General features: G+C 42.0%; 2 protein-coding genes across 3 annotated transcripts; both read left to right on the top strand.

Annotated features, from left to right (window-relative positions):
* Nucleotides 1–32,064: 32,064 nt before the first annotated feature.
* TM9SF2 (transmembrane 9 superfamily member 2) lies at nt 32,065–63,125 on the top strand. Of its 2 annotated transcripts, XR_013956418.1 has the most exons (18): nt 32,065–32,352; nt 36,463–36,530; nt 37,727–37,820; nt 38,565–38,692; nt 42,418–42,547; nt 44,959–45,083; nt 45,943–46,054; nt 47,407–47,486; nt 47,579–47,687; nt 47,818–47,950; nt 48,187–48,306; nt 50,570–50,627; nt 51,271–51,430; nt 52,974–53,125; nt 54,143–54,254; nt 54,933–55,104; nt 59,110–60,052; nt 60,599–63,125. XR_013956418.1 is itself a non-coding variant. In XM_080613051.1 (17 exons), exons 1-17 carry the CDS (start codon nt 32,218–32,220, stop codon nt 59,175–59,177), a joined length of 1,956 nt encoding a protein of 651 aa, XP_080469177.1. In that variant the 5' UTR covers nt 32,065–32,217; the 3' UTR covers nt 59,178–63,125. The 2 variants fall into 2 exon arrangements, 1 of the variants encoding a protein (XP_080469177.1); XM_080613051.1 differs by having other exon boundaries at nt 59,110–63,125.
* A 13,524-nt stretch (nt 63,126–76,649) lies between these two features.
* On the top strand, nt 76,650–245,091 carry CLYBL (citramalyl-CoA lyase; the record flags this gene model as incomplete). The annotated part of the gene is made up of 8 exons (XM_080612030.1): nt 76,650–76,714; nt 166,627–166,816; nt 217,264–217,452; nt 221,024–221,125; nt 222,904–222,997; nt 224,408–224,575; nt 229,716–229,840; nt 244,996–245,091. 8 exons carry the CDS (start codon nt 76,650–76,652, stop codon nt 245,089–245,091), a joined length of 1,029 nt encoding a protein of 342 aa, XP_080468156.1.
* Nucleotides 245,092–265,354: the final 20,263 nt, after the last annotated feature.

The following is a 265,354-nucleotide window of genomic DNA, read 5'->3' as shown; positions in this document are numbered from 1 at the left end:
TCCTGAGCCTGCACTGGCGAGTGGATCCAGAACTTTCCTGTCATCTACCTAATGCTCTGCATGGAATACAGCTGCGGCTAAGTATTGATCAGCCTGAAGTCAGGGGTCACTGTGGCACTGATGGTGGAAGAGCTGACTTTTTTGCCCAGGCTTTGGGATGCTTTGCTTCTGTCCACTCTCATTATGCTCTTTCACGTGAGACTTTTAGCTCTAGAGATTAACTCTGTCAAGGAAATAAGTCCATGATGAAGCCAGGCAAAATGGCACCACCTTCCAGGCAGGTGCTGCAATGACTCCGGCTGGTCACCATCACCAGCGCTCAGCGACGATAATGATGGATGGGGCATTTTGTGATGCAAATTCACACTTGGGACTTTCTCCGTTCAGTCAAACACTCCCTTGTACAACCCCTCCTGTCCCTGGGGCTCTGCACTTCCCAGCAGGAAGGCATCACTGTGTCAAAGCAGGGCTGGATAGAGGGGAGGCCCCGGGGGGAGCTCAGCCCCTGAGCAGAGGGTGAGGTCATTCATAGGGAGGCAAGTGCAGAGCCGGTCATGGGGAGCCAGAGAATGTAGATGCCCCATGTGGCATCACCAGCCTTGAAAAGAGCGGAGAAGCCCAAAGGTCCAGGTGACAGGGACTTGGGAATAAGGAGGAGGGAAAACAATGCTGTCTGCCTGGTTTTATTTTTCTTTCTGCAATGCAGACGAAAGGAAGTGGGTTCTTCTTTTGTGCAAAACATGCTCCTGCCCTGCATGCAGCAGGTGCTGTGCTACAGGAGTGCAACCCAGCTCCACCCCTTTGCAGAGGCAGCCCCACCAAGCCCAGCAATGCTGCACTGCACCAGGCGTAATGGCCCCTTTCAGATGGGGGAATGGGGCAGGGAAAGCCCATTTCCTGCCTTTGCAACACCAAGGTAGTTGTAAAGGGACGCCCCACTCCTGGCAGCACTGAGAAGCTCTGTCCACCCCAGTTAGCAGCCATCTCATGTAAGAGCTGCTGCCCTTTACTGAGGTTGGATGAAACCTGGTGTGGGATTTGGGGCATGAGGTTCAACTTCAAAGCTTGGTCCAGGTTTTCTTCTGCTATGTCCATGTTTGCACAAAGCCACTTTTCCTTGGGGCTGGCATTGATCAAGCAAGGGTCCTGCAGCATGGGTACCAATCCCTGGGCAAATGGGAGCTGCTGTCCTGGGGTGTCCCTGCTGCCAGGGACCCAGCCAGGGCACGGGGCACACCTCCCAGCAGAGTCCCATGCAAACACTGAGTAGGGAGGGTCTCTTCCCTGACTTGTGGATCATGGCCATTAACCACAACACAACCCCAGCCAGGTCCCTGCCAAGCTGCTGCCCCTCACTGCTTGCTGGGGGTCAGTGCTGCCCTTCCCAGAGCCAGGTGTTTGGTGCTTTGGGATAGATGTGCACCTCCGAATCACCAGGGCTCTCTCTCACATCCTCACAAAGGACATCACTCTTTGCCATCCCATGAAGGCTCCCTGCAGCCCCCTCTCCCTCCTGGAGGCCTTTGCATGGACGTTTCACCCCAGCCCAGCAGAAAAGCCAACCCGCAGCTCCTCTGGGATCAGGTCCTTCAGTACATCAGCTGTGAGCCCAGCCATGGCAGTGGGAAAGCTTGCAAAGAGCACCTCAGGCAGGTGTTTGCCCTCGCATGTGCTGGGAGAGCCAGCACTGGGCTTGTTCCAGAGCTTTGCCTTCAGGTGCAGAGCCACACTTGGAGTGCTGAGGCTGTTGTTTACAACCTGGTGGGGTTTCCCAGAGTTGAGAGATGATTTGGAGCTGGACTTTCTGAAGGCAAGACAGCGTAACAGGTGAGGTAACAGCCCCTTCACAGAGAGACGGCAGGAAGCTTGCGCCTCCTCTTTCCATTGTATCATCACCTCTCCTCTTTCCCTTCCCCGTTGATTACAGTTACCTTTTCTTTATTCTAGTGCAAAACATTTTCAGGAAGCTTTGGGTTTAGACACAGAAATCTCCAATCAAGGTGCTTTTGGTTTCAACGTAAGAGGCAGAGGTTTTCCACAGCTCAGCCCCAGGATCTCAGGCCACCATTAGTCTTCTGGTGGCAGAGCAGAAATTGGGAGAATGTCTGATTTTAACATGCTCCTGCCTATCCAATAACAGCAGCTGTGTGGGGAGCTCAACGTTCAACTCAAAGTGATGGAAATTGTAGAGAAAGCATAATCTGTGCTGAGGTTCCTGCTAGTTTGTGACAAAAATCTCAAGACAATAATTACTGGGGTTTTGGTATGCTTGAAACCTAACCTGGCCCTAAATCTAAGTGGGGAACACTGGGTAGTGAAGCAGCTGAAATCTGCTTCTGCCTGACTTGACCTGATTTACTCTGCCTGTGCAACACCAGCTCCTGGAAATGACGTTGCAGCACCAAACAACGACACAGAGGAGTATCATGGCTCACTCCAGTGTCTGGGGTGGTAGAACACAACGTAGCTGCTCCAGGACTGTGCTTCCTTCTCCTCTATTCATTCCCAAAACGTGGGCATGAAGCCTTGCATGTGGGCCCCATAACCACCACGATTTCCATGTACCTATGGCTTCACTGAGCCTGGCTGTGGGGAGGGAGTAGGTGGGCCAACAGGGGCAACTCTTACTCATGTAGGTCTGGGCAAATTGGTAAGAGAAATACCAATGAAATTCACATTATGAAATAACTTCCTCCAGCAAACATGAAAGGCCCTTGCTCCCACGCTGCGCCGTGACTTAGAAGCTCCATTTTGATTTTGCAGGAATCAGATGAAAGTTTTCTTGGTATCTGATTTCTGTGGTTAAAAACAATGTGTAAACGCTTGTTAAAAAAAAATACAATCATAAGGCAAGGCTGGAGAACTGAGGTCCTATTTTTATCTGGGTTTTTTCTTATGCCAGGGCCGCTTATGCACACGCACTCACACACATTTGTAACATGCAGCTATGACACAAACAAAAGCAACCAGTGTAAAAGATGGTCACAAAATGCAGAAATGAGTGTTCGTGATATAGAAAGTGCCAAAAAATTCATCTTAATTCAGTCCAGATCTCCATGATCCTATGCAACAACTTCTTTTGGCAAGACATCTTCTAACTTGGTGACTTGGTCGTCTTTTTATTCTCCATTTCCATTTATTCTTTGTATTCAGTGTTGAGGCTGTGTTATGACCAGGTTTTGACCATCTTTGACGTGTACCAGGTAAATCCTATGACAAGTGGAAAAATTAGCATCCTCATCATAGCAGCCTTCCAGTATCTGAAGGGGGCCTACAAGGATGTTGGAGAGGAACTCTTCATCAGCGACTGTAGCAATAGGACAAGGGGGATTGGGGGAACTTAAACAGGGGAAGTTTAGGTTAGATATAAAGAATTTGTTCTTTACTGTGAGGGTGGTGAGGCACTGGAATGGGTTGCCCAAGGAAGCTGTGAATGCTCCATCCCTGGCATTGTTCAAGACCAGGCTGGACGGAGTCTTGAGCAGCATGGTCTAGTGTGAGGTGTCCCTGCCCATTACAGGTAGTTGGAACTAGATGATCTTAAAGTCCTTTCCAAGCTAAACCATTCTATGATTCTACGATCTATGAGCATTTCCATGGGGCTCTTAGCCCAATGCCTCACAGTGCACATTGCCTCACAGCCCAGTGCACCAATGCCTCACAGCTACACAGAATGATTGAGGTTGGAAGGGATCTCTGGAGGTCATCTGGTCCAAGTCCCTTCTTGAGCAGGGACTCCAAGAGCTGGTTGTCTAGGACCATGTGAATATCTCTGAGAATGGAGACTCCACCACCTCTCTGGGCAGCCTGTGCCAGTGCTCGGTCACCCTCACAAGAAAAAAGTGTTTCCTGATATTCAGAGGGAACCTCCTGTGTTTCACGTTGTGCCCATTGCCTCTTGACCTGTCGCTGTGCACCACTGAGCAGAGCCTGGCTGTGTCCTCTCTGCACCCTCCCTTTAGGTATTTATGTACATTGATGAGATCTCCCTGAGCCTTCTCCAGACTGAACAGTCCCAGCTCTCTCAGCCTCTCCTCACAGGAGGGATGCTCCAGTCCCTTCATCATCTTTATAGCCCTTTCTCCAGCCTGTCAAGGTCCCTCTGGATGGCAGCATGACCGTCTGGCATATCAGTCACTCCTCCCAGTTTGGTGTCATCAGCCAACTTGCTGAGGGTGCACTCTGCCCCGTTATTCAGATCATTAATGAAGATGTAGAGCAGGATTTAACCCTGTATTAACCCCTGGGGTACACTGCTAGTTACTGGTCTAGGCTTTGTGCTGCTGACCACCACCCTCTGGGCACAGCCACTCATCCAGTTGTCAACCCACCTCAGTGCCTTAGCATCCTCTGATGATTTATCTACTCAGCACTCAAGTGCAACTGGGGTACTCTGCTTCACTGTGGGAAAGGAAACCTCAGAGAACCCATGGTGAACAGTGAACAGCTGGAGACCTTGGCACCTGATTTTTTTTCTTGAGAAGTTCATTGTTGCTTCCTCAAAGTGTGGCCGTACCTGGCTGTAGCACCAGCCCCAAGCTGTGCATTTCCACCTCCCTGGCCCCAGATCCTGCAGAGTCCTTTGGGAGAAGGTCGGTCCAGCTCACTCTGAAATGAAACTCTTCCTTACTGAAAAACCTTCCATAACAAAAGCCTCCCCTACCAGTAGTGGCCAGAGCGAGCTCTAGGTTTTGTGGCAATTGCTGCCTAGACATGGTGTGGGCGGAGCAAAGAGAGGAATCCGTTCACACCACAGCAGTGATTCACCTGCAGAGTGCTGCCTGAGCACAGCACGGTCTCGAGGAGCAAGCAGTGGGCCATCACCCAGACAAAGGCTGTGGCACAGCCCTGCATGTGGTGTGTGTGTGTACAAGACCTGGGCTGACTTGCTACAGACAGTCTTGATGCTGGCATCTCCTAATCTTAAAGACTAGGAATACAACTTTAACGTGGCTTTCTGATGCTGCTTCCGTTAACTCCTCTCTTCTTTCTATGCTGCTTAGGAGAGAAGGCAGGAGAAGGGAAGATGTGGCACCCCAGAGAGCTCTGATGCTCGCTGGTGCCAGCCACTGCCATGGCCACGGCACAGACCTCTGTGCCTTGCTGTGACTGTCACTCTCTCTCTGGGAAGGCGAGGAGCACCACTGTGGTTGCTTCACAGCTGCTCACTAGACAGCAAGGGAAAGCAGAGGTGTGAATGCGTGTCGGTTCTTGCCAGGGGACGTGTTCGACTGATTGCAGGCTGCCAGCATCTCGCTTCCGCTGTGGGTCTGGCCAGTGCTGGGTCATCCCAGGGACCCCACCTGGTCCAAGTGTTGTGCATCAGCATATGGATGAGACTCTCTGGGAACTGAGGGCAAACTCTAGCCCTTCCACTTGCTGCAGCTTGGCCAGAGAATGCAAGAATTTCATGCATTGAGTAAAAAGCTGATGGCCACATCCTTGTAAGCACATCCCTCTGTAACGGCTGTCTCCCTTGGGAGGATAGCATGTCTCTGCAAAACCTCAGCATTATTTTTTCACATACGAAAGGGAATATCTCTCTTTAGTTTTACTTTCAGAAATTACTAAGCCGCTTTTAGGTGGAATTTTCCAGCAGCGCTCACCCCAAGTCAGTCTTTTGGCAAAACCAGCCCCAAACCCAAACCCTCCCCTTCTGACCCAAAAGATGTTGCACAACAGAAAGCATTGCGGCTTGTGCAACTGCAGGGAGTACTGCCAGCCCAGCCTCCCTCACTGCTCCCACATGGTGCCTGCTCCCACTCTACAGCCAGCCCAGGCTCAGCCCCTGCTCAGGGCACTTGGGGTTCTCTTGGCAATGCAGCAGGGCATCCATGAGATAGAGGTAGGACAACTGTGCGTATTGCAGACATAAGAGAATTTGCCATTTAAAAACAGAACTGAAATCCCAGGATGGAAATGCATGCGTATGTCTATGTGTGTCTACACATATCCATGTAACAGAGTACCAGAGGATTTCACCAGGAGCTGGAAAACTGGGAATAGAGACCAAGCACTTCTGGGAATGAACGATAAGTAGAGAGAAATGACTTAGGGTGAATACTTTGTTCTGCTTTGCGATTTTCCCATGAAGGAGCATGTTCATGTACATTAGATTTTGTTTGAGGCTGCAAGGGAATTTTGCTGTTAGATAATAATACCCATGAAAAGGCTGGAAGTCTTTTGGAGCAGGGAAGGGAGACATTTTTGCACCAGTCCCATGGTGTAATTCTGGTGAGGGTCTTGGCATCCTTCCCCAACAAAATGGTACCAAACCCCTGTGCAGATCCCATGCGGGGCCAAGCCCTGCGTTCCTCTGCAGCTCCCTTCTCCTGCAAAGCTTTTCCCATTAAATCTGCTTGTGGTGGAGGATGGGCTTCACCAAATCCTCCACAACTTCTGCTCCTTCTCGCTTTGCTGTGTTGCGGCTCTATATGTCTACATAAGAAAATGTGCTTCTTAAACCAGATTGACTCAAACCCCAAACATTTAAAGAGACTGAATTTTGGTGATGCTTTAAATGTCTGTATTATATTGAAGGATTTATTTTGCAGTTATCAAATTTTACCTTTTAGGGCTTACTTGTAAGACCAGAAAGATGCATCTTGAAACACAGAATCACAGAATGGTTTGGGTTGGAAGGGACCTTATAGATCATCCAGTTCCAACCCCCTGCCACAGGCAGGGACACCTTCCACTAGACCAGGTTGCTCAAAGCCCCCTCCAACCTGGCCTTGAACACTGCCAGGGATGGGGCAGCCACAGCTTCTCTGGGCAACCTGTGCCAGTGCCTCACCACCCTCACAGTACAGAACTTCTTCCTATTATCTAATCTAAATCTCCCCTCTGTCAGTTTAAACCTTACCATCTTAAATGTCCATATTTTTCAGTGTTTGTTGGCTACATGTTGTTTTAATGAGTTTATTACATGCCTTTGCTTCCACACTCTAGTCTCCTGAGTCCAAGTTGCAATTGGTCTCCTCCCTTACACACCCGGGAATATACTTACCACATTATTTCTTCATAGAGGAAATTTTGCTTCCTGGGGTTTCACTCACTTTTAATGTATTCACAGAAACTACAACATTTTAGCTGCTAATGCTTATTGAAAACACTTGAGTCTCTGTGCTCTAATGTAGCTACATTTGATGCTTAATGTTTTAAATGATTTGTGATTACGAAGAGTTTGGTCTGATGGCGTAATTGTGAGTGCAGAGACTTCTGAGCACGCCATAAAAACTAGAAAAAGAATGGTACAAGCTTTTGCATCTTTGGGGGAGTTTCCTATATACATGGTAGGTAGAGAAAATTGACTGCAAAATGAAGCTCCTTTTGGAAAAAGCAGAGTCAGATGTTAGTGCAAGGGAAGACGCTTCCAAGAAACAAATCCCCTCCATACCCATTAAAATAGAGCCTGCTCGGCATCACGTTCAGCCCAAAAAGCCATGAGCCACAGCTTAAGCAAGCCAACACTCAGCAGGCAGGGAAGAAAAGTCAGCTTTTAACACCCCAAGTGAGAATGCTGGCCATGGCTTGCTCCAAGACCCTGCTCTGGGGCTTTGGACAGTGGGAAGCACCAGCACTTCCAATGCAGAAGCAGGGAAAATTCCCCTCTGTCTGACACCAAACCTACCCACTGGTCACCACTCTAGCATCAGCACAGATTTACCTCTGCCGTGAGACACAGAGGGATGATTTGCAGCTCACAGACAGGGATCAGATGCAGGGAATGAGGTGGTCCAGATGACTTTCTTTACAAATTGCAGTGGTGGCATGTAGCATCACAGAGCCAGAAACCTTACAGCAGGACCTTGCCTGTGAGCCATGCTGGAAAATTGCAGAGGCTGTTAAAATAAAGAATTTGTTATTCAGCAAGTATTTTGCTTGTGACAAAATACCATGCAGCTTAGCACGGTGTGGGGGTGAGTTTCTGGTGATTTTTCTCGGTTTGGCTCTTCGCCAGTGTTAATTGTCTGCAGCAACCCCATGCAGTTCGGAGCTGCTAAAATGCGTAATCTCGAAACGTGCAGTCAGAGGGAAATGTTTTGTTCTTCACAGTCCCCGATCAAAGCCTGACCTCAAAGCTGGCTAAAATCCTGATTACTTTGAAATCATTTTCAAAGGCAGGACCAGGTCTCCAGCCTTACACAGATGTTACAGCAGGCTGCTGGCTCTTTAGTGCCATCATATAGAGTGCATGTGGGTATTGCTTCACCTTACCATGGACTCAAGAGAGCAGGAGCTTCACTCTCTTGCTAAATGTGTCTTTAATCACCATCTCCATATATTCGTGTGAACCTCTGGTTGCAAAGGAGCTGTGTCAGGATGAGTTAAAACTTGGCTGATACAAAATGGCAATAAGGAAAAATATTTCTAAATGGGTAAGAAACACAGGGTATTTCTTCCCAAGAGCTGAGGGAAATTCGAGAGAGGCCAGTAATTTCCCATCTCTCCAGAGCTGTAGTCATCTGATTACTTCAGTTGGCCTCGGCCATCAGTTACTAAACACATCATTTCACAAGATGTTTGCTGTGGTATTATTATTTTTGGTCTTTTTTAAAACTGCATTCAAGTAGTGGGGGACTATAGAGTCGTTGTCCTAATCTGATTTATACACCAGCTCCTGAGAAGAGTAAAATTAGTCTTTACTAGAAATGAAGACAGTGTAGTTTCAATAGCTAGACTTTGATACTCCTCAGAAGGTGTAGATAAGGATACATACCGTCTCCCCACCCACACTTGGTTCACAAATTAATAGCCTGGCTGTCGCTGGCAAACCGAATGCCTTTTGCTATGAAAAAGCAGATTCTGCCTTCAGAAACTTCTTTCTCTCAATAGAAAACAAAAGGTCTGGTCACAACCGCTGCCAATGGAATGCCCAGGGCAGCTGGTCCCACTATGTTCTGAAGGCACTCCGGGCTCACGGCAGGAGACTCCCACTGCTTCCCAACACCCAGCTCCCACCACCTCACCACATGTCACTGCTCAGAGCTTTGTTTCACTTCCAGGCTCTGTACACATGGGTGACCCGGCAAACTTTCAGCAGCCGCACCCAAAGCTGGACCCATCAACACATGCGGGTGTTCACCCACTGGCTTCACGCTGCTGGGTCAGGCTCCTGCACCCCAAATCATTCTTAATTTCAGTGCTTACATGGTTTTTATTTCATAGAATCACAGAATGATACAATCATTGAACGGTTAGGATTGGAAAAGACCTTCAGGTCATCTAGTTCCAACCCTCCTGCCATGGGCAGGGACACCCCACACTAAACCATGTCACCCAAGGCCTCATCCAACCTGGCCTTGAACACCACCAAGGATGGAGCATTCACAACCTCCCTGGGCAACCCATTCCAGTGCCTCACCACCCTCACAGTAAAGAATTTCTTCCTTAGATCCAACCTGAACTTCCCCTGTTAAAGTTTAAATCCATTACCTCTTGCCCTGTCACTACAGTCCCTGATGAAGAGTCCATCCCCAGCATCCTTGTAGGCCCCCTTCAGATACTGGAAAGCTGCTATGAGGTCTCCACGCAGCCTTCTCTTCTCCAGGCTGAACAGCCCCAACTTTCTCAGCCTGTCTTCATACAGGAGGTGCTCCAGCCCCCTGATCATCCTCAACAGCTCTCAACAGGTCCTGTTGCAGATTCACAGAGGTGGTGGAGGGAGGAAGTGGTTGCTCTCACCTCCGGATGATCTGCTGCTGCACATCAATTGAAAAGCCTTGTTCGAGGCCCATAACAGAGCTTGCCCTGTGTAGGCAAGGAGGGATGGGGACTTAGTGGAAAAAAAAACATTTAAGGGAAGAAAAGCAGTTTTTGTAACGGGGGGCAGGGAAAAGCCATCCTACATCACCTGAAACAAGTCAGCACAGCCACGCTTGCTGTAGATCGAGCATGGTGAAGGCCATGCACAGGCACTTCTCCACACAGCAGCCTTTGGTCCTGGGATGACAGGGGTTGCTGAAGTGAGCAGGAGGTGGTAGGAGGCCTCCTTGCTCTGTGAGGACGATGTTGATGGGACAGGGGCATGTGCGGCTGATGCACACCAGCGTTGGGTCCCCAGGGTGCCCAGATAGGAGAGGGGCTGATGAGGCTGAGTACATCAGCCCATGCTGGCCAAGGGACTTGGTTTTGCCTAGGGGTCTGGTCGTGTGTGAGAGGACCACATCCTTGACATATTCATGGATGCCAAAGAACTGTTGATTTACAGCAAGAAACCAGGAACAGGGAGAGGCAGAAAAAAGAGATTCTAATCCTCATTTTAGGATATCTAGAGATGAAGTCTGCTACTCCCTACCATCACTAAGAAGCACTCTTACCTTCCTACGCACATGAGAGATGTCACCTTGGGATTACTAACAGTGATTAAGCACTGCATTAATTGTCACTTACTGAAATAATTAGATTTTAAAATAGGAAAGATAGGGGGAAATGTACGCACAGAACACCTACCACAAATAATTTGTGGCTGTAATCTAGGTCCATCTCACCTCAACACCCTTTTCCTTAACTCGCAGCGGTGAAGGGCTGCTGGAGATGGAGCAGACGGGCGGGGAGAGCCGCCTCCTCCCCGCTGCCGCTAGAGGTCACCGTTTCAACGAGGTACCGGCGGCGGTACTGCTAGCGGTAAGGGCAGGGAGCACAGGACGTACCTTGGGGAACGCGGGGTTTCAAGCGTGCGCTTTAATGATCAAACACCTACCTCCAGCTTTTGCAAACGCTGCGGGAAAGGTTTGTTGATGTGAAAGGCGCTAAAATGGCTTATTCATAGGAAAAAGAAAGAGGAAAAATCAATGGTTTGTGCTTTGAGAGTTAGGACTTCTTGAGTCACTTTGCTGTATTTGATACACTACTAGTAGTCATTAATACAGTAATTCAATAAAGTCCAATAATATTTAATTAATACATAATTAATAATGTGCTAGGATTAATAAGTTGTAAGTTGAAAAAAAAAATAATTAATTGAGCAGCTTTCCAGTACCTTGAGGGGCCCTACAAGAAAGCTAGAGGGGGGCTTTTTATAAAAGCAAGTGGTGACAGGACAAGTGGGAATGGCTTTAAACTGAAAGAGAAGAGGTTCGGATTAGGCATTAGAAAGAAGTTCTTCCCTGGGAGGGTGCTGAGGCGCTGGCACAGGTTGCCCAGAGAAGCTGTGGCTGCCCCATCCCTGGCAGTGTTCAAGGCCAGGTTGGATGGGGGTTGGAGCAACCTGATTTAGGGGATTACCCCTACGGTAAGGGGTTGGAACCAGATGATTTTTCAGGTTCTTTCCAACCCAAACCATTCTGTGATTCTGTGATTCTATTTTCTTGGTTAGAGAACTTCAAATCATTCAGATGGAAAGGTGCCTTTGTTTTGGAGCTTCTGAAATTCAAGGCAGCTTTCAAAGGACACCTTCCACAGCATCCTATGCAAAACCTTCCCTGCCGCAGCTCTTGAAAGCTCATTTTTTCCAAAGGCTTCACTGCCAAGTGTCTCCCACACTGGCACCTCCAGCAAACACATGCTTACATTTCCTTGCCTCCACCCAGCAGCAAGAATGAGGGCAGAAATGAGGTCTCAGCCATACTCAGGCTTTACAGGAGCCACTGCACCAAAATCTTTAAAATCTTTGCTTCTTATAGCGTACGAATTAAAGGCATTTAAGTAAGAGAGGTGTTAAACTTGCCTGAGGAAGACACCTACAATCAGGCAGTTGTTTATCTTTCTTCAGAGCTTCCCCCTTCTCTTTTGTTTGATGCTTTCACCCATGCCTCGGTGCAGGCCTCAGCCTCTTTGGGGAAGGAGGCCTCTCATTTGTGTGCTTCAAACACTTCTGCGTAGGGTAATGTTTGAAAGTAAGTAACCAGCCTGGTTTCAGCCAGATTTCACTTTGAGTCTCTGGCTTACCTCAAAGCAAAACTGAGAGAAAGCCTTGGGCTAACTCTCATGATCTCAGACCTTGGACTATCACACACCTTCACCCATTGTTAGGGTGAAATTATTCAGAGCTGATGCCGGCAGCTCTAGGTCCCGTTACGAACCAGCTGAAACACCCTCGATTTCAGCGGTGAAACTGAGAGCGGGGTTTGTTTTTGGTGGCTGCCCCCATATTTAGCTGGTGGAAATGTCGGTAGCAGTCACCAACACCCAGCAAACCCGCTCTCACTTTCCACACCAGCACCCTCTGCCGAGCCGCGTTTTGGGGAGGGCCTGGATATAAAGCGTCGCATTGGAGTGGGGAACGCCACACAGCGAGGAGGAGGGGGGGATATTTAGCCACTGGAAGGTGATGGGTGTATGGCTCCAGCAAGGAAACTCCGATCAGCATGGGCACCCAAAATGCCTTTCCCTGTGAAAGCCGAGCTGCTGTAGGGCTGTGAGGGGGCACCTGCATGCAGATACCATAATGCTGGTGGGCAGTTTTGGGGCAGGCAAACCTTTCCGCTTTGCAGCTCGTAAAACAGCGCTTCTTCTTTTATCACACCCCAACTGTTTCATGATACAGATGAGTCTCGCTTTCACCAGGGAAACTTTAATGCACCTGCAACACCTCGTAGTCACCAAGCCCCTGGTTTCCAGCCATTTCCTGGCTGCCAGGCCTTGCAGGAGGAGATGGACGAGGCCCAGGGTCCTGCAGCACAGGAGGCTCCGCGAGGACAGAGCATCACAGAGTATTTCTGGACCTCTATGTCTCCGTGTTTTCCCAGTCTGAATCCCAGAGGCCAGCAGGTGTTTCCGCATCCCAAAGCATCATCTGCATGCTCAGAAGCTTTGCAGGCACATCATAACAACCTCTGTTTGTCCAGGCAGTGACAAGGAGTTCTGCAGCCATCCAGCTGCCTGTCATGGCAGCAGGTGAGGGAGTGAATGTTGCTTCCGGATAGACAAAAAGGTGCTGGTGTACGTTCTCCAGTTTAACTTCTTGTCAGAGATAGTCCTTGTTATACAAGGCCAGGTGTGGTGGCTGAGGGGAGGAGGAAAGAAATATGCCACCAGGAGGAAGCACACCACCCTGAGGGCAGCAGGACCCTCATTTCTGGAGGATATCTGTGGACATTACAGCATTTCAAGGTGTCATCTGGCATTAGGGCCCATGCCATGTGGGAACGCCTCAGAGTCAAAACCAGAGTCAATGCAGACACCTTTCCCAAGGCATGGAGGAGATCTCGGTAGATAGGGAACATAAAGGCAAGGGGGGTGAAGGTCCCACCAGTCCCGGCTGGAGCGTGTGCCACCTCAAGTGTGGGACTTCACTTTCCTGCCTGTGTAAGGAAATCTCCTCCAGAGGCTGTGGAGAGTCAATAAGTAACCCTCAATAATAAACACTGTGGTTCACAGGACTGAGACTATCAGAAGCCAGTGCAGCTTTGCTGTGGTTTATGTCCATTTAATAAAATCTGCTTTTCATCTCCCTCTGAAGGCATGTGATCCCAGTGATTGAAAGCAGGCCAGGAGAAGCCTGAATGAAAAACCCACCATAGGAATGGGACAAACTCCAGTACAGGCAAGTCAGGTGCTGATTAGAGACCATAAACACTTGAACAGAAATAACAGGGCGAGCCAAGGTGCTGGAAAAGCCATTGCCCATAGGAACCATGGGAGAAGGTGAACTGCAAACTGACACAAAGCTCCATCCAGCACTAGATGGCCATAGCAGGGCTCCTTCACACACCGGCTGGTAGAGATGGATGTCTGGGGACTAATTCTGTAGCCAACATTTAGGGAGAGCAAGGATCTCACTGCATATCAGCTGAGTCACTTCTAACTGCTCTGTTGGCAATCAGCGGGGTGAGATCAAAGCAAGGCAAAGAAGATGACCCAGATACTCATTTTTGTTATTCAGGTGTTTATCTGAATAGATGAGATGAGAATATCAGATGAGAATCTGGAAGAGCTACATGTACCCAGGAAGCAGGAACTTTTGAAACGCTTTGAAATGACAAGCTAGCTAGAGAAAAAATGCTTAGTAAGCTGATTCTGGACATGGTTCTCACAAGTGATACCTTTGTAGGTTTCATACCAAATAAAAGCAATGGATCCATATTATTGTTGATCAAATGGTCAGGCTTTACTGATATTATCAATGGCATGTTGGGAAAAGGCCTCTAGTAACACCTTTTCCAAAAAACAAACAAACAAACAAAATTTCAAAAAGTTGCCTAACTTTTTATAAGAGTTAGCAAACAACTCTGACAGAATTCAGTGAATTAGAGAGAGGTTTCAAGGGTCAAAGACTTGCTTTCAACAGGGAAGTTAATCTTAGTTAACACCTTAATCAATTGCAAAAATGAAACATCAGAAAGAAACTAAAGCTCCTGCCAGAAATCATAGAATCACAGAATGGTTTGGGTTGGAAGGGACCTTATAGATCATCCAGTTCCAACCCCCCTGCCACAGGCAGGGACACCTTCCACTAGACCAGGTTGCTCAAAGCCCCCTCCAACCTGGCCTTGAACACTGCCAGGGATGGGGCAGCCACAGCTTCTCTGGGCAACCTGTGCCAGTGCCTCACCACCCTCACAGTACTGAATTTCTTCCTTTTATCTACCCAAAATCCTCCAAATACTTTAAATTCTACTTGCAACAATGAAAATGGGCCCAATATTTAGGGCTTCTGAATCTACCTAGGAAAAATAAATTCATGACCTTTTGAAAGACAGCGGATATTTTGAAATACACAAGTATGGCAGGAATGTTTCTTCAATGAAATCATTGTTTTGGTGCGGGTGAGATTCAGGATCTCTGGATTCACCCACCTACACCGAGATGTCTGCAGAGCAGGTGTCTTCATGGAAGAGAAAAAAATGAACTCCGATATACAGACCCAGCCAGTTGAGCTGAGAAAAGACAAAACACTCTGGAGTTTCAAGTGGAAGAAAAAACTAGGGAAGTTACAACCTGGTAGCCTGGACAGTGAATTTAAAAAGGGAACAGCTCTGTTTGCTGTTATTTCTTAGATTTGGGACATAATCCTGCTCTGATTTAAGTCCACAGGAGTTTTTCTATTGACTTCACAGGGACCAGAATCGGGCACTTTGCCTGCTCCAGACCCAACCGTTTTATTTGGAAATATAACATTTTAAAATACACACTTTTCTCTTAAAATGCTATAAAGTAGAGCAAGTAATTACATTAGGCTCTACCTGAAGCTCTAGAGAATTAATATAAAGGCTGCTTGGCTCTTGCTAACTTTCACTATTACAATTTTACTAGCACCATATGCAGAACGACCTTACCTGCTTGTTTCACTTAGTAAACTCATTGGGGTTTTTGGTTTAGGTTTGTTTGGGGTTTTCTTTTTAAAGGAGCATGCAATATCCACAAACAAAAGCTCCAGGGAGTGGGGACCAGCTCGGTGGCCCATATGGTCCTGGTATCAAAGGAATCAGGGATGGAGCAGGTCTGTTTGTTCAGCCAGCCTTTTGCAAATGTGCAAGAGTTGGCTCAGGATAAAATGTCCTTTTGGGTGGTTTCTGTTGTTTGCTGTGCAAGAAACTGTGAAGTGAGATTTCCGGTGTGATTTTGAGCACCCCTGTGGCCAAAAAGGAGACGAGCTGCAAGGCCGGGAGCAGACTGGCTGTGACAGCTTTGAGACTGGAAAGGCTGAGGACAGTTTCCTGAGGACTGCCAGGAAAGGGTTTCTGCAGTGCAGAGTTTTCACCAGAAAAAGCTAATCCTGTGATTCTCATGTGGCTAATTCTGATGCAGGAGAAGAGCCGAATGGAAATTATACACACAAGGCTTCACATATAGACCAAGGAGTAAAACTTGACAAGGGAATTGTCACCACTGGACTTGAAAATAAAGTGACATCTTGCTGGAAAGTGAGTTCTGAAGACAAAGGGCTGTTGCAGCTCTCTCAGGCTTGCCCAGGCTGGGGAGATGGACCTCAGCCTCGCCTGCGCCATGCCATGCAGTGGCATGTAAGCAGTCACGCCCATAACAGTCCTATTTTTGTTTCAGTGAAAACAGCCTGTGGCCAAGGCAACGAGGCATTTGACTCTGCCAGTGTCCTTTGAGACTGTTGTACTTCACTGTGTGGGAGCGGCTTGATAGACCTTCTGATTGAGCTGGGTCCTCCCTTACCTCTGCGCATGGTTAATAGACAAGAACCTGGTGTGCCTCACTTGAAGGCCAAGTAGAGTGAACTGTGCAATGGGCAGCCCATAAGCTTTATAACCCTCAGGATTGTCAGCCATGAGAGGGCAATGAGAGGGTCTGGGAGTCCAACGGATGTCAGGGGGAAGCAGTGCAGGAAAGATGGAGCAGGGCAGTAGGGAGCAGGAAAGGGAAGAAAGGGCTGGAAAAGGAAGGCAAAGGTGGTAAACTCAAGTAAAAGGTAGTAAACTGAAGTTTCAAGCTGTTTCTCAGAGATGGGTATGGTGATGAATGCAGTGTATGGACAACTTCTGCCCACAGAACAGAAGATTTACTGTATTGAAGAGCTCCATCATTGGGCTTCAATGGAGTTCAGACTGTCATAAAACCGTCTATTGAATAGACATGTCTCCAGAAGGCAACTTGTATTGGCTACTCCTAGAGTTTAAGAGAAAAATCATTGGATTTGTGAGGAATGGTTAAAGGTTTGAAACTGAAAGTGCAGCTTTCAGCCTCTTTTAGTCTCCTACTTCTTAGTCCACAATGATAGTGGTGGGGTTACTGCTAGTACGCTACCTTGTGATGCACAAGTACATTGAACCATGACTACTACAAGGCACTCTGCAGAAGGCAGACATTGGTGGTTTTAAGACACAGCTAACTAAGGCTGACAGGTTTTGTTGCAGACTTGTTTCTGAACCCCAGCATAGCCCAATGCACACTTCTGAGTAGGAACTAGGCTGGGACCAGTCTTCCAGAGCCAGGATTTGGCAGAGCTGCCCTCCCTGACCAAGTGAACTGATTGATGCTTTGGGGCATGTTTCTCCCTTGATCTGTGGAAAAAGACCACAGAATCACAGAAATGTTGGTTGCATGGGACTGCTGGAGGTCACCTAGTCCAATCTCCCCACTCAAAGCAGGACTACCACCAACATTAAACCATTAAGTCAGCCTTTATCTTGTCAAGGCATAAAAAGTCTCCAAGGAAGGAGCTGCCACTACCTTTCTGGAGCACCAGGTGGGCAAGGTTTTCTTAATGGCCAGTCTGAACCACCCAATCTGCTGTGTGTGGCCATTGCCCCTTGTTACGTTCTCTGGCACCACCAAGAAGAGTTTGTCTCTGCCATCTTTGTGCCTGCTCTTCAGGCAGATACAGGCTGTTGTTCCATCACCATTTGAGCTCCTCTTCACTGAGGAAAACAGGCCCAGCTCCCTCCACCTCTCTCACACCGTGCCTGCACTGTAGGCCCTGCACCATGGTGGCAGCCCTCAGCCCTGAGCTCTCCAGTTTTTCCACAGCCCCATTGAAGCAGGGGTCCCAAAACAGGATGCTGTACTCCAGCTATGGACACACCAGTGCTAGGAAGGTGGAGGGAAGCGCATGGTGCCAGCATTTTCAGCCACAGACTCATTTTGTGGGGCAATGTACAGTGCAGGCACCACCATACCTCCACCCATGTTCCCAGTGCTGGCTGTGAAAGGGGTCTAAATGGTTGATATAAACTAGGAGAAATGAGGCAATTTCAGTTACATCTAAAGCTTCGGTGTCAAAGCACGAGAGAGCCCTCTTCTCAGGATCTGCATATAATTAGCCATGCTTATTCAGTAAATCAGAGCAGTGCCCAATGCTCTCGTGTCCTCTTGTTCGTGGAGTTCATATTTCAGCCTCAGAGTTACCAAAACATAGTTTTATATGCTAATTTCCTTATAATAACCCCCTTACTGTATGTCATTCATCGATACCAAGCGGTGTACATGTAAGGGCAGGCTAATATTCTGTGTATATTACCAACTTTATGAGTTCAAGAATTACAATGTGCTTGCTTTATTTAGGTGGTAAACTTTTTTAATGAGTCTGGAGGGTCCTTTACATAAAAGTAGTGACTCTAGCTTGGAATCTCTTTCCATGTTTATTAGAAATGTGTTTTACTTTACCGTGAAGAAAGCCAAGGAAACATGCAGCCTTAAAGTCTAATGAAGTAGTTACTCATGCAGTCAAAGTTCATAAATTTTAAATACATTTAATTTATAAATTGAAAACATAGCTTGCACTGGCTTTCTCAAGATTATTGCTTGCCACAGGGGTTTTAGGATAGCTGCCGGGCCATGCTTGTTACCTCTTTCCTTTCAAGAGCAAGACTGGATCTTCACGATATGCTCACATTCAGTCTGATGCTTTTATTAAAAAATAAAAAGTATTTTCAGAAAGGGAGCTCCTTAAAATATTAAAGACCAAAACCCAGCCAGCAGCCTCTTTGTTCTCAACTCAGATAAGATTTGCTTTCAAGCTGACACTTTAATAGAGAGCTCTTTCTCATGGTGAGAAACCCTTTGCCCCTCCAGAGACCTCTTTTCTGAAGCAATTGTGGAGCACAGTCCCTGCAATGGCAGTCTGAGCAGGATTCCAGTCTCACAGCAATAAAACCTCAGTGCCAGCCTGGGTTAGGAGTCCAGCTCCCAGGAAGAGGGAATTTAGGGAAGGGGGAAAATGAAGATGCCAGCTCCCCACTTTTTCCCACTGCAGTTGCTCATCCATCCTTTGCGAGAAACTCTGGCTGCACAAGCTCCACCAGAATTTGTCCTACTTGCAAAGCAATCTCTGATACAAAACACGTCATAGGGGTGCCTGGCACTCAGCAGTGCTTTCCCTGCTTCAGGAGGAGGTGAGAGGAGGACACCAGCCTTATGCCATCTGGGATTTCCAGCAGATACCCCTCTGGACACCCTGCCTTGTGCCATGAGCCAGCAGCTAGCTGATGACTGCAGGATTGCTGCTTGTTGACTCAGAGTCGCTGGAGGTCAGTGCATCAAGCTCACAATACCTACAATAGTGGTGTTGGTATTTAACAGTTCTACCTTTAGATTTATATGGACAATCCCCACACGATCCCACCCAAGCTTCCTTTAGCAATGCAGCTGAACAAAAAAGAGTAGCCGGGCTCACCTTCCCCATTTCCATGCCTCCAATACAGTCAATTATACCCAAGCCATTTCAGAAAGATATTTCTCTCACCTGGCCTCCAGTGATGGACATGCTACGACATCCCTTGCCTGGGTACTCGCTGAGTCATTGTCCTAACTAACACATACAAAGCTTTTTCCTACATGTAACTCACATAAGGGCCACTTCTGCATGGCTCATCTGGATGATTCCATCCTCAGCCGTGCATGCACCTCTAAGAACTCTGCAAAAGGCAGCTGAGAGCTGATGCCCCCCCAGTGACTGATGCTCATCCCTGCTCTGCCCCAACCCTTCTCCCTCTCCTCAATCCCTGGGTCCCACAGCCCCCACACTGCTGCCAGGCAGGCAGCACATATCAGGCCCAGCCAGTGCAGGGAGCAGGGCCGATAATTGGAAAGGGGAATTGCAAAGCACCAAAGCTTATCAACAGGCAGCAAGGGAGAGTTCAGCAGCCAACACTGGGGGCCCAGCTTGAGGTCCAGAGTGGGCTATCAGCCTTTGGTTAAGTGGTATGGGGCTGACACACACATCTGCTCTGCATCACTGCGGTTGAAGCAGGAGAACGCTCTCTGTGCAGCCTTCTTTTTCTGCTGAGCTGCCAAGGCTACAGATTGCAGCATCAGAGTGGGAACCTGGCATGGCACAGCACAGCGTTCTGGGCGCCTGTGCTCACCTGGTGCTTTCAGGGTAGTCTTAGGCACAGCTTCCAGCCTCTGAAGTGCCACCAAGCACTGGCACTGTGCACACAGAAATAGCAGGTATTTTCTCATGTATCTTTTACTCATTAACTGAGCAGTCTAAATATAGCCTCAACAAGCAGTAGCAAGAGATGGTGGGTGCCCTCTGTGGTCAGGTCTTAGCTGCCTGCCTATCTGCAGCGCTGGTTTTCTGCACCAGATCCTTCACTTTGCCACGTCAAGTGCCCTCTGCTCTCAGCCCTGGAGAGGACAGATAATTTACATTACAGGTTACTACCACACAAGCAGGAAAAGCATTCCTGCAGCTCCAGAAATGAAGACAGCTCCTCTCATGCTCCTGACACCCCCCTGTGCCCTGTATAGTCCTCTTCTCCATCTCTGTACCAACTCCTGACCAGGTGATATCACTTCTGTCTGGATGTTCAGATAAACCAAGGTCTTGATGCAGCTGCCATGGGTAAAACCGAGGAGTTCGAAGTCTGGCTCCTTTTGCAGGAGCTATTCTGACTCATTACCCAGGGTGGGTCCATCAGGAGCTCCCAAGTCCTAGCAGGGCAGGATCTAATCAGGGTGATAAAATGGAAAGTATTGCCTTTGCTGAGGGCTGGGAAACTTTCAGGATGTATCTGGAGTATATGATGTGTTCTTAGTCTGTGTTCCTGACTTCAGCCTCAGCTTGGTACCAGGTAGCAGTATCTCCATACCTGCTGACCACTCACTGCCAGCCAACATCTACCCCTTCACTCGGCAATTTACTCAAAGTAGTGGGCCAGCGGAAAAGAGGAAAGGCACCTCCTGCCCTTGAGTTGATTTTAGCCGACACCGCAGCTGTAGCTTCTGCAGGAGTTACCCGTGTCCATCCCTTTTCCCAGTTCTGTAAGAACTGACAAAGGTGGTCAAAGGAGAAAAATTAAATGCCCATTTGTATTTTGTCTGACAAAGAAAAAGGTTGTGGATGTTTAGAGGTTTCTTGCCATATTCTAGGTAAAGAAACGTGGTTCTGATCTCTTGCATGTTGAAATATGATGTCATTTGTCAGGTTATTATTGATTTCATCTTCTGTCCATTCCTAACAAAATAAGTTTTCCAATGAAGTAAAAATTCTAGATAGTCTCCAAAGCATCCTACCACAAGGCTTTGTAATCTCTCCACGGGAATTCTTCAGTTCATCTGTCTCAGTGCTATTTTCTTTGAGTAAATACACTTCTTTATGCCTTTAATTCCTTCTATTACTACACTTGAGGCAGCACAGCATTTCATAAAGAGATAAAAGCTTGTAAGTGGCACGATATCCTCATCAGAAGTAACCTGCCTTTTAGCAAATGGCCTCTCATCCATCCTCCTTTGCCCATGGATAATTTTTCTCGGTAGCCGGAAAACTAACCCTTCATGTCTTCTCTTGGGATAACAGGATGAGAAAAAAAGATGTCAGTGAGCAAATATTTGGTGGTGAAGCCAAAGGAATCATGTTCTTTGGAGACAAAACTCTCTTCACTTACAGCTGAGTAGACAGAGATTAAATTATAAGGAATCCGGGCTCCTTGCCAATTCATCCCCATCTGCTTGTCAGGAACAAGTGCTTCATTATTTGGATCAGTGAGGAGGCAAAGAGCAGGAGAGAGGGCAGTGGGCCATTGCCATGCCCTTCTGCAGGCGCTTCCCTAACCACAGGAGCTGCCTGGGACTTCCAGCACCAATGCTCCTTGCTGCTGTCAGAGGGAGGGCCAGGGCTGGCGTGCCAGCAAAAGTAGGCCCCATCCAGGAGAAAACATCTGGATAGAAGAGAAATGAATGAAGATGGATATATGAGGCTTAAGAAAAACAAAGGCAGGTGTGGGACATGAAGAAAGTCAAGAAGAAGAAAGGTTTTCAGTGTCCCTGAGAGATCAAGGCATGTTGTATCACAGAGATAGGGGCTGAGAGACTAGCGGGGACTATGAGCAACTGAAAGAGTTGGTAATTCCTGGAGCTGTGTTACTGTAACACCAGTACACTGTGAAAAATGTGAAGTTATGAGAAGAGCAAGCGCTTTAGCAAATACAGCGCTAAGAGGCTCTACAGTCCATATGAATCCATACACTGCACTGTCAAATGCGTTGCCAACCTGCTAGACTACCATTCTACCATTCTACTCACTCATCTATATGAAGGAGGAACAGTGCATCCAAACCCAAAACCAGCAAACACCTCTTTCTGGGCAGTGGAAAGTAACCTTTGCAGAACTACCTGACACGTAGGAGTGTTTATAGAGGATTTTCATTATAAATATCCTGAGATTTGCCTTGTTAGCAAACTCACTTGTCAGGTGAGATTCTTTTCACTACAGCCTCTGTTTATTGCTCCTGCCTGTGCAGTGATCATGTATAGCATGGAAAGTGATCCTTTCAGGGAATGTACTCTGATTTCCAGAGAGAAAAGGTCACCCAGAGAGCTGTTATCTATTCACCAGAACTTGCCAAGCACTTCTGTCTCTTTTCTATGTAAATAACTTGCAGGCCTTTTTTCACGTCTGATCAACCTTCCTCCTACCAATGGTAAATTAAGGAGTCAGTTGTGTATTTATCTGTAATCTACATAATCTTATTATCTCTGGTGAGATATGGAAGGCGTAAATCAGAATGTAATTTGAAATTTTCAGCATTCCTCCAGTTTGCAATGACTATAACACAGAATAACAGAGATAATAATTCTCCCAGCTAATGTTTTACATCAACTTTTGACATCCGAATCCTAATTGTTAATTTAACTCTAATTGTTAATTTAAGCTTTAGACTAGCCTCCATCCTGTTACTGATTGGGACGTATTGACAAACATTTTTAAAGTATGTGTAAAGTAATGATTTAATAAAGACCACAGCAGAGATTCTATACAAAAATCAACAGGAGAACCACCCCCCACTCCTGGTGAACTCCTTCCCCTGAATTATCTAAGCACTCCTAACAAGTCACTTTGCAAAGGGCAACAGGGGCACCTGAGAAAGAAGTTGATTTGCAGATGAGGGCAAATAACATTATTAAACCCATTATCATTTAATAATGTTATATTACAGAATATAATATATATTATATTACATATATATAATATATAATATATTACAGAATATAACATTATTAAACCAGTTTGTGGGTGGGAGCTGGAAAAACTCTCTCTTGTAGTCTACCCATTAGAAAAATATGCATCTTGGGTTTTTGGAGGTTTTTTTAATCATTCAAAGTTGGGTCCTTACAGACCCCACCCTCTAGAACATAAAAGGGAACTTCATTATGGGAGGAGTTGCAGTGGGTTTGCTCACTTTTCTCCCTCATTTGGCAGAACAAAAAGTTTCATGCAAAGGACCTTAATATTTTTGTCAGCATAGGGCAGGTTTGTATTTACTGATCTGGCAAATCAGGTTCTATTTACAGTCACACACGATTGCTATGAAGACAAAAGCATTTGCATGAAACTGCATTAGATGTGTAATATTGTATGAGGTTTTTTTCTATTATTTTGGACCTTTTCTGTTATTCTTGGAAGAAAAAAAGGTCCCCCATTTTGTGCCTTCTTCCCTCTCCACACCTCTTTCTTCCTTTTCTGTCTTCCACATGCTCACCCGATCCCTTGCCTCCTTTTGACCCCACTTTACAGTAGTTCAATGGACACCACATGTCTCTAGTTTGCCATGAGAGTGTCATACAGGACAGTGTTAGAAGGTTTCCTTGCACTGCCTGCCTGCAAGCCACCTTTTTGACTGTCAGGTCATCTTCCTAGGTGGCCACACTGGCCTCTCCCCATTGTTGCTGCAAGCCTCCTGTACCAGGGTGGTTTTTCATTCCATCTTCAGTGCCTCTTTTAGGAGCAGAGAGTTCTCCCGGTCTCCCTTTCCCATTAAAATTCCTTTCCACAAGACTGCATTTACCAATTCTTTGAGCGGGTTGAAGTCTTCTGGTTTAAGCTCATTAGTCCATTGCTTTCACTCCCTCCTTTTCTGAAACTCAAGAGCTCTGCTTGCTGATTTGTGATGCACCCAGATTACCTTCCTCCAGCAGCAGCCTCTCAAACAGTTTTCCCATGTTAACCATATAAACCAGCAGCAAACCACCAGCTACCAGGTACAGCTGCATACACCTCATGTCACCGAAACAAAAAGATTTTTTTTATCCCCAGAACTTCAGGGACAGGCTACATGATGTGGTTCCCTCCTGAACACATATCTAGGACAGAGTTTCTGGTGCTGTGGGATGTATCCTACAGCAGGAATAGGCATCACTTCCCCGTGTCCCCTGCAGCATGCAGGGACCTGGTTCAAGGTATCAGCCCGCTGCAGCTGAAGCAGGATCCTAGTGGCTGTGCAATTAGCCTCCTAGTCTCCATGTAAGCAATTCCCTTGGAAACAGGTACCAGTTCAAATGCTCTGGCTCTATGCTATATGGGGAGCTTCCCTGCTCCCCATAAGCCCTACAATTTAGCTGGCTGGAAAGGGATGAGTCTGTGAACTTCGAGGCTATGTCAACATCCCTGTTCCTGAATCAATGAGCTTCTTTGCCCAGCAACAGGCAGTCAGACGTTCAGATGCAGTTACTGATTTTGCACGGTTCTCATCTTGGATGCTGAATTTTTCTCTGAAGTCAAGGGAGGCAGCATCAGGTGCCCAGCAACACTTCAAAGTCACACATAGGTTGTCTTAGGAAAGGGTGAGAAAAAAAAAAAAAAAAACAAAAAACAAAAAAACAAAAAAGCCCACAAAAATCAAGGCATATAAATCTGAAATGCAGACTTCAGAAAACCAGGAAAAATATTTTTTGCCTGGATTTCTCCAGAAACAGCCACTACAATTCTCTGTTGGGCTGAAGATCAAGAAAATTATCTTTTCTGTTTACCCACATCATCTTACGTAGTATTTTAAAAGGAGCATTATTCACCATAATTTTCCACTTCTAATTGTAGAGTTCTTTAACTTCTACGTCTAAAGCTTAAAAGAGCCAAGTAAAGTTTTTTCAGTGTCAAATTCTCCCAGGACAAGCGGTCTGGATGCACTGGATTACCATTACTGTTTAACACACATCCTTCCTCTCTCTGTCCTGCTTTTACTTTTCTCTGGCCGTTTATTACCTTCTTTCCCTTCTCCGGTTTCTATCTCAGGCTGTCAAGGAGAGAGCAGAGTCTGATTCCCGCAATGAAATGCTTCACCTGCAGAGCCTGCTGAGAGCAAAATTGATAAAGGGCAGCACCAGCCCAGGCAATTTCACTCACAGCGGGCACTCGCAGGTGAAGCACTACCATAAAATGGAGCAAGGTTACTCACCCGCTGCCTCCCAGCACAAGTCACCAGCTGATAGTTGCTTCTTTCCATCCGTCTCCTGCCAGCCACCACTTGCTCTGCACCGACGCAAGAGGCAGGAATCGGCCATGTAGACTAGTGTTTGCTAGCTGGGACTGATCCCAGGTAAGGGCTCCAAACACCGAATGCTCAGCTGAAGCACGGCCTGGCCACAGGATCGCTGGAATCACTCCTCAGGACACCTTCCCAGCAGCAGGATCCCAGGGAGGATGCAGTCTCACTGTGTGAGACAACAGTCCCATAGAACTGCCACCACTGCAACCACCTGATGGGACCAAGGTGACTTGTAGCTGGGTTTGTAGCATCTGACAAGGGTACCAGCCTAATGTTTGGTGTTATTTAGGACAACCTGAACATCCTTTTAGTTGGTGGCTCCTGTAGATTTAGTTTAGCACAGGTTAGATCCCAAGAGATAGTGACACTATCACTCCAGCATTGCTTTGCCCCAATCCCACTTTCTCCACTATTTGAAAATCCTGTCTATTAGAGGACACCTTTCACCAGCTCAGGATTTTTTTATTTTGATAGAAGTATTCCTCAGAGCTTGATTGATACCAGGGCTGAGATTTTTCCCTTGGACAGCTTAGCTTGAGTAGTCATGAGAGAAACATGGTGATGCAGGGTAGGGAAACTGGGCTCTACCATCTACTCCTTTTTTCAGTATGGGGAGTACAGGATGAAATTTTAAAGCTCCAGATGTGAAACAAATAAAAAGATTTTTCTTATACAATTCATCAGTTATCTATCAAGGTTATTTCACCACTTTGTACCTGAGACCAGAATATTTTGAAATCTAAAAAAGCTTAAGCTTTTAAGGGGAACAGTTAGATCACATTAATAGATGCAGTTAGATCACATTAATAAAGTGGGATAAAAAGTTATGACAGCTAACCTTTCTCATACTTCAGGGTATAAAATTCCAGGAACTGAAGGGATTGAGAAACTCCCTTTCTAAACAGTGGTTCTTATGGAGGGCTCTAATAGTCCTCGTTAGAGACTTGAATACCAGTCAGTGCCAGACACCTGGTAGAGCAATTTCTGCAGTAGTGGTGGGTAAGATAGTTATGACAAATACTCTTTCTATGCATCAGAAAATACCCATCATAGCGTTTACAGAATTCAAGGACTGAAATTAAGATCTAAGAAGCACAGTGCAAACTCAATGTACATGAACACTCGGCTCTCAGTTTAGCACAAAACTCCCAATTGAAACTAGTGGAAAAATGGGAGCCTCAAAAGGATTTAATTACCTCAATACCTTCATAACTCTTATCTAGAGTTCCAGAAGCCACATCCCAAATCAGCCCTGCAGCCTTTACAGCGTTATTCCAGAAGGCTTTCCATAATCAGAATTTCATAAATGTGATTTGTTTTACAATGGTGCAAAATCCACCACCAGGAACTGGACTTGGGTAAAGATCTTTGTCAATGAATGTGGCTGATTGATTGCCACAAGCATTAATACATCATGCTACAGAAGGATACAGGGCAAGGACAAAGATCCTGAACCGTCTCTCCTTGAAGGGAAAAAAAAAAATGATTGATCTTTCCCAGCTGATAGAAAATAGTGATTGCCAAGAGTTATATTTAATCTTGGAAACTTGGATAAGCTTGGATATTTAAGCTTACAGTGAAATATATTTTACTGGCCATGCTCACTGCTGAATAGGTAACCAGCTCAATTGATTCGGGACTCATAGGGCTATAAACCAGAAAGATTCCCCTTTGGTTTATCCACAAACTTATTCCTATATAAAGGTTGTTTCTTCCCAATCCCTATAATCAGTACTAATGTGAACAGCAATTATATTATTGCGCACTGAGAGCTGAACGAACTAATTGGTGCAGCCTGGACCAGACCTGCTCCAAACGTGGGAGACATGGGCCAGGCAGGCAGCAATCTTCCCACACTTTCTTTTGTGCTGCTTTAAAACTCAGCAGGGACCTCACAGAAACCTCACCCACAGCAACTGCTGAAGAGAGTCATAAATGCAGCTGCTCCCAAGGCCGTTAGTGCTCAGACCGCACTAGCTGGTGCCATGTGCCCCCTCTCCCTCCTACAGGAGTCTGGTTTGTGTTTGCTGCAAGGCATTGCCATGTCTCTGTTGGCACACTTTTCTCCAAAGGCTCTCCCCCACTGCTTAGGCAGAGGAGTCAGCCAAGCTGAATTTTGCTCTAAATATACAATGATAGCTGTATACTCATCTAAGCATTTTCTCTTTAGATGTAATTCAGTAGCAGTTTTTACCCGACAGAGGCTGCTCTTATTTTATTGTCAGTCCTTTCTCTTCTTGATTTGGAGAGTCAGGTATCAGGCTGATTGCACGTTTCTAGCACAATATAATATACTGGGGAAAGGGACATGGGCCTTTATCCTATACCAAAAGCCTAAAGGATTTGTGTTCAAATATTAATTTGGAGCTGGTCATAAAGTCACAGGAGGAGCTGGATCTAATTCCTGAACAAAGATTTTAGAAAAGAAAAAGCCCCAAAACCAAACAGACTTGCAAATCATAAATCCCAACAAAGACAGCAATGGCACAACCAGATGAGTTTCTACATGCTGTGTGACTAGTCCAAACACTGCACTGTTTACTTAGGTAGTGAACTGGCTGCTGTTCAAGAGGATATGCTTTTCCTGGAATGCTGCGGGGATTTACTTTGTGAGCAGAAACACACCTCACATGCCACCAAGCCCCACAGAGCATTCACACATTGACCATAGCTGCCGCAATGCTCCTGAGCTGCAGGAGGCCAACATGTACCCACCAGAGGACTGTGCCCTGGCAAAGAGGGAAACCAGCAAGATCTCTGCCTCAGTGCCTCACAGACAATGCCGCCATCCATCTGTCTGGGCTGAGGAGTGCTCATGCCATCCCCCTTGCTTCCACCAGTCCCACGGGTAATGTGGTCAATGACGCGTTGCTATTGTCAAGGAAGCTTTGGATCCACAAAAGGAGCAGGGCACTTGATGTGCCTGACCTTCACTTCAGGCACAGAGCTTGTAGCCCTTCTGTAACCCTGCTCTGCCATCATTCCGCTGAGGAGACATGCAGTCCCCTCTGTTTCCAGGCTCAAAGTACCCTAAAGGCTGCCTTCCAATCACTTGCAGAAGTACCTTATGCTTGGAAGGACTGCATTTCTCAAACCTCCTTAGGCCTTCACAAACCATAATCCTTCACCCATTTCATCTGCAAGAAGGTCTTGGACACACATGATAAACCTGCTGAGGGGGAAATTGTTGTCAGCTGTCAGTGTTAGTACAGACATCTGGGACTTCAACCTCCACTTGATAAGGTCGTCACCCATACTTCTTGCTTTGTAGAAAAATGACCAACCAGCAGTCTAGAGGCTACTTAACAGCAGGGGATGTCCCCAAAATATGAAATTTGTCATTCAGTTATTAATGTTGGTTGTCTCAGGAGAGAAAAGGAGCATGCTTATTTACAATACTTTGCATTGTAGTTGTCAGGGCAACTCATCTGCAAGAAGGGAGATTTGGGTTCCAGGCTGCAAACATGTAGTTCATATTAAACATTTAAAAATAAATTTGAAACCACTATTTCAAGCGGATGTCAGTTGTACCCAGTTAGCACCCTAAATGTTATGCAGCAGAGTATTATTCTGCTTTTCTGGTACTAAAATCACACCCACCGAATTGTAACCTGTGGGGGAAACAACTGTGTGCTTGCACCCTTCACAACAAGGAGTATTTATCTGTTCCACAGCTTGGCTGCTAAGGCACTGTAGTGAGGAAATCAGTTTTCAGCACCCTCATGTAAAGGAAGGAATATGTTGTGAGAAGGCAGCAGCCACTGGGCTGCAGGATACAAGGGACTTTGAAGAGCTTGTTTCTGAAATGAAGAACTAAACTGTGAGAATCTCCATGTGAAGGAGGCACCTCTATCAGCCCAGACACAAGCAGCAAAAGGTGAAAACCACCACCACAACAGCAAAAGTTATTCACAACAGTTTATGATAAAAAGGGTAGCATTTTCAAGGAGTGGCACTTATTTTCCCAGCTGTTTCTGACCACTCTGTATTCTTATCTTTGTATTTTCTTATCACAAGAATTATTTTTCTTTTTTTTTTTTTTTTCAGTAAAAAAACCCCAGGCTGTTCTTTCACTTTGGCTTCTCTTGGTCCATTAATCTCTGAAACAGTAGTTTTCCCTGTGTTTTATTTCACAGTGTTGCATAGCCTTGGTATTTCTGGTGATAAAACCTGTGATACTTGTTCTTCTGGTGCTAAACCCACACCTCCTGACTTGTAACCAATGGCTGTAAAACCTGTGGCAGGGGAATTTAAGAACAAAAATTATCAAGCAAATTCCCACTGAAGTTCTCATTAAATTAGAGATGGGTTTTGCCCAGACTGAAATTGGATCTGAAGGACCATGGCCAATCCTGGGGTTATAACCCATGGTTATACCTGCTTGAAAAAGAGTTGTGATAGTGAATTAATAACACAGCCTACAAACTGCTTTTCCGGATCACCTGTGTAGAGCAGAGAAGAGGGGGCATCACAGCATACGGCATCCCATCCACTGAAACGTTGTTTGGACCAGCTGGCAAAGCACCCATCAAAATCACCCTGAGTCAGCAGGTTCGGTAGTCACAAAGGCAGAGAAAGAAAGGGGATTTAGAAAAGATCACAAAGCACACCACAATCCTACTCATCGTGCAACTTTTGGAGTGTTCTCAAGGAAGATAAGGATTAAATGGGCAAAGGCTTTTAAATATTCTCTCATGCAAAGGAATGGAATTGGGCCCACAAAAGTAATTTGCTTGGAATATTAACCTGGGAAATGGGAAATATGTTTGAACTCCCTTGTGGCAGAAGAGAAACTGAACCTGGGTCATTTACAACCTGATTACCCTAACCATGAGTAATTTTAAATAAAAAGAGGGAACTGGGATTTCTTCTCCAGCTGTGCTCATCACAGGGCTTGGTCTTATAATTGTGCTCTTAGGATATCTACAGGATGAGACAAGTAGGAATTAGGCCTATGCATAAAAAAGATAGGTGAACAACTTCAGTTTTAAATATAGGATTTAATTTCTAATGTATATAAAGTAATAAATTTACATGTATTTATCTAAAGCTAAGAATGGCTTATGTAATGTAGAAAAACATGTAAAAATATCAAAATAACCTTACCTAAGGATTAGCTTATGTGGCCTAGGTGCTTAGGTACTCAACTCTGTATCTGGTCAGACACTGTGTGAATTAACCCTCCACAGCCAGGCTGGTCTTTGCAGCCAGGTATCTCCTTTATTGCTTTCTCAGGCACTAGCACATTGTGTTGCAAGATACATACCGGATATCCTTTCGGACGGCCCTGCTCATTCCTCACTGGCTTTACCAGCAATACCTTCCCTGCCTAAAGACCTTGGCAAGCTACAGGCCTGTGCAAGCAACAGGTGAGTCCTCCAAACCCAGTGGTAAATAGAATGTAGTGTTCAAGCCCAGGCTGGACAGAGCTTTGGGGGACAGGGTCTAGTGTGAGGTGTCCCTGGCCATGGCAGGGGGTTTGGAACTAGATGATCTTAAGGTCCCTTCCAACCCAAACCATTCTGTGATTCTGTGATAATCAAGGAAATTGGTGGAAAGGCTGTAACATTTATAAATACAGATTTTCATCAAAGGCTGTTTGGAATTTCTAAAGCTGCCCAAACCTGAACTGATGGAAAACATTAGGAAGGAGGAAAGATAAAACAAGAATTTGAGCAATGTCCTCTCCTACTTTATCAAAGCAACAGGCTTTTTATGCCTGCCCCTTCTATAGGTTTCGGTATTTTTTTGGTGTGGATTTTTTCGGTGGGGATTTTTTCATCAGGAGATAGTGCCACATAACAGTGGCCATCAGTGACACGAAGGGAATGCACATCTGGGTTGTTCTGAATGTTGAGCTGTAACAGATGCTCACCGTAGCCAACATTTGGCTGGCTCCCCCCTCCCTTCACTCAGCCGGTGAGAAGTGTCACCTGAAGTTCAGTTAGAATCACAGAATCAACTCCATTGGAAAAGACCATTAAGATCATCAAGTCCAACTGTTACCAGGACTGCCAAGTCCAGCACTAATCCATGTCGCTGAGGGCCTCAACTACATGGTTTCTGAACTCTTCCAGGGACGGTGATTCCACCACTGCCCTGGGCAGCCTGTTCCAGTGCCTGACCACCCTCTCAGTGAAGAACTTTTTCCTAATATCCAGTCTAAACCTCCCCTGGCGCAGCTTGAGGCCATTACCTCCTGGCCCATCGCTTGTTACTTGGGAGAAGAGACCAACCCCCACCTCACTACAATCTCCTTTCAGGTAGTTACAGACAGCGATAAAATCCCCCCTGAGCCTGCTCTTCTCCAGATAAACAACCCCAGTTCCCTCAGCCATTCCCCATCACACTTGTGCTCCAGACCCTTCACCAGCTCCACTGTCCTTCTCTGGACTCACTCCAGTACCTCCGTATCTCTCCTGTAGTGAGGAGCCCAGAACAGAACACAGGATTTGAGGTGCAGCCTCACCAGTGCCAAGCACAGGGGGATGATCACTGCCCTGTACATGAAAACCGTGGGAGTACTCCACAGAATATATTTTTAATAAGAGCAAGGACTGCTGCATAGCCGGGAAGGCAGCGTGGCCTGATCGGGACCGCAGCCAGGCCTCGCCGGGGGAGTCCCAAACGGCGGCTGGACGCCTGTGGCCATGTCCTCGTCGCTCCTGGGTGGCCGGGGCGGCTCCTCGCCCTCCAGGGGAGTGCCGGGCCTGGTGGGGAACGGACGGAGAAGAGAGGAGGGAAGGCCGGCCCAGGGGCGATGGCTCCCGCACCACCGCCCAGCCGCTCCCAGCGGAAGGCGCCGCGCTGCCATGGCAACGGGGACGGGCGGGTCGCTGCCCCGGAAGCGAACGAGCTGGGCCCGGTCGCGCTGGGCTCGGCTCTGCTCGCGTGCTGGCCCGGCCCCGCCCCGCCTCGCGCTTCGTCAGGCGGTCCGCGCTGGGTGACGTGTCGCGCGCGAGAGAAGCCGGAAGTGGCGGCCGTCGAGGGCGGGGGGAGAGACGAAGCCGCGACCGTTGCCGCCGCGGGTTCCCAGGGACCCTCCCCCCGCCTCGGCTCCCCTCCCTCCCGCAGGCCGCCGCCGTTCCGCCGCCCCGACATGGCTCTGCGGCGACTCCTCTGCATCGCCGCGGCGCTGGCGGCGGCCGCGCCCCCCGTCACTATCGCCTTCTACCTGCCGGGCCTGGCGCCCGTCAACTTCTGCGAGGCTGGCAAGGAGAAGCCGGAGTGCAAGGTGAAGGGGTCCGCACCGCTAAGGGGAGGGGAGGCCCGCGGGCCGGGGCTGCGGTGCGGCCCGGCTTTGCGGTGAGCGGGGTCTGTGTGTGGGCCTGCGGGTGTTTGTTTTCCCGGAGAGTTTCTAGCTGTCTGGCTGTAGTGTCCTCCGCGGCCCAGGGGCTCTGTGGCTGCAGGGACTCGGAGAGTTATCCCCACTGTAATCGGGAAAGGTACAGCGTCCGCGGCCCCTTGCAAGCTGTCAGCTTACCTCGTGAGTATTGGTCACATTGGGGAAATAGGAAGGCCTGGCCGCTTATCTCTCGGGCCCTTTTAAATACGTGCTGGAAAGCTGCAGAAGTAATAATCGCAGGGACAGGTCGTGTTGGGGGTGTCTGTGGTTCTTGGCAGGAGCGAGCAGCCGAGGGCTGCAAGCAAATACAAATCGAGGCAAGCAGGCAGTGACTCTTCTCTTGCTGTGGTGTCCTGGTTCCTAGAACCTTGAAGTGTAGGGATTTCTGGGGCCCAGAGTCTCCAGTGAAACTGAAACTTATTTTCATGCCTAGATAAGTGACAAGTGAAGTTCACATAACCAGATTGCTTATTTGTAAGGATGTTACCCCGAGAAGCTGTGGCTGCCCCATCCCTAGCAGTGTTCAAAGCCAGGTTGGACCGGGCTTTGAGCAGCCTGGTCTAGTGGAAGGTGCCTCTGCCCGTGGCAGGGGGTTGGAACTGGATGAGCTTTAAGGTCCCGTCCAGCTCAAACCATGCTATAATTCTATGTTACCATGCTGAGGGTAGGTGCTTAAAATAGTCTTTGCACCTTTGGGTGAGCCTTCGAAGTTTGCTGCTGCTGTAATGGCAATTACACCAGGCCATGCTTTAAGGCTTGAATGAGGAAGTTCAAGACCAATTACGTTTATGATCCATTATCTTACTGCTGTTGGAAATGGCTGTCTCACGCTCTCTGATCTCTCTTCTTCTGTACTACATGGAACTCTGGTCCATGATTCTTCAGAAGAGTCGGTTTAAACCGTATGTTTTTCATAAATATGTTGCACTCACTTTATTAATTTCCTGTCATGAATCAGTGGAGCAAGTAATAAGCCAAATGAGTAGTGAAGGTGCAGTTGCTATAAATGTCGTTTCCCTTCAAGTGTATTGTTCTGTTCAAATTGGCCAAATCTTGCACCTAACACATCATTGTGGATTTTTTCACTCTTGTTTCCGTGCTGCTTCTGTTGTAGTAGTAAAACACTCTGTGGACATTCTTTTATAGGGTCATAGAAACTGAAATGACCACAGGTCACATAGTCCAGCCTCATGATTGAAACACAACTGGTGTTACTAGATCAGCTCAGCTCTACCTCACCTCCCTGGGTGACCTGTTGCAGTGCTGCACTACCCTCGTAAAGGATTATTTTTCTTCAAATATAGGCTAGGACTTTCAATGTGCAGTCTGTAATTTTCACAGCATCCCTGAAAAACATTGCTATGTTTGAATTATTCCTGTTTTTAAACTAGGGTTGTAGAAGGAAGGTTTTTTATGTTTTGTGTTTTGTAAGTCAAGTAAACTAGGTTGCCTACTGTCTTTTGTAACCAGCCACATTTAATAGGCTGATAAAGAGACATTTATGGGGTGATCTTTCCTCCTATAATGTGAACAAAATGCTTGTCTCCTCATCCTGAGGATTTATAACGTTTTAAATGTGAAATGAGGTACTTAGGTAATGGAAATCTTCCACCAGTGGCCAGGTGAACATTTTAGGATAACATCAACAAGTGTATTATTGCAAAAAATTGCTGAAATTAACCACCTCTTCTATTACTCTACCTCATGCCAGCCACTTTACGTACTAAGTGAAGCATGTGGAGAAGTCTAAATCACTCTCCAGATCTAATTCCCTCCACATAACCTGCAGTTGAATGTAGTCTGGTCTCTGGTGAGGAGAAACAATATGTGATCGGATAATTTCTTTATCATAATATTTACGTAAGTGGGTAAAACTAAGCTTCCCTGAAGAACCTTAATTTTTTATATGTTCTTAAGGTCTTAAAACTGTCACTGCTGATTATGATGTTGGTAATAATATTGAATTCTCCTCTGCACTGAGGATTTAGATGCACAGAGCAGATCTCTACATTTTGTGTGTTATAAATATTTGTCTCTAAATATTTGTCTTATAATCTCTGTGGATCTCCTGTCTTCTGTTAGCGAGATGGGGTGGAATGTTGGTGGTGGGGCACATAGCTAGCAGCACAAGAATTATGAGACTCATAAATTTCCCCCTTCCTCCAAGTGGGCAAACTCAGTTTGGCTAGTTTTCCCATTTCTGGTTGAAATTTCATCAGAAATTTGAATGTGATATATGCAGACATGGTAACTCTTGCCCAAACATTAAGAGTCCTTACTCAGTTTAAAACAATACTGATGACTCCAAGGAGACTTGCTGTTGAATGAAAATTGTTTATCAGAGATGCTGATCTGCAGTAATGCATATACATACGGAAAATTGGGGCATTCAGGTAAATCTCCTCCAATGAAAAATAGCTAATCTAATAGGCTGTGGTTCTGTGACCAGCTGAGGCAGTCTAACCTGTTACTGCTGGAAGCAAGAGATTTCATGCCTGTCTTTCTGTGGGCAACATGGCCCTGTCCTCTGCATTGTCCCAGCTATGTTACCCGTTACTCCTTTTTGGAGCTTATTAACATGACAAGAAACTACCCAACTTTTTGCCAGGCTAGTTTTTTGCTGTGCTGGTGAATTGAAGTGGCTTAAAGAATTATGGCAAGCGTGCACTACCCAGAGGTAAGCAGCAGGTCTGCATGGCTTGGGGCAGAGGAAAGAGGAACAGTAAGGTGTGTCCTCACTTGGTGAGTCAACTTAACAGCTCACAGCTGCTGCCTCTCATGGAACTATGTCTGACTTGCCTATGGACAACTGTAGTGTATCAGTAGAATACAATACTGAGGTACCTGAGCTACACATGCATATGAGCAATTCATTTTATTTTCTCTTTTTCCCTCCAGAATTTCTTTGTTTGGTTAAACTTGAGTCAGATTTCATAGGGAGGAAAAGCTCTACTGTTGGTGAGAAAAGAGATGGCTTGCTCTTGAAAGGGGGAGATCTTGTTCCTGAAAACACTCGCCTTCCTTTTGCTGTCTCCAGCTCTTGTCTGATTGCCCAGTAAGACAGTTCAACTTGCTGAGTTGCTAAGACTGCTCTAAATTTTTTGGGGGGTAACTCTTCTGCTATTTCAGCCAGTTGAATTGGTTTACTATGCAAGCAGATAACTGCCAAAACCAGTGTAAGGCAGACAGTTGAAATGGATTGCGACTGTGGGACTAGAATAAGGGAAGGGATTTTGAGACTAAGAGGGAAGAGTGAGAGACCTCTTCCTTTCTGTAGCAGCAAGCCACCCCATCTGTAATTAACATGTACAGACCAAACTAGTCTGAAACCACAGCAGACTGAACTCGGGAGTTTTTAGTTACTGAGCAACTTTTACAAGAAGGTGAATGTGAATATCCTTGCCTTCTCTTTGGAAAGAGCTGCAGTTCAAACTAAAAGTAATGTATCAGTCTGAATACATTGTTTATATTCTCATAGTTCAATTTTCGGTTGTTACACAGTTAAAATTGTTGAGCAGTTTAATTATAGGGAGAAGTACTGATTTTATCTGTACTTTTATTCATGTTCTTTTAAGACTTTTATTACAGAAAAGTTGCCGTGATGACTAATATAGCTCTAACTTGGTACATTAAACCACTGGCAACTGTGGTAACTGTATTGCTCTTGTGCATGATTTCTTGCTATCTTATAGTTTGAATATTATGTTAGCCTGAAAGTGGTTTTTGCTTGTTTGGTTTGTTTTGTTGTTTTTTGGGACTTGGTTGTTTGAGGGTTTTTTTCATATTGTCACTGTTTCTGTGATGGTTAAGTAGTGTTTTACTTATGTTATCAGCAGGCACAGCTCATTGCATGTAATTCTCCATTTGAAGACATATAATTGCATAAATCTCACATTTTCAGCTTTTCTTTACCTTATTCAAACAAATCTATTTATATATACATCTGTCAGAATTGAAGAAGTGCTTTCATGTAATTGCCAATTATCTCTGTTCTTTCAGTCTGGAATCGAACTATTTGTGAACAGGCTTGACTCTGTAGAGTCTGTCCTTCCCTATGAATATACAGCGTAAGTATATCAAAGTGTGTGTGTCATTTTAGTTGTTACTTCTTCCAAAAATACGAGTTTGTTTTATCTGTAAGTATTATCTACATTTGCTACAGAAGTTTACCAATGAGGAATGTCTATTTATTTTGCTAATATAAGTTTATAAATATATAATTTTCAACTGAGCAGATGGATGCAGACATACACTGCTTCCTTCTCCTTAGTTGTCTTTGTTCATACATTAGAAGTAGTGCCTGGATTGATAGGCCCTGATGTAGGTCAGATCGTTGTTTTGGAGTGAGTTAAGGTTAAAATGTGTGTATATATATATACATATATATATAATGTTTACTCTTCTGCATTAGTTCATGTTTTATAGACCAAAGTATTACTGCAGTCTTCAGTAGCCTGTAGCCAGATGAGTGAAAGTGATAATGAGATGTGAACTCCTGATCAGTTATCTTAATGAAGTGTGAATTTTTTTCCCCTGGTACATCATAGGAGTGTACAAAATGTATCAGTGTCAGGTACAACTATGGGAAGTTGTTGCTTCAAAGAAAATTTTTATTGTTACTGTTGAAGAGGTTAAGCACTAGTTATGTCCACACTTTATTGAACACAACTGTGATACGCTTGAAATTAGACTGGAAAACTTGGAGGATGTGCTATTAAATGTGTTGGGGAATAAAACTGCAATATCCTGTTTATTTAATAGTACTTGTTGTAAAGGAGCTGTCTGTCTCTGTGTGTGTGTATATATATATATATGCACATATTTTGTTTTTATTATTACCCTCCCTCCTTTTCCCTCTGCCCAAGAGTCTGGCTTGGATCTGCATTTTCTCTTGGATCTGCAATGAAACTCTATGTGAAGGTTTAATTCATGGCTAAAATCCCAGTTAAACCAGGAAACTTCTGATTACTTAAGGACACTTTTATGCTACTATGTTTAATATAAACTGAGTTCCAAAATAGCTGACTAAGAGATTTGGTAGTTGGTTTTGTTTCTTCTTTTGTTGTTGTTTGGTTGTTTATTGTTTTCAAAATGGGACTGTGATTTTTCACACTTTGCCTTGTAGGCTCAAAGAAAATACTTACGTAGAAGTAAAGCTGTATAGTTCCTTCACTTGTGATGAGGTGTTGATTTGGAAGCACTATTTGAGGTCTAATATTTTCAGCTAAGAATATTTTGGTAACTTTTGTATCTTTACTGACAGGTTTGATTTTTGTCAAGCAGAAGGAAAGAAGCGTCCGTCTGAAAACCTTGGCCAAGTATTGTTTGGAGAGAGGATAGAACCGTCTCCTTATAGGGTTCGTTCTCTGACAAGGGGTGTTTGGTAATACATATATTCAAATGTAGCCAAAGGCGATGAAAATCTTAAAGATCCTCTTCACAAGGGCTTTATGTCAAAGAGGTTCAAAATCTGAAGTTCTACATAATAGAAAACTGTCAATTTAACCTAACTGTAACTATGCACTTTGCACTGTGAAGCTGTAGCCTAAATGCTGTGGAGGTTGTCTTCTCTTTGGAACCTGCCAAAACTCAATTCTTGCTCCTCGGGTGTCCCCTTGTTAGAGTGAACTGAGTACTCTTATTTCTTGGAACCAGATCTGAGAATACCACAGCTGTAAGTTTGAAGTATTAGAAGTGGTGTTAGCTGGCTTTTCTTTTCTGATGATTAGAGCTCCTGCCTTCTCTATTACATGTAGTAGGAGAGAAAGTTATCAATTGAATCTGCCTGGGACAGCATTGCTGCTGTGAGGTCGAATGATTTGTCTGGTAAATCATTGCAGAAAACAGGTTTTAATCAGTAACAAGTGTGTGTACACTCTTAGTGTAGAGTGCCTACACTGAACACAGAAGGGTTTCATAGCACACACCAATATAAAAGCATCCTCTGGGGGGGTTAATATACATAGTCTTGGTAATTTTTTTAGGTGCTTTTATTATAACAATACAAGCAATTATAAGTGCATAGAGGAAACTTGTTAAATACTGAAATGACAGAAAGGTAGTGACAACCTTTTTGCTTATGTGTCTTTCATTTTTCTTAGTTTACATTCAACAAGAAGGAGACGTGTAAATCTGTTTGTACAAAAACATATGATACCACAAAGCCAGAAGATAAACAGAAATTAGACTTTTTGAAAAAAAGTATGCTGCTGAATTATCAACATCACTGGTAAGTTGGAATCAGATTTCACAGATGAGTTAGTCTAGTATGTCGGTGATAATTTAATTTAGTTTATCATTTTGTTATTGCAACTTAATACAGATTGAGCACTAGGTGTTGGCACTTCTGCGGATACCCCTTCTGTTCTGCAAAAGATGTTACATTGTTGTTGTCGTCATGAAAAATTTCCTTCCCTGAAGGATAAGCACCAGGTATAATGGAAACAAGTCTGTTTCCAAACTCAAAGCTTTGTGTGGTTTTTGTGCTGCCTCTGTGCTTACTGTAAAACACTGCTGTTTCTTTGCATCTATAAAGGTAGGAGTTAATCCTGCCCTAGCTTGAGAAAAGGCTTAAGGGACCTTCTTTCTGTTGCCTGTGTTTTTTTTGTTTTCCTTGAGAGCCTTTGCGCTCCCCTTCAGATGTATGTCCAGGAGATAGGATCTATGGTTCTGAAAGTGTATTATGCAAAGTTTGTTTCTCTTATAGGATATGGAAGTGAAAGGTGGCCAGGGAAAATGAAATAATTTAGAGGAACTCATGAACACTTGGTCCTTTTCTACTCTCTGAGTCCCTCTGTAACTATCTGAGTCATCTTGGAGCACGCTGGGGCTCTGTTTCTGCTTGGCCATTGAGGTCCTCTTCCATTGGGCAATAAGAGTGGGGCAAGGCTGAATGCCTAGGCTGAATCCTGTGCTGATGTTCAGTTAGGATGTAGCCATGCTCTGCACCCACATCCAAGAGCTGGGAAATGTCTGTCAGCAGGCTCCATCTTGACACTGGAAATACTCAGCCATGCTCTCAGTGTTTATATAGTGCTTGTTGGTACATTGTGCTAACAGCAGCCTTCGAGTGCAAGGGTAGAAGGATCGATTTGGGCATGCAGTTGTCAGAATTCCTGTAGCGTGTCTTTGCAAGTAATACATGAGCAAAATTAATTAATGTGGCACATATGGTTTCAGATATGTGTTCCTCACTTCACAGAAAGAAACATTTTGGTCTTCATCTACTTATATTCAGACTTTCTGGATATATTAGTAAAAATGCAGGTGAAATGTTGAATGTTGCCAATGTCATTAAATGCTTTTCTGTAATGCCACATTACATTTCTTCATTTTTGAAACAGCCACCCATGCTGGAAAGGGAATGAGTGTGTTTTCTGCTACTCTTTTGAGCCAATCAGAATATCGCTTTTCAGGGATAAACTGTGGCTCACTGATGTAAATATTCCGGGAACATCTTGAACATCAGTGTAGTTGGAAGTTGATAGATGAGGTCAGAAGGGTTAACAGGCGGTAGCCATATGTTCATGTAGGCGAACAAGGAAGTAGTAAAGAAATCCTGAAAGGTACAGCTACTTTTGCAGGGATTTGAAGTGCATATGCCTAATGCTGGAATAAGTATGGCTTCAAACATGCTGGATTGGGTTATATTCCTATTAAATACTGCATATATTTACGGCATTTACACCACTTTGAATTTACATGATGCATGTTGGTCTGGTGTAAAGCTTCAGCTTTAAAAGTTAACGTGTGTTTTGGTGTATAAATGAAAATTAGTTTCCCAAGGCTGTGATCCTGTCCCTCTCTGAAATACAAACACGTAATCTGACAGAAACTAAAGTGGAACTGCGTAAAGCTAATTACACAAAAAAAGTACTTTAGACTCTGTTTTTCCCCTTAGATTAAATTGTTTTACAAATATACTTATTTTTTAGCCTGTACAAGTAGCTTGATAGGACTGATGAGATTTTAGTAAGACTTAGTTCTGTTTTTCAGCGTGAAAACTACCTTTTAAATGTAGGGTACTTCTTATATTCTTAGTTCTTTTAATAGCACTTCTACTGTTTATTTTTTTTTGCTAGGCCCACTGCCCTAAAACTATAGAACCAGTGGTATGAAGAATCCCTGTTTGTGTCTGTTTGGTAATGAATAGTCCTTCTCAGCCATGGCTTCACAGAGTGGAAATGGCTGGATTTTGTGATGAATGATGCATGCTCTAGGAGTATGGTATAGGGGTATATTGTACAGGCATCAGCCAAGGTAGCGTAAGTCAGGATTTAATAGAGGTTTATTATCCAGCTTCAATTTATCATAAAATTCCTGGGGAACACAGATGGTGCAAAGTACTTTTAAGGTTTTAAAAGCCACTTAATAAGATTAGGAATTGACATACTGAATTGGACTCAGCAGCTATACTGATATCTTGGCTGACAATGTTCGTCACCAGATGTTCTTGAGAGACATATAAGAACACTGTTGTATAGCCCATTTGCCCCACATGTATAATCTCTTCAAGTCATTTTAAATTTGAAGATTAACTGTGAAAAATTATTTGCTTCTTAAACTATCAATTTGTTCCAGCATAGCTGCCTGAAGGCAGCTCTGTATTCTTTGCTGCAGAAGATGCAAGGGAAAGCCTTTACCCCATCCAAACTCATTTGTAGTAGGTTAATGCTTCACCTGGTTTTGATTATGAAATTAGAATACTAACAAAAGCAAGAGGTATCTCTAGTGTATATTATGGCTGCAGGGGGACAGTCTGCCTCACCTATGTCCACACCACGGGCTGCAGGGGAACCGGAGCACCTCCTACATTAACCTTGTTGGTTGCAGGGCTGTTTCTCTCACATCTTCTGATGCAACTTGAGGCCATTTCCTCTGTCCTATTAATTGTTACCTGGGAGAAGAGGCCAACACCCACCTCACTACAACCTCTTTTCAGGTAGTTGTAGAGGATGATGAGGTCCCCCATGAGCCTCATTTTCTCCAGACTGAACAACCCCAGCTCCCACAGCCGTTCCTTGTCAGACTTGTGCTCTAGGCCCTTCAGCAGCTTTGTTGCTCTTCTCTGGACTCACTCCAGCAACACCATGCCTCTCTTGTAGTGTGGGGCCCAGAACTGAACACAGTATTCAAGGTGCATGAATATAAATCCTGTGAGGCAGTAATTCAGAAGCAGCAGGTAGACAGTGGAGGGGAGTTTGAATGTGATTACTTTCCCAAATGTGTGGTGGCTCACAATTTTTTGCTTGTGTGAACGATCTAGTTACAATATTCCATACTCTGATTGAACTACAGCTGAGGTCACAGTTGTACAAAGTTGCACTTAAATAGCAAAAAACCCCAAGCAAATAAGTAAAGACTTGCTCTTGAGCTGTAATACAAAAGAAAAGATTACAGAGTGCTATGAAAAATGTATCATGCAACAGAAGATCCATGAGGAAGCTGGAGATTTAATACTATGTGTGTGTAGGCAAATTTTTATTACTTTGTATTTTGTCTTAAGCTTGCAATGATCCAGCTCATTTTAGCTGTTTTAGTGGATGGTTTAAAAAGGCAAAATAATGAAATGTTAAATCGTTACGACTTTGGAGTGGGAGAGTTTTGTGTGTTGGGCCATGTTTGTAAGAGGACTTCAGAAACCAGTCCAGTGAATAGAATGTTTTAGCAGACACAGAGTGTGTCCAAGCCACCTTCTGAAGAAATAGTATTTTTAATTTATTTTTTTCTAAAAAAAGATGAAGTTTCAGTTGAATAGCTACATGCTTAGATCTCATTTGGAAATTGGATTGGCAGTCGGTGCAATTCCATGGTTTAAGACCTGAAAGAGGTATTATTCTTGTAGTTAATCTTCCAGTAATGAGCGTAGCCAAGTTAGATTAATATCAATGTGGTTTTGTTTCCACTGCACTCTGTATTTTGCAAGGTTGTGAAATGTCACTGTGCCATTTACAGGATTGTGGACAACATGCCTGTGACCTGGTGTTACGATGTTGAAGATGGCCAGAGGTTCTGCAATCCTGGTTTTCCCATTGGCTGTTACATTACAGAAGATGGCCGTCCTAAAGATGCCTGTGTTATTAATGTATGTTTATGCAATTAGTTTTTTTTCCTGATATCCCCTTTTTACTAATGTAAAGACTTATTTCTTCAATGTCATGTTTCTGTGGTGAGTCCTCACTGTCTTAAGAACCTTTTTTGCCTAAAACTAGGTGTTCTGATATCTCTGCAGGTACCACAATTTGTAAGCCTCTTCTAATACAGAAGGGCTCTAAAAGAAGAGATTTAGTACATGTGAAAAGTGAAGGATAAGAACAATGTGTCATCCTTCATTGCCTAAGAACTCTAAACATTTTAAAGCTTGGACTTTACATTTTTGTGGGATAGAGGTGTTTTCATGGAGCAGGTTTTTATAGACATGTTTGTATCTCTGCATGTAAATTAATGCTTCTTGAAGGATTGCTTTCCCTGGGACTGTGTGGGCTACTGGAAGAAAGCAGAATATAACATTTCTGAGTGAACAAAGCTTCTCTTGTGAGAGACAGATCTGTTGGGTTAACTGGTGGAGGTCCAGATAAATGCATTGTAAGCATTATGGAGATAAGAATGAAATAAAAATTCTTGGATGTCTTCAGATTACCACAGACTTCTTCCATGGAGAGGTCACTGAAAACCTCAAATAAGCTTTTGGTTTTATCAGAATGGTTGGTTTTACTTAAGAGATCTTACCAAACATGACAGTTTCTGCAGTTTCTAATTTTGTTTCCTTGCCTCTGTAATGGATTGGTTTCAGAGGCTCCATGTGAATGCATGTATTTATGATCAAATATGTAATCTGGCAATATTCTTTTTGTCTTGTTTAAATATTTGGTTTTAATAACATTTGAGGACCTAACTGAAGGACTGTAGCTGTAGAACACTTTATGTCACTGTTCTTATCATTAGGATACTTTGTAAAAAGGGTGGGGGTAGAACTCTGAAGAATTACTAATTGAACTTCAGATGTAATGCTTGTGATTTAACAACCTCTTTAACTGACTAAATTCCAAGTTGAAGTTTCCCTTCACCCAAGATTTGTATTCAGCATTCCTGGCTGCTGCTTACAGTTCATACATGTGCATCTTTGGTTTCAAATGTCAAGGTGGTTCTGTCACAGAAAGCAATTATTTGCATTGTTTGTCTTGGAAGGTTCTGTTTAATCTATGAAAAAATATGTATTGTTTTGAAATAGCTGATATTCACAAAATACTCCTGTTTGGAAAGTTGTCACATAGTTACAGTTTGCTACTTCAGTTAAATAGACCATCTTCAGTTACTGATACATTTTAATATCTTTATAAATACATTTTATATTTATTTTTTTCTACTATTTTTCTACTTTTAAATTGTAGTAGACAGTTCTTAGCATTAACTTTTCTGGTTTGTCTTCTTAATGCAAGGAAACACTTTACTGTCTTTGTATTCCCAGAATCCTGAATTAATCTTGTAGGAAAACTTTTTGACAGAAAAACTGTATGCAGTCTAAAATTCTGTTTGGCGAGCTTCTGCCTAAGGCTTTTAGAAGCCTTTATCTTTTTGACTGTTGTCATGGTTTAACCCCAACTGGCAAATAAGTGCCATGCTGCCACTCGCTCCCCCTTGTGCCAGTGGGATGGGGAATAGAACTGGAAAAAGGTAAAGCCTGCAGGTTGAAGTAAGAACAGTTTAATAATTGAAATAAGTATAAATAATAATACATAACATGTAATATTATAATAGCATAGAATCACAGAACGGTTAGGGTTGGAAAGGACCTTAAGTTCGTCTAGTTCCAACCCCTCTGCTATGGCCTCACCTTAGACCATGTTGCCCAAGGTCCTGACAAACCTGGCCTTGAACACTGCCAGGGATGGAGTATTTACCACTTTCGGCAACCTGTTCCGGTGCCTCACCACCCTCACAGTAAAGACTTTCTTCCTTATACCCAACCTGAATTCTCCTGTTTAAGTTTGAACCCATTACCCATTGTCTACTTTCCTCTATATATAATATTATATTAATAAGGATAATAATAATGTAATAATAATAGGGAAAGAGAAAGAAGAATAAAACCAAAGAGAGACAAGTGATGCACACTGCAATTGCTCACCACCTGCTGACTGATGCCCAGCCCATCCCAGAGCAGTAATTGGTGGTTCCTGGCCCACTTCCCCCCAAGTTTATATACTGGGCATGACATGCTGTGGTATGGAATACCCCTTTGGCTAGTTTGAGTCAGGTGTCCTGTCTCTGCTTCCTCCCAGCTTCTTGTGCCCCTCCTCACTGGCAGAGCATGGGAGACTGAAAAGTCTTTGATCAAAGTAAGCATTACTTGGCAACAACTAAAACATTGGTGTGTTATCAGCATTATTCTCAGACTGAAGCCAAAACACAGCATTGCACCAGCTACTAAGAAAAACATTCACTATCCCAGCTGAAACAAGGACAATTGTTTAACAACATCTTTTATCATTGCAGTCAGAATTTCATGAAAAAGATACTTTTTATATCTTCAACCATGTTGACATAAAAATATATTACCATGTTGTGGAAAATGAAGCTCTGGGAGCAAGACTAGTTGCTGCTAAACTTGAACCAAAAAGGTTAGTACTCAAAAGTAACTTGTCATCAAACAGTGGCCCGTTCCAAGATACTTGCTTTGATCTGGGGACCTGTTGCTAGTCAGAAATGTTTTCAGATACGTGACCGGTAGATTAGCTTTCCTATTGATTGGTGTAGTGCAATGTAGAACAGTAACATAATTTTGTTTGAATTCATTAGATCTTTGTGCTCTATTTTCTATTCGGGCCAAAAAAAGATAAAACCTGGAAGTGGTGTGTGTTCAGTGAAGCAGCCCTCACTTCCTCCTTGGGGAACATTTTTTGTTGTGATGGAACAGGCTACCAGTGCCTGATGCAGGAGTAATCAAAATGCAAGATCTGATGTCTTCAGCAGTCAGAATTTGAATGGAATGAGTTCACAAATAAACTCGGCAGTTTTTCTGGTATCTGTGTGGCTTTTGCACAACTGATGTCTCTCTTATTATTTCTTACCATCTTGTCTTTCCTTCTTTTGTATTCTTGGTATAACTGAGCTTGTTAAATTGTTGGTCCAGCATTATGGTGAAACTATTTAGTTAGTAATTCTGTTGTAACTTTTTGAATGTTTTGGAGGTTTTTCACAATACTCAGACTTCTAAACTTTGGTGCTCTGCTTTAGAGACTGTGCTCTAAAAAGTTTTCTTTTTAGAAGAGACAACTTATATTCAAGTTCAGGTATCAAAAAGTCCTGTGCTTATTATATGTTCCTTATGAGTTCTGAAATTTGAGGCATTAAGAACAATTTTTATATATAAGGGAAGAATCTTGGATGAAATAGATGCTTTTGTAAGATAAATTAATTATTTCTTTAGAGTGTTGTCAGTGATCAGCTTTCATTCTGTGTTTTTTTTTCTTCCCACAGTTACAAGCATACTCATCCAGACAACCCTGATTGCTCAGGAGTACCTATGGATATAAGTAATAAGGCTAATGGAGAAGTAAAAATTGCTTATACGTACTCAGTTTCTTTTCAAGTGAGTACTAAGCTTTCTGTGGTAGTTACGTCTTAAAATCATGCCTTAATACTTTGAATTATAAAGATGACATCTAAAATTATTTCAGAATTGTAAATTTGTGGTTTTAAAACTGTATTTGAACTGGTATGTCAGAGGTGGCTTGGGATTTACCCCATACTTTACAATTTTGTGTACCACACACGCTGAATGTGAAATGCATGTGTGCTTTTTAAAAGAACCCCACTTTCCATGTTTACCTTGGTTGTCTGGGAGATTGTTTTTCAATCCAAGTTCTTAAATCTGAGGAATTGTGCGTCTCGACAAATGGCTGCTGTAGGTAGGTTGAAGCTGATAATTTTCTGTTCTGCTCCAAACGCTTTTTTCTCTCCAGTGTCTTTCTCCTGTGGAAATCCTCTGTCCTCTTTAAAAGCAGAGGAGCAGTATAGTGGCCAACTGCATGCAGCAGTGATACTTGAAAATGTCTTATTCTGGTCATGAGCAAGAGAGTTTTTCTAGTTTTGATTGGGGTTTTTTGTTGGTTGGTTGGTTTGTTTGGTTTTTTAAATGGAGTTTGCTGGACAAACTGTTTCCCAAAGTTTCTAACCTGTTGGGGTTTTTTGTATTTTCAAAAGCTGGCTTTACTGGAAAGCACTCTTGCTCTTGTTATAAATTACTGAAATAGCATCCTGTCAGAAAGATACCTTGCCATTTTTATTAATTGATACTGATGTTTATGGTTTGTTTAATAGCAGTCTTCAGACTGATCAGCACTGTTTATTCCTTTTTTCATGTGTACCCTGCAAAGTAAGACAAAGAAATGCTCTTTTTGAAATGTTTCTGATGAAGTCGTGGTCTGTGTAAGTTCTGCAATATTGTCTCCCCATCTGTCTTGCAGTCTAAGCTGAATGTAACTGTATTTGGTACTGAAAGCAGGTTGTATGAAAGCAAAGGATAATTTGGACAGGGCACTATCTAGAAAGTTGAATATTATCCTGGAGACTGTATAGCAGAGCTTAAGTTTCTCAGTGTCTGTAGTGTTGTTTTTTTATTTTTCTGCAAGTCACTTGAATTCCAGATGAATTAATGTAATTTCTGAAGGCAGGAAGCTCAAATAACTAAATTTGATAGGCCTTTATGTCTTAAGAAGACATGGGTGGTCAGTGCTATTCAGAAATTATTTTGGGTTAGATTTTGTGGTCAAATCTTGGGTTTGTTTTATTTAGTTATATATGTTGAACTATGCCTTTAAGGCATGCAACATGAAATTTCAATTTGTCCTGAGGTTTCAGATTGCTTTGCATGAATGTCAACTTGTAAATTTACAAGCTGGATACTGACTGTATCTGAAACTGATGCGTTTACTCTTTCAGGAAGAAAAAAGTATAAGGTGGGCATCACGATGGGATTATATTTTGGAATCCATGCCTCACACTCACATTCAGTGGTTTAGGTGAGAAGAAAGTTTGTCTTCAAATGTACTGTACTGAAATGTTTACATTGCAGTTTGAATGATCATTTATTTGGTTTTCTTTTTTAATTCAGTATTATGAATTCGTTGGTAATTGTCCTCTTTCTGTCTGGAATGGTAGCCATGATTATGTTGAGAACACTGCATAAAGACATTGCAAGATACAATCAGATGGATTCCACTGTAAGTCTAAAATGTACTTCTTGAAGTTTATTTGGAATGTATTTTTTTTTTTTTTAAGCTATATGTATTTCTGTAGCAGGCTATTTAAATGGCAATTGACTGTATTAAAGCAGGTTTATTTCCTTCACAGGAAGATGCTCAAGAGGAATTTGGCTGGAAACTGGTTCATGGTGATATTTTCAGGCCTCCAAGAAAAGGAATGCTGTTGTCTGTGTTTCTAGGCTCCGGCACACAGATCTTGATAATGACTTTTGTTACTCTGTGTAAGTAATGGAATGGGGAGGAGTTAGTTGAATTACGTGATATTTCACTGCTAATTTAATAGTACTAGTAAAAATAGCAGGATATATTTTTGCCTAGAAATTTCTTAAAAATCTTAAGGCTGAGCTGATACAGTAGACATGCAGGTTAGTATGCACAGAGATTAAAGATAGCGGGTATACTGGCTTTAAGTCAGATGTGTAGTTACTTTCTAAAATTGTGCGTCTCTGCTTCACAGTTTTTGCTTGCCTGGGATTTTTGTCACCTGCTAACCGGGGAGCTCTAATGACCTGTGCTGTAGTTTTGTGGGTACTGCTTGGAACTCCAGCCGGTTATGTTGCTGCCAGATTCTACAAATGTGAGTAAAAGTTATTTAAACTGACAAGGCTTAAGTTCATTAAGGTAAATTATCATCACAGTCCTGATTTGTATTTTGCAGTACAGTTTGTAGTTTCCCTCAGGGCAAGCTGGTGAAATGTACCTAACAGCAGAAAACGCATATGGAACACTGACATGATTATGTTGATTTTGATGTGATCATGCCTACAGACCCTGAATTGCTTTTGCTACTACATATTTATGGAATAGGGAAGCAAATTCAATTTTACCACTACTAAGCTCATTACATCAGACAGTTTTGTACTTCGGTTTCCTACAGTTGGAGACAGGGGCAGTGTTAATTTGAATTTAGTTTTAGCCATCAGTGTTGCTTGGTAGCATTTTAATTCCCCTCACTTCCCCAGTCATGAACTTCTGTTCTTGCATGCCTAAGACTTATCACCTCATTTCAGCTAGTTCCTTAGTCTTCAGGAGCCTGTGGCAGGGGTGCAGGGACAAGGATTATTAGGCATGGTTTAGTGTGAGTTGTCCCTGCCCATGGCAGGACGGTTAGAACTAGATGATCTGAAGGTCCTTTCCAGCCCCAACCATTCTGTGATTGATTCTATGATTAATTCTGTGATTCTATGTTTTGTAGTTGCAGAAATCAACCCAGTGGTGTTTGTGCACCTCTCAGTAGCTACTTGGTACTGTTTTCCTTCACTGATCCCCAGCTAGGGCCTGCTTACCAAGCTTAAATGGTTTGCCCTGTACCCTCTAGTTTGTTTTAAGGTGAAGCATGCCATTCCACATACAGCTTGTTTTAATTACCTTAATCAAGGGAAAAGGCTCTTTATGATTGAGCAAGCTGGATCATTTGGACTAGTTCATTTCTGAATGTACAGTGCTAGAGAAGGAGTTTATTTCTCAGCTTCAGCTTTGCTGTAGGTGTTGGAGTTCTTCTAACTTTTTGTAATTTTCATGTGGGGAGAACCACTGGGGAAAGAGGGTTTGTATTTTGCAAGTTTTTCTGCAGTTGTAGTGATACGTTAGTGAACTATTTGTTTTTCTAATCTTCAAGCCAATTAGGCTTAAATGGAAGGAGACTTTAGGACTAAAAGCATAATTGAGGACAGACTTATTTTTTATATCATGCTGTACGGCATGTGTTTCGAAGGCTATTTTGAAGTGTATTGGTGGTAAATTGAATCCTGTTCCTTTGGTGCAGACGCAGCTAATAATAGTTATATTTCATATTACACCTAATGAGAATCATGTAGTTGATACTTGAATATTGTGTTTAAATACTAAGATAGTGAGTGACAGATCAGCGATATTCTTATTATAACATGAGGTGGTCCATGCACTGTACAGAGCATGTAAACATAAATGTTTCTCTTTATAGTGTGCAGGTAGTATGAGACATAAACCAAAATGCAGCTGAAATGGATATCTAGATTTAAAAGTGGGGGTTTTTTTCAACACTGCATTTAAAATGTGAAATCTGAGTTGAAATGAAACGGTTAATTTTAATAACTGGTGCCATGTTCTACCAAGATTTTATGAAGAAATAGAAACTTAATTAAAATCATTCTAACCATAATCACTTCTGACTCTTGAAGTAGAGAAGCATGTCATTATGGCAGTGCTCAGATGAAATTGTCAGCTTCATTGAATTCCAGCAGGATATTTCCATTTGAAAGTATGTGCCTAGAATTTTTATCAGCATAGTGCAAATTCATAAAGCTTTTCTTAATGAAGCAATCTTTGGTCTTTTGGTATCACTACTTCTTAATGCTGTTAAGACTCAAGAGAACATCACTGCTTCCTGTAAGCGTGTTAGTCCTGACTTTTAATATTTGTAGACAAGAATTATTTCAAGGAAACTATTAAGCTTGCTTTTCTCATACTTGCGTATTGCTAGTGAAACCTGCAGTCAGATGCTAGAAAGCTTAAATTTCTTAATGACTCCAGGTTTAAACTGCTGCGGGTTTTTTTAAGACTTCAAAGTACTGCAAATCTGCTTCCACCTTCTAGCAGATGAAGCGGTCAGAGACCCAGTTTATTTAGTTGAATACTTTTCCTAGCCTGGGTCCAATGTTTTTCTTTGCTTTGAAGCTCTATGATTAAGCAATATGAGGAGGGAATTCAGTTTTATTACTGAAGATTTATTTTACTCTTTTAAACTTGTGCGCAATATTTGAGCATTTGCAAGCTAAGTATAACAGGTAGATGGACTGGAAAATTAATAATTGTGAGGAGCTTAATGCATGTTTTAATGACTGTCAAATGTCTTAATACAGCATTTGGAGGCGAGAAATGGAAAACAAATGTCCTGCTGACATCATTCCTTTGTCCTGGGTAAGCTGAGAATATTGTCATGATTAAAAAAATTAAATTCCTTCGCTGACATGCAAAGCTAATTTTGAAGTTTCAGTTATATGAGTAAATCCTGTTTCATCACCCCTTTATTCCAGAAGCTACAAGAATATCATGTCACTTTTGACTAAGATGAATATGTTAATGGCATAGCATCCTTGGATTATTTTTTTTAAGTCAGCATTTGTTTACTCTCACGACTTGAAAAGGTTGATTAAGAAAGAGCATTATGATAGTGGGAAGTTTTGGACAGGTGCTCTTTTTTATTGCTTTCTTTTACTCTCTTGGCTGTTTCCCTGACCACACTGTAGTTGGTCTTACATAGTGTCATATATTGTAGAAGCATTGTGATAAATCTTTCTTACGTAATCACAGCAAGCAGTCTTACCCTGAAGTGTAGTTAGGACAAGCATATATTTGAAATTGCTTAGTTGGAACGTCAGCTCCTGCTGGAGTACAGTCCCACTAGATTAACAAAGAATTGCTTGTTTAACCTCTTGATTTTGAAATTCTGTGTGTCTCATCTGATTGTAACAGATTTACCTGAAAATCTCAATACAGTGCTATTGTTTTGTTAAATAGTAAGGAGTATTTCTGTGCTTTAACTGTGTTCTGTATTTTTCAGAATTGTATTTGCAGATTTTTTTATCATGAACCTCATTCTGTGGGGAGAAGGCTCTTCAGCAGCTATTCCATTTGGTACTTTGGTTGCTATTTTGGCACTCTGGTTTTGCATATCTGTACCGCTGACGTTTATTGGTGCCTATTTTGGTTTTAAGAAAAACGTAAGTGGTTTTGAGGAATTGTTTTGTAAGTGTATGTCTGCACACACACACACACACATACATATATATATATATATATATATATAAAATGCATGTATATTTTTTCACTCTATAGACTATGATTGAGGTAGCACCTAAGCTGCTTGCATTGTCAGCTCCAGTTCCGTTCAATTGCTTTAGAGCTGCATTCAATATTCAATCTGGGGATTCCAAGATTTTGATACTCGGTGGTGGCGATATTTCTCTGCAATGATTGGAGTTGTTACTGTATTTAATTGAGGGACTGCTCCAGATAAAGCAGTGATTTGGGCATTTTTATTTTTATCAGCATCCTTTTCATTGCTAAAAAAATCAGTTAACTCAGCCAAGCATAACAAAGCAACTTAAACATTTCTGGTTTTCCCCCATGGTTTTAGTTCCTTTCCACCTTCTACACTGAGGATATTTTCTGATCAAATTGCTAGAGCTCTTGTAAAATCTCTTTGCATAAGTGTTCTGCAAATGGTTATCACTGCTTGGCAGACATTAATTGGGATTTACTCCCAAAGTAATAATTTTTACTTATATATGAGGCTCTTTGTGACACTGGTGACCAAACCATCTTAAATAATGAAATTGGTTTTCTCTTTTTGCTTAAAAAGTGGTTGTCTCTGCCCCATAGACGTAAAGATTTGTAAGTTCAGATATTTTTTTTGTTTTTTCCTGTATAGGAAGCCAGAGTTGTAGCTCTCTCTAGCTCTCTTGGAATACCTTTGGGGTATATTTAAGTATCTTACAAGTTAGTAGTTATCCCATTTTTCTTAACTAGAGTTCAGGGTGTTTTCTGATAACCATATTGAAATTCCAGCAACCCCCCCTGCACTGTACAGAGGCAGTTCCTTTAAGAAAGGAGGATTTGATAACCTGTAAGTCACCTTGACAGATGTCACAAATTCATTAAAATCAAATCAGAAAGCAAGTGCCTTGCAAGTGTCTGTTGATGCTCTTAATGTAATCTTTATGAAAGGGAAAAAATGGCAAAAGTATGCATTTACCTGCCTTATTTTTTTTCTCCCACCATGCTGATTTATGCATGCATCTTAAATTAAGATTTAATTGCCACATTGAATCTTCTCAGTTTTTAAGTTTATCCTAATGTAATTCTTGGAGTATGTCCTGTAAGACAAGACAGAGGAATGTTTAGAAGGGGAAAGCAACTGTCTGCACCACCAATACCCCCCAGTTGACAAGAGAGAAATCGGACTCTGTAGGAGGTCATGGATAGGTAATCATAAAAAGGGAAGTCCAGAATATCTGTTGCTATGTTTTCAGTAAGAGCTCCCTTCTAGCTTGGTTGCCTAGCAGATGTTTGTACCCAGGCTGATAGCAAAAGCAACTCTAGTGGTAGCTAGGTATGCGCATGCTCAAAACAAATAGTAGACTCTTGTCACCACTCATTTCAAATAGAAAGCAAAACGGGAGTGCTGCTGTTTGACATGTTATTTATTTAGCAATTTATTTTAGCAATTAAATTAATTACTTTAACAATTTCTTTATTTTAAAGGCTATTGAACACCCTGTTCGCACAAACCAAATTCCTCGTCAGATTCCTGAGCAATCCTTCTATACAAAGCCGTTACCTGGCATTATCATGGGAGGGATTCTACCTTTTGGATGTATCTTTATACAGTTGTTCTTTATTCTCAATAGTATTTGGTAAGTTAACCACCATCTATTTGAATTTTCTCTATCATAAAAGGTGGTAAGTCCTTTGTGTAAGTTTTTCTTCAGGATGCTTTGATTTTTGGTGATTCAGGGTTACCAGAATATTGGTTCAATAAAAATTTAAATGTTAACATCTTTTTAGTATTTTATGGTTTAGATGATACCCAGTGCCTGCATGGCTTGTTGAGTGTGTAGAGCAGTGGCACTGCTATGCTTAGCACTTTACAGCTCTCCTACAATATTGAAATAGCTAGTTTTTTCATGCTACTCCTCTGACTTCATGTAGAAGTGACTCTGAAGCTGAAAGTAGTAAGTATATTAAAATTGAGTTGAGTGGGTTTTTGTAGTTGTTGTTGGGCTAAAAAGTATCACTACTCTTGGGAGAGAAAAGAATGAAGAACAGATTTTGTGAAATCTTTATAAAGGCACCAGAGAGTAATTATTTTCAAAACCAAAGCACCAAAGATTAGTCTAGCATAAGTGAACTCTGATGTGAGCTCACAGCACACTGACAAACTAATCTACTATGAGGGATTTGTCTTCCTTCTGGCACAGTTTAGTTATTGGATCTTATTAAACTGTTTCTGAACCTTGAATAGGTGCCTTTACCCAGTGCAGACAGCTACAGCATTTGACATTTCTTGTTATTTTGCAGCTCTGCCGCTTTGATTGAAATGTGAGATAAAATCCAAGTTCTGCTGAAGTCAGTGGAAGAGGTCACGCTGACTTCACGGGAACTGTAATTTCTCTCATTATGTCTAGTCAGTTTTTTCCCCGAATCCCCACAGGGGCTTGCTTTGTGCTTTGCTTTCTCACTGTTTCCAGACTAAGCTGCCGAGGCTCCTGTTCAGTTAGAAAATAAATCAGTCATTCGTATGGCCGCGAAACTGACAGTGCTTCAGTAGGAAGGGGATACTTCAGGTGAAGGTGATATTACTGCATGTGAAGAAATAATATTAGCACAGTGTCCATTTTAATTTTTTTTTTTTTTTTAACTCCCTTTTGCAGGTCTCACCAGATGTATTACATGTTTGGCTTCCTGTTTCTGGTATTCATTATTTTGGTTATTACGTGCTCTGAGGCTACAATATTGCTCTGCTACTTCCATCTATGTGCAGAGGTGAGATATTCTTTAGTATTCATACTTGATGATATTGTTTTAAGAATGCTTCCAAAAATTTTTAAGGCTTTTGTAATTGAAAATAATAAACATAATAACATAAACAGTGTTAGTAGATGAGATGTACTTAAACCATGTCCTTAGAAAGTGAAGCAGACTGCTTTTGGCAGGACTTGTAACAAACATTACAACAACTGCATGAGGCTCTGAGCAACCTGGTCTGGTGAGAGGTGTCCCTGCCCATGGCAGGGAGTTGGAACTAAAAGATATTTAAGGTCTCTTCTAACCCAAACCATTCTGTGATTTTATATACTGCTAAGTCAGATATCACATCTTTAGATTCTAAATACTTGTTTTCTGAAGATGCTAAACTTCATGGCCAACACTGTTGGGGGGAAAAAAGGTCTCTGTGGCTGGCTTACTGTGGCTGGCTCTGTAGGTCTGGCTTACTTGGGTTTTTAGGTTTTGATCTTCAGGTGTCTTATTTCTAATTGTGAATGGTGTAGCTAAAGCAACATTGATTATATATAGTTCTTTTTCCTGTAGATAAAAACTACAAAAACTCCCTTTTCGGTAAAGTGGTAGTAGAAAAAGTAGCTCTGCATTCAGGAATAGGGTCAGAGTGCTAGAGATGTATGGAATATTACTCATATATATTTTTTTCTCCACCCCTTCTAGGACTATCACTGGCAGTGGCGTTCTTTTCTCACTAGTGGCTTTACTGCAGTTTATTTCCTAATATATGCAATACATTATTTTTTTTCTAAGCTGCAAATCACAGGAACAGCTAGCACCATTTTATATTTCGGTTATACCATGATTATGGTTTTGATCTTCTTCCTTTTCACAGGTAAGCATATTCAACCTGAACTTTAAGTTTTGACTTTACCATTACTACCTTTTCACCGCAGGCAAAATTTGTGGCAAAACTTATCTTGACATAGGTTTATAGATTCATGTGTCTTTGGTTTTTTCCATATGTATTTGATTTTTGTGTAGCATTTTGCAGCTCTGTAATCACAAATTTTAGTGAAAGAAATTAAGTGGGGATGAGGGAAAAGTCTGCTAATTTGAGGAGTGGCCTATGATTAGGTCTTCAGATACGACACCTTTAAACATGGTAAATGCTTCTCCAGATTTCATTCCTAGATTAGTTGTGTGACAAACTTACCTTTTTTAATTAGTTGTCTTTGGAAAAAGACACTGCAAATCACACACAATCAAGTGTAAAGTTACTGTGTCAATTAAGGGAAAAATGCAGCTTTTGTGGAATAGGAGAAAGGGAGAGAGGAATAAATGTTGACAGAGAATACTTCCTTCCCCTGCCATTTACTGTCTTCCAAGATTTCTTTACCTTCTTTCCCAGTTGCATTGAAGGGGCACAGGAAGCAGATAGAATTTCTTAATAATTTTTTAATGTAGTCTTATCAGAACCTCATCATCTTTACTTCGAGCTTTTGGAAAAGCACCTGTCTTGGGTGCTGCATTTTAATTACCTCTTCAATAAGCAAGATGAAGTTGTCATCTTCAGTACTAAGAAGGAATCTTCAGACACACATATCCCAGAGAAGAGATTCAGAGCAGCCCTGCGGAGATGGCCTTGAGGGATGAGAAGGACTTGGTCGATGAGAAAATGAACATGAGCCGGCTTCAGTGTGCGCTCGCAGCCCAGAAAGCCAAACATATCCTGGGCTGCATCAAGAGGAGCATGACCAGCAGGTCGAAGGAGGTGATCCTGCCCCTCTACTCTGCTCTCGTGAGACCTCACTTGGAGTACTGTGTGCAGTTCTGGTGTCCTCAACATAAAAAGGACATGGAACTGTTGGAACAAGTCCAGAGGAGGGCCACGAGGATGATCAGGGGACTGGAGCACCTCCCATATGAAGATAGGCTGAGAAAGTTGGGGCTGTTCAGCCTGGAGAAGAGAAGGCTGCATGGAGACCTCATAGCAGCCTTCCAGTATCTGAAGGGGACCTACAGGGATGCTGGGGAGGAACTCTTCATCAGGGACTGTAGTGACAGGACAAGGGGTAACGGGTTCAAACTTAAACAGGGGAAGTTTAGATTGGATCTAAGGAAGAAATTCTTTACTGAGAGGGTGGTGAGGCACTGGAATGGGTTGCCCAGGGAGGTTGTGAATGCTTCATCCTTGGCGGTGTTCAAGGCCAGGTTGGATGAGGCCTTGGGTGGCATGGTTTAGTGTGAAGTGTCCCTGCCCATGGCAGGAGGGTTGGTACTAGATGATCTTAAGGTCCTTTCCAACCCTAACTATTCTATGATTCTGTTTAGGGTGGTAGAATGGCAGTGAAAATGCAGGAAGTCCCCTTTCAAACTCTCATGCAAGACAGCAGCAACTCCTCAAAAACCTTACAAAGTCTGAATTCTGTTCCAGCTGGATGTGATCTGTCTGTGTGGACTTTACCCTCCAGGGCAGTATTTTTGAAACTATTTTGAACTGATTGGTGCTTTAAATAATTTCAAGCTCCACATTTATGATGAAGTTTAATGATTCCTAAGGCTTTGATAGTGTGCAGTTATGTGTGCAGCTATACAGGCTGTATTTTGAGGCCTCTTAGCACACAAGTGGCTTGTCATCGGAGCTTTGAATACTGATCTCAATGTAACTATAAGTAGAATTTTCATTTCCACTTAATGTAGGAGAACAAAAACTTGATGGGAAGAGAACTGACACTTGAGAATGATGGTTTGTTTTCTATGGTTCATTTTAAGTGCAGCTGAATATTCATTTCATATTGCTGCTTCAGCTTGGCAAATACTGAAGCTGTTTGTGCACCACAACTGAATGCAAATTGTGATGGGCAGAAGTAAGAGCCTGCAAGGAGTTTCTTGGGTCATTGCCTGTTAAAAGGAGGAATGGGACTTAGGTACATTATATAATCTCTTTGCAAAGTGATCAAGCTGTGTTCCAAAAGTGGTTAGTTTTATCTTCCATGTTTTTTGAGTCAGTCTAATGTGTTTCGGCATTGCTTGCGAATAGTTCGCAATTTACACATCAACTCTACTTTTATTTATATTTTGTGTACTGGTAACCAGGTCATTCTGAATTAGTAGATCAGAGATTCTGCCTCCCTTTCTCAGTCCCTTTTATTTCTCACCCTGCCTTTCTCTTAACCTTTATCTCTGTTCTGGGTTTACCAATTATCTTATTGCACTAAAGAATTTAGGAATGCATGGTGGTTCATCTAGAAACAAATGTGTACTGCTGTATGCAGATCCATTTTAAATGAGTGCAAACTCACAAAGTAACATGCAGAAATAATTAGGCTTTACCTAAGTGTAAGGTCAATTAATTTAGTTTCTTTAGCTTTTCCAGCTTATACTCAGCATGTCTGCCTTTAATAGTAAGCAGTTTTGGCCAGAACCAGAATGGTGTTTACCCTGTCTCCTTTGTTCAATCTGTTTACTCTGAACATGTGCAGTAATTCTGGAGTGCACACATTCACTATAAAGGAGATTTACAGTAAATTTTCTATGCTGAGGCTTGGCTTAGCTGCCTTTCTGCACCTCAGGTGCCCATATAATTTCCATCTTTTGCCCTTATTCTTTCAAGTTAGTGTCACATGTCACTGTTTAGAGGCATTAGGACATGTCCAGTGCATCCCTGTTTTCCTTTGCTCACACATTCACTTTCAATTGACCAATTGACTGTGCAGCATCTGCCAGCATATTTGGGGAGTCCTTTTCAGGATAGGTTCACAAGCATGCAGTGAAGAGGTGGTTTACTCTCGGACTGCTTCAGATGCTTTCTGTGGTAGTCATTTGTATGTAGTTGGAACTGTGAAGATGTGAGTTATACTGTGCAACTTGAACTATGCTTTCAGAGTTTGTTTGCTTTCAGGTTTTGAAATTTTCAGTCTATTGAAATTATTATGTTGAAATTAGAGGATAATACATGTGAAGTTAACCACGTGGTTAGAACTTTGAAACATCATATGCTTAATGATTTTTTTTAATCTACTTTCCACAAGGTGAAGTGCAAATTATCCTTTAGTTAGAGAGAATATTCCTATTTCTAAAGATTCGAGAATGATTTTGTCCATTTAGGTTGATACACATTCAGAGGCAGATATGTTGAGTTCTCCAAGATTCACTAAAGTGATTTGATGAAAGGTTTCACAGAAAAAGAGGCAGGGCAAAGGGACAGGCAGTTCTGTTCCAGTTTCTTAAATGAAAAAGCATATTAGCAATTTAGCAAAAACTGCTCCTAAAGGTAGCTGACTTCTGTGTCAGGGTGATAAAGAAGCTAAAAAGAAGAAAATCATAATTGTTGTATCAAAACTCTGCTGCTGCTGCTTACTCATCTGTTAAAAGCAGTCAGTATCAGGAAGGGTTTTGACGGTACCCTGCTGCTATGTCAGTGTAACACATGCTTCAGGCGCTTGCATCCGCGCTGCATTCCAGGTCATTGATCAGACTCAGCGGGCAAAATACTGGGCGCTACATGACAAATCTTTGATTCACAGCTGGGCCCACAACTACGTATCATAGTAAATGAGTCAGTTAAACATCACTAGTTTAGCAAGCGTGAAGGGGGAAAAAAAATTACCATGATATCATTCATGGTTGCTCCCAAGCTTGCCTAGTGAATGAGTGAGCATGCAATGTCTGTTGTACTTATCAGATCTAACACAAAGGCAGGGTTTTTTTCTTTAAAGAGCACGCTTGGCTCTTGCATAGGAGAAGGCTGTGATTTGTGAAGAGGTAATCAGGCAAAAATCAGATAATCTGCAGGGCTTTTTTCCTGCCCTACTTTTTTGCAGGAAATGACAGTTCCTGTACAAGGTGTTCTGTGTCAGTTTTATTATCATGTAACTGTTTGTTTGTTTGTTTTTAGGAACAATTGGGTTCTTTGCATGCTTCTGGTTTGTAACCAAAATATACAGCGTGGTGAAAGTTGACTGAAGAAACCAGTGTCAAGAATTACACAGAAGAGATTTAATCTTCATTAACGTAACTTAAAGACCTGGTCTGGTTGATGAACTTGAGCTTTATCAGAAGTATTGGCTTCCTGTTCTTTGAGAATGATACTGAATATGCACCTACTTTTCCCACTAACACGTTTGTATTGTGAATTAACAACCTGTTTTCGGTCAGATCTTAATGAGGATCAGAGTTACGATATTTATGCATTTGTAAATACAACTGTCCTTCAAAAGAAACGTTAAATTCTAATGGCAGAGTAGAAGTGGCTGCATTACACAACTTAATGATACTTCTGATCAAAGTCCACTTGTAAATAGGTTTTTCTAGCTTCGTAGGTGGGATGAATTATTTTTCTTTGAGGGAAATGAGAACTTTTTATTATGCTGACTTTGAAGGATGACTCTTAAGAAGTGTTGCTTTTAGTTTGGATGTGATTTTTTTTTTTTTTATTTTTTTTTATTTTTTACTGGTGTTACGTCCATAAATATTCTGATTCCTGTGACTTCATTAGTTTCGGTGTTCTTGGCCTTTTAAACTATGTGCCTCTGAGTCCTTGAATTTATAAATTCATAATCTAATAAATATTGTAAAAATGTCTTCAGTGGCTTACTACATATTATAAGTTCATAAAAATATGCAAATACAATTACATTGAAGATGGTTGCTTAAAGATTGCCTAGAGTATTTTATGGCATTTTCTATGGTTTGATGTATATTGACACCCCCTTAGATGTGCCAGAAATGTTATCTGTGCTACATGGCTCTGACACAGCAATGTGATTGTGGCGCATGAGTGACACTATACCCACGTGTAACCAAACCGCTCCGCAGCACTAACCCAGTCCTTTGCACAGGTACGTTTTCAGAGATTGCTGTGGAACTGTCACTATGTTGAGAAGATCTTACAGTGCATGAGTCAGCATTCTCTGCTGATCCTGCTTTCAGATCTTGATGATGCATATTCTACATGGCAACTATTGCTGATTGTACTTAATGTAGGTTAAACAAATAAAAGAAAATTACTATTTTTGCCTTATACTTGAGACTAAAGTCAATTATGGATGACTAGCATTAAACCTATATTTGCTTTTTCTGAAGACGGAGTATTTTGTTCATACCTTGTTAGGTAATTTTAGACTCATGACACAATTTGGCTTTTGGCATGTTTTCACAAGCCTGATAGAACTTTGCTTCAATTAAACTTCATGTACCAATTGCCATTCATAACATTGCAAGGTTTACGTATAGAAAAAACTTTAACCTAACAATGCTTGAATACTGAACCCAATAAAAATATCTTTGGTTAAGGTAACTTGTCATTATTAACCTGCTAAAAGTTGGCATGTAAAAAGGCTTCAGGTGACACTTCCTCAATTGCTGTGCTCCACAACCCCTTCCAGGTGAACCACACTGCTCTTGTGCTCTGCCTGTCCCCAACCACAGCTGTGTTCTGATGTTGTGGACAGGTTGGTGCAGGTGCCCCCTCCCTGTGTGCAGTCACTAGGAAATGCTGATTTCAGATAAATCTTGCATGGTTTAGGTTCAAAACAGGAAAAGGGTGAGTGTGGTAAGTGTTTGTTCTTTGTTGGTTGGTTGCTAACTAATGCAGTGAGCTGTAGTGTTGACTCTTGATTTAAGATTTTTAAAGTATGAAATTGAATATTCTTGATATCCCTGGGTTTCTGATCACGTACTGTATGCATAGTCGCTGCTTAAAATCATCAGTTGCTATTACACAAATGGGAATGCTTACTTTGAGAGACATGCACCAGTTGTCTGTTACTGAAATACGAATATAATAGGTGCTTAAGAATTTCAGTGTAGTGATATGAAAACAGATTTTTGTGATGTGTTTACAACTGGTGTTTAGAAGTTGGATTAACAGAAGTGAGATGTAGCCACTGTGGTTATGTGTGTGGGTTTGAAACTGTTCTTTTTTTTCCTACAGGCTATTTGACAAGTCATGGCAGCTTCTCAAGAGCCTTATTTTCACCTTTAAAGGGAGTTTGTGAAGTGTATTGTTATCTTCTGGAATCTAAACCTCCTGCATACACAGTTTTTCAGGCAGCTTTGTAACAATTGCAGCTGTTTTAGAATGGAGATGGTTAGGCTGCAGTGCACAGTACTTGAGACAATCCAGGAAGTTTTAATACATCACAGAGCTGTTCCAGAGTTGTCCCCTCCCTTGGAACCTGTTGCTGCCTCAGATAATCTTACAGTTTTTCTAGCATTGAGGCTTCTGCTGTGTGTTACAGTGTCCAAATGTGCTGCTGTGTACTATATTGTTCTTCACATCTCTTTCAGGGGCCTGGGGATTTTGTCTAAACTTTGGAAACACGGGCCTCTTCCAGAATCTTTCTACCTGATCTCTGTGGAGATACATAAATAAGTAGACACATTAACTTTAATTATATATATATGTAAAATTATAAATAGACATATAAATAAGTAGACATAAATACGTAGACATATCATATTATCACCATGTTTTTAAATAACAACAGTATCTAAAGGGTGGCTACAAAGAGGATGGAGACTCCCTTTTTACAAGGCATCACATCAAAAAGACATGGGGTAATGGGTCCAAGTTACTACTGGAGAGAGTCCAGCTGCACACAGGAGGACAAGTTTTCACAATGAGAACAATCAGCCATTGGAATAATCTCCCTGGCGCTGGACACTTGTAAGATTTGGTTGGACAGGCTGCTAGGACATCTTGTCTAGGTCATGCTTTTGCCTATAAAGGTTGGACCAGATGATCCTTGAGGTCCCTTCCAGCCTGGTATGCTGTGAGTCTGTGACAGAATCATAGAATTGTAGAACAGTTCAACATTTTATTATTTTTTTTAATTGAACATTCCTGCAATGTTGGGTTTCGTTTTGCTGCTTCAGGAATGTATGAGCTAGAACTTTGATAAGCTTAGCTGGTGTAGGATACATGTGACCACAACTTTATGCTATGAAGTTACATGCCATCCTCTTTTCGTGCTTCACCAGTCTTGGACAGCACCAGTCATTTCTGGGGCAGTTGTATCTCCACTTCAAGAGCACATCCCAGCAAAGTATTTCCTTAAAGGAAAGAAGATTATTTGTGCAGAGATGGTCTCATCTTGTGCCAGACTGTTGCCTACAATTCAGCTCTAATTTCATTTTTTATTCTCAGTATCCCACCGTTTCTCCTTGTGTCAGACAGTTAATAGCAATCTACTTATTTATGTATCTCCATAAATCTGACTCTCCTGTTGTCTCATATATTGACTTTGGGTAAATGTGCATATACAAGTGCATGATGCTTCAGGCTAAAGCACAAATCTTCAGGGACTACTGAGAGACTTAATTTATCAGTTGATTATTATATAGCTGTCATTGTGCGCTTTCTTACTTGAAACATCTGGATCTCACTGCTGATGAGATGAGAGTAATTAACTGCTTGTAAACCAGATATGCCCCAAGATTACAAATGAAACCTGTCACATTTGGGCGATGGCACATTCCTCTCCAGGATTCCAGCACTTTCAATGGAAATGCAGTTTAAGTCTTCCTTCCCTCAGAGGTATTTTAGCAGCACCTGCTGGCCACAGCACATATGAACTATAAAGTGCAGGAACAGAGTTAAGGGAATGATAGGGCAGTTTTACCCAAGTAGTCTACTGGAGGGGCTAATCCTTAACACTGCATCTTTCAATATGTATGCTCATTTCAAAGTTCCTGGAAGTTGACAGCCAAAAGCTGAGGCAAAGAACAATAACAGTAATTATACAAACCATCCAGGGGGACTTTGGGGATTTTTTTGATTGATTCTTGATTTTGTTGGATTTTTTTTTTTTTTTTATTAAGAATGCAGTAGCTTTGATTTTCTTCTCTATTTGGGGGAAATTATTAAGGTAGAAGAAACATTCTTTCTGATGTTTTTCCCAGCTTCCCATACCTATCTTATGAGTTGTTCACAGTTACCTATTTGGTTGAGGTATGTAAAATCATAGAATAAACTGGCTCAGCTATGACTATGTGTGTGGTGACTTCCCATCAGAGCAGGCACCTGCATGTACACACTCCAGCCTCTGCTTGCCCTCAGCATTGCTGAAGATGGGTGAGCTTCTCCCTTGCTGGAGGTCAGTAAAGGCGGGTGGACCGTGTTCTGCTGCTGCCTATGGCATGCACGAGGAACGAGCTGCTCTGGGATACCACCAAAGAAGTCATTGGTCTGGCAGTGAGGCCTGTTCTCTCCTTTTGTGGTCCAAAAAGCTGTAGGGTTGTGACATTTCTTCTTCCACCTTACTTAGGAGCTACAAAATGGAGCAATCGGAAGGTCAGGTCTGCTTCCTGCTGTTTTCTGGAGGTTCGCACAAGATGTCCCTGGAAACTTCTTGTCTCTGCCCACTGTAGCAAGGCTAGTGAGAGCTGAGAAGAAATGGGTGTTTTGTTCTGTCACCCTTTTCCTGCTGTTTACAGGCCATAGTGACAGCAACAGAGCCAAATCACACAATCATGCGTGTTCTCTGCACTAACTCTGGACAAAAATTGCAAAGGGGAAAGAGGCTTCTTTCCCTTCCACAAGGACAACATCCAGACCCAGGAGGCAAAGCCCAAACAAAGAATTGATTAATGTACCATGAAAATGCTTGTTTATTTAACCCAGTTTGAAGCTGGTTTTGCTGGAAGAGACATCTTAGATCCAGAACAGAATTTCTGAAGACAGCAAGAAAAGCAGACAAATTTAGGCAGATTAGGATTGTGACTAAATCCCCAGAGATTTTCCTGACCCATGGATTATTTAGTGTTTAAAATGTCTATCTGACTTTAGAAGCAGCTTTGCCAACAGGTTTGTGCAGGTCGTTGCTGCACAAAATGGGACAGAACTTCTTGCAGTCTTGGTGTCCTGTTGGACAGGACACTGTCTCCTGTCACACTCCTCTGACACTCAGAGGACTGCAGGTAAAGTAATTTGAGCAAGCCATATGGTGTGTAACTTGATGCAGAAATGGAATTCTGTGTGCTGTAAGAGGAGTCCCAGTGCAGTGTCCAAACAAATTCCCAGCAGCAGCCTCTACACACAGTCTGGATTGGGAAGGGAAAATTGTAGCCTTAGGATCTGCAATGAAAGCACTGCCAAAGAAAAGGGGGATAAATAGGAAACAGAAATTGCATGAAAAATGTAAAAGTTCTAGGGCTGCAAATAGACGACAACAAAGACAAATACTCCCTCTTGCACTTTGAGTCAACTTTGAATCTCACAGCCTAAGCAAGTACAGGGGAAGCTGCAACACTACTAGTTCATATACAGTATATAGCAGAAATCCAAGTAAGTCAGGGCTAGTCAGGCCAAAAGAATTTCACAGACGAGCAAGTAAATATGCTCTTTGAAAGTTTACAGGAGTCAATAAAAATGCTGCACTTACCATGTGAAGCTCCAAAGGCAAATCCGAGTTGACAGGAACAAAAGGGAAAAGGAACTGGGATAATCTGAGAATTTAATATAAATTAAGTATTAAGATAATTCTGTTGGTGCATAGAATTTACTGATTTTTTTTTTTTGGTTGCTTTTTGGTGAATTTATTGCGCATATCAAGAAATCGGGCAGTTTCAGAAAGTCATGATGCAGAAGTTGGTGTTGAAGAATTTTGTTCTTGTTAATAGGACAGGGTATGTCCTGTTAACCAAGAAAAGTGCTGTCATACCCAGCTCGAGCAAGACCACTGTTTGGTCTCAGGCGTGCTCTCACACAGCTCTCTTACCTCCTTGCGTTACAGATCCTTGATGACGGTAAAAACCCAGAGAGCATCCTCTCAGCCCCTCCAAGCTCTGCTCTTCTGTGAGGCTGTGATCTGGTAATGTTTCACAGTTTTGGGACCCTTTTGGCCTTCTCTCTCTGTCAGTCCCCCCTTGGGCACAGTGGCAGCACAATTCCCACCCCCAGCATCCCCACCAGCGCAGAGGCGGCCTCCTGTGCTTTGCAGCTCCCTAAAACTCACGCATTTTGCCACTCCAGGCTTGATGCTCCTACTATGTGTTAACGTGTTGAAACATCCTTTTATTCAGGAGCTGAACTAATACTTTGCAAAGCACCAAGGCCAGCAGATCCCAAACTAGTCCTGTGGCAGGCAGGTGCTGGCCATAGCTCTTAGGTAACAAGGGCTGGCGTGAGCACAGCAGCTCAGCCTGTCTCAGGAGAGGCCAGGCTTCCCACATGTAGCACAAGCTGGAGGGTGTGGTATAGACATTTTCCAGCCCATCACATTGATCTGTCGGGGTGCGAACACGTATTTCTTCTGTTTTTTAACACAGTCTCAAGGCAGTCACTGCGTGTTGCTGGGTGGAGGCACAGGAAGAAGCAGGTGTCTGCTGCCACATCTTGCCAGCAGTGGCAACGTTCACAGCAGGGGTAAAAGAGATCAGATAGGGCTAACAAATTAGAGAGTAATAATTATCATAGTCATAGAACGGTTTGGGTTGGAAGGGACCTTAAAGATCATCCAGTTCCATCCCTGCTGACATGGGCAAAGGACACCTTCCACTAGAGCAGCTTGCTCCAAGTCCTGTCCAACCTGGCCTTGAACACTGCTGGGGTTGGGGCAGCCACAGCTTCTCTGGGCAACCTGTGCCAGTGCCTCACCACCCTCACAGGGAAGAATTTCTTCCTAATAGCTAGTCTAAACCTACCCTCTTTTATCGTAAAGCCATTATACCTTGTTCTATCACTACTTGCCCTTGTAAAAAGCCCCTCTCCAGATTTCTTGTAGGCCCCCATTAGGTAGAGGAAGGCTGCTGTAAGGTCTCCCAAGAGCCTTCTCTGTGCTAAACAAGCCCAACTCTCTCAGTCTGTTTCCATGGGAGAGGTGCTCCGGCCTTCTGATCATTGGATCAGATTGAGCAGGTCCATGTCCCTCTTGTGTTGGGGACCCTAGAGCTGAACACAGCACTGCAGGTGGGGTCTCATGAGAGCAGGGTAGAGGGAGAAAATCACCCCATTTGACTGGCTGGTCATGCTCCTTTTGATGCAGCCCAGCACAGTTGGAGACCTTCCCTTCCATTATAACTTTGAGCATCATTCCAAAATTTGATAGCATGATGTTCCACCATATCACTACCTGCCCTCAGAGCAGTTTGGGGTTTGTTTTGTTCCCCCCCTTCCCCTTTTAGCTGTTGCTCATTGTCACAGAAACTCCCAGAGCTGCCTGCTGAAATTCTGGTTAGAGTCTACAGGTTGATGACCTAGTGGCACTGGGGAAGGAGTGTGGCGGTTTGTAGTAAAGGACCATGGATTGGTGTCATCCAGTTGGTAACATTACCAAATAGGTTTAAAAAAACTGGCATTTTTGAGAGGCCAGACTTATTCCTGTAGATGATCACTGACAAGATTTCTACATGTGGAAGAGATTGAATTCTTACTATGGCCACTAAGTGTAGCGGTCTCATTTCCAACAATTCTGTTAAAAACTGAGCAACTGAAGGTTACTCCTAAATATCCTAACGCCACGATGGTTAATCAGGCCAAACATTGTAGTCTGGGAGGTACATGGGTGTCTGTCCCAGTAGCTGTCACTCACAGCAGCACTAAGTATAAATTACTAAAGCATTAAAGTAACAAACAGAAGAGGAAAGCTGGGCTGCAGAAGGATTATCCTGTCCCATCCATACTGAAAGCACCACATGACCTTCTTCACAAAATGGTAGTCAAAGATCATCACTTGGTTGTGTAGCAGTGCACGTTGCCCTGGTGAAACTCTGGAAGGCAGCCTCTTCCCAGAATCATTCCTGCTAAGGATTGCTCTTGTACATTTAGTGCATAGATTTGTCTTGGAAGTTAATTTTGGTCTTTCTGCAGATGATGATCTTTTTTTGAAGACCGTGTGCTTCCACCATGGATGACAGTGGCTTTCTGTGTGGTGTGCGGTATACATTATGGCCAAAATTATTTGCCATTTTTACTTTCAGTTTAACTTCAGTTTAATTGTCTTGATTTAAGCCTCTTGCACTAACACTAAGCTGCTTTTGTTTTTACTTTGGATCCAATAATTTTAATGTTTCCTCCATATGGCAGTGGGTTTTCAAAGGAAACAACAAGGTCTGAGATGGAGTTATTTGAATGGATTGAAACTAGGAAAGTGAAACTTATATATAGGAAATAGCAGGCTAATGGGACATATATGTAAGAAATTCCTGCGTGATATAGAAATCTTACAAAATTTGACAAAATTTCTCACTTGTTATGTTCAGCCCTTCTCTATGTACAGGATTTAGTACGCCTTCAGCAGCAGCTGGGGAAGCAGCACAGCTACTCCTCTGGGGTGAATGCCAGGGAATAACAGTTAGAAAACACATTTCAGTGATTCTAAACAACGAATTGCACCGCCTTGTCAGAAGTATTTTTGTCAAGTGTAACTGGCCTGTAGGGTTATTCTGTGTGATGTACTTTGTTAGCTGGGTTTCCTTTATAGGCAGTTAGATTATTAGCACAGGGAGAAATACAGGTCTGACGATGCAGATTTTTAGTCCAGTAGGTATACTGGTAAATATTATCCCTTTAGGAATATTCAATTGCTTGTTAAATTGCTAAAACCTGTGTTGCTATACCTGGAGTCTGAAATCTGTGTCCTCCTCCAGCTGTGGCCATGTTCCGTGAGGCCAGGCTGGGAGCTTCACTCCCAGGTGTACAAGGTGGTACATCAGGGTGTATCAGGTGTACAAAAGGTGGTGCATCAGAGACAATATTCCTGTTAGATCTGCAGGCTGAAATGTTCACCAGACCACTCCAAACTCATTTAATTTCAGACAGAGTTAGTCAAGAACTCCTACTTGATTTTGCTGTGGCACATGGCTATTCACGTGACACTATTTAGAATATGGAGGTTTTCTAGTCCCCACTGCACTACTCTGGACACGAGCATCATCAAGTACTATAGCCCTCACGCTTGCGCTTAAAAGTGATGATTCTGTGGATGCCTTGTGCCACCTCCATTTGCTATGCCCTTCTGCATGGGGTTTCATAAGCTGCTTACAAATCACAGCATTGTATGTCCAGGGGCTGTACGGATGTAGGAAGTAGACCTGAAAACTCACAGACATGATCAGCTGATGGATAGTATGTGTAAGAGAAATAGCCAGCACAGACACACTTGCAGAGAGGTTAGTTTGCTTCATATGGAAGCATCTGAACCTCCATTCAGAAATGCCCAGATTCTTCAGGGACCTGGACTAGCAATGACAGGAGTTAAAAACAAAGAAACAAAAAAAAAAAACCAAACCAAAAAACAAACAAACAAGAAACAAAACAAAACAAAACAAAACAAAACAAAAAAAAAAAAAAAAAACCAGAAAAAAAAAACCCAAAACCAAAATCCCAACAAAACACTAAAATTGGGATTAGAAACCATTTTTTAAAAGTGATTTGCAGTGTAACTGAAATTTGGTACAAACATGTTCCACCTTGGAAAAAAATGGTTCTGTTCTACTTACCTTTTAGTAAATATTAATTTTTATACAGTTTTTTTCTTTTCACGTTGGCACTTTGCTACTGAAATTTTACTTTGCTTACTAGTTTGCTCGAAAACAAGTGTCAACCAGAGTTCAGGTCCCTGTCATACAGAGCCAGCTTTAGAGACAGGGATCTGTGGCAGGCACACAAACAAACCCAAGGGTCTCTGCCTCTTAAACAAACCCATTTCCCTCCCCCTTCCAGCCAGTAAACAGCTTTTGGCTGCAGATTTGGTCCTTTAGAAAAGAGATTTTTAAGATGCCAGCTGACCTGTCCAGCAAGCAGCCTGGTAATCCTCAAATCATCTGCTCGCCATGCTCACAGAGAGATGTCACCAAAAAGGCTTGTTGACAACCTTCTGTTGCATTAAAGTCTGTAAAACTGCCACTGTCTTATTCACTTCAACTTTACCACACGGCTGAATAGAACTTCCCCTTCTGACAAATCTGTTGACAGAAGAAAATTCTATGAAAAGAAGAGTTCTGATTTCCAGTTTGCTTTGGGTTAAATTGACCCTGATCTGTAGAGCAGTTTGCAAGCTCTTTTAAAAACTAATATTTGACAAATTATTATTTCAGAAGCCTGAATGTCCTTTCCATGCACATTCTCATACAATGCATTTTTATCATCTAAATACCATATTTTATATTAGTACCAAGTGAAAATATTTAAATTAGTGACAGATTTATGTCAGTTATTCAGTCTTTACTTTTCATACACAGTGATAATTTATTTGCAGGTCTTCACAAGAACTCGTATGGCAAAAAGGCAGTAATCCAGTGATCAAATGAGAACAGCGATACTATATGCATCTATGAATCCTTCAATCAATTTTGCATTGAGTAATAAATACTAATCTCAGCTAAACTGTTTTGTTACATATACAGCATGCTCTGATCCCAAACAACGCCTTAATCCACTGTTTTAATAATAGTCTATGGATTAAGGGATCTATACAGTATACTGACACAATGTACTGAGTTCGGGTTCTATAGATGAACATTGCTGTGATCCATTTTAATGGCATACAAGCCATCACAGTATTATGGCATCAACAGCTTGCAGATTATCTACCAGCTTTCAAAGCATTCTGCAGCAAAGTGAGTTTAATGAACCTCCACAAAGGTGAAAACATCATCGTATTTATGGGAGAGAGGACTTCAAAATAAACGAGCAGGGTATATAAATACCAAAAAGCATTTATAGATAATCAGCTGTAAGATACACAGACTGTTTCAGGTTTTGAAATCTGTCAAAATAACAACCTTAAGAAGGACAGTCTGCTTTCTTGGCCTCCTTCTCATCTACATGTGCATCACACTTTTCTCCTAGCATCCTCATTTCCCTCTCCCAGCTTGACAGTATTTCATGTAGGAAACCTGTCATGATGGATTTACTTCTTTTAAAAGAAATATACTCCAAATAGTTCCATATCTGTTACATTCCTGCTTCTGAACTATAATCACCTCCCTCTCATTAAGTAAAACTGCAGGTGCACTGGTAGCAGAGGCTCTCAAGCACCATATGAAGTAGGGAAATGTCCCCACCACCCACCTTCACCTGGCACCCACGCTAAACATTTAAGGTTAATTTTCCTGAGCTCTGCCTGTAGGAAAGGATGTGCTTCTGCAAATGCCAGTTCAGGTACGAGTTGTTGTCGCTCCGAGGTGCCCTTTTCTCTTCGAGCATGGAAGGTGTCAAGCAGGATGAGCCCCGGCTGGAGTCAGTGCCCATACACAGCACCGCATACCCCAGGAGCAGCATTGGCACTGCTCACAGGCTCTGCTCTAGGGCAGAGCGCTGAGACTCCCTCTCCTCAGCAGCAGAGCAGGAAGCAAGCCCAAGGTAACACACATAGGGAAGAGCATCTTGAACCGTCTCATATGTTGTTCATCACTAAATCACTGGCTAATGCTCAGGGAACAGCCCCACTCTAGTCCACTGAAAATATTTCGGGGAAGACCTTATCACCATTTAAAGGGAGACTTCCTTTTTACAAGGAGTCACATGGAAAAGACATGGAGTAATGGATGCAAGTTATTCCGGGGGAGGTTCTGACTGGACACAAGAGGACAATCTTTCACAGTGAGAACAATCAGCCATTGGAATAATCTCCCCAGGGAAGTGGTGGATCTCCCACCATTGGACACTTTCAAGATTCAGATGGACAGGATGCTGGGCCATCTTGTCTAGGTCACGCTTTGCCAAGAAAGGTTGGACCAGATGATTCTTGAGGTCCCTTTCAACCTGGTATTCCATGATGCTATGATTCTATGATCTGCACAACTTACAGAACCAAATGAAATATGGTGATCTGTAAGGAATCAAGAAGAAAACCAGTACTGAAACCACACCACTTTTTGTAATAGATCAATTGCTCCCACCTGGAGGACTGGCAAGCACATCCCTCTGATTCAAACCCTCTTACAAACTCTGCTTTACAGTTGCCTCCCTTTTTTTTCTCTAATTTCTCCCAGATGGCATACAGAGCACATGGGATACGTGCTGCTTCCCAGCATGAAAATATTTTGATTTTCTGAATTCCAGTGATTTCATGCAGCCACTTTTCAGATCCTCTCCCAAAGTTGCACAGTACTTAATAGCATCTGAATTGGACGGCAACAAATTCACTGTTATTTCCTCCTGATGCCTGAAAACAGGCCTCCCATGCTTGAGGTCACTTATTGAGCACTTCTCTTCGATTTATGGCTGGAGCTGTTCGCGTATTTTCTGCTCCCTGCAGCTTCACCTTAGCTACTGGCCCTGCAGTTTTTCCAGATGTTTCTCACTTTTTTGACTTTCTTGTTCCATCTGTTGATGTTGCTTGCTAACAGTTCACCTGGGGAAGGGAATGGTTTGATTTCAAATGTGGAGAATCAGACTTGGAAAAGCAACATTTATAGAGCATCTCTGGTGAGGAGGTTGGGATGAGCAAGGGGTATTTGCCTTTTCTGAGGAGCTTCCTGTGATACGTAGAGGATCCACATAGAATCATAGAATCATAGAATAGTTAGGGTTGGAAAGGACCTTAAGATCATCTAGTTCCAACCCCCCTGCCATGGGCAGGGACACCTCACACTAAACCATGTCACCCAAGGCCTCATCCAACCTGGCCTTAAACACTGCCAAGGATGGAGCATTCACAACCTCCCTGGGCAACCCATTCCAGTGCCTCACCACCCTCTCAGTAAAGAATTTCTTCCTTATGTGCAATCTAAACTTCCCCTGTTTAAGTTTGAACCCGTTACCCCTTGTGCGTAAGGTTGCAGATTTCCCTTAGTTCAGTAGGACGCTGGTAACAGGGCACTCTGCCCTTCGCAGAAGGAAGCAGCTGCCTGAGCTGTCCTTTTGAGATGATTGAAAAAGGGAAGCTGGGGTTCTTCAAGCCCTTCAAGACTGAAGAGAGGGCTTTCCTGTCTTTATGGATCAGGACTCTTCAATTCACTGTCCATCATGCTCAATGCATAGGCTCCAGATAATGTATTCTACATGGATTTATGGTGGATTAAACCACTATGCACTGCTGGGATACAACATGTACCCCATAACTGCAATTCTATTAAACATAATGGTGCAATGAATAGACATTGGAAAATTCATTTTTTCACCCATGAAAGCTATTCAGTGTTTCCTGATTCTTTTTCTAGTTTTACATCAATAGTTTTGAGGGAGGTTCCCTGAGACTTTCTTGTTGCTGAAAAGCAGCTTCTTCTCTGGGCTGTCTGCCTCCTATGGAAGGAGCCAAATAGCCTCGGCAGCTCCCTGGGCACAGCTACATTCCTTACCCATGGGCATGATGTTGGCTCTGTGTGGTACAGGAGCACTGCAGGAGAAGGCTCCCACCAGGTGATGAGTGCTCTGGAAGCTGGGAGGCATCTGAGGTACACGGCTACTCCCGCAAGCACTTGGCCAGGTAGGAGACTAGGCCCAAAGTAGTATGCTCACCACAGAGGCACTTTAACACTGCTGGCCAGCAAAAATAGGTGTCTGTCAGAAAGAGGCACAGAAGTATCAGCAAGATTGGTGCCAATATCATTTATTTCCCATTTTCACCCAACAAGGACATGCATTTGTGTTCACAGTATCAAGAGGAAGGCACGTTGTACCTTGGCTGTTTCAATGCTCATTTCCCTGTTAAAAGTCAAAGCAAATGAGTGGCAAGAGGATGCTGATGTGCAATAGCTTCAGGCAGCACCAAAGGTCTTTTTTTCTACTCAGACTCCAATAAAAGAGTATTCATTTTTATCAGCATGGCTTATTAGTGGTTCCACAATATTTCTGTTTTACACTGCTTCTTTTTCCCTTTCTTGTGCAAAAATATCTGTGTTAGTCATTAGTCATACCCTTAAGAGATCATTAAAGAACTAGAAAATGAGTGTAGAACAATGACAACCATATCATCTTCCAGAATACTTGCTTTTTCATAGCAACCTCCTGCTTTCAACATCTCAGAAGATACTAAACCACCATTACAAAAACAAATAAAAAAAAAAAAGTGTACAAAATGCAACAGTTATAAAAACCAGTGTACTTGAAATGTACATTGTAGCACTGGGGTGCCTCTGGTGCTTTATTGACATAACAGGAGGAACACGGGTAGGCAGTTATCTTTTTTTAGACTATTTTGCCCAGTTTGTTAAAATTGCTAAATGATTTTCAACAGCACAGCTGATGAGTCATTTAATCTTCATAATTTGATTTCTGTCTGAGAAGTTGCAGGATCCCTCTCTCTGATCTGTTTCTGTGCATAGGTGTCATATGTGCAGCTGGAACATTTGTGCCCCTGAGGTTTTGCAAGAAGACACAAAACCCAAAAACACCAACAAAATCATCGCTGAACACCAGCCCCAGCTGAGCTCAGAGACCTTTTTCTCCACATACTCTTCATGTACATGCACCTCCAAGTGTCTTAGCCCCGAAGATGCTGCTGCTGCAAGACTCGCATCCTCAGAAGCACCTGGGCGCCTAACGCCTGACTGTGTCAGTGGGAGTTAAGCTCAGAAATACCTTCTGTGCATCCTGCAAAATGTTACATTGGCCTAATCCAATTAATGGAAAACACAACATCTTTAAAAGGCTTCCAATTTTAAAAGGGCAAGACAGACAAACAGTGTTTTTCCCAGAATACAGAAGGGAAAAGTAATGAGACTTACTTGAGATCCCTGTGTTCCTATGATCATTTATGAGTCAAAGAGGCATATGTCATTTGGAAATGAGCAGGCTACCTCAGGCTTTCTGACATTCAGACACAACCTATACTCAGCTACCAGTGCTGGAAAAGGGTGTCTGCACTTTCAACAAGTCCAAACTTGAAAGTCTGACAAAACTTGAAAGCTGCTCAGTGCTGATCCACCGTCACCGTGGCGTCCTGTCTCCATCTGATGCTGCAGCACCAAATGCTGTTGCTGCAAAGGAGATCCACATTTTGGGTGGAGGGGGAAGGATTGTTCTTCCTAGCTGGCTGTACCCCTGCTCTCATCCTCTCCAGGCTGCCATGTGGAACCACAGAGAGATAGTAGCCAAGAGCGTCTGTCAGGGGCCATGCATCTCCTTTTTTTCCCCACTGCTGGCCAGCCTCACCAGCAAAGTGGGGAAGGAGAACATTTTGTACACATGGGAGTCTTGCCATCAGAAAGGGCAAGACAAGAGTGGTCCAGGAAAGAAATTCCCTGTCCCTGCAGAGGTAAGAGAGGAGCAGAAGATAAGTTCCAGACACTCCTCCACCACCTCATGCCATATCATCTCCCATGAGGAAGAGTTCCCCAAGGAGTTAATTCTGGTGGGAGAAGAGGGCAAGAGGAGCGAAGCGTCAGTGAAAGGAGGGAGAAGGAAGAGTCTCTACCACACACAGTTCAGTGGACCTAGTCAGAAAAGGGTTAACCCTACTGTGCTGCTAGTGATACCAGGAATTGTTTCTTTGTTACCAAGTCATGTCAGATTTAAGCATGCAAGATTACTAAAGTGGGGAAGCTGAGTGCAGGTCACTTTCATGCTTGAGCACAGCTCTTCAAAACAGCATATTTCATTTTGCTAGGAGGGGAAACTCACACTTGCTGACACCGCTTCCCAGTAAAGTGATGCTAAGCCAGACTGGAAAATTCCTACACAGCCCTATGAGAAAGAAAAGCAAATTTTGTGTCAGGGGAAGAACAAAGTTATACGGCAAAACTCAGCAACACTAGAAAATAAAAAAGCTCTTCCATGAGGACTTAAGCTTGACCTACATCAATGTGAGCCCAGGCCTTTCAAGGAGCAGCAGCACTGTTTTGGGGTGTTGTTTAATTATCCTTCTCCTGATTTTATAAAAGCCATTGAATACAAGTGTCTTTGGGATCTTTCATAGAATCATAGAATAGTTTGTGTTGGAAAGGACCTTAAGATCATCTAGTTCCAACCCCCCTGCCACAGGCAGGGACACCTCACACTAAATCATGTCACCAAGGCTCTGTTCAACCTGGCCTTGAACACCTCCGGCGATGGAGCATTCACAGCTTCCCTGGGCAACCCATTCCAGTGCCTCACCACCCTCTCAGTAAAGAATTTCTTCCTTATATCCAATCTAAACTTCCCCTGTATAAGTTTTAGCCTGTTTACCCCTTGTCCTATCACTATGGTCCCTGATGAATAGTCCCTCCCCAACATCCCTGTAGCCCTCCTTCAGATACTGGAAGGCTGCTATAAGGTCTCCACGCAGCCTTCTCTTCTCCAGGCTGAACAGCCCCAACTTTCTCAGCCTATGCCAAGCTTGGTCCAAAATGGGCAATGTGTTCAGCAGTTGTGGGAGGGAAGGGATGGGAGATGACGGAACAGACAGCTGGCACAATCCGAGCTCCTGTCCTTAGGAAACCTGGATGAAATATCCCCACTGCTGGAGGAGCTTGCTGGGATTATGCTTTGTGCCCACTCCAGCACATTCAAGCAACATGGCAAGAACAAAACATCCTCAAGTCTAGCTTTGTACTGGTGGGAAAATCAGCAGAATCTCTGCTACATTTTCAGGTCCCTTTCCTTCTAAATTTAATTTCCTTCCTGTCCCCTCCCTTGATACTTCGGAGAATCACAGAATCAACCAGGTTGGAAAAGTCCTTTGAGATCATCAAGTCCAACTGTTACCCCAGCACTGCCAAGTCCAGCACTAAACCATGTCACTGAGGGCCTCATCTACGTGGTTTTGAACTGTTCCAGGGACCGTGATTCCACCCTGGGCAGCCTGTTCCAATGCCTGACCACCCTCTCTGTGAAGAATTTTTCCAATCCAAATCCAATCTAAACCTCCCTTGGTGCAGCTTGAGGCCATTTCCTCTTGTCCTGTCAATTGTTACTTGGGAGAAGAGACCGACCCTTACCTCACTACGACCTTCTTTCAGGTACTTATAGAGAGCAAATGTTACCTTTAGTCTTGGCTCTTTATCCTCTGCAAGAATGAACTATTTCCACTTGTGGCCGTTATTCCCACATTGAGACATGCAGAGCGGGCACATCCCAGCCAAAACTGACCCCTGGCGTCAGAGGCAACGGTGCCAAACGCCTCGCAAGCCACCACAAAGCTTCAGCCAGCACCACCACACACACACCCCAACTGTGCCGCGGTGTACCGAGGCCTGCTCCAGCACCCGGCTGGATGACGGTGCCCTACCACAACGGCTGTACCGGCACAGCCACCGCTGCCCGAGGGCGGGAACGGGCTCCACCGGCAGCTGTGGTTTTGCCCGGGGAGCAGCTGACCCCCTCACACACCACCCCGGAAGGCAGCGCGGCCCGGCCCGGCCCGCCCCGCTGCTGCTGCCGGGGCAGACCCGACCGCCAGAGCCCAACGGCCGCTAACGGCTCTGCGCTGACGCCCGGCTCCGCCCCGCCCGCGGCCGCCTCGGGCACGTGGGGGGCGTGGCGCGGGTCACCAATCAGCAGCGCGGGGCGGGGCACGCCGCGACCGCAGCCAATGGGCGTTGTGTGGAGGCGGTGCCGAGGCGGTGATGATGGCGGCGGCGGCGGCGGCGTGGGCCTGCCTGCGGGCTGGGCTGCGCCGGGGGAGGTGCAGACTGTGAGTGACGCGCGCCGCGCGCGGGGGGCGGGACAACGGACCCCAGCGGACCCCAGGCACCGCGCCGCCGCCTGGCAGCCGCCGCGGGGGGGGTCTCACCTTAACAGCCCCCAGCCTCGGCTGTGGGCCCGCCGCTGTTCGGCGGGAGGGGGGCAGGGGGCAGCGGGGCCGTGGCGGAGCCGGGTCCGCCTGCTGGGGCCGCGGCCGGGAGAAGCCACTTGACCCTGGCTCTGCCGCTGGCGTGGCCGGGCAGCAGCCCGGGGAGCCTCTGGTGGGCGAGCCTGTGCTCCCCAGGCTCGAGCGGCCGCCTGCCGCACCTCGGTGCCTCCCCGTGAGGGGACCTGTAAGGCACGTCCCTCAGGCACAAGCAGTGTGAAAATAGAACTAAGTTTCTTCCAGTTACCACGAAATTGGGCTCTCTCGGGGGCCTGGTTTGGTGCAGCTCGGGCTGGATCGGTACCGTTGGGTCCCCTCCTTTCAAGGGAACACCGTGTTGTCTCCTCCATTGACAAATCATCCTTGATAGAGCTGAGCACAGGTCGTGATCTGAGCAGAGTGGGGTTGTCGGCAGCCCCGTCAGCACCCCTCATCCCAGATTTGGGGGGGCCCTTGGTCCAGAGGTGTGACATGTTCCTTTTTCTCTGCCACAGCAGTGGCTGGACGAGGGAAGATTATACAGGTGATTTATGTGCACTTGTGAAGGGACCAAGGTCACAGGGCACTTCCCCACAGCTGGTCAGGTAGCTGTCAGGGCATGGACTTTGGGCAGGGTGCTCAGAAAAGCTCCACTGTAAATACGTGGTCCCCATGCAGGTCGGTTTGCAGAATCAGGCCCTGAGTGACATACACTGTATAAGACGAGAGCTCCACCACACCTTTCTCCTGGAGATCTGTGTGGTTCTAATGTCCAGCTTTCTGCCTGCAGGTGTGTGCCTGCATATTACCTTCTGCCCAAGGGACTGATTCTTGGGTCTGTGCTGATTTAAGGGACGTTTCCAACAGCAGTTCTAGAGGGAGAACAGATATTTTAATATTGCTATTAGGCAGGAAACCAACTGTTACTTTGGTTTAATCTTTAAAGCTTTAAATTCTTGTAGTCTCTGCTGAGACCATGATACTGTAAATATTTTATAGTTGAGTAACAAAAAAGTAGCAGTATGTAATAGCTGTAACATAGATGTTACTGTGAGCATGCAATATTGATGCTGGTGTTCTTGGGGAACCTTGAGGACAGCTGGACTGCTTTGTGCTGTGCTAGAGGCAGTGTGAAGAGCCCATAAAATCCATGTCAGCCTTTCTTGCCCACAGTAATGCTGTCCTGCATAGCACCCAGGGTCATTTTTCCAGCCTACCTCTGTCAGCTTACTTTCACAGCCTGTTTCTGGAGAAGATGCATGTGTGTACAAGCCTTTTTCTTTCTTTCCTTCTCCTGCCCCATTATTGGAGAAGAATCATCAATGCTGTGCCTTGCTGTTTCAGGTCATGTGCAATTTTGAGTACTAATACTGTGGGGAGGAGCCTGCACAGTGTAAGGGCAATCAGATGATCACATTGTGTCTGCATAGCACCCGTTCAGGGCTGGGAGGAGAGGCTGACCACAAGCCCATGGTGAGGCTGCTCTCCTCCAGCCGTGGTCAGAAAGGACTTCCTTGGCTGGTGCTGCTGTGGGATGGGATGTAGATACCAAGTACCAGCGCCTTCTCACATGACTCCCAGGAGATGTGGCGGCCTCCCTGCAGTGAGAATTGCCTAGCCCTGCTCATCAGTGCTGCTGTGGAGCCTGAGAAGCCAGCACTCAGGTGGAGACCAGAGAATCTGTGACGTCTAACCAGTCAGAGACCTGAGCGGGATGAGGCATGAGGAATCCTTGCTCACCTTTGAGCTGGGCAGCTGTGTGCCGTGCAGAGAGAAAATACAGGGATGACTTCAAATGCCAACAGTCGATGCACATGGTTAGATTTCATTAGCAGCTCCGTGGTCTTCAGCAGGAGTCCACTGGGTCCGAACCATAGTCCCTGGGTCCCACGGTGTTCATTGACACACTGTTGGGCTGGGACCTGGATTACAGCAGGTACCACTGAAGCAGTGTGGCTGCCTTCCCAGCTGCCACCACCCTCTCTTCATGTGGATGTTGCTGCCCCAGCAAAGCCACTGGGAAGTGCTGCCATGAGAATGTGGATGGAGCATTTGTGTCATTAGCAGGCAGGTGAAACCTACTGCACCCAGCACTGGTTTTGCTTATTTGTGATGTTCCAGAGCTTTTGAGCTCTCCCTGCCTCCTGTGTACGAGAGGGGTTTTTATGTGTATTTATTTCCACAGCATATTCCAGACACATCTATACCTACATGCCCATGCTAAGTCAATCAAAAGTTGCACCGTTAAGCTCACATCTTGGTGGAGCACTGCTGAGTATGGAATACACCATGTGGGCATGTGGAGTATGGTGTGCCAAAGGTGCAGACATCAGAACAGCTGCTGGGAAAAAAGGAGTCTGAGAAGGGTAATGATCCTGTGTCAGGTCTTGTTCAGGGACTGCATCTATGTCATCTAAAATTTCTAGCATTGGGAGTTTGTCCTCTCCAGTTGCCATCTTCCCTCCCAGGAATCCATCACTTCTCTCTCTTGTGTTTCATACTCCCAAATTTGTGTCTACTTGGCAGATTAGTGGCGGTGTTGTTTTTCATGGATTGGACACTGGAGGGTGCTAATGCAGTGAGAGCTGAAACTGTTCTAGCGAATTAAAGGTTTCCCCTTTGTTAGTTGGGAAATAGTTTTATTCTTTGTTGCAGCGTTTAAATGGAAAGACATGAATCATGGCCTTTACCAGCAGCTGATCTTGCTCGGCATGTGTGGAGCTGTAACCAAGAATATCAATAAAGTGTTAAGTCTGTGAGGGATTTCTTTCCTGAACCTCTATCGAAAAAATCACTCATTCTATGTTCTACACATTTTTAAGTGTATCTTTTGAGATTATGGCCTCGGGGTGAAAGTGTGACTTTCTAGTGATAAAAACACTCTATCTGGCAGAACTGTTGAGCCATATCTGCAGAATCTGCTTTTCTACAAGGTCACTTTGTTTCACCTAAATTAATGTTGTGTTGCTGGCAAGCTGAGAACCTGATAGCGGCTCACTTCGGGGCGGGAGGTGACATCTTGAACACCCTGCTCCAGTCACTGGTGTTGCAATCCTTTCTCTGGGGATGGACCTAGTGGAGCTCCAGTTTACCTTGTAACCACATTACCAGGCCACGCATGAGGGAATGTGCAGGATGGGGCCTTTCATCAGCCATCGCCACTAGGTCAGGTGAAGCACATTGCAAAGCTGAGCCTTAGCTCTGGTGTTCACTCATGCATTTTTGGCAGGTTGGAGTTACATTGGGAGGTCTTATGCCAAAGAAGATGTTACCTGTCCATGCTGCTCCAGCTTTCTGGTGAACTGGGTTTCTGCTCTCCTCTGCCCTTGGCAGAAAGACATCAGCTCCCTGCTGCACGCTCTGGCAGCTCCATGCTCGGCATTAAGCACTGTGAAACTACTGCCTGAGCCAGTTCCGATCCTGGCAGCAGCAGAGGTATGATGCTGGCTAATTAATGCTAATGAGGAGCAGGGTGCAAATCTAAGTGTGTCCAGCTAATCAGCACTGGCACCCTAACTTGTCTGCTTAAAGCTAACACAGTTCTGTGACCTGTGGTCACCTCTCTGGTCACGAGGGGTGGTTCTCCCCCTTTACACCCATTCTCGTGAAACCCCACCTCCAGTGCTGCATTCAGCTCTGGGGCCCCAACACAAGAGCGACATGGACCTGTTGGAAAGAGTACAGAGGAGGGCCATGAAGATGCTCTGAGGGCTGGAGCACCTCTCCTATGAAGACAGGTTGAGAGAGCTGGGCTTGTTCAGCCTGGAGACAAGAAAGCTCAGGGGAGACCATACAGCAGTCTTCCAGTATGTAAAGGGGGCCTACAAGAAATCTGAAGAGGGACTTCTTTGTAAGAGCAAGTAGTAACAGGACAAGGAGTAACGGCTTTAAGCTTAAAGAGGAAAGATTTAGGTTAGATATGAGGAAGAAATTCCTCCCTGTGAGGGTGGTGAGGCGCTGGCACAGGTTGCCCAGAGAAGCTGTGGCTGCCCCATCCCTGGCAGTGTTCAAGGCCAGGTTGGCTGGGGCTTTGAGCATCCTGGTCTAGTGGAAGGTGTCCCTGCCCATGGGGTTGGAACTGGATGATCTTTGAGATCTCTTCTAACCCAAACCATTCTGTGGACAGTCCTGCCCAGTCCTGTACCTGTCTTTGCGGACCTGTTAGCTAAATGAAAGCCACTATTCAAGAAATGCATAAGTAAAATGGAATTGTGTGCAAATACACTTTCCTTAGAAGTCTTTCTTATTCAGTACATGTGGTTATTGAGTTGCTTCTCTCTCTCATTCCCCTTTATAAATGAATTGGGCAGTCCCCTTCTGGAAAATGTTGTGACCTTACTGTATTATGTTGGTCAGGTTTTGTTCTTTCCTAGGTGTTGCAGTTTAACAACATGGCTGATTTGATTTTTCTTTCTATTAAAAATGCCCATCATTTTTCTCCAGATTCTGCCTTGAACTGAAGATGTATATGAACATGGAGAAAGAGCCCATGGATAAGAAAACCAAAATCCCCTGCTGTCCTGTTATGGTACTAGTTGTGACCTGCTGTTCATCTTGCAAATAGATGCACAGCCAGTTTCACAGCAAAGTTACTTGGCTGTTTATCAGAAGCAGCAGAAAGGTATCCAGCTGAAAGTTTACACTTCTTTCGCAAAAAGAGTTCTAGTAGCTTACAAGAATAGGGTTATGAGGGGAGGTGAGCAGAAAAGCTTTTTAAAATCGTTGTAGTAAGTAGCAGTACTGAAGACAGTCTGCTTAAGAGGCAATAATGTAGTCTAAGCACAGAAAAAAGAACTGGTTGACAGTGTATTTGTCTCGTTAAGCAGCTTTTCAGAGAACTATCTTCCATCGCACCTCCGTGCTTATGAGCAGAGAGCCAGGGTACACCCCTGGTATGTAACCGAGAACCAACATGCTGTGATATCTGAAGGATTTGCGGTTGCACATTTTCTGTGGGTGGTGTCCTAACTTATTCCAGGAGATCTTCTTCTGGGGGAAAGGAGTTTCATGGACCTTCCACCAAACCTCCTTGATAGCACTGAGTTTAAATGATACCAGCTGCAGGATGCTGCTGTCTTGAGGCCTGAGGCTACCCCTGCTCTGTGGCCCTGCATGGGGAAGGAGGGTGCTGATTCTCTTTGGGGATGCTCCGCCTTCCAGCATTGAGCCTTCTCGTGCGTGTGCAGTATTTCTCGGCTATTCATATAGGTTGGGTGAATGGAGTCCCTGGGACTTTCGCACCTTTTGGGGAGAACAGGCTGCTGTACTTGAAGTCTTTTCTTTTAAGAGCCTTTCCAACAGGTAAAAGCCCCTTGATGCTGAGAGCTTTGTAGAGTTTCTGCTGATGGACACCAGTGCGGTATGTCCTCATGTCCTCTGCACATCAGGTGGGCTCCTGGTGGTGGGCTCTCCTGGACCCCTTTCTCACACCTCCCTGAGCTCTAAGCCCCCTCATTTGGAAAGGGGAAATACTCGGTTTGCCCTTATTCTGTCAGCCAGGCTGTGCATGGAGGTGTTTCTCCAGCTGCTGCCCTTTTCACGCTTCCCTCTCCCATCCCATGAGGCCGTGGAGCATAGCAGGTCTGCAGAACTTTGACTATGAGTGGATCTGGAGGTCAGCCGTGTGGTTACTGAGCCCCTGCGTGTTCAACAAGTCCCCTTCATAACTTTTCGCTTGTTTTCTCATTGGTGCTGTGTTTACTTCTCAAGTCTCCCTGTGCTTTTTAAATCTCCTGTCATCATTGGCGTAAAGAAGATTTTCCTGTCCCTGTAAACCGGCATCGCTGTGGCTGCCTGCCTTGTCTTGTCCAGCCCTTTGTGGGCCAAGATTGACGAGTTTTCATGGGCTGAGTGGCCAAACCCTCTTTCTTCCCTGCCGTTTTAATTAAAAATGGTTGGCATCAGGGGCTCTGCAGTGATGAAAGGGAAATGATGAAACTTTGAAGAATTTGGGGCATAAAGTTGATCTCTAAATTTTAATGTACTCATTGCACTTAAACAGTTGATACATTTTATGATTGAGCTTTCAGGTGACCTAATTTCCCTTAGTACTGTACATTTAGCTTTATACATCTGCACCTAATTTGTAAAAAAGGACTTAATGAGAAACTTCAAACAGTTTAAATGTCAATTACAAAGAAAGCGAGGTTTTAAAGTTCCAGTAATCTGTCCATATTGGTCATCGAAACATGATCCCAGGTGGATGTTAATTCAAGACAGATGGCATTCCAAAGGCACAATTACAAAGAGCTTATATATTTTCAACACTAACAAGCTGTCACGCTATGTTGTAGCTACACTTCCAATACTGTATAAGCACAATTGCTGCTTTATCTGCTGCGGACTCGGTCATAAAGGGGTTTGATTCCCCACTCTTGATATTGTCTGTGGGATTCTGGGTGGGGAACTGGAGAGTGGGGTTAGTTAGTTAGTTGGTTAGTTAATTAGTTAGTTAGTTAGTGTGAATATCTTTCATTCGCTCAATCTGTGGGGTGGGGGGTGTGGGGGTGTGTTGGTTTTATGTTTGGGTTTTTTAAGTTGGTGAAATGCTCTTCAAAGAAAGGAGGGGAAATACTGAGTATGGGCATAACAAGACTAGCTCATTGCAGATATATTTCTGTTTCCTGGCAGCATTAATTAACTCTAGTTTTATCAGCTGCTGATTTATCAGCTGTGCTGATTTGTTAAAATCCCCAACATCCTGGATGTTTTCAGTTAAAAAGTCATCTGAAAGCTTTTGGAGTAACACACATGTTGCTTGGAAGACTGAAGTCCAAGGGACTGATAGTGACTTGACTTGTGGTGGTGCAAATGGGCTTTAACATGGCTGCAGCCAGGCAGCAGCTGTTCATGGGCAGTTTGAATTGTTTTTAGGTTTCTGAAAGTATTCTTAGGCCCAGAGCTGGAGGGGCTGGACAAAGCAGGGTCAAGGCAGGACTTCCATCAACATGTGATCTAGTTGAAAAAGTCCCTTCTTTTTGCGGGGGGTTTATTGTAAATGATCTTTAAAGGTCCCTTCCAATCCAAACCATCCCATGATTGTATGTGTTAGATGGCCAGGTTTGTTGTAGAAGGACGATGTTTGGTATCTGGTCAGTAGTTGAGTGGGTGGTGATCTGCGTAACTGAATGATGAAAGATAATTGGGCATAATTTCCACTGATTATTTGTTTGTTTCTTAAAATCAGGTCACAGAAATGCAAGACTCACTTGGCTGCGACTAGACAGTCATACATAGGCTTTAAAAATTCTTTGCTGCTAGAAGCAAGATTAATGATGCTCTCCAGGAAGGTTTTTAGGCTCTTATGGGCATGTGTATCCTCTAAAGAGGTACTAAGAATTACGAGCTTATATTTCTGCTGATTTATTTACCTTTCACTGGAAAGCGAAGAAGAAAGCAGAAGGGCTAAGATGCTTCATCCTTGGAAGGTGGGAATTAAGCGGTAAGTTTGTACTCTTTAATTTTTGTTATTCACTAATGAGTGTTGTAAATGTCGGTTTCTGAAAGCATCTTACCCAGCTTCCTCTTTCGAGATGCGAGTGCTATTTGAAATATGCAGCTTGCCAACAAGTGAATTGGACTCCTGAGCCATGCTTGAAACAAAATGCCAATTTTACCTACAGTTTTACTAGGTCTCCTGGTTTACACAGTGGCATTTGAATGGACTCTAGTAATTGTTTTTAGCAGGGAAAAAAAGATTTCAAACAAAAATGAGAAACACAACCCAAAGCTCATTAGTACTGTATTTGGCATGCCATGAATCTCTAAAACTGTATATAAATTCAGAAGTAATTTGTAACAAACAAATTCCTTTCTTTTTTAAAATACTTTCTTTTAAGTCTGTGTTTGGATTGCTGAGGTACAGTATGGTTTTCAATCAGTGGTTGTTATTACCAGAATAGGGGAGAAACCGATTTATGGTTTAAATAAACATTATGTATAATCCTTGAGTGTCAAATATACTTAAGGTGACAAGTGAATAAAATTAGGTGGAAACCAGAAGACACTAAAGAAATACTTAGATAGGAGGTTTTTAAGCCGGGGTTTTTTTTTCAACCTAAATTTGATGCTATTGTATGTTGCTCTCAAGTGGTTTCCCCTTGGATTTTCCCGGTGCTTATTGCAGTAACATACTGCACTCTTTTTATTTAGATCAGGCTTCACTTTGAGAGTTAACTAATTGTTCAAGTCCAAGTGGGAAACTTTCTTGCACCTGGAAAATTAGGGGAGCAAAAGATGTCCGCATCCTTTCCCTGGTGGTTCTTCACCTGCAAATTCGAACTGCAGTGGTAGTAAAAGTTTTGTGGACCTCATTTTATGTGAGATCATTAAGCGACAGGAGAATTCAGGACTAGCTGCCCTTCATAATTCAGGACACTGAAAGGTGCCATTTATAAGCTCAAAGTGCCTGCAGGAAGGCAAAACAGGCTTGTAAAACCCACACTCCAAACCCTGAAAGGGAACCGGTTTGTACTGCTGCTTGCAGCCTTGGAGTGGCAAAATTGGAAAGGTGGTAGGGATTTGGTTTAAGAAAATGAAAAAACACCTGCCTCTAGCAGTTAATGTAATAGCCTGGGTTTCACACTTCTTGTGTTGATGTCTCTTTTGTCCAAAAAACCCCTAAAACATCCCAGGCAATGATCCCAGTAAAAACCTGATCAGTTGTACTGCCCAGCTGTTGGGCTTATTATCTTTCCTACGATAGCCCACTGTTTTGCTGAGCTGCTAATTTGGCTATAAAATAAGTTCCTCCTGACTTTTTAATAATATTTTGCAAACAGTGACCTTTGCCATTTATGTGGGCCAGGCATTTTGTAGGGAGAGTTCTTGCTTCCTTATTGCTTGAGAAGGAGTAGCAGCATGCGCAACGCTTGAAATGAAGAGAGGCCTTCAACAAAGTGGGTGATATGCCAGCATACCCAGTCTTCATAAAACTGATTGTTACAGCTCTAAACCAGCAATGTGATCTGCTAAATTCATGATATACTGCAGCTTTATGGACCTAGAAAGCCTGAAAAGCACTAGAGTGGCAGCCCAAGGAAATGTTGAGTCCAGTGTTCATTCTTAAAGAAAGTACTGCTGTCCTTGAGTGCTTCAGCGCTAGCAATCATTTTTAAGCTTGTGACCAAAATGTAGCCATTGCTACCTGGAAATGAGGCATCCGTATCTGTAATCTTAAATGGCTGGGCCTGATCTCTTCTAGTCCAGCTAGCGTAAGCCATTGCCTCATTAACATGCCATGACTGAAGTTACTTGGGTGCCAGTTTGCAACAGCAGAGCCCAAATTCCAGTGAAGACAAGAGCCAACTGTACGCCAAGTCTTCTTGCAGCATCTTTGCTTTATTAATCTGCATTAGTTCAATACCTGTGTCTTTATGCACACCGATTTCAGCAGCAATTGGCTGTATGGCGTGGTATCCAAACTGTTGTCCCTCTGTATGTCAATCACATAGAAGCCAGAGAAGTGGCTGTGCTTCAGAAGTGTATTGATATTATTCAAGTTTCTGACACTGCTGTTGGTGACTCGATTGACGTGCTGAGGGCCCCAGATGCTGCACTGAGTTTAGTATGACTCCAGGGCCTTTGCAGAGTGGCCTGCGGGACTCAAACCTTTAAATCCACTATTAAAAGGCAGTTATGTGACTGTTTATGTTAGAGCCAGGTGCTTTTTGCCTGTGGACATGCTGTTACTTGACAGGTTTTTTTGGTTTTTTTTCTTTATGGTCAAAATGTGATAAACATACTCACATGAGTGCCTTGCTCTTTGCACATGGTCTGGCTGCCTTCAGCAACCACTCAGGTTTCTGCAGGAGGATGGAAGTTGGGACTTCTTAACTCTCTGTAGGGGTATGTCCATGGCAGCATTCCTGCTGCTTCAAGGACATATAATTTCTAGATGGCCTGTTGTCAATGTATTTTTAACTACTTTTTCTTTTTTGTAGTTTTTACGAATTAGAGAACTTAAATGAAGTGCATTTCTAGTTCTGGAGGGTTCACTTATTTAGGTTTTGTATATGAATGCATGCTTTGCAGGCTTATTGCATTAATCATTTGCTTATTTTTTGTTAAATCTGTAGCAATACTAAAGCACTGATGGTGCTTTGGGTTGGGTCAGTACCAAATAGTGACTTCAGCATACTGGAAGTGTAAAATCTGTTTTCTTACTATTTCTATGAGAAGTTGATAGATGTGAAAACCATTTAACAGTAGGGTTGGGGTTTTTTTCCCCCTTTCCTGTTAAACTAAGCTACTGAGGAAGTCTTCCTACTGCTACACGCTGCAATATGTCAGAAACACCGTTTTGTTACAGTTGCATCATTATCTAAAGGAAAAATTGAGTGTGGGTTTGAAGTCGACAAGTGATGAAAGTAGCCCTGAGGTTGTCAATTAGAAAGCCAAGGCCTGGAATTGATAAGTTAATGGCCAGTTCCCTTCACACTGCCTCGCTTTGCTGCCTGCTCCCACCTCACCCTGCAGCAGCTTTACTGCTCCAAACATAAAGAAAAGGCTCCTGTTGGTTTGTGTCCCATAATTTATCTCACTGATATGATTCACTTAAATTCTTGGCCAGTTGCAATGTTCTTAGTGTGGATAGGTAGTTAAGGAGAAATGAGATGCAGCAGATTGAAAACACGATCTTAAATGATGCCCTCCTTTTGTTTATTTTTAATTTGTTTATTTTTTGTTTAAATGTTGAACCATTAACAGAGTTTTCAGCCCATCCTCCTGCAGTACACATAGCAAATATAGCAGCAGTGCATAATTTAACTTCTACCGTATGTTGTTTGCAGGTTTTAAAACCTGAAATTTAATGGCAGCCAGTTGGAACCCATGTGTTCCTGTTAAAGGTGAAGGCCAACATGTGCGGTTTTTCCTGAAGGGAGATACTGGTTACCAAAGTTTATGATATAATGTAATATAATACATAGTGCTCCTATTTTGCTTGGGCAGCAGGGAACTAAATTTCTCTGAAGGAACACATGGGTTTAGATAAATAGGTAAATTATGGAAAATACTAGACAGGATTTATTCAGATTTTAATCATTCTTGTTGTTCTGCGTTGTGAGAACAACAGTAACCTTTTGAAAACAGCTTTAAAGTAATATTAGCAGTACGATGTAATTCAAACAGGCATTGTGCAAAGCAGAGCTCATAATTAATCTTAAGGTTTTGAAAACTTTATGTACAGTGTAAGTTTTTTAGGGCTTGTAAAATCTTGCAGATGGGCACCCCCCTCTGCAGCTTAAGGCTTTCTGCTCGTGGCACAGCTGCTTCAGTGACAATGGAAATGCAAGTTTTTCTCTCTACGTTGCCCTGTATCAGCCTAGAGCAGATGAACAGTGATCGTGAGTATGAGACGCCCGTTTAATTTCTAAGCACATTCCGGTTTTTGACCTTTCTGGTGATTCCATCGTAACCAGCAAACATCTGTTGAATAATTAAAAAATGGCACAATAAAATGAAACAGGGAGCTCAGAGCATGAGCTGCTGCTCTGGAGTCCCTCTCTCCTCCAACCAGACTTCAAAACATGAAGTAAATCTGATTCTAGCTTAATTCACAGGAAAAGAGATGCGACATTGTATGAAACAATACAGAGTTGGATGATGCTTTCTCCTGCTGTGCTAGCTTTGCCCAAGACTCATGCAGCAGGGCTTTTCTAGTGCTTCATCAGAGGTTCAGTGTAGAGCTAGTACGTGATTTTCCAAAAGCATGTTTTCCTTCTATGTCATACTTTAACTTACTTGTTGAAAGCAATGTCTCATAGTACCCATAAATAATGAGAATATACAATGACGTTTTTACTGAGAGGTTGTTTCTTTTCTCACACATTTGTGACTCTGTTTCTAGTGCTACAGGATAACCTCCTGTGATGGCCTGTTGCAAGAGAGTTTATCTCAAGATGAATAAGAGCATTGTATCTAGTTTAGCCTGACCTGCCCAGGTATCACACCTACCAGAAATCGTAATTCTGGGGTTTGCTCCTAAGTTGGTCCTTTCCTTGACCTGTTTTTGTCTTCTGTAGTTATTTTTGTGAATGAGGCTCTGAAAGTTAATGGTGTTGGGTTAGCAAAGCTTGTCTTCCAGGAGAATAGTCATCTCTTTCTGGACTTTCCTGCTCTTAACCTCTTTCATAAACTTTTACATACCTGTCAGCCAGTAGGGCTGTTGTGCAGGGTACAGTCGCATAATATATGGAAGCCAGTCAGCGAAATTTTGATGGAGCCAATTGCTGCTGTGCAAGAGGAAGACAAATGCCAAAATTCTCCACCTCTTTCAGTGAGTTGCTGCAGGATGATGGTCTCTGATCTTCTGGGTTTGGGCACGTTTTATCCCTCCCCTTTTGTTTTTGCTGCTGGCTAACTGCATTTTCTCACCCATGTCCTCTTTCAGTCTGACAGTCCCTTTCTTGCTGTGTGTTTCATTTGTCATGCCTTATGTACATCCACATCTTTCAATGTGAATGAACATTTAACTTACATGCTATCTGCTCACTGATTTATGCTAGTTAGCTCCACAGCACATAGAATCATAGAATAGTTAGGGTTGGAAAGGACCTTAAGATCATCTAGTTCCAACCCCCCATGCCACCTCACAGTGGTGCTAAACAGTGCTCATTTTAGGGTGAAGGCTATGATGCTCTACAGACAAGGTTACAGGTTGAATTGGTCTTTTTACCTTTTCCCTACCTAAGGAGGAAGGGTCTTATTTTAGAAGAAAAGGTTTCTTCCTTTCCAGTGAGGCTGGGTCCACATAAACCCTTCAACTCTCTAGCAATTTGGTTGCACTGGATTTCTTCTGTTTCAAAGTACAAAACCTCAGACCTGGTGTCAGAGCTTTTGGTGTTATAGAGCTTCCTAAGGCTAAAACTCAAAGGGGCTCCTTTCACCACGATTTACCTTTTCTGACAAATACAGCCTGAGCAGTGCTTCTTACTTACCACATGAGCATTCTCAAGCCTGAATCTCCTGCTCCACATTTATCTGTACTTAGAGGCATGCTGGAAAGATATGAAAATTACTTAACCAAAAAGTGTTATGGCATTTCCTATTTTCTTTTTTTTTTTTGTTCCAATATGGAATCTTAAAATAGGGAAACTCATTGTGTAGCTTCAGTGATTTGAAACATTTGGTATGGATAAAAACCTGTCTTGTACCCAAAGACATGTTCAGAGTGAGAAAGTTGACTTTGCATTTCCAGGTTTTTAATTTCTAAAATAAATTTGAAGTCCACTATTTTCTTTATGCAATTAAGATGGATTTCCTTTGAGTATATCAGAAATCATACAGAGTTCATTTAAGTCAACTTTATCTTTAAAGTCAGTATCATTATCTAAGACACATGCTATTAGCAGGTTGTTGTCCCGCAGGAACTCAGCACTGATGTTCCTTAACAAGATAAACCAGAAAATGAATATGCTATCAAAGGGCTGCAGTTCTTTCAGCAGCTGTAGGGTTTTTTTATTAGCTTGTTTGACCACTTATGCCTGGAAAATGATCTATTAACCTTAAAACACAACCAACAAATGGCAGAATCAAAAAAGGAATAATGAAGGCATGATGGTTTAGGGGTTTTTTTGTAATCTGTGACTGTAGAAAATCACATGTTCATTATGCAATGGGAATGGCAACATTAAATGTTTTTGAATCAAATATAAACTTGCTGCGGGAAACCAGTGATAGCTTTGGCCTTTCTGGTACTGTAGACCTCAAACCTGTCTGGAGGCCTTGACTTCAGAGACTGAAATATTCACCCCATCCCTGATGTGTCTGTTTCAGTGGATGCATCTGTGTGGAGAGAGTTGGCTGCAGGATGTCTTCGCTCCACAACCATGAAGGGAGTCAGTTTAGAAGGGAAAGACACTGAAGTTTTTTACCGTTTTAGACACTTCCAGTTTCTTTTTCAGGCCACTGTCTAGTTGGCCTGAAATCTGTCTTTGACAGGCCTGTCCTGCAACTGATAAAAGTATTTGTTTATTCATATCAAATATTTGAGAAGTGAGTCTTGCTGCTTTCTGCCGCTAGTAGTGGTGATGCTGGCACATTCCTCCATTAAAAAAAATAATTCTGAAATGCGAAGAGCTGAACCCTGACTCAATGAGATGGTAAAAACCTAGTGATGAAGAAATACATAACAAAAACAATTTTCAGAATTTATGTTGAGTGTATTTCTTCTTTAAAATGCATCAATTTCTTCTTTAAAATGCATCAATTAAAATTATACTAAGGCCTAAGCTTACTGCAATCTGCTTAAACCATAAAAAATAACAAACGAAATAGAAACAATACTTCCAGGTTGCTGGTCAGACCATTCAACTGATGAAAGTCACTGCCTAAATTCTCTAAACCCGAAGCCTTTGAAGTACTGAGTTGGCTTTTGAGATCAGTAGTCTCTTCTGCAAGTGCCAAGAGAATATTTTCTTCAATATATTCAATTAGCTCAGTTAAATGACTAATTTATTCAAACTTGACCAATTGGATGTTGAAAGACGCAGAAAAGCTTCTTCTCTACCAATCTGTGAACAAAAGCTAATTATGAGAGGATTAGGTTTGCAAATACTACACTATTGAAGGATATTATGACCAAATACTAGATCAGTGCTAATTTTAGGTAATACCAAGTTATTTTAATAGATTTAAATCAAATCCCAATTTTTAAATTGAATTTTTAAATCAAATCCCAATTTTTCTGTAAAAGTCTGGCCTCTTTAAGACAGTGCTGTGCAAGTGATGAACTATCTTGCTGCATTTTAAATTGCATTCCAGTTTCCATCCAAAGAAACATAAACCATAAGTAAACACAAAGGGATCAGCTAGTAAATAAGAATTGTGCCATACATGATTTTGTAACAAAACCAGTAAAATTAATCTGAAAAATATGCATAATGAGGTATAGAAAAGCTTAAATATATATCAGCAGAGCTACTCTGTCCTTCTGGCTAGCAATAAGAAGTGCCAAATTTAGTGTAAAAGCTATATTTAGTTACAAAGCAGCATACTTTAGTGGTTACAAACTGAGAATTAACCTTTCTCCAAGAAAATAACTGAAACGTTTAAATGGGAAAACAAGATTCAAATTAATTATTTAACTTGAGGTTTCCTGCTTGGTAGTTTAACTCGTTATTTTTAAATAAGCAGCTTAAAAGATTTCATCCTGCTGAAAGTCATTGATAACTGAGATGCCTACGTGTGAACATAAACATAAGTGCAAACGTGGCATAACGATCCAGAAATTCAGCCAAGAATGTGAAACGTGAAGATAAAATTTTCAGTCCTGCCCATAAACATTTGGTCAATGGGACACCCCACAATGAAATTTAATTACCTCTTCTGCTGATGGGATCACGAGAAAAACGTTGCTTCGGGCACCAGCACAATGAGATTGGGAGGACAGGATGGAGAGCATCTTGGTCATGGTGCCTTTGCTGCAAAGACACCGAGTCCTGATGCCATTGGTCCTTGGTGTCTCAGACTCGGACACCATCACGGTTCCCCTCCATCTGCTGGTCACATCAGAAGGTGTTCCTGTAAATGCCAATTCATTAACTTTCATCAAATTTCTTTGAAAAAAACCCACTACTTTCTGTTGCTGACTATCTAAAAGGTCAATTTTGCAGTGGTTAGGCTGCCCATTTTCTGTATCTGTTTCCCACAAGTAGAGTCCATGAACGGTGCTGATTTTCTAAGAGGTGGTCCTTCTCCTATCTCTTATTTGTCAGCACGGCTGGCTGGCTCTTCCTAACCTCCTAGCTGGGATAAATGACCAGGGCAATAGAAAGAAGTGCTTGGTGCAGTACTGCCAGACCAAGAAGGAGATCTCGGGGTGCTCCAGCACTGTGCTGTTTGTGCACCTGCTGCTGTGTGCCTGGCTTGGCCTTGCTGGGGAGCTCCTTTAGGTTTTAACCTGTCATGAACATGGGTGTCTTATCTTCAGCAGGTCTGTAATCCAGCTGTGTAACTTAGAAGTAGCCTATTAATAAGTAGAAAAGGAATTTATGGATAGAAATTTTGCTGGGTTTAATGGCCTGTTTCCCCAGCTCCCCTTTTCACTATTGTTATTTCCCAAGGAAGCCCTGTATGTTTTGACTATACATCCAGGGCGTTCTGGGAGCCTCCTGCTAGTCACTTCTCTTGTTGACGAGCCCAGAAGAGGATTTTCTTAACCAGACACCCAGCCTGCTGCTCACTGCTGGAGGCAGCAATGAGGGAGTGCATAATGGTGTTTGCCTCCCCAGAACCATTAACATGAACAGGCCATGGGTACCCCCCAGCCTCCATTCTTCTCTGCATGATCTCTCATCCCCCTCAGCAGGCTCTGGAGTCCACAGCCCTGCCTGGGCATTCATCGCGAGAGCTTTACGTGTGTATTGAACTATACTAGCCAGCGTAAAGGATGCTGAGGTAAAGGCTGTGTGTTACCTGCCCTGTGTGTCTGCCTGGGGTCCAAATTATTAAACATCCTATTTCTTTGTAATCCTTTTAAAGCAAAAATCCAGGTTTTGCCATCTCTCCTTCCTGTGCATCCATCATGAAAGATTAGCACAATATATGGGTTTTTTTTTTTTCCAAACGAATTTTCAGGACAACTAGGACCTTTTTTATTATTCTTTTTTCTATGATGTTTCTAAAACTGGCAGAAGAAGAACTTTTTTTTAAGTCTGCATATGCTGCAAAGAGTATTTTAAAATACAGATTTTTATTTTTTTTTAATCTTTAAGCATGTTTAATGCTTGTAGAGGGTGCCAGATTTTAATTACAGTTGGCATTTATAAGCATGGTGCTGGCAATGGCAACCATATTGCTGAAAAAAGGCATAAATTTTGACACTGGCAATATGGGAACCCAGCATATGAGACTGTAAACCTCATTGCTTTCTGTTTTAATATACTAGGGAAGAACTTTTAATGGTTAATATTTAACTAGAGCGTTTAGGGTTTGATATAAAGTTGTTCTAATTTCAAGCTATTTAGCAATTCAGGTCCTATCAAAGATCGGCTTAGGTAATAACTTTCTATTAAACAGCCTTTAAATAAGCGTGCTTAAAGTAGGGAAAATAAGATGCTTCATTACAAGAAATGAGGTTGGCATCTACCAGGTTTTCCATTAAGTTCCAGGTCACAGACAAATAAAGGAAGTATGTTAGGAAAAAAAACCTTTTTAAAAATAATTAGGGAGATGTCTGTTTTGTTCACCAGATGGAAAATCAGTAGTTGTGGGTGGTCTGTGCTGGATGGGGCATCTCACAATTGGCAGAACTATGCCTTTAACTTTTAAAGTCCTGGGACAAAATGTGAAAGTAATTGACTGTTCCGAATGCTCTCTCTCTGGATACCTCGCATGCTTTTAAAACCAAGATTTGGTGAGTTTCTGACTTTTTTTTTTTCCCCTAAGAATGCTCAAGCTGTTGTGTCTAGTATTAGGCCAATTGGGTATATTTTTGGTAGCTGTTTAGTGGGACTGTTGTCTTTTGTGCTTACGCCTGTGTGTGCCTGGACTTGCATGCGCACAACAGCTTTACAATGCTCCATTAGCATGTTGTGCACATGATTTTCATATTATTGTCGGTGTTTTCTGCGTTCAGGGTATACATACACTGTTGGTTAACATAGTTTGTTTCTGTCCTCTACTTTGTTATGTTTTAAGGAATTAAAATCTATCCATTTGCCAACATTCTAAAGAAAACAAAGTTACAACCTTATTTTTGCAAACAAGAAGAAAATTCTTTTTTTAAAATAATTCATGCATTTGTAAAAGTGTTAAAAATCTTTAGTATTCTTTTGGTTTGTTTTTTGTTGTTTTTTTTTTTTAAATCTGAATAAACAAATCCAAATGTGCACGTACGGATAGTGTGTGTTCCCATAGGCATGTGGTCATTTATGTACGTGTTAAAATCTTGGTGCAGTTTGTAACTTTGCTTGCTGTTTCAGAACTGATACTTTCTAATTGCCAGGTTAATTTGAGAAAACAGTATTTTGAATGTGGAAGATGAGTTAGAAGATCTTTGTATTCACGTTAGTAACAGATTTTATTATCTGAACTGTGATAAGAATGTGTGCTGTTCAGCAGTGACCCCTCAAAGAATGAGGCAGAACCCTTTTATGGCGCAGGAGGCAATTGCTTTATATTTACCTTACTTTACAGGCCATTTTTTGCAGTTATCTATACGAATAGTCACATAGAACTGCATGCATGTCTTATATCTATATTGTAGCTTGTGTTAAACCGATCCCCACACTTATTATGTAGAAGCATTCTTGAAGATAAGTGAAGCACTCAACTTAGTGCCTTCTTTGTAAAATCCCTTTTGCTATGCATGACATGTCCTCTGTATTTTTTTTTCTTCCAGTAAATTATAAAGCTTTTTTCTTTCCATGAATCTCCTTCCAAGAAAACACATACGGCCTAATAACACTCGCCTTGAGAACTGTGCATTGCTTTCACTACAAAGCCGTGTTTTCATTGAAGAGATAATTATAATATGGTTTAATGTTCTTGTCAACCCTGAAACACTGTCCCTAAAGAGGGCTATTCTGGTGGATGTCTTTTTGAAGAGAGTTGAATGTAGCTAAGAAAACACACATATAGCCACACACTTTTCTGATAAACCAAGACAGATTTTTCATACAATACATGCTCTCTGAAAAGAATTACATGTTTTCTAAGGCATTAATTCAGAGCTGCATCTTCCTTCAGGTTTCGCTTTTAAAAATACAGAAAATTTGACTGGATTTATTTATTTTGCTTTCCTCTCCCCTCCCCCCAGTTATATTTATAGATTTCAAATCTATACGAGGACATAAACCCATAATAATCATTAAATTGCTTTTAATGTACTTTGAGGCACAGACTTCAAATGAGTAGAAAAGCCCAAACTGGAACACAAATGGTTCTTTCCAGGCAACAAACATGCTTGGCTGTTGATATGCTGTAATTTTCTGCTTTACTTAGTAAAAACAGCAATTACTTATTTGTTCCATATCCCCCCCCAGCACAGATGCTACTCAGTCTGTCCATTTTCCCAGCGCTGAGCAGGCTGCATGCGCGCGCCGGTGCACGTGCATGTGTTTTAATGCGATGCAGGTCAAGTTTTCCCCTTGCATGCTGTACAGTTAACAGCATTTATTTTGCCTCGGCTGCTGGTTTACCACCAGCCCGAGACGCTGGTGTGCTGGAAAGTGGCTGGGGCTGTGAAAGTCTCACTTTGCAGACTCTCCTGCCGATGGAAAGCTTTTCCAGGCGCAGCTTTGCAAAGCATCGAGCTGACCTTACAGACCAGCACAGCACAAGGACGGATAAAAGCTGGACACACACCGGTTAAGATTGCAGCCCAGTTCAACATCGTTTCTCTGTATTGTCTTTTGTGGCGATCTGGTGGTTGTGAACAGAGTCTGGTGCTGCTAAAAGCCACGTAGGCTGAAGTAAAAAAGCCTTTGAGGGAGATGAAACCACAGGCAATGCAAAATTCCCCTTGGCTTCAGGCCGCTCAGGATTTCCCACTTGGGTTTCAAAGCCCAGTTAAAGGCCGATAAGTAAGAAAAAATGCAATTATCTGCCACACCACAAAAAGTACCTATGACCAAAAAACCCCAGGACACCTAAGGACAACACAACTCTTTCACTGCTCATACAGAAAGCGTGAGGCTGTTAGAATGCACAAGGAATTGTGTGGCTGAGCACAGTGTAACCTGACTGCTGAATCAGGTGCTTGGGATCTTGAATTTAATATCAAATTATTTTTAAAAGCTATGGTTAAATGAAGAATATGAGCAAATATGTTAATTAATTGAAATTTTATTAAGTATTTGATTAGTATCATTCTGGAGAGGTAGTATAAAAGGAGCATAACTGAGAGAAGTGAAGATTTGAACTGTCATTGCAGTCATCCTTAACAATCCACTTGCTTGCTCTGAAATCGATGGGATTTTTTTTTCCTTCTTCTTTGAGGAGGAATTACGAAGTAAAGCCTTAAATTAGTGTTGTAAATAATCTCTCTAGGGAAACTCTTCACTGCAAAAACTTCCTCAACAGGCAAGTGTTAAAACGTTTCTGGTGCTGCAGAGTTTAAAAACATCTTGGAGATTTTTCCCCTCAGGTTTATCTATTCAAGCTAGATAGCCACTGTTCCAAGAATAAGCAAGTGTTTCTGGCAGAATTAACATTTTATAGTCAAGTATGTTTTGGTTCCCCCACCATTTTCCTTTTGTTTTGTAGTGGCAGGAAAAAATAGCCTAAAAATACACAACCTATGTTAATGTAGATGCAAAGCAGCATGAAAAGAAATGAAAAATGCCAGTTTCCCATTGCCTTCTCGTCATGGCTTTGAATTTGTTACTACAAACATCATTTTTTGGATTTGTTTTCTTTTGACAAGATAGGCTGATAATCTTTTTAATGTAACTCAGCACCTAACATTTTGATGGATATTTCTTAACTTAGGTCTTGGATTTATTTGAGGGTTTTTTTTCCCTAAAATACCCCCCCCCATTTTTTTTTTTTTAATGAATAACTGATTGTCGGATTAAACATCTGACAAAAAAACCCCAGGCAAACATATAGGACTTTCCCAGTAGGTAAATATCCATTAGTTCTGTAATGAAATTTCCTCATTTTTAGGCTATATATTTTATTTATTAAAAGGGAAATATTTTTTATTTTAGCTGTGATGATGTCACATAGAAATGCATTGGCACGTTAGATGCTCCTGCAATGACAACTAAGGCTGGGTGATCTCTGTCGGACAGACAGGTATCTTTGCTGTTGTATATCCTCACAAATTTTCCTCTCTGAGGAAGACTGTGTGGAGGGATATGTCTGGACAGCCCATTTTGTGCAGTCCTCCTCCTGCTGCCCAGAGACAGGTTTGCCAAGGCTCTGCTCTTAACACATCCTTATTATTCTACTCTCCTTTTCTGTGTAATTTTGCAGATAAGGAACTGTTAAGCTCTAATTACTCTCAGATTTTGTTCAAAACCAGCTTGATTTTTAACACCTGGTGCTTTTGAAGGCATTTGATTTCCAGCTTTCACATCCAAATGCCGAGATGGAGAGACCAACTGCATGGAAGGCTGCATTGTTACCTCTTGACGACAAAATCTTGTTTAAGTAAGTGGGTAAATATTCTCTCTGACCCCATTTTTTCTAGAAATTCCCATCGGTTGCATATTATTGCCATGAGATGTGAACTGATTCACAAGTATTTTCTTGCCTTTTAAAAGACTGGAGCAAAACTTTGATGAAGTTCTCTTTTGATAATTTGTTGTTGTTATTATTAGCCTTCGTTTATGACACTGGCATTCATTCAGCCTCTGTCTCTCCCTGCACACTGCATTCTTATAAGCCTTTTCTCATAAAGGAGACTGCAAAGACATGCAACAGCTCAAGAACAGCCTCATTAAGGCTGGGAAGTAAAATATTCACGAGTTAGGAAATGTCAGAATTAAGAAAGCTGATGCAATAGAAGTTCAGCCCCCTTATATGTTTGCATGATAGCGTAGTCTTTTAATTTCAGAATCATACATGGGTTTTTCCACAGGACCCCTGCCTCAGTGAACAGGATGGACGATGCTGAGTTAATGAGCAGTTATTCAATATTTTGTTTTCTCCTAATTTTTCAATGTGTAGCCCTAGGCCTTATTTACTGCACACTATTGAAACCCTGCTGTGAAGACAGAATTGTTAATTTCCTCATGAGCTTTTCTATGGCACTTATTGCTATAAATATCTGAATGCTTAACAAACATTAATTAATTTATCTTCAGAAAACCCTCACGATGAAAAGGGCTGGTATTACTACTGGTTTACAAATAGGGAGCTGAGGCATAAGGAGCTGAGAGTCATGAATGTCCCATAAATTTGGGTGCTCAGTTGTCATCTTGCAGTTAAGGAAGTAGAAATCTGTATTTCAGCTTTCAATTTTGAGGCACCTTCCCATGAGAGCTGAAAAGTAGCACTAGGTTAGATAAATAGGCTTTCTCTACTGTTATTAGAAGAACTAGTGAAACGAGCTGTGCGGGGAGCACTAATACCATTTATTGTACTAATAGCTTTTATGTGGGGGAAAAATCAGATGCCGTGGGCATGCAAATCCTCTTCACCTGCACTCTTTTTCTTTTGAAGGTCCAGATAATTTTAATTCTGAGACCCGCAGAGCATCATGGCTGTGACTTCACTGCACTTGAGAAGAGCTAGAAATAGTGAGCAGGGAATCACCTAAACCTAGACAAGGGGGAATACTTCAGAAAGCCATTCCTTAAATCACAGCCTTTTCATAGATTTAGTATCCTTACTGTGAGTTTCAGGAAAGTACTTTCTTCCACTGAAGATTCAGAGCTCTTAGCCCTTTATTTGAGTCACTAAGCTCTTGCTTCCAAAAACATTTCGAAACTTGATTAATTAGGTGGGACCCTTCTAGACAGTGTAGAAACAACAATGTTGACAGGAGTGTCCTCTTACTTTAGAAATTGATCTGTGATGAGGAGCAATGGCATGTTTATTCTTATTTTGAGATGAATCAAGCCTACATTTCCAAAACACTGCTTTAACTAGTAATGGGTTAAACTATTACTTTATAGATGAATAGGTAGAGGCATTCAGTTGGTAGAGGGCAGACCCTGTCCTTGTTTCAGTTAGTTATCCAAGTAATTCATATTAATCAAGTATTGGTTAAAGTAAGAAAGTAGTTTTTAGATGAGTCTTCATAGACTGGCCTCAAAGGTCATGCTTAGGCTTGTTTATATCATCTCGCTCTGATCCAGTGAACATGAGCTGTATGCCAGATAGCACTGCTTCTGCAGTATGTCCCCAGGTAAGGGCAAGACCTTAAAAAAGTTTAAAATGAACACACAAACAAACAAACAAAAACCTCTCAGGTTCCTACAGACAATAATCTTCCTTATCCAGTCATGCATGATTCAGGCCTGTCCCATAAAGCATCTCTGTGGGAATGTATTATTGAAGACAGTTTCATAAGCTGTGTGCCCTGAAGGGTGAATTTGGATTATATAGAATCATCAACTTGGCTATTTCCTTCCTGTCTGTCAGTTTGTCTCACAGTCTTAGCAGTAGTGTTCTAACATGGTTTTCAGAGATTGCTAAGAGGATGTTTTAGCTTGAAATGATACTGGACCCCATGTGGTTTGTCAGCATGGCTTGTGAGCTGGAGAGCACCAAGCTGCAGTGGGCAACATGCAGATAGTACTGTAGTACTGCAGTACTGCACTTAGCAATGTGTGCATGGCACCAAGGTATTAGGTGCTGATATGACATCAGTGTCCTCTGCACATACGTTACTCCTGCTCAGTGTGGCCTGGTGTCACTGAGCCTCTGCCCTTGCCATCTTTGTCCCCAGAGAAGTGGCCGTGATGCTTCCTTAGCATGGAGCCAGGGCAGGCAGACAGGAGCCTTGGCCTTGTAAGAGTGGGAAGGGGGATGTCAGAAAACAGGGCTGTGGGGAGTGAAAGGAAAACGGGGACTGTAGTGCCCCTAGGGCCTCTTTCTGCCACAGCCTTTCATCCGAACATGAATATGAACCCCCAGTATGAGCAGATCATAGGAGCTGCAGCTTGCCAAAGCCCCACTGACTTACTCTCTAACAACTGAATTATAGTTGGTAGTATTTTTTCTGGGGTTTTGGGGTTTTTTTGAGGGGAGAAATCTCTGCAACTAAAGACACCGATGTGCATCAAGGACCATTTTGCTTTCTCTAGCAGCTCCATCTTGTCCTGTGTTCCTAAGTGGGTTGTTTCAGTCCCGTTCCCCTTCCGAATGTTCTTGTTCACTTCAGCTGTCTTGCTAGACCAGGCCTACCTTTTCTCTTAAGACTCAGCATTTGCGGGAAGGTTTTGGGGAATGCAGAAGCAAAGCACCTTCCTCCCATGTTTTCCCAGAACTGCTGGTAGCCACCATCATGGGGCAGGAGTTTGGGGTGTACCTGAGCCATGCTGTGGAGCTTCCTTGAGGGGACAGGTGCTGCACAGTCTGGTCTGACCAAGGGCTGCAAGTGGAAGAGGCATAGCAGAACATTTACATTATTACCGTCTGAAATGAAACAAGTCTTCCCTGCCTATGTTAAATTGCAGTTTTTCAGTGGTTTTTAACTCTGCCAAATTTGGGTGATTTCTAATGAGCATGACAAAGACATATGTAAGATATAAAGGACTCCCAGTTCTCCTTACTGAGTTGGAAATAATTTGAAAAAGAACTTTGTACAAGGTCTTGGTAATGTTAATATGCAGAAGAACCCCACTCTTTGCAAGCACCTGTTACTACTGTGAAGTTCGCAGAACTTCAGCCTGTAGTGGACACACAGTATGGACAATTCTGGTCCCTACTCTTGGCGGAATTGTGTGCAACTGAAAAATGAGTATCTGGCAACTTAGTAATAGACCACAACATGATCCTGCTGTAGTTAGTCTACTTCCATGAGGGAAGCTGAATGTGGAGAATGATGTTGCTGTGTTCACGGAGAAACAAAACTTTCTGTAGGTTTCATGGAGAAAAATGGGTACTTTTACAGTCTAGGCTGCAAATTCCAGAAATTTAGAAGGAAGAATGAATCTAAGCTGTAGACAAGGAGACATCCACCTCCAGTGCTCAGGTGCAGAGCTAACTAAATGTGCAGGTTTGAGGTTTTTGTTAACAAAAAGACCAACGTTGCTAACACAGACCCCCTGCTATTGGAACACCAGAAGTGTTGGACTAGCAAATTAGCACAGAGGAAATCTGCAATTGCAGAAAAACTCAGGTCCTGTGATTGTAGCAATTGTTTACATCTTTCTACAGCAAAAAGGCTGTTTAATCGTGTTAAATTACAACCTTGTGTTCAGATAGTGGGCGCTTGCATTATTGTCTTTGTGAAGATGAGTTGTCACTTCTCTGATCTAGGTTGCTCTCACAACAAAGAGGCAGTAAAGCTTTCTGTTTGAAATAGAAGAAATAGAAGGATTTTTTTTGGTGCTGGGCTGTGCAACAGTTTCCCTTGTGTGAGCCCTAAAGTTTAGCCTTTACTAATTGGTACTGAAATGAAAATTAATCAGTGTGAGGGAAGGAAATTCACAGCTGAATTCTAATTATTGCAGAGAAAATAAGCAAAAATGTGCTTGGGCTGTGTGAAAGCATGGCACAGGAGTGAACTGTTTAGCTTGAGCATGTTAACTAGAACTGATGTCCCGAAACAGCTCTGTGTGTTTGTTCTTACCAGCAGCTGGTAGCTAGGTCATAGCTGTGCATTTTGGAGCCTGCCATGCCGGTTGAGAATGGCACCACTCCTGTCTCACTGCCACTGTGGGAGAGGCCATTGCTCCCATAGGTCTGCCTCAGAGAAGTTCGATAGGCACTAATGTGGCTTGTTGTGCCTTGAGCAGGGTCAGGGGCATTCGTGTAACCCCTTCCCACCAGCATAGCTGCAAGGCAGTCTTGGTGATCCCAAACAGCCCAGGTTGATGCCATCTCAGGTTAGGTTCAGAAGAGGACATCTACCTGCAGCCTTCAATCATCAAAAGCAGTAGGTGTCCTGTTGGTAGAGGGTTTATGGCTGCTGCTTAGCACAGCGCTCCCTGGAAAGCATTTCATGTTCCTCTTTTCCCTCTCCCTAGCTGAACTGCATAGGCTTTCTTCCCACGTGGTATTCAGTCAATAAGAATAGACATCTAATCAATTCAATAAAAGTGGGGGTTTTCTATATTCTCCTTGGAGAGTAAATTTGTCCACTGGCTGATGTGCTACATCTCTACTAAGCTCCTGTTCAGATAACATTGGAGCTGGCTGCAAAATGTAAAACAAAATATCCAGAGTTTTGGAAAGTTATACTTTTTTCCTCTTTATTTATGTTGTTTAAAGAAAAATTAGCATTGATTTTTTTTTCTTTCCTCAGTCTCTCTTACCCTTTCCTTCTTTTCCTTTTTCTAATTTGCCTTTGTGAAAATAGAGGGCCAGTAAAATGAAAATGGTAGACCAGGCTGTGCCCATGTTCTTTGCCTTTCAAATTGACTGAAGGAGCTATGTGTCAAAGCTTTGACATTGGGGTTTTTTATTAACTCATTCTTCATGCAAAAACAATTCAACCAGCTCTAGTGAGTAACGGCTTCACAGTAATCTTGGTAGCTATTGGTAAGCAGGAGTAAGTGGTGATGAAATTCCATAAGGGCAATATGTAGGCTTGTATCCTTCTGTTTTGCATAGAGGCCGTAGGGAAACACAGTGCTGAACTTGTCCCCCCCCATGCAATGTGGAGTTACTGTTATCACCAACTTTGGCTCTTTCTGTAAGGAGGAGAAGCAAGTGCAACTGAAGCTGTACAGAGCAAGAGAAGATGATGCCTTTCGCAATCTCTTTTCTGATAGACTTGTAAGGATTTGATTTGAATTAGTGAATGGTGATAAATGCTGATTTTTACATAAATCTTTCTTTAAGGACTTCAAAAACCTTGAAAAACTCATGGCAAAAATAAGGTGTCCATCTGATTCCTCATTATACACTTGCTTCCTCTTGTTCTGCTCTGGAGCCATGGTGCTGCCTTTGCCCTGCATATTTAGAGGGACTTAGGCTGGAGAAGTCAAGAAAGGCTTAACTTGGCAAAAGCTATACTTGGCAATGCTAAAAGCTATTAATTGTTGATTATTATCTTATCCTACTGAGCCCATTGGAGGCTTTTTGCAAAGGAGGAGTTACTGATGAGCTATTCTTCCATGATTGTGCTGGTTTCTCCAAATGACAACATAGCCGTGTGTTGTTCTCAGAGTGTGATGTGCATAGCATGCTTTTGGGAGTTTCCTGCCAAAGCTAATTTCATACTCATTAAAGTACTGAGCAGGTCTAATCCAGAGCCTTATGGGCCTTCAATGCAGGCCTATAAAATGTGCAGATTTGCACTTGCCAGGCAGCTCCAGGGGAAGCACGCTATGCGAAGAGGGGGTTGGTGTGCATGCTGCAATCATGGAGCTGCCGCTGTACCAAGGAAGTTTGGAGAAGATTCCCATCACAGTGGTCAGAGGCATATATCCTCCGGTAGTAATCCTACCTGGGAGGGCCATGAATGGAGCTATGGGCTGGCTCTGACGATGACTGTCATATCCCAGCAGGCTGCCCAAGCCTTGCAACTGGTCCTAGTGTCCTATGAGAGACAGCTGGTGTGATGCTATACTGCTCTTTTCCTTGTGCCCACTTTTCCTTGTGCCCACAGAAGGTGGCCCAGTGCTTGCTCATCTCCCAACATTTCTATCTCATGTGGAGTCCTTCTGCAGCGGGTGAAATCATGGTCCTGGCATCACTTCAGGTGGGCTATGGTTCTGTTGTACATGCCAAGCAATCCAGCTGCCTGCACTGACTCCAGCTCAGCACAATTCAGGAGTGGCACATGCAGTGTATGGGCAAAGCCATACACCTGGGCAATGCCAACTGTGGCTTCTCCTGCCAACGTGGAGCCACTCGGGCTGAGCACTGCCAAGGGCACAGAGGGGCTGCAACTGCCATTGTCCACCCCAGTGACCTCCGTGTGGGCAGCTGCACTGCCAGTTCCTCTTTTGGCTCGTACATGTGCCCCACACGTGGAGAAGTGTGAAACAGGACATGGCAGTACTGTAAGCAGCTGTGCAGGTGCCAGAGGTGGCCGGTGGCTGCTCCTCCCAGCTCTTGCCACTCCCCAGCAGTGGTGGGCTCACTCTCGACAGGGCAGGGCACGTGCCCTATCCTGCACCCCACCTGCACCTTCAGGGTGGTCATCTTACAACTCATGTCCTGATGGCGGTTTTCTGTGGGTGGTCACAGAGACCGGCTAGTGGCCCTTTGCCCCGCTGGTGACAGTGCCCAGCCTGGCTGAACCAGCTCTCAGCACCAGCAGTCAGCCATGGCACTGCTTTGCTTTCTTCCTCCATGAAGTGGCTTTCAAGCAGCTGTTCTTGTCAGGGAAAGTATGTTGTCTGTCCATCCGTCCATCCATGCATGTAGGCAACTGGTGAGTGGGGTGATCATGGACCCCCCAGTGAGCCCACGGGCAAGTGGGCTAGTGTTTCACTGTGTGAGGAAGCCCACCTGAGCCCGTGGGGCCAGGGGCAGTAGGAGAAGGAGACTCGGGGGTTTCCATGGGGTGACAGGCCTCCGCGTGGGCTCCAGCCTACTCGCGTACAGCTCCACGAAGCCGGGGGGGGGCACGGCCGGCCGGGCGCGTCCATACCGACGTGCCCAGCAGCCCCGAGGAGGGGAACTCGGCCCGCTATCCTCCACACGCCCGCCCGCCGCTAGATGGCAGTGCTGCCCCGGCGGAGCGGCGCGGGGGGCGGAGCTTGGGGGGGCGCGGCAGCCGGTTGGGTGGCCCGGGAGGGGGTGGTGAGGGAGGGAAGCTCGAGCGGCCGCGGCCCCCTCCCCTCAAGCCGCCCCGCGCCTTGGCCGGTGCGAGGCGGTGTGGCGCACCTGCGGCCGCGGCAGGCACTGGGCCGGGCAGAGCGGGCTCCGGCTGCCGCTCACAGCACCGACTGCCACCGCAGGCGGGCACCGGCCTGCCCTCGCCTTCTCGGCCGCTGCGCCCTCCGGGAACCCACCGGGGCGTCCTGCTGCTCAGCACTGCGACCGCTGGAGCTGTCGCCGTGCTCAGGGGCGGCCCTACGCGACCTGTCCCACCGCGACTGTACCACACGGGATGTGTAATTATATACAATACACAGCTATGTGCGTGTTTATCGATTGTGTCACCCTTAAAAGTACAGAGCTGTACCGCTAATTCCTTCTGTGGTCCCAGAATCATCTTCCATCACCTCAGTGCTATTTTCTGTGGTATAACTGCCACGAATACTTCACTTTTTATAAAGCCTTTATTGTGAAACACAGGTAAATTGTTCCCAGCTAGCCATATAAATAGCAACAACTTAGTACCTTTTACAACCAGCTAGGAAAACATTGATACCAACACTGCTGCCAGCCGGCTTGGTGAAGAAGCAGGGACAAAATGTCAAGTGATACTGTGTAAAAGCTGTAGGCCTAAATCTCTCATGCTGTAAACTGAAGCACTGCCACTTAATCCCGAGGAATTACACTGGTTAATTACAACAGAGAGTAGGGATGGAGAGTTTTAAATGTGACAGTAGTCACATAAGTATTCAGGAAATGCCTAATTTTCTGTTGGAAAGGCAGGGACCCCTCAACCGTGAACCCTGTGAGATGAGGGCTGGTGGAATGAGGCAGCCCTGCTTGTGCTGCTTGGTGAGATGGCCAGAGCCTGCGTGTGAGTGATTCATCTCTGCACTCCTCAGTTGAGATAACGACATCACAAACCCGGCTGCTGAGGGTAACCTGTACATTGCATAAGGACGACAGATGGAAATCCTGGTTTAGAGCCACTGCAAAAAATAAAAACGTGTTCCAAAGGGAAAAGGAGCTTGTATTTCTGTGTTTGAACCTTTGATCTTCCTTCACATCTCAGGGGAAGAGAGGACCTTTTGCTGAAGACACATGGTTTTGCATCTGTGAAAACACAGCTGTATAGAGCAAAACAAAACTGGTGCAAAACACAATGGCTTTGCTGTGTCAGTTTAGCTGTTGGCGTTAAAATGCTTTAGAGATAGTGGGGGTTTTTGAAGAACCTTTCAGAAAGTCTGTGTCTTTACACAGTTGTTTGTTGAGATTTTACTCTGGATTTTGAAGTTCATCAGTGATCAAGAGACAGATGCTACCTAAATATTTAAAGTGAGCTCATGGGAAAGTCTGGCATTCCCTCAACACTCCTGCCTCAATGGTTTTGTGAAAAAAAAAGATGTAAAGGCATCAAAATTTACAGGAAAATCCAAGCTGTCAAAATAACCTTGATTCAAAGAAAAAATAATCCTTATCTTAATAATGTTGTGATTCTGAATGGTGTACGTGTGATATACAGCTATTTCATGACAACGTGCTGCCTCTCCAGCGTCGCCGCAGTGCACCTCCTGAAAGTACAGGGATGTTGCCGGATGTCCTCGGTCACATCGTTTTGCATCTTAGAGTGATGGCAAAGCTGCTCTCCTATGCCTGCCTCTTGTCTCCTGCCTGCCCATGTCTGCAGCCACACATTGCTGTCCCAGCAATGTCCCTGCCTCACTGCATAACCCAGCACCTACCTGTGTCCCCCTAGTCTCTCTCTGTCCCCCCACAGCGTTGCAAATCTCTCACTTGTGGCAGGAGCCTGGCAGTGTTATTGCTTTTCCGCCTGAAATCCGTACTCACTCTATTTGGTTTATTATGAAGGACAAAGAGAGGAGCTAGAAATGAGGAAGGCTAGATGTGCAAATGCAAAATTATTTCTTAAATTAGAAAGAAATATTCTCTTACTTGTTAGCCACGTGACTCCTTTTTGGGGCAGGGAGGGAATCTGACTCTGCTTTTAATTCTTGACATCAGCACAACAGTGCTTTGCTTATCGAGTTTATCCATCTAGAGCCTTACAATAAATTTTCAAATGTGTTTGGGTTCCTAAACATGCAGCTGGCACTTAATGGGATTTTCAAAAGAGCATAAGCAGGTTAGACATCCTGCCATCCGCTGAAGTCGGTGGCATTTAGGTACCCATCTTGTTCAGTTGCTTTTGAAAATCCTGCCAGGTGCCTGTCTGCATCTTCAGTTGCCCTGGAAAATCTGGTCCCCATCTATCTCCTTGACCCCCCTCCTCCCATCAGTATTTGTCTCCGTCTCCAGCCTGTGTTGATGCCAGAGTCTCCTCCTTTGTAGTTCCTAACACCAGGGACATCCCTTTCCTTTCGATCTACCAAACTGGCTCTTCATCTGGTTAAAGGCTCAGATGAGCAGCTATGAGCATGCCCAAATTTTTCAAATTAGTTTCCCTCTCCTCCTGATGATTTTTATTTCTTTCTTGGTGGTGTTTTCACTGTGTAAAGAATTTGGGATTAAAACTCTTGGTGCAAACGGGTGTGAATGCAAGAGGAGTGCCCTGTTCCTTCTCTCTGTTAGGTTTTGTGTGTCTCTAGGTTGAATGTGAGAAGATGGGCAGTTAATTTCACCCTCAGCCTGTGTCTCCTGGAACCCTGGAATGGTAAAAGTGGGTTTTATGCAATAGTCAGTGGGGTTTATATTTAAAGTTGAGAAAATGAGTATTTTAATTTCTGTCTTGAGCACAGATAGGGGTGAGTCACTGGGCCTCCTGGTGCAAAGCTGTTCCCCATCTGTAAAATGGATCCCTGGTCTCCGTTTGCATGGGTATAGAGCACGGGTAATTAATTAGTGTTTGTGCAGCCCTTTGAAAACCCTCGAACAGAAGGTGCTAGAAGGTGCTGCGGGTCAGCCTGGCACAGAAGAGGCTCACCCCAGAGCCTGGCTGCCCTCAGAGCCCCGCGGGGTGAGGATGGGAGCTGCGGGCCCAGGGAGCTGCTAGCCCATTCCTTCAGCAGAGAGATTCCCTGTTTTCTTCAGGGGAAAACAAATTGGGAAGGGAGTTGTCGGTGCGCACGCTTCCCTTGCTGTGCCTGGCCTCCTCCTTTCCCAGGAATAACAACAGCTTCATTAGCAAGCTGACAAAAAAAAAAAAAAAAAAAAAAGAGAGTATTGAAATATTAATAATAATAATAATAGTCTGGGTAACAGAGAGACAGCAGCTCTTGTATCTGCCTCATGCCGAAAGTTTCCTCTTTGAAGTGGTTGCTTCCCTCCTCTCGCCCCGCCAGGAGGGAAGGGGAAACAATTGCTGAGATCTAAAGCCAGGCAGGAATGCTGAGCTGATGGCTTTCCTGCCTGCCCCCTGCCTGCACCCCTGCCTGCCCGTATCCCTGCCTGCCCCTACACCCCTGCCTGCACCCCTGCCTGCCCATATCCCTGCCTGCCTCTACCTGCACCCACACCCCTGCCTGCTTCCCTGCCTGCACCCCTGCACACATTCTCTCTGCCCCTGCACACACCTCTGCCTGTCCCATCCACACCTCTGCCCACCTCTTCACTACCCCATGCAAGCACGCTTCCCACACCCTACCCACATCCCTGCCTGCCTTCCATCCACATCTCTGCCTGCCCCATCCACATCCCGCCTGCCCCCGTCCACATCCCTGCCTGCCCCATCCACATCACTGCCGGCACCCCTCGCCTCCCCTTGCCTGCACCCCTGCCCACTTCTCCGTCTGCCCCGTTGCCCGCACCCTGCTCGGCGGCCAGCCCGGGGCTGCACTTCGCGGCGGGGTCGGTGGGTGTCACTGGAGACCCTGGTTTCCCGGCCCGGCCGCCCTCACGTCGTGTCCGAAAAAGATAACAGGCACATCGAGCCTGGGAGACGGTTGAAAGGCTTGGGTGGTTGGTGGGTTTGGGGTTTTTACCGAGGGGGTTCTCGAGTTTTTTCCCCGCGTGGGGAGGATGCCCCCTCCTTCCTGAGCGTGGCAGGCGCTTTCCAACGTGAGCTGCAAAACCAGCTGCTTGGAAAGGGCACGATTCCCATCACGCTCCTTTAGCAATATAGAAATACCACTGGTAACAGTGAAAAAAGGAATTTTTCCCCTTCAAAGTGTGGTTTGTATAGGGTGTAGGTGTAGAAGAGTCTGCCTGCCATTGTCAGTGAAGACAACAAATATTCACATTTGGCTGAAGATCATCAATGCACTTGAAAGAGGGAACTTCTCTGGCTTTGACCAGCGAGTGAGAAGACTATAAACAGATATTTGTTCTTTCAAAAGCTATACACTCAAACCACTTTTTTCCCCATGAAGTTTCTTGGATCTCTCATGGATACAGTTTCTTCCCCATGCAGGATTATTTTCCCAAAGGATTATGATTTTTCTCTCTCATTTTCTTTAAGAAAAACAAACCATAACAAAACCAACCCCAAACCCAAAGATAAATACTCTAAACATCATCCAGTGTAATGGGCTAGCCACATTTTGCAATGTATTCCCTGTAATTTGCAACTTTTGAAAGCCGGGCATTGTTTCTCTCAACTTATTGAAATGCACAGATACGTTAAATGGGGGGGGGGGGGGGGGGAAATCCCAACCCCAATGACTTCTGTTTCACTGCATATGCAAAGAGAGGGCAGCTTGACTCTTCCCTCAGCGTTTGTTAGTCACATCCTCTTGGCCATTGTTTTGCTGTTTGTGCTGGGAATCCAGTTTATTTAATGGTGAAGAGCCAGGGGTTGGTGGTTTAGGGGCTTTTTTATTTTACTAATTCTGAGCTGATCTGAGAAAGCAGTAAAAATATTAACTGTGCCAAGGGGTAGCTCCCAAAGAGAGCTCCACTCGCCTTGTGGGAGGGATGAGGCTCTCCCGAGTGACCAGATGCAAGATATACAGTGTTATTGCACTTTCTAAGTCAATCTTGGTTGTGCATTTAATTTCTGAAGATGTTAAAAACCATCTGGTGGGTTGGTGGAGAAGATTTGCCTGTTATTTCAGATGCTGTGCTGCATGTACAGTACTTCTCTCCTTTTTGTAAGCCTTAGGAGGTGGTCCCCCAACAGCTGTAGGTTGCCTATTCCTTGAAAATCCTACCCCAAGTCCGCCAAAAAAGCTGTTTATAGCAACAGGCCTATTTCCAATGTCAAGAAGGGGGGGGAGGAGAGAGAAGGCATCATTTTCAAATTAGAAGGTTATTTTATTTTTTTTTTTTAGAGAAATAGAAACGAGTAGGCTCCTTGTGAGAAAGGTGTGAGCTGCCTAAACTGAGAAACTGTCCCACCTTTGAAAGGTCCCAAGTCCCAAAATGATTTTATTAAAAAGGATATCAAGGATCAAATTTCTGACAATGTTGTTATGGCAACAGAAATAGTTAGGTGGCAATGTGAGTATCCAGAATGTCAGGGCTGTAGAAAACCAGCAAAATAAGCACCGTGTTGTATTTAGAAAAACAAATTGAATGGTGGTGGCCAAGTCTTATACTTATTTTGTTCAGTAAAATCCCTATTTTCATCTGTCCAGCCATGCTGATGGTGCCTTAACAAAGGTGCCAGCAAGGCACTGCAATATTTATTGCCCTTAAATGTGACCTGAGATCTCAGTTTGTTATTTTTTCCTTTTGACTTACTGGAAGAAGGATGTTTCCTTATGTTTTATATTCACTCCTTCTTCAGTGCCTCCAACTTTTGTGGGGTTTGTTTTTTTTTTGCTGCCTTTCTCTAGCGACACGTGCTCCAATCCTTTTTTGTCCCTGCGCTTCCTACCTCTCCTGCCACAGGACTGCCTGCAATCCCCCCATCCAAACAGCCGAACGTGCTCCTCTTAAACCTTCGTGATATTAAAGTTTCATCACTGCTTTCGTTTCCCTTGAGCCGAGGGAGCCCTGAAACTTCAGCCCCATCTCCCCTAGTTTAGAAACAGCCAAAGTATTTGGGAAGTTCGCAGGTCCCTACTGTAACACGCTTCAGGGACCTTTTGTACAGCAGCCGAACGGGATGAATTTGCCAAGTTTCAAATTTCAGGGGCAGGCAAGACATTTGTAAGTCGGTGTTTTTGTTATTCTGACAAAGTTCTTTGATTCTTTGATTTGCAGGCTTTTTCCCCTTTCTTTTTCTTTTTTTTTTTCTTCTATTTCCTTACATTTAATAAAAAGGAGATGGAGTGTGACATTAAGCAATTTTACAGCATTAGCAGCTTTGGGCTGTAAACAAAGACAAACGAATCCCGCTTACTTTCAGTCTCAGAAGTTTGCTGTCAGTTGGTCCTAGACTGGGGACTCGATCCTATGGGACGTTATTCAAGCAAAACATGGCTTGAAGTCTCGGAGAGTTGTGTCTGAGTAAGTACCTTGGAACCTGCCCCTCTGCCTGCTGGAAAAGAGAAGTGCTGGGTATCTCCTTTTAAAGGCTTTTTTCTGCGGTCGCACACTTCATCCTAATGCTTTTGATTTGAGATTGCTTTGAGATTGCCTTGCTAAGACAGCGTTTTCAGTCCAAAAGCTGCAGAGCAAAAGGGAAAGCAGTGTTTTTTTGAGTAAGGCTGGGTTTTTTTTCTTTGATGGATTTTTTTTTTTTTTTTTTACTTTAAAAACAGTCTCCTCCTCCAAATAAAATAAACAAAAAAACCTTTTATTGAAGCATCTGAACCAAAAAACCTTTTATTGAAGCATCTGATTTTAATTTGATGTGATTTTGGTTTCGAGGTTCCTGAAAAAAATTAAAGCATATTCCCTCACTGTCTCGAGCTTCAATTTTTAGCATTTTACAATGTAAGATTACTTGACATTATTTAATTGGACATGAGGGTGTAATACAGGAATTTCCGTTATGTGATGGATTAATTGTTTTCCTAATACTTTAAAGGCTGAGATCCAAACATTTTTCCATTCTATTGCAAAATTAACTGCAATAAATCTGTCAGACCCAATTATTCATTTAAAACATTCCACACTGATTAAATCTGCACATTTGCCTGCGTGCGAGGGCGAGTGAGGGAGAGGAGGTGTGCGCGGAGGGGGCACCCCAGGTTTGCTCCCTCTCCTTCTCAAAACAGCAGCAGTGCTAGAAAAGAGTCCTTTAAACTTAACCTGGAAAATGTGGCTAGCTATATAGTCTAAGGAGAGGATGAAGCATTCGTGGATGCGGGTCTCTGAGCCTCCCTGCTGTCCCTCTTCCTTGCTGCCAGGTCTGGACAGGCAGAAGCGTCACGTTTGTGTGTTTGATGCTGCTTGAAAAGATCATATTTTACTTCTGGCATGGGTGCTTTTTTGAATTTTTATTTATTTTTCTTTAGTTTGTTGATGTTTTTAAAGTCTCTAAACAAAGTCAGATGTGTTAACAGTCTTATTAACAATGTTAAAATGGAATTAACAGCTTGTGGATACCTCTGGAGTACAATAGCATGTCAGCCTACCCTGCCCCCTTGTAAATCGCGTCCCGCTGTCTTTCTTTTGTTTCGTGCCCAATCAGCAAACTAAAGTTTTGTTGAGACAGAAGGGCAGTTCAAGTGTTCCTGCTCCGGTGGAGGGAGGAGCGATGGCAGAGTTCCTCCTCAGCCCCGGCGAGGCCCCTATGCAAGCGGAGAGAGGGACCGACCCCTAAACCTGCAGGCAGGGCTCTGCTGACCCACCCGCCTGCCTCCCTGACCTCTGCCGTGCTGTTTTGTCAGTTTAAAAGGCTTCACCGAGGTTGTAGTTTACTTTTATGGGCCTTTCAGCACGCCTACAAAAGCATTTGTTTATATAAGATGTAGCACAGTTCAGATTTCTATTAATCTTCATATAACTTCAGTGGCATCGCTGCTTCTGTAAAGCTTCATTGCCGAAATGGAGCTGCACCTGGTGATGAGCCAGCATCAGCTGGGTAATTACAGCGGGTTTGGGGTGTTTCAGAAATGATTTGGCTCCGAAAGTGGAAATCAGCACCAGCACATCCTGTTCTTTGACTCCATTTCACCATAATTTGGGTTCTGCACTAAGGAAAAGCTTTTATTTCACCTTTTACTCCCTCAAGTTTACTTCTTGCAGTCGAACTCTTTAGAAACGCCACCCAGCTGATTTCGGCATTAAATGCAAAACAAACATTTAATGAGATCTATTTTTTTTCATGTGGCTAGAATCACCCCGGGTTAATTTGCATAGAAAATTTATGTAAAACGAGAGGCATTCCCCATAAGGAAAACGCTTATATGTTTTGCTTTATGGTAATGATATTTTTACTCCTTTCATCCAACAGTCTCCAAGTATTTAAAATTCCTCCTAGAAGGGCACGTCACTACCAAGCAGACATGCATTTCAAGCCCTTTTATCGGTCAGAAAACTGCAAGACACAGGCAGGTTGCAGTTTGTCCCAGGACTGCAAAACACTTGCCAGCCCAAAATAGAGAAAGCCATCCCTTTTGTAGGTGGAAGTAGGCCTGGCAGGCCCCATACGCTGCTCCAGCACCACCCTTCCCACCCTGCTCCAGCTCCTGGAAACATGGAGGGTCCCCACTGTAGATGTGCATGCCCATTACGATGTTCCAGAACAGGCAGTCGCCATATCCAAATGTTTCTATCCAGAGCCATAGTTTTGTCTCTGGCAGCCTCATGTGCCGTGCCCTCTCTGAAATAATTTGGCTGAGCTGGACTACACTCTTCCCTCACTTTCCTCATGATCCCTAGTGTTGGTTCCTGCTGTGGCCCCACGTGCATCCAGCAGCCCATGGTGCTTTGCGTTTGCTTTCTGTGGGGATAGCAGAGGGATGTTTGGTTTCCAGCCGCGGAGCCGCAGACGGGCTGCTTTGCCCTGCTTCCCTCGGTCCCCTCTGATGTGTGCACACCTCTCAAACCCCAGCCTAAAACCCTGCTGCTCTCCCTGCCCTTCCATTTACACAGCTGTTCTGTAAGTGGAGAAGATGATACCAAACGCAGTGCAAACTGATCAGTAGCCTGTCTTGACTCCACTCCGGTGCACACTGAGCATGGCTCATCCGTGCCATAACATGAAAATGTTTACCCTTTCTGAGGATCGTGTCTCCAAGAAAGCGTTTAGTGATGAGGATTAAGTTAAATTCATTATTTTCTTACCTAACTGGTACAAAAACTTTCTCACAGGGAACCTTGTGCCAGTTTTGCACAAACAAAAACCTTTATCTAGACTTAATAATAAAAAAAACCCACAGGGTGATAAAGGCTAAATTATACAGGGATAAAATTTATGTTATTTATAGTATAGCTCACTTTACCATGTTGTGAAAATACTGTATTTAATAGGCCATCCAACAGTATTCTAGTAATTCAGATTATTTTTAATGTCCTGTCCCTATTTACACTACAAAGGTTTCACATGACTTCAAAATTCTACAGATAAAAAGATATCTTTTCATCTTGTTTTAAATCTCATGAAACTGATGAACAAAGAAAAATTTGTAACCAGGTGCTGGTTTATTTACAAAGAAAAAAAAGAAATGCCCATTTTGGGGAAGTGTATTCATTTTTAAGCAACACGTACTAAGAGAACAAACGCATCTTTTGTCTGACTACAAGGAAGTTCATAAATAGATGTCATGTTTGTTGAGAAAATATTTTTTGTTGATGGAAATTGTGGGTTGCTATAATTATGTTAATACTTTGCATTTGTTGTCATCTTCCAGAAATAGGGCACCTCAAAAATAAGCATTCCTGCCAGGAAGGGTGTATAGGGATGCTGAGGCGAGCTCTGCTGGTCGCCTTCTGCACTCTGGTGCTGCGCTTGCCATCAGCAATCCCCATCACCTGGGATATAGCCAGCCCATCAATAACATATATAGTGCTTCTGTTATTATTTCTGTAAATCTCCTTTATTTAGTAGTGGATTGACAGCAGTGAGGCAGCGTCTGAAGGGTGCAGAGTAGCAGGGCAGTCCTCCTGGATTACCTTTATGGGGCCTCAGAGCCTCACCGCTGGAGGTGCTGAGACCTTCCCAGCAGAGTGGCTTCGGTGGAGCAGTGGCTTGCCTACTTCGGACCCTGATGTCACTCTTATTTAGAGGCTTGCTCTGTAAAGCTGTAAAGCTGTGTGCTGGTTTTCCAGATTCCATGACCTACACTTTCATTTATGAGATTATGCAGTGATCATCTTCCTGCTGGACATCTAGTGAAAGAAGATTTAATTATCACATTTCCATCTTTTTATTTCTATTCTTTATAATTTGTAGCAAATTTCTGTGAAACATATCTATTTCGTGGAAAATAGTGTGGTCTGTTTGCTTTTAACATACGGCAGCTTTGTCTATGTAGCTATGTGGAAATTCATTATATGTACTGTCTTTTTGGTGGGCTCTCGGTAATGCCTGCAGGAGTTGCATGATTTTTCTGAAAGGAGAGCCCCAGAAGCAACACAACAAATTAAAAAAAGGAAAGAATAAGCAAACTTAATGCCACTGATTTAAAAGCAGTTTTAAGTAAGAGGATATGTTACCTATTTGCTCATCTATTTGGGTCCAGATAATCCTCCTACAAAAATGTACAGCAGAAACTGAAACGTGAGAGCAGAGCCAAAGAAGTGTTACATTATGAAGCCAGAAAAATGTACCCACATATTCCATATTGCAAAAACAAAGAGATTTTTGAAGGTAAAATCAGGATACTGAAAAAAAAACCCAAAAATCTTTCTTGGGACTATGCCTTGATACAATCATCTCTGTTTGAAAGAAGCTATGATATACACTATGATGCTATCTTATTTAAGTCTAAAACTAGTAATTTGTACTTTGGGGGCATATTTCCTGCTGATATGTCTTGGGAGCTTATTCCAGCTGTTGGAGGAAGGCAGGATGGGAAGGAGGACTCCGTTTTAGTGAAGAGCGGCTATGCAAGAGAGGCTGTGGTCACTTGTTGGCCAAGCAGAGGATAAGGCAGATGCAAAACCTTTGGAGAAGCCCCTTCCTCAAGACCTTGGAAAAGGCCTATGAACGTCCATTTCCCTCATCTGCAGGAAAAGCAACCCCATGGCTTTGGGACAGGAGGAGAGTGTGGCTTTGGCATGTCTTGATTTGGGACTTTCTGATCCTTCGGGAGAGCTGCATATGGGCTGGGCCAGCATGGAGATTGGGGTATGTGTCGAGGGCAGAAGTTGCCAAGGATGGGAAGTCCCGTCTTTCCTGCAAAGCAAAAGAGGCACCTTGACACAGAAAGCACCATCCTCAGTGGTGAGGCACAAAGACATTTGGGCACCAGACATCATCCATGCGTCAGCCAGCCTGGTGCTCAACCAGGTGGAGGGAAGCACTCAGACCAAACTTAAAAACTCCTGGGGACAATGCCAGAGTATTCCTGGGGTTCACTTCTACACTGAAAATCCACCTGGCTAAGCTCTTCCAAGGCAAATAGTTGTGTTCGTATGGTGTTCATCTATCTCGGGTGATTTGTTTACCTTTTCTGTACCAGGAAGGTTTTTTTGAAGACATCCTGCAGGTTAACTAGATGCAGGTGACTTTAGTTTGAGTGGCTTCTGTCCTTGGACGGAGGTTCAGCAGGGTGGCCAAAGGGAGGTCTGTTGGGAAACAAGGAGGATGCATTTCATCCCCAGGCAGAGCTGCCATAGAGCAGATGCAGGTGAGTGGTGGTTTGGGGAAAGAACTAAGGGAGGTTGTGGGTGCCAGAAAGGCATTTTGGCATCCCCAAGTCAGCCAAAGAGTCATATCACATTGATTCTTTACTAGCATTATATTTTTTATGAACTCACACTAGAAAATGCCATCTCAAAATATTTGAGCTACACAGGTATACCTATAGAGAGATTTTTCCATAAAGGTATAATACAGTAATGTATTAAAGTCACGAGATGCATTTTGAAGGTGCAGTGCCTCTAATTCTATATGCTCTCCTATTGCAAGCTGATTTTTAAATTGGGAAACTTGGGAAAACCTTGCAAATGAGGCTGCTGGTTTATTTATTTATTTGTTTCGTCTCAGCTGAGACAGATGGGATTCTCGGATCATGCACTGTTAAGCCTTCCTTTGGAATTCGCGCCACCGTGGCCACAGAGCCCAGATGGTGCTTAAATCTGTCATTTTTTAACAACCCGACTTTCTTAATTTTATATCCAAACACATTGAGCATTCAAAGTGATTAATTACTGTCCAGATATGTCTGTGCTGCAGCAATTTACTCGTGTGTGCCAAAGATCACTTCGTTCTCGAGTAGGTAGTTTGGTAAGGGCTGAGCGGGTGGTAAGAAGCTCACCAGCACAAACTTTACATTGCAGGTAGCAGCATGGTGCTGCTGGTATCATCCTTCACAATGGTGTCTTATCAAAAAGTTTCTGTAAGTAAAGCAGAATTTTGGTGCACATGGATATTTTACAGCTTCCAGGGAGGATTTGCACTCTTGCCATATAAGCTTCAGTCTCACCAAATCTTCTTTCTCCCATCAAAAGGGAATTTTTTGATGCCTGACAAATACCAACATTGTGTTTTCAGGATGTGGCATGGGCAGGTTTATAACAGCCAAGTGTTTAGTAAGAGAAAGTTGAAGGGTTTTCTTCAAAAAGCAGAGGTTGCTCCGGAGGTTTTGAGAACTAAGCAATGAAATCACTGTAATTCTTCAGAATCAGATGTTTCTCTGGTGGCTTCTCCTCACTCTTCATTTCAAAGTGGTCCTTCTTCTGTAAGAGTTCAAATATTATTTGCACATCCAACACTTGCATTAATTTTCATGTTTGCAGCAGGCTGCAATCAATTACTTGATTTCTGGAAATGAGGGAAGAAGTAATGCTGCACAATCCATGCAGCTCTAGTTCCAACTTCACAGCAGACAACAGCAGCGTGTCAAAATCCTTGAGCTGCTGCTGCTGTTTCCCTGACCAAGCACCATTAGACAACTACCTGAAGGTTATTTTTGGGTGTTAGTGCATATTGTTTATTTGGTTACATGGGTTTGGTGCAGGTGGAAGTGCCGTTTTCAAAAAACTAGAAGAAGCAGGAGCTTTCTCTGGCGTGCCTGGAGTCAACTGGGGTTTCTAGGGCTTCTCTCCCCTTTGCAAAGTAATTGTAGCGCTTGTGCTATCTTAAATACTGGCAAAGCAAATGTCCAACTCCTTCCATTACTGAAGGACACTGGGTAGCATCAGACTGTGTCACTCTGTCTTCAGACAGTCTTTATACCTTGTACAGTCTTAATTGTTAGCACCACTGTTTTGTGTTTCATCCATCCATGCACACCACCACTAAGGACCAGTTCATGGGAAATAAAAAATCCCAAGTTGCTCAAGACTGATTTGCACTTATCTGAGGGTTAGAAGTTTAGTAGTGATGAATTTTGGTTCTTCTTAAAAACCTAGAGAAGAAACTAGTCCTCACCATATTAACACACTTAAAAGGAAAATCTGCTTCTAGGAAAGAGATCTCTTTTTTCTCCCACTTTCCTGGAATCTGCATAGAATCAGATAAGTGTTAAGTAGTGTTAAGTAGTCAGATAATCAGACACCACTGGCCAAATGTATGGTAGGAAGTTTTAAGGAGTTCCTCTACTAAAATGAAAATGTGCTGACTGTGAAACACAGGCAATAGTCGAAGACTTGAAGAGCCAAAGTGTAGTGCTTGAAGGAGTGACTTCTACAGTGGAAAGACTTAGCTAGATTTTATTGTTTCCTTTAAAATAAGTGTCCTACCAGCTGCATACCCTTGGAGATTTTGCTACTAAATATATAGGTATTTAAAAACAGAGTTCAGACAAATACGTGTATAAAGTGAATTTGCATCTATAATAAAGTGAATGTGTTATATTAATATTGATAAATATGTGTGTGTGAGTGTAATCAGTCTGAACATTCCCACTTTGAAATACGCTGTAGTTTCTGTTATTTAACATACTGCCATAGAAGGCGCTTATTCTGAGAGCACTACATCTTGGTACAGACATTTCCCTTGTTAGCTTCCAGTTGAATTTAATTACTGTTAATAATTACTGACTGGCGGTCACTGCTGCAAAACTGATAATTAATATTAAATAGCGAATGTACAGGATTAAAGAACAGAAGTGCTCTTTCGAGGTGGGAGGTGCCTCAGCACCGAAGCCCAGTGCTATGTCCCAGCATCACCTCTGGAGCAGTGAACATTGCCTCTTTTACATTCAAATTTTCCTCCCTGCTTATAATAGAGTCTAGGAGGTCTTAGAGTACTTATATGAAGTTGCAGCAGTGCTTCGACATTTGCTTTTGGTTTATGGTTTAATAAGACAGGAGAAAGCTGAGTGGGCTCTGGTTTTTAAGAGGAGAGCTTTATTGGCTTTCTGGGCCAGGGAGTTTGAGTTACTGTGTGTTTCCTCACTCTCTTACTGGTGATATTGGTATCGCACATGACGTGTTTCGGACAGGCTAAGAGTGCTAGTTGGGAAGGATTTTTTCTGTCCTTTCTGGTTTGTACTCTCCCATATACTAAGAGGTGCATTCGATGGCACCTTCTATAGCCTCCAAGTGTTACCTTAATTTTTATGTGAATTATAAACCTGAAGTTTATATAAAAAGAACTGATAAGCCCTTAGCCTGAGCTCACTATAAAAAATAACTGCTATGCATTGTTAATATTAGATTAGAATAATCCTGGTTAGAATTTAAATTTTGTTTTTTCTTTGATAAGTAATTCAGTTTGGTAGCAACTCTATAAGCTGTTAATAATAAGTATCATAAGTTTTCATTAAAGTGGATCCCAGTGGTGTGGTAGAGTTTATTCCTTCACTAAGAAGGTTCGGTTCTCTCCTCAGCTTGCTCATGGGTATCATAATCCTAAGTTTCAGTTACCTATTAAATGTGACTACTAAGCATCAACAGTTACTTCTGCACCTCCTAGGTTCCTCTAAACATAGTAATCAGAATTTCATAGACAACAAAGGTGACAGTTTGGGGGCTTTTTTCTCTCTCTTTAATTAAATACAGATACAGGCAAATTTACATCTGTGGCTTCAACTCTGTTTTGTCCTTCCTATATAAAGCAAAATGCTTTCTATTCAATGGGAAAGTCCTAGTTCTGATTGTGTGTATTTGCAGGTAGACATAGAAAATGATGCTATCGGGTTTGCACTTTTCATGATACTTCAGGGCAGTTTCACTGCTTTTGACACATTAATATTGTATGTTTGGTTCTGGCACAGAAATGAGTTGGAACATATCTACACTGTCTTCCTTAAATCTTGTTAGTCAGAGAACGACCTGGTACTGCTCACCGCCTTTTGACACTTCAAATGCCTGAGGGTATCCTCTCCTTGGAGCCTACCCCTCAGGAAATCCAGGGGTTTGATCTGACTGCGCAGAATACAGAAATTCTTCTGATGAGTAAAAGTTAAACCAGGTTGTCTAATCAAAAACCAAAACACAATCAAAAGGATGAGACTCCCAAGATCCTGGTTCCCATCCACCTTTAAAAAACAAACCACTTCATCTCATCTATCAGCTTGTATCTTAATCACTTTAACTTAAATGCTCTCTTTAGCTTAGAACATTTTCTGTGGTTTTAAGCTACAGTTCCCATTTTCACTGGTCCTTTGTCACACAGGATATAAAACTTTAGTAGGAAAGACTGGAACAAGTTGCTTTTTTCTGCAGCTTACCTTAGTCATGGAATCAAAATGTGATGAGGAGAAAGGGCACCCACCCTCACTAGGGCTCCTTTCTCCTTCCTCTGGGAGCACTTCTTCCCAGCACCCCAAATGCTGGACTCTTAGGGATGCTGCTCTAATCACAAGAAAGCTGTTTTTCACAAGTGAGTCTTTTTAACCTTTTCCTAATGAGTTCCCAAGTGCTTTTTGGCCTTAGATGTTAAAGCTTGTGTGTTTGCGATTTCCCTGGCAAGCTGCCGTTCGTAAAGAGGATATAGTGTTTTCTTGGTCCTTTGCCCAAAGTAATTTTGCAAGGAACTGTAACTGCATTTAGTACATGTCATTCATTGGAGAGAAGTCGCTGTAATTGCATTTGATCACAATCAGTTTATGGCTCTTTTATCATGTTTTCATGCTGCATATCTACTCAAACATCATAGCAAACTTAATGGCTACTGTTTTACTTCTGCGTAAAACATTTTATGGCCTTTTTGTGCAGCAGACATCAGGTTTCAATCACTGTTGCCCCATAGAGAGAGAAAAAAGTTGGATGAAGAACTATCAAAAGTCTTTAACTACATAAAATTTTATTTCAGGTCAACTTCCCATAAAAGATATTAAATGTATTTTGTGGTTTATTCTGCATGTTAACAATTTTAGAGGAGCTGCAATATTTTGGGGGAAGCAGTATGAAAGGGGGAAGTTAATTCACAGAAGATGTTTTACATTTGGGGTAGTTTTCCTTTGTTAAAGGATGGATTTTTATGTGGAAGGGGTGGCTGGAGAGTGCCGCCTTCACATCCTCGGCGTGGCTTTAAAAGCTCACTGTTGCCTCCACGGCATTCAGATTTCTGACCTTCTGATGAGCCTTTTTAATCATTGCTTTAAATTTTTGATGTTCCATTCATAAAACCCAGCACAATTCATGCATCTTAAATTATATCTTTTGCTGCCTGAGCGCTGCCGAAGTTCCCAGCTGAAAAGTTTAATTAAAAGGGAAACTTTGACATGCTGCTGAGAAGATTAGTTCGCATTAGAATGGCAAGATAAAAGAAAATTTACTTCTAATCTAATTAACACCAATTAAAAGATGTAAAAGAATTTGCATCGGCCAATTGTTAATTATGCATCAATTTGCCTTTCCTGTGACAAAAAAAGCAGAACGTGACCTGTTTTGTTTTAGGATACCTATAGTGTGATGATATTGCCACAGTCATTTTCCATGCGAATTGGCTGCGATGGTAACACTTACTTCGCCTCATCCCGGTGCTTTGGTTTGTGCTCAAGATTTTAGTGGAAGGTTATTTCAGCCTAATTGGTCTGTAGCTTGACAGCTGTGTGTAGGGATGATGGAAATGCAAAAACCTCTGGGTTTACAGAAACCGATTGTGCATAGGTATACGCTGCTTCTCCTTAAATGTATGTATGTGATAGTTTGGAGGTGTTAGAGGGGTATGCCTGCCCACTCCAAAGTGTGAGTGTTTATTTACACATACTTATATTTATTTTGATTCACATCTTTTTTGAGATTACAGCTGGGACTGTCTGGTGATAAATATGGTTTTATTCCACATACTCTGACTGCTTTTATGCAGGATGTAATATTTTGAGAGAACTGGTGTGGCTAGTGAGCTTCTCAGTTTGCTTCCAGATAGAAGGCTGAAGATTTTTCATTGCTGTATGCTATGCACGTGCTGTGAGTTTAGAATGATCCTTATTTTTAATGTGCATTTGCTTCTTTCTAATTTTGGGGGTTTTTTTCAGATTTAAAATTTAAACTTGAGATGTCTAGTTCAGTATAAAGAAAGGACCTCGGCAAGACTATACTGTTTACATTCTGTTCATACCATACTAGTGGATGATTTTATATATAAATACCATTTTTGATACGAACAGTTACGATGTTTGTTGCTTGTTGCTGGATTTCCTGAATTCGTATTTACTTTATCATCTTTTTTAACTCTTTTGTTCACTGCCTATCTGTTCAGCTGATACCATACACAAGGTTTGCTTTCAATGTGGCAAGTCTAATGAGGTTATGAAGCTGTCAGAGCTCTGAACAGCAAAGAAGGTCATATATTTCTGGTAACCAACTATAGACGAAAAGAGGTCCATGCTTCGGTCTGAAACAGAAGTTATGTTAACCCACTTTAGGAAAGTAATAAGGGAACGTAAGCTTTTGGCCAAGTTGCATATTGTGTGGACAAAAGAAGACAGGAAACATAGCAAAGGGAACAGAAATATTTGTGTTACAGTATTGATTGCAATCAAATGGTTGTAACAACGTCTTAATTAAGAATTGCCCTGAACTTGCTCATAATGTTCAAAAACTTAAGTAATTCTTTACTACTGTAAAAATGTATCAAGTAACTCTTCCGTATGTCTTGTTCATGTTGTGCCTTGCTGTGCTATTCTTTACGCTTTATATTGCCTTTTGTGAAAAGCATCACAAAGGTTCTTTCTAAAGAAAACAAACCAGGAGCTAGAACATTAAGAGTACATTATATATTTGACCAATCACTTTTATAAAGTCTGATGCAAGTCTTTAATCTGACATCCTTGGAGAATGCTTTAGTTTTTAATATTTCTATGACCTTCACCAGGGGACTGAAAAATTGCTTTGAAGTATCAAAGTGGTGCATGGAGTTTTAGCTGTGTGATTCCCATTAAAGTCAGTAGGAGCCAGGTAGCTAAAACTCAACACAACTATGAAAACATACTCCTTGTGCAGTGTTAAGTAGTAAAGCAATTCTGTGACATGGCAGTGACATTTTACTGCATTTGCTGGCTTTATAGATCCACTCAAGGCTTGTATTTTTTACTGGAGTTTTACTGTTCAGTGAAAATAATAAAGGAATATTCAAAAGCAGGTGTAGGCTGTTCTAGTAAAAGGCACAGCTGTTGGGAAAAGCTGGCAGCTTACATATACTTTTAAAGTAAAATGGCAAAATCAGTTTTGCAAACTCCAAGCTCATCACCTGCATGTTGGTCGTACTGCAGGCATTTGTTTGAGGTCCCTGAAAATACTTCCCATGCTCTCAGCCCAGGGTCAGAATCAGCTCTAGTGAACAATGGCACCGGCAGGTGATGGGGATTTCTTAGCTCAGCCATGCCCCTGTCCGAGGAAAAAGATGAGCCAGTGCTTTCCAGAGGTACTGACAGGCAAAGCAGCCATCCACAAAATAAGCCTGATCTAATTAATACAGTTTCTTTCAATCTGAAATGCCTCTTCATTTGACAAATTTATCTACAAAATGAGCATTCAGTCTTTGAACATCAGCAAAGGCAGAGGGATTGGGGTTTGGAAGGTTTTGGTGCATTTTTTGTAATATCAGGGTTGTGGAAACCTCTAAGAGGGCAAAGTAGTTTTATTTGTTGTTGTTTCACCTATGGACCAGAGAGATGAGACTTTCAATGGGAACTCCAACCATTTGTATTTAGGGATTGCCCTGCTGGATAGGTCCCAAAGAAATCTGTCAGCACATCTTAATCAAACATTGCCACCAGATTCCAGAAGCATGCCTTTACATTCAGCTTATGGCAGTAAAATTTTTGGGTTTGTCTGTCAAAGATCTTCATCAGTTGTATTTTGTATGAGCTTCTGATTATATTCCAAACCCTACTGCAGTAAGTTTTACCCTGTACAAAACCTATATATTATTTTGTGTTGACCATGATTATCTGTCCTACATCTTTTCCAGCAAAGGCAACCCATAAAATCAGAGGTGTTGGTCATCCTCATTAAGTACCTCTCAGCCATTCTGGATCTGTTGCTCTTGCTACTTTCTAGCTATAGTGTCTGTCTGACTGAAAGCAGCTGTTTTTCACACAGCTCTGGTCCAGCCAAATTTACACTAAGTAAGTAGCCTGAAATGTGAAAAGACAGTGTCTTCTGCAGACAGCTCATTAATTTCCTTTTGATATACAGATAAGTTTCTGTATCCGGTTTTCTGAAAGAGTGTGGGAAGTCTGATTTATGATATTAAAGGAGGAAAAAATGCAATGGTATCTCTATTCAGTCTTGTCCTAGCGTACAATTACACAGGGGCTTGATCCTCAATTATAAAACATAATTGCCCTTTTCCATGCTTACAAGTTATTTTGTCTCTGGAGCTGCATGCAGAAATTCTTAGGATTGTCATACACCAGGGACCAATTAGAAATAATTGATAATTCACTGAAGTAGTAAAGATGCTTGGGAAACAAGACTATCACAATCTTTAAGCAAAACTCAATTCAACATTTTCCTGCCAAGGTCATCTTTTCTTTGTCTACTACTTCACAGGAAGAGCAAGCATTGAGAGGAGCTGACAATCAGAGCTCAATTTATCTGCTTAAATTTGGGCTTTGTCCACATTGCCTTTTATCCAGTTCGAAGTACATTTGGAACCAGCACATTTACTTCTTCCTCAAACCAAAACATCCTTTAAAAAATCACAACACAATCAAGTTGTTAAGTGTCTATGAAGTTTAACTTACACCAATGTAAGATGTCAGCTGTTCTATTCATCAGAAAGGAGGATTTAAAGCCTCAAAATCTTTTATTTCCCAACAGCTTCCAGTAGCCATCTGATGATCTGAATGGCCTTTTAATGGCATCCCTGCCTGGGCCTCCCATGTCTTCCTGAGCAAGAACCAGAGCTGTCTACCAGTGTTGCTGGTTGGGACCTGCTCCTCAGTGCAGTGTTAGCTCACAGATGTAGCTTCTGAGAGGAGTCCTCCAAGTTGCAAGAAAAGGATTCAATACTCGATGAGGAGTATTGTCACAAAAGGTTGTGACTATAGTTGTTGTTGAGTTGTTGAGGCAGTTGAGGTTGCTGAGGAAGTAAACTTCCAGCTATTGTATCTCTTTTATAGGCAGCACTGAAGAATCAAAATCATCTCTGACATGACATGCTAAGAAGACTACAATACTCAAAAGATAAACCTAGCCACTGATATCTGATTACAGGTTCTCGATATGGCCAATGGTATGCTGACATTTACATTTTCACCCAAAAACTGTGAAATGTGCATGATAGAATCATAGAATAGTTTGGGTTGGAAAGGACCTTAAGATCATCTAGTTCCAACCCCCCTGCCATGGGCAGGGACACCCCACACTAAACCATGTCACCCAAGGCCTCATCCAACCTGGCCTTAAACACCACCAAGGATGGAGCATTCACAACCTCCCTGGGCAAACCATTCCAGTGCCAGTGTGATGCAAGGATGCATCACATTTCCTCAACAATTCTGCAATGTTTATGGAACTAGAAAAGTAAATTTATAGTGTTCAAGTTATAGCATATTATGTTTTATAGCATCAAGTGTTTTGTCGTTAACATGCTCATTTCAGTTTTTCTTTAGCTGACTGAGAGATTTCCAGAATTAAGTAACATGGGGAGATGGCAGGTAGTGTCCGTGAACTAAGATATCCTTAATCCCCACATTTTTATTGTGTGAGTGAGTCTCAGAGCAGTTTGCCAGGAGCCCAAGCGCTAGACAGGGTTTTCAGAGAAAAGGGATGGTAATTCATCTCTAATATGGGCATATAGATTCCAGAAGCTACAGGCTTCAGCATATAAAATGACCCAAAGCACAGAGAATTTATATGAATTAGATTTCCTGAGCTTCTTTGATTTTAAGTACCAGTTTAAAACCTTCTGAGAAGTCCATATTTATGAAATACTGACCTACACTAAAAGATCCAGACACAAGGCCAAGGACTTGCTCAGGTTTCCTCTTCTGCTACCCCATGCGTATGTACACTGACAAGTTGGGAAATGTAAAGTGATATTTATTGCTATATGACAATAGAAAGTAACTTTTCTCATACAGTTAATCCAAAATGAAGTTTCTGTCATTTTTAACAAGGCAGTGTATGTGTGTACATCTTTGTTTGCATATTTAATTCAGTTACTAGAAAATTCTTGCCTTTGATTTGTAATACGTAGTAAACACATCTGAATAATAGAATACATAATAGTACCTTTACATGAGATTTATCAGACTTTTCAAGTTTAAAGATGTAAATAGATGATGATTTTTTTAATAGATAATGATTTTATTATTTATTTCTCTAATTGATAAATATTTTGAAGTGTGCAGAGGCTGAATTGAATTTTCATTAGGTACCTGGTCAGGGACCAGGCTAAATGATTCTTTAAGCAGTTTGGGGGGAAAAAAATGCTCATTGAAGACTTGTTAAGTCGTGTGAGAATATGCATTAAATGCTTATCTCTCCTGTGGGTATGTAGGTATCAGCTACTTGGTTTACTGTGTGAGGTTTAATGCTTTTCTTCTAATTTCTAATGAACTTTACCACCAGACTACTTGATCATGACTAAGCCTATGAACAATGCAAATGGAATTGCCCCCTGATGGTGAGGAATGGGGCCCAGATGGCCCTTAAAAGGTGATAATTAGGAAATATAGCATATCTGAGTAGCTAGAAAGAGAGAAATTTGTTGAAGACAGTCAATCTGTTTGAAGCAATGGTCTTTCTCTTAATTATATAGATTTTCATTTAAGGCTGCTTTAAAGTAAATATTCTTAGAAAATTTTATTTGTAACTGAAAACTAGAAACCACTGTTTCAGCTTGTCCCTGTTTTAAATTCTCTGTAGAACCTTTTCATCTCACGTTGTCTTCAAAATATGAGTGACAGACTAGCTGCATATGTTCTGGCAGTATTTTGGGGTTTAGGTATTCTGCTGTTGCAAAATGGCAACAAAATGAGATGTCAGAGAGAGATGTCTCAGAGAGATTGGTGTGTTGTAAAACGTATGTATTACCAGAAGTCAACTGTAAATTCTACTGGATGAGAATTTGCTTGCTTCTAGAAAGATTTGTCACTGAGTGTTCAATGCCTTTTGGGAGTTTCATAGAAAGCTCAGACTTTTATTTCTCTATTTAACTTTATAACTTTATTAAAACACTCTGATTTGGAAATACATTGTTGCTTTATATTACTACTCAGATGCTAATTAAATAGTATCACAGGTCATTTAAGCCTTTCTATTGTAGCTCTCGTTTTACAGCTGCCTTATGAAACAAGGTTTTATGTTGTTTGTGTTTGCTGTGTTGTAAAAAAAATGCCAGTGGGTAAGGGACATCCATATTGCTAGCTTCTAGAAGGATATTATGGGGAAAAGAGGCAACTTACTGGTAAATCCACTACTATTACTTCCATAAATTTGATAAACTCTGTACCTGAGAGGGATGTGATCCAAGCATGTACCACAGTTTCAGAGAACAGGTAGATACAAAGGTAGACACATATCACAGCTAGGTGCATGTCAAGCAGTAATTTTTTTGAACATGAAGTCTTGATTTGAATTCAGGAGTTGAATGCAAGCCTGTGGCAAGTATTTAGCAGGAAAATCTGTTGGGATGGCCTGTTTGACTCAAGCTTATATCGTGATTCACCATGTCAGAAATAATTCTCCAAAACAGAGGTCTATCTCACAGATAGTGTTTTGTTGCTGTGGGAGAGGACAGACTTGCTGACAGAGTAGGGAAGGTTCTCCAGAAAGATTATTTGGTCCCCTAAAATATGTAATTTTGTCTCATATTCTGTCCCTTAGGAAAGAGTACCATGTTCTGACCCTGTCACATTGAAATGGAAATAGAGGGCTCAGCAGTTACTGTACTGGTGGGGCCTGAAAGTGCTCTGATCGTCATCACCCATGTTAACCTCTACCTTATGTTACGGATTTTCCTCTGTTTCTAAATACATTTTCCTCAGCTTCTCGTTGGCTGAATTGGGGTCATCGAAGGTCAAATTTCTAGATCTTTAAATATCAGTGCATTACTGGTTTCTCTTCTGCTGGAGTGTCCTCTTTGTATGAGGAACCAAAAACCAGTGCAAAAGGAAAGCCAGCCTGTTGGGAGGGAAGCTACAGGAAAATGTTTTTTTCCACGGCTCCCTTTGATATCCTTTCTTTCCAGTGTAAGGTACTCCTGTGCATAGAATGATATCTACATTCAGTCATCACTTGTATGTCTAGAGGTCTTATTGCAGTAAGTAAAAATATTTTTATGAGTTTGAATATATGTGTTTCAACTTGTTTGATGATACAGATAATATTAAATGGTAGTATGAATACGAAGGGTAATTAAAAAGTAGTCTCTTTTGTCAGTTTGCTAAAGGTTAAACTGACATTGTTATAATACATCCATAAACTGTTCCTCAGACTGACAGGAGTTTGAGCTCCCAGATATTTTATTTAATGAAGAATTTTGCAGTATGAAAACAAAGTTTGTGAAACTATTTCACATTTTCTAGGAGAGTTCAGAAACTATTAGAAATTACATAGAAAATAATGTAGGTTGTTAAGAATAACTCTGGCTATTCAAATCCATATTCAATCAAATTCATACAGTTTTAGGAGACATGACTGCTGAAGTGGTAAAAAAGCACCAGACGTAAGGGGGGGGGGAGGGCTGGAAACAGTAAATAAGCACAGCAGATTCATCCTCCCCAGTTCACACATCACAGTATACTGCAAATAAAAGTATAATTTCAGCAACGCCTGTGGGATTCACCACACGCCTGACCCAGGAGTGGTCTGGATCAGTGATCCCCACTGATCAGCATCCATGTCTACAGCCAGATCCAGCGTGCCAGGAGAGCTGTAGTGATAAGAACTGCCCGTGGGTCTTGCATCATTTGGATGATTTTCTGAGTGCTGGAATAGCACTGTATATTTGGATAAAAGCAGTTTAGCAAACACATAAAAGGGTTGTGCTTCTTTATCCTGATCATGAGTTTGCCACATGCCCATCCAAAGCAACCAGCACATACAACTGGATGGAGTTAAAGGTGTGGAAATGGAAAGCAAAGGAGGCAGGTGGTTGTTATCTGCATGTAAGAAGCTGATTGCCTGTTTATCGGTTCTAGAAGTGATTTTCCATTTCATAAGTCGTGTGCATGTCTTCCAGGAGGCTCCCACTTTTCCTTCCTTCTGTGCACCTGTGCTGCCTGTTCCTGGTGGCTGTGCCCCCTTCTCTGCCATAATGGAAGGCTTTGCTGACACCCAGTTACATCTCCCAAGTCTCCTGAGTGCTGAATTTCGTTTTACTCTGGCTGCTGTAAACCAAATCACCAAATCTGCTAGGCAAGATTACGCTGCTTCCCAGCGTTTCCATAGCGTCGACATCTTAAGTTCCCTTCTGCTGTGATGGGAATAGTTGAGTTTATTCCTCTGCTCTTTTGCACTTGGTTAAAAAAAAAAAAAAAAGAGATTCTCATTGTCATTAGTGTTGTTTGTTAGTCAAAAAGAGTGGGTTTAATCTCTCTATCCATCCCAGCCTACCAAAAAGCTTCCAGAATGTTCCACATTCTGTCATTTGCAGGTAATTTATTGCAAGTTTAATTTTACATGGCAGGAAGGAGAAGACAAAGGTGGAGGGTTACTGCAAGGCACTCTGATGTGATTCACTGTGTTTGTTCTGTTTATTATAATTGATTGGGAATGGTTAAAGTACCTAACAGCCGCCCACTGTATTGTGCTGATATTTATATGGTACTTTTATATTCTGTCTGAAACCATAAGCAGAAAGGGTTTCTAAAGAATTAATATAAAACTTGCTTGTAAAATTCCAAGGTTTATAGCATGATTTCTTCAGTGCAGACCTGTTTGGTTTATGTGGGTAGATGCTACTTAACTCTGCACGATCCTTCCCCCTGCTTCTCTCATACAGAAAAACTCCAGGTTTCGCAGTTTAAAACCTTTTAATTTACTGAGACAAGCCTACCTTGTTTTGCGAGGAAGTTATTTTGAAAGTAGGTGACATGTATACCTGCAAGACTAATGGTGCATAGATATCCTTTAGATCACTTGGATAACCAGTGGCCACTTTTCCCTTGCACTTGAAACATTTTGTTTAGGATTAACTCTTTAGTAGCTTTCTTTTCCTTCTCAAACTGGCAGCCTAACCTTGATCCAGGAGATGATGGTGTTGCACACTGGCTCAGGACCATCTTTCCCCTTTATCCAGCGACCACACTTGCCATACATAAGGCAAGCCTCTTCTGATACTTTCTCTAAAGCTGAATCTATGGTTTCATGTGTTATACACCCAACCCTGGGCCTGTGGCGCCCAGTTTCCTGCTGCACTAATACAACCCAGGGTCTGGTGAGCCCTTTATTTCATCGTGAGCCTGTGACCATCCCAAAGCTTTGTACCAGCTCCATCCAACCATGTTGGCCTGTCATCCAAGGGGCACAATACTTTGGGGAAAATCCTGCAGCTGTTTCTGAGTGCTGCCAAACCTGAACGCCTCAAAAACATCCTCTGGAGCCTCTCCCACTGCTACTGTGGTCACTCCTCCAATTTCAGTGGCTTCCCGGAGACCACTGTATTTCAGTGCCATAAATAACATTATCCTAATGCAACCTTCCGCTATGCATATATGCTGATCATTAACTCAAGAGCTGAAAACGGAGTAAAGTGAAGGGATTGAGGGAAAGAGAGCAAACTTACTAGTCCTGACCAGGTGGCTTTGCTTAGAGCAATGGAGATGTGATGTGAATTTTCCCCAAGTCCTTTCTGAGCGCAAGAGGTGGTGGGGCTGTCTTGGCCATCTCCACTTCCAGGGAGCTTGGTCTTTCTCCAGCTCAGCTTCTTGGGGCTTGCTGTGCCTTCAGGCTTGGTGTTTGGCTGTGGAAGAAGACCTTGCAACAGCTGAGCCAGACCTGCCTATGACAAACCGAGCCTGGCTGGGGAGCAAGTTTACTTGGAGCTGTTAGCTGCCCATGGCACTGACCCTTAGTCCTACCTGGTGCTGTAACCCTGCTTAGTTGCTGTGCTTCAGTGTTGTGCCTACTGGAGCACCTGAGCCTCTAATTTCCTTCTTGAATGAGGTTTTAATGAAAACCCAGCTGAAACATTAAAACCCGCAAGGTTTTAAAATGTGTAATAATAATTCTAAGAGTATTCTGGTTTTGAACTGTGGGGTCCCCACATTTCCAGGCTTTCCTCTGCAATTAGCCCGTCTTGAGGCTTGCCCTCTTTTAAAAATCATCATGTAGGTTTATGACTCTCAGAAAGGAAGTGTGAACAAAAGACAGCATACCACATTTTATAATGCCGTTAAATCCCAAGGGCACAGTTAGCATACTTGAATGTTGCCAAAAACGAGAAGAGGCAAATGCCCCTATGAGGATGGTTATTTGTGCCCATTTTCTTTTCATGGGCTGGATTCAGCTTTAATGAACGCATCAGTGTACCAGGAGCATCAGAGGCTCTCCCTGCCTCTTCCCATCCTTCCCACCCCCACCGCCCGCCCCATCCGGATGTTATTACACAATGTTAAGTATATTCTTTCCCGGACATTTGCAAAAGAATAGGAAGATTACCTTATTTTCATGTCTATAGCCTGCATCACAGGTAACCTGTGCCCTGTTAGGAGTACTTACACTTGAAGCTGTGGTTAATCTGCACCTGCAGAAAACCTGTATTAAATAAAGAGGCAGAAGCAGGGTGGGATTAGAGAGAGGAAGAACTAATTGGTCACACAGAAGGAGATTTTGGGTGGGTGGAGGACAAGTAAGCTCCCCATCACATGCATTCTCCTTATTTTGTTTTGGTTTGTATTTGAACAGCTAACCCACGGATTGCATACATGAGAATAGGAGACTAGGAATTCACACTTTGGGAAAGCAGCAAAGCTGCCTGCTTTAACACTGTGCTCCATAGTGGGATATAAGGATTGTCTTCACTTTGCAAAGCAGTTTTGAGTTCAGGTAGCTAATATACATCTGCTGTGCTCAGGTAAAAACACAGTGAAGACAAGGCACTTGGGTTTTGATCTGAGGTCATACCCCGACTCCGCATGGAGTTAACCTTCTGATAAAAATGAAGTACTTAGTTTCCACTGTCTTTCTACCTGCCAATATCTGCCATGCACAAGTTATTCCAGTGGGGGAAAAAAAAAGGAAAAAAAGCCGCTTTTTTATCAGGGAGAAGCCTGAGGCGGTGGAATCCTCAGCCTTACAAAAATATAAATGACCAGGCTTTGATTCCTGCAGAAGGTTTAAGGCTGATTATTTTAAGAACCGTTGAAACCTGAAGCCGCAGCCCTCTGATTACAGTCCTAGTCTGTATTTGACATAGTGCAGTAATGATTTCTAACATCTATTTTAGTTTGGATTTAGAGAGAGGCAACCTACATTGAAGTATATTACCATGCTCTGACTCGCGAGCATTGTGTAGGAGGTTTAAGTCAGATTATTTTAAGAACTCAACAAGCCTGAAACAGCATTTTTATGATTATAGCTTTTTTTCCCCCCATCCTTTCCACCCGGAGCAGTGGTGAATTCTAACATCTCTTTTACTTGGCTTTAGAGCCGGAGCCAGCCTACACTGAATTGGCTTCTTTTGATGCTACAGTATTGACTGAGGGGAGGGACAGATGGAACAAAAATCCTAATTGCCCAAACTTACAATAGGTTCCCAGCAGCAGCCATCACAAAAGAAATGTTAATGCAGTAAAAGGTAAATGGAAGGAAGCTAAACCCAACTTGTGGACAATTCAAAACCTACATCAATTTATTTTAAACTGCTTCCTGCAGTTTGTGAACACCTTTCTTATCATAGTAGAATTATATTTGTTTTAACATTAGTCACTGCTCTGCAGAAGTCTTACCATGCTTCTGTGATTTGTAAACTGGAAAATGTCATCTGGCATGAGGAACAAATGACTTCCTATGGTCCGGGGCCAACGCTCTTGCAGTTATTTGTTGCAAATGGTCAACTTCCCCTGTATAGTCTTCACAGCTGCAGCTGAACACTATCTTTTCTAGCAGAGAGGGTTGAGGTATCTGCAATCACAACAGATTCCAGTAATATTTTGGTGCTCCAGCCATGAAATGAGGGGGATAAATGTCATTCTCTGTCCATCCATCCATCCATCCATCCATATCTCACAACAATTATGTTTACATGTCATTCATCACATTTATATTTGCCATGTTTTCTGTTCTTATGCCATCATATTTTCTGATGCCATTACCTGTATGTCTGCCTTTTAAAATGCATCTCCTGTGAATGGTGTTGCCATTAATTAAGAGCATGCTGTAAACTGAAAAGTGCTTTGCAAGAAGCCTATGCCCTTGTTCCATGCCATGCAAAGCTCCTGCTCGTTAAACAGATTTTAAGAGTTAGTTTCTTTGGCTTACCATCATTACCTTGTCTAATGGTGGGTACAACTGAGGAGTGTTTTGCTGGATCTTAGACTTCCAAACTGGGCATTAATTCAAGATAGGACTTTGACATGCTTTCTGCCAGAGTGTGAAGAATCTCTAATCACAGAGCAATCCCCCCTGGTGTTAGACCAAATATTTGCTATTTGTGTAGGTGATCCATCCTCTAAAGAGACATCAATCATAAGTAATTAATATATAATTTTCTTAACTTTTGTTTGGCATGATTTTCACAGGCTGTTTAGAGTCCACTGTTCTATGGTTGATGGATACCTAGAATTATACTCTTAGGAGAAGCAGATAAAACTGTCATTTAAGATTAAAGTAGGTGAGAACTGGTTCATATTTAGCACAGAAGATTTTCGTTTTTCTACCTTTTAATAAAAATCATTAGTAGTAAGTTTACAAGGACCATGCTTGGAAACTAAATCCTGCCACAAGTAGCTCAGTACTGTATTGAATTTGGCAGTCAGGTTCCTCCCCTTGCCTTCTCATGACTGCACACGTTACACCAGCAATGTAGACAAGAGCTGCAGAGCTGCGAGTAGGCAAGGAAGAAGAAAGTGATTTATGCAATTATGTATTTTAATCAGAAACGTTCTTAGTTGCTATACATACAACTCAAAGGACTCTGGCATCATAATAGTCTTGCAAAGACAAATGCATCTCTCAGATGCAAGTGTATTTGTCCATCCATGGGGTCACGTTCAGTGAGATGGTTGTTGTCTCCCCACTTCCATGTACCCAGGAGGAGGCACTGAGGATCTCAAGAGTTGAAGCAAGAGATGCCTTCACCTTTGGTGGTTATTAATGCAAACATGCTTACGTTGACACACGTATCTGTGAAGCTTTTATCTATATGCTTCGACATCATTCCTGCATTTTTTTGGAAAAAAACATGGATGTTCTGAGTGCAAAAGTCTGACTCAAGGTTTTTCTCCAGGGCTTACCTCTGGGTGCCTTGTCAGTAGTAAAAGTGGCAAGTAATATAGCTTCTAGGAATTCCTGCAGTGAGCCATACTGCAGCTCCCTGCAGGGCTCCCTACCTCCCCCCCAAGGGTGCTATGGGGCAGTTGGCATTTGCCACTTTTTTTTTCTCCTTGTTACTTTTAATGCAGTTCCCCCAAAACCCTCTTCCACCCATGTTACAAAACTGCTGTTCATTTCACTCAGAAACCGGTGACAAGACTGTGATTGTTACCATCACTTTTGCTCTTGAGAACCTTTGGGTTTCCCTTTCCATCCCCAGCACAGCCTCAAGCAGGGTAGATGGAAGGGTGCACCTGACAGCTCCCCCCATCCTATCGCCTTGTACAGCTCCAGCTGGGTTCAGCAGGGTTTAGCCTTTAATTATAAAGTGCTTTTTCCCCACCTCTTCCTGATTATTAACCCCTTCTTTGCCTGGCACATGCACCCCCGGTGGGAACACTGCAAAAACGCCTACGTGGGGCCCCTAGGGAGCTGCTGCTGGTACCATATAGCAGAGAGTTCGTTAGCAGAAATGAGGCCTCATCTCCCCTCCTCCCATTTCCCTTTTAGCCTCCTTTTCCATGCAGCAAGTTTTGTACAGAAACTCGGGTTCTTATGAGCCAAATTATTTCCATCCCATAGCTGCATCCAGTACTGCAGGGTGCTTGGTTTCAGTGCCTGGCAGTGGTGTCACTCACTGGTCCTCTCCACACTAACAATTCAAGGTCTATATGTTTAGTTATGAAAGTCAAAGGTTAAGTGATCTGGGAATAAAATGTCACTTAGTGCGACAGAAACGCGACAGAACTGAACCCGCTGATGCTTGCGTTACTCCTGGGGTTTTCTTTTCGCTCGCAGGCTCCGTGTTAAGTAATTTTATTAACTGAGGAGGGGGAAGCATATTATTCGCTAACATTTTTATCCTCGCTGCAAAATTTATTGTGTGTTGCTTCGTAGGGATTTGAAGGCGGCACGATTGGGAAGGCAATGAAAGTAAAAATGGAACCTTTTTCTTCTTCTTTCGGAGGTGTTATTTGAAGCACTGTGCGATTAGTCAGAAAGATTAATTGTTGCTTGTGGCTAAACAGATGATAAATTTTAAAATTATATGATTACAGTGTGTCAGCATAAAAGCTCCGTGTCCCAAGTGTGTCACCTTTTTATGTTTCTGTTGACAAGGTTCACATTTTATAGCACACCACCAGAAAGTGTTGACACGTATTCAGATCACTGATTAAATGTTTTAAAAACGTGCCACTCAGAAACTAACCCTGATGGTCTTGGAGACAGGCATTTTAGGAGACTGAATGCATTTCCCTTCATCAGTTAGGCTGTAGCACAGTGAGCAGTATTAATTAACTTTTTTTCTTATTAATTTTGGTGCGTTATTATTTTAAGACCAGAGCTATTTATAATGTATTTTCTGGCACGTCTTTTTATGGTGGTCTTCAATATGGTTTAAAAAAATGAATGTTAAATTGTTGGTCAGAAAGATACTTAGGCACTGAAGCAGGGAAAAAAACGTCTTTAGTAGCATTTTGTGGAGGTGTTTTTCAGTTCGGAGGGCTTTGCTCTTGCTCATTGTTAACACTTTGATTTGTCTGCCTTGAGATAGTTGGATGATATTAAAAAGTACAAGTCAGTGCTGGAGATACCCTCCTTATTTTGGAGATTTCACTTTGTTCCGAGTCCTGCAATCTCATCTGCCACCTCAGATGTTTTCTCCTGCATGGAGTTGCCTGGAGGTGGGCAAGCTCCCACTAGGCACAAGGTTCAGGCTTGCTGCATGGCTGTTTATTGCCTGCTCTCACAGGTTGCAGTGCAGTTCCCATTCCCACTGCTTTTACAGAAGGGTTGCTTCTTCCTGCAGAAGTGTCGTAGAATAAAAAGCAAAACCAGCCCTGACAGAACAGGTTGGAACCCAGATGTTTTCTCTCCCAGCCCTGCTCACTCTCACAAATTCAGGCTTCTCTGTAGTTTCTGTCCCTACCTATTTTCTGTTCTTGGAAACCAAGTGGCGTGTTTGCAGCGATAACGCTGGGTATGCTATTGCTTAGCTGTAAAAGTTCCTCCTGTGGGTTGTTGTACATTTGAGCCCCCTAGGCCTGAGCCTCACGTGAGAACCACGGCTCTCATTTTGGAAGACAGGGTCTGGGTAGATTCTGCACCGCCTATGCTTCAAAAGAAAGCAATTAACCCTCATTAGATAAACACTGCTTTTCATTGGAGATATGTTGTGAAGCTCAACTTACTATTTTCTACTGGGTTTGGTGGGAGGTTTAGACAGAAGGTGTTACTGCAATATAAAACATGCCATCTCTTAGTATTCTTTCTCAGTGTTTGCAACTCCAGCCTTTTCTGAATGAAACTAGTATTTTTGGAGTGAAAAGTTTAGACAAGTAAGGATATGTGGTTGACAAATTACCTTGCTTTTTCATGGGATAGGAATGTTTAAAACACAATGAACATCTCTTTAATTATCATATCTCTTGTTTCACTGGTAGATTTTATTTTGCCTATGATTGTCAGTCAAACTCTATTCATATTATGAGTGCCATCTGTATTCTGTTTCATTGTCTAGCAATATAACTATTCAGACACATTTTTATTCTTGAAAACACTACTAAAATTTTGTGCAAATGAGGAAGCTGACTAGCTGAGTGGTGAAGGAATTTTTAATTGCACTATTTAAAGCCTTTTAAATGCTTTCTTTCCAGAAGATCATTCATCATGAATAAATGGAGGAGCTTCAACTTCAGTTTCTAGTGAAAACTCCCTATAAACATTTTTAAATAAATAACTTGTGAAAGGAGACTTCTTCACATCTTTAGGAATTGAAATAACATCTTGTGGGGGAGATAAGATCCGTTCCTACATCTGTGAGACCTGGAAAGCATTGAATATATGCTCAAGTAGAACAGATGGAAGAGTCCTATCACCTGCCTTCTACTCTCATGATAGAAGGTAGATGTTGACCCACCTCTTGCTTTCCTTCCCTGTTACACCACTGAGGAGCACTTTTCTAGTGGCTGGACTGTGAATCAAACTCATCCATGGGGCCATGGTGCAGTCACACGTGCAGCAAGTCCCTCTGGTCACCACCTCACCCAGGAGCCATGCTTCTTGTTTGACTCCTGCTGTCTTGGGGCTGCCACCCTCCTGCTTGCTCTCTCTGTCAGCAGGCGAGGTGGTACAGGTCATACAACACAGGGTGGTAGGTGTGTATTAAAGAGGAAGAAATCATGATTTTCCTCAGAAATCATGATTTTCATCCCATCACTGAGACAGTGGTGAGGAGCTGTCCTGTGGGGAGCTGCCTCTTTTCTTCACAGACTGACTAAAGGAAACAGGTAACTCGTGTAGGCTTAAGACCTGATATTTAGTTAACTGAAGGATTTTTAAAGGCAGACAAGTGAAATCCTGGTTCCATTAAGTCACTGGCTTTTTTATCTCATTGAATTCAGTAATGCTGAGGTAATTCATCCAGAGTGCTCCGGAAAATCATGCAGTGGCAGTCGGGTAAATGGCTGAGCACGGGGCACCTTGAGCTGAACCTCCCATTCGGTGAAGTGATGTGACCAACACAGAAATGCTGGATCAGTGGCCACAGCTTGGGGTTTTCCAAGATAAACAAGAAAACATTACCTCAATATTTGCTTAATTTTTTTTTTTTTTTGCAAAATGAAATACCTGCCAAGCAGTAACAAATGGAGCCATCAGAGCACTAACAGACATGAAAATGCATCCATCGCTCCACTTACACTACAAAAAGAGCCTGCACCCAAATTCCCAGTTGGGTATTATTTCCTGGATTTACTACAAAAAGAACAATGCATGTTTATTAAAAACAGAGTGGCTTTTAGCAGCAGCAGTAGCGCCGCGCACAATACACCAAAGCACAACAGGGGCCTTCTCCCAGCAATTGATGTGGAGAAGACCTTTGGCAGAGCAATATGGAAATTCGCATTCAGTGGCTTGATTAATTTGGAGTTTGGAAGCCACCTTCCCGAGATGGATGACAGTGGCTTATTAAATAAATAAATAAGGAGCAAGCTGAAGTTGCGCCGGCGTTATAGCATCAGATTTATGTCATCTGCGCAGGCAGAAAAGGCCTTTGTCGCCGCTATTGTTCCGCCTGTCAGCAGAGGCCTTGGCAGCGGCCTTTTGTCAGTGCTTGTGTCGGGGTAATAACGGGGAGATGACGGCGGTTGGTCCGTTTGATGTAACCCAGTTTTATGGATGCCAGAGTTGGCATCCGCACACGCGGGCGGAAGAAGATAAGTGTGCCGAGGCGCCAGGCTGGCCTCCCCTCAGCATCCCTCTACAGCAGCCGGATGGGGGAGATGCCGGCCAGGGTCTCTGGGGCTCTGCTTCAGCCTTGGGCTGTCACCCAGGGAGCTGAAGAGGAGAAAGGGCTAATGGCGAGCGGCATCTCTCAGGGTGGCAGGTTGTGCCTGCTGCAGCTCCCTCCTTGCCCTGAGCGTGGCTTCAGGGCCTGGGAGCCTGCATGAGTCCTACGGGAATATTGGAAGCAAGCGTCAGGTTCAGAGTATGTGTGACTAAAACTGTTTGGAAGTAATCAAGAGCTGTCTGGTACAAATGAGAGTAACGTGGTATATAGTGCTAATCTGGCACACTCAGGTTAGAAGCGGGTAGGAATATTAGGAAAAAACCTAACTTCTGCATCTGAAGTTGTTACATTTTTAAAGGAGTGAAGGCATCCTAATTTCACACCATTTTTAGGGGAAACAATCTGCAATCCCTGTGGTTTTGACTAAGATCTTCGTACTTCTTTTCAACTTGATATCTTTATGTCTTATCCTAAAAGATGGAAGACTTTAAAAAGCAAAACTTTATATGGAGTGCTGTGTGATTAATTTTATCTACAGAAACATAAAAAAGGTTTATGTTGCTCGTGTGGAACTCACATTAAATATGAAAAGTAGATAGATCACCACAAGTCATGAAAAAAGGTGAGCACGCTAACCTGAAGATGGAATATAAAAAGACTTCCAGTTTGCGGCTGACTCTAAGAGCAACCCACTTTATTATGCCACAAAGCTAATACCGTTGGGTTAAAGAATATTTGGCACCTCTTGAGACTACCCATCCAGCCTTAGCTCTGTGACTGCAGAAGGGTTTGCATGAGGACTGAACGGTTACCATTCACATTGGAATTTCCAATTTGCAAGCAGAGTATGAAAATCATTTGAACTGCACTAATGCAGAATTGAATAACAGGGTATTAATTATAAAGACTTTTTGAACTGTTTTTCCTGCTCTGGCATTTTTTCAGAGGCCAGTAATTAAAAGTGAACTGAATTTGACACCGGTGAACTAAGTAACCCATTGAGAAAGACTTCATCTAGAAGCTTTTTTTTCCTTGGCAGCAGGGAGGAGGAGGTTAGAACAAAGTCACCAAGTTTCCTATTTCTTGTTTTGGGAGTAGACTTTATGCAGATATAAATCTTACGGTACACAAGTAAAAGGCGCAGTATTAAAAAAAGAAACAACAACCAAACAAAAAATGACCCTGGAAAAACCTCTTATCTTACTGCATCTCATAACACTGCTAGCTACATGCTAAAGAGATTTGCCAGGGTGGAATTACAGCACAGGATTTTGCTATAAACTCCACTGGGCAGAAATCCATCTCATTTGTATAATACAAAATCTGTAAAGATGCTGGTCATTATCCTGGGTTATGCCAAATGTCCGTGTTCTTTGAAACAGGGGTGTTAAATCTTTGTGTGTGCGTGTAATGGAGAAAAGTGTTTTCTTGAACCAACTTACCCTGAATGTGGAGGGAGAGCTGAATGTAGGAAAGAAATACGTTTTACTGATTCCATTTAGCTCTGGTAAGCTAAAAAGATGCATACTACATGAAACATTTACAGTATAAGGGCTAAGCATTATAGGTAACCATACATGTCAACTTAGCCTCAGTCCTGTAAATGCATGTTATATGTCTATAACTTTGGAATGTATTTTATTAGTATTACATAGAAAACACTGTTGCATGACTTTAGATTAACTCGTGCACACACACCAGCAGCTTCTTAAACTGGCTGATGGTTGCCTTGGCGCAGTGAGAAGTTTTAATCCACAGTAACCTTGTAGAAACAGAAAATCCTGTTTCCAAATGGTTGTCTTCACTTCCATGTGACTTCAGTTGGTGAATTAAGAGCTTCGGATGTTTTCAAAAGAAGCAGACCCCATTTTGCAGGATTTATCTACCCTAATTTATCCATGTAATAAAAACCGAACAACAGCCAACTCCAAAATTGTTTGTGAAGCATCCTTCTGCTGTACATGGTGTGACTTCTCCTTATCTCTGGAGCTATTTTTTCATGTCCTCAGTTGTGAGTGTAAATTAATGTGAGACAACGTCTCTAGGTAGTATTCAAAGTGCTTCAAAGAAATTATGGAATATATCAATTGTAGGGCAACCTATTATGCTTTGGACTGACAGAAAATAATACGCTAAAAAGCCAGAATGCTTCTTGGGGTGAAACAAAGCATGTATTTTCACCTTGCAAAAGTACCAGGAAAACATTCTAACTTACTCAAATGTAACTCATCCGCCACTGCTGTAAACGTGAATATAGGCCAGCCAATCCTTCTGCTTACCAATGTAACTGTTCAACACCTGCACACATTAGAGATTATGTTCCGTTTTAGCAGGCTTTGGATACACCATTGTCTGAGAACCTTGTGATTGTCATTGATTTTGCCATGCATTCTCACAGGTAGAAGATGTATCTAAACAAGATGCTTCTCTTTAAATGTGTACCAGCAGTTAGCTAATGGCAATTTTTTGTTGTTTTGGTTTTTTTTTTCCTATTCAGTCATGACAATAATGGAGATTTTATGGGAGCTGTGTTTTATCAGGAATGGTCGATGTGGGGGGTTCTAAAATGTTCTCCATTGATAAAATGCTCATTTTTGTTTTCTGCTCTGACATTAATTACATGGCTCAGGTGTCCTTCCATCACTCTTTGTACCTCTCATTTTTTCTGTCTATTTGACTCCATGTCCTTTTATACTGTTCCATTCTGTAGGATTTATTCCTTTCTTGTTCATAGAAAATAGTTCCAGCTGTGTTTGTTGGGGGAGGGCAAGTATTTTTAGGTGAGGATCTGGTCCCCCAGGTACTAGAATCACTATTTCAGTTAAAGCCTTCACACTCAAACAGCCCTTACGGTGCATTCAGATGTATACTCCGGGAAACTGAGTTTGCCCCACCGGTCGGATACAAAAACAGAGCAAGGCTGTTACCGTGGCGTTTCCTTTGTAGTTTCCTGCACCCCTCTCATCTGGCCAATTTGATTGAATTTTATTAGGAAGAAAAATTTAGCACCTACTAATTGGTATTAAGATGCTTTTTTTGTAAAACTGTGTTGCAGGTCTGTAATTTTAAGGGACTAGAAACAAAATTAGACTCCAAAACTGCTGTACGACCCATACACTGAGATATCTAGAGACCCAAACAACCAAAAATTCATGGAGAACAATGTCTGAAGCAATGACCACTGTAGGTGTGTGTGGAGGCCAGTAAAATATAACTCTGAGTCAGAAAACTGTGGTTAAAACAATGTGCTTAGAGATCCTTCTACCACTGCTTTGTAATATGCTGAAGTGTTTTTTCTAATTTCTGAGCTGACTTTCTGAGTCCTAACTAGATCTTCCAAAAGAGAGTGAAAAAGAGAGAAAATCTTTATGGAGTTTGCCCTGACCTATAAAAGCACTGCTCTGCAGGAGTTACAAATGGCTTTTTGGCTAAGTTCAGAAGCTGAAAGGGCCTCTGCTTGTTTTGTCCCCAGCTCTGACAATAGCCGTGGAGAAGAATGTCTTCTTTAAAAGTTCTGGGGATCAAGCTGAACCTTCAGCTGCCAGAGTTTCGGCTCTCCCCTTCCCTGCCAAAAAAAAAAAAAAAAAAAAAGAAGAAATAAAGAAGTACGTTAAAGGGCCTAATCCTGTTTCCATTGAAATTAATGAAACTTTGTCTCTTTTCAGTACTTTTTTTGGTAGGCTCCTCTTTTGGGCTGCTGGGAGCATGTGTTATGCTTTTAGGTTAAAACCAGGTTTCATATTTTACAGTACAATATAAAAACATCTGAGGAAAGGAAGCAAGATTTCATACCTGAAAAAAAAGGAACCCAAACTGTTACGAGTTTGATAACAAGCAGTAGGATGTTGGTGTTTTCTACATGGTTGCAGATGGTGTGAGCTCTCCCATTCTTGTTTGCAAGCTTCTGCATCAGGGCTATGGGCAGCTGTCCCCCAGCACTCAGGATCCAGCACCAGCAGGCCCCCTGCAGCCAGGTAAGTAAAGCAATTATTCCAAGAAGTAGCTGAGCTATTAGTAGGTCTCCTTGTTTCATTCTTAAAAAATCAGTGCTTTCTGATATATGAGTGCCACCCCACCTGCCTAGGCAGTGAGATCTGGCCTCAGTCCCACCACCACCCTAAGCATGTTCAAACATGCCACTCCAAAAAGGCCCAAGTCATCAGGCCATTTTCTGTGTTGGTGGAGCATCCCATATTCCTCATGTTGAAGCTGAGCAAGAAAGAAATACCAATGGCTTCTTATATGACCAGAATTTACCTATGCCTCAGCTTTCCCTTAAAACAGCTGGTATCCTGGAGAGCAGGATCTCTCAGGCAGCATAGGCAATAGAGGGGACCCGGGCTCCCCTTCCCTGGGACATGCTCATATACACAGTGACCTGCCCCTCCTCTTCTCCAGTCATGTTTTAGGACAAAGAAGTACCTGTGAGGGGGCTCATGCTGGACTGGAGATGTTCTGCAGTGGGGTGGGGACCCATCAAAGCACACTGTTTCTTCATCCGTGTTCCTCATAAAGAGCTGCTGAGGATGGAGGGCACTGCAGTACAGTAAGAAGGGTTAAAAGCTTTCTTAATTGCAATTATCTTAAATTGCTAAGACGGAGCTGTAGCTGTAGCTTTGAAAGTGCAAGTGGTTCAGGAAACTTCTACAGTCAGTAATGGGAGGGAGGCGCATCAGGAGGGCAGGTGCTCTATCCCAAAAATACCAAGCTTGCTTGTTAGATGACTTGTTCTTTGTACATGTCTGATTCTCTTGGTTGATTGTAGGGGTGACCTACACAAGTAATGCTTTATGTTACTAGTGTGAGGTGGGATGAAGTCTACTCCTGAACTGGGAAATTATTTAAACTGAAAAAGTCATGGTGACACTGAAAAGGAGCAGTCCCGAAGCAGCAGGGGAAGCAGAAAAACAATTCTGCAGCCAAAATAAATCTCATGGTTAGCTGACAAAAAAAAAGAAAGAATTACCTCAAAAGGCGTGGATTTCTAAGTGGTTATATCTCTCAATACATATCTGTGAGCTTGTAGAACTGTTACAAAAATATATTATATTTTGCAGAGGAATGTAAAAGTCATCAAATTGACAAAATCAGATTAAAGACAATTTGGACAGAATTATTACAAGATAGTCATGCCATTCTTGCTTATAGAAAGGACAAGCAGGTATCTTTCGTTTAACAACTTCTGGTATTTAGCTTAAAGGGGGAAAAGTACAACACAAAGACTTCCAAGAGACCCTGTAGCAAGAAGCGTTTTGAGCAGAGGCTATGTTTGCTGGATACAATGCAATGTCATGTAGAAATGCTTAAATTACTTCTGAGTGAGCTAGCTCAGGAAGTCAGAGCAACGTAATTGCATTAAGTGCTCTACTCAAGCTAATGTTTTCTTTTTCTGCTTGTACCAGAACAGCTTTGATATGTCTGATGGCATTACATTAGGTGAGTCAAATTGCCTAATGCACAGACTAATAATGCACAGTGCCTAAATAATGGGAAGACCAACACAGGTGCCATGAAAAGAGGCAACTCAGTGCTTCTCACACTGCGTTATTAAACTTGAATTCCCACAGTGGAGAAACATCACATGTGTGTTTGCGGGTGCTATATAAAATCTATATAATCTATTTCATATAATGTCAGGCATAATGTAGGGCCTTACAGTAGGATTAAATCAGAAAGAAAAAGGAACAAAAGTGGGATCATTTGGCCTCCTAAGGCCCTTAAGGGAACGGAAAACAAGTTTAACAATGTGGTGATTGTAGTTGTCTCCTCGACATTACACCAGTGTGGGGCTCCCTCGTGTACCTATGAACTGGGGGATTGCCTGCTCACTCCGCTGAAGGCAGCCTTGAGTGCCCCAGGCGCTGCTCCAAAATCACGATTCCCCAGGATAAAATGGAGAGCAGCGCATTTCTTTAAGGGTAGAGAAGCCCAGAGGATAATGGAGGCATTTAACTGCCTTGCGTGGCTTGATGCATGAAGGTGGATTCACGAGAAGTTCACATAACATTTTGCTGGCAGTTTAATCATTACCAAGTGAAAAGCCTAAAGAATGCAGAGAACAGGACACTGCACTTGTGGGGTTTTTTTCAGGGGTGATGTTTTCTTCTGTTTTTAAGAAATGCATGTCTTTGATGAGATATGGCTGCAGGCTACCATTTTACATTTTATGGCTGCAGGCTACCATTTTACATTTTATGTCGGCTACCTTTTGTCAGTGGCTCATTATTGATGCTGTATTCTGTTTTAATTCACACTTCTCTGCTAATCAATTACAGCATTTATCCATTAATCAGGTATTGTGACAGGGTCAATAACTGCTTTGCAGTTTTGTGGGATGTTGCGTTGTTACGAAGCAAGTAGCAACAGTCGATGGATTAGTTTAGCATGGCATTGTTTTTGCAGGCTGGTGGATATTCAGGAGGTAAACACCTAGTGAGGCTTCTGGCAATTATTCGTGGTTTTTTGGATTCCTTATCAAAAACCTCATCTGCTTGCAGAATTCATCCTCGCTGGTGGGTGTGCAAGAGCGTGCGCGAATGCGTGCGCTCACGCATGTGAGCCTGCATGCACCCGTGTGTGCCTGCTTTCCCCCATCTGTGTGTGTGCAAGTAGATGTAGGTACCCTACAGTCTAAATGTCTACCTTATAAAACATGCCAGTTCAGCTCTGTGGCTTGTAGCTGCTACACTGGTAGTAAATCATCACAAGCATTAAAGGGTTTTTTTTCATTATAGCAAGTGGTGTAGATAACAGAGGGGGCAACATTTAATTGGACAGTTACAGTTTTGGTAGTTAAGTTACCGTCTATAATGGTGGTAACAGGTTTCAGTTATCTTTTTTATGGCAGATGTACCAACATTTAATTGTTTCTCGTCAAGTGTGGAAAGAAAAGACACTTCTGTAGATTTTTCAATTCTTCTACATGTCACTTAGCTGTCTGCACCATTGTTTGAGCTCCTTTCTCTCATCCTTTTTGCAGCAATGAGTTGTGTCATTCCCTCATGATCAGCACTTTTGTTGTCTTTGTTTTTTGCTGTACCTCAGAAGTCCATCTTTTCTTTCATCTCCTTCCCATTCATGCATGAGGGAACAGTTGTGCTCTGTTGTGGGGATGTTCCGCTGGATTTCAAACAGTAGGGTTTCTTTTTATTCTCTTCTAAGTAGTACAATGGGGCTGAATGTCTGTTGCAGAATGCACACACTAATATGCCAGGTTATTTGGTTTCTAAGAAGTCAATAAAAATGCTACATTTAGGTTCAGTACTTGGCTTGCTTTTTTTTGCTGTTTGCCTTTCGGTCTTCAGTTATAAATCTGTTTGTTTGTTTCTGGTTATAAAATATAATCCTCGATATTAAATCCAAGCGTGGAATCAACAAACACTTAGGAAAAAACGTTACTGGCGATGGAGTATTTTCACACTAGCAGATTTGGCAGACTCTGTCTTCCCTGATAAGGAAGGGAAAATTGCCGCCAAATCTAATTAATGGGGTCTATAGCAGGGAAGGAGAGAGAGGGAGAACGGGGCGGGGGGTAGATTCGATCATGAGTTCGTCTTGGCAAAACTTTCTCGTTTCTTGGAGACTTAGCTGGTCTTTGCACTTGAGAAAAGGTAGCTTTACTCAATTTCATTTTAAGGACCTTTTTTTTTTGCTTGCGCTCATACTTAGTTTATAAACACTTGTTCAAAAGCCATTTCAATGGCAAAAGGCTAAAGACATGAAAAGCTAGAGATATCTTCAGACACTTTGTTCTTATATTCAGGAACAATCTTCAAAATCCTTCTTAATGAGGTCATAAAAGAAAAAAAATCGAACAAGTGGTACTTGTGTACCTCTCTAGGATGTGTCATTGGGGTCACTTGCCACTAGGTTATCCTATTTAAAAAGGGATTGGGATAGTTCAATCAAGCATTGCATTAAGAGAGAGACTTTGATTAATTCCTTCTCTTCTCTATTGTGCTATAGATAATTTCAGTAAATTTGTGATACTTTCTTCTTAGTCAGTGTTGAGGCTTAGCGTTCTCGATGCGTCATGCTGAGTATTAGCATTTATTGGGCCTATTTGGCTCTAGTAAAGAGGAGGGTAGGCTGCAGACAGCCCTCTAATCTTTGACAAGTGAGGCCATTCTTTCAACATTACCGTTATCTTGGGTCATAGAGAGAAAGTGTTCTCTTACAGGTTTGCTACAGGAACAAATATGGCCTGTAAAGGAAGGGGAAGAAGAAAAAGTAAGTAGGCTTATGATTTATTGCAGAATTACTTTTGGAAAAAATAGAGATGACTTTTATGAAGAAAATTACTGTCTCGAGTAACTTGTTCATTTTCTGACACAATGGGAGAGAAGTAAAGAAAGGCAAAGCTGAACTGTGTTACTAACTTGCACAGTGGCTGGAGACTTGAAATGCAGCAGAACTGCAACTCAGATCCCAGCTGCAATGGTAGTATTTCTATACCTCATGAAACCTAACTTTTATTTAAAAAAGTAATTGGGTTTGGTGGGAAATTTCCTTTTTCATTTAATTCTCATTTTAAAATACCCGAACAAACTAAAAGGACCTGTTTTGACGATGAAGAAATAGCGCTGTGTCCTATTTCTCAACTAAACATGCACTTTTTTCCCTTTAAATACAGGACTTCGGAATTTGCATGATATAACTTTTATTCATTGTAAAAAATTTCTCTATTTACGTTGTCTGGTGTAATCTCTCTTCTCTTCCCTGGCTCATTTTGAAAGCGTGTGTGACAGTCGCTCCGGAGACTCAAGGCCCTGTTGGGTATACACATATTTAGGAGCTCTTTAAAAAGTGGATTTTTGACCTGATAGACCGTAACGGCTCCCAGGGAGCCACTATGGTCATTGTGTAAATCCTTCTTAGTTTTCGGTTTACTCACTTGATATACCGTAACGGCTCTTAGGGCCGTTATGGTCTTTGTGGTAATCCAGCTGCTGCACATGCGCGTGAAGCTTTTGTGCCTAAAAATCCTTGGGAAGTTTTGTTGAGAGCGTAGCAGGCACATCCAGAATTGCTTCCTTTCTGGTGGGGGGGGGGCTGAAATGGATGGAGGAAGAAGCAGTGGCTCTTCTTCCTTTTCCTCTGGCAGCAGCCAGCAGCACTGGGGCACCTAAAAGGCTATCAACCTACAAAGTGTATACATATACATATACATATATATATAAAAGAAACCCCCAAAATATCACCTGGAAAGACTAGCCTAAGTCAGAATGTTCACAAGCATGAAACAGCCTATTTTTATTTATGCATTTGTTTAACGTATGTCTAGGATGTGTGTCAGGCTTCTGCCCAGTGGGATTTTTGACAACTGAGTTGTTGACCCTTGAAAACAGGGAGTTGTAAGTGAAAGGCTGATATAGTCGTAACTATAGCAACACTGTCAGTGTTCCTGTAATTATTAACTTTTTCTTAATAACAAAATTAAGAAGCTGTTTCTGTTCTTAAAGAAACCTTTATTGCAAACTGATGGTGCCACCATGGAGACGCTATATGTTGAAACAATGGATGTCAGTTAGTTAGTAAAATAATTAAAGTACGGGTAAGTACGGAAAAAGAACTAAGGATTGCTTTCTTGTATGAATAAGGCCTATTGGTTCAAACAGTTCCTATGAGCCAGTGATGGCAGATACATTTAGCCGTCATTTTGTGCTGTGTAAAGCTGATGGAAGGCTACATTTTCATGACTTGTGCAACTTTTCATGCTGTGCTGTCTTGAGAGAGCAATGTGTGTGCTGAGGCTGCAGGTAGAGATTCAGACATTTATTTGGAATTAATTCTCTGGTGTACAGGGCAGAGTGACTTAACTGTGCAACACCTTGCCTGCTTTCAGGCCACATCCCATGATTTTCCCCCAGGTCTTGCTCCATGGTGGCCATCAGTCAGGTTGGGCACCTTCTGAAAATGCTGCTGCTGTTCTGAAGTAACCCTTCACCCCTGTGGGGACACAAGACAAAGCACTGGCTTTCTTGTCCCAGTACAGTTTTCCAGAGCTATATGCGTGCATGTGTTAGGGAAGGAATCAAGATGAGAGGGAAACACTGTCGTACTTCAGCAGGGTCTCCTGAGCAACAGATTGATCTCAGAACCCTGTTACAGTCTACCCTGTTACCCTGTTTCTAAGGCTCAATAAGTCAGTAAAGCTTTTATTATCGGTTTAGAGTTTGTTTGCATTTTCTAATCCAACCTCTAACAGGGATGAAAAATGCCCATTATGTGTAAAATGTGTACATCTTAATATTTAACATGAGCACAGCAAGTATTTAATGCTGCCACAAATGGCAGCAAGTCCTCCATTTTTTTATTTCTTAGAATCCGAACTATTGATATAATCAAGTTCTTTAATTGCTTCTGTTAAACAATCAGTTGCTAAGCTTTCCTTAGCCAGGTTTTAGATAATGGCTTTTGTTTTCGCTTAGCCATCTGTCCCTGTATTAATTGTCCTTTTCCCCTAGCATCCACCCATCATTTTGGCAAACTGGTTCCTGAGGTTGGTCTAAATTCCTTTTGCCTCATTTTCTATTGTTGGACACTGTTACCTTTAGCATTTCACACGTTTAATGGATGCATTTCTGGCTACTGAAGGGAAGTTCAGTCACTTGCACTGCATTGCAGGAAGCTGAAGTTACTTTTTTTTATGCAACATGAAGTGCTGGCAAAACAATGTTGATGCTTAAATGAAAATGATCACTTGTGTGTGGGAAATCAGAGTGTAGGGCAAGTAAAAACATTTTCCTGCTTTCTCCGTGAAGGGAGGTGACAGGTCATGGTTAGAAGGTTTCAGAAGAATTTCTGGGGTCAGCATTGAAGTTCTTATTTCATTTCCATTCTCTGTGCTCAACCTCCATTTGTTCCATGAGGTTTACACAACTTCTTCTCCAGTCTTTGACTAGAAGGCTCCTGAAACAAGCCCTGATTCAGGAAGGTGCTTAGTCAAGTGATATTATTAGAGTGCTCAGACTCTTCACATTGTGCTTAGCTACTTGGCTTAAATCAAGATCCCACTGTCTCCTTTTTGCTTCCTGCTCCTCCCCTGTATTCCCCATCCTTGAAACCCCTTTCCACTGCTTCATCCTCAAAGACTTCTGCCAGGCTACTCTTGGTTTCCTGAAGTGATGCAGCTGGCGGCCCTGAGTTAATACATTTTTTCTGTCTCTGATGCCATGTCAAGAGATTCCTTGGTCCCTGCTTTTCCTTGATGCTTGCCTCACCAAAATCTCCACTGAGCTTGCCCTCTTCTTTTTTGTTAGTTCTTGGTTTTTTGTTTTCTTTTTAATTACATCTTCACCTTACTCTTTCAATCTTGCTTTTGGCTTTGTTTTCTTTTGACTTTGTAAGTGAATACCTGCCATGGCTCCCTTTTTGCATCCCTGGTTGGTGGTTTGGTTTCTGCTTCACAGTATCACCTTCTGTCCTTGTGTGTCCCCCGCAGTCCTCCCCAGTCTGCCCTGGTCTTCTCCAGTGGTAGGTGACTTGGTTAGAATCACATCTTGGCACTGTCTGCCTTGCCACTTGCACAAAACCCGTTCCTCCCTTTGGCCATCAGGGGCCACCTCACCGAGACCCTGTGAATTCGTCACCCCTCTCCTGGCCAGCTGGGCCACCCTGCCTTGGTAGGTGCTGCTGTCCAGGATCACCTCTCTTACTTTAACTCATCTGTAGACTTGCCCATTGCATGACGCTGGCTCCAGGTTTCATGTCTACGTTGCCCAGGTCCTGGGTTTTCCTCACCTCACCCTTCTACCAGACCTGGCTCCTTGCCCCCTACAATTACCCATTTATTCTCTTCCCTCTGTAGAGTCTTCCTTACTGGCCCTCAAACCCGAGCAGTCTTACCAAAGTCCTGCATCTTCCCTGCATTTGAAGACACCCTAATACTCCTTGTGCTATGTTAAATGTTGGCTTGTTGCTTTCCAAGCAATTTAAAAGGTGTATAGAGTAATAAAAACGTATTTTGAATCAGGATGTACACATGTTTAGTTGAGTAACAGGCTGCAGCTGCCTCAAGCTTTATTTGTCTGTCCAGGCTCTTGTACCTTCACTTCTCCAAAATTCAGTCCATCCTGGTCTAAAACATGTCTTCTGTTTGCTTTCTTCTTAATAGGCAGGATTTTTGCAGAGATTAGAAAATAATAAAATGAAGTACTTTAAGACTGCTATATCTAAAATCACATAAAACTTAACTAGTGGTTATTTATATTTCAAATTAATGCAAACTCCTAAGGCATGAATGTACCTACTACTGTACCTACTAATATTTATAATATCCTTTCTGTGGATCAAAATCTAGCAACATTCTTGAAATGTTCAAGTTAGCAGGTAAGACTGTTATCATGATGGGAAAGCAGTTTTTACATTATATCTGCTTATGACAGGAACAGAGGCAACATATCTTTAAAAGACACCAAAACACAACTTTATTTGTTGAAAGGAGAAGCAGGGTTTCAGGCTAGATTGCACCAGGTGTGTTTTTCTCTTTGAGGGTGCTGAATGCTGGGACTTATCTTGTAGAGCATCAGGAACGTCCAGCCATGGAACGTTTACTCTGAAGAAGTCATTGTTGTAATATATAGAGAAATAAATGATTTAAACACAGTACTAGCACTAGTAGTGGTGGCAATTACCTTCCAGCTATTCCAAAGCTATGCAAAATAGCCTAAATGCATATCCATTTACGTTCAGGTATCTAAGATGGGCATGGAAGTCTTCCCAAGGACAGGTCTCTCTTCACTGTTCCCACAGGTGACTTTAGTCTCTTTTACAAATGGCTCAGCTGTGGTTTTTGCAGCTCAGCATGGGCACAGGAACCATGCAGTCTCAGGAGTGGAGTGGAGACAGCTCATAGAACCATTTAGGCTGGAAAATACCCTTAGGATCATCATAGTTTGGGAATGCCCACCCATGTCCTGCTGCTCTTCAGAAGGGAAGAAAGAAATTAGTTCCCCCCTCACCTTTTTAAGCGCACTTTAGTTCATCTGGCTAGTACTGTAAATGGCTATTTTAGCTAAAAAGTTGTCTTTTTTCCCATCTAGCAGTGTATATATTAATGTATACTGGTGGAGTATTGGTGAAACAGACCCTAAAGTCCTTCCTTGCCCTTCAATGATAATCTGAGCAGGGGCAAGGAAAGGAGGGTATGAGATTGTTCTCTTACTTTCTTATGGCTAAAAATGTTGAGCTCCAAGAAATTAAATGGAAGGAGTTTCACTTGTGTGAAATAACATATTGCTTTCTTTGTTCTGGCAGGAACTGGGCAAAGACAGAATGCAGTAATATTAAGGGCAGAGCTGCTTTGGCTCACTGAAACATGTCTTCAGTCTACAGCAGCTGTAAATCTGCAGGGTCACACCTGTACTTGAAAGACATGTGGGATGCCCACAGCGTGTGAATGTAAAGTGTGTGATGATGGTAAAAGACCACAAGTGTTGCAAAAGCAAGGCACTGTCACCAATAACTAATGGTGGAACAACATTCAGTCCTCGGGAGACTTCATATTTCACTGGAGAATTCCCACTCTAATGCCATTGCTGGAGATGCAGGAAAAGGCAATTTATACTAGCAAAGTATGAGAAATATTTGAGACTGAAAGTGGTGGAAAAACAAGTTTGATTATTTCTTGGATTTATGGAAGATAATTCCTTTTGCCACTTTCCATTGTTGTATTATGCCACACTGTGTCTTTTTATACACACACGTACATATATATATGCACATTTATATGTGCCTAAATAGCTAATTTATATATGTAGATATACATGCAGGCACATAAACACTTAAATGTAAGCATGCACACATGAATAAATGTTCACCTCTGACTATTGTGGTTGCAAGCCAAAATAAAACCTTACCTTTAAGAAAAGGGATATTAAACTGTCTGTCCAGCATCTCACATTTTGTTCTTGCTTGCACCTTGTGCTAGTGAGGTTATTATTTTGCATTTTCTCCTTTAAACTCAAATGACACAAAAAAGGAGGAAAGACTTTGCCTGCTGGATGTGTTCTGGAGAAGACAGTGGATATGCCACTATTTTCTCCCGGAGCATCTGATGCTAGTCTCTGACAACAAGTCTTGCCATTACTAATACACACTAGCTCACCTAAACTGTTATTTGGGAAGATAAAGATCGACACATCCATTTCATCCTTTTTAACAGCAGAGAAGCAGATGATGACGAACAAGGAGCAGTGTGAGACTAAAACTGACACTCAAACCATCCAAATTCCATATATAAAATCCCAACTTTATTTCTTAATATTAGTGCATATTACTGACTTGTTCTGTAGAATTAAAATGTACCTCAATGATATTATTTCATCTTTGTACTAAAGCGTATCTAGAATGATACCTAAAAAAAAAAAAGCAGGCAGATATAGTAATGGAATATTTTTTCTCTTTATCCAGTACAGGATAAAAGACATATGTCATCTAAATATCTCATTTCCTTAAGTCTGAACCTGTATTCATGTCAGACATTGTTAAAGAAGATTTTTAAAGGAAAACCAAGTGATGCCTTACAGATTTTCTCAGGGAGTTTTTTCCCACAAGGTTACATATCAGTGAGTTCAAAGAGTCTGTATGTTGTTCAGTTTTTATACAGATGTAGAGTGCTATAACACTTCCTTCGAGAACCACAGCTGCTCATTTAAATGTCATAAAAACTGTTATATGGAAGTAGACCTAATCCTATTTCTCCTTATATTTCTCCTTATATTTCTCTTATATCCTGTATTTTCATGCAATCCAGGACTTCTGCTCATCCATTATATATCATGAACTAAAAGACATTTTCTTTATTTGCATAGGTCGCAGGGAAGGCAGTGTACTTCTGTTTTTCACTTATTTTTAAACAAAGATTGAACAGCCTGTGTGAAGAATTTAGAGGAAAAAAAGTCCTCATTCCTAAACTCAGTCTGGAAGGATTTCTTCTTCACAGCACTCCTGAGCAAGCTGTATGCTTGGTGACCCTTTCTCCTTTGGTTCTAAGGGAGAGGAGGACAGATGATGACAATGTGTGTTGTGAGACAGTGAGGTAGGAAATCCACATTCGATAAAGCTGAGGCGTGAGTGGAAATGGGACATCGTGTGAAACAAGGCTGTTGGCAAGAAGAGCAACTTTGAGCTTTATCTGTGTTTCAGTTGGCTTTTTCACTGTGTTCAGCACCCACAGTAAATTCATGCTGCAGAAGCCATAACCATACAAGTAATCTCACCTGGGAAACACAGATAAGAAACTCCCACAGAGCATGTAATAAGAGAGCTTGCACTCTCACTTGCACAGAGCAAGGCCTGTCAGGTGCTGTCAGTGCCCTAAAAGGGGCTGCTAGCTGATAATTTGACCTTTTTTTCAAAAATAAAATCGTTCTGATTGGCAGAGGAGTTGATTTTCACCCCGTCTCTCTCCCACTCTTGATGATGATATTTTGAAGTGCCCATGTCGGTGACTGACTGACCATCAAATGGGATGGGTCTTACTAAGTGGGGGAATCTGCAAAGGGGACCTGTGAGCCATGGTTTTATGACCAGTTTCTAAGTGTCCTGGGATGTGGCAAAGCCAATCTGATGAACTCTGTGAAAATGTTTAGATTACTAAATTTCAAAGGTAGCTTAGAAATGGGTTTTTCTATAGCAGGCTGCTGCATTTAGGATTAAAATGTGTCCCTTGGCCAATATTTTTCCTCCATCACACCTTTGTCTTACCTGCCCTGGTAGGTCCAGCACCTTTAAGGTGTTTGAGCTTGCTTACAGAGCAAAGCTTGTCCTTGGTAAGATGGGCTGTGGTGATAGGACCAGTGTGCCCCTTCACATTATTTCCCTGCTGTGGACACTCCTGAGTGGGGTTCATCTCCTCCAAGCATGCTCATCTCCTCAAGGAACTTAATGAAGTGCCTGAGTGAAGAGGAAGGTTATGGCTGAATTCCCCCCACTGGAGGGTGCACCCTGGGCTTTGACCACGCACTCCAAATATGCACCCATGGAGGGGACAGGACCTGATCCATCAGTTCAGCAGTGTGAGGGGTTTCTTCCTTTCAGGGTAGTGCCATGCAAAGGCTTATCACTCACTAAGGGGAACTTGGTGGCTAGAGGGCTGCTCAGCCTAAAGAGGCTGGCGGGCACTAAATTTACCATTTTTATTTTACTGACCCGACCAAGGAGATGACTTTGGAGGGCCGCTGCTGAGACAGGGATTAGCAAGCCTGTTTCCCTGTAATAGAAGCATCCTTCAGCTGCCTATGTGGCAGGTCAAAATGAATTGACAATTGTCATCTTTTTATCATTAGTTTCACAATATTTTGTATTTCCTTTAAGCATGGCTTCCTAAAATCTCACCTTTATTTTATCTTACTTTTGAAGAAAATTTCTGGCTTTGACTGTTGCAAGGAAAAGCTTGAAAATACAAAACCAGGAACACAAGAACCAGAAAATGGTATTTCAATGGGCACTTGAAAAATGTTGCCATTTTTAATGCATCACATTGTTCATGAGTTTTTGAATTCTTGGTGCTGTTAGCAAACAAAAAATTAATAGTTAGGGGGGTTTTTAAGAAATGTATGGAATAATGGGCTGCTACAGGATAAATACTGAAGAAAATGCATATGTTTCATAGTCATCTGTACAAAAGCATTAATAATGTTAATTCTTGTAACATACTGAATAAGGCAGAAGAAAAAGGAAATACTATTGGATAATGAAGCTTTGCCAGGTGTTTATTTACTGGAGATCAAGAATGTTTTGCAGTCTCCATAAGGTTGTTTAATCCTACTACTGCTACTAGTTTTGTATGTTTAAACTTTGGATAATTGGTCAGAGACATGGTTAAAGGGATTAAAATATAGATGTCAGAATTTAGGGACATTCCGTGCTATCTTTTGATATTAATGAAATAACATCTGGGTTTCAGCTGATTTCATTCTCACAGGAAATAGGTCTGGGCTTACTACTGTTACTACCACAACTGCCATAGGAAGATTCCTACATTTTACTAACACTGAGTAGTGATAGAAAATTCATTTGATCTTATATAATGTTTTCATGGTTAATAAGATTTACATATGACTTTTTTGTATTATTAAAAGTACTGGAATTTCATTGCAGTGGGCATTAACTCCTGTGATTGAAGTTAAGGGAGATTTTTTTTTTTATAGCTAATCAAGAGTTTAACTGCCTCTGGGGCATTTTAAGAAAATGTTATACTGTACTTAACGAACATTATACTACAAATAAGAGTGATATTCCTGTAATTAAAACAGTCTGGATATTGCTTAATGAATGTTTTTCTTATCTTAATGTATAGGCAGTAAGGATTCATGTAGTTGCCTTTATTAACTTGTGGAGTTAGTTAAAAAGCTGGTTAAAACAGTAAGTCCATATCAGGTCAATATAAAATGCCTATGTAGGGATTTCATTGCTCTTATAAATCTGACTAGTTAAAAAATAAACACAGATGCTTGTTTGTGCCATCCTGAGCCGTACTGCAGGGTAGTATTTCTGCCTGTAGACATTTCTAAAGTTAAGCATTGCCTGGAGCCCTGCAGGATTTCCAAGTGTTCTTCTTTATTGTCCATTTAGGAAGTATTTTAAAATTTCCACCAGGCTTGTATTCAAAAGCAGAGAGCGGTTGGTTTTCAATTAGTGTCGCTACACTTGCTGTTGGACTAATGGTATTGTGCATTCGTCCTTTTTTCTGTCATATTGCATCAGTTTTGATGTAATTGCAGCATTTTATTTTTTTGATGTAATTGTGGCACATTTCAGTTCTGTTCTACAGCAGTTTCATATTTACTAATTGTTTGCTAAATTGTTCTTCACTGCTCAGTTGTTTGGCACAGAAACCATTCTGAATAAGATCAGTTTAATACAAAATTATTCTTGTGCATCATCATAATTGTTATACAAAATAACGCTTGGCTAAACATAAATCATATTTTTGCTTTTAATCTTACTCTGAAAATATCATGCAGGTTTCCCCCCCCACCCCAGCTGAGGTTGAGCATCTCTATATTGTTTAAAAGATATTCACCAGCTGGATTGCATCTGCATGCATCTAAGTCTCAATTTTGCACAAGTCTCTGTGCCAAAACCTGAAAATAGCAGGTTGGCTCACATATAGTCTAAGAACACATGGAAATGGAACAGTTTCATAATCCAAAATTAATCCCCAATCCTGCAGGCACATGGTTAATTTTAAGTGTTTTGACTAGTCCTTTTGATTTCTCTGGGCTAAGCACATGCTTGAGTGAGTTTGCAGGAGCATTCTCAAAGTGCAGAGAAGACTGCAATATTATTTGGTTTTTTCTAAGTAGTAAAAATGTCTGTGCTTTATTTAGTAGCATAATTTACATACATTTCTAAGTACAGGAATCATCAAGCTGTTTGTGCTTCGGCTAAGTGTAGACTGCTGTAAATTGCAAATCAAGGTAAAATATTGCCTGTTTAGTGAAAAATTCTCAGAAGTGTGAAGGGAACCCCAGTTTATAAAATACCCCCCCCCCCAGCCGAAATTACAAAGACCACATTTTGTCATAAAAAAAATCAGAAAGTTTGAAAGACCCAAAGTGGGTGACAGATTTCTTCTTTCTTATGACTTCTGCAGCACCAGCATATTGACTCAATTCGTTTCCTTCTGCTAAATATTTTCAGGCACGTCTTTAGAGTAATTTTGGTTTAACTCAGATGTAAATCAGAACTGATTTTAAGGACTGTACTGTTTTCCCTTTCTCTCATGCTGGGCAGATATGGATATCTAACCTGTATAGGCTTTGGTGAACATAGTGGCTCTGTGTTACAGCAGTCATTTAACAGGCAGGAAGGGCAGTTTATTGATTCTGACTTTATCAAGTGCCTGTTTCTTATTTTACATATAAGTCATTAACAGCCTTCTCCTAAACTGCTCGGAAGGCTCTGGCTGTTTGGGACGCAGACTGTAATGAAGGTGATTAGCACTGAATTTTCGAATCCTGGTCTCTATCTTGACCTTGCAGCATTTAACCAGTGCACACACAGCTGGACCAGTTGTGAGAGCTCAGTGGTGGAGATGCTCTCTGTATCCTCGTGTTGGCACCAGCACAGAAGGAAGAGGGGGGAGTAGGAAAGAAAAGAGGGGAAAAGCATGTTCAGTGGGAAAACAAGTTCTGTCCAAACCTTGTTATCAATTTTTCCGTATGTGTACATAGAGCCATGATGAGTACAGGGTCAGGGTGCGCAAAAACATTAGGGCAGAATTAGTAGGAAGGGAAGTACCCAGCAGTGAGCTGGAGGGGAGAACTGGAGGAGGCAAGTGACATAAAGAATCTCTTCAAAGTTCAGTTTTTCTGCAGAGGCCACTAACATGGTTCTGACTTTATAACAGTGTAACCAACGCAGATTTGTGGGGTTTATAAATTCACTTTCCAAGACAGAGTTTGGCATTGGATACTCCAGGACAGCTTGCTAATCCTGGAGCATCCTAATCCTCCTCCTGAACTGGAAGATGCTTGACCGCAGAAACCATGTTTTTTCCTTCTTGTTCCACAGCCCTGAGCACACTTGGTGTGTCTTGGTTTGTACGCAACAGTGATAAATCAAAGCAGATCATACACTGATGTCATACATCCAGAGTAATCTCTTCTTACTTCTCAATGCACATCTTGGAAAAGGCTGATTTTATGTGTACTCCTTTCTAAACCTCTTGGTATGGTATTGAATCTTCATCTTTATTGTGGGATGCTTTCGCTATTTCAAATGTGTTGTAATGTTCTGTCTCAGCTGTTGCAATTCTGTAAAAAATACGTAGTGCGAGAGCTTTTGTTGGGAAAACAAAATTTTACAACATCTGTTTGCAGTGTTGTAGATTAAAAAACTGCAACATAGAAACAACATCAGTCAAATAAATGAAAGCACTTAAAACTTACTTATAGAAATTAAAAGTTCAAAACTATTTATATTTAGTGTTTATGTATCTTCATACATAATATATCTTTGGAAAACAGGGAAATTAATTTTTATCTTAGCTACACCTTCCTTTGCTTAAATGTGTTGAAATGAATGTATCACAGACAAACAGAGTACTTTCCCATTGCCCTGCAGTGGTGTGGGTTTGACTGAGGAGCAGAAAGCATCCCAAGGAGCCGTAAACTTTGCTAATGATTAAAGCAAAGCAAGGCACATCTCAGCTCAGGAATACTTTGTGGGCATAAGGAGGCATTCGGAGTCATCCACACTGTAAGGAAGGGAGTGAACCCTCGACTGTATGTCACATATGTTAAAGCTCCCCAAGACAGGACACCAATTAACCTTGGATGTTAGCAAACACACACACACAGGCTGCCCGAGAGAAGCAGCCTGTTGCCATTAGCAGGAAGCAGCAGCCCTTGTCACCCTGAGCCATTATTTAAATCTCTTCAAAAATTCCCTTATTAAGTCACAGAAGAGTAGCACTCTCCTCTTCCTCACAAACAGACTGGTTTTGCTGCAGTGAAAACAGCAGATGTTAGTAATGTGAGACATCAGTGGTCCTTTTATTTTTATCCTTGCTGTCTAATTTGGACATTTTGAACTGAGAAGAAAAAAAGAAACCCTGATCTTCAGTCAAAGCAATTCAAGGCATGGTGGAGCTCAGAGTGAACCAAAACAACAGGGTCAAATGTAGTTAAAAGAACATGGTGGGGTAAATAAAAGGTCCTTTTTTTTTCTTTACGTTTAGTGTTGGTGGGAGGAGAAAGTTTGGTTAACTATTTAACCTGTGATAGCCTTTTATCATTTTATGGCTTACGGGTCCGTGATTTTAAGCCTTTGTCAGTAAGTTTGTGGTTTGTAGTCGATCTTTTCTCTAGTGTCCAGTTATATGACTTACATCAATTTACTGCAGATAGGAAAAAATTATGTATAGCAGCCGAAGGCACATATTTTTCATAAAATTACTAGTCCGTAACTTTGGATTTAGTACCCAGTTTCCATTTAAACCCTAAATTGCTTTCTTCCACTCACGTCTGCATCGTCATGTTTTTTACCAGAGGGGCTCTCCCTCTTGCCCCATTTGGTTCGCCTCTCTATTTTTGGGTATAATGCGATGTGTCCTGGTCAGTTGGAGCAAGCACTTGTGAAAGGTCACTTGGAAGCCCTCTTTTCATTTCTCCCTGCTACAGTTTTTCCAGCAGGCAACCGCTGCTGGGAGCGACCCCCTCCAATCTGTCCCTTTTGATATCCAAAGGAGGTTGTTAGGGGGGTTAAATTTCTTAATTCGCTGAGTTCTTGGAAGCACTTCTTCAGCCCACTGCGCTCAGTCCCTGCGGCTGGGTGCAGACTGCCTATCTCCCTAAGGATACGGTGACTTATTCTTTCACCTTCTTCCAACTTGAGGGATGGGGGGACGGATTTTACACCCAGATTTTACTCCCATCACCTTCAGGGGAATTAGATCTCCACGTTACGTCGGTACAAGATAGTATTAATCTTACGGGGGAAGTTTAAAATCAGACAAAGCCTCTTCCAGAGCGCTTTGACTGGTAAGGAAAGCTGCTTGTCAGAAGATCTCAAACCACGAGAGCTGGTGGCTTCTGCCTGTCCTGGCAAGGGGTTAGGTTTGGGGGTTCTTAATTAGTTTTCAGAGGGTCAGGGAAATGACCGTAGTGGGTCTGGAACAAAGGAAGAAATGAAAATGCAAAGCTGAGTGTTTGATATGTTGATAACCCCCCAGTTTTAATTTTAGCCTAATTGGATCAGAGTTAGTGGCAGTTGTTAGGTAAAGTACCTTCTCGAACTTTTGGCTTTATTCAAAAGTAAATATCGTAGCTCTTCACTTTTAACATAAGTCTTTTTCTTTTCTTTTTTTGACTTCCTTCCCCCAAAGAAGAACCACTCAGTTTGCTTTGGATTTATTTCCACTGGGAAGGCGCAGAGGACAGGACCTGTATTCTGATGGTAACGCTTGTGACGTGAGCTTTTGTTTTCCATACGAGGAGGAAACATTAGCATTTTTTCACATGTTAACTTTTTAACAATTGCAGGGAATTTCTTTTTCCTTAAAAAATGCTGTCCTTTTCTTTCTCCCCCCCTTTTCTCGCTTCTTGATATTTTTATTTCCCTTTTATATGGAGACTTGTAGATTTTGTCACTTCAAACGTTAGCTGTTCCTCCTCTTTTCTTTCGCTTTACAATACACACTAGGAGATTTTTTTTTTTTTTTGCATATTCCTCCCCTTTGTCTGTGAGATATTGTAGTTGACCAAATTTAAAACACTACAGTATTTAGCATCCCCGCAGTGCCATTTTAAGTATTTGGACCTGGAAAATGCCCCAAGCAATAACTACCTGAATTGCTTTTAATTGCACAATATAGCTGCATCATTTTACTTCAGATTCTTTTTGATTGATGCTGTAAGGCAATTGTAACCATGGATGATGGGATTAAGTGCCTCTTGAAGTGACTTTAGCTTCTTGTGGGAACAAAGGGAAAGAAGAGAACACTTAGTCCCTTTTTGAGTGAACAGCCTTTTTTCACTTGCTATATAAAGAAATACAATTAACAAACATTATCCCCAGAGGTGAATTGAAATGTACGTGCGGACAATAACCGCTCTTGACTGCAATTAGACATATATGATCTGAGGTATTTTGGCCATTCATTAGTGCTAATTGTTTGAGAAACAAGCCCACAGAACAAATGATTAAAATGTTAGTGCCATAACCAGGATTATTAGCATGTGTGATAAAATGCATGCGCCGCAGCTGTACCAATAAAACTCTGGTGAGTCGCTTTGATTCGACAAATACTCAGCTCGGCTGTGAGCCCTTCCTATTTGCACAGGGCCTGCTGATATTTATAACAAACAACTTATATCTTCTTTTCTTAGTTAGAAAGAATTACTATGCAAATTGCAGGGCTTTGTAATTTCGAAGTAGTTTCCTTTGTCTTTGGTGGGTTATTTGTGTGCGGTTGTGAGCTACTCCCTAGAAAATTCAGCATAGGAAAACCACTGTATTTACTCTGGGTTGAGGTTTTCTGCTCCTATTAGAGAAATAATTTGTAGGAGATTTTGCCACATTAATTGTTTCATGTTCAGTGGTCTTGGTTCACTTCTGTCCTTCTGCCAGAGCACCACAGATATCCAGGATTGTGGTTGGTATGCAGTTATGTGCATACAGGTCAGAAATACACATTGTGGAAATTATCCATCTTTTTAAATGGTTTTAGTGAAATGCTGAAAAATGCTCTTTGAAAACACTTTGCCAACACTATGCCAAAGATTGTAGAAGGAGAGATTTGGCCTATTAAGTAATAGATATTTTTCCATGCTTCAGGTAGATCATGGTGTAGTGTCTCTTCCAGGAATGCTTTCATCTAGGAAATAAACAGGGAACAGAGGCACAGGCTAAAGTGCTGATCCTGAAAATCACTTGTGGGAGTACTTTACTTCGTGAGCTGTATGTTGTTGGCTTCAATGAGACTGCACAGGTGTGTGCAGTTAAGTATATGTGTGAGTATGAGCAACACTGGAATGTGAAAATGCAGTTTACAGCAGGGAAATGTGTATAATTTGGGGTAATTTCACCGGTTGCAGTCACGCTGTATGGCTGCCATTGCGAAGTGCAATGTCTCTTAGTAATCAAAAAGGTTTTCTTTCCTCCTTCCTGAGGATGAACTATTTGCTCTTGGGTGAAACAGTTCTCAGAGGATCACGAGTAACTTTAACTCGCCAGCTACTTTTGCATATTTGATGAAGACTTCAGTAGAGTGTTATGTTTGCTGAAGAAATTTAGTTTCATTTCCAAGACCCAAGAGCATTCAGTTTGCTGCTAGATGCTATGGATGAAAATATGCTGCTGTAAAACAATTTAATGAGCATTACCCAATAGCCTAGTCCTTGTTTTAACTTACAGTGCTTAAAGGAAGAAACATTGTCTTAGCAAATTCTCTTGGCTTATGTCCATGTGTTTAGTTTAAAGCATAGTTAAGCTTAGTTTGAATCATTAAAATACTTGCAGTCAGGAAACATATGTAAGATTTTCTTCCTCTTTACAGCATGCAGTTAACAATATAATTGAGATTGCAGTGCTGTGTGAGTTTTTTTGTCCTAAAAAGAGTAACCACTAGGGATGTTTTTATTCTATCAAAATAACAGAAGTTGAGATAATCAGGATAGTGTTTCCTACCACAGTAGCTAACTGCTTATATGCATAGCACCCTGGGCCTTGCTGCTGTTTTAAAAAGGTTTATAAGCAAATGGGTTTTTTAATAAATTCCCATATTCCTCTACATTTCATTTTGTTGTAGAACATGAAAGATGACTACGGAAGGAAAATGCAGAGTAAGAAGATGATTTTTTAGGAATACATGTCAAAATAATAGCGTATGAAACATTTACTGTAGTCCCATCTAAGCATATGTATTGAAAACTCCTATTTTACATGTACCTTTCTAGAGCTGTTTGTTTTGAAAGGAGAAGAATGCTGTGTTGGTCCACTGACACCAGCTCCTCCTGTACAGCTTTGTTTCTGGCCATACCTCTTGAAAAGATTATTGCTTCTTCAACTTGCTAAAATGTTCCATAGGACTAACCAATTGACACATTAACAGTATATTTTTATAATAACCTGTGTCCTGAGAAACCTGTGGTTTAGGCCCATGTGGCTACAATATTGATTAGCTGAGGAGGAGATACTGATAGTCAGCAGGTGACAGTATTTCTAACATTAAACATATCAGCTGTTGATATTTTAATGGATTAAATCTGCCATTTGTTTGGAGTCAGGTGGTTTGCTGGGAAAGTCATTGGTCTCCCATCTAAAGGAAAGTTCATAGACCTCAGTGGTGACTCCTGACTAAATCTGGCCTGGAGGTAACAGCAGGTTTACCTACAAGATACTACCCACCATTGTGCGCGCTAAGCAGAGCTGCCTTTATAGGGCTTGCAGCAGTGAGAGGGAAACCAGCTGGTCAAATATATTTTGGTTCGACAACAGCCCAGAAGAAATCCTGGGAAATGTGTGACTGGAGATGCATCTCATCTCAGCACACTCTGGATTATGGTGTTAGCCATGTCTTGTCAGGTTTCTGGAGTTGGAGGATTGGTGAGAGGCAGTCATTAAGGGTGCTTCAGGGGCTGCTTGGCTCTAGGCTGGAGTTAACTATTGATGGTCTGAGCTCTTTGACTCTTTTGTGCCTTTGGGAACTACAGGGCTGAAGCCATCAGAGAAAGAGAATAGAAGCTAATCACTTTTGTCCCCTCATATATGTTCAGTGGAGGACTGCAGAATTCTTTACCGACCTCTGTGTCACACTGAAACAAACCGCTCCTATTTCTATTTGAGATAAACCACTCTTCTACCTCCTCCTTGCTCTCCCAAAGTGTACTACTGGAAGAAAATAGGATTAAGTGGATTTAACTAGCAGCCACTTGAGTTGCCACAAGTTGTGTTACCATCCCCACTTCAACATGAAGCAGGGGACATGAAGTGGTTTGTGGAAGAGGGGCAAAGAGGGTACTTAGGAGAAACTCAGTGGATCTCAGTTGCATGTCTGCAGGTGTTGTCCGGACCTCCACCACCTGAGTCTGGAAGCTGTTGATGAAGAAGATTTATTAGCAAGGGTAGTACTAGCACTTGGAATAAAACAATATGCCATTTCTTTTTGACAGCAAAGCCTTTCTTAGGCTGAATTAAGCATTACTAGGCATATTACAAGGAAGAGTCTGGCAGTGGGTTTTTGTGGGCTTGTAAAGTAGGTCCACCCAAGACATGCAGAGACACAGCAGAGGAGGTGGTGGAATAGTTGTCCTTTTCAATTTAGTTTACTGAGATAACATGTAATAGAAGCTTTCTTCATCTTTTCAATCTATGACTTACATTCAGCTTTTAGGAGGCACACCCTAGGGGAAGAGAAGGTTCTTCTATGGGGTTAGCTTAGAAAGGCAAGTACTGTAGTGGTCTGTCAGCCTCACACCATGCTGGCTGTGGTTTAGATTGACTGAACTCCAAGCATTTTGAGAGGGTTAGTCATGTTCACATCGAAGAAAACCCATGTACTCATGTAACCATACATCATCCAAGTGTAGCAACTTGGGAAGCATTATTAAGAGGGGCACAGGAAAATGCATGGGTCCCTGACATGATGCGATAATGACATGTTCAGCATGGTGCTAGAAAAGCTTTGCATTACTCAAAGTGCTGAATAATATACATGATAATGCATAATGATGTTATATGGTAGGATTATTTTGTGGAATAAGTGACTTTTGCTCTTGAATAAGGCAAATTGTATTACTTTGTCCTCATTTTTCATGTATGAATGGGCCTGGGGAGTACAGTGTGAAATGGGAAGGAACAGGAGCAGGCAAGGGGATTTTTTTGGAGGGCCGTGGAACACAGAGGCACCCTCTGCAATTTATTTCTCTGTGCTTATAATTATGGAGCAAAGCAAGCTTCCTACCGCACTCAGGGCAGCTTCCCCTGGCAGTCCCACTGCCTCCAAGTGCACCAACCCGGCTCATGCCTAGGGTGGGTTAGATGGTCCCTCACCAGGAATACCAACACAGGGTGGAGACTGCCAGAAACCTGACGCCTCCAGCCCATGCAGATGCCACCTACTCAAGCCATGGGGCACCACAGGCTCACACCTGCACTGGAGGGTGCTGCACAAAGCATTTATAAGCTTTAAAAGGCACCGCAGTCAGCAGCCTGGTGATGGGTTTCTAAGCTCTGTTGATGGAAGTCTGTGCTGTGGATCTGAAGGTCTGCAGGCTTCTGAGAGGACATGTTTGGATTTGGGAGGTTCCATATTACATGGGGTTTTCATTCCTGTTTTCCTCATTTCCCCCTCCATCCATTTTGCTTATTTAAAATTTGCATGCAAATGTGTTTGTTGGTATAACACCAAGGTTGCAAAATCAACTTTGCAAGCCCGTGTTTGTTTTAACCAACGTCCCTGCTTCATTTGCAGCATGCCATCACGCTCCTGGAGCAAACACAGCAGATAGCAGCCTCTTGCCTAAAGCAGTCTTGATCTGTTCCCAGCACAGCCTCCATCCTATGGAGGAGACCTATGACTAGGGGAAAAACCAGCCACCACCCTTCTGTATTTAGTACTTGCTATAGCGCACAGAGCGGGCAGCGTGATTAAGGCTGCACAGATAATCTCAGCCCTGATAGTTCTTCATTCTCAGTGTTTAAGTTTGCAAGTTCTGTTGAACATAGTAGTTTTGGAGTTTTATACTGTAATTAGCTGTAATACTGATACTTCCCCACTTTGATTCTTCCTAAAGAAGAAAGAATACACAGATAACCCCAAACCAGCCACTGTTTACGTAGGAATGTTTCTCTTTTAAAATACAGTCAACTATTCTTTACAGCATTGTAGCCAAGAGTCTAATTTCAAAAATGTCTTTTGCAGGGTGGATTCTCCTCTGACAGCTGGTGTTACTAAGCTTAGTTACCGCTTTGCATCATCTCACAAGTACATTCCCAGGCGAGCTGTGCTGTACGTACCTGCGGATGATGAAAGGAAGATACAAAAAATCCCATCACTAAACGTAGATTGCGCGGTGCTGGACTGTGAAGATGGTGTGGCTCTGAACAGAAAGGTAATTAAAAATTATCTGTGTGATATAATCAGTGTTGAAGAGAACTTGTGGAAAAATGTCACCTTTGCCTTGGGAAACCAACAACCAGAGACAAGGTTAAATCTTAAGATCTACGAAGTAGCGTAAGGCTGATAGGCTTTGTGAAGGTGTTGGGAAAATCTGCTTGCCCAGGACTGAAAGACATCCCACGTAAGTAAATGAGGAGGGAGTTCTGAAGGAGTACAGAGCTGGGTGTAAGCTTTCATCACAGAAGAGTGGGAGACGCTGTTACTGCTGCATGTTTCTTAGGGAAGAGGAAGAAATGGTGTGAGAGAAGAGGAGCAGGAAAGGAAGAGTTAGTTCAGAATCACTAGGTGGGGGGTTTGCTGCTGAAATGAAATAATCTTCAGATTGTGATCAAAACAGCGTGAGTTTGGGTTTGAGTCTTAGGGTGTTTAGAAAGATTTTCTTCCTGAGCTTCCTGGAAGAAATGCTGTTAGAGATGTTTCTGAAAGAAAGAGAAGTTAGAACCTGAGTGTACAAGGTTTGAAGAACAGTTTAGACTGAAGGAGCTGCAAGAAAGCAGGGAGATAGACGTGAGATATGTCAAGTACTAGTGCCGAGTTTTCACTGACATTGACCTGGGAAAGAAGAGAGAATGATGTGGCACGCATTCAGGTTTACTTGCAAGCAAATTTAAGTATATGAAAATAACCATTTTAAAATGTTTCACATCTGAGAATCACATAGGTTGGAAAAGACCTTTAAGATCATCGAGTCTAACCGTAAACCTAACACTGCCAAGTCCACCAGCTTAAACAACGCATAGGAGAAACTGGCATAAATGTTTCCTAGTGAAAACTGTGTCTGAACAGGAACATAAGCTTGTATCACATTATTTTCGTATGTGTCAGTTTTCCTATCTGTGTTACAGTGCTTCAAACTACAGCAAACAGTGTTTAGGTTTCCATATGACTGTGTTGTCCAGGAAGTTATGAAAATAGGCTTGAAATTTTTACCATGTCATCTCACAAATGTGGATTATTCTGTTTTGTTTCTTGGGAATTAATGCTTTCCAGAAGGACTTTCTTGGACAGTGCTCTCTTTAACCTTCAGCCCTTTACAGGTATATTGGAAAGAACAAAGTTTACAGAGTCTGTGTATATGTATTTTAGTTCTGAAAAGTGACAATACCATTTCTGGATGTTCATGTATACTGCTGAAGACAGTTGGAAAACGTTTTCCTGCTGCTAAAATTCTATGTGAAAGACTAAGATTATATCTGCTGTCACAGCAAATTAGTATTGTTTAGGTTATATTTGGGGGGCTGCTGCTGTAAGATGACATAAGACACAATTGTGTATTAAACTCTAGTATTTTTAGGTGCAGCTTAATTATATCAAACAAATAATGTGTAGCAGAAGCAGCTATTTGTAACAGTGGATGACAGCAAAACAAAATTTTATGATCAAGTAACAAAGTCGACAGTAGTAATTTCTAACAGGAGGGGGCCCAAGCAAGGCCACCAATGTGGTCATGGCATGGAGAAGAGGCTGAGGAGCTGGACTTGTTCAGCCTGGAGAGGAAACGAGGGAGGGGCCTGTAGTGGAGGTTTTGCTGACTGAAGACAAGGAAAAAAAGTCTTTCCTATGCAGGTGATCAGACACTGAAAGAGGTTGTCCAGAGAGGTGGTGCATCCTCCCTCCAGGCAGGTATTCCAGCCTTGGCTAGGTGAGGCCCTGATCTGATCAACCTGGTGTGGAGTGATAGTTATCTCTGCTTTGAGGAGACAGATGAGCAAGGTGGTTTCCTGAGGTCCCTTCCAACCTGAATTAGACTGTGTGATTGCATGATCGAGTACCAAAGTTTAATTCAAAGTGACTGGAAGATTGAATTAATTTTTATATCTGCCACAGATACTCAGGAAGCCTTTGAGTCTTAAGTTCTATGAATATGAAGCTAAAATTATTATTGCTCTCACAGCTTAATTTTAATGGTGTTTATGAGTTGTTTTGAGACCTGTGCCCTTGATTTTCAAACTGAGGAAAAAAAAAGAGAACACTGGGAAACACAGCAACACTGAGCCTGTCCTTTAGTCATTATTCTAAAACAAATAGTACTGATGAATTTGACTCTTTTATATCACTAAAAATTATACTTCTGGATTTTCTTGAAAGTGCTGCAGAAATGTTGGGTTTAGGGAAAATCAGGACCTGGTTGAAGGTTCACAGTGCCTTGGGTCAAACTTGTCTGTCTACAGAAGGCCTTCACTTGCATCAAGTCCAAGCAGCAAGTTTGAAACATGTGTTAACAAATTTATTTTAACAAGATGCTCTGTGTTTTGTATCAAGATTAAGTTAGATTTGGAGAGATCAAGAATCTGAAATATTGGCAGCTCCATTTGGTTGCTCATTTAGAGGGAAAAAAGAGCTTCCTGTGACTGAAACTGATTACAATTGCAAAACTGCATTTGCTGTTGTAGCTGGTTTTGAAGCTGCAGTTATAAATTAAAAATCTTTATTGTCTAAACAATATTTTCTCTCAATGAAATTTCTTAAGATATCATCCTCCCACAATTATGGTTTGTAATGGCTCACTGAGAGCACCAGAACAGGTGAGGCCATACCCGTACTCCAAACTGCATATCATTTTGGTGCCCGCATTTCTTAGCTTCAGGAGCTACAGCACTGACTATGATTTCAGGTATCATTCAGGTATCATCTATGGACTCCTTTTTTTCAATCATTTTTCTAGTTGATATTTTGACTAAATCAGGAAAAAAAAAATAACCTTGCAGCAAGAAGTTCACAGGGAGAAAATTTCTCAGCAAATTTTCTGAGGGAAACCAATGGGAAGAAACAGTTAAAAAGCAAAGTTATAGTAAGCTGAATACTAGCCTGCAAGTAGGGTGAGAGCTGATACTAGTGTGAGAGTGGGACACATGGGGCTTTTTCAACCCCTCTGGGATGAGACAGAGCTGTAGGAAGTCTTCAGAAATTCAGAATAGGAATTCAGATAGGAAGATGTCCCAGTATTGCTGAAAACTTGAGCCATCTTTTACAAAGCTAGCATTAGTCTTGCTGAACTTACCCTGCTAGTCATATACAGGATATGTTCACAAACTGCAAATCCTGGTTGGAGCTCCACACGCTGTTTTTAGAGGTTCAAATGCATGGTGTCACATGGAGTGGACTGCCAGCTGCCTTTCCAGGTGTCCGATTCTGTAAGACATTGGGAATTTCTACAACAGAAATTTAGGTTTTGGTTGGAGGGAGAATTGAATACTGCTCAAGGGAAATTACTTTCCCTGAGCTGCTATTCACAGATGAAGGTAGGAGCAATACCCCACTGATGTACGTGTAAAGTTTCTCCAGTGTTGCCATACGTTTTAAAGAAATTACTCAGAATGTCTCACTTGGTGATATTTTTAAGTGAGCAGTTGAAATAGGAATTCTAAAACAATAAAACTAGAAATATAAAACTAGAAATAAAATACTAGAAAGAAACTATAAAACTAGAAATAGATTGCACTGCTGATATGTTTCAAATGCATCACACTCTAGAGACTTTTTGTGAAATCCTGCAAAAATACCCTGTGCCTGTTTTCACAGGTGAAGGCCTGAATATCCATTCATTTTAATTGTAGAAAAGAAAAAGATAAAAAATATGGCTGCACCAACACACTTGAACATGTAAGCCAGAAAGCTCGATAGCACGTTATACCACTGAGAGCTCTCTGTGTAAAAGCTGAGCTGTCACCTTGAGGGCTGTCAGCGAAGCCAGCACTCCCTGGTGTAGCTTTCTCTGTAGAGTTGCATCAGTTACTGTACTTCCATGCCAGGTGAACCTACTACCAGGTGGAAAAGTCTCCTCCTCCTGCTGGATTAAAGATTTCTATGCCAGTACTTTCATTTTCCAAAGGCAGAGTGGGCTAAGATTTCACAGTTGGTTCCCATGGGTCTTGTAAGGTTACCACCCTCACAAGAGAGCTTTCTAGAACAGCATTTTTTCCAGCAGGATCCTGTCTTCAGTGCTGCTGTTCTTCAGAGCATCCAGGTGTTCGCTGCCAGGTCAGCCTAGCAAGAGACCAGATTTGAGCTGATACTGCAGTGTTTATGCCTCTTTCTGAGTCCTTGACAAGAGTTTCAGAGCTTTTTAATGCTTCCAAACCGCTGCTATTAGTGGTTTTATCTTCACTGAGGTCATTAGGATGATTTTGAATAATTGGGATATACAGTGCCTTTCTCTGTAGCTGTCTTTAGTGTGCCATCAGGCCAGGCAGGGCACAGTCCCTTCTGCCAAGGATGACCTGTGAAAATTATCTCAGGCAAATTTTGAAGCGTTTAGGTTTCAGCCTTTTCTTTCCATGGGGAAAGCCAGTGTTATAATTAAGACTCAAAATAAAACCCCATGTTGCCCGTCCTCATGTTTTTTGTATCAGAGGTGTAAAAGCAATCCCTTGGAGTGTACATATGACTGGGAAACATCTGTGTGGTCCTTTGACACAAAACACTTAAAAATAGGAAATCTTATTGTTATTCCTGTGAAACTAAATAGATCTCATTCATCCAGCAAAAGTTATTGATATTCAGGACAGCACTGTAAAATGACGTAGGACCAATTAGGATTTAAGTTCCTAAGCCTTTTTTTCTGCAAATCGTGATTGTATCACTTTGTTGCTTCTAGAAAGAAGTTGTTCTCTCCTCCAGCACTCGAGCAAGAGAAGCTGGGGAAGAGGAACCTCAGCTCTGTACTTTCCTCACATCCCTTCCTCAGGAGAGGAAACAGCAGCTCCTGAGCCTCTTCTGTTCTCCCTGCTCCCCTCAGCAGCGAGGGCAAGTTCAGTTGGGCTGAGAGGATGGATAGGGAAGAACCTATTTTGCTTATCCGCAGCATGGCCTCATAGGGTCATAGCATAAATTTGTTCCTACTTAATGTCTTGTAGCCACTTAGAAGATCATTGCTGTGCTGTGCCTAAAAAAAAAAAAAAATAAAAAAAAAAAAAAAATCAATTAATTTTTTTGAATTGTCTGTTTTTAAAAATAGGATTAAAGCCTGACCACTTTTCAAACTGTTCCATTATGAATAACGCATATGTAAGAGATGACTCTGGGTTCATTACAGTTAAGAGCAGATCATCCGCATACATGCTGATTTTATGGAGATTTTCTCCCTATGAGAATGCCTTCTCCATCTCTCTAGTGATCTGATCCTGGGGTCAGAACAAACAGCATGCCGGCAACAGAGCATCCTTGCCTTCCATTTTTCCCCTAATCTGAGACCTTCTGACCTTTTTATTCCTTATCACTGACGAGAAGAGGCTCTTGCATGTAAAATAACAGTTCAACTAAATTTGGGGGTGGAGATAAATACATAAAATGGGTCAGCATGCTATAGAAAAAAAATCCTTTCCTTACTGAAATGCATTTCCTTACTGATCTTACTAAAATTGAAGGCTTTTACAGTATCAGTGGAAAAAGGCTGCAGTCGGCTTCCATAAACCTCTAGCTGTTTCAATTAAAATCAACAGTTTTCCTGTGTTATGTGATGATAATCTTCTTTTTTTTTTTTTTTTAATAAGGCCAAGTTGGTTAGGATTTATCAATGCCACAGGTATTTCTCTAGGCTCATAGTGAGAATGTTAGCTAGTACTTCACAGGCACAGTTGCATGAAACATTGATAACTAGGTTATTTTACCAGGTCTTTGCTGTATTTATAATAAATTAGTACTGTACCTAATTGTATTCCTCCTACAGGGAGAAGGCTTGCTGATAAAGTGTGTAGAGAATGATTAAGTGTACACAGGCACATAGTAGGGTGACTTCTCTTCAAAAGATGCACAAAATTAAAATGGGAATGCTGCTTTCCCCAGTGGCTTGCCGTTATTAAAAGTCTCAGTAGCATGGGAAATTCTTCTGTAAGAACTGGGGAGTCCAGAAGTCTCTCTGGTTTATTGTAGGGAAGCTGAACTGTACAGTGAAACTCTGCAAGGCCTTTTTGATCCTTAAAGAGTTCTGATGAATATACATTTTTATGAAAGTTGTAAAGTGTTTTCATTTCCTTATTAATCCCACCATGGTCCTGGAAGAACTGCCACTCCTGAGTGGTAACTGTGACAATAACAGGTTTTGTTCCTATTGTTTTACTCTACAAGCCAATCATCTTCCTTACAGAAAGATTTGAGGATTCATAAGGACGATTGCAATATTCAGCAATTTTCTTCTTAATGAGCTCAGTAATGCATGTGTCTCTTTGAGCAGAGCCTTTGAATTGACAGTTATTTCTTTTCCACTGATTCAGATGTATCCAATTAAGTTTGACTTGGACATATTCTGATGTAACTATTACTGCTGACAGAATAGTGTCTAGAAACTTAGGAAAAATGTCTTAGCTCAGTTTTAACAGAGATTTCAGGTAGGAATACATTAATAGACCTGGGAAAATATTTTAAAACATACAGTTAATGTTTGCATGGACTCGGAATTCACAGCACTTCAGCTCTTCATGTGTAGTCCACTGTCCACAGGCACATCAGCCCACCTGGGTACTGGAGACTAATTGCAGGACTAGAAGTCATGTATTGCTACACATTTCTGGACCAGTTTTCAGTATTTCATCTGGTTTTGTAGCAAAAAAAGACCTGGCTGCACAGCCATTGAGCATCTAACACTTAGTTTGAAGGGAGCAGTTGAGTTTCAAGGGAGATACAAAAAATCAAGCCAATACAAGAAGTTCAGAGTACATGTGTAGCTTAGAAACACTCTGTTGAATCAAATTTGGGCAGACTTTTGTTTGTCTGCAGAGCCATGTGTTGGATTATGTTGTCAGAGCTGCAGTGGTACTGAGGATGAGAAAAACATAAAGGTACTGCCTAGATTGCCATCACAGTGGTTCTCAGCACTCAACACTATTTGCTCCAGGACTCCTTTGCTTTTTTGTTGGCCATGAGCAGGCAGAGGAGTATGTTTGTATGTCCAAATTTCTATTGCAGTTAGTCTTGAAACCTAGTCTTGAGCCTAAGACTCCACTGTGCTTGTAACCAGTAGTCCACCCTACTTATTCTCCCACATTGCAAGGGCCACATTTTGAAAACAGGCCAAGCACAAGGAAACCCATGGACCCCATTAACAGGGACATGGATGAGAAAGTGGTAGGACACACATAGAATACAGCACTTACACTCTTTTTGATAAACTTTTCTACAAGGTATCTATACAGTCACAGTCAAGGTAGTGGTCTAGTGAACCTTTGGTTTGGTTTAGGTAAGATATGTAGGTAAGGGAAGGTGGAAACACATGGTGCTTTTCCCAGTGCATTGATGCCCTGAAAGCTGGACCTGTCCCAGGATGGTGAGAAGTCAGGGAAACCTGAGATACTTAGAAGATTATGGGCAAAATCTGTGGTTTATTTTACCAAACTGTTTAAACATCACCTGTTTACCAGGGGTTTAGTAGTAGTTACAGGTAGCAAAACAGGGAAGCGTAAGGATGCTGGATAAGAGAAAAGAATTTCTGATGTCTGATGAAGGAACAGAATAGCCATATAAATGGAAGTTGCAGATGAGGGTGAGTATGTGTGTGGTCAGGGCTATGTTTGGGAACCTTGGCAGGTGTCAGCTGAAAGCATAATATTTAACCTCTGTACCTTTGGTTTCACGTATTACTCTTCTGGAGACAAGAGAAAAGGATCCTAGCATGGAGTGGTGGAAATTAAACCACCAATACCTATGTGGAGGGCTTGTTTCCTTCCACTGTGGGCTCCTGCTAACAGCAGCTAACAGGAGCCCACAGTACTTAACAATGCTGCAGATTCTGCAGTCCTTATTCAGATGACATTTCAGAATGAAGGAAGGACATTTGTGTCTAAATGAGTAATTCAGGATTAAGCCCTTCAGGAGTTTAAGCTTCTTTCTCCTGTATATACTACATATATTGAAGGCATGTGTGCTGTGCTAGTTGCAGGACATACCATTCCCAAGGTAAGCACAGAACCATCTAAACCCAATCTTTTATTTCCACCATGAACTAAGCCCATGCCATGATGTTCCTTGAATTTAGAGTGGAGTAATTTATCTCTGTTCAACAGAAGACAAAGTACATGGATTACGATTGCCTAAACCCTTGGGTTTTACATATTCTGTAAATTGCTTTCTTCTCTGAATAGTGAAAAGACTGTATGTTAAAAAGTGCTTTATACACCAAAAGAATACGCTTTAATGGAATAGGCTGGTACCCAAAATATTTACAAAACCACATCTCTGGCGTACTGAAACTGGAGAGCACTCAGAGCCATGAATTCATTGTGCACTCACGTCCCAGAATAGACCACAATTCACAACTCTTGTAATTTTTCTAGTCCCTATAAAAGCCATAAAAAATAGGAACAGAGCACTAGAAACTACATGCATTTGTTTACTCACATCCAAAACTGCATAGCTTTGCTATGCCTGCAGCAGGCTCCAGGGGCACAAAAGCTCTTAATGTTCCCCAGGTTACACATTGCCATGCCCAGAGTTTGGGCTTCCAATCAAGGAATTCTTTTGTAAAGATGGAAAAATTGCGCCCTTTTTTTTCCCCCCTTTTTTTTTTTTTTTTTATTTCTTCATTTTGGGTATGTCAAAACATTTAGCTACATATGAAAGTTACTGGGTTTGTAGTGGGGTTTATGTATATATGCAGCATGTGCAGTTTTTAGCACATCTAAATGCATTGACAGAAGTATATTCATAGCATCATAGAATGTTTTGGGTTGGAAGGGACATTAAAGCTCATCTGGTTCCATTCCCTTGCCATGGGCAGGGACACCTTCCACTAGACCAGACTGCTCAGAGCCCCATCCAGCCTGGCCTTGAACACTTCCTGGGATGGGGCAGCCACAGCTTCTCTGTGCCAGTGTCTCACCACCCTTATAGTGAAGAACTTCTTCCTAATATCTAATCTAAATCTACTGTCTTTCAATTTAAAGCCATTCCCCCTTGTCCTGTTGTATGTCTGACCAAAAACAAATGCACACATCTACAAATGCAGCATATTACAGATTCAGAAGTTGATATAAGCTGATCTGCTGAGGTTGCCCATCTTTTCTTTTGACTATGACTGTCATGACGGAGATGATGATCTGTCTTCTTGTTTCTCAGTAAGAAAATTGATAAGCTGACTGTGGAGTCTGATTATCACTTTGCATCTTCTCTGAAAGAATAAATAAAATCTTAGTGTTTTCTGAGTCTGACTACAATTTCTAGCTTTAAAGCAGCTTGGTTGCTCTGAGATTGCTGTTTCAACTCCCGAATGGCAACATAACATCGTGCTGTCTACTGTGGATCCTTGTAATAGCTGTTTTTGCTATCCTTCTTTCACTGAAGTGCTTTAGGCCTGCCCTCTCCAGAACAATGTATGTGCCAGTTATTTCAAGTTTGGGAGAAAAGAATTATAAATGTTTTTCTTCATTTCCGATCACTGAGACCCAGAAGACCATAAATCCTTGTGTTGTTCCTCATTTGGGAGTAAATGGTTGTAAAGATCCTGTGTTTGATCTTTGTTAAAGATCCTTATGCTGTTCATTTTAGGATGATAATAAACTGTGGCTTGCTCATTCTTTCCTCCTTACTTGTTACAGTCTTTTACTAGATTGCCTCAAAATATCTGTGCTTGTGCCAGGCTTGGGACAACTTCATCTTCTAAGGTTTCACAATACAATTGAGTGTTAAAAAGGGGCGTGTTGAGCAAAGTGGTATTTTCTTCTTTGGTTACGTTTTAAACTTTGATTCCGCACGGACAAACCTTCTACTTGTTAACCAATTATTTTTAAATCGAATAATTATAGATCATAATTTATTATACATTTTCTTGAGAAAAAGGGCAAATTAATGCATGTAAACATGGGTGAATCTATTTAAATAAACTGTCCGCAAAATCCTTACAATATGTAAACAACATTTGTTGTGCCTTGGAGATAGCATATGATTGGACTCACGAGACCCTGTTTCTTCTATAACTTCAAAGGGAATTTTGTATATTTATGGCAATAGCAGGGTGTTAAGTGTAGCTAGACAGAAATTATACCTCAGCTATTTAGTTAATGCCAATAGGGATTAAATTAGATTTTATAGCTGTTAGTGGAAGTCTGTTTTGTACCTAACAAGTGGGATTTTTAAATCCTGGAAAGCATAATCCTATTATAAAACTGGCAGCTGAATTAACATTATCTAGGAAGCAAGTCTTCACGGATTAACATTTTTTGACATTAACAATGAAAAACTAATGCTACAGGCATATTAGATGCTATTCCCAAAAGCAGGAAAAAAGGGAAGTGAATATAGGACAAGATATATAGCACAAATACTGCAGGAAGGAAAAATGGGGTGAAATATGCATGAGATGAAATCTGGGAGTGGCTATGGTCTGCCACAAGTACAAAAAAAAAATATTCCAGGTATAAAAACGCTCCACAATTGGTAATTCATATATTAACCCACAAGTTGATTTATATGTGCCTTGTGAGTAATTCACAGTTATCCAACATGAGTATGGGATAGCCACAGATGCCTTCTCGTGTCCTAGATCTGAGGCCTTCATATTCCAGCTGGATGCTGTAGGAGCCAAGGGCTGGCAGCACTGCAGAAGAAACACTTGTTTATTTACTGAACAGGCCTGTAAAACCATTCCACAAAGACCCTGATGAAGTTCTCCTTGTTTATCTTGAAGGACAGTTATGGGACAACTGCTGTAGGCAGTGGTACAGGAGATCAGTGGGTCATTGAACTTACTTTCTTGCAATATCTTATTCTAGGCATTGATAGTCTAAATAACTGTAAGTGTATATACCATGTCATATTTCAATTAAAAAACTTTTGTCCCCATCACAGTTAGAGAGAAAACCTTTTAGTGCTTAAGCTTGTGAAGTGTATATCTCATAAAAATTATTTTAACAGCTCTGTGTTTAGAATCTGAGCCCTATTCATAGCCGCAGCATTGAAATAACAGAAGTAGTATTTTGTTGTGTGGAGGGTTAAGAGGAATCCATTTGATAAACTGATCAGTCACAAAAACATGCTAAACAAATTCTTCCAGATTTTGCAATATCATGTTCAGTGTTGACCCAATACAGATTTTACTGCAACAGTATCTGTTGGCTGCCATCTTGTCTCACAAATTTCTTCCTTCTTATCAAATAAAGAATTTCATTAATTACTAATGAAAGCTAAACTGAAACAATTTGTTCTAACTTTGCCTTCCAACTTCCCAGTTTCTTGATTTGAGTGAAGCAGAACTAGATCTGAGTCACTGTCAGACTGGGGTTTTGTTATCAGAGATTTAATTGTGGCTTTGCAAACTTAATACCTGGCTTCACAGGTTGATTCTTGGTTTGGTCCTTTTGAAGTACTGCATTTTTCCTCCTACTCCTACTTTAACCATTATTACTTACTGGCTTACATTTTTATTGAGCATCATTTCTGCCAGAGCATGTGTGTGTAGTAATCATTGCTGTGGTTAAATCCATTACCAAAGGTGTGGCAGCAACTGCCTTAAGAATTTTATTAAATCATGGATGTGTAGCATAGACTGTACCTTGTACAGTATATAACAACGTCTAAACTGTGGAAAGAGTGTGAAATTTTTAAGTTTCCAATTTGCCCTCCTCTGAAGTTAGTACCATTGGCACCATCATGTCAGTGGGAAAACTCACACCATTTGGAATCAACAGGACTAAGATTTATCCCCTGTCGTGTGTGTGTTGCACCAACAATACTGAACACTACTGGGAATTGTAAATAGTTGCTTTTGTTGTGGCTCTTTTTCAAATATCTGTCCTCCAAATGCTTTTTTTTTTATTGTTATTTTTATGTATGTAGAAGTATGAACAGTCCATAAGCCTAGTACTTTAAAGCATGTGTAAGTCTCTTTTACCCATTACCAAAGCCCTTTGAGGTCTCTTTTTCAGTTTCTGCATATCCATCAGCATTTTTTCAACAGCAGATGCAGGAACATCTTCCCAGTCTTCCTGTAAGTTTGTGAACCCCTTCCGATCTTTTTTCATTTCTGGTCCCCAAAACTGGGTATTTCAACCGATCTCGTATAAATGCAACATAAAACAGTGCAATTGCTTCCTATTTTATTATATATGGTATTCCTGATAATATATTTCCAGAATTGGCTTTGTCTTTTTTTGTAATAACACTACATTGGTGGCACTTATTCACTTCAACCTACTACTCTTAGTGCATTTTCGGCTTTGTTTCTGCCTCTTATGTCTCTATCTCATATATAGTATAGTTCTATCTTTTTCATTTTTTACTGTCTATCCATTCTGAGAATGTGTTTGCATCTCCCTCCAAATTACAGGTTGCTGAAAATATCAAAAGTCTAATCTCTCTTGCACTAACCAAGTTGCTAATGAAAATACTGAAATTATGCCCTCTACTCCCTGGGAAGGATGCTCGGTTGAATACTGGCTGTTACTTTGTGAGGGTAGGTTTCCACATTAGCACGTTTCCTTTGAGGTCATTATGAGCAGCAGTGTTAAAAGCTTTCTCACATCTTGACTGCCCTCCACAGTTTCTCAACACCTCTCTTGAAGCAGGTGGCCAAACCTAGAGATTACACTCCAGGTGCAGCTTCACCAGTGCAGAGTAAAAGAGGATAGTAACCTCCCTAGTCTTCTGGCCATACTCCTCCTAATCTAGTCCAGTGTGCAGTTTGCCTTGTTTGCAGTGAGAGCACACTGTTCCTTCTCTGTCTCTCATTCAGGTTGCCATCCACCAAAGCCCCAGGCCCCTTTCAGCAGCCTGTCACCTCTGGCCAGGCACACATGTAGAGTTATCCTGCCCCTGCTGTACAACTTCTTGCTTCTCCTTGCTGAACTCTGGTCCTCCTGTTGTCTCGGTCCTGAAGTTTCTCATGGTGCCTCTGGACTGAATCTCATATCCCAGTAGTTTCGTGTCACTGGAAGATTTGCTGAGGGTTCATTCTGTGTCGTCACTGAAGTTCCCATGGAAGATGCTAGATAAAACTGACCCCAGTATCAAAGCCTGGGGTTCTCTACTTGTTACCAACTGTCAACTAGGCAGTCCTTCAAACTCAGCTGTCCAGCCAGTTTTCAATCTAATAGTCAACTCTTCTAGCTCATATTTTCTCAGCTTCCAGATGAACATGCTATGCCCTCTGAAGTCACGGTGTATTACGTCTGCTGCTCTCTTTGTCCATGGACCTAATCATTTTGTCATAAAAAGCCATCAAATTGGTCAGGCAGAGATGTCCTCCTATCTCCAACCCACACGTACTTATTCATCTTCCCTCACTTCGTTGTCTGTGGGTATTGTGATATCTTGATTGCAACCTGCTTTATCCTCTTTTCCTCTTTACCTAGTTAGAATCAGTAGACCTAACAAACAAGACTCGTACTTCATCACAGAGCTTCACAGTGTCATGTACTTTGAAGTGTCCTTAGCACTGGAGTAAACTATACTTTCTGAGCATTAAAATTTTAGTTGCTTTGAGTTGAATTCAGACACCCACATCTAAGAATGTGATTCCTAGCCACACTGCTAATCTCTGTGTGTGCTCTTCAGTGCTTGAAAGTCTGCTTTTGTACATACTCCGACATGTTTCTGTCCTCTTCTGGCAGCTTGTCTCTCTCATGCCTAGGCTATCAGAAGTGTATTTTCTGTCTAAGGCCCTTGAGCAGATGGGATCTGAATTTGCCTATCAGACTCTGACAGGAGACACATACAAAGCACAGAAGCCATGGCCTTTTTATTTAAAAATGGATAGGATAGGAAAGAAGAAATAATGGTTTGTGTCCATGGTGGCATCAGTAACAGGCTCACTGTGAGCTCATGGATCAGGGTCAGAGGGGAAGCCAGAATGGGGAAATGTCATGGTAGTGCCTGATCAAGGAGAGACTGTGGACAATGATTTCTTTACACTGAAAGAAGTATCTCAAATTCTTTCTGACTCTCATGGAGGGTTTTAACCATGCTAGTATCTACTGAGAAGACAGTGTGATGGGTTGCAAGCAAGACAGATATCTGAAGTGCATGGAAGTCAATTTTTTTTGATGCAAGTGCTGAACAAGCTAACTAGGGAAGATGCTTTGCTGAACTCCTGAATGAAAATGAACTGTCAGTCAATAGCAGCCTTGACTGCAGGAGCTGTCAAATGCTGGATTTCACAATCCCGAAGGCAGTGAGAAAGGCAAGGACACAAGACTTCAGCTGGTAGGCAGGACTGATTCCATGTTAGGCTGCCCCTGAAGGTAAGGGAGCTCATAAGGGCCAGTCAGACTTCAATGACAACCTGCACAAAATGCAAGAATATCATCTGAAGGGCAGGAGAGCAGGCAGGCAGGAGGCCAGCTTGCTGAACAGGAAACTCCTGATTTAACTCAAACACAGAAAGGAACCATACTGGAAATAGATGCAGAAATGAACTGTCAAGGAGGAATAGAGAAATATTACCTGGGCATGTACGGGCAGAGTGGGGAAGGTCGAAACCTGGAGTCAAAACTGGTGAGGGACCTAGGGCAACCACAAAGTTTTCAACACCTTTATCAGCAACATATGAAAGATCAGGAAAAATGGGTCTACTACTGAGTGGCGGCCTCTGCTTGCAGAACATCAATCAGGCCAAGATGTTCAATACTTTCTTTGCCTCAGGCTTTACAGTCAGAGTCTGCTCTCAGGCCCCTGGTCATCACTAGTGGTTAGAAAACTTGCCCAGGAAGCCAGGAGCAGTGGTCTATTTGTCCTTAGCTGAAGTAACAACAGCACCCTGCTTGCTAACTAAAACTCTGATACACTATCCGTATGCACATATCTCTGTGGTAGAGACATCCTCCACCTTGATTTAAATAAGTAGATATTAACTGGGCCAGAGACTGGATCTAGTCCTGGAGCTGACTTTCTAGCTCAGTGATTAGGGCATCAACCTAAGAGAAGAGAGACCTGGATTTCTATCTGTGCTCCAGGGACAGCATATACATTTTAGCCTATGGCTTTTCTTCAGACATCACGATGCATGTGTCCCTGTGTGGTTCTAGTCCTAGTTTACTAATCTAATCAAGAAATCAGATCCTCGGCAGGATTCATGAAACTGGTACCATAGAAGGTACCGCTGTACTACCAGGGAAATCTTCATTTATGCTCTTTCTTAACAGCCCGCCACCTCCATGAGCAGCTCTTTTTGTTTAAAACCTTGAAACAATTCATGTAGTTTTCACTGCTTTTCTCGTTGTAAGTGGAAAATTATATATTTTACTTATAACTGCTGACAGCTATTGTGCTTCTCCCTCTGTACTCTTCCTTCACCTGTTGCAGTTTGAAAAACAATTTAAGGCAGTTCCTCCTTTTATTGGAGGTGCCTGGAGACAGCCTGTAAGGATCAGGACAAGAAAAACTATGTGTGAGAGGTTGCTGAATCCAGCAGCCTGTTACATGCAGTTCACCATCAGTGAGGCTGAGCAAGTGTTCTAAATAGGCACATAAGTACATGTATTTACTTATATGTGTGTATATATGTATATATACACATACTTCCTTGCTGTGCTAAATAAACTGAATGGCCAGCCACTCAGTTCCAGTCAGAAACTAGTGACTTTAGCAAGTGCTAAGCAGCACTTGCGTAAACCCAGTGCCACGTAAACCAGTGTCACGTAAACATGGACAGCATGATGGGCAAATGCTGTTCCCAGTCCTGCATACGCTCTCTCTGTATAGTAGTATGCATATACACACAGTCTGTATAATATATGTCTCTATACATGCATAATATAGACCAGCCACATCTAGTCTTAGATGGTCAGTATATCCTGTAGCTGGCCACATATCCCCGGTCTCCTTGGTTTCTGTCCCCTGGATCTGTGAAGCATGGAGGTTCATGGCCCTACTGTAGTTGCTGTTAGTCAGACTTCTTTTCATTAAACACACACCAGAGCACTCCTGTAGCTGGCCCCAGATCCCATTAACAGTTCAACTTACCTTACCATTAGCCTGAGAATTACCACTTCTTATTGGTCATAGCCGTATATATTGTTAGGAAATTAAAGGCAAGGTTTCTTGAAGTCAGAGATTAATGGTAAGAAACTGTCATTGTTTTTTTCAGTAGGAGTTGGGTATTAAACTATTGTTCTAAACCACGTTTATCTACAGATATAGTTATGAAATGAACAGCTGGAAGTGTGGCATGCTTGAGCATCCTATAGAACTAGGACGGAAACTTCACAGAACATGTGTTTCATTTGTGACTTCACAACATGCTTTATTTCTGATTAAAAATGCAAAGCACTGTATCACTTAGCTGCACTGACCCACATGTCTGAACGTGCAGCATCTTTTACCTATCCTTTTGTAAAGGTGGAGGAGGAGGAGCATCTCCAACTGGGTTAAGCACAGTAGATGGTACAGATAGGAGCTTCTGGCTACCCTGCTGCTCTTGCAGTTGATTAGCTGTTTTCAGTAATTATGCATTTCCATCAGGGGTGCAATGGTTATCACCTCTGGTAATGAGATTACTCCCATTTCATACAAGTGTAATGTTCTGCCGGTTCCCTTTTGGCACTTTACACGTTGCTCGTGCTCTCAACGCTTGCCAAGGTTGCTCACCGTATTCTCTCCTATGGACTCACTGAACCATGCAAATGGGTTCCTCAGCATTTGTCGGTCTCATAGTAGCAACCTATAGTAGCATATCAAGGTAGCCTCACAGCACGTACAGTAAAGAGCTCACTTTGCAGTAACCACAGTGAACTGGTTCAATTTTTTTCATTGCTTTTTGTTTTTCCAAGTGGCTGCAGTAGGCTGTCACAGAATGGGAATTACATGGTTTTCGCTTGTGTGAGGCATCTCTGTAACCCATGACACAGCGTCTTAGAACTCCAAAAATGTGATTTTGCACCACAGCAGGAAAATAGGCACTATGTTTTCATTACAGTGTTGAAAAACTTGCAAGCTTTGCTGGGATTCCCTAAATGTAGGGTACTTGTTCCACAAAGCACTGTTAAAAATCACTATGGCCAAGCCAGAGAGGTGGATGCTGGTGTTGCATCTCACTTATACAAGTAACTTCTCCATTCTTCTGGTGCTGAGTAATTACACTGGAAATTACTTAAACAGGAAGAGAGATGTATCAGAATAGGATAAATAAATCACTGAAGGTACAAAATCATAATGGACACTTCTGGAGCTAAACAAAGATGAAAGAGTATGCAGTGAAACATTGCACTGCACGGAGCTGCAGATTCCAGGCATTCCTTTTGATGGAGCCTCTGAAAGAAGGATAGAGGCTGCGTACCCCTTTTGAGACAGCTTCACAGGTCACAGATCTGGCCTAAACAAAAGTGTTTTTTTCTAAACTATTCCTTTCATTTTCCTCCTCCTCATGTCAGGACTCCAGCCGAGTTTTGTAAGCAGTCCGAGGGTCATCCTGGCAGCATCTACCTCCCTGCCTCTGGGGACCAATTCCAGGTCATAGATCAGAGGGAAGGTATACTTCATAGAGTGCCTTGGCTCAAGCACACCTCCTTTCATAGTTATATTTTTTCCCTTCCAGAGTGTGGCATGAAAAGGGCAACACTTTAGGCTACCAATCAACCACCTCCTTAAAATAAACCCCATCAGCACAGTATCTTTCATGTAGGCATCCCATGGAGTAAGCTGCGTGGTACAAAGAAGGGCATCTGGTTTTCACCCTGTTCTGGAAATCGAGTGAGTACATAAATGTGGTTTTGCCAAGCAATATGAATGTAAATGCTTGAGCAGCAGCCTTGGAGCACGGTTGCATCCTTGACTCTCCATGTGGTTCCAGGAGCCATGTGACAAGTTCCTTTAATGCTTTTTCCCATTAAAATTGATCCAAGATCCCAAAAGACAAGCTATGAAATTCCCCTGATGTGTGAAGCTGCCAGATTTCCAAAAGGAAAGAATCCCTTCTGAAGTCCAGAAAGCAATGCTACCTCTGCAGAAAACTTCTCCTGTCACTTCAGAAGAATGTCTTCATCCTGAAGGTGCTGCTAAAACCAAGTGCTTCCAAGCAATTTTATTTAAGGGAAAAGAGATTAAAGGTGCCTTCTTTAGGAACAGGAGAGCCTGAGCCTCCCACGCCAAGAGGAGGCAGAAAGGAGCTGTCAGAAGAAGCCTGCTGCTCAAGGGAACGGTCTCCTCCCTTCTTGCTTTTCTGTATATCCTTTCTTGCCCACGGCCCTTGTTTTCGACGTGCTAAAATGAGACAGGGTGGTACTCAATCCAGTTGCTTTCTTTGGGCTTTAGAGAGTCAGGCTTTTGGAGGACGGGCACCAGCTGTGAAGTTAAATTGATAAGATCTACATTTCAACAGAATAAGACATATAATTCACTGCTGAAAAGTCAGAAGCCTTATTTCTGAGAAACTGCTACTTAAGAGAAGATTTGACTATACTCTTTAATTCAATCTAATCTACCCAGTCTAATTATATGCTCATTTCTACTGCAGTTTAGAAGAACAGTAATAATATAAAAAATCATACAAAATTTGGGATCTTTCTCAGCATTGTATGGGGTCACTAAGCTTGGGTCATGTAAGTACTGTGAAGGCAACACCATGGAGTTTTCATTTGAAAGGGTTTGATAAGGGACTTACATTGTTACAGAAGGAAACTGGAAGGCCCTTGGAAAATCTCTCTATTGAACTTGTTACTTCATGTAAAGCAGTAGCTGCAATAATAAAAAAGAATCACATCTAATTTCCTGGACAAGTAGGGAGAATATATTTTAATAGCAGTCATACTATTAACCCTTTGAGATTCCACTGTATTTCGGTGATCTCTAAACACAGCTGTACAGTACCAGTGCCAGTGCTGGCACAAGCAGCATCTGAGAAAGTTCCCCGTTGTGCCAAGACTGTGACATTGCGTTCTGCTGGAGATCTCTTTGGCTCCATTTCATGCATACCTAGCAGATTTAGCAGATTGTGAAAATGAATGTTTTCCATTCTCATGGCTGATTTTTGCATGCATCTGTTCACTCATCTAAACCTTAGTTACATGCTGCTATGAGAATGAAAGGCTATAATTTTTTCCTTGGAAATTGGGATTGTTTCATGCACCACAATTTCTGCTTAAGGATCCTGCACAGAAATTGTGAAACACTTGTCTTACTAATACCTTAGAAAAAATCGTAGCTGCAGGGATGTATTTTTCTCTCCTTCTGCATGCGTATCTGAGCTTCATGTTATAGGAATTATGTGCATAAGTCAAGAGAAAAGCACTCCCCCTAGAATGGAAAATGCCTGTTGGCAGGTACCAGAAGATAAATATTTAAACACTGCGTTTGCATATGACATTTATAAACCCACACCGATTATGCCACAAATGCTATATTGCAATTCATGGTGCTTACTTCACATACCAGGTTGCAAGTTACTGTGAGTGCACAGAGTTTGCCAAATTGTTTGAACATTGTAGCTGTGCTATATTGCAGGGCTTATGTGGTCATTTATGTGCTGAATATTCCTCCTTTTATTTTGGGGGAAAAAAATGGCCTGGCAATTAGCTCAATACAATGAGCTTGAATAGGGTCATGAAAGAACGCTGATGTATGTGACACCCCAGAATTACAATGTTTATACTCTCACTTTTTAAAAATTGCATTTCTGGCTTGTTAGCTTTTTATGCTGTAATTTGACTGTGTTTCCATTCTAAATATCCTTTAGTATTATTTTGTTTCTGTGAAGGAGGGCTTTAAATGGCTTAACCACATTCTCATAAGAGATCTAGGCAAAGACAAAGGCTGAGATTCAGCTTACCCTCAGCCCACCCAACCGTTGCAATGTTTCTGATAAATAGTACAAGTCTGTTGTTTTTCACGAAATTATTTGTGCTCTGCAGATTTGTATTCCCTTTGTTGCAGCATTGTACTATTCTGAGCCTTGTCCCTGTGCCACCAAAATTAACATGCGCTGACTAAAAGGTAAAGACAAGGATACAAAGGCAAAAAAGCCATCAGGAGAAGCATTGTGCCCCACGGTAGTCTTAAAACACTTGCTTCTTGTGCATCCAAAGCACCCATTAAACCTTTATATCACTCTTCAGAGACTGTCATTTCTTTTTCCACAGCATAAAGTTTACTGGTTCTTCTCTTTTCTAAGACACCCTCTTTGCTGAGTAGTCACACAAAAGGAACAGAGCTAAAAAGTGAGTCACATTAGTCATGCTGCGTAAGGTCCAGTGAAGTGGATTTCCAGTTATTGCTAATTTATTCAAGGGTAAATTGTTGCACTGCGAGGGGCTAGCAGTAGGGGTGGGTGCAGAGCCACGCTGGCCCAGCGGGTGCCTGGCGGGGCACATCGTGCAAAGGCTGTCATGGTTGCTGCATCTCCCAGGGGCTGGCTTCAAAATGCACTCAAGCACATGCAGGGGCTGCCCTGTGTCTCAGAGAAGGAAGGAAGAAAGGTTGGGTTTCACTGGGGCTGTTCATCCTGGAGAAGGCTGTGTGGAGACCTCAAAGCAGCCTTCCAGTATCTGAAGGTGGCCTATAAGGATGCTGGGGAGGGCCTCTTCATCAGGGACTGTAGCGATGGGACAAGGGGTAATGGATTTAAACTTAAAAAGGGGAAGTTCAAGTTAGATATAAGGAAGAAGTTCTTTACTGTGAGGGTGGTGAGGGACTGGAATGGGTTGCCCAGAGAAGTGGTGAATGCACCATCTCTTGTCAATATTCAAGGCCAGGCTGGACAGAGCCAACTGTTTCAAGTGAGCTGCATTTCCCTTCTGGTTTGGAAGTATTTTAAGGAGAGGAAAGAGAGCACCGTGACCCAAGGTTACCACGTAGCAATGCTGCAGGCAGCCTTTGGGGCCCTGAAAGGTCTCAGGATGAGCCTCTGCTGACACATACGCCCAGCCACAGAGACAGCCAAGAAAGCTTGGCTGTCTGCAGCTGTGTGCTTTAACTGGCGCTTTGTAGACCAGGTAGCTCGTAGTCAAGCCGTGCCTTCCTGCCTTGTGCAGGATAAGGGGCAACACAGCGTTGCTCCTTTAGCTTTGCCATCAGCATGAGTTTCAAACCACCACACATCTGGCACTCTCAGCTCTCTATTATCTTCTCTCCAAGACTGGGGACCCCAGTGAGGACATGTAGAAGAATTTGTATTCTATTTTCAAGGCCACATCCTCTGCAAGTTAGTACATATGCTAGCCTTGTTCTGGCAAGGCTGGGTAGGAAATGTCCCCACTCATCTCATGGAGCAGCTAATCAATGCTTTTCTAATGCAACTGAAAAGCTTACATGTGTGATCTTCTTAGCTGGCATGGTCAGAGCACTGGAGAAAGACACATTCGCAAGTAACAGATATATATCTTTGTGGCTGAGAAGAGCTGGTTTGGTTTTAGTGGCAAACAGTGTGTTTCTGCCTGGGCAATGTAGCTGACCATGGGAGCCAAGTCAGTCTGGGCCCTTCCCCAAGGGCCACTCTCCGTGCTGTGACTAAAGGGTATTTCCCCGCCAAGCCTGCCAGCCTTTCTCTACAAAGGAGCTAGCGACTAATTTTTACATGCTGTGTCTTAGTGAAACTTTGGGGACCTTCTAAAAAGCTGAGGATATTTTCAATGGAGTTTAGACACACTGCTTTAAAAGTCTCATTTAGCCCATCCAAACCTCTAAGTCAGAGACACTGAAAATGTTGTTCCATAGCAATTTCCTCTGCTTGTTGACAATAGTGGTACTCACAAAGCCAGAAAGGCTGTATTTTTCTTCTGGCCTAGGAAGAAATACAGTAAAACAGGTGGGGTTTGGTGCTTTCCGGATTGGGAGTAATCCTGCTATCTCTTGCACTATTAATTTAAAATTTGCATTCTATTGAATTCAAGGGAAAATCAGAACACAACATGTTTCTTCAAGGAAACAAAGCGTCCTTAGACTTTTAAGACCCTGCACACTAAGCAAGAAATAGCAATCTTAAGAATACCCAGCCTTATTTTTACCAATTGCTTTTGATTTGCAATGCTTTGCAAAATTTTCCTGCACATTTTTAATACGTGTGTGCAAAATTGTTGTGGAATTACAGGTGCCCAGGTTTGGGCAGAAGATTGTAAAGTGTTTACATTTGTGAAGATTTTGTTAAACTGGAATATTCCTGTATTCTCCACTTACCTACTATTTTATGTAGTGGAGATGTAAGTTTGCTTGCCTTTCTCTTTTTTGTTTTCCATTATAAAATGTAAGACATGAGAAGCAATTAGAAATTGTGATTTTCTTTTGGCAACTAAAAACTGTTAATAGTTGGAAAGTTATGTTTGCGGCAGAGATCACTAATAAAATTCGCCTCTTCCTGCCAAAATCAGAGAGTCCAATTTTCAACATCTCCTTGGTCTCTCTCTCTGCACGAGCCATTCCTACAGAACTGGCTGCACTTCTGGCTGGTTTTGCTCATACACTCTGTCAAAAAATGTTTTCTGCATCTCTAATTTCATCAAGATATGCTTGACTGCGAGCGTCAGCATTGCCGAGGACTAGTGTTTAATTCAAACCCTGTAGCTGTGGCAGCTGAACAACTGAAATATCAGGGAGGAACCAGACCACCGAGGTGCCGTGGTTTGCTGGCATGTTTGTGTGACTAGATAGGAACCGCCACTCTTGTGTGACTGCCCATGCTTCAGCAGTGCTCCATTGACCCTACAGCATCCGTTTCTCATACTCACGTCAGCAAAGGTCTGCGTGTAAAAACTCCTCATTTAATTGTTGTGTCATAGGGGTGTGTGTCATACTTCGAGAAATAAAAAATACCCTTTTTCTTCCCTGATTAGTAGTAGCAACATGTTTTTAAAAAGCATTTTTAAATATCTGCAATGATAATTTTCTCATCTGTGCAATTTCTAAGGTATTTCTTACACTGAGGTACTGTCAGCAGTGTTCAGGCTTCAGTAGTCCTAAAGTCATAATGTAGGGAAGATGGCAGGCATTGTAAAGAGCTAAGACTTGAAGAAAATCACTGGAAAAAATTTGGCGGGTCTTCCTGCCTTTTAAACATGTATTTTTGGATTTGGATTGGTTTTAGGAACATCAGTAATTTTTTAAATTAAGCTCTATCATTCATGTTTGATGCGCCCTCCCTTTCACTGTTGATTGCGATCTACCTTCGACATAATGATGGTACTGTGTTTATTTCCTCCCTTGGATATTTTATTGTCCTGCACAGATAGCTTTTCTTGTGCACTGGTACGCCAGGAGAGGTAGATGCCCAGAATATCAAGTGATGTTAAATCCTGTGCTTCTAACCGCAGTTGCCTTTGGATATGCTGTTGTACAGTGAGGGGGCACAGGTTGGGAACAAGCAGCTGCCCGGACCCACAGAGGTGTGGGGTACAGATGGGCTGGTGTGACCCAGGGTAAAAAACAAGCCACTGAACAGGATTCATATCGTGTGTAAATCCAGCCATTGCTGATCTTCCTCTGAATACATTTAGCAAGGGAATTGGGTTTAGTGGGTGATTGTTTTGAATGATGAGCTGTTCATTACATCTGTTTTCCCTGACTGCTGATGTGAAATAATTGACAGATGAAATGTGAGAGGATAATTTCATGTTTCACACCAGTGACTCCATTTTACTTGGTACCCTTCTCACATGATTGGGAAAGACTAGTGTCATATGAATCCTTTGCCCAACTGAATGGTGAATCAGCAGGTCAATGATGAGGTCATAACAAGACCTCCCGAAAAGCTCTTTGTTGTTGTTTTGGTTGGGTTAGGTTTTGTGTAGGCTTCTGAATAGGTTTTACGTGATGCAGCATGCAGTTTAACTACTTGTCCCTCGGTTCAGATTTATTCCTGGTTGGTGCTGTCAAAGATTTTAACTCTCTGACAGCAACAATACTCAGTGGCAGTCCCTTTTCTGGCAGGTTTAGCAGAGTCACCAGTGGTTGGATGCAGACACTGGCCTGTGCTTTCAGTCCAGGGATTATATCTTTGTCTTGGGGCTCAACAATGCTTGCATGAGCTTGTATGATACCTTGTTAGGGAAATCAGGGCACCTCAGCTCTGCTTGCATCAAGCAATCCTAATAAATCATGGGATTTAATCAGAAGGGAAGGGCCAGACACAGGCAAAACACCACCTGTGGTAGGTTTTATCTTGGTAGACAGGCCTGAAACATCCTTAACTTGTTGCTTTGCTTCTCCAGTAGCTTCAGATGCTACTGGCTCATAGCAGAGGGCAGCCCCATGTGCTATGAAATCAAATGACGGATCCAAAGCATGGCAGGTACTCACGGTGGAAATGAGACCTTAGTTGCCAGGAACGGTTCCCCAAGCCGCCAACAGCATCCACTGCCACCCAGGAGGGGAGTTTGCAAAGCAATGCAAGGGTGCAGAAAACCTTCCCCCTTCACTACAGATTGGAAATTAGCATTTGCTTTGTAATCCTAAAGCTATGTGGAGGTCTATAAAATAGAGTTTGTCCCACGTGTGTCCGGTTATACTTGACACTGAAAAGATAACAGCATTTCCTCTGCCTCCCCCATGACGGTCTTCCGTTAGGATACGGAGGCTCAGAGCACGGCTGCTAACTTGAGCACCACATTGACAACAGCATCCTGGCATTCAGAGTGCTAATCCTTTCTGTATTTCTGAGGTGCCTGTCAGTAGGGTTTTCTGATGCGCCGATGCTCTGGGAATAGAGCCGATTTCCAGCTTACAGAGGGCTCCACACGATGCCCTCCTCGCAGACTCCTAGCACAAGATAAGTAATTGTTTTGTGCTTCTGCTTCCTATCAATGGTACTATTCTTGTGACCATCCCCAGTCCTGATGCTTGGTCTCCCAGCCAGCAGGTGTGGGAAGCTCAGTGAGGGTGGTCCAGGCTCAGCACGCTGTGCGAGAGTGTATCCTGTGTTTCTCAATAACAGTCTCTCCAACCAGCGGATGAGCCCCAGAGGGAGTCCTAGACAGTCCTGCGTTGGGCAGAAGAAGTTGGCAGCAACACAGGGCCTCAGGGATGGGGTTTATAAAGCCGGGAAAAAGTCCCCCCCTGTGGTGCGATGCTCCGTGCCAAGGCCATCATCCTTCCAGCCAAAGAGGGCTGGATGGGTCTCCCACAAGAGCCTGTCAACCCCTTTCATTAGGGAGCCGGAGGGGCTGCCACTGAATGATGCACGGCACCTCCTTTCACTCCATGTGTGCTCCCTGCCAGCCAGGGGAATAAGAGGCTGGGATTAGAAATAAAACTCCAGGTTTTCTGCATGACTGTGCAGGGTGCATTAGCATTAGGACCCCCCCCCTCCTTTTTTTTATAGTAATATTTTCTGTTTGTTTTTTTCCCAGCATTGGTGGGTTTCTTCTCACCCTCCATCCCCATCCCCTCTCCCTCTGCCAGAGGCGTGGGTATATGAGGGATTGTTCTCTGCCAAGCGAAGGCCTGGATGTGAGTTTGGGGGTTTTGTCCATCTCATTACAATGAATGCATCACCTGCATGACTCAGTCATTCTTCAGCTGCCTGGGGAGAGCAGCCTTCAAGAGTAGTTGCAACAATAATCCTGTCTCATTACAGCACATGGCGCTGCCGCTGTGAAAGTAGGCAAGCTAGCAGATCTCCTTCTTAGAAAATACCAGTCTAGCCGTGCGGAAAAACTACCTTCTATTACTGGGTAGTCAACACTATATTGTGGACTTCTGTAGATGGGGTAATTTAGAGCTCAGTAATTAAAATGATAAAATGATGCCAGGACACTGCAGTACCATTTTCCTCTGTCTAATACGTATCATGGAACAAGAAATTGCAAAAATGTCTGTTGATAAGAAATAAACCAATCAAAATATATTCTGCAGACCACAGGAATACTAAGTATTTGTAAAAAGCAAGCTTACAAATCCCTTGTATTTCTCTGTGTTTGTCTACTGATTTTTCTCCTGCATTTGGGGAAAGATGCTTAGACTGGATGCATTCAGCAGGCCGTACTTGAAGTCACCGGCTCAGTTTGCCACTGTTCTGCTTTGTCATGCTCTTCAAGCCATAGCCCGTTCTCTGGAGTTTCCTTCGTGCCTATACTTCTTCTGTTGAGCATCCACCCTTCAAGTACAAGGGCTGGAATAGGTTTAGGTAAAGGTTTAGTAAATCCCCTCTGTAAGGAAGGGCTGTGAGCTGTCACTGGAGGCTCTCGCTATGAATCTCTCTTCCTATAAATCCATCTAGGACCACTGGGAACCATACCACCCTATTATAACCTTTGTCCTGCTATAGCCACCATCATGGGACAGCATAAAGCTGCTCTCCTCTGCCCACCCAGCAGCTCCAGCTTCCCTGGCAGCTTTCTCCTTTTCCTGCTCTTGGGGCATGACCGAGGAGCTCCCCAGGGCTGCGCAGGGTCCTCTGTAATGGGGGCTTCTGGATGCAGCATTCAGCTCGCTCACTCTCCTGCGCTGGAGCTGAAACGGCACTGACGTATTTTAGAGGATTCATGGCAGGAACCTCCTCCCGAACAGCAGATGTCCTTGCCAAAGAAGGGTAGTCAAGCTTATGTTTTCTGTAAGAAAGATGTTTCCTGAATGAATAGATTTTTTTTTTCCTCCAACTCTCTGTATTAAAATGTTAAAAAAAAGGGAGAAAGTATTACTTTGTGCATATGACTGTAGTTTAAATATAATTAAAGAGAAACTAGTCTTTTTTCTTCAGCTAAAGAGTTGCATTTATACATTTTAATATGAAGATATGCTCAGTAGGGAGCAGGAGTCTATCATTGGCTCCTACTGCAGGCAATACAAACTGCAAATCTAAAAGAAAGGTTACAGCACAGAAAGAAGGAAGCGAATTTTAGATGCAGAGAGAGAATACAACTATTTAGACCATATCTGTAGCTATAAAGCCAGAGATAAAAGGCTTTTTCCTTTATATTTTCTTTTTATTGTTTTTTATAGTGCAGTACAATACAAACATTACAACCTGGCTGACTCCTGCAGAGATGCCAGGCACTAGCATCGTGTCCAAAAATTAGCTTTATACATATGCTAAATTAAAGATTGGCAGCCGCAGCAGCACAAATCCCATATTGGCAGCAGTTTTCAAATCCCACATTGGCAGTCTTCTCCACATGAAAGAAGAGAGGAAATACAAAGGGCAAAAAGCCCAAGAGTCTTTCTCTAGCAAATAGCAGCGAGTGGAACATAGAAACTATGTGCAGGGGAAAAAATCTCCAAATCACTGAAGATAAAAGAATAAAGCTGAATCTGTGAGGAGCTCAAACGAGGGCCCGTTTACACCTCTTGGAGAAAGAGCTATTAGCAAGCAAGCGTTATTTTGGTGGGCAGGGTGGGAGTCCGGTGCTGGGCAGAGGAGGGCACTAGCCCCCATGGGGGCTGAACCAAGGGGGCTGGGTTCTTCTCCAACACTTGTGTAAAGCTCCATTTAAATCTCTTAAATTAGGCTATTGCTAAATATGTTGGACCTAAAGCATATAGGTTTATTTGGGTTCTCCTTTAAAAACACTGTATTTTGATCTGCCTGCAGAAAAAAAAAAAATAAAAAATGAACCAATCAAAATTGCTTTTATTTCATTAATCTGGACATCCATATTTTCATGTTATTTCTGTTTATAACTGTCTTCAGGGTACATTTCACAACAAGAACTAGTTTCTTTTACATGTATGGTTGGCAGCAGTTCCTTCTAGGTCTGCCCAGTTAGGATGGATTACTTAGCTCCTTCACCCCATCCACCTATGTTATTTTGGCTGGCATTGCTTCCTTCTTGAGAAGTTACTGCATCTGGTAATTTACCAAGAGCAGTAAATCCTTCCAGTGCTTTGACTTGCCTGGATTTTAGGTGTCATGCATCCTGTTTTCAGGACAGGTACTTGGACTTGAACCAAAATATGCAGTAGTAAATGGCTGTGTGAAGATAAAAGAAAAGAGCAACCAGCTAAGACAAATCACCTGATAGTTCCAGTCCTTGGCTGTATCAAAAGGTGGGTCCCAAGATGGATGTTCGGAGGAGTAAAATTTGAATTTTTCCAAAACTTTTGGTTTTGTTTAGTCTTTCAGTCCCTATAAGCTGAGGTATTATTACAAGCTGAAGTCACTATAAGCTGAAATACTGAAGTACTTCATGATCTTCCAAACCCAGATCTTTGATCTAGGAGAAGACATCATATTTTTTAACTTCCCCATAAAGGAATTTGCGTGAATCAAAGAGCAGCAAACAATAGAGCTTTAATTCCTTTCCATCTGCATGCCACCTGTCAGGTCTCACCACTCCGGTAGCCAACTCCTTCCCAAGCCAATGACTCCCAGGCTGGCACTGCAGGATCACTGCTGAGTCAGTGGATGCAGCTCTGGATCAGGCACATCCGCTGAGCAGGTATTTTGCCAGAATCGGACATGGCCCTGGTGCACAGCTTCCCCTGCCCCGTTGCGTTTGGCTTGCCCACCCGCTGCAATATGAGGCACTCGCCACCACGTCAGATAACCTGCCAGAGAAACTCTGTCCTGTTTTCAGGATGCCATTTGCTTTTCAGCATCTCACAAGCTGCAGAAGCACATACCAGGAAACAGCAAAGACCCTACAGGTGGGAAAAGGTCTGTGATCAAGTCCCCAGCCTCAAGTACCATCCACTGTGCTGTCCAGACCATGCACTGGGAGAGGCTACAGGTGGAACTGGGCTTACAGAGCACTACAATGCCTGTCAACAGGAGGTCCTGCAGCAGCATAGTGAGGGTTCAGCAGCAGAGCAAGAGCTGGAGGATGAGAGCGACCATGTTCATAGCTGATGAACTCCCTTGCAAAGAGCGAACAAAAACACTACCGTGGCCACCTGGAAGCTGGTGATTGCTCAGCTTTCCCTGCTACGCTACCAACATTCAGGGCTGCAAAGTGAAAGTCAGCAAAGCTCTTGGCCCTCACTTCTAAGGAAGGCCAAGATCTAAAGGCTGGACATGGGATTTTGAAGAGGAGAAAGTGTTGTTCCTGTATTATTCATTAGCTAACCTCTAAACTTAAGGCCCTTAAGTTTTCCACTGAGGCATCCACTGAAGCCTAGCTGTGCTCCACACTTGGCAGCTGTCTCCGCTAAGTCTGATTTTGCGCGTTCACTCTGTTGAGTCTTCTTTGACCACTGCAGCCCTGGTAGCCCTGGTTTTGTTCCCAGGCTTTCTCTAGAGTCTGTAGGACCAGCTGTGTCCTTGAGTTGTCTGGCTTTGGCTGCGGATGCCAAGATGCTTCAAACAAGAAAAATTATCAAGCGGCACATTCCAAGCAAATCGAAAAGCAGCTTGGTTTCACACAATGCATAGTTAGGTGTTTTTTCCTCTCGATAGTGTGGAAATGAACATCAATCCAAAAAGCAACGGAGCATATTGATGAAAGAATCCAATCCATTTTTGAAAAAATCCAACACAAAGACACTGCTTCCCATTCCAGGAATTCCTGATCCAGGGTAGATAGAAGGGGGAAGTTATTTTCTTCCTACTGCTAGGAACAGAGAATTACTGACAGCTTCAGTAGGATATGAATGGATCAAGACCAGCTTCCAAGGTACAAGAGAGAGAGGAGAGTAAGCTTAGATTTACTTTTTGGTGATCACTGACCACTTGAAGGCACCACACGGATCGGAGGATGTGACTTGGATCCATGCTATTCTAGGCTTATGAAAGTGCATCTTTGCTCATGCCAAGCATACCCTTATTCTGCAGTTGCATACTGTGCCTGTAGTGCATTAAACCTTAAGAGCAGATACCTGCGCAGGTTTCTCTGGAAAAGCTTGCTGTGCTGGGAATCCCTTGTGTTGTCTCAAGTTCAGGTTTGATTTTTATAAATTCTGATGCATTAGATGAAGTTCAGAGGATGATCTGTAATTATGTATGGGCTTTGCTATGAAATTCTTGGCTCTCACAAAGTCAATACCATGTGATTCATGACCGTTAATCCTAGGGAGGGCAAGCCCATAAAGAGAAAGGGCTTAGACACTGGAAAGTTTAGATCCTGTTCCAGGGCAAGGGCTGTTTGGGAGTATGCAAGGTTGAGACAGCTATATATGTGTGTGAGGGAGAACAAAGATGCAAAAAGTTACCTTTTTGCCCAGTGCTTCTCAGCATGTACAGAAAAAAATGCAAAACAAAGGGCCTCCAAACATTGCTTTCACACTGAGGGACATGGAAGTCAAGCCAATTTCTGGATATCTTGGGAAACCAATGCTTCAAAGAGGTTCCCTCCAGTCATCTCTTCTCCATCTATGGTGTGCTCATTAGCCTCTTCTGGAAAGAGCCAAGTTGTCCTCAGTCAAAGGACTTCTTTCTTCAGGGAACTTCCTTTTGTGTTTGAAGTTGCATTTGTGTCCTTGTTCGGATGCAGGCAAGCTTCTTGTAATGCTGACCTTGAACTTCTGCCATTGCCCTTGACCATTTCATAGGCTCCAAACTTTCCCTTGACTGTCTACTGCTCCAGTATCCTAAACTACCAACAAGGCATGTGCACTCAGCCTGACACTGATGGTTGGCAGCACTGTGCTACAGGTTGGTGTGGTTGACTTGGATTGCAATTGTAAGTAATTGAGTCAGCTGGCTCTGCACATAAGGGAGGCAACCACACCCAAGGGACAACCAGGTAGCTTTTGGTAGTGGAAAGGGGATAAGAAAGGACCCATGAAGAGTCCATGGTTAGATGAGAGAAGTCCAGGCATTTTTATGCACCTCCACAACCTCCGATGTGATCTAAAGTTACCCTTTCAGAAAGTATGAACAGCTTTCACATAGCAGAGGGGCCTTACGCTGTGTCAGTGCTTCACATCGTGTGGTCAAAAGGATTTAAAATTCTTGGGTTAGGTGCTTTAATCATGAGACACACTTTCCCACTGACAACAGCTTTATTTTTTCTAACTTCTTCATAGTACTTACCCAGAATGATAGTGATACTTCTCTTTTACTGCCCTGAAGAACTTACCACTTACAGTGGAGTGTTAGCATGCGTAAATTATTTATACGTGTCTTGCATCCTTGTATAGTTAAGCCAAGCAGTACACATTTATCTCTTTTCATCTCTTTTTTAATTTACTCCTTCTTGCTTCTTGTACAAACCTATTTCTATTTATGATGGTCTTTCTGATGACAAGGTGCCCAGAATTAGAAATCAGGACTGGCAGTCCTGTTGTTGCCAAGCTGCTTAGAGATGGAAGTGACATGATATAGCTCCATTGGCTGTATTTGCACTACTGCACAGTCACACAGCACATGCCTTTCTCATTTGCCATCCGTGGTTAGCCACACTGCCACTTCGGCTTTGTCTTTCTCACTGATGGTCTGTGGCTTTGATTTTTGTTTTTATCCTTAGCTCTTTTGTGTTTAGTTTTCATCTTCTTGCACTGCTTTTGATCGTTTATTCATGTTAAGGTTGCTAGAACATTTTTATTGGGATTATGTTCACATTTTCTTCAAGACCATCAGCATAGATGCAAATTAGGAAAAAAAGAAAAAAGCCAATAGGAGTACCCTGGACACTTTTCTTAGCTCGATCTTATTATTTTACTGTTTATTTCAGCTTATGATCGTCTTAACAGTCTTTTCCAGCAATGCATCTTTTTCCCTTTGAACATTGATTTTGAGCTCTCCGATCTCAGGGGTAAAATATATAAATTGCACTGAAATCATGAAAAGTCTTGAATAGTAAAATGCTGCTGTAATACATAATTGTTTGAGTTGTCCTCCTGACTCCACTGCATTATTTTCCTTCTATTATATCACAGTGGCATAAGCACATATATCAAAAAGCTGCAATGAGTTAGAATCGTGACCGTCTACTCCTCCCCCATGTCCTGTCAGTTTCTTCATCCCAGATTAGTGTCTGTTGGCTTGGGAAGCAAAGAGGGAGCAGATGGACCACAAAATGAGATTCTGTAACCTTCTTACCCAATAGATCTGCTTTCTGCATGTATTCAGGCATATTTACTTACTGTAGTGACAATTATCAGTTCTATTTCTTTTAAGAAAACCAAACAACTTCAGCTCAGTATGAAAGAGAGCAAACTAAATTGTCTTCTGGCACTGTTACCATCCATATAATTTTAAATCAATTAAGAGTTATGTGACTGGGTTCTGATCTGCATTATACCTGAATATGCCCATTAAATCTATAGACATGCTTAGATATAAGGGTACAGACACAGTTATACACAGCCTGTGCACTCTACATAACTTTTTATTGTTCATAAACACAGGTCAGAAGAGCACAGTTGTTTATGTCCTGGGATATTTTGTTTGAATATACTATTTGGATGGCCAGGTGAAGCATCTTTTTACTTGCAAATGAAGGGAGATGGATGCAAAAGTAACCAAATAATAATAACTTATTCTGAAGCAAAGCTTCAAAACGCATCAAATTCTGAATTCCTTTTATTCAGAAACTTGCATGTTTCCTATGCCTCATTTGAGATGCAGTCATCCAGAGCACTGGATGTATTTTAAGTGTGAGTAAATAAACATAGTTGTCTAGTATTTAGTTAAGGTGTAGCTGTGAATGAAAGCATCTCCCTGCTGTAAATCATGCAACTTGTCAGTGTAACCACACATTGAGCTCATCCTGAAGATCCACTCTCAGTGTGGTATTCTTCTAGCAGCAAAGGTCTATAGTTAGACCTTTCATGTTAGCAAAATGTCATGTGTCTCATTTGGGACAGGAGCCACCAGGCTCAAAACCATCAAGATGAGTCTCACTTTGCCTGTTGTAGCTCTCTAAGAAGGTGCTTCATCTCAACTAGATGCTGAGGCTCCTTGCACATTCAGCCAAGGGAGGTGCGTGCCTCCAAAGAACAAATCATCTCTATGCTTTCGGCAGCTAGTCTAGGAGAAGATAAATCTCTCTCCAGATACACCAACCTCACACTATTTACTGTAAAAAACTCTAGGAAAATTGTAAAGCAGACACCTAATTTTCAGATAACTTAGGCTGAATGTGAGGAATCCAAATATATTGTGACAATATATTTGGCCGAATACATTGTGGCAAGCTCCTGTACTTAAAAAAGTGCCTTCACTCTTACACTGAGCAAATGGGACTTGTCCAACAAATATACAGCACACATATAGCTGCACACTGGAAACACTAGGTTATCTTCCTTAGGAGGAGAAAGGAACATGTTAAACCTAGCTATTAGGACCTGGAGTTTTAGGAGGTTTAGGTAATGGGGAAAATAAAACCGAGAGGTAGGGACTTTGTGTACAAGAATTGCCTGGCTCCCTTATGAGCGCGAGTGCATTGCCAAAAGCTGCAGGTGTTCAATCAGACTGCTTTTATTTGAGGTGCCTAACATGGATTTTGAAACCACCACGTAGGCAACCCGGCTTGAAAATTGACCTTAATTTCTTCTAATTGCAAGTCTTATTCTTCATTATTTTTCTTGTTAGAGACAGAAAAAATTCTGTCTGAAAGGCGATTCACTAGTGCAGCTATTTTTGACTCATCGCTGACTTTGTCTTACTTCATGTTATTTAATGGGTTCCAGTGGCCATATGCTGCGGAGAATCCTGGAACAAAGTGAGTAAACTGGGAGGCATTGCTCGGAAGGATAAATTTCACAGTTGGAAACACACTTAATACTAAGCCTTCTAACCAGTTTTTCCAGAAATCGCAAGCTTGATTGCCATGATATCTGAACATGGCATTAGCTACTCTAATGAGGAAAATAATTGATATGCTATGGAAATTAGGTCTAATTAGATCTTGTTAAGATAAATATCTCAGTTTAGCTGAAAACTTGAAGAGATACATTTTGCAGTATTCCAGATTATAAATATGACCCTTGTTCTTCACACACCCCACACCCCCCTCCGCATCTTGAGTTACTACTGGTAGAAGTGAATGTGAAAAGCCTCCTTATCAGGATTGCTGCAGTCTGTACCCATTTGACATGGAATATGTGGCAAAGATGCTAGATAGTTTGAATCTTATCTAGCTTAAAACCCTTTTTTTTTGCATCAGCTTTACACAAAGATCATAATTTCAGAACTGTGCAACAAAATGTCTCCTGCCTGTTCATTTTCTTAAAGAACTATGTTAATGTTTATATATTTTTAGATACACAGCAAATAATGCTCTTGTGTGGTCTGTCACACTGTTTTCAGTGACTTTAGAACAACATGTATTCTATATTATATCAATACCATTTTGATGGAGGCATTATTGAACACAAATGATAACAAAATCAAAGTTCTATTTAAATTTTAAAGGAATAAGAAGAAAAAAGATCCAGAAGGTAGCTAGACTCTGTTAGTATTTACATGGGGCAGATGACTTATACCTAGATGTATACCTTGCAAGGTGCTGCCAAGCAATGGACCAAACTTGTCTTCCCCCTTCACTCATGGAGTTACCACGAAACTCAAAGCAGGATGAAACTTATTGGCAGCTGCACTCTTTCTTCCAGCTTGCACAAAACATGGATCCGGAATCTTTACTGTCCCAATGAGCTTTAGTTTCCGGCTTGCACACTGACACTCCTTCCAAAGTGCAAAAGAGAATTAACATCCTCTAATAATTTTAGTTTGATGTTTTCTCATTTTCACAAAATAAACTGTGTAAAGTGAACCCTTTAAAGGTCTGCCTTCAGATATTAATTTTTCAAAGCCCCAGAGCAAATGACCTACAAGCACTGTAAGCATCCTGTAACATTGCAGGCCATTTTAAAAACATAGCATGTTAAGGAGCCAATTTCCATTATTTTCTGCAATTCCTTTGCAGTCAGCCTAGCAGAGCTGGCAGCTTTAGCCAGCTGCTCCCATTCCCTGCAGTCACCAGCTTGCTTTCTGGGAGTGGGGTGTACTGGGGGGGTGACTCTGCAGATTGGTGGGGACAACTCCTTCGTGCATCAGTGCTGCCTGGAGCCCAAAGGCATGATGATAGCACAGGGACCAGCCTGTGCTGGGGGATTTGTCCATGAGGACCACCACTCCAGGAGGCAGGTCCCTGAAAGGATGAGGGTCTGATGACAGAAGGCACAAAAGCTACTTCTAGGTAAATCCAGTCCATCTGAAAAACAAAATGACCCATTTGTATGTCTTATTCTTGACAAGTGTTGAGCAAGGAGAAAGGTGAAAGATTTCGTGTTTGCAGGCATGGCTCCTGACAGCTTTTTAATGTCTCTGTGTCTTGATAAATACATTCCTCTGCCCACTGATATTTTTTCTTACAAAATACGTGCCGGGAAACCCACAGCAAGCTAGTGAACAATTTCCCTGGATGAAGGTGTATAATAAGTGAATAAACCAAGATGACTCTTCCTATGACCTTTAATTATTAATAAATTAAATATCCATTTGCATTACTCATTTTCTATTATTATTGTAGTTCTCTTCTTTCATTCTCGGTCTGTTTGGTCATTACCACTATTCTGCATCTTCCATTTCAGAAAATACTTACAAGCATTGTGAAGTTTCCCAACCCCTCCATGTACAGATGTACATACACAATCACTGGATGAGATACCATGCAGACCAGCAGCAGATGTATGTAGATTTCTTCAGTAGGAGTCTATTGCAATGATTTCACTATTTAAGTCACACAGCACCAAGGCAGCAGTTGTTAGTTTGGGGTTTTTTTAATCTGTTTACTCTATCTGTGACAAACCAAATGATCGCAGAAATGAGAAATCAGCCTGCAAACAGTCCAAATTTAAACAAAATCACCCCCACAGTAGACTGTAAAAGTGGCAGATGGACAGAGGAAGAAAGTGTATATAGTCATATTTTTTGCCATTATAGTATAGACCCTTTCAGATTGCAGCAAGCAACTTGCCATCTGCAAATCTGAGTCTTCCCTTTTCTGCTGAGGCACTGATTCAAAAATCATGATTTGTGAAGTTTGAGTTAAAGTATTAAGTGGTTTATCTCTCATTTTAAAGGCATACTGATCTCATAATTTGACTTCAAACACATGAGAAAGGCATCCTGAAAATTTCCCTCAGAGTTCTCCTGAAGACAAAACCCAAAGCCACTGGCTCTCACTTAGGTATGCGGTGAGGTAATGGGTTGCACACATGAATAGCTTTTTTGTCAAATAGTCTCTTATTGCTGTTGTTCTCACAGCTTTTGTTTGGTTTACTCTATGGGGAAATTACTTGCTCTATGCCTATATGATATGTAGATCACACTGAGCACCTTCCTTACTGCAGCGATGGGTATTTCATTTTAATGTTTACCCTCTGAAGAGATCAGAATCTAATCACTGCATAAATGTAATTGATTTTTAAGGGACAGATCTTCATTTAAATGGCCACTGAGTGAGTAGGAGTGTCAGTTTAATACAGATTTGCAAGCAAAATCTGGGCACATTTAAAAAACCCCTGTGTGTCAACCCACTGTTGTGTTCCACAATTTTATCTTAAGTTTGCAAAGTGATGCTGGGGATACAGTAATCACAGAGCTCAGACAAACACATGCAAGTTGCAGCCGTCCAGGGTTTCTGATGCTTTCAGATTATGGGCAGGGAGTTAATCTAAGGATCAGGACTCTCACACAGGTTTAACATTTTCTGCTCTGGTGTAGCCTGAGTTTACTCAGGCTCTGTTTACTGCATGGTGTAGCCAACAGGAACTGAAAAAAATCTGTTTTAGAGATGAAAGCCTATTTTGAATTTGTTTAAGAAGAAGGGGATGTATTTCAATTCTGGCCACTGCCTTTCAAAAGGTCCTGCAGTATGCACTGCATCACAGTATTTCTCATTTTTACCAAATCAGGGTTGCTCCTGAGAAGCAAAAAGAGGAAAGATTTCTATTGTTAATCGTACATGCAAGAACGTGTACAAAATAAAGTCTTAAATACAGTAATTACAGTAATTTTTGTTGAAATATTTCTACACAATAAACCTGTGGCTTTGAAAACTCCACCAGAAGCAAAAGAAAAACAATCTGTAATGAAAAAATTGATATCAGAAGCCACTAATAACACTAAAAGGAGCCCAGAAGCCAAATTAATGTTTCTACAAAGAAATACTTCCCTACACTAGGCAAATTCCTAGTAAGACTCTTACCTGGGTCTTTATACATAGGATTCAGATTTCATTTTGAAGCATGCTTTTTACAAAGTGTTTAGTGTTCATATGTCATTACCACTGTTGGGCCAGATTGCACCTGGCATCGATATAAACAAAGCTTTGGCAAGAGTTCTTTCCTTTGGGATGGAGACATCTGATTTTCAAGCTGAAAACATGTCAGTGTTACAAGACACTCCAAATAGCGTGTTTTACCAGTGCAGTAAATTAACCCGCCTGGTGTAGTGTTAAATGCTTTACAAACATCGACTGAAGGTGAGGGAGGGAAACGGCAAAAAACAAACAACAACATTTCAATAACTTGTTTGACTGGGAGCAGCAAAAATGTACAAGCAATGCTTGAAGGGAGGGGGTGATCCTTGGGAAACAGGACAGCAGAAGAAAACATGATTTTCAGATTTTTGTCCTGTATTCAACCAAGAGAGCGGGTCACAGCATGAGAAGACACAGAAAGAGCAGAATGAGTTACACAGGCGATAGAAAAGGCCATCTTCACTTGAAAAACAGATAGGATAACAGCAAACAGTGACTCTAACTCATCATTGCCTCATCTACAGGAGGAAGGCTTTTTGAAAGCTGTTACATGCAAGAGGTTCGCCTTTAATGCTGCAAACCGCTGGTGGACAAAGACTATGTAGGCAAAACAGAGGATAAAATATTAGACTATCCCCCTTGCTTCCCCATTGTTCAGGATGAAAAAGCTGAGCTGAACTTCTGGGCACGCAGAATTGGCTGAGTGAAAGCTCTTGTCGCTAGATCGTGCATTTATGCTAAGCTTGAATGGTCTAGAGGACAATGGGGTTCAACCTGCCTGTGGCTCTACAGCGATCCTGCAATATAGATGTGAAACTAGAATAGCTGGAAAGTAGGTCTACATGCGTATGGAGTCAAACAACGACGTGTCCTGAGAAACACAGGCAGAAGGAGTGTTCTTAAGTATATGCATTCATATACCTGTTAGACTGAAGCCATTTTGCTACTCTTGTCTTGCTATTTTAATTATCCTGATAGCTGTCTATTTACAAGCATGCATGTAAGTGGGTTAGAATAATTAATTAATATTCATAAGCATTCATAAAATGTGTCAAAGTTTATGTTAGGGTGAATGATAATTCCCCAGAGGATTACATTTGTGGTAGGTGTAGATTTATATTAGTAAGATTCAGCATGATTGATTCTTGCTGGCCGGCAACAGAGGACTTAGCGTCCATACTGGCAGAGATTATATCTGGTCAACAGGAAAGGAAAACTGGCCAAGAAACTGCCAACAGAATCTGAAGCTGTGAAACCTGGTCAAGAAGAAATAAAGCCAAATAAGCAACAGATGAAAAATTATCTTAAAGCAAAGATCAAATCACTCAGTTGGAAACAAGAATTGTACTGGAAAAGGTGATGCCAAGAGCATGAAAGGACATAGGAATTAAAAAAAAAATAATAATGCTAAATAATCTGGAGTACTGAATACCAGTAATTGCTTTCTAGGTTTTTCTCATGTACCTTAACATCTTTAAAAAATAAAGAAGTAAACAGACAGTTTTAATATGCTCAAAGATTTCTGACAAATAGCAAAGAGGATTTCTAAGCCTTGTGAATCATTTGGGAAAGAATGCCAGAGGTCTTAGAACATGAGATCTGTGGACATACCGGAGAGACCCCAGGGAGGGACTGCAAAGATGATGAAGGGTCTGAAGAAGCTCTCCTGTGATGAGAGGCTGAGAGAGCTGGTACTGTTCAGCCTGGCGAAGAGAAGGCTCAGGGGGATCTATCAATGTACATAAATACCTAAAGGGAGGGTGCAGAGAGGACACAACCAGGCCCTGCTCAGTGGTGCCCAGTGACAGGACAGGTAATGTGCACAACTTGAAACACAGGAGATTCCCTCTGAATATCAGGAAACACTTTTTCATTGTGAGGGTGACCAAGCACAGGCTGCCCGGAGAGACTGTGGAGTCTCCATCCTTAGAGACAGCCAAAAGCAGCCTGAACATGATGCTGGCAACCATCTCTGGGTGGCCCTGCTTGAGCAGAGGGATTGGACCAGATGAGCTTCAGAGGTGCCTTCCAACCTCAGACATCCTGTGATTCTGTGACCCTGAAGTCCATTGGGGAAGGTAATAGATTGAATGAGGAACCAGGAAAAGAGACTTTGATAAGATGCAATGCTTTACAACAGTTTTCTGATACCGTTGTACAGCACCCTCAGACACTGGATTAGTCCAGTGGGTTCAAGAGGAACAACAATTTGTTCCTGCACCTTTGCTGCAGAAACCTACTGACTCTAAAGAGGATACTTCCTAGGAAATTTATTGATGATTGCGTGCTAAATGACAGACTGGGAAAGAAACAGGGAACTCGCTGAAGATAAAGCCAAACATCACTGTGTAGTTTGCCCTCAGATAGTAAATGAAGTTCTCTAGATGTAGAGCAGAGCTTTGACAAGCACTTTGAGGACCACCTCAACTAGGAAAGGACCTGAACAACCTGCTGTATCCAGCAGCATAACTACAGAGCAAGTGCACACTGGTGGGGACAGCACCTCAGTGCCCAGCTGGAATGAGAAAATGGAGCCAGGGAGCTTCCAGAGATGGCAGGCACGGTTGTCAGACAGACACAATGCTCGGTGACAGGCTGGCAGCGAAGGGAGCAACCACTGCTAAGAAAGGGAAGGGAGCATCACCTGAGTCTCACCAGGAGTAACCTGCACCTGATGCAGGTCATGGGAGTGAGGATTCTGGCTGGAGGAGACACCTCTGAGCACTTTGGGGTAAAAGTGCCTTCTGTTCTCAATATGAAACACATTATTACCGAGGCAATCAAAAAGTGAAAACAGGTTTAGCACGTAAAGCAGAACAGCTCCCTTAAAAAGTATCTGTTAGGTAAGTTGGACACATTTTCATGAATCTCTTTTGGCCGTCTTTAATTCAGATCGAGAAGAAGGTTCATGTCAAGTCAAAGGGGCAAAAGAATTGCTAAATAGTCCAGACAGTTACACAACAATGAAGCAAGTTGGGCAAAAATGTGAGAAAAAAAAAAAAGTGAGCAAAAATCGCAATTTAATGGGTGTCAAACTTGTGAATACTGAATTCCATTTTATCACCGTTTTAAAATCAATATCATAAAAACAAAGCAGCAGTACTGTATGAATGCAATTATACTGCTGTAAAATCCTGATTGTCCATGAAGTTCATTCACACAGGAAAATAAATTATACTGCTAGCAGCATTTTGGTGAACAGATGCATGCCAAAGCTTTGCATCAATTTAATGTTATTGGTGGCAACTGAATTTTAAGTAGTTAAACCAGTACGAAGAGCAGCATCCAGGATGGCCCCAGCATTTGCTGTATGTGTTAAGAAATGGTCCAAAGCTGAACTCTTCTTAATAGTCTTTTATCGAAATTGCATTTGCCCAAAACATGAGAGAAAACACCTGATAAGCCAGACATAAAGAGTTAGAGCTCAAAGGCTGCAGACTGCTTGAAGCGAGTGAAATCCATGTCACATTTGGACTTGGACAGATGTAAGAGTAGATAACAAAAACACAGATGAAGGAGGCTACATGTTGAGGCCTGGAAAAATGTTACGGAAGGAGCAACCTCAGCGCAGGTGCCCTGCTTCCAGATGTCCTGGTCAATTATGCTGAGATAACGTTATGTAAATATATATGGATATAAAATGGGGGCTCATAGGGATGGTTGTTATGGGATGCAGGCATTTGCTCAAGTACTAACTACCTGCTACTCTCCTCATTAGCACAAGACAAGTGAAATGATGGGTGCTTAGCTGGTTGGCTCTGGTGGAAAACAACAAAAACAGCTCAAGAAGTTCCTCTTACCACATTGCCCTTCCTAGCTGCTTATTGTTGTTGTTTGCAACCCCCTTGTATGCAGTGATGCAACTGTTTGTATGGCCATGCTGTAATGGGTCTGCTGAAATGGTCTGGGGTGAAAAAAAACCTACTCGCCAACCCAGATATAAAAGGAACCTGAGCTTTTCTGATGTGATTGCTTTGGTGATCCAGTTTGCGTGTTGGCACTAGGAACGGTTCTGTTGGAACTGCTTGAATCTTGCAGAAATAAATATACATTGATTTATCTTACCCTTTTATTGGAGAATATGCAGCAACCTTACTGTAAATTTCACAGATATTCCAGAAGCCCCACTAAGGAGCACCTTCTCACTCAGGCTAGCATTTAAAAATAATTTATTTCATCAGGAAAAACAAAAAACAGTTGAAGAAAAGCCTAGGGAAAGAAATGTCACAAGTTCCTGTCATTTCTTCCACTGCAATCAGGAATATCTGAATGTGAAACTTAAAAAGGTTTTGAAAAAAACCAAGAAACAATTAAGATTTTTTTCTCTACATGTCTATAAAGAATGTTTTATATTGTACCAGTACAGGACATCTATGTATAAATGTGCAATGTACAATGGTGTACAAATACCGTACTGCAACACAGGAGTGACACAAGAGTGGTCTGACCTAGAAAATAACCACCTCCTCAGGTCACACTTTCAAACTGGAGAAAAATCTCAGTTCTATTAACACCAATCATAGGTCTAGGCAGGGAGAAATTCACATTGCCAGGTTTGGTTTAGACCACAGAAAATAAGTGAAGTAATTTCTAAAAAGGTCCTTACTCCTTGCCATGAACACATGAGTCATGGAGTTAATGTAATTTTATATGAGGGCTCAGCCTCTTCCTCAGCTAGTCACTGCCGATGCAGAGACATGTGGAACATGGCATTCGGTACTGTTTACCCTCTCCTATTTTGGGGATGTGGAGGTGTAAAGAAGGGGATGCTGTTGCTTTTGTATCTCTGCCCATCCTGCAGGGACTCTGCCAAAAGTGAATAGCTAGTTGTAACAGGCTTCCTCACGTCATCAGGAGCATCTGAGAAAAAGTTGCCTCCAGGAGGTGCTAAACCTTCACTTGGGGTGGAGTGGTATGTCGGTTCCTTGACTCACCCCAGGCACCCATCCAAGTGGGATCTCTATGAGAAGGAAGCCCTTCGTGCAGCAAAAGAAGGATATCTGGCAAAATCCAGTGTAGTGAGGTGCGTATTTGTTAAGGTAAGCACTGGCTGAGAAATACATTTATAAAACAGGTTTGCTTTGTGAGTATGCAAGAGTTATATCAATTTAGTATGAAGCTTCCTAGATCAGAGATTTCTGTGCTGAACATCTAACATTATTCTCTCTTGGAAGTAATTACTTCAATTACAGGCTACTTCTACAATGCTAAATGCATCAGATCCAAGAAGAGATCCCTGGTGCCCTTGCCTAGTGGGGTGGAAGGGCTCATATCCACATTGTATAGGGGCAAACCTCTAAAGCAGACTGACTGCAGTGACAGATACACAGCATATGGGTCTGGGGCTCCCTGTGACACAGAGAGGGGCTTTGATGGACCTACAGTATGTTTGTTTTCCTGGGTGGTTTTTCTTCAGTTCCATCAGCTAAAATAATATGAGCAGCATGCCATATCAATGTGGGGGGTTTTATCCATTAGCTAACGACATGTGTTGCATGCCCTGGACATGGCAAAATGGTACCTGTGAGGGTATAAATGCCCCAGCACAGTCCTTGCTGGAGCAGGGTGGAGGCAGCTAAACTTGGCCCAGTCTTGACCATACACTGCTGTATAGGTGTGATGCCTGGAGAGATTCGTCTCCAAAACCACACCTGGGCTTTGGTTTGGAGGAAATAGATTCACTCTCCCAAAGGAGAGTCTGGATATAAATGAGCAGTTGTGTCTTGTGGGCAGTTGGGGCTCAAGACCTTCAGATGAAACAGGGAGCTAAGTTACCTGATGGTATAGATTTCCTCAGAGGGTCTATAAACAGATGTTGATACGAATGATATGTTCCTACAAAGGCACAAAGGATTATATAAGATAATATCTGCTTTAAAAGGCTGCCTGCGAGGGGAGGATGTTTAAGAAGTCCTCTTCCAGCTAGCGCAAGAACTCACCTGGTGGGAGGACTTCCTGGGGTTCCTTGCTTAGCATGAGACACCTGAGTGACCAGTTAGTGTCACAGATCTAAAGCCATTGCATGGAAACACATGCATCTTCGTGGTAACATCGTGTAACTTTAAGATATAAGTTGAAAATGAAGAGATGAGAGGTTTTTTTGCACAAGTATGACTTTACTATGGACATGACCTATAAACACTTGGGCTTAGGGAATTCTGTGGGATTTTTATTACATTACAGAATATTAATTTGTTAATTTACCAATGCAGATAAAACATGCTATGAAAACTGAGACAAGAGCTCTTAATCAGTACTTGCACAATACCAAAAACCAAGTTTACTCTTTGAAAAACCTATTTTGTTGAGACTGCAGGTGGATTGGGAAAAATTTCTTCCGGAGGAAGATGAAGGAAGCCATCCATGGCACAGCTGACATGATTTTTCTTAATGAGGCAGTAATTAAACAATGCTCCTGATTGCACCCACTTGCTGATTTTCAAAATGTTTGATCCATATCTCACTTAGAATCACCACACCTGAAATCAGCTGCTGAACAGGGATTGACAGTTTGCTAAAGCAGATGTACTTTTGACAGGCAGCAATTTATTTCATTGTCAGCATTATCAAAAAGATACATTTATAACAATTAAAAATGGATGCCTAAGTGTATACATTTTCCATAGTAATTTATTACACCATGCCAAGTAAATATATCTTAAACTAGAATATTATAAAATCAAAAATAAGCATAAAATACAGTTAAGCTCACGTGATGCCAGATGAAAGGAATGTATAGCCTTTATTTTTTTATTGATACATCAAATTGAGTATTTTGTGATGTTATTTCATCATGCAGCAGTTCATTTGGACTGTCCAGGAAGGCTAATTAGCACTAATGCTTCTAAAGACTTTTCATTTGTGATTCTGATCTGTCAGAAAACCAAAAGCATCCTCAGAAAGCCAGGGAAAAAAGTAAAAAGAATACATCTTGCAGCCAGCTTAAATTAGTGTTAGCTTGATTTGTCTTAATTGAAAGGTTGTTTACATCTCTTTTGTAAGTGTTTATAAAAATTGGCAGACAGAAAAATAGCTGCCTACGTATGTGAACAAAATCTTCTTTTATCGAAGCTGTTGTATATAGTGCTGTCATTAAAAAAACCCTTCTGAAATATTTCTGTACACATAGTCTTAAGGTATAAGCCTCTTGCTATATTTATGTACGCACACACACCATGCTGTATTATTTTTGCTACTTATACACTTACGCTAACTCCTCATGTTACAGTAATATTTCTATGTGCCAACTCATTCTAGCATCCTCCTGGCCTCTGTTTAAATTTCTATGAGTTACATGAAAATTGAAAAATATCTTACACATGCCTTGTAAAAATGTCTTGCTCTTGCAGTAATATACACATCCTCAGATGCAGCTCAGCAGAAGTGTCGTGCTTACATAGCTGAGCACCCCAAAACCTTTATGGGTATTCATGAGCCTGGATCCGGGACTGCTGGCTGGCTGGACCTTGGGTTCTTGTTCTCTGGTTCCCCATGTTCACAGCATCTCAAGACAGGCCACTGCCTGATCATCACGTATGGAAATTGCCCAACTTCGATGATGTTGGATGAGCCGCACCTAATATCCTCAGGATCCACATTGCTCACTCTGGTAGAGGGGGGAGAAGCTTGGTAAGCTTACATGGCAGCAAGCAGCTCCCAGCTATGCATAAACAGCTTTAAGAGATCTTGTCCTTTAAAACTACAGGATAAATATTGTTGATAGGTGCACCGATTCATTCATAGACCTTAAATGAAACTAATAGGAAAATGGGCAATGAAATTAAGATCCCTCAGCGGAGCATAATTAAATTGCAGCTTATTTCATAGTGCTGACCACCGAAGTCTGCTTCATTTTGGTGTTGCTAGAGCATGTACTGCATGTAAAGACAATTAGCAGAGCAGAGAGAAAAGCAGCAGATGCTGGAGATGCACAGAGTTAGATGACTCATTATGTCATGAAGAATTTCTTTCAGGAAAGTGAAATGGTTGGTATAAAAAAAGAAAAGGCCTGAATAAACCAAATAATTATTAAAGAATTTGAAGATTTCAAGAAAGAATAGCGGAAAAATCAGAATTTTCAGTGCTCTAAGATGTGCATTTGCCTGAATCGCAGAGAAGCACCAACATAAGTGATGGAGACTATTCTACCTCCCTCTCCTCACTCCTGCCTCTTCTTTCCTTTAGGATTATGTGGTGGATATAACATGTTCCCTATTGAACCAAAAGAAAATGTGGTTTAGAACTTCCTAAGTCTTTAAAAACTCCTCAACTGATTATCTGGCTGATAAGAAAAGATTTAATAACAGCTTCCTGAAGGCTTTGCAATGTATGTGTATTTTACAGCAGGTTTTGATTCTAACAAGACTAAATAGAAATACATATTTGACATTTCAAAGATACCTTCTCAGAAGTACCTGGTGCATGTAACGCAGAAAGCAGGTCTTGTGAAACAAGCACCTCCTGTTCTCAGAAACACTCTGCTCCGCAGTTATGGTTCTCTTTGTTTCCTTAAAAACAATGCAATTTTTCTTTTCTCTGGCCAGTCTCATCTGTGGATTTGAACTAAGTGAAGTATTGTCCTGTATGGTATCACTTCACTGATGGAGAGCTAAGCATGTAAGAAATTTCAGGTTTTCTGCTCCAGAAACTCAATTTTGCCCCAAACCCATTGTGGGTGTATATATGAGTGTGTATATATATGAGTGTGCTTCTGCAGTGTATTATTTGAGAGATGCATCCATAGGGTATGCACTAAGTGACAAAAGATTCAGCAATGTCAAGTCCTGTAAACAAACCACTTTAGGGAGGTAACATTAACACATAATTGTATGTTTTTACCATGTCGGACCCGTCACAAAAAATAACTAGAATTGTGATTATAGTAATTAATTTTTCCTCTGCCGTTTGAAACATGCAAACTTATTATGGCAATGAGGATGGTAGATTCTGGCCATCATGTATGTACATTTCCATATGAAGAACTATTACTAAAGATGTTAATAGGGCGAGATCTATACATAAACATAGCTTTAAGTATACCCACTATCTTTACATTAAGACCTGAAGGTCTTGAGGAAAACAAAAGGGGGTGGGGGGGCTAAAACTAGGTAAGAAAGATAAAGCAAAACATAGATTTTGTCCCCAAAATCGGGCAGGTCTAGAAATCACGATGCTGGAAAACTGGCTTGTGGGGTATCAGACCAGTTTGAAAAGAAAGAAGAAAATGTAATTTTTTCTGTCTGCTGTTGCTGTCCCTAGAATTCTGTTAATCTGACCATGTTTTCTTCGTAATTGCTGTATTAACGCTGTGTCCAGGGTGAGTGGGTGGCTGAGCTTCCAGCTCTATGGCATTCCTTCTGTTTCAAAGCGGAAATGTCTATGTCTTGACATATAACTTGAGGGAAAAAAAAAGGGGGAAAGAAATAAAGAAAAGAAGGAAAGGTACCAATTCAGCTGGTAGAAGACTATGATACTACTGTTACCAAAAGCACCTATTTAGGTGGGCTTATACTGTGTAGTTTTATAAATAAGCCTGAGGGGCTCCTTCTTTGCCGCCACCCCCTTCCCAGAGTCTCGCGCTCTGCCTGCCTGATCCCATCCGACAGTAGAGCTGATACCGCACTAATCCCCGCAAGTTTGGGACTAATGAACTAACTGCTGGGCTGCCGCCACGGAGCTTGCTCCCAAACTATACTGTACTTCACACTCGATTTATTCTCCAGATGGCGAGACTACGCAGCCCCGCCGCGAGGGACCACCTCTTCCACTGGAGTGTAAAAGTGGACGGATGTTGTTTTCTTTGCAGATTTGATAATTCAGAACTAGGAACTCGTGAGGATGGTTAGCTATTAGGTTTGATGGGTGCCAATCGAGCCAGCAACATGCGTATTCCCATCTTTAATTTCAGTGCCTGTGTTTCTGGGTCGCGGTGGATTTGTCTACAGTGCTGTGTCACTGAAACCTTTAGCTTCTCCAGGTGGCATAACTGAGCATGATAATGAACTTCTTCCAGTGTCCTCCTCTGAGTCACACAGAAGGGGTGCTGCAGTAGCCACCCTGACCAATGGGGGGTTTTTCCCAGTGGGTTTTCCAGCAGGGTTGCAAATTTAGCATATTTTAGTAGTATCTCTGTTTACCATGAAGCTCTGTTGTCTTTCTGTCTTGTTCAGTTTGATAAAACCCAATCCACACAGGAGTCAATGGGGATACCACCATCCCAAGGGTACCTGGGGATGGAATAATTTACTTCATGATCACGTTTATTTCTTTATCAGCTATTCATTCATGACAGTATTACCCAATGTTGTAGTTCTCGGGTGAAGAACAGGGTAAATAATTTTTCCACCGTTCCTTAAAAATTCTGCTTCGACCATTCTTGGCAGGGACTTTACAGTGTTTGGAAAGCCCGTTTATTCTTGCATCCATAAAGACATTTGTCAACAATTACTATTTACTCCACTGTTATAAGCTAATTAGTTACAACGTGTTACGTTATTTACTCTACTGTTACAGGCTAGGTAGTTTACCTAGCTTAAAATTTTAGCTTTCGCATGGATCCTTCAATAAGAATAGCATCAACATTTCCCTGCGTAATGAGGCAGAAAGGGCACTCCCTTTCCTGCATGTTTTTAGTACATTTAGTCCGAGGTTTCAGTACAATTTTTTATTTACCCATGAAATGTTTTATTGGAAGCCTGCTTGGGGACCTGATGTACCTCACTAACATCAATGGGATTTTCTCAGTTGTAGGAAAGGTAGGCACAGAGTCAGTACCTTCACGAGCTCTGACTTTGGCAGCCAGGTCCTCTCAGTTTGTCCCACAATGAAAAACATAAATTGAGTCCTAGAATCATAGAATAGTTAGGGTTGGAAAGGACCTTAAGATCATCTAGTTCCAATGCCTCTGCCATGGGCAGGGACACTTCACACTAAACCATGCCACCCAAGGCCTCATTTAGAGACATCCTTGTCTCTAAATTGGAGAAACATCAATTTGATAGGTGGACCACTTGGTGGATAAAGAACTGGCTGGATGGCCGCATGCAAAAAAAGAGTCCTAATGTGGGGACTATAGTGACTAGAAGTATTTTGTCATGGAAGGGAAACATTTCCATTCCTGGGGTATCTAGGCAGACAGATCTGAAACATAGTGGTTCTAAAAAACTGCATCAATTTTCAACCCAACAGATGGCATGGGTGTGTTAACTAACATAGCAACATATTTTCTGTTAAAATATGGGAAGAAACAACAACCCCCTCCCCATGTTTGTTGGTTGGTATAAATTCAGTGAAGTTGTTGGTTATTTTTGGGACATGTACCAGAGGGCTGCACATTTAGTTTATGTAAATTGATAACAGCAACAGCCTGTTAATAAGTGCTTTGTATGGAAATATACCTAGAAAGACACGATCTGTCTTTTTTGGGAAGGGAGTTGCAGCCTGAGGAGAAAAATAGCTAATGAGATGGTCTACTGCTCATTATTATAATCTGGGAAAAAAAAAAATCATAAATTAGGCTGTAAGTTTGCTAGAAATGTGCCTTCAGTCGGAATTGGATGCTGCCTTGGTGGGTAATTTGGGGAGATCTTTCTTTTGCAAATTGGATCAGTGTGTGCTGAAACGGTGATAATCTGACTTTAATTAAAAGCATAAATTGGTTTGGAGCATGTTTTTAAGCTACCCTTCTGCATCATATTGAGAAACTTTCAGCCCAGCCCTAGAAACCCATTACCGCTGGTCAGAGAAAGAAAACATAGGGGATTTGTATTACCCAGTATTGGCATCATATGGTTCAGTTTACCTAATTCAGAAGAACCATTTCAGGCGGCTGTGTGCTGGAGCTGTCTTCCAGCTGGACGTGTTTGCAGTAAACTGCATGCATCTTTGTGTGGCTTTCCTAATGGCCCCAGTCAGAGTCCGTTCACAGCAGTTTGAACATTTTGGGTTGTATTTTCCAGAGATTACCTCTGAACGTACCCCTTGATCGCAGCACAGGGATGCGTACATGTGTGCCTTGTTCCCGTCTGTCTGATTAACGGGCATATGCTCCCAACCTTCGGAGAAGCACGGCTAGTAGCCCCAAGCTGAAGGCTGTTTGCTTCAGATTTCATTAACTTTCTGCTTCATTATTCCTTCCTTTAACCAGTTAGAGCCATCACTTGCCTTTCTCTAAACTTACTCTAATTATCAGGGGTTCCAGACCTGTAAATCAGTACACTGCAAAGCTGTCTTAAACTGGCCTGGGAGACCCTGTTCTGATCGGACCTGACAACTGTAAGCTACTGTTCCCTCACACTGTTTAACTCAGACCACATTGGGAAACCACCTCTGCCCCTCTCACTGGCAGAGATCTGCATCCGTCTGGTTTAAATCTACTGTCATGTGCTGTCTTGCTGATTGGTATTAGCCTGAATATTAACTTTGATTACTTTTCCCTGCCTTAAGTTTGTCTATTCTCTTGAAAAGCTTCCCTATTCAGCAACTGCATATTGTTAAAGTTGTTCCCGTACCTCTGTGAGTCAGGAACTTTAAGGTTTTATTAGCCCCATAAAAACTCTTCACAAATGAAATTACTTTTGATAAGTGTGCATTTTGACAATGCAAATTTGTTAGGGGCTGTTGGTGAGTGGAAGGAATTTGGGGTTTAAACTCCAGTTGGCAGGAAGCAGGGAGCCCAGCACCCTCCTTTTCCCCCTCCCTTCTTCTCCAGGCCAAGAAATGTGTTTCATTTCAGAAAAGCATGCAAATATTCTTCGTGAAAATCAACTATTAAACAGATTTGCAAATTTACATTCACAAAAGTAGCAAATGGCCATGGGAAACACATGTCTTTGGAGTTTTTATTTTGTGCCAACAGGAGAATAGCTGTTTATGTGGTTGAAGAAAAATCTGCAAATTATTTTGGTGTTATCACATGTGAATTGTGAACTTTACCATGGGCTTTACTACACTTTGGATACATGGAGAAAAGGAAGATCTATGTAGCAAAATCAAAGAAATATATGTACATGTGTGTTTTCTGACATCCAAGCAATACAGAGATTAATTTAAAAAACGAATTATTTTATATGAATTTAGAGACATGCCATTTTTGTGAGTGCAGTTAGTGCAACGCATTGTAGTTAGTATAAAGGTTTGTGTTTGTTAGACATATTCAGCTCTAGTGAACAAAAAGGTATTGTTTTTTACAAGTGGTGGTATAGAAGTACTTACACATAAAACCAGAGCATTTTATTCACCAGTTATAAAGAAACAAGGAAGGTAAAATTGCGAGGTGCTGATGATGACTGCTTCAGTAAAAGTCCAAGAGTGACAGAGGTTTTGGGCACTCCAGTATATTGGCTGTCTAGTTTTCCCCATGTCATTTCAAAAAGTCTTCTGCTCAGTGCACTTTTCTGTCAATAGAAAACATGCATTCTTTTTCTTTTCTTGTGCTCTAAACTCATATATATTATAGAAAGAAGCAAGGCTGACCATTGTGAAAACCCTGGAAAAGTTTGACTTTGGCCATGCTGAAAAGTGTGTTAGGATAAACTCCGTCTCCAGTGGTCTTGCAGAAGAAGATCTAGAGGTGCTTTTGCAGTCCAAGACCCTTCCTTCAAGCATGATGCTGCCAAAGGTTGAAAATGTTGAAGAAATAAGATGGGTGAGTACCAACAGCACAGTAGTTTTTGACAGAAGCTGTTAGGCCAAGTTCAAACAGGCATAGGGATGAATGACTCTTGAGTTATAAGGAAGGCTCCAAATACCATATGATGTTGTTGCTTGGCTAAAGTAATTGGGAAATGCATCCACTTAAAGGTAAGATGTGCTGTATAAAAGGCATACGTAGAACACCTTGCATTTATAGATAAAACCAGTGTTTTTTCTCTCACAGTCAATAAAGAACCAATATTGATGTCAGAGTATAATACTAAAATAGAAGTATCTTCTCTAACTGCCCTAACAAGCAAAATGACTGTCTGTGCATGAGTCTTAGTTACATGCATTGCAAGCAGGAGATGGGGGAACCATGTTAGCAACATACGAAAAAATGAGTTGGGGGAGAAGGTCACTCCTTGGGGCAACTGGAGGAACAAACAGGAAGCTTTTAACCAGTGTTTTTAATTAGCACAGATATTATTTCCTGAGCAGTTCTCTATTTCTTCCTTTTTAATTGCTGACAGGTGTGTTTGTGTTTCATGACTGACTTTTCAGCCAATAAAAACCTGAAATGTAAATGGTTGGCATGTCAAATTACTTAAGAAAACTTTGAAATAGGCCTAATTATGCTATAATTGTTTTAATTGTCAAGAAAGGGGGCATTTGCTTAGATATAGCATTATTCCTGTAACATGCCAGTAAAGGAATAATGCTTAATTATTCACTTCTATATTTTTGCAAACCGCTAGCTGAGCAACTAGCACGCGTGCAAGCTGTGATGAAAGGCAGGCAGATGTATTAGGATCTATTTTAATCTCAGCATCTAACCATGATCAAACCATTGAGACTGGGTGTGAGCCTACAACTGAGCAAATATGTTGGGTACGTGATGAGCCCTGTCCATCCAGTGGCACTGCTTCTCTGGCCTCCACTGCTCATGATGGAAGGCACACCGTCCCCTTCCACCAACATTTAATTAAATTAACCAGGGTATACCTCTCAGGGTTTACAGCCATGTAAGTGTTAGACATAACTTGTCAGTAATGAATATTCATGCTTCCAAAATGGCAGAGCCCGTGCTGACACCAGGCAGGTTTTCCAGGGAGGTGGGATTGCACGAGCTTTTTGTCCCCTCATCCTTTTCCACCTTCCCTCTCTCTAACTTTGATTTCCATAGTGGAAAACAAGCCAGCCCCAACAACTTCTGCCTCATTGTCTACCTTTTGCTTCCCTTTCACTTTGCCCAACCTTTACTCACAAAGAGTGCGCTCTGCTTAACGCCACTGCCACGTTTTCCAAATCCTCCCAAAATTCACCTCAACAGGGTTTTTGAGCCTCCCAGAATCTGTTTATTTCCCCCCACATATACCCACTCCCCCCCCTCCCCTTTCATTTTTATTTATGTGCAGCAGAAAACCTGGAGGCTGATGCACAACTAAAAGATGGGCTTACTTGTTTTCTTTTGTGTGAGAATCTCTTGCTTTCCTTTTGTCCCTAGTGTGGGTACTTGTTTGACTGGCATGGCTTATTGGACTATAACAAGCGTAACTCTCCCTCCTTTGTGGCAGGACAATTCTCCCACAAATCCCGACCAGTGTGCATTCTTCCCGACACACTATTGGGTGTGCACTGGAATTGAAAGAATTGCTGAGGCCTTGCTACTTCATCCCCTCCCCAAGCTTTGTGGGGTTTTTTTTTCCCTCCGCCTTCTTTTTTTTCCCTCCCTTTCTCCCTGAAATGAACACTTTACCGGGCCGGAAACATTTAATCGTCTCCTTTTGACAAAAAAAAATTAATTGAAACTTCTCCACTCGTTACCTTTTGTATTGGTGCTTCTTGCAATTTTTTGAAAGAAAGAGGAAGGGAGACGATATTTAATTAAACTGCCTTTTTTTTTTTTTTTTTTTCCATTTACTTTCAAAACAAAAGATAAGAAAAATCCCAGGAGTGTGAATTTTAAAATATTTTCAAATAAAATAAGAGCTCTACTGCTTTAACTTGCACCTGAAAGATGAACACAGTGGAGCTTTTTACTTCTTTTTTTCCCCTTAAAAAATAAAAATCAGATAGGAGTCTTAAGAATATATGCTGATGCCGTTATATTACCTCATTTTCTGCAGTTGCCTGGATGAAGTTTACTGTTTTCTGTCCCTATAGTACCTGCCATACTGTACACTTGCACGTGTGAATTGCATTGATTATTATTTTATCATTCTTGCACATTTTTGGGTGCAATTCTCTTCTCCAAAGAAAAGTTACTGAGACAGCCACAGTGACGATGCAAAGCAGGGATGGGAAGGGCATCATTCTTCATCGAAGAAAGCTGTGATTTATTTTGGCCTAATTGTAAAGTTACTGCAAATTGATGGAAAGCTTTTTTTCGAGATCTGGGTGATTAGATTTTCCTTCTTTTGGGGAGGGGCAGTTGGGGGAAGCTAAAAGGGGAAATAACACCTCTAATCCAGCTTCTGGTAAATAGGCTGCCAGCTTTTAAAATGAGTTTCCTTTCTATTAGTCAGAATATTATGCTAAGCCTTAAGCATTAGTTTTTTTATGTTGCCATAGCAGCCTTATTCCTGCAGGGTTGTGACCTGCGATGATTACAGTACAAAGCTTATAGGGTCTTGAAACCCCCTTTGAAGATGAAAAGTCTTTGATGGTTTATATTTATGCAAATCTCTTAGATATGATTTACCCAACTGAGACTGAATGGAGAGATGATTAAAATTCCCTTTCCTTTGATATCCATTAATAGTTGAATATTCCTTAAATTTAAAATATATGCAGATGTTATTTTTGTCTTTATTTACTAACATATTTTCACCGTACCTGTGATATGTTTATCTCTGCACAAATTACTCGATCTGGACAGACATAATAGATTTACAATATAGGGCTGAGGGTTTTTTCCCCTCTTTTTTTTTTCTTTTTCTTTTTTTTTTTTCCCTTTTGAAAGGGGAAAAATCTGTGCAAGAGCTTTTGTATGTTTCCAGATGATAGATTTTGGAATTTGGGCTACCCCACTGGCAGCTCAGAGCTAGCTGTGAACTGGTCTCATGGAAAAAATTGGCAAGCTTTGGTCTTCAAAGAATTAAACTTCCTTTTTAAGGCCTTCCTAGGTAAGCTAAAAAATTATGAAGAAAAGCCTAGTGAACAAAAGGGTAACGGTGCCGTAATGAATAATACGGATGCCACTTAGAAGGCTGGGGAGCGCTTCCAGTGATGGCAGTGCTGGACCTGAAACAAAACCAGACCTCAGGTACAGCAGCACTTCATTGTTTTCCAGGGCCCGCGGATTTGCATTTCACTAAGCCAGGGTGAGAGGTGCTAAGCCTGGATTTTTTTTTTTTTTCTTGCAAACCAGCCTCCAAACACAGAAATGTATGGGAATGCTGCGGTTTCAAATCACAGGCCTCGTTAAAAGCTGGTTTCATTCTTTTAATTACAAGGTTTTGGGGTGGGGAGGGGTGTAGTTGCAGGCAGGTGAAAATTTAACATGTTATATATAAATGTAGACTGTTCTGGGGTTTGGGGTTTTTTCTCTCTGTCTGATAGCTCACACTGTCTAATTTTAGTTTTCAGACAAATTCTTACATCACCTAAAAGGCCGAACACTTGTAGAACCAATGAATTTTATCCCCTTTGTGGAAACTGCAGTGGGCTTGCTCAATTTTAAGGTAAGCAGGTCTTGAAGCATTCATATTTTGCCATCTCAGCAAACTAGGATAAGCAAAATAGTCCTCAGTCACCTCCTAATTTCATCAAAGAGGTCAAAAAATACTAAAGGTATTGTTCAATCCCCTAAAACATTTGTACATTGAACTCTCATGTTTGTAATGTAAAGGCCTTCATAAATTCAAAATATTTCAGTGACAGAGCAGTTCAGATAGTCCATGTCAAATAACAAAACCTCTCTACATCACTGTTATTTTTAACACACTTGGACTGGACTTCTCCAAAGATTTGGAATACTCACAGTGTTGCAATGCACTTAGCTATTTAATATCTATCAAACTCGACTTTTGTAACATTTAACTTTTGAAAAAAGAATTAATCATCATTTCACTGTTTCTAAAAACTGGCATCTTTATCATGGTTTCTACTAACAAGGTTAGAACAAAATTTCGTGTCATTGTTTTCTGAGTGTTTAATGCTAAGATTAGAAGTATACTTAACTTTGAAAATAGGAAATATCCAAAGAACATGCGCCTTTTTCAGGGTAATTTAAGACCAAATCTTATTTTTAAAGTGCATTTTAATATAAATTACTCCCGAACTTTTACTGTCAAGCCCAGGTTTTTCAGAAAGGCAAGGCAGTGTAGTAATGAAATGGAAGATCTCATGCATGCACCAGCAATTCAGCCTTCCCCTCCCAAGCTCTAAGGGAAAGTTTCGGTCCAGCTGAGGGGACACACATCAGAAGAACCTCCAGAAGTACTGGCAGCCCTCACGGGCAGCCTGCTCATTTGATACAGCCATTTACCTTACAGCACACGCTAACGTATCTGGGAACATAATAAAGCAGTAACCAAATAGACATGCTCCTGTCCTGTGTGCATATGCAGAATTACATCATATTTTAAACTGGCTGGGGTTTTTCTTCACCTACAGTATTTTATACTGGCTTTTTAATATTGCAGTTCCTGATGTTGGCAGGAGAGCTGCCTTTTAAAACGCTCTGTTAAAAAATAATTTCTTGTCCCACCAGCTGATCTAGAAGAACACGCGTTAGTACAGCTGGGAATTACATCCATCTCTCTCCACGTACCTTAGCCTTAAAAAATATCAGTATACACCAAACACTGACATAAAACAGCCATATTTAGGAAATGCACTTTTTCATATAATAGCTACAGCAGCAAAATTTTTCATGCTTTTATTTTAATGCTTTTCTGCAGCACTTGTTGCATTTTTAACTTCCTTAGCTAAATTTAGTTATATGTAGCAGAAGACCTTAAATTGTCAGTCCTACAAGGAATCCTTATATCCTATAAGTAGTCTTACAACCATTTTAAATTGCTCATATTATTTTTTTAATAAAAGATATTCTGATCTGTCTTTCTGTCTTACGTGTCAAACTAATCAAATTCAATACTTTTTGTTTGCTTTTAAGGAGTATTTGACAAATGTTGTGTTTCATATTGTTATTTAATATCTGCAGTAGGGATCACAGTAGTACCCAGGGCATTATGTCAACCAGAAGGTAGGGAATGTGCTATAAGGTCCTATATTTACACAGCCTAGGCATACAGGTGCTTAGGGAAAAATAATGTTTTCTCTTTTGCTGAGTCATTTTAAGGCATTGTGCATAGTCGAGCACCTACAGTAGCTTTGCTATTTAATAGAAGCGATTTTAGCTGAAGGATTTTGATAACACCGAGTTGCTGTAATAACCTCTGTGGTCGCTCTGCATCCTGCATTTCTGTAGAAATTAATACTCTGTTTTCATTTGAAGGCTGTCTGTGAAGAAGCACTGAGAAGAGGATCCCAGGTTGGCTTTCATTTGGATGCAGTCGTCTTTGGAGGAGAGGATTTCCGTGCCAGCATAGGTTGTTACCTGTGTGTTTACTAGAAATGTTAATGTATTCCATTTGCATTGGAGAAGCCACGTGTGATTTATGGCCATCCCTTTTTGGACAGCAATAATTAAAGTAATGACAACACTTGATTCTGCATTTTACATTTGGACTTTTCTCCTTGATTTTTTTCAATGCAGAACGTATCACTGGCAAATTAAAATGTGGTCCCTGTATGTCCCAGGGCACTGACACTTTCTTGTCCTTCTTGCTATACAGTACCAAAAATTAATGAAAATAATAATAATTAAAAAAAAAAAAAAAACACAAAAGAAACAAACAAACCTGTTGAATAACTGAAATGATTTTAAAATATGTTATCCATAATAAACACGTATGTGCGTTTAAGAACTACGTTTAAAGTCCTAAAATTCTCGTGGCTTCTTTGTCATGATTTTACCGACAATTATCAGGCAGGCTTCTGACATCGTGCACAAATACTCTCCTGACAAATTTGCCTTAATAAATTTACTTTGAATATGTCCCATGTCAATACAGCCACGTAGTCATGTGAAAGCACTATTAGCCTTCCTCAAAAATAAAATATATTTCACTATTTCTTTTATAAGCAGCTGCTTAGCTTCTTACTGATCTAATTCAGTTTAAACATAAAAGTGCAGAGCTATCAACATTTAAATTAAAAATAAGGACATTAATGTAAAAATTAGCATTGCCTTACTACTGGAAATCTGTGTCTAAATAGTGATGCTAAGGAAAGGGATATTATTATTATTATTATTATTATTATTATTATTATTATTATTATTAATTTCACACCAGCCTTCACATGTGCGTGGTGCTTAGCTGGTGCCCTGTGTGCACATAAAATCTCGTGAATACTTTTGTTTCTTCTCAGAAGTCAGCTACCATTATTTTTTCGTCCAAATACTAAAGCTTAAATATTCAGCTTAGGACATCAGTTGTGACAAGAATCGGAACCAAGGAAAGTTCAATTCTATTCTCAGTGTGAATTTTTTAGCCATTTAGTTGTATCCAGTATATCAATTTGTGTAAAGCTTCTCTTACTCTAATGCTTCTCACTGTACATACAGTAAATAATATAATCAATTAATTAGTTCGTTAGTCCTAAAGCAGAAGTCCTTACCAGCCAGTTTCCACTGACTTCAGGCTTATAACTTCTGGTTTGAACTAAATCAAAACATGAATTTTATAAGCCAGAGTTTAAAGAGATTATTTTTTTTCTAAAACATCTTTTTTTTCTCAGAAGAGTATTATTTTGACAATATAGCCTCACACCCCCATTTTGCTTTCTAAAATGGTTAAATGAAAACTCAAACTTCCCTTTTTTTACATAAGAAATATTTAAAACAGAAAGGCCAAAAATACTCATCAGCTTTTCTTTGTTTTGAATTATTTTCATAGGTGCAACAAGCAGTAAGGAAACTCATGATATTCTATATGCCAGACAAAAAATAGTAGTCACAGCAAAGGCATTTGGCCTTCAAGCAATAGACCTTGTTTACATCGATTTCCGAGATGAAGATGGGCTCCGCAGGCAATCAAGGGAAGCTGCCTCAATGGGATTCACTGGTATGGCTTTCTGATGATGTCTCAAAATAATGCATATCTTCTTCAATTTAAATATGTTGCTACATTTACTGTCACTTAAACCAATAATTTGTTTTCTATTTCAGGTCATTTAGGTGTTCCTGAAAAAAATCAGTAACACCTGAGTCTTCTATGTTTATTACCACCTTAAAAATTGTGGCTGGAAATTTTGCCTGAAAAGTCACAGGCTGCTTTTTAAAACCACATCCCATGAAGCGTGTGACTGTTTTTGAAGAGAAGTTGGGGTAGGGGCTGTGCAGTGATCTGTCCCATCATGGAGCACGGGCAAGGCAGTACTGTACTCTGCGGTGGCCACTCCATGATTGCTTTTTAAAACATTTGGATCCCTTTCTCCTATTTTTTTTAAGCAGAAGTTGTTAAAAAATACTTTTTAGGCGAGGGAGTTGAGAAGCAAATCTCGTATGCTAATTGCTAGGGGAAAGTTATTTTCTTATTATTTTCTTTGATTTGTTTTTCACCTCCTGGCTCCCCTCCTAGTAAGTGCTTGTGACACCTAAGGGTATTGGCAGACAGCAAGAGCAGCACACTCCTTGCCCCGGAGTCCTGTGATGCAGCCTGTTACCCTCTGACTAGTGTACTAGACCACTCGGACACCCCAGTGCAGCCACCAAAGCTTGGGGTTTTGCAATAGAAATCAGACATTTGACATGTGCATTAAAGAATTCTAGCATATAGGATGAACATTTTACATTATTTGTCTCAGATGGTCAGTCAGGATATATGTATGGTAAGAGTACAACTTTTAGGGTTTTTTACCAAAAGCATGGGTCCTGGCAATGCCATATAGCAATCTATATTTTACAGTTAATGGTATATGATAGTTTAATACACCAAGCAAAAAACCAAGTGTTCTTTTAAGCGATCTCTGAATGCCAGTGAAAGAATAGCAATCAATGCTCTTCAGTTCAAACTCTGCCTTACTGCTTGTTGAGCTTCAACATTTGCAAAACTAGATCTTGTTTCAGAGGCAAACCATTTAGCTCCTCACAGCTACATTATCCACATCCATGTGGACTTCCACCCTTCATTTGTCTGTGATTGAAGTTGGGAAAATAATAGGTCTCCTGAATAGTAGCACCTGCTGATGGCTACCTAATCTTGACCAATATTTCCTAGCTTAAGGAAAAGCTCGATTTTTGAAAAAAATGAAACATCTGAACCTCCTGTTGACAAAAGATGGAGTTGCAGATGCCTACCACCTTTGAGAGCAGTCTTGCTGAACACTTAATGTGTATTTAAATACTTAAATTGGGCTGACAATTTAGGAAATTTAGAAATCCTCAGCATAAACAATGTTGATGGTGGTTTGGACTCCACTGACTTACAGTGGAAGTTGTCTGACATCAGGATAGGGTCCAGATAGGAGACAAATTAAAAAGTCATATGTAGCAGTTTAGGATGTAAATGGAATTTTTAACTCAGCCATAAAGGTTCCTTGCCTTTCCGTATGAGGAGTAAAGCTCTGTAAAAGGTACAGACTTCATTAAGGTGAACTCTTCAGCTCTTGCTCTTTGCCTCCTGCCTTTCCACAACTATCATTAACACATTTCCAAAATCCCACAAACATCCTGACAACCAGTCCAACCATAATTAGAGGTGGGACAATATTGACTTTTCTGATCTGGTGGCCAAAAAAAAAAAAAAAAAAATAAAAGAAAAATGTTTAAGTCAAAACAAAACAGCATTTTCCATATTTTTCATAAAAATACAAAAAAAAGGTTTGAAGTCAGTCCAAAATGTTTTACTTGTTCTTTTGCTTCTTCTGCTTTCAATTTATCTAATGCTTTTATAATTTTCTTATTTGTTTTGATTAAAATAAAATGTCATTTCAAAACTGAAAGCAAAAAGTTTTAGTTCCAAAAGCATATAAATGAAACATTTTAACATTTCCAATTTAATATTAATCACATAAAATCACAAATGGGTCTCAGATTAATCCTTAACCTTGAATAAAGCAGAACTCTGCAGAACATATTTGCCACTGACAGTGCTCTGGTATCATGAGAGTAAAATACTGAAATAGTGTTTTAATAACACATTCAAAACACGTGATTCTTGTTATTTTAAAATATTTAAGATCTCTTCCTACTTCTTTTTCACAAAGAATCAAAATCACTGAAATCAACAGGACTAAAACACAATGAGTATTGCCAATTGCTCTCTTAGCTGGAGAACGCACATCTATTTGCACACCTAGGACCAAATTCACCACCCTCAAAACTAATGCAAATACAAAATACTCAGCGAAGTTCGATGTCCCTAGATTTCTCCGTATTCAGATTTAGACCAATGGAACTTGCCTAATGTAATCAAATAGTCAAGGTGAAACAAGCAAAGTAACTTAACAAAAAATTTACCAGCTATTTAGTTACTATTGTAACCCTCATTGCTTATTGTAGTCAGTTTTCTTTTCCAGTTATTTTAGAAGCAACCTGTTTTCCCTTCAGTGAGTGTGTTTACATAAAATAAAGTGTTTTCAAATGTAATTTAGCCAGATTAATAGATCTTTTATATGTATATTTATATATTTTTATATATATAAAAATACATTTTTATATATATATATATTGGGGGGATATATGTATATAGACACACATGCATACACACCCAGCATGATGTTTTACTATACCAGAACCAAGAGACTTACTTAGTGTGTTGCCTACATAAATGGTCATCAGTTTTAGGAATATTTATGTAAAAAATTAAGTAAACCTTGCCATAAGCTTCAACAGCTGACTTAGTCATTATAGAAAGTCCTGCGCTACATGCTGAGAAGCCAGATATAAATATGAAACACTATAGGTTTCCTCTCTTTTTGCAGTCTTTTGTAGAAGACTGAAACGACACCATCATACAGTTACCTAAAAGACTTGACAGGTATTGATTTAAAGCACAATATATCAAGTGGTACTGTAAAAAGGATTTCATGGTCATAAATTTTAATGTCTTCCAATTTTGCACTCTCTCAGGAACGTGTCAATAACAACAATTCTGTTAAAAATATTTGTTTCATTCCTGCATGGCATTATGTCTATTATACAGATAATTTGGATACATAAGCTGTGACAAAAATCAACAGAGTGCTATGAATCAAAAATTGCATTATATTCTTTGTAAATTGTGCAGCAGTGTTCTAATAACAGAAAGTATAGCTTACTACTACAGACATCTCTATCAAAAGCAGATATTTTTAGATAAATATTTTACACTTTAAAAAATTGTGGATAAATATTTTTAATTTCATTATAATTATAGAATGACCTTAAATATGATTTAAAATATATTCTACATTTTTCCCAGAAAGTTAAGATCCTTAGGATTTTGCAGGAATTATTCCTTCAGTTTTAGAATGAGCAGTTTAGCTAGGGAGAATTTGTTGTATTACAAACAAGTAACATCATAATCTTATTAATGGTGAATTTGATTAAATTGACTAAAAAAACCTTTGATTAGACCTAATGTAAAACACATTAGTTAAGAAAATTTGTTTCCATGTAATTTCTTTTAAAAAATATAGTTCTTACTGAGTTTAAAGCTTTTACCTATTTTTAAGCAATTTTTTTAAATAGTCATGACATTGAAATGTCAAATTGAATATTTGTATGCCCATAAGATCATAAACTACAGGTTGTATAATAGGAAATATAATAAAATTGAGCTACTTATGGCTTTTTAGCTGAGAAACGCGCAACACCAAAATAATCACTATTTCTTTACTCGTTAAATTAAGTATGTTATGATGCTGCATCCCCAGGTTTTGTTTGTACTCCAGGTTATCACTCAGACCCACTGCAGTCTGATAAAAATAATCCCAGGGTTTTCTTCAGTGGTCATTTCATTTAAAATAGGTGTATCTCTGCAGTTATACGTAAAACTTCTTCGACCAAGTGATGGGCTGATTTCTAATGTACAGCTGGCTTAATGGCAGTAAGAACATGGGAGCAGACCCCGCTGTGCCAGGAAGCCTCCCTAGGTCCTCATGCTGCAACTTCTCCTTGCATGCAAAAATCTCACTCCTGTGAGAGGCTGCAGCGTGCAGTGGGATGAGATGGGATGGGTGGCTGTGGGACCCTCCACGTGAAGGGGACTGCTCACTTGGTGGCAGGTTTGCAGGATCGGGCTCATCCATCTAACTAGTTTTGTTATCTGGCACAGAATCATTTGTTCTACAGAAAGCTGGGAATTACAGTAGCTTCTCTTTATTGAAACACTTTGAAACCAAAGTCCAGAAATCACACACGTCTGTGAAATTCCCATAGAAATGAGCTAATAATGTCAAATGTTACACTTTTAAAACTGTCAAACAAATTAGATCTATATTTGTTTTAAGGCAGCTAAATACAAAAACAGATTAAAACGGATTATGTGGCTTTCTATTCACATTTGAAAATCTCTAGTAAAAAAAATGGAACATCTATTTTTATTTTCTTAATGCATGTTTATACAAAAAAGGATTAAATAAAAATACTTCATAAAACCTCAGGGCATCACTAGTAGTTGTTTAATATACCAGTGACTAAATAAATATTGCAATCTGCCTGCAACTGCTAACTATTACAACAATTTAAACAACACTGAGGATTTTATGATGCTAAGCCAATACTGAGAATTTAGAGCATTATACTTAGGTGACTGGTAACTTTTCAGTCCTACAAATCTCTTACCATCTTCTTCAGATCTCATTTTCTGAACACATTTTAATACAATTTATTTAAGAGTGTCTGGAGCTGTTATTTATATAGTTATATTCAGAGATGCATTATACTTAAGTGTTATTGACTGCCCTGAACAAAAAAAATTGCACCTGAAACGACTAAGAGAAGATGTATAAATTGAAATGGGGAGGGAGGAGAAAGAATTGTCGGTTCTTTCAAACTACATTGAATGCAAGCATAGCTCAAGATATTTTTATTCTTAAAACAATCTGACTAAAGGCTATCTGCCTGTTGTCCAGTTTAAAAAATAAAAGAAACCAGGTAAAATAATTAGTTAAAAAGCAAGAAAGTCTGCGAGGCATATGAGAGCCTCAAGTGGTTGGAACATTTTGCTTGAACATCTGTTTGTTGATGCATGATTCTGGTGTTATTAATCTTCTTTGTAGGTAAGCAGGTGATTCACCCCAACCAAATTGCTGTTGTCCAGGAACAGTTCTCTCCAAGCCCTGAAAAAATAAAGTGGGCACAAGAACTGATTTCTGCTTTTGAAGAACATCAGCGATTAGGCAAGGTAAATATTTTGTTAATTTGCCATAATGGAATCCAAATTTGAATAATATTTAAGATTTAGAAAGATTGGTGATGGTTCTTTGCATTTGTCTCATGAAGTATGCTGTAACTGAGAATAGCGCTCGTGAAATCTGTCTCGATAGATTATAGTGTGTATATTTATTATAAATATGTCACTTCCCAATATACTTACAAATAGACCAGCTATCTTTTTCTTTCCCCTTCCATTTTAACTTTCATTCTTTGATTACACAGCCTTTTGAGTACCTGCATATATCTACAGCATCAGTGAATTAAAACCGCTTCTCCATTATCCCTCAGAATCACGGTGTTACTGTCATAGGAAATTATTCGCAATCAAAAGGCAGGTAGCCTGGCAGACAACTCAGACTGCTTGTGCAGACATCATTTATGGAAAGAAATAAACATATTAGGAAGTACTGGTTTTCTAAAAAATCTCTGTGTTGGTAAGCCTGTTTCACTTTTGGGAGTTTGATCCTGCAAACATCCCTAGTAGTGAGTGAATTTAATTTCGAGCAGAGCTGCTTGCAGACCGTGCTTCTTAATCATTAAAAATGGGAATGTTTTATGTGCATTTGTACCAATTGCTGGACCTGAAATTTGGATAGAGGAGAAAGCAAATTAACACTAGAATATGATTGTTCCTAATTTAGTGCATCATTGAGTCTCACGTTTCCTGCTCTGTGGGTTTCTGCTATGTAAATATTGCGGTGGTGATGCACAATCTGTCTCCACTTTGTGCCAGTAATACTTAAATTAGGGGTCGCCTGAAGGAAGATTTTATGTTAGTTGCAGCATTGTCAGTTAATTATCTTAAAGGTTATTTGCTATAATCCAGTTTGCCTCTTTTTGAAAGGAAAAAAGTTGCAGCTAAATATGTTTATCTTAGTAGCAGCCAAGCCTGGGCTAGTTAAAAGCAAATCCCAGTGTCAGTACAGATGAGCGGGAATGGTTCACATGCGCTCGTGTGACATTCAAGCAAGAGACAAATCTCTTTGGTACTGAAGTTCATATATAAGGCTGTGCATAGGGTCTCATTTTCTCTGATGCCGTATAAAGGTTTTCTGTGCATTTCTTCACTTTCTGGTGGGTAGAAATACATTGGGGTGTGTGCCTTCCCTGTTCCCCTGTATGTTTGATACTGCAGATGTTATGCATTAAAAACACTGAAAAGGTCAAAGCAAAAATGGTGCTTTAATCTCAGGGTAAAAGTGTGAGAAGATATTTGTTATTACTCTGCCCTTCTCTTTGCTAGCCTATTGCACCCCCTCTGTAGTACCTGAGTGTTTCCAATACATCCATGACTACGGTATTTGGGTACTGTCCTGAGCAGTTATTTCAGTGTCACTATTAGGATGCTGTGTGCCTGTATCTGTTACCTTGAGTTTGAAATGCAGCTGTCTTCATACAAAGAATTTAGGAACAGAAAATGTATGAATGGTTTTGCCCATTATTCCGATTTACAAAGCTTGGCTGTCTTACAAAACACATTGTTATAATACTGCTTGTGCAAATGTGTAGGCAGATAAGTGCAGAAAGAAAAGTCAAACAACATACACAGCCAAATATTGCTTATTTTCATGATGTGTATAATGCTATTCATTCAACTGAATTTAGTTTCAGAAACTCAGCTAAGGAATACCCCTGTCATACAAACAATCGATGAAGAGACCGGACTAAATTTAATTCTACTCCCACTTCACACAATCATGAAGCCAAACACATTAAAAATTAAATAATTCTGTATTAGGCAAGCATTAGTCTTTGGACTTGTTTTGAAGTTATTATTTTACTGATATAATCCTGGTTTCTTGCATATATCAGCCATTTGGGGGGGGGTTGTTTGGGGTTGGGGATTTTTTTTTTTTATTAATAAAAGCTTCTAAAATAAGGTACGAGTTTCTGTAATAAGCTGCAAGATCTGCTGAGGGTCTATGGCTTAGGCTATTTTTTTTTAACCAACCAGGTTGCATGCTTCATATATTTTTGCATATAGTCATCTATCAACAAAAAGGACTGGCAGGTTAATACATGAACTTGTGGATCTTGTACCACTGACATGTTGCTGGGCTTCATAAGAAAATTGGAAAAACACATTTCTGTGTAGCACTGCAAACTTCTTAACCAAGTTTGCAATTTGGTATTATAAATGTGTCAGTAAGAAGAGCTTGGACAGCCTGATTACTCAGGTTTTTTCCAAAGCAAACATCTCACTGAGGGATCCTCTTGCTCCACATCCTAGCGACATGCTAAAATGTAAGTAATAACTCTTCCCTTACCACCTCCTGACAAATACTCCACACAGCAGCTTTAGTAATCCTCGTGTCCTAATGAAACACCTCCTCTGTTTTCCTTTTACTTTTATTATATTAAAGCTTTCATGTCAGTAAGACTAAAAATATAGCTGTGGTTAATATGGTTGAGACTTGCATGGGTTTGCCATTTTATTAATCAGAGTTGAAAGCCTGGAAAAAATAAATGTGAGGGATTTGTGCAGCTGTTTGTGTGGTAGATAAGTTACTGGTCTGCAGTCTCTAGCATCATCGTTTGTTTTTAATTGGGTTTAAAGTTTGATGCCCTTGCTCAACAATATTTTATATTAAAATACAGTAATAGGCTTTTATAATCTATTCCAGTTTGAGAGCTACAATTCCTGTAATGATCTTTCTTTGAGAGAAGGCTTCATTCTGGAGGCTGAAATGCTTTGACATAGTAGCCCCCAAATGTGAGCACCAAGGTCAGGAAAAATTAGGATCTCAAATAAGCGTTGCTGAATTGGAGATGCTGTGGCAGTCTCCAAACAAAAGGAAATTAGAGAACCAACCAGCTAGCCAAAAGTATTTGGTGTTACCTCATAGAGATAGTCCTGTTTGAGGGATTGTTTTAGTTTGGCTTCTAGGTTGTTTTGGTCGTAGGGTTGGGGGATTCTTTTAGTACTTCTAATCTGACTGAAAAATAGCATATCTAGGAAATAAATCACATCCTCGTATTTTGGACAATTAGAAGGCAAATGTTGAAAAAGTACATTTTGTATTCTATGCAATTGTTTATTAAGTGCTCTTTTGTCTAAAACTTTGAGATCTAAAAAAAGGAGAGTATTATTTCCATATCATTTCAATATTTTTTCCAATGGAATTTTATTGCTGGGGGTATGATTTTTTAATTTAAAAAATCAGCCTAAAGAAAGCAAGCATAGCTGTTGGGAAAGTCTAAATAGAAGACGAGTGTCTGAATGTGTTCAAAATTAAAAAGAAGGGTAATAAACATTGTTCTGGTAGTGTAAAGGGCAGTTTAAAGAAAAAGTTACTAGATTATTTCAAGGAAAACATCTGACTTTTATCAGTGAAGGTACAATAGTCTTTATAAGTGACTCCTCCATTTACATTACAAATACACTGGATACAGGAATATAATTTCTTCTATATATAGTTAGTGTTTATATATGACAAGACAGTAAGACATTGAAAACACATTTCTGAGCCCTTGCACTTGTAAATACATCAGGCACAATATAATTATTGTGATAGGATCTTGCTGAATTGTCTGGTCTTTAAGTAAAATTCAGACAGAAAGAAAAGCAGAAGAGTAAAGTAAGAGGTTGCTTACACATTTATCTTATGTGCTAATTTATAAATACTTTCAAAGCACCTGCACATTGAACCAGGGAATAGCTAAATGCTGCCACCAAAGTTGCCAGTCAGGTAAAGATTATTGAGAGTTAAGGTAAGTAATTCACAAACCCAAGCTGCAAATATGGGTTGGATATTTTAGATCACACGGGGCAAAATAGAAGCAATATCTGTACATGCCACGTATGAATGCACAGAGTGCTTCTAAGAAGACCTTTAACATATGTTTCTTGCCTTATATTCTGTGCCATTGTACATCATGTTCCCAGCAGCTGAGGGATAATATATATGAACTCCAGTGATTTGACAAACTATACCGTTTGGTTTATAGACCTTTCCAGGATTATGAAAAATCTCAGGAATGCATTTATTTACACAGCATCTACCCAACAAAGGAATGGAAATTTCCAGCAGTGGCTCCCTTACAGTGCTCTTTGTTTAGGAAAAGCTACCCCAAGACACTGTATCTTGGAAACGATGCGCCCTCGTGCTTGGGCCAGATCCAGCTCCCACTACCACCTGGGGAGGTCTCTCCCCGCTGCCCTCCCTCTCCCAGCAGTGCCACAGCCTCCAGAAAGGCTCTCCATGTACAACGCCAGCCACAAGGGATCTATCCCATCTCAATCCAGCCCATGGGTGCTGGGAGGGCACGACTGTTTTCTGAGGGCAGCAGGCTTCTCTGGGCTGCCTCCTGGTATGGATGCACTGGAGCATCCTTCTGACATCAGGCGGTGTGGGACCCCAACAACCTGCAGGGATTATATCATGCTTTATAGGACATTATATATCAGGACTTTACACGGACCTGTGGGTGAGGGAGCAGCTCAGTTCCCTTCTCCCATTGCCCAGGACAGACTGCAGACAGAGATCTGAGGTGCTACAAACCATCAGCCAGCAGTACAGGGTACCTCTGTGCACCCTGGGCTGCAGCACTGTCAGCCCTCACTCTGAGGATGCAGGGCATTAGCTGTCATTTATGTTAATTAAGCAATGTATATTCCTCATGCTGCAGAATGGGGGATTCAGGGATTTGTTATAAAGTTTATAACAAATAACCTTTTTTTTATATATATATATATTTTTTATTTATAATATATATTAATTATTAATTATATATAATATAATATATTAATATATTTTTTTTATTTATAACAAATAACCTTTATAACAAAGCCACCTTTTATAAGCTTCGGCCTTAAGAAGTATAGGCTCAGGTGCATCTCTCTGCCAAGATGGAGAGGGCTGGTGAGATATAAACAACATAACATGTGGGCCATATTATGTTATTTATCTTTTTAAAAAGTGCCCAAGTGAAATTTTAATGTGAAAACTGATGAATAAATGGAGATCAAAGGAGCTTATATTGGTACTTTAAAGTTTCTCTGTAGAATTTTAGTATTTGAAAAATATTTTAGAAATGTGGTTTGTGTCACAGTTGGCTTTTCTGTTAGAAAGATCCATCTGGGGGCAAATTTCGAACCTTTACAACAGAGCAGAAGGGGCTGTAATAGCTAATTGCTTGTGCTATACTGGTTCCTACGCTGGTGCAATCAGTCCTGAGGGAGTTATGCCAGGTGGGGAGAGAAGGAGACAGATTTCACTATGCGGGACTGCAAAAGCTCCTAAGCAGGGCAGAAACTCACACAAAACATTTTCTTGCCAACTCCCCTCTTCCACTCCCCAGCAGGCTTTTGGTGGCTCTTAATCTGTTTTCCTCCACTCATTAAAGACCTGTGTTCAAAACTCAGGGGGAGAAGGACTTGGATGGAGCTTTGACATTTCCCACTGGGAGAAGCTTCTCCGTGAGCTGGGAGCAGAAGGATGGATGCTGTGCCCCTCCATAGCCTTTCCACCTGGAAGTAGCTTCTGGAGGAGGCAGCTCCTGACCCAGGGGACATGGGCCCTGCACAGGTGTGGGTTGGCACCTCTCTGGGTTTCTCCTCAGCAAGGTACAACCCCCTTATCCTTGTCGGCTCACAGAGGTGCATGCAGGGATTGGCTAAGACAGGGTGAATGCCCTTGTTTTTGGAAGGGCCATGCCGTGCCAGCATGCTCCCAATGCAAGCAATGCTTTTTTGCAAGCATGGGGTGGGGAGACCCATTGCTGCAGACACCTGCCTGCCCACTGTCCTGCCAAAACCTGCTCCACACAAAGCAACCCATCAAGGCAACTACTCACCTTCCAAATCCCCCTTTAAAAAGCATTAACAAGTGCTCAAGAGCCTCGTTTCAATTTCCAAAGCAGGATCTAAACAGAGATGTAATGTTCTAACCAGATGGCTCTTTTTAAGGCTTACTGAGGGAATTCAGAAGCCTGTACACCCAAAATACTGTTTCAGTTAATTTAAGTAGCAGCGGTTTTGCTGCCTTTTCACTCCTCTCTGTGCTGGCTGGCTTTTTCAGGGACATGGAGAAGCTCTCTGCTAAAGCTCTGTCAGCTGAAATAGAGAATCGCAGTAAAAAATGGCTGTTCAATCCTATTCAGAAAATGAATCTGAAATTAGAAGTAATACAAAATACAAAAATACTGGCAATTCCATCCTTGTTGACAGAACGAGTTTCACTGTTATTACTTTTCTCTCCTCTGTTGTATTTTACAGTGTCAAATGCCTTTTGTGTCTCCTGTAGTCATTTACTTCCAGATGAAATTTTCTAGTCTATATTTAACAAATTGCTTCCATGACTATAAGCCCCAAGTTAATTCTAAATGACTTAATTAAGGGCGTCTGAGGATACTGAAATCTTAATATTAGTTACTTTTCATTTTTCCATATAATAACCATGATGCTCACTAGGGGGAAAAAAATGCATGGTTGGATAGGATGTTTGTCCAGGAAGCTGCTTTTGTGCTATAAAATAAAGATTTGCTTGGCAGCAGCAAGTGTGCTCTCTAGGATTCTTCCGTTCCCAATACATTATGAGACAGAGGATGGAAACCAATAAAGAATATTCCTGATTTCTAGGACTTTCTCCATTTTCTTTAATTTAATTCTTTCCTTTTCTAAAGGAGTGCACAGGAAGGCAACAACCACAATGAGAAGGAAAATAAAGAAAATGTAAAGACAGCAGTAAAAAACCCTCATGTCTGCTCTTCATTCAGGGCTCTTATAAAGGTTGGTTGCTCAGTGAGAGGTGGTAGAGACTTTGGTGTCCTGAAGGAGTTTCTGAAGCTGGACCACACAGGATCCCTGGGCCCATCCCTGCCAAAATGGCTGTGCCTAGTGGTTCAGGCAGCTTGGGGGGCTGTAAAAGGTAAAAACAGCTTTTTTAGCTCACATAGCAGGGCAGGACCCTTATCCATGGGCTGGGGATTATAATGTCAGGTGAGGAGAAGTAAAGGACCTTGTAGGTCCTTGTTCTTCGTCTTTCCTGCCCCACTGTGGACTTGAGGGATCACAAAGTCCTTCCTACCTGTTGAGCTTTAGAAAGTGTCTTTTTCTGTCAGAGTTCTTGCACTGCTGCTAGGGAGTTATTTGAGGTAAAAATTAATCTCTTTTTCATGAGGTTGTTGCTCTTTCGTTCTTGACTGTTTGTGTCCTTCTATCCGCTCCTAGAGGTAGAAGCCTGCCTCATAGAAATAGGCCTGCTTCTGGCATTACAAACTGATTTATCCTCTGCACTAACTATTTCTACTCTGGTGGAAGTTTACAGTGGTGGAAAGAAACAAAAGATAGTGATACTTAATGTTTTCTTCATATCAACAAAATGGCTTCAGAAGCTTCCTGGTATTGATAATTTACAGAATTCACTCCCATCAATCCCTTCTTTCAACAGATCACAGAGACCCACAAGAGCATCTCCTCTTACCAAAAATACATTTTTTGAAAAACCTTTTCAAGGATAATTTATTTTCCCCAAAGATTTTGTATATAACTGTCTTTCCTCCCATAATGTTGCTACAGAAGAGTGGCGATTGTCAACAGGTTCAAAGGAGAAGGTACAGAAATACGTAACCCAGAAAGCTCTATTCGTGTAACTTGCTCTCTATGAAGTCTTTAGTCTGTCATATGTGACTGCATTAGTTATTTGGGCATTTCCTACATACTGCAGAGATGTAAAAGAAGGCCACAGTTGTGTGTCAACCTGAGCTGGAGGCGGGACAGGCCTGAGCAGAGAAGATAGTGAGACATTATTTTGTCATAGCCTGAAAAATGTGCTCAGTTGACGCAGATATCATCGAACATCTCCTAGCAGCTCACTAACCTTTGGAAGTTCATCACTAAAAGGTGGAATCATGACCCAGCTCTTTATGACGGCACTTTGGCTACAACTTGCAGAAGAAAAAAAATAATTAAACCTGCATTCAGCACCATCACAGCTGCCAGCTTATTTCCTACTCTTGACTTCCCAAAAAATATGGCTTCAACCTTCTGTTTCAAGAGAAAGTCATTCCTTTGTAGTCAGGATAATTACTCCTTCCCCAGGCACAGACCCAATGCCATTTGCTGCGACCAGGACTCTCTCCTGTTTTGTTCATTACCTGTAAGCAAATCCAAGCTTTCTTTTTAAGGCCCAAGGCAAAGATTTCCAAATTTCCTCTGCAGGGGGTCTCTTAAACAATGAGTGTTTTCATTAATCCAAGGGGAATTATCTGCCTGAATGCCACGCGTTTTAGGGGGCCCCTTTGCTATCCACCTGCTTCCTTCCCTCTTCAGAAGAGCAAATCTGTCCTTCCTCCAGAACACAACACTCTTATTTGCTTGTAACAGTTAATATTGTGCAGGATTAGAGATAATATTCTCAGACTTAAGCAGATTTTAGTGGGTTTATTCAACATATTTTTGTGGTCTCCAAAAAGTCATAACTAGACCTTTGGGCTTTAGAAGTGGGTGAGCCACTGAATTACCATTAGAAAGAATTAATGTTTCTCGGGCAACTCTGGATCAAAGATTTCTTGCATCCTTGAACTTGAAGATGCTTGTCTATATGGGTTCTGTGTTTCCCCTTTGGAAGGTACACAAAGTTTGCATTGGCTAACTGGCATTACCGATTTTGCTTGTGTCCTTTTAGCCTGGCATCTGCCTGTGGATGCTAGTACAGATCACAGGGGTTGGAAGGGAGTTTCTTACATAATTATTTATTTAGACAATGGCTGTATTCACACACAGCCACTGGCCTGCGTTATCAGAGCAGTGTGGGAGCTCTGTTTCATTCATGAAATCTCCTAATGATGAAGGAGGTGGAGACGGGTGGCAGCCTCACTGGTGCCTCTATGACCATTTCCCCTAGGTCCTAGATGCACATTCTCGCAGAAGTAGGAGAAGGAAATAACCAGACTGCCACACACTCATTGCAGGGATTTGGTTTGCAAATGAAAGTATTGCTGGCTAAACTGTTCAGAGAAGTAACTGAAGAAAACCAGGTCTTCATCAGCAGGGCAGTATGTCTAACCCTGTGACTACAGAGTGCCATCTAAGGACCTGTCCTCACTCATGAGTTTGCTTGTCTTCTGAGCAACAATCATCTAACTAGTGCCAGAGAGTTTTTGGCAATTCCATAAACATTAGATAACCCTTATCTTAGGCCTGTACTTTGTTCAAAATTCAGTAACAGGTGCTTTCTTGTCCTTGTTGCAGTTTCAGGGCACATGACCTTAGCTTGCTTTTCCTTTTCTCTCACTGCCCCAGGTACCCCATGCCAAAGCCTTACCTACTCACCCTTGCACCTCCAAGCCTGCCATCTGAATTTCCTGACTAGATTTCCAAAGTGAACTGCTTTTGAAAAATTTGGGTGTCCCTATGTAGTGGCCCAGGACAGCCTATCCGTTGACACGCACAACAAATGAAGATAGCGCTATTGGCTATGTTCTTTCATCTGATGCAAGACAAATTATGTTTTTCTTTCTATTGTAGACAAGCCATAGGGTTAATGTAATCTTTATAAATATATTTTTATGAAAATCCTGGCCACTGTCACGTGGGAGTTGAAAGTTTTTGGCTACATGTACGATGAGATCTCATAGAACATCATAGGGCATCAAATCAAAGGTTTATTAACAAGGGCTTGCCAATGATTGAGGTAATTAATAATGACAGCATTGGTTCCCAAAACAGAGCACAGAGTTCTCACAACCAGTGCTCATGTTTGGAATCACATCTGCCTTCAAACAGGAAGCAGGTAGGCTTTTTGGAATTTACAGGACTTAACTGGTACTTCAAAATGCATATACTTGCTACGCCTTAGGAAAGCAAATCCTCACATTCAGTACCAATGCAGGTGATTAATAGATTTCTGTGGTCTAGAGAACTAAGGGTCTTCAGTAGCCCTCTTAGAGAGTTCATTGCAGTCATTAGTATGGATGCAGATAGAGGCACAGATAACCACAGATGGAGCAAATGTTGAGGAAAAAGCCGCAAGCATTCCCAGATGCAAGAATACATCCAATTCTTCCATCTTGTCAGCCCAAGGGGACTAGCTCATCTGATCACTGTCCCACATGTCCCAGAACAATTATTATTTACTTTAATTAACTCATATCCTTTAATCCACAGCTCAGAGAGAATTGTGTCACATAACTATGAGGTGCCTAAACATTCTGTATCATGATAGCTTGTTTCTCTTGTTAACCCAGTGGTACATATGGAGACAAAAGCTGATGGGAGTAAAACCCCACATAACATTGTATATTATATAAAAGGGTTTCAGGACAGATGAAGAAGTGTGAAAATTTACTTTCCCTGATCTGTAAAAACATAAAGGGTACCTCATCTGTGATCCTGTCCATCTCCTGTTGTAGTTAAAACGAATACAATTTTACCACACATGAGAAACACTAGCAAGAGAATTGCCTGTATCATTTCTTCCTCTTTCCTGGTTCCACCAGAACATATCAATCCTCAGATGACATAGAAATTATGGACACTGAATCCCATCCATTTAACTTCTAGAAAGGTAAAATAATGTTTGCCAGGAGAAAAAAAAAGAAAATATATATATATATATGTGTGTGTATGTGTGTATGTGTGTGTATACTCTCGGTTTATGAGACGATCAAATAGATTTACCAAGTTCTTAACTACTCCCAAAAGTTTCACAGATCAAATGTTCCTGGGTGCTGCCACGCATAGACACACACAAAAAGAGGAGGTCTTCATGTTCCTGGGAACACTGCATTAACATGTTCATGTTTCGGCCATGGCAAATAATAGACCAACACTTAGACTCTTTCTGCAACTTGATACATGTGTTTCTTATAGGTAAAGGAAATCTTTAAGGATGATATATAGAGATGACAAGAGCCGTGTTCAAGATCTATGGCAACACATGGCCAGAGTTGTGTTCTAAGTTATCAAAGAAGAGCCCTCGATTACATGTTGAACTTGGCTAAATCTGCATTGGTTTTGGTAGTGTCTGCGTTTAGCCAAAAGAAGGTTCATAAGGTACAAGCATAAGATGTGCCAAACTGATGTGTTACAAAGTTTAGTTCTGTACCTCTTTGGTCTCTCCACAGCTACCTGGAAATTCACTGCATTAGTTATTCTTACTGCACAACACCATTTGCCCTCTTTTTCATCAGCTTATGTCTTCAGCTGCTGGCCTGTGAAAATCACTATTTTCTATCAACTCTGCCTTACAGTATCTCCTGTCTGTAGGCTAGATCTGTCTATCACTCAGGGCTGACCATGCTCAATTTTCTTTTTTCCGTTGCTATAATTTTTTACCATTCCCTTGTGGAAAAAAAATTAAAAAAAAATAAAAAAAAAAGAACCCCAAAACCCACAAAAAAATCCTAGCAGTTTTCTATAATTTTAATTCCCTTCCAGCTGTTTTCTTTATTTGCCAAAAGCCTTCTCTGTTCCGTTCTCAAAGCACTTTAGGATATATTGAAATTCAAAGTAGAGCTGTTAAGACTTTACCCAGCATGGCCTGCATCTTGCATAAATAGCTGTTATGTTTTTTAAAATGTTACTACTCTTTTAACAGAACATTAAATGTCATTGTGGATTTGTCGCGTTCACGTACTACATGGTTCCTGGGGGATGCATCAAATTGCACAGTACTGGTCCTGCACCATTCAGCCTAGAGAAGGTGGTCTGATACAAGAGATGGAGATGGGGAAATAATTACTTGGTGAGCTTTGTGGGCAGCTGCAATAACCAGGCAGAGAGAAGAGAAGCTGGATGGGTCTATGTTCCTCTTGTTGCTCTGCTCTCACAGAGCTTTCCAGAAGAAAACACCTTTGAGTCTTTCCTCGTCAGTCAACTGGGAAGGACTCTTAGCTAGTCTGCATGATGACCCAAATGGGAAATGCTGCCTGTTCACTTTCTTCCTTGATTGCTCCCTGACAGCGGCATACAGCCATCAGGCTGAGGGAAGCCAAAGGCCGTGCAAATACAAACCCCTGTGTTCTGTAAATGCCACAGTTGTCCTCTATTCCCTCACTTCTCATCCCAGCTGAGATTTTGCACCCGTGCATCATCTCCCAAAGGCTGCACCCATCAGCTGCGGTTCTGACCCCTGGCTGCTGCTTCCCCCAGCAACTCCATCAGCCTTTACCTGGAAGATCTGTCTCTTCCCAGGGCAGGTCTGACTCATTTGACTCACCTGGAGCTCAGGTCCTTTTACAGGTTTCTGAAAAGGCTCCCTCTGAATGATTTATATGGTTACATGGTGAGTGAGAACCACAGCCACCAAAAACAATGGATGCAAACCCACACTGCAATCATCCTTAGGAACAGAGCCCCAGTCCCATAGCTGAACTACTGGAAGTCCAAGTATAGGCTGGAAGCATGAGATTATTGAGAAAATTAGCCAAAAAGAAAATTTAGGTCTATGACTAAATTAATCCCCAGATTAATGCTATCAAAGCAAATGGTGTTTATAGAAAGTCCTGTTTTCTTTATATTCATGTGAGAAAAATCCAAAGAATGTTAAAGGCAAATTTCATCTAGCAGAATTCAAAAAAAGAGCATGAGGACAAAGCTATAATTACTGGTATTTCCTATCTGTTGGAACCTGTGGGTGGAAAGAGAGGCAGTGAATAAAGTATATTCAATGGCATTAAAATCCATTTCTTTTTCTGGACTTTAGCTCAACGCTGCAAATTAGCAGGGAGAAAATAAGCCTCAGAGTGAACAGGCAGAGAAGCCAACTTCTTCGTGTTGCTCTTTGGTGTTAGGAAACAAAAAAGCATTTTTTCCTTCAAGAATTCAGATTCCTAGCAACCCAAACTACAGCTGCATGCTGACAAGAAGAGAACATATGACAGATCTCAAGTGGTTCAGTGCTCGTGTGTCCACACACACACTAACACATAGTACTATTATCCTGGTTTCCTTTCTGAACATGTTATTTTAATGAAGAGAGGACAGGCATGCTGCTTAATTAACTCCTGCTTTCTAAAAAGACATTCTGACCTAGATTCATCATGCTCCAATTTAGGCACCTGCAGAGGTACCTGACTTTAGAGCATCCCGTATACAGTCAGTAGGAGCGATAAGACCCTCCCAGTCATGATTCAGACCACCAGCAATGAGAATTGCCATTGCTCAGCACCCAGCTCTTTCTGCAAACTATTGCAGGTACTTAGGACAACTGTGCTCCTAAATCAGCCATATCACAGACCTAGGAAGGATAATTCCAGACCCTAACATATCTCTGCTATCACTGTCACCCCACATGCAAATTTCTCTTTCAAGCAATAGCTGTTATTTGACTGAATGCCTATAGAAAAATAGGCACAATTAAAACATGCTTTTCTTACAGTGAAAAAAATGAATCTTGCTCTTTGAGATCACTGCATAGACCTGAATTAGTCTGAAGAAGTCCCATGTCATAAAATGTTTACTTATGTCCAAATTTATTTTCACAATAGCTAATGAATTGCATCGCTTGTGGCTGCATTTTCTTTAAAGGTTTAAAAGTATAGGCGAAAATGGGTGAGATGTAGCTAAGATAAAAACTGGTGTATTATTATGAATAATAATAGTAATAATTGTATTAATGTTGTTGTTGGGTAATAATGTAGGGTTGATTGGTTGCTCTGTAAACAAGAAATTTGAGTTGAAGCATCTACCCTTGAGTATCTGCCAGTCCGTTATTCCCAAACCCACCTAAAATAGTGTGAGCTGTAGTAGGAAATCCTACTTCGAATAAAATAATAGTTTTAACTATGAGGTTTTTAATGGCTTTAATACAGCATGTTCTTAGATGCAGCAATATTGATTTGTACTAGATTACTGTTTAAGGTGGATTTTTGTCTTAACCGTTCTAGAGTGTGATTTAGTATTTAATTAATACTGCTTCAGTCAAGCGAGATATGTCACTGGAGCAACACATTTCCTAAATATTGTTGTAAATTTGGGTTTTATTTTCACTTTACTCACTGGAATCCTCTAATGATTATTGAGCCTTAAATGAAAACCAGTAAACAAGAAACGTCTTGCTCTCCTCTGCATTTCTCTCGCTATGCATACGTGGTCACACATGCCACTATCGCTTTTACCCTGTTCTTGGTTGGCCTTGCTCACTGTCAAATCTAAGGCCAGCCTGTGATCCTGTATCAATTGCAGCAGGACATTAAAAGGGTGCACAGTGCTTCACAGACACCCTCAGCAACACTGCGGCCAAGCTTTCAATTCTGAGTCCAGTACTGTCAGAATTACAAATAAGATGTTGGGATATTTTTCTGCCCACTGAACTTTGGCATGTCTTGATGCGCAGTTTTAAACTTCAGAATCCTACCTCAGCAACATAGGTGTGGATTAAAGCATCCAAAAGAACAAGCCAGGTTCAGCCCTTTCTAGAACATGTGTCTTCTGTTTAAGATTTAGCTGTGATTCATAGTTAATTATTTTAAGCTTCTTACCATGGTGCTAACACAAAATCCCCAGAAATACCAAGTGATTTCTGAAACCTGCCCTGGCTCTCAGATAGCCACCACTAAGCCACACTGGCTAGTTTTGCATCCACTTGAGGAGATACCCTATATACAGTGCTCAGGTGTGCTTTACCTTGGCTCCAGAGCAGATTTGGGCAATATTATCACACCAGCCACTTAGGTTTTTCCAGCTTTCACCCCAGCCACTGTCTCTAAGCACAGGCCCAGCTTGTCTTTAGCACCAGAGACCTGACGGAGACTCAGCCCATCCCCAAGTCAGGAAGTCTTCCTTCCACCTCTCAGAAGCACAGCCCTAGCACTGGAGGGTGGTCATACTAGATGTGGGGAGCAGAGCTAAGCCCCAGGCGCAAGGTCTGCCAGACTTTCAGCTGGCATGCATGGCCTCGCTGCCTCTTGATGTCTGCCAGCTAGAGAGGCCAAAACAAGCAGGCTGCACACTGGGCTTCTCTTTTCTCCCTCTTTTTCCTCCTCTGTGGAGCACTCGGTGCCCACTGCATTTCTTTAAATGCATTTGGCCCATCTCGGTTAGTTTGTCCTGTAAAACTTGTTCAGGATTCCTGTGGGAGCTGATGTGTCTTGGCGAACAAATGTGTTTTTAAAGAAAAAGACAAGCCACCTACAATTTCTAGAGGTCCTCTCAGGAAGTTTACATTCTCTCTTTTCCAGGGAGCATTTACTTTCCACGGAAGCATGATCGACATGCCATTACTGAAGCAGGCACAGAACATTGTTACGCTTGCCACAGCCATCAAGAAAAAATGAGCTGGTAAATGAAGCTCTCGCCATGGGGCCCCAGTAGCTGTTTTAAAAGATGAACATAATACTTGGGGGGGGTAAAAAAAAATTAAAGATGTCAAGCTTAAGCAGAAATTCATTTCCATTTTGCAGATCTGTCATAGTCTGCTTGCCAGAACTGCTAATTGCTAAAACTGTTTTCTCAACTCAAACCACTGCTCACTTCTGCACAGCCCATGTACTACTCATAACCTACAACGAAGTTGCATCACCAACTGTATGACATCATGATAATTACTACAAATATGGGACAATGACTTCACTGAAGGAGAAAGGCAAAACATAAGCTATGAGCTCTGTTGAAAAAAAGCAGACGAAAACCGGGTCAATCACTTCTATTTGTATGTACAATTCTTCCCGCTCCAGCGCAGAACTCCTGGCAGAAAGGGCAAAGCTTTGAATAATTACGGACTGGTTGAAATAATCTAGATGAAAATCATTACTCTCTGCAGGCTTCGCATCCCTTCCCTTCCCTCTCCTCCCCCCCTTCTGTAAATGTTCAACACCCATTAAAAATACTGCTCCGACAACACGGGACTCTTGACTTTCTTCCCTTTTTTTAAGTGGTTGCTATTCAAAGCGTTTCCTCCTGGAAGCGTCCAGCCTGGGAAGGGTTGGACAGCAATAAACTTGTAGTTTTCGGAAACACAATGCAGCAGAACTTGTGCATATGGTCTCTAGTCAGATTTACATCACATTAGGGATACGGCTACAGATCATGTGGGCCGTGTGGTTAACGGGCTTAGTAAAGCTGTTTTGAAGAGGTTAACCCAGCTTGTAGTAAGGGTAAATAAACATAACAACCAGGCATTGTCCTCTATTCAGCATGTACTCTTATATGGAGGGCTAAAGGGTATTGAAGCTGCAGAGGATCAACTTGTGGTTGCCAGAGGACTCCAATGAAGTTTGAAACACCAACAATCAGAGATTTTGTTTCTGTTCCTCATTAAATCATGAGCTTTTGTACTCAGACCATGAACGACTGTTCTTTAAGAAATTAACAGAATGGGAAGTTTTAAACTATGCACCAACCTTTTCATGACCTACACAGCAGCAACGCTGCTGCACTTAGACAAACACCGCGGGGAAGGCTGTTCTGTTTATTTAAATTTGTAAATAGAAAACAGTTGTTTTTTAGTTTCATTTTTTACCGCCTCCATGGCCATTTTATGTAGGGAGTCAGAGTGGCTCATTCCTCCCATCTGCTCGCTTAGCGTGTTTCACCTCCATCTCCGAGCAGCACTTTTAAACATTTTTGGGTTATTTTGGGTTTAATTAAGAAGAGAGGAAAGAAGGAGAAAGGGAAGAAGAGGCGGGCGGGTGGGGGGAGCACCCAAACCACCGACCAGGAAGCACCAAGGAGAGGGAGCCCGGGGAAAGGTGGAGGGGAAGCCCCGGGGTGAAGGGGAGAGTGCTCCCGGGGCCGCCCAGAGAGGACAGTACCGATGGAGCAGCTGCAGAGCACCCCCCGCCAGCACACCATGGACCCTCCGCGGGGTTTTGGGGGTGAGCGGCGCGGACCGACACCTCCCAACACCCCGAATCGCCCCCCCGCCAAAGGGTCCTGTCCGAGGGCGCCCCGCCGGGTGATCCCTTCCAGCGCGGGGACCTCCAGGCTAATCTGATTAAAGACTACCTGGTTCTATTGCCCCTTCCCCCACTCCCACCCCTCCCCGTGCACCCTCCGTTATTAATTCTTGGCTGAGTAAATTATGGGTAACGCTATTAAAACATTATCAGAACTAATGAGAAACAATTACTTTAGAAGATGAGCTGGGACAAGCCGGAGTGGGGCACATGTGTACTTATCCCCACAGATTGCGTTAATAAATCATCAGGTGCGAGGCAAGGAGGAGGCGAGGCCTGGCGCAGGGCACGGAGAAGAAGATATATGAGATTTTGGGGTTGGATTTTTTTAATTTATTTTGGTTTTATTGCATAATTTTGTCATTAATCTCAATAGGAACCCGTGTGGCGTAGATTGGTTTATTCCCTTAATACAGCCCCGGGGGTATGGGAGGAAGAAGAAGGAGAGGATTTCAGTGAAATGAATGTCTTCATTGCCGCACTGCAGTCTGCATGCCCACGCGTGAGAAGCGCGCGGGAGCTGCGCGGCAGCGGAGGGCAGCGCGGGAGGCGGCGGAGGAGCCCGAACCCCGCCCGGCGCCTCCTTTCCCTCCTTAAACCGTCCGAGAAACAGCAGTGACATGAATGAGCTCTCCCGAGGTGCTGACGCGCAACCTCCGCAGTCTGCGGAGCTGCGCGGGGAACTTTGTGACCCGGCCGCGGGGAAATCGAATATGCAAAGAAAATGTTGGATATATTCGGATTTCTCCCTAGATTTCCCTGATACCCCCTCCCCCAGCGAAAAGTCCTGCTTCCGTGTACAGATTTCTGCTTTATAAAAATTAAAATCCAATTTATTTGTTTTTTTCGTTTACTTTAGGAAGCTTTCCTTTTTCTTTTTTTTTTTTTTTCCTTTTTTTTTTTTTTCTTTTTTTTTTCCCCCCACGGCTTTATTCTTCACCTCTTTCTTTCTCTTTCTTTCTCTTTCTTCCCTTCTTTTCCTTTCCCGCCTGGTGCTAGGCAAGCAATTGATGAAACAAAACAGATTATAAGATTAGCAGCAGGATTTTGTGCATATTAATGATAGGGAAGGGCACCGAATGGGTTTGTAATTGCAGATCTTGCGCTCGGGATTGGGAACTGTAGCCCTGCCACAGCAAAGACCCCCCTGTGAGGTTTTCACCGTGGAACTTAGGGGAAAAGTGAAAAAAGTAATTACCAGAGCACAACACTGAAATGCTAAAGCACTTATTCTTTCTTTCAGCGTTCTGTTTTAGAGGCGGAAAACGGGCAAAATGGAAAAGAAATTACTTTCAAATAAGTAGGTTAGCACCTGAATGCTGGTGCGAATTTTCTCGTCTTCTTTTTTTTTTTTTCTTTTTTTTTTTTTTTCTGCCCTCTCTCCCTTTTTTTTTCTTTTTCTTTTTTTTTTTTTTTTTTTCCCTCCAAAATTCTAGCAATTATTTAGCAGAGCGTTTGCTTCTGAACCTACCATCCAAGCAGCAGAAACGGGGGAAGGGAGGGCAGGGAGAACTCGGGAACACAGGGACGCTCCGCATGTGAGATTGGAAGAAAATACCGCCAGGAAAGCTGTTCAAAGCTGCAGTTTGAAATGTAGAGGGATTTTTGGTTGTTGTTGGGGTTTGTGAAGCTTTTTTTCCGTTTCTTTTTCTTTTGGTTTTGTTTTGAAATCGGGGCTTGAAAGGAAAAGATTGTTTGGTTTCCTCTCCGATACAAACATCAAACGGTATTTTAGCAAAGGGATGCATTTCACAACCACAAATCCCTCCCAGGAACGGCATGTTCCCTGCAATATCGAGAAGTAACCCGACACTGAATTTTAACTCTTATTAAGGATCCCTCCTTGTTTCTTGGGCTGCTTCAGTCCACCCCCGAGCTGACTCTTCCTGAAATCTGGGGTTCGACGTTCAAAACGCAGTGCTCCTTTGCTGACGTTCCTAATCCTTTTCTCCCGTGATTAACAGCCAAAGGTGGCTTAGGTTTAATAGGTACCTACTCGCGCGTATTGTTTTAATTCTGCTTTCAACGGAAAATAAATGTACCTGGTGGAAATTAAGCTTTGAAAACTTCTTTTTTTTTTTTTTTTTTCCCCCTTTTGCGAGCCAATAAAACGGAATATCTGCTCCTCAGGCAGTGATTTCTGATTTCAAATTGGGGGGGGGGGGGGGAGAGAATTAAAATTAAAAAAAAAAAAAAAAAGAAGAAAGAAAGAAAACTTATTTTTTTACCACATTTCAACCGTCCCATCGCCCCAACCCTCTTCTCCCACCTTCATTTCCCTCAGGTTCAGGGACTGGCAAAGTCCCGGGACACAGCTATTTTTTAACTGCTATTTTAAAGATAAAGAAGAGGAGGAGAAGGGAATAACCGCCCCTGAGGGCAGCGTATTATTTTCTATTTTTCCCTGTGCAACCCCGCAGAGGGGAGTCCCGGGTCAGGGAGGGCTGTGGGCCGTTTTGGGGTGCTGGCGTTTGACTGATGGGAGAGGAGGGTCACCCTCTCTTGGAGTGGAGAAGCTGCCAAGCTGCCAGCAGTTCCCAGAGTAGCAGGAGGGGACTCCCCAGTGCCCCACACCACCACGGGGACTTGATGGGTGGATAGATCGGTGAATGGAGGGCACCCCTTGTCACCTCAGGGACCAGGACAACCCCTTGCCTTCTTGGGCTGCTGCCAGGAGTCCTGAGCACCACGGGGAAGGAGGAAGAGAGAAGGGAAAAGGAGGAAAGAGTGCCTTAATCACAGACCTTACTCGACCACCAGAATGGTCTCCTCCAGCTGCCCCCATGCCCACAGAGCACCCTTTCAGCCGGAACCTGTGGAAAGGCCACCTGCAAAGGCACACAGACATCAGCCTGGCATCAGTGGTGCCTGCAAGGACCGGCAAAGAAATCAGTGCCTTCCGTTTCCATCACACTTCCTTCCCCTTCACGGTCTCAACTGGGTCTCCTTGTCCCCTCAATGCATCCCAGGCCTCTCTGATACTGGCAGTGAGTTTCCCTCACTGGGAACAGGAGGTGAGGCTTCCCCCCCTGCCTCCCCCCGCCAGGGGTGCAGTAAATGGGATGCAAAGTGGAAATGTCCTGCATGTAGCCATACAACAAGCAGGAGAGAGATCAGATATCCTCACTATGTCTGGAGTTATTTCTTCACAAATTGAATCTGAAGCTCCTGAATCTGTAACAACAAAGCCAATAGCACCATAAGGTGCTGTCTTCAGAAATGCAGGAAGCCTTATTCCTAAAGATGTTGTAGGTGCTCACTGCCTGCTGGCATCATTTGAACCTGATCATCCTGGTGAGAAGGAAGAGTGCTAAATGCCTCTGCTACCTTCTTGGAATGCTTTAATTTAAAGTGTGACTCCACATAGCTTATAATTTTATTCCCATTTCTGCTACCATTGCTAATGTTATTGTGGTATCAAGCACATGCATCAATTAGGAATTTTCCAAAGTGAAGCTTGCTAAAGATTCAAACCTTGTCCCTGTGTGAGACATGCCTGCAATAGCCTAGAATTTATGGGACACACGTTTATGCTGCTGGAAAGACCTGGTCTAGACTTCCTGATACCTGGCTTCATTCCTGGATTGCTTTTACAGTAGTCAGTAGTCCCTGATATTCAACAGTGTTTATGCAGGTCTGGTACACTGTGGGATGTCACTGGAAATGCTTTATGTTAACCTGCATGTCCTGCCCTGTGTAAAAATACAGCTCACGCAGTCGGTAGTACATGTGTTGCTGCAAATCTGACCATCACTAACAGCTCTGTCTCCAGTTTTGCCACCCAGAGGCCTGTGGTTGGATAATACAGAATTAAGTACTTGCCAGTGAGGGAGAAACCAGCAGCAGAAGATGTGCAAGAGCTGTACAGTGAACAAAATCACTGCTATCCTCTTCAATCATCAACATTTCGGCTGCCGGGGGAGGGCTTGTGTTTTACTTTAAAGTGCTGAAAGAAGGTCCCCCAGGTCTGTGGTACTCAGAGTGCATGGAAGAGCTGTGCTTTCTGCCCATGAGATGCCCCAGAAGGAGCTCACCCTGCAGAGGCTGCCTGTCACTGTCACGTCTCGACCTCAGCACTTGCACGACTGCTGGGGTACTCACAGAAGCCTACCTGTTCCTTTGAAAGCATTCAGGCACTTTCAGCTCTGCATCATGACACTTTACTCAGAGACTACTTAAAATACATAGTAGCTAGAGACATCTATTACTTCCTTCAGAGTCAGTTTTGAAAAAACAGCTCCTCCTGAAAGAAAAGGCCAGTCCTGTACTAAAGGCGAAATATCTACTGGTGCAGGTCTAAGATTTTCCAAGGAGTTACAAAATCCAGAGGTGAACTGGATTAGCTGACTTCATACGGATTATTTGGTGTCTAATACTCTGATACTAAGGATATGCCAGATTTAAAGAAAAAGGCACGCAGTAAGTTCAGTAATAAACTTAAATTTGTCTCTACATTGTAGCTCTATTAGACATTTATTTCTTTAATGATTAACTAGCATTTGTAAGAGTGAGTATGTGAGGGCAATGTGTACAGTGCACGTCTGCTATCAAAGCCAAGGAAAATAAGTGTGTCTTTGTGCCTAGCTTCTCCTGAAGCACGCATGTTCCCGACTATAGGCAGACAGAGAAAATTGGAAGGCTGTCCCATTTCACGTGGAGGGGAGATGTAAAGATCTATGCTTGGTTCCTGGCCTTGCACCTCCATTACTGACATCAGTTTGTGTCAAGTTTACCAAAAATCCCTGCTGCTGTAACACTCCATTTGAGAGGCGGGGGGGAAAGGATAATAAACTTTTTTTTAATTGCTTCCCTGGCTATAAATTAGTATGCATTGGGCTATTTTTCTTTCCATGAACAAAAGCACAATTGACAGCGAGGCTTAGGGAAAGTAGTGAGGGAGCTCTGAGCCCCAAGGCTCCCCTGCGTATTGAACCTGAGCAGGAGGAGGCCTTGTCTGTGCCCAGAAGTTGAAGGGCACTGAGAACTACAACAAAACAATGGGGATTTTTATGTTTCACTGACTGTTTTTGCAGCTGCATCTTTCCCCCTCCTCTTCTCCTCCCCCCACTATTTCATGTGAGAACCAAGTATGAAAATAGAAGCCATGGCTTTCCCTCCTGCCACAGCCAGTGCACAGAAAGTGGGGCCAGAAATCACAAGATCTGAAGTTAGTTATTAGTCACTGTTACGGGCAAAAGCAGAAATTGTTTTGTGCTTCTACAACGTATTTTGTTTCTGTTACCACAAACATAAAGACAGGGCTGAAGCCCACCAACTGCACTGCTGGTTCAATGTGATCATCTTCGCATCCCTGAGGTTCCCGATGACATTTGGGGAGGAGCTGTCAAAACCCACTGAGTTCTGCCTCTACAGCTTCCCCTCAATGCACATCTCCCATTTGGCTTTAGAATATCTGATAACCATCTCTTCCATAGTAAAAGCTCATGTAAGGTGATTTTTCTCTGGAGCTGTATGTGGAAGCCCTAATGCTACTTCTCTGGTGCATCCAGTCACCAACCTGAACGAAGAGACAACTATAAGAAGTAGACAGGCATGGACCAGAAGTTGCAGAGCAAATGTTAGCAGAGATGCAGCCTGAGAGGTAGGGAAGTAATGGTGGAGTCTGGCTGAGAAATGACTGAGGGATGGGGATAGAGAGGGCAGATGCATGCCCATCCTCTCATATTCTGCAGTGGAGTCACCCATTCTTCTTGGCATTCGTAGGCAAAAGGAAAGGCGGAAATCAGTTTAATTTGCAGCAAAGGGAAGTGTGAACATCTTCATTATTTTGTAAAACAAAACAGGTATCTAATTGCACCATGAGATAAGTCTAAAGGAAAAAGATGAGGTTTCTTTAGAGCAGGCTAGGTAAGCATCTGCTACAGGGCCTTCATGAGGGGGGTAGTCTAGGTGAACCCTGATGTCTTTTCTAGTCATTTTTTTATGCTACAGCATTTTTTTAATGCTATAAAATGTACAGAGATGCAACAAAAAAGGGGAGAAAGAGGAACAAGCAAAGAATAGGAAACTCACTCCCCCTATCCCCCCCCATCAGGAAGGCTTGCAACACTGCTATTTAGAGAGATGAAAAAGTCTTTATATTTTCATGGAGCCTTCCTGACTTCTTCCATGTTCTTCTTAACTTAGTGCACCTTTGCCTCAGGAAGCAAAGATACCCAATTATGGTGGGCTGGAAAACCAGGGGGGATGGTCTTCTGAACAGAGAGGTACCCTCCTTCATCCGCCATGCATTCACTTGCAGAGACGATCTGTCTCCTGAGGCACTCTCCCCTATCATTTATAAGAAGCTGTGTGTAAAGAGCCTTCTCCCATAGGTGCGTCAACCCCTATTCCAGCCAGAAAGCCCAGTAGATGCTAAAGGTGTAACTGAGCAGTTGTGACTCCCAAGGTATGTTTCCTAACAGGTACTGATTTAGTTTCATGTATCAGAGGCACAGCAATGAATCCAGAGAACCAGCTCTGTCATGTTAAGGCACACTACTCCTGCTGCTGCTCGGGTTCTGACAAGGTTTATATCCTTTAAAACCATTTTTTTTTTAAAGCGTGCATCTTATTTTAAAATAAATTTCCCCCAGATGCAATATCAGTTCCAAGAGGCAAATAATTTTTCTCATTGTATTATAGAAGAGAACATTTGCAAAAATCATTGCAATTCTCACATTTGAACCAATTTCAGACTAGTGTCCTGTTATCCGAGGCTGTTGGGGTGGTTTTGGTAGTATTTTGGGTGATTTTTAAAGTGGTGCATTCTCTGCTGTTATAGTTGAATAGTCTGAAACATCTTGTTTACAGAGCTGTGAAACATTTTAAAGGCATCAATTGAAATGATGAGGCATTGTCCAAATTGAAATTTATTTCATCCAAAAGTGTCCTGGACATCCAGGTGGCAATAAACATTTTTCAGCCGTGTACAAACTGTGAATTGTATTTGAAATTAAATCTCCGCATTAAAATCTGCATTGCTGAGCCTCCCGCTGGCAGCCACCGTTCTTCGGAAAACTGACATCTTCCCTGGCATCGATGGGGCAGGAGTTCGCGTGTGGATATTACCGATTTCCTACCACTCTTCGAGTTATCAGGACTTTATGGCAATATATACCTAAGAAGTACAAAGGCTGCGAGGTGTGTGAGGAATACAGGAGGGGGCCACCTCGGGTTTTGTAAGGATAGATGCTTTTGTCTTGACACACAAGGGTGGAAACCATTTTACAAACCTCTATTAAAGCAGCATATTGCTGATGTCACAAATTATGTCATTTTTCAGCAAGCTGTTAGGTAGCAGCAGGATACTTAGAGGTCCCAATCTGAGTTCACAGCTTGAGGCCTCATCATCCATTGAAGTCAAGAAAATACTCCAGTCCCCTGGCCCTCTGTTTACAAATAATATATCAAGAAACAGGATGCCCACAAATGAACTTTCAGGCACTGAGCTAAAGGAAATACGTTTCTGTGTATTTTTTTTTTTAATATGTATGCATGCATACATGTTACACATTTGTCTATATGTGTGTTTGTGTGCATTTGTGTGTAGTACAACTGAAGTCCACAGCTTGCCATTAGATTTTCTTTAAACAAACATTGTTTTTATTCCTTGAAATATAGAGCTGATTCTTCATGACTAATTTTGCACACAGAACCCCCACCAAAGCTGGAGATATCCACATAGAAAAGGGGCATAAAGTGCTCCCGTTCGTTTCTCCTTCTTAAAATAGTGAGGGAGTTTGTTTTAATACCTAGTACTTCTATAATATAAAAGAGTTCTGTTTAGTAAGATACACATAAAAAGAGATTTATCTATGACAGGGTTGAGTACAAAATAAAATAACAGGAATGTCTATGCACATATTCATTAATACAGCAGAACAGCTTGTTAGATGCTCTCCTCATCTCCTGGATGAACCATATTTACACGTGTATGTGTATTTTCCCCCACTAGAGTGGAATAAGCTATCGTGTTTTTCTAACAATACACATATACCTGGAAGACAACAGCCTACGTTAGAAGACATAAAATACATAGCATGTGGCCTGAGGTTGTGAAACAACCTAAGAGAAGGAATTAAATTCAAAACTAACGGTGCCAAACTCATCAGCAAGTGCTTTTACCCCACTGCGTATTAGTGGGAGCCAAAGATGGAGTGTCAAGGCACAGCTTTGAATTCCCTGACTTTTGCCAGTGTGTTAACATCACTCCCCTAACAGAATGAGGGTACTGGCAGGGATTTGGATTAGATGGCCAAGCAAGGCATTTGTATTCCCACACTCACTCCCTAAACTGATTCCAATATTTTGCTACTCATTTACTGACGTGGTTGGCTGTAACTTCCTCTGCTGCAAATGGTATTACAGGGCTGGATTAGCTTCTCCTCTATAGCGTATCCCTGATGTAGTTACCACTGCAACTATCCCCCACTATCTGCACAATAAACGCTGTTGCTTACAGAAACATGATTACAGGATTAGAGTTATTGGACCTTCACCCAGACGAACACGGTGACATAGCATAGCACTGGCACCTCTGAAAGCTGCACTGACCTCAGGCATCTTTACATCAAAGGCCACGGCCACAATCTGAGCTTCATTAGCTTTCAAGGCTGAAGTTACAGGAGCACTACTTCCTCAGCCGCTAATGGGAAACACTCTCCTCTATTTGCTGTTGAGGTGTTAAAAGTTCCTCTTAATGTCAGTTACTGAGCTACAGCTTCACTGGTATCCCAGTAAAATAAAAATGACTTGTGGAGTGGGAGCTGAGTTCAAATCAAAAGGCTGTGTTGGACATCCCGTATTCAAGAAAAGAGTAGACACTGGTGCAGGGATGCTTTGGAAGTGAGGACTACAGGGGGAGGAACACCCCAAATCCCAGACTTCGGACTATAGGGGAATTCCTGCAGCTCCTGAAGGATTTCATATGGTTGTAACCAACTGTTTAATGACTTAGGTATCTGAAGGATGCTCTGGTTTTCATTTGTAGGATGTGATGCAGATGATTATGCAGAGGGGGAGAGCCTGGAGCTAGGTGCAGTTCAGAGCACTTACACCATCGGGTCTGAACTCACCGTGAGAAATCTGTGAATTGTGATGAGAACTCTTCTAAGTCCCCCTTGCTGATCTGCACCTACAAGGATGAAACTCGGGAGGCAGCATTTAATCCCACAGAGGGACAAACTAGTCAGAGAGAGAACCACAAGGTGGCAAAGCACTAGGTAGGATCAAATAGTCAAATAGAAGTTGTGCTTCTAGCATACACTTTCTGCACGGAAATGTCTTTTAAATTTTGGTGCATCTCAGTTCCTTCTTACACAGCTGAAACATTAGTAATTCCTCTGTTCTGTCTAGGTGATGCATTCTGGTACACAGGTCACCACCATGTTTGCACAGTCCTAGCATAGTCATTTGGGTCTTGCATTCATTATCCTAATTGAATAGCAATATACAAAGGACGTGGCTTCGTCATCAACTTGCACAAAGAAACCAGCTAAGTAGCTATGGAACATTGAGGAAGTCCTAAAGTTTCTTCTCCATAAGACTGTGAGAGAAATACCTATTCCATGAAAATACTTGCAAGTGGTAGGACATAGTTCATCATGGTGAGTCCAGAGAACTAGGAAATGGCCTTATATGAGAAAGAAATGGCTGAAATATATCATTTGTGTTAAAAGACCTCAATAACACTGAAAAAAAAAAGTAGAAGAGAGGCAGAGGGCTCTCTTCTGAACAGAGTTGAAGCACTTGCTTTCCTTTCTTCAGTCCAAGCAGCCTTCTATGGTGCTTTGCCTATGAGATTTTCATTTTAATTTTTAAGCTGGCACTGAATAAAGTGGTTTGCCCATGAGTCTCCAGACTGGGACAACTGGATAAGATGGGCTGGTCAGGTGCTGCCAGGGATAAGGCTAAGGAATTACAAGGCTGGCCTCTGGAGCTAAGCTGTGCCTTCTCTTCGGGAGGTAGGAGACTTCCCTAGGTCTGAGGAGCTCCTTGACGCTGGAAGATTTAGTGGGTTCAGATATTAGCAGGATCACATCTCAGCTCCAGAGTTTTCTCCAGCTTGCATTTTTGATAAAGCTCAGAAGCTTCAGCTGGCAAGTTTAACTTAATCTCTTGGGTTTGTTCATTCCTAAGCAGCCTGTTCATATTGTCAGAGCTCATTGCAGTTTCTCAAGCTTTAGGCTGGGTTAGGATCTAAGGCATGATTAGAAACCAGAGTAAGAAGGATTCAGCTGATTTTCAGCTAAGCACCTTTTCACCACAGAGATTTACAAAAAGGCATTTATTTCCTAGGAAGTTGTCACTGGATTCCCTTTTAAATTAAATTACCATCAGTCAAAGAAATAGGAAATTCCTCTTTATGTGTACATTTTTCATGTATTACTGATTCTTTCCAGGCTTTCCCTTTGCCACATGCTCAGGGCAGTGACCCCCATCTCAGGCACTGCAACAGCTCTGTGACCAGCGACAGTTTAAGTGTTGTAGCAGCCACTGCTGCTATAGCAGAAATCCAAGCCCTTCACTTTGCAAACTTGGGAAGCCTGTGATGTTAATTAGAAGCACTCACTCCCTTTACTGAGTAAAAGCAGGGGTGGTGTGTAGGCATAGGTTGACCCAGGGAGGATAAAGAGGACTCTTCTCCCTGTCAGCACCAAGAGCTGCAGCCCTTACTGTTACTTCACACGACACAAATGTAGGTCTACAGTCAATTCCATTTCCATTTCCACTTCCCATTTCCATTATTTTCTCATCTGCCTCTCACTCTGGACCAGGGCAGCATGTAGAGTGTGGTAGAGTAAGTGGACACAAGAAGGGATGACAGTGGTATTGTGGTCCAGTTGAAAGTGTTGCCCTTTAAAGCTGGCATGTTCTTTAGAGGTGATTTACACAAATCTTTTACGTGAATCTCCTATTGTCACTAGCAATTATTACCATAACAATTTCAAGGTGCTCAAGGCTCTTTGGGAGGATCTAATCCAAAGCCTAGAAAGGCTGACAGGAATTCTAAACACAAAGTTTAAAAGATTCAGAAATGCAGATTCTAAGAATGTGTTTAAATAAGAAAATAAAATGAGGGAAGAAAACAGCTTCTCTCTTCCTCTGGCTTGCCAGCATGCTTTGACGGAAAACAGGGATGTGATCTCAGGAACACTCACTCCAGCCTCCTGTTCATCAGTAGCAGGAAGGCCTGTCAAACCTGTCAAACTCCTTGAGCTCCTGGGGTTTACAGACTTCTCTCAGCAACTCCAAGCAAAACCACAATCCTATAAAGAAGCCTTTTCAGTAAAACCTTCTGCCATTTGCCTGAAGCCAGCAAACCACTCGTTTATAGAAAAAAAAAAAATCTATTTCTCATTTGGAAACATCCCTTCCCCCCGTGCTTGCTCTCTCCTGGTGAAGGCCCTAGCCATGGCCTTGAGGGAGCAGTTTTCTGCCGAAACCTGCCACTGCAGGGTATGTTAGAGCTCAAAATCTGCAGCCCATGCAGAGACCAAAGTCTTACAGGTCCAAGGAGAGTCTGCCTTGAGTAAAGACTGCAGAAACAGCCACCTGGCTTCAGTCAGAGCCCAAGGTCAGTAGTGTAGGACTGCTTGCACTCACTCCTGTCCGTCTTGGTAGACTTTTCTAAGCTACTTGGCTCCAGCTAGCTGCCCAGGTGTGCTTCCCACGCTATTTGCTGAAAGGTCTGGAAGAGACACCCAGGCTGTCTGGTCTTTGCCCTTCCTTTCACTCCCCACATTGTCTCATCCTTTCCCAGCAAGCTGCTGCAAAAATAAAAGCTCTCAGATCATCACCATCAGTCCCAGCCTTTGCCCTCATGCTCACGGAAAGCTGCAGTGCCACTGATCCAAGACTCCAACTGGCCACAGCAGGAACCTCTGCAGTTCTAGGAACCAAGGCTAGGTGATGGTGTCTGATACAGTGATAGAGAAAATCGTAGCCCTGAAGGAAGAGGGCAGATGGGAAGCAGCAGCCACTTTTGGAGGCATTATTGGATTTATTTGAGATGCAGGGGCACATTCTGTCCTGAGTGATATGCTTAACCATGGGTTTGTCAGCTATTTTTCAACATCACTTTGGGCTTGACCCAGCTGGCATATGTCTTCAGCAATTATCTGACTAGCTAAATGTCAAATCACACACCTTGATTTGTAGGTGGCAGATCAGAGCACAAGACACCCTCATTTTTTCACATACTTGCTAGTAGTAACAGAATCATACTCAAAGTCCATAATGGCAGAACCATAACAACACCATAATACACAAATGCATGATTTCCTAATAAGAGCAAAAAGTGGCAACTTCAAGCTGCAGTTTATTCACAATATGGGAGACATGCTCTGGCAAGAGTTAAGCAGTCATCAATACACGTATCCTAAGGGCAGAAGTATAGCAGAAGCAAAAGTCTGTTGATAACACAGTAAACAATGATATCATGAAGACTGAAGCAAAACATAAAACATACCCTGAAATACAGGTTTTCAAAGCTGGCACTTAGCCTATGCTATGAGCTGAAATTCTGTTTCATTTTATATCTATTTTAACTTAGCATGCAAAAATCCACCTGTAGTCACCTGAACCAATGCTTGAAAAACACAAACCATATTTAAGGTTTAGTTTTCCAAAATGTATTCATGTGAGGCAAAGAGGGTTTTTTTCTGCATCCTAAGAAATAGCTACAGACTGTTCAGCAGAGGCTGCAATGCTCATACTATGTGAAAAAGGAAAGGTGCATTGTCAATATTAGACTCGTTCTTCTCCAGAGTGCAAAATATAAAAGCAAAGTGAAAGGGAGAGCAGAAGAATCTGACACTCTTCCTTAAGACCCAGAGCTGCTGACTCCGTAAGCAGGCCCCTTAAGAGATGCAAGGAGAAGTATGACAGACATCACGAATTAATCTCCAGTTCATTACCCAAAGTCCCATGGATTGGGACTTCTCCACAGAAAAGGGACAGAATACACGTTTCAAGATAAGATGGATCACAACCACGGATTTTATCCTGAAATGGTGCATAGACCTATATATTAAAAATCAGATACAACTACTGTACTTGTTGATTTCCTATATGTACATATAGGAAAGAATACGAATGTAGCAAGAACTGACAGGAATATTTAAGGTCCACTGACAAAAAATGGTTGCTAGTCTTTATCTCTTTTCCCTTATGTTTTATGCTTTTCTTATTTAAGAACAGCTGTAGTTCAGGATGGATAATGGCCACCAAGCCAGGAATCCTGTCTCCAAGGGTGCATGTGCTGGATGCCCAATGAAAACGATAAGAGCATGCACTGACACTTCCAATGCACCTCTACAGCCCACTCTCCTCCTCAGTCTGTAAGGGACAGTGAGATGCCCCAGCTCATTGCACCGCCTCAGACCCTGCACCAACAGTCATCTTTATTTTGTAAGGACCAAAGCCCTTACAAAAAGTGTGCAAAACTGACAATCAGGACAACTACCCATTTACTTATTACCCAAGCAAATAAGATGAGACACAACCCAACCATGTGGAAATCAGTGCTTTGGATGTTAAGTCATGTTTTTCAGTATATCTGGGCTTGAAAAGTGCAGAGAAGAGTGGGAAAAGGTTTCAGTTAGTATAAAATGAACCATGTCCTCAAAAATGTATTTATGAGGAAGAAAACCAGGCAGTACTTTGCCTCGGTTCATGCACAATGTACTAAACCAGGGGTGACACACAAGTGGTTTAGGGGGAGGCACAACAGATCTCAGGACTGTTCACTTTGTCTAGGAAAGAGTTGTCAGGATACACAAAACCGACGCATGCCTGAGGCAGCCATGTTGGCTCCTGCTCCACTGGAAAGGGAAATGTTTGCCACATGGAAGCAGAAAACATTGGCAGGAAAATAACTTTAATTTCCAAATTTCAAAAGGGAGTATTGCAAGCAGGAAGGAAAAAAAAAAAGGAGGGGGCAGAGGGAGGAGGATAGGAATAACATTCACCTGGACTCTCTGATTTCACCTTCAGGCTCTGACCCTATGATGGGTATGTTTGAAACTAATTTAGTTGTGAAAGAGACCCTAAAGGTAACTTTTGAACACAGAATAGGGAAAAAGCAGGTGCACCCATTGCCTGTAGGCTGGGATGGGGATGAGCAAGGACTCCTCAGAGGAAGGCAATGCAGCTCACCCATAGCACTTACCAGCACAGAGACCTGGCTGATGTTACAGATATATATGGCAACTTATATACGTATATACCAGGAAAAGGCAGTGTAAGAAGCCCCAGCTGTAGCACTCTGCAAATGTTCATCCTTCTACATTTCTCCTGGTTTAAGCCTTGTGTCAGCTTAGGACCCAGGAGAAAGATAAAAAGGTGTATTTATGTCTAGCTAGTGCCGTGAGAGAGTGACAAAAGCTTATGAGACATTTTGTCTGATGTACAGCCTTCCACGCCTGTTGTCATTTGCCTCCTGAGCCTAATGGAAACCTGCCCTGGATGGTATGCTCGTTGTTATTGTTTCAATTTCCTTGTCTTTTATTTATTTCCCTTGCCTCTCAAGAGCCATTCGATGGTCCCATTACTTCCTGCTGACCAGGGAAAGCTATGAGAACAAATAGTTATCTAGTGGATTAAAATACACACACTAACACAAGAAAAACAGAGGGAAAGGGGCAGGGGACTTGCTTAGCAAAGAGTGGTGGAAGTCATGGGACAGAGAGCTGCCAGAAATATTGAAGCGGAGTTTTATGTCAAGACTCATTTGAGACTTGATCTCTGCAAGGAACACAGCTTCTGAATTCTTCCCATGGTGGTATTGCAACATGAACCTGCATATATTGAATCAGTTCAGTGTTTCCTTTGGATTTTAAATAGAAGTTTGTTTGAAAAAAGTGCAAATGACAGTTCTTGGCAGTGTGAATTCTCTTACCTGTGCTGATGGAGGAACTGGTCACAGCAGAAAGAGGAGAGCTTGCACACAGCAAGCATCAAAGGTGCTACATTGACCATCATCTTCAAGGAAGACAAGAATTTTGCTAAAACGATGGGCATCATTAGCCCCCCATCTCTAGGGCAAATGAACCCTGTGGTCCAAGCTTGATCCAGGCTACAGCAGATTGTATCTGCTGTATTTGGAAATTTTCCTTTCTAGCATCTGTTAAAAAAATTATTAGCAGGTGCTGAAAACTGTGGCCTCCAACCCAGAGACCTGGAGCCAAAATACCAGAGGGGAAAAAGTCAGTTCTTGACAACCGCCTGACTCCAGGGTTGGACGAGCCAGAGAGACAATCTGCTGCTAGGGGAGATGCCAGATCAGAGGAGGGAAGTGGTAGCACCTCGTGCAATTAGGCTGGTTTTTTCTTTTTATTTTCTTTTTTTTTTTTGGAGCTACAAGTGGCAAGGGCCAATTCCTTGTCTCTGTGAAGTTATAATCCTGGTGATCCCCTCTGGTGCCATTAAAGAGTTAGACCAGCTGGTCAAAACAGGTTAGGCTGTTACTTGTGCAGCACCCAGAATGATAAACTGAAGTCATTTAACGTTTGCTGTGTAAATGGCACTCTGCTATGTATGCATATCCCAGTGAACACAAGAGAATAAATTCTTACGTGCCATGTAATTACACACACACTCATGTAAAAATGAGCTGATGTAAAATAAATATGCATATAACTATGCCTATGCCTATTCCAGCCCCTACTACAGCGTTATTGCGTTGCCAATGTGTTGACATAAAAATGCAGTTTTATGTATTACATCTAAATAGAAATGTGTGAAAAGGGATTTTGTTTTGGCTACAGACCAGTCTCTTAATATAATTATAATTACTATTTTTACTACTACTGCTACTACTACTACCACAGTGAATTGGGAGCCCCCTCGGTTCTACCCATGGTACAAACAGCAAAAACAAGCCTGACCTAAAAAGACAGGAGAGACGAAAGAGGGAGAGAGGCAGTGTGATTTCTCCAAGCTAGATTAACAGGACAGAATATGCATGTAGGATTCACCTCTCTTAAATTCCATTCCTCTGTGTGGCCTCAGCCCTCTTTGCTACTATTTCATACATGGCTTTCCTAAGGAAGGCAAGAGGAAAAAAAGGTACTTTACTGGTGCAATGAGGAGAGTGGATTGTTACAATTAGGGTGGCTCCGCTCGGCATTGGGGGGAACCAGCCGTGCGGGTTGTCCTGGGTGGCCAGGGCTGGTGATCAGTGGCCATGGCCACGGTGTCTACTGCTGGACAGTTTCCCCACGACACTGCAGGCCACTGTAGCAGCTTGATCAGGTCACAGACATGCTGCTAAATGTGTGGAGGTAGAAGCCAAGCAATGATGTCTTTTCCCTTTTCTTTTCTAAATTGCCTGCCTCTATTACGGCTATAGCATGAGACGTTGTGCTGTGCTTCAGCCTGAAAAATCAGAACCATGTTTCTCGTGCTCACTCTTTGACAGTTGTCAATCTAGAAGAGTTTTTAAAAAATCTCTCCAAGGACAAAACAATGCTCCTTTGAGTGCCATTAGATGTTTCCCAGATCTCGTGTCACTTCATGCTGGGGTCTGTTGGGTGCTTTATGAAAAAGCCTCTAAAAGCGCCGTTTTCTTTCCAAGGCTGATCTTAAATGAGACAAGCTCCCAGCCCACGCAGTTGGGAAGCATCCTCACCATGGCCATTGCTCTATACCAGCATGATTGTTCAGAGGTTGCTGTTTTCTGCCAGCTCTGGGGCTCGGAAGATGAAATAAAAGAAAATGAGAGCATCTTTCCCTGCCCCTCTGGAAAGAAACATTTTGAGAGGAAGGGGCAGAAAACGTAACACGAGTCTACTCAGCAAATGGCAGCCTGCTCACAAGGACTAGGAAAGCTGTTTGCCAGGAGGCCAAATGGTCTGCCTGCAGCTCCAGGAAAAGAGATGCTATTTGGTGCTTAAAATCATGAAAGAAAACAAAGGATGACTGCTACATGCCTGCCCATGATAGTCTGGAGCACTGCGCTGTTGTGGGATATTTATGCCAACCAAATGGCAGCAAAATACCAGCGCGTCGATCGGGGCGAGCTGGTTGTACACAGGCATGCCTGCAGGACCATCCTCCGACAGCTCGCCACGTGTTAGTAATGCATCGAACCCCGAGGAAGGAAGGACATCGTTCTCATTATCTCCATTTTGCAGGTGTTGAACGGGAGGTTGGGGAGATTTGCCACCCAGGGCATGTCAGAGCTGGAATTAGTGGTTATGGGTCCCAGCTCTCAGCCACGTGCATAGACCATGCCTCTTGGAACAGATTTTGGGGAAGATTTTTATTTCTCTGACACAGAAGAGAGAAAAAGAACACCTTCCACTTGCACTAAGGGAATTATTTCTTCCTACCAATGCCATGTTGATTTGTCTTAAGGGGACTGTTTAACCAAGTTTTGCTAGGATTAACCAAGTTAGGAATTAGTATTGTCAATTGAAATTTATTATCGTCCCAAAGAGACCCAAAAAAAATAGTCTTTCTCAAGCAAGAATAGCCATGTTTGCAACAAGAAACACCATTTAGGAGGAAGTCCTTTAAATGATCCTCTGCTTTCAGCCCATGGCATATAGGCACATATAACAAGCGATTTACAGGTGTACAACCAAAAAAAACACGCTTTAGTCTACACTCCCTCCAAATACTGCTCTTGTTTCAGACTTTCTTTTTCTGGGTATCCAGCATCAGTCCTGCTCTGAACACCTTCAACGTCAGGAGGAGCATGAACATTTCCTACCTCATTACTGCCTTTCAAAGGCAGCCACGACAACGAAAATGAGGCCTTGGGAAAGGAGGTGGGAGAGGAGAAAATCTCTGCATGCACAAGCAGAGTCCCACCTGCCAGTTATTCTCCCTCCTTCGTTCTTTGAAGAGGCATCTCACCTCTTACAAGGGAAAACAAGTTTGTCGTGTCAGTAGTTCTGTCCATGCTACCCTCACCCCCACTGAGGTGATGACACTTTGGGCCTGGCACTCCCTCCTGGCACCTTCCTGCTACAGAAAGTCAGTTCTGAACCAGACTGACTCCCTGGCTTCCCTGGCCCCTCTCATGTCCCACATCTCCCAAACCATCCTTTAAGAATGCAGTGCTGAGGAGATGGCTAGCCAGCAGCGAATAGACTAGACCATGACAGCAATGTGAGTTTATAACCTAACAACAGAGATTTGACTCTGAAATGGAGTAGATCCCATTATAATCTCTGCACTCAAAGGCGGACTTGAGATTTAACTAATCTTTGATTGCAGGATAACATCCTGAGTGTATTTCAGCTTTACCGAATTTTAGTATACGATCTGCTCCTGGCCTTTCTCTGCTGTGGGAGGGAGATGCTCTCCCGTGGCCCTGCTTGCTGCTTTAACGCCGCCTCAGTTAACACCTGCTGGAGAGACAGCAGCATCTCTTGGCAAACTAAACCTGCACAGTCTCAGGAGTCAAAATCTGCATATGTATAGAGCGCATAAGTAATCATTAATGCATAACACGTTCCCTCTGGTCATTTAAATAAATTATTGACACCAGCATCGCCAAGCTGTGAACCAGGTGCCACCCCAACTGTAGGTAAGTGTAAATTATCAGAGTGCTTCAAAATCTCAAAACCTTCTGAAAGCAAAAGAAGACTCACGCAGCACTGGTTGTAAAGACATGTGTGCATGCACATAC

Source organism: Psittacula echo, assembly GCF_963264785.1.
Source record: "Psittacula echo genome assembly, chromosome: 3".
Classification (NCBI taxonomy): domain Eukaryota; kingdom Metazoa; phylum Chordata; class Aves; order Psittaciformes; family Psittacidae; genus Psittacula; species Psittacula echo.
The sequence above is the reverse complement of the archived record's forward strand: the minus strand, read 5'-3'. Positions and strand labels throughout refer to the sequence as shown.

Coding starts and splice junctions, on each gene's coding strand:
- TM9SF2 (XM_080613051.1), top strand. CDS start 32,218: ATGGCTCTGCGGCGACTCCTCTGCATCGCCGCGGCGCTGGCGGCGGCC. Junction 32,353..36,462: donor AGGAGAAGCCGGAGTGCAAG/GTGAAGGGGTCC, acceptor CTGTTCTTTCAG/TCTGGAATCGAACTATTTGT. Junction 47,951..48,186: donor AATGACTTTTGTTACTCTGT/GTAAGTAATGGA, acceptor TCTGCTTCACAG/TTTTTGCTTGCCTGGGATTT.